Source organism: Pinus tabuliformis, chromosome 9, assembly GCF_031772625.1.
Source record: "Pinus tabuliformis cultivar Carrire ecotype Pingquan chromosome 9, CPIR1, whole genome shotgun sequence".
Classification (NCBI taxonomy): Eukaryota; Viridiplantae; Streptophyta; class Pinopsida; order Pinales; family Pinaceae; genus Pinus; species Pinus tabuliformis.
In genome coordinates this window covers 1334199619-1334487976 of record NC_142307.1, presented here as the reverse complement: position 1 = coordinate 1334487976, position 288358 = coordinate 1334199619, and the positions used below count along the sequence as shown (strand labels likewise).

The 288358-nt window shown below is 37.2% G+C and overlaps 1 protein-coding gene and 1 pseudogene across 1 annotated transcript; both read left to right on the top strand.

The window, feature by feature from the left end:
* The first annotated feature begins 58680 nt into the window (after positions 1-58680).
* On the top strand, positions 58681-189448 carry LOC149153445 (transcription factor MYB3R-1-like). Its single transcript, XM_089441539.1, has 11 exons — positions 58681-59800; positions 80890-80944; positions 81460-81517; positions 103154-103248; positions 103360-103463; positions 119696-119824; positions 122345-124106; positions 124709-125049; positions 145763-145880; positions 179752-180024; positions 188941-189448. The coding sequence occupies exons 1-11, from the start codon at positions 59643-59645 to the stop codon at positions 189085-189087; spliced, it is 3240 nt and encodes a 1079-aa protein (XP_089297665.1). The 5' UTR covers positions 58681-59642; the 3' UTR covers positions 189088-189448.
* A 78823-nt stretch (positions 189449-268271) lies between these two features.
* Positions 268272-268838, top strand: LOC149153444 (reticulon-like protein B12 pseudogene; annotated as a pseudogene).
* The last annotated feature ends 19520 nt before the right edge of the window (positions 268839-288358 follow it).

Here is a 288358-nt window from a genome sequence, read left to right as displayed (position 1 = left end):
TTGAGGAATTTTTTGTCTCCTTGTCTCTCAGGCTTTACTGCAATCCAATCTCGGGTCACTAGGCCCTAAACCGAGACCACTCTCTCAGGCTTTACCACACTCCAAACCCGGATCACTAGGCCCTAAACCAAGACTTCTCCCTCATTCTTTACCGAGTATCCTGCCAAAATAGTCAAGGGGTTCCTAGGCCTTTGGGAATGAAATTTGAGACAACCTCTGCCCCAGGTTCTGAAATCCATCTGGCAAACTAAAGCTCAAAAACGAGATAAACATCTCAACATACCATGGCATCCGAAAAAAGTCAAGGCTAGGTTGTAAACCACTGTCATAACCCGGCAAAACCATGATACCGACAACAATAGAACCATACACCAACATGCAAGGCCATACATGTCCAAACCAGCGAGGAAATCACACATGCAAAAGGTTACCTACAAGTATTCTTGTTGAAGCTGCTTGCTCCTGCTTTCCTTTCCTTGATACTTACTTTCCTTCCTTTCCCTTTGCTTGTTTTTCCTTCCTTGCCCCAAAGCTAGAGTGCTCCAAGAAAACTCTAAGTGACCAAGAGTGAGAGAGGGAGAGAATAATGAGAGAGCTCCAAACTTGAACTAACAAAAGGTTACCAACTGATCCTCAGAAGCCTTTTTATTAATGAAGCCTATGATTTATTCATTTTCCATTATTTTCCTTCAATTTCCTCCTCACATGCAACCTTTCACCTTACTTTTCTCCTATTTTCCTTTATTTTCATAAATAAATGTGTCAAAAACGCCTCGTTTTTTCTTTTAATTCCTTTGCCAATTTCCTTAGCCAAAAACACATCTAGTGATGCCCACTAGGATATCTTTGCCCAACATTCAACTTGGAATAAGTGTCCCTTAACTGTGGTCTTATTTTGCCTTTATTAACTTTTATTACATGAACTTTTCACCAGGGATGTTACATAACCCTCCCCCTTGGGGAACATCATCCTCGGTGTTAAACCACACCATGACCTCAGCAAAACCATTGAAAAGAAAACATACTGCCCATGGATCTTTATAACTTAGCTCGTTGCAGTATTTACAATGAAAGACCTGCTCAAAAGCAAGACAACATGACAAGATAACAACCATAATAACATGATACCCATACCACTTATTGGAGCTTTATAACTTAGCTCATGGTGGTATTTACATCCATATACATATACATACACATACCAAAACATCAACAAAACATATACCAACATCAAACCAAAACTTCTTTGCCTCAACCGACAAACAATGAAGGATACAGGGCCCGCATCTGATCTGCCATCTCCCATGTAGCTTCTTCAGGCCCAAAGTTCTTCACTACACTTTAACTTTCTCTATCGCTTTGTTCCTGAGCTTGAGATTTCTCTGTTGCAATATGCATTAAGGCTCCAGTTGGAACTCTCCTTCTTGCTCCACCTGCAATACAGACCAATCTATAACATGATCAACATCCTTTATATACTGCTTAAGAAATGAAATATGGAAAACATCATGGAATTTCACTGTTGGAAGAAATGCAACTCGATATTCCACTGGTCCAATCCTCTCAAGGATCTCGAAAGGCCCGCAATATCGTGGTGCCAACTTGGCACATGAACCAATCCTCAAAGATATTTTCTTGGGCTTGATGTGCAAATACACATGCTCCCCAATCTGAAACTCCTTAAACACCCTGTGCTGATCCACATAACTCTTCTATCTATCTTGTGTTTCCTTTAGATTCTTCTTTATAACCTACATTTCCTGCTCCATGTCTGCCAACATATCTGGTCCAATAAGTACCCTGTTCACTGGATCACTCCAGTTGATGGGAGTGTTACAACTCTGCCCATATAATGCCTCGAAAGGACTCATCCTCAATGAATCTTGATAACCATTGTTGTATGCGAACTCAACCAATGGAAGATACTCCTCCCATTTCCTTTGTTGGTGCATCACGTACATCCTCAACATATCCTCCAAGATCTTGTTGACCCTCTTTGTCTGTCCATCTGTCTGCGGATGATAAGTTGTATTGAAGGCCAACTTTGTACCCAAGCCTGTAAAAAGCTCCTTCCAAAACTTGGAAGTGAACTTTGCATCTCTTTCCAACACAATCTTCTTCAGCACACCATGAAATCTCATTATTTCTCTGATGAACATCGGTGCTACCTCACTGGCTGAATATGTAGTCTTTACTGGAATGAAGTGAGCTACCTTGCTCAACCTTTCAACCACGACCATAATAGAATCATGTTGCCTCGCTAGGCTCGAAAGACCTGTAATTAAGTCCATGGAAATGACCTCCCATCTCCATCTCGAAATCACTATAGGTTGTAGTAAACCACTTGGATGCTTACATTTTGGCTTTACCTGTTGACAATCTAAACATCTAGCCACGAACTCCGCCACTTCCTTCTTCAGATTCGGTCAATAGTAGAACGTATTCACCTCCGTCAACATCTTTTGGTATCCTGGATGACCCGAGTATGGCTTGGTGTGAAACTCCCTTAAGATAAGCTTCTTGAGCCCACTGCAATTCGACACATAGATCTTGTCTCTAAACCTCACCAAACCATTTGTTGAGAGATGATAATCTACATCCCAATTACCTGTACCTGTACCTTGCTATAACATGTACATGATATCCATGTACTTGTCATCCCGTTGTCCTGCTTGCAAGATCCTATCGTGTAACTTTGTCCCATAAGATATCATAGCTTCTATATGATTTACATGTACCTTCCTGCTAAGAGAATCTACAACCCGATTCTCCTCCCTTTGATGTATCTGATCTTGAAGTCGAACTCACTAAGGGTGGCCAACCATCTAGGTTTCCTAGCATTTAGATTCGACTGGTCAAATAAATACTTCAACCCACTATGATCGTTCATCAATGTAAACCTCCTGCCAAGTAGATAATGCCTCCACATCTTCAATGCATGTATACTCGTTGCTAGCTCAAGATCATGCGTTGGATAGTTTTGCTCATGCTCATTCAGTTTTCGTGACTCACAACACACTACATGTCCTTCTTGCATGAGAACTCCACCAAGTCCTCTATTGCAAGTATCTGTACACACTAAAAACTCCTTTTCTGGATCTGCAATCTTTAGCACTGGTGGATGTGTCAACAAATGCTTAAGTTGCTCAAAACTAGCCTCACATTCTTCTGTCCATTCGAACTTCTTACCTTTTTGCTACAATGATGTGATAGGATATGTAATGTGTGAGAACTTCCTGATGAACCTCCTATAGTAACCTATCAATCCCATAAATGATCTCACCTCATCCACATTCTTAGGAGCTTCCCACTCCATGATAGCCCTTATCTTTTCTGGATCCACTGCTATGTCATCCTTGGAGACAACATGCCCCAAGTAATGTACCTCAGTCTGAAAGAAGGTGCACTTTCTAAGTTTAGCATATAGTTGGTGCTCTCTTAGCAATTTCAACATTGTTGCTAAATACTCAACAAGTTCTTCCTCATTCTTAGAATATACCAGTATGTCATTAATGAATACAATAACAAACTTGTCCAGATAAGGACGCAACACATTATTCATCAAACACATAAATGTAGTTGTAGCATTAGTTAAGCCAAATGGAACAACAAAAACTCATAATGCCCATACCTGGTCCTGAGCGCAGTCTTGAAGATATCCTCTTCCTTGATGCGTACCTGATGGTATCCTGATCTCAAGTTGATCTTAGATAACATTGTTGCTCCCTTCAACTGATCGAAAAAATCATCAATCCATGACAAAGGGAACACGTTCTTCATCGTTACTTTGTTCAGTTCCCTGTAGTCAATGCACAATCTAAGAGTACCATATTTCTTCTTCATGAACAACATTGGTGCGCCCCAAGGTGATACACTTGGCCTAATGTATCCGTTGTCTAACATTTCCTCCAGCTGCAACTTTAACTCAAGCAACTCAGATGTGCTCCTCCTGTAAGGTGCCTTTAATGTTGTAGCTTCCCCTGGAACCAACTCAATAGAAAAGTCTACCTCCCTGTGAGGTGGCAACTATGTAATGCCCTCTAGGAATTCCTCTGAAACTGCTACAAAACTGGGTACTTTCTCAACACATCAGTATCCTCAACCTCCTTACCATTGTCACTAGAAATGTGTACTGCAAACATCACATAACCTTTTCTACAACTAAGCTTAGCCTGCATGGCGGTAATCATCCTCATTGATGTAAGATTCTTCTTTCCCTGCAAATTCCTCTTTTCCCCACTATCATCCACACACTCAATGGCCTTGTCAAAGCAATCCACTTTGGTTCTGTGAAGGTATAGCCAATCCATACCCAAAAGCATATTATACGATCCCAATGGAAATACATTCAAATGTGTTGTTGTAGGCATACCATTTAACTCAAATGCACAAGCTCTTACCCAATGGTGAACTCGCTTTTTTGTACCTGTAGCCAATTGTACCAACCAAGATTCTGCATGCACTTCTTTTCTCAAACCACACTTATCCACCAAGTCAGGATTAATATAACTATAGTTAGATCTAGGATCAATCAAAATAGAAACAACTTGATCACAAAGCTTATCATCCATCTCAATGATCGATGCTTGATGATCCGCCTACCTATTGTCCACAGCTGCATAGATTCGAGGAATGTTATGACCAACATCACCAACTATATGCGCCTACTAAGCATTATAGATCTGGGGTCTACTACCACTCTGATATTGTGGACAATCCCTCTTATGATGATCCTTACCACATATCCAACACTGCAATGGTTCCCTACCATTGCCTCTAGCTTGTTGCTCTCCACATCCCTTCTCAACTGTATTGAATCTCTTGTAAGGAACTGCATTTTCTTTCTCACTTGCATCTTGAATTCTTCCTCTCTTTGGTGGCCATTTTCCTTTAGATTTCTCATTTCTTTTCAAGTCATGCTTAGGCTCAACTTTGCACTTTGATCACTCATAACAATGTTTCAACTTTCGGATGGCCTCCTCCAACGATCTAGGCTCATCGAACTCAATCCGGTCTCTGTATGCAACTAGCATTTCATTGATGAATCTCTTAACCTTGGCCTTTTCCTCCTTTAGGTAAGGCACATACCTTAACATCTCCAAAAACTGGCTAATATACTCATCATTTGTCACATAACTCATTCGCAACTCATAAAACTCCTTAGCCCTGTCATCATACCACCTCTCTGACAAGTACTTCTTCTTGAAGAGCCTTTCAAATGCATGCCAAGTCAAATCCTCCTCATGTGCACCTTTGACATTCTTCACATCTTCCCACCAAATATCCGCTTTACCCTTAAGACTGAAAGTGGCTATCTTTGCTTTCATTTTTTCTAAATAATCATGCAATCGGAAGAATTTCTTCATACCAAGCAACCATGCCTCTGCATCTTGTGATTTCTTCATCTCTCCTTCAAATGTATGTGGCTTTGCTTTCTTAAACTCAACCGACAAGTATCCCTTATCACTCCTCCTTTAAGGATGATAACGATGACAATCATGATGCCTATCAGAGCTAGAACTAAAATAGTACCTGTGTCTACCACCTCTCCTATCCAGAGTGTCCAACAGCTTGCCATCTCTGATCATGTCAGATCTATCTGACATGTGTCTACTAGGAGACCTACTGCCACATGCCCCATTATTTTTGTCCTCTTGCCCATGGCTGATCGGAAGTGGCCCTTGTCGCTGCAATTTTGACAAACATTGAAGTAGTATTGCATTTACCTTTGCTTGTTTCTCTTGTGTCTGCATGATTTTGTCATTGTCTGCTTTGCAACCCCTTATTTCTTCCTTCAGGCTTCTTAATGTGTTTGTCAAGTCAGAAGAGTGCCCTGCACCACGTTGTCCATCTGATGCATAGGGAGATTCTATGTAGTCTACCACCTTGCTAACAATTTGATCTCTTTCCTACAAGGCATACTATGTTAGCTAAACCAAATCACAATAAATCAACGTACCTTAGCATAATTCGTGTATGATACCTTTCTGCAAGATCATCAATTCAATGTGATACATGTATAACATAATCATAACAACATATAGGCATATATCGAATAAGTGCATCAACGCATAAACATCATTCTAGTTAGGGTCCAATCATCAATGCAAGGCCATATCAACAATGCATGCTATGACCTCATGCATGACAACAACCATTAATCCATTGTACACATTGCCACATGCAACTATCAACATGCATAAGCAATTCCTAATCAACTACACATATGCATAGACACATGTAGTCGAGCATAAGCGATAAATTATTGTAACCAACCTACAAGACTTATACATGTAATCAAACAACTAAGAATGCAACTTAACAAACAAGAGTGTAATCAATTTTCATATAATCATATAACCAGTCATATATTCCTGATGATGTATTCCACAAAATCAACATCAATTTCCTCATGACAACCTTACCACAATCATGATCAACATGATGCAATGCAACAATCACATCGAATGCAAGTGTAAGAGACACACATGCAACTGGCATGCATGCATGAGCAACAAATTCACCCAAGGAGAGTGCAACCACACTCTAATACCAATCTGTGGTATCATATATGACACAAAGAGAGTGTAACCTGCTCTGATACCAATTTGTAACACCCCCTCCTACCAGTTCTACCCAAGCTACCATGGTACCAGCCAGGGTAAATATGCGACGAGAGAGGTCACTATAATGGATTAAACTTCCTTAGTGAACTTAAGGAAATGGAATCAATGGGACACCTTAAACAAACCCATCCACATCAACAACACACCCTTAGGAGACATGTCATCCACTCAGACATCTTGTCCCTGAGTCCCACTGATGTTTTAAGCCTTTTAACCCCTGGTCGCTCTCATGCTATAGGCAAGACAACATCCAGAAGCCAAAGTTGCTCTCACAGGCCTATGTGCTAGCATCCCTAGACTCTTTTAAGCAAACCTATGCCAGCTTCCCCAGGATTTTAGCCATTTTTCTAGCCCAAAATCTCGGCCTCTGCCCATAAGGTGTTATAACCTTCATAATCCATCAAATACATGATGAAAATATAAAGAAATAAAAAAATCAACCTCATGACTAGGCCTGAGCATCCCCAACCGGCACTGACATTCTGTCAAACACTTGGCATCAATGCAACCTACAGGTCTAGGATACAAGACAGAGCATAAATGACTGAAATCACTTATGAAACATAACCAGAAGGATCACCACCTTCTCCATTGAACTGTTATAACATCAATTAGGTCTTGCATCCATCCTTTTAACAATTACAAGTAAATACATGAAATGACCATGACATGAACCAATCATATAACCATGCTTATAACCAGCATAAAACCATATAAATATTAGAGATATGACAACCATTAAATCCACATATAAACAAGTGCAAAAATAAGAGAGCTTAGCTTTTATTAATCATAGGAAAATCCGACCAGGTTTGGGACTTCCACGTACCACCCTACTATAGACATGGTTGAACCAAATCTCTCTTTCAGCAAGTCAGCCTCGTGCCATATCCCAAGCATGAACGTGGGATCTCATAGAAAAACCAATCCAAGAACAACTAAGGGAATATAGAGGTTAAACCACCTTCACCCTCATCAAACCGTGATCACACCAAAACCGATGCTCCGATCACAACCGAACCAAACTTGGAATGCCATCTGAAATTCATCACTATCCTTGAGGAATTTTTTGTCTCCTTATCTATCGGGATTTATTGTAATCCAATCCTGGATCACTATGCCCTAAACTGAGACCAGTCTCTCAAGCTTTATCACAATCCAAACCTAGATCATTAGACCCTAAACCGATACTTCTCCCTCAGAGTTTACCATGTATCCCACCAAAACTGGTCAAGGGATTCCTAGGCCTTTGGGAATGAAACTTGAGACCACCTTTGCCCCATATTCTGAAATCCATCCAGAAAACCAAAGCTCAAAACTAAGATAAACATCCCAACATAACATGGCATCCGAAAAAAAAATAAAAATAAAAAAAATAATAAATAATAAATAAATAGATAAAAATAAAAATAAATAAATAAATAAATAAATAATATAAAAAAAAAAAAAAAAAAAAAAAAAAAAAAAATCAAGGCTAGGTTGAAAACCATTGTCATAACCAGACAATGCCATGTCACCTAAAACAAGAGAACCATACACCAACATGCAAGACCATGCATGTCCAAACCAGCTAGGAAATCACATATGCAAAAGATTTCCTGCAAGTATTCCTACTGAAGTTGCTTGATTCTGCTTTCCTTTCCTTGATCCTTGCTTTCCTTCCTTTCCCTTTGCTTGTTTTTATTTCCTTGATCCAAAGCTAGAGTGCTCCAAGAAAACTCTAAGTGACCAAGAGTGTGAGAGAGAGAGAGAGAATAATGAGAGAGCTCCAAACTTGAACTTACAAAAGGTTACCAACTGATCCTCAAAAGACTTTTTATTAATGAGGCCTCAAATTTCTTCGTTTTCAATTATTTTCGTTCAGTTTCCTCCTCACATGCAACCTATGACCTTTCACCTTACTTTTCTTCTTTTTTCATTTATTTTCATAAATAAATGTGTCAAAAATGTCTTTTTGCCTTTTAATGCTTTTTCCTTAGCCTTTGCCAATTTCCTTAACCAAAAACACATCTAGTGATGCCCACTAGGATATCTTTCCCCAACATTCAGATTAGAATAAGTGTCCCTTAACCGTGGCCTTATTTTGCCTTTATTAACTTTTATTACATGAACTTTTTGCCAAGGTTGTTACACTATTTTTCTGGACAAGAATGAACAATGATAAAACACAGTTCGTCGCTCAATGTTTAGAATGTCGACAGGTTAAAGTTGAACATCGTCACCCTGCGGTCTTTTACAACCCCATGATATACTAGAAACTAAGTGGGAAGTTGTTTCGATGGATTTTGTTGGAGGTTTACCTATGGCTTACCAAAGGCATGACTGCATTATGGTCGTTTTTGATAAATTAACTAAGAGTGCTCACTTCATTCCAGTTAAGAGCACCTTTGAGGCACTAACTATTGCTCAATTTTTCCTAAAAGAAATAATTTTCCTTCATGGAGTGCCCCAAAAAATAATATTCGATAGAGATGCATGTTTTACTTCCAAATTTTGGCAAAGCATTTTACAGTCTATGGGAACACAACTTAACTTAAATACTGCATATCATCCAGAGACAGACGGGAAAACAAAGAGAATAAACCAATTATTAGAGGACATGCTAAGAATATATGTCATGGATCAACAAAATCAATGGGAGAAATACCTTCCCTTAGAGGAATTTGCATTCAACAATAGTTATCACAGTTCAATTCAAGCAGCTCCCTTTGAAGTCTTATATGGAAGACCATGTCGTACTCCATTGAGTTGGGATCAATTAAAGGATCGAGTCATGTTGGGACCTGAAATGCTCCAAGAAATGGAAGAACAAATGGTTACAATTAAGCAGAGGCTAAAAGAAGCCAGGGATTGCCAAAAAGTTATCGAGATGCAAAGAGAATTTAGAGAAGATTTGAGGAAGGAAGCCAAATTTTTATTAGGGTCAAACCCTCTAAGAGTTCCTTCAGATTTGGCAAGGGAACAAAGTTATCCCTTAGATTTTTCAGCCCATTTAAGATCCTAAAGAGGATTGGACCAGTTGCTTATAAGCTCAAACTACCATTCCATTTAAGAAGGATGCATAATGTGTTTCATGTTTCTATGCTTAGAAAATATGTACTTGACCCATCTCATGTGTTGAAATTTGAGAAATTACAGGTTTCTAGGAGGGATTCCTTCAGGGCTAACCATTTTGTATACTAGATCGTTGGGTTTGTTGGCTCTAGAATCATGAGTTTGAGAAAGTCAAGGTCCAGTGGGACCAATATAGCCCAGGGTCAACTACCTGAGAAGATGCAAATGTTTTTTTTCCGAGGAAAAAATCCGTAATTTCCATTAATTTCAAAAAATTACATGTTGTAGATGCTTAACGCATATGCAGAAGTGTGGGAAATGCCACTTACAATAACTATACTTCAAGAGAAGTATATTGAAAAGCCCTCAGAGAGGGCAGCAAGAAAAAAGGTTATGTAAACCCCAATCTAGTCTGCAGACAAACCAGGAGGATAGCCATACCCATTACAAACAAAAACAGCATAAAAGTAAACAGCTCCAGAGGAATGTGTAGAAGATTCAAATGGCCGCCAAGACAAAGAGGAGAGGCACAAAATGAGGTAGAGAGCAGCAAAGTAGCCACTCCTCCCCCACCCCCTCAAAACTCTCCTCTTCATACCGAAGAAACCAAAGGAAGATACCACCAATATATCTCAGTAGCCCGCAGACAAAACAACCAGAAACAGCCATATGAAGCGACACGAAACGATGCAGAGATAGACTCCACACCCCAGTTCCCTCAACGCTCCAGATAATTGCAGAGGTATGCCAGCATTCGACCAAAAATAGGACCAAAAGCCTCAGCAGGGGAAACCATTAGGTCCCAGGCAGAGCAGAGGCGATCCGGGGGCAGAGGCGGCTAGGGCAGCCACCTCGCCCCCAAGAAGAGAAAAGCTAGAGACCAGGAGCACTCCACACCCGCGCCACGGCTCAGATACAATAACACCAAATGCCAAAAACCTTGGTTTAGTCCGCCAAAACAGAGCAGCGCGGAGAGTCGAGCAGTAATCCGCCGAGAACCAGGAAGAATAAACCCACGCCGCCGCCTCCCGACTTAATGCACGAAGTAAGTCCCCAGGAACTCTTCAGATGATCTCAGAATGCAAGATGTGCGGACCTCCAAACCTGGAACGTCAGAGCCGAAGTCGAGAAAAAGGAATAGAGCCGCGCTATGGAATAACGGTTCGGTTCAGCAGGAAGGAGTGAAGGCCGAAGATGTATCCCCGCCCAAGGCAGAGCAGGAACCGCAGAAACAGAGGCGGCCCTGCCGCCGCAGGCTCAACGACGGCAGTAGGTCAAAAAACCCTATCTCCTTCGCAGGCAGAGCTCCGAAGCACCATCAACCGAAATCCGAGAAGATGCAAATGTTATTTTTAATGACTTTCCTTATCTATTTGATTAAATTGTGTGGTGAACTAGATAAGAGTGCATAACTTAGCTAAGGTAGATACTTTTAGGGAGAATCTAGATCATCTCTTATTATTTAAATTTTATTGATACATCTAAATCATACACTATGTCAAAAGAGGGTCGTTGTGTATAATGTTGGGATGAGGTTTCATGATATGATGGTATGAGGATAATGACGCACATGTGGTTCTTATTTATATAGTTGTTATGATAATGATGTTGTATTCTTATGATGAATATGGCATGCATAGGGATTATGACGTTATGTTGAGGTATATTGACATGTGATTCATTTATTATGTGATAATATGTCTTTGATGTTGAATGTTGATGTTATAAGTTAGGAGGATATTATGATGTGAAGCATGTGGTAATTGTATGTAGATTTATGAGATGAAGAATTTTGTGATAACAATGATGTTATGTTCTCATATGACATGCAAGACTTGGCATATGAATTATTTTCTATTATACTATGATGTTATAGCTAATGCATTGGATGTATGTTGAGATATGGTGATTAACAGGAAATCCACAAATGGACCGAGAGGGCTAGTTTATTTGATGATTTTGTGGGAGCCCACACCTGTGAGGGAGAATATGTAACACCATATCAATAGGGGACAAACTCAATCAACACTACATATGACAATGGTTCCTTTGTCTTGTATAACTCTTGATGGATAACTCTTGAGGGGTTATGAGACTATCTTGAGGAGGTCAAGTGTCTGATATTGTAGGCCAAGTTCCTACATTGGATTGGGATCTCGAAGTTTGGTGGGGGTGTAAGGACTTTTATGCCTAGGGTTGTGCACTTTAATGAGTGTGGAGGGAGTGGGCGAGCCTTGCGAGAAGCCCATAGTCATTGAGTACTCAGACCAGATGCCTACCTTGGGGCAGATGAGGTTTAAGACTTGGGGGGCCAGGCATAGGCTATGGTATAGACCGATAAGGCTTATCTTTGATTCCGGAAGTGGGAAAAATGACAAAGATTCCTTGGGATTTCTCGGGTGTTGTGGAAACTTTCGATGCCTCTTGATTATACTAGTTCAGCAGAAGGTGTAGGGAAAATATGAAGTAATAAATAATTAATTAAATAAAATTTTAAATGATTCAACTTAAATTTGGGACGAAGTTCCTTAAAGAGGGGGAGTATGTAATGTCCCCTAATAATATATATATATATATATATATATATATATATATATATTATTAAAATATAAGTAAATAAGTATAAATAATAAAGAAAAGAGAATAATGGTAAATAAATAATAAAAAATAAAGAAAAGATAATAATAGTAAATAAATAATAAAGAAAAGCTAATAATAGTAAATAAATAATAAATAATGAAGAAAATAAAATATTAATAAATAAATAAAATAGTAAATAATAAACTCGAGTTCTAAATAAATATATATAAAAGTAAACTATAAAAATAGTAAAAATAAATAAAGTTAAAAAAAAAACAAAAATGAATAAAATAAGAGAGTTAAATTAAGATAATTATAAAAATAGTAAAAATAAATAAAGTTAATAAAAAGTAAAAAGGAATAAAATAAGAAATAACTAAATTAAGAGAAATATTATATTAAGTAAAACTTAAAATAAAGGAATAAAAGTTGCATGTTGACACACAAAATGTGTGCATGCGGACTCCTTTCCACTTTTTAATCTATTTAGTGGACGATGAGGAGGATGAGATTCATCCATTCCTTCGTCCATTCTATTAAGAGAAAAGTGGTGTGAGACAAAGGATTCTCTGACAGTTGTACATTGATTGAGGGCTCGGGGATGGCAAGTTGTAAAAAAAACTATGTGCAACCGAGCCTACGATTGGGTGGAGAGTCGTCCCCAAAAAATTGTTGTGGTTAGCGGGATCCAAATAGTGGTCAAATCCAAAATCACAAGTAAGGAATATCATCACCACAAGTAAGTTGTCTATGCTTATGTTTTTCAAAAATTCTATGGTAATTAGTTGAATAGTTGTGTGTTGATTATAAATCTCATAATTAATAGAATTAATGTATTTTTTAATTTGGGGTTGTTACATAAAGGAGTTGGGGTTATCCTCCTTTATAATCAATGCAATAAAGTGATCTAGAGAATCAGTAAAGTGTTCAAAATTCAAAGTGTTCAAAAGTGCTCTAAACTGGTGCCAAAGCGTAGAGTTCTTTGACCTAAATCCAACATAACTTGAATCGCTCAAAACTAATATCGTATGCTCCCGATATCGCATTCTGGTCATTTTCCCAAACAAGTAAAATTTTTGCAGGTTGGATGCATGACTGTTGACTGGGCAGTCTATACGATGACTCAGTAAGCAGATTGGACAAGACGAATGTGCACTCTCAGGCTAATGACAAGTTGACATGTGACAGTATCTGGATTGAAGCACATGGTTGAATCTGATTGGTCAATGGTTTTGTTTGAGGTCCAATGGTAGGGTAGAACGTGTCCCAATCATGGGTTACCACGTGGCACCCCTATGGCGTGTAAAATTTTGGTAGGGTCGAACTGGCTTCCACAGGAATCTAATGCAGGACCTCAAGGTTTGCAGCAGAGTGCCTTGCCGCTACACCACATGGTGGTTCTTCACAACTATACCATTGAACTTCTATTTAAATTTTAGTCGGAATTTTTTTGGGGAAGTGATCGGAGCTAAGCCCTTGGCCCTTGGTCACTACACTACCCATGAGAATGCAAGCATAGTGACCAAGGGATAGGGTCTTAACCGCAGCTCACGGTCTAAAAACATACCATGTAACCAGAGGACGGAGCTTGGCGGATAGAGCTGGCAGATGGGTGCAGAGTTTTGGGAACAACCCGAGGTCATATGTTAACCATAGGACCACATCTCTAGGTCAAAGGTGCCAAGCTGGAACGTGCTCCAACAAGGGGGCCAACCCCAAGGTCATATGTGTGCCCACCTAACCAGCGCTCCAGGTTTTAGGCGCTTACGGAAGGGCGCTCCGACAAGCGGACCAGCCACAGGTCCTTTGGACCATTATATGACCAAGCGCTAATGTTAAGGGGCCCAACATGAAGGGTGGGTGGTTAGCCAACCCCTTGGACCCATGGCACCCATGTAACCACGACCCCGCGTTTAGGGGCTTAACCGGTGATGGCGGGTGTTAAGGCCCAACCTTAGGCCATATGTGGCCCTATTTTTCCACCTGAAGGGGTCAGAGGGCATTGAAAGTAAGTGACAAATTGCACCTGAAATGGCGCGAATCTCAGTGGCCGGTGAAAATGTCGCTTGGCAATTCCAGAAAATGCACAATTTTTATAGAACAGTTAGCAGGAGAGTGCAGTTTGTAGAGTAGTTAGCAGAAAAACTTCTCTGGAGCATAATTTCTTCAGTTTTTTGCCAAATTGAGCCCAACAAGAGCCTAGCCTGGGGTTTTTTACTATTCTGGAGCCATTGGAGACATAATTTTTACATTTTGAGTACTATAAATCCATGCAAACACAAATTTTAGCACTTAATGGAAGAGACCAACATTAGAAGTTGGACCAGGAGATGTAGCCTAGGAGAGGGGTGAACTCCTTTATCATTTTTTTTCTTGTGTTACTATATATGGTATATTTGTCTTTGTTTTTATGTTGTTAACTAAGCTTTAAAACCATTATTTTATGTGATTTTGCAAAGTGATCCAGTTCCTAAAAGACATAAAATTTTACTTGCAAAATTTCTTATCACCTTCAAGTTTGCATTATAAATCAGTTTGGTATTAGAACTCAAAGTTGTTTTGAAGGTTTGATTTTGTTTGCAAGTGTTTTCTTATGCTTACAAGGTTGAAGCTCAAAAGAAGAGAAGGATAACTTGTGGAGTCAAGCTCTTAAATTGTTTCAAGGAGAACAAACATATCTCAAGCTTCACTAGTTATGACACATGAAGAAGATCATGAAGGGATGTCTAAAGATGAGAGAACTTTCAAAAAAGCTTTATTTGAAATGTCTGAAATGGTGAAAGTTGTTTATGAGGAGAGGAACTCAATGTTACAAGTAGAGAGTTCAAAACCTCCAAAAGGAGATGGAGGAAAAAGAGACAAACATCCAAAAGGGAACAGAGGGGATGGTGACAAGCCACCACCTTCACCTCCATCCTCATCCTCATCCTCATCTTCTTCTACTTCTACCCCTTCACAAACACCTCCAAATTCTCCAAAGGGACATGATAAAACTCCTTTGTTAAAGCTTGACATAAAGTTTTGAATTGCTTATGTATGATGGAGAGGTAAATGCTAAAAAAATTAGATAATTGGGTTCATCATATTGAAGTGTATTGCAAGATACAAAGAATCAAGGATGATGAGGGTTCATCATATTGAAGTGTATTGCAAGATACAAAGAATCAAGGATGATGAAACCAAAATTCAGCTTGCTTCTCTTAGGTTGGAAAGTGAAACACTCATTTGGTGGGAGGCCAAAACTCAAGAGGACATGAAGAAAAGTGGTAAGGTTTTATCCTCTTGGAATGATTTTGTTGTTTCAATAAGAAAACAATTTTAACCATTAGCATACATGCAAAAATCTATAATGGATTGGCAAAACTTTAAACAATCTAAGGGTCAAAATGTGCAAAGCTATAATCAAGAATTTAGGAAAAGAGGTTTGATTTTGGGTATAGATTTATCCTATCAAAACACTCTACTGAAATACATTGGAGGTTTACATAGTTATTTCAAACACACAATTCTCATGTTTAAACCTACAAAGCTAGATGAAGTTTGTGTCCAAGCAACTCGTTTAGAAGCAAGAGGGAAGAATGTTTATGAAGAAACTAGTAAGAAGTCATTTAAGTCTGGAGACAAAGGAAAAGGGAAGTCCAAGGGCAAGGATAAAAAGAATGCTTCAATCAAGAAGGAGAGAGAAAAACTCACATGTAAACACCATTCCAAAGAAGGCCCTGATGAAGACCACTGTTGGAAACTTCATCCTGAGATGAGACCGAAAAAGTTTAACAACAAGAAGAAAGAAAAGATTGTTACAACTACACAACAAGATCTAGGATCAGATTCCGAAGATGAAACAAAAATCATAGCCATGGGATTGAAAGGTAAGGATTCTATTGCAAGTACTAGTTCTTCTAGCAAGCCCATTGAAACTCAAAATGAAAGAGAAAGAATAGAGATTTTCATTTTATAATCATCACAAAACATAACAAAGTAGATACTTTGTTTGATAGTGGACCACAAGTAAACCTTATTTCAGAAGAAATTGTCAAGAAACTAAATTTGGAAACCATTCTTCATCCTAAACATTATCCTTTGGGTTGGGTATGTGACAATGCCAAATTGCAAGTGACAAGAAAATGCATACTTATTTCCCATCAATGCAAATTTTATTGACGAGGTAGAACTTGATGTAGTACCACTTGACATATGCGAGAATTTTTTGGGAAGTCCATACTTATATGATAGGAAAACCATATTTCATCGCAATGAGAACAAATATCATTTGTTTAAAAATGGGATTGAGCACATTATTAGATCACATCGCAAGAAGTTGACTTTGTCTCTTGTGAATGTTGGAAAAATGAAGAGGTTTATAAATGTTAGTTAGAATTTTGCATTGTTAATGATCAAACACAAAGATGTTGAGGAATTTCAAGCCTTCCAAGAATGCGATGCAAGATTAAAATATTATTCAGTTGAGGTTGTTAACACATGTGATAAAATGTTTCAGGAGTCTGACATGTTGCCTTCTAAAATAGGAAAACAACATGAAGCTCAATTGCAGAAGGATGCATCACTTTTGAACATTGGTATGAACAAGATGCCAGTGTTAGACAATGTAGGGATCAAGAAGCAGATCCAAGAGCTACTTGCAAAAGTGAACATTAGTTTTAATACATCTTCTTGTGAGTCTCCTAATTCTTTGGCTTTGAAGAAGGATGGTGCATGGTGATGGCAATCAAATTTGGTGAAGAGTCAAGCTAAGTACAAGGCTAGACATGATAAGCATCGCGTTGACCACAATTTTCAGGTTGGAAATGAAGTAAGGTTTTACATGAGCAAACAAAAGCTTCAAGGTGAAAAGAACTTGAAATTGGGTGAGCCTCCTTTGATTTAATATCAAGGAGAGAATGTTCAGATTCTTTCAATAGAAGTTTTCTCTCCTGAATATGTTGAAGAATTGCAGCAAGATCTTATACTTGACAGAAAAACAAGAACTTCAAGAAGAGGGAATGTGGAGTACCTTTGTATAGGGATCAAAGATACAAATCCAAGAAAATCCAAATGGATTGAGATTTGAAGGGTTAGGGAACTATACCCTCATCTATTTGTTGATTGAAAATAGTCTTTTGGAGGTCCAAAAGCTTCAAGTTGGGAGGAGTGATCCATGGGATCAGTAAAGTGCTCAAAATTCAAAGTGTTCAAAAGTGCTAGAAACTGGTGCCAAATCATAGATCTCACCGACTTGAATCCAACGCAACTTGAATCGCTTAAAACCGATATCGTATGCTCCTGATATTGCGTTTTGTTCGCTTTCCCAAACATGTAATTTTTTTTGCAGGTTGGATGCAGGACCGCTGACTAGGCAATTCATACAATGACTCAGCAGGCTGACTGGACAAGCTGGATGTGCACTCTTAGGCCAATGATAGACTGAAAAGTGGCAATCTTTGGATTGAAGCAAATGGTCGAATTTTGATTGGTTAGTGGTTTTGTTTGAGGTCCAATCGCAGGGTGCCACATGGCCTAATCATGGGTTGCCACATGGCAGCCCTATGGTGTGTCAAATTTTGGTAAAGGCTGAATTGGCCTCCACAAGAATCAACCGCAGGACCTCAAGGTTTGCAGCGTAGTGCCTTACCGCTAAGCCACCTGGTGGTTCTTAACAACTATACCATTGAACTTCTATTTAAAGTTTAAGCGGAATTGTGTTGGGGGAAGGGGTCGGGGCTAAGCCCCTGGTCATTACACTACCCACGAGACCATGGGCAGAGTGACAAAGGGCTTAGGGCTTAACCCCACCCCATGGTCTAAACACATACCATGTAACCAGAGGACAGAGCTTGGCGGATAGAGCTCGCGGACGGGTGCAGAGTTTTGAGAACAACCTCGGGTCATATACTAACCACAGGACCACAACTCCAGGTTGAAGGCACCAGATGAAAGGTGCTCCAGCAAGGGGGGTAGTGCCAGGGTCATATGCATGCTCACGGGACCAACGCTCTAGGTTCTAGGCACTTGCGAAAGGGCGCTCCGACAAGGGTCCCAACCCCATGTCCTTTGGACCATTATATGACTAAGCATTGATGTTAAGGGGCCCAGGGGGGCGGGCAGGTGGTTAGCCTAGCCCTTGGACCCATGGAACCCACGTGACCATGACCCCTCATTTGGGGCCTTAACCGGCGAGGGTAGGCATTAAGGCCCAGCCCTCCGCCATATGTGGCCCTATTTTTCCGCTCGAAGGGGTCAGAGGGAATTTAAAGTAAGCGACAAATTACACCTGAAACGGTGTGAATCTCACCGCCACCATGCGAAAATGATGCTTGACAGTTCCGGAAAAGGCACAATTTGTAGAACAGTTAGCAAGAGAGTGTAGTTTGTAGAGAAGTTAACAAGAAAAAAAAATCTCTAGAGCATAACTTCTTCAGTTTTTGGCCAAATTGAGCCCAACAAGAACCCAGCTCGGAGTTTTTGTCTTTTCTAGAGCCATTGGAGACATAATTTTTACATTTTGAGCACTGTAAATCCATGTAAACACAAATTTTAGCACTTAATGAAAGAGGCCAACATTGGAAGTTAGACCAGGAGATGTAGCCCAGGAGAGGGGTGAACTCCTTTATCATTTTATTGTCTTGTGTTACTGTACATGGTATATTTTTCTATGTTTTTATGTTGTTGACTGAGTTTTAAAACCATTATTTTTTGTGCTTTTGCAAAGTAATCCATTTCCTAAAAGTCGTAAAATTTTACTTGAAAAATTTCCTATCACCTTCAAGTTTTCATTATAGATCAAAAAATAGTATTGAAAGAGGCAATAACCCTCCTTGTCTACCTAGATTACTCCACTACCTTCAAAAAATCATTCACCATTAAACCATAGAAGCTAAGGAAGAACTCTACCAACCACCCATTTGGACATGGGATTTATTCCTTTTGGAAACTGTGGAGAACCACTTGCAATTTGTCCTCATAAACTTCCTCCATTAAAATTTGATTTTCCTCTTCCTCAACAAATCTAGGAAGAACTATGTCAACCCGATCATCTCAACAATGGACGCTCTCTCGTCGACCTTGAAGACATTTCCAAAGTGTTTCTTACCCATATTTGCTAACTCCTCGAATGTGGAGGCAAGGTCACCTTATTGATTATCTGATTTCCAAATGGTGTTGGCCATTTTGCTCCCCTTTGCATAACACTGAAATAATTTTGTGTCTTCATCCCCTACATGTAGTCAAATGTCTCTACTCTTAAGCCTCTAGGAAACTTCTTTTTCCTTCAATAATTCCCTTCTCTGAGCTTCAACAAGAAGCAACCTAGCCTTCAAATCATCATTGAGGTACCCCACATCCTAAAATTTCTCGAAGTCCTTTAATTCCTTCTCAATATCCTTAAGTTCCTCATTGTCTCGTCTTCTCTTGATAGAAACCCAGTTAATCATGTCCTTTTTAAATTAGCCAATGTTCTTAGAAAATTGAACTCCCACAGAGAGCTCGGCTCAGGATCAAAAGGAACCTAGGTAAATTTCACCACGTCTAAGTATTCTTCTTCTTTAATCCACATTGCGTTAAATTTGACGGGGCTCATCGATTCTTTCCCCATCCCTATGATTTCCAAGAATATAGGGTAATGATGAGATTCACCCCCATGTCTTCCCCATTGTCGCATTAAAGGAATCCTTTCCACCAAAGATTCTGACGGAGGAAAATGGTGAAGTCTTTTGGCCACTTTGGCATCCCCTGTTCTGTGATTCTCCAAGTTGGATAGACTTTTGTCATTTCCACATCTATTAGTTTTTTATCAATAAAAAGATTCTCAAAAATGTTTGTAAGGGGGTCAGGTCTTGCATGGGGGGTAAAAAATTTAGCTACCTCCGGGGAGAAGTTGAGATCCCCTCCCAAAATCAAGTTATTGAAGGAAAGCAGATGTTTCTAAAGAAGGGATTCCAATAAAGGAGGTCGCTCCAAGAACAACTCATATATATTGACCACCCTAAATTCCATATCTAATTCTGAATAAATAAAGTACATACTCACCACTGACTCCATCCCCATTGGTTTAAAACTTCGATTTTCTAGGGGTTCCATCTAATGGCTAGACCACTCGATCACGCACGGGTGTCCGAATAGAAAAAATTTGCATCCTCTTAACAATTCCTCCAAAAAAATTCTAACCAAGACCTTGTCCCCCAAGGTTTCGTAAAGTAAAATAATGTCAAGGTAAAATAAATCAACAACCTTTCGTAAGGCCAACTTTTTAGAGGGGTTGGCCAATACCCTATAGTTGAAGGATTAGATAATCATAAGGGAACTCCACCTAGGACCTTCAATGCTCGAAGCACACCAATGATGGATTTTTGCTTCCCAGCAACCACATCTAGATGAGTTTGGACTTGGGATTTTACCAAGTGATATTTTCCATCCCTCCCTTTCTTGTCTGAGACTGGATAGGATTTTCCAATTCTAAGAGAGGGAGGGTTCATTGAGCTCTGAGTTGGCCTCAAATGAAGAAAATATCTAGAAGACGAGCCCAAGGAAATATAATTATTGCTCTATCTTATTGAAACAACTGTCGATGGGGTAGTCAATGAGGACATGGAGGGATACATGGGGAAGAGGAGGAAATAAGTATGTATTGAGAAGAAGAAATGTCGGTGTCACAGCCAGTTGAGCAGTCTTATCCTTTTCCCAAATCACAAATGAATCAACTAAATATGACAAAGAAGTTGAAACAGGAAAATTAACCAACATCGATGATTCCAACATTTCATGTGTCACCGAAATGGGAGGTGGAGGGGGTGGCTCGAAGTTCTTTTCCTCCTCGCGATTACCTAACACTTCATCATGAACCATGGAACTTGTAGGGGGGGAAACTATCTCCTTCTAACTAGAAAGCCCAACTTCCTTTACTACAATTGAATCCTCCTAAGGGAGTCTTCTTTTTTTGGAGAGAGGGTCGTCCCTGATCCCTTCGTGCCCATAGAAAGGAAGGGAGAAATCCTTCATGATGTGCCCAGTATCATGGTACCACCTACATAAAAAATGGATCCCCTCATAATCCAAAATTTGAAGGTGAGATTAATTTGGCCTCACAATTTCTAGTTCTGCCACTAATCCTTCCCTTGTATTACATTAACCAATATAGAGTGATCGTCATAATCTCTATCGAATAGAATGACATGTATGCATCATGAAATTCCCTCAAATAATTCTTGACTTCTCTAAAATCCTCCCAAGGCTATAATTGCATGAGAAACACTGGCAAATGAACCCAGATGGGTGATTTCTCCAAGATTTTTTTTTTATGTCCAAGAGTGGCAACCACCTCTTAAATAGAATTGGGGTTGATTCTATTTTGTAGTTTTTTTACGAGACCCAAGTTGCATGCTCCCCAAGAAAGAACTTGAAATAGAACCAACCCTTACCAAATACGATAGTGAAGGCATTAGGTCAATTTATTGTCCCCAAGTTTGCTTTACCTAGGCCTTGAGAGAAGAAATGTTGAAAAAACAACCCTTGGCTTGACCCACCACGACCAGCTCAAAATTCAATTCAATCTCGTTCATATGAATATCACAACCCAACACCATTTTGCACCCTCCATTTTTTCAGATGGTGCACTGAGACTTCTTCTTTCTAGGTCTATTTCCTAGGGTTTGATTTTCTCCACCTGTATTCTATGTTCTTGTGGGTGTAAACGACTCCACAGAAGCTCTAGTTCTTGGGTGAACCACTAGATCTACCACATCTCTGAGCCATGGAGTAGAGCTATTGAAGGCATTTAGGAGTGTTTCAGTACCTATTGTAGATGCCACTAAGACAGAAACCAGAGGGGTGTGGCTTAACTCCCCATCCACTGAGAGTATGTATCTTGAAAACATCGATGAGTCTACAAAAAAATCCTCCACTGCAAAAACCTTTGATTGAGAAACTACAGAGAGGGGAAATCTTTGGGAATCTTCTTCTAAAGCCAGGGAATCCAAGGACCAAACCTCCTCCCAACCTAAAGACTGAACTATCGGTAGGATATGAGAAGGAAGATTTAGGAAGCACTCTAAGTCTGAGTCACCCGCCACACCAAAAATCTCAGTCTCGGACTGAGACACCACCATAAGGTTGCTCAACAGTTGGACCCAACCCTTGTCTGAACCATCTCCACCACCTTCAAGGGACACAACAACTAGCTTTGACCAAATTTGGCTACATTCCATGACGTTAGTGGAAAGAAAGGGTGAAGAGACTGTATGAGCAATTTGGACTTTGGGTCCCTCAGATGGAATAGTTGCATGAAGATTCCACAAAAGAAAGAAACCATTTTGGGAGGATCCCAATGCAAGATCTGAGGACTTGGAGGCTAGCGATGTTATTGATCTTATCATTATAAGCTCATCCACCATAAGGCCCCTTCCACACGACATGGAGATACCAAGTGAAACCTCATGCTGAAGCACCCAGATTCATTGTCCTTCATACCAATCATCGAAAAACTCCACTAGTTCGTCTTTCATTTGAACCTTCATATACGAATATGGGTTGAAAAAGGGGAGAGGGGCCTATCTTGGCAGGCTCCTTAGCACGGAAGAAAGAAACCCAAAGTCATCGTACAATTTGTTGAAACTTTGGAAGCCATTTGTGCTTTGCACAACACTTATCATGGCCCTCACGTTCCTTTCTATCTTATTTTATATTAGTATTAATGTTACTATTCTCTTATTGATACTGCCTTTATTAATTATGTCTCTTTTCTTTTATCAATTATTATTTTGCATCATTTTGACCATATATATAGAGTTAAAATAAATATATTATCAAAAATACACATGTTATACATTAAATAAATTTATATTTATCTAAATAATACTAAAAGTAATCATCCTAATAATATATTTCACATTTTTGTGTGTATTTAGGTTGAAACAACCTTACATGTTGGATGGAGGAATGATTTGACCAATAGCAGGATGTTATCAACAAGATTGTATACGACTAAAATGAACTTGGAACAATGTAGTCCCCACAATTGCCTCCCACTCTCAACCCCCTCCCCATGAGATTTGGACCTAAGAATTTGTGAGGAGAAGACCCCACACATGCCAATTGGCATACACCTCATGGGTTTTCAACATACTTGGACATGTATCAAAGGGTGGGTGATACATTGAATGAACAATACATAAAGGGAATGGTAAAATTGTTGTGCCTAAATACCAATGTAGATCCATCTTAAATTTGGATTTATAAAGCACAGAGAGGGATCAATTTTTTCAAGTATATATGTACGTGTATGTGTTTGTAATTGCACTAAAAAAAAACTAACTTGTATTTCTAGTTTTTAGATGTTCTAATACAATGTTATTTAGCATTAACATAAAAACATCTCCCCCACACTTGCCTATAGAGCACCTTGATACTTTTAATGCAATAAAACAAAGTTGTAAAAATATATATTATACTGTAACCACCTCCCTTCCACCGCCTTAAAGGTTCACAAGCTATGGAAGGTGTTACTTATCGTTAACCCAAACCCAAAGGTTTGTTATGAATATGGGTCTAAAAAACCCTCATTTTTGCAACTCTGCAAAATTAAATTCTAATACCATTGTTGTGTTTATCTCGTCAACAACTTCTTGGCAATACCAATTTTACCTCAATTTGATTCCTAGATCAAAAGTTACACTTGATTAAAGTTCAACCTATAAAATAAGGCCATGCCAACGTACTGACCACATGGCACCCAAGTGGCCTCCCCATAGCTCTGACAAGTCATCTCGGTGGATCTTGCAGTCAATCCCACGTCATATTGATGTGGGTTATCACCACTTGTGGGGCTCAATGTCAAATAAGGGGAAGGAGGTAGTGGGCAGTGAGCAGTGGTAAGCTTCCACAATGGAACTACGACGCAAGTTGGCTAACCTCCACTTACGCACTTACATGATTTATATCATGTATCAATCATCGTGAGGGTGGTGAGTAGTGGGCAAAGTTCCCACGCTTTAGGTTCCTTCCAGACCCCACTCTTTCGGTCCTTCGTTTGCTATTAACTAGTGTTTGGCCAAGTGTATCGGCCCTCACCTGTTCCTCAAACTTGATCACCATAGTCAATGTCCATTTTATGATGGTTATTCATGCATCACAGTTCCATTGGGGCACTGTTCCACCAACACTTGCTCGGTGTCAACCCACTAGTGTAGAAAGGAAGACAAACGCTCCCTGTTCTTATTGGTCCTAGCGACATGCATACATGATATACAATGACCTAGGTTGGGTTTATAAAGTAGAGAGGCGACTACTCCTTGCCCAAACTTTTACAATCTCAAGGTGACTTACGACCCAAACCCTAATACCCAAATTCTTGGTTTGAAAAAATAGCCAATAAGAATTGGATAAGCCAAGTATACTCATAAATATGGAAATAAACTAATTGATCATAAACACACATGCTTCCATTCACCATGCACTTAATAATGAATAACAATTTCACGCATACTTTAAATTGCATGAACATACATGACATCATTTTAATCATGAACATAATAGTGACCTTGAGAGCTCAAGTATTCATTTACACTTACAAACACACATGATCTTCAACCATTCACAACGTAACAAGATTCATCACAATCCATAAGACATAAGAAATTTACACTTATTTGTGTGTTTAGAGATGGATAAAACCTAAAGGAGGGACTTCATCTCTCCACCCAACTGTAGCACAACCACACTGCACTATTTCTTGTAGATGACCACCCCTGAGCTAGATTCAATGTCTAATGGGATGCATATTCAGGGAAATTCACACCTATGGTTTAATCACATAACTAGAAGAAGAAGTCCTATGTTTAGTCATTTATCAACTGCTCTCTAGTAGTAAGCAGCACAGTGACTCGCTTGCTCCTTAGGTTAAACATAAGGCTTCACCCAAGATCAAATGGGTTATAACTTAGTTCCAAGAGGTCAAATCAGTTTTTTTTGGTGGTTTATGAGTTTCCCGTTAATGGAAAGCACTGCGGGGGTCCACAATCCACTGTCTAGGTGATGTATCAGCCTCACGACAAGCACCACAATGACTTTGATTGCCGTGTCCTGGTGCTTTATTAGCTAGGCAACAAGCAACAACTGGTTTATCAACCCCATAGCAAGAACCACATTGATCCAATTCCTCCACCAATTTCCCACTTATCCTCCAAGCCTAAACACATGTTCTAGAGGCCTCTACACAATCACAAGAAATGTTTTTCCGATTCACAAAGCACAAGGTTTAGTTGTGCCCAACTTTTCACATGTTACCTTCACACAAATAAATTAACACATAGTTTCTCTCGTTGTTCAATGGTCTCTGGTGCTCTGCATGTTCTTTGCACAACAAGCTATTGTGTCAATTGTTTTGTGCTTCTCCACACTAACACCATAATGGCATGATGTTGATTGGATGTCCTTGGAAATATCATGATGAAGTCAATTGATATGACTTCCCACTTCCACTCAGGAATGGAGATTGGTTGTATAAATCTTGTTGGGTGTTTGCATTCCACTTTGACTTGTTGACATTATAGGTACCTAACAATGTATTCAACAACTTTCCTTTTCGTGCCTAGCCAATAATATATTTTCTATATGACTGCTATCTTTTTTCGATACCCAGGATAACCTGAGTAAAGTATTTTGTGAAACTCATCCAATATGAGCTTATTCAAGTCACCAATACAAGGCATATACCACATGTCCTTGAATTTTAACATTCCATTGTCTGTGAGCATGTTGTTCTTACTCAATGGTCCTTCTAGCTCCTTCTGCAAGTAATATTTCACATGTTGAAAGTGATCATCTTATATCAATTTTTCCTTGATCTTTTCTTTGATATTAAATTCGTAAGTGCTCATGGTTTCCAAGTGAGCCACTTGTAGACTTCTACTAAGTGCATATGCTTCTTTGATTTTCTTGCCTTTATGTGCTTTATCTCAAATTCAAACTCACTAGTCAATGCTAACCATCTGGCTTGTCTAGCAGTTAACTTGGCATGGTAAAACAAGTATCTCAACTCTCCATGGTCCAACATCAACACAAACTTCCTCCCAAGCAAGTAGTGCCTACACATTTTCAGTGTGTGCACTATCATTGCAAGCTCCAAGTCATGTGTGACATAGTTCTTCTCATGCTCATTTAAATTTCTTAACTCGTAACTGACCACATATCCTTCTTGTATTAGGAATCCACTAGCAAGCATCTATGTAGGCAAAAAAAACATTTTCTAGGTCTGCCTTCTGCAAAATAGGTGCACATGTGAGCAACTTCTTAAGTCGTTCAAAACTAGTTGCACACTCTATTCTCCATTAGAATTTGACTCCTTTCTTCTGCAAGGCTGTGATTGGATGTCCAATCTTTGAAAAATCTTAAAAAAACCGTTTGTAATATCCATCCAATCCCATGAAATATATCACTTCGATGACATTTCTAGGAGCGGGCCACTCCATGATGGCCTTAATCTTCTCAAGGTCCATGACCACTCCTTCCCCAAAAATGACATGTCCCAAGTACTAAACTTGTGATCGGAATTAGAAATCACATTTGCTAAGTTTAGAACAAAGTTTGTGCTTTCTTAGCAAGTGCAATACTACTTTCAAATGTTCTTCATGTTCTTCTCTAGTTTTTTAGTAGAACAAGATGTCATCCATGAATACCAATATGAATTCATCTAAGTACAGGTTAAGTACATTTTTCATCATACACATAAATGTGGTTGTGGCATTGATAAGCCCAAATGGCACCACCATAAACTCGTAGTGTCCATATCTTGTCCTAAAAGTGGTTTTATGGATGTCTTTGTCCTTAATTTAGACTTGATGATAACCAGATCTCAGATCTATTTTTGAGAACATTGCAACCCCTCTCAGTTGATCAAACAAGTCATCAACTCTAGGAAAAGAGTAATTATTCTTCATTATTTCTTTATTCATCTATCTATAATCAATGCATAGTTGCAACGTGCCATCCTTTTTCTTTACAAGTAACATTGGGGGTCGTCAGGGTGACACACTAGCCTTGATATACCACTGGTCCAAAATTTCCTTAAATTGTATTTTTAGATACACTAGCTCCAGCGTGCTCATACAATATGGGGCTTTTGAGACTGGAACTAATCTAGGAAGCAATTCAATGGAGAAATGGATTTCTCTCCCATGTGAAAATCTTGGTATTTCCTTTGGGCACACCCTCTTTGGCTGCACCTCTTTACCTACAATGTTGACGTTCGTTGAATAAAAATAGGCTTCCTTATTCCTTGAAGCAACAATTGCTTACATTCATCACTAAGGCATTCTAGTGTCTTGTTGTAACAATCCACTTTGGTTCTATGGATTGCTAGCCAATCCATTTTGATTAGTACTTCATATAAGCTCAATAGTAAGATATTGTGGGAAGTTGTAGTGAACATTTTGCTTAACTCCATGGGGAACGATTCCACTAATTCTATCACTCACTTTTTAGCTCCCGTGGCTAGCTGAACCAACCATGATTTTTCATGAGTCTCCCTATGCAAAGCACATTTCTTTGTGATCTTTGTGCTAATATAGCCGAGATTATAACTCAAGTCAATTAAAATTGAAATAGGTTGGTTAACGACCATACATTCCATTTTGATCACCAAGGCTTGATGATTTGCTTGCTTGTTGTCCAAGGCTACATAAATTTTGAGGCATGATCAGGGCCACCTTGTTCACCGTTGTTTCCTTTTGTACAATTTTCACAACCTTGTGCCATTCTACTATTTCTAAGGACAGTCTCTCTGCAAGTGGTTTTCTCCACATGTCTAGCAATGCAAAGGTCCTCTCCTGAACCCCTCAACCTCTTCTCTTGCTAGTTTATTAGGTTGATCTCTACTGTTACTGGTGAATTTCTATAGAACCTCACCCTTGGTGGGAGTGGTGAAATTCACATTCCCCCCTCCTTCCTTGTATCCAAAGGGTTACAGTCCTTTTCCCTTAAAGTACGTCTTATCTCTTGTTTTCTTGGCTGTTTAGAACTTGACCTTATGCTTGGACTGCTCATAGTAATATTTGGCCTTTTGGATAGTGTTCTCAAGGGTCCTTAGCTCATCAAACTAAATTTTATCCTGATAAGGTTATGGTAGTCCATTGAGGTACCTTTAAATATTCACCTTCTCATATTTGATGTATGGCACATACCTCAATAGCTCCAAAAATGTGTTAGTGTACTCATTAGCAGTAAACTACCCTAGCTGATGCTTGTGGAATTATCTAACTTTGATGTAATAGTACCCCTCGAATAGGTAATTCTCACGAAAATATTTCTCAAATTTTCTCCATGACAACTCATTCTCTCTAATGCCCTTGACATTTCTTAAATCTTCCAACCATATGTCAGCCTTACCCTTCAAGTTGAAAATAACCACTTTGACCTTCATATTTTCAAAGTATTCATGGACTCTAAAATATTTCCTCCTTCCCAACAACCACACTTCCGCTTCTTCAACCTTTTTATTTTCTTCATCAAAGGTGCGAGGCTTGGATTTATTGAACTCCTCCAACGTTGAGCTCTTCTCACTCCTCCTATGTTGACAATATCTCTTATTAGTTGCACTTGTCATTTGATTACAGTTGCTTGATTCTCTTTCTGAAGTGTTGAGTGGTGTTTCTCCCCTCATCATGTCTTCACTAGCTTGTATGTGCATCTTCCTCAACTTACTATCTTCTCCTATGTTGGCTTTTAGTCCCTACTTCTAGATTTCAAGAGGAATTTTCTTGGGTTTGTGCCTACCTATATAGTTGATACCAAGCTCATGTTGCTTTTGTATTTGAAAATCCAATAGGATCTACAAGATCACTACACTCACCTCTACTTTTCTTTCTTGTGCTCAGACAATCTTCTCATTGTCTGCCTTGTAACTTCTCAATTTGGCTCTTATAATCTTTAGGGTCTCCATCCAATCAGGGGAAATTTTCTCCAACCTCTTTCCCACTAAGTCCTCTTCCTGATGAAGATAAGATTTGGGCTTGTTATATTCTACCATTATGTTGCTAATTTCTTTATCCTTGTTGGAATCTCCATCTTCTTATCTCCCTTTTTCTCTCTATGTTGTTGCATACACACGATTGTTAGCGAAATAAAACACAAATCAACTAATTTTACCCATCACCTTGGCACATCTGCAATCATGGTGTTGATCTAAAGCTAACTGAAAATTCAAATCCCATGTTAGTATACAAGTTATAAATTAAATAACATGTTGTCAACCTGTCAAACCAACAACCATATCAACTGTAAGTTCATCGTTACACACATGCATATATGTAACAATTAAATTGTTAGATGAAACGTTTTAGCTGGTGGGTGTGTGTGAGCCTATTCAAGTCCAATGTTGAATCCCTTGCTTCGATGTGATCCACTCTGTGACTTTTAACAGAGCTTTTAACTTTATTCCCTAAAGGTCTCTTGAAATTTTGCTTCATATGGTGTGTTTCCAGCCCTCCAGGCCTAGTATTTAAACCAACAGCCTAATACCAATATGTATATTAGAACTCCAAACTTGATTTTTCAAGGCCCATCTAGTCCAAGTGTTGAACTTGGCCTCTAATACCACTCAATAACAACCTCCCTTGCACCCCCTTAAAGGTTTATGGGTTGAGGAAGGTGTTACTTATCGTCAACACAATCCCTAAGGTCTGTAATGAGATTGGGGCTAGAAAAAACCCTCATTTTAGCAAGTTTGCATAAGTAACTTATGATATCACATTATGTTCAACTCATTAAAATCTTTTTAGTGGTATCAATTTTACCTCAATGCAATTCCCAGATCAAAAGTTACACTTGATTAAAGTTTGGCATATAAAAAGAGGCCATGCTAGCACACTAATCACATGGCGCCCATGTGGCCTCCACACAACTCTAATAGGCTATCTTGGTGAGTCTTACAGTCAGGCCCATGTAATACCATTGTAGGTTATCACTGCCTACAATGCTCAACGTCAAATAATGAGAAGGAGGTTGTGGGTGGCGAGCAGTGGGTAAGGTTCCACAATGGAATGATGAGGCAGGTTAACTAACCTCCACCAATACTCTCTCATGAGTTATATCATGTATCAATTACTGCAGAAGTGGTGAGTGGTAAGCAGAGTTCTACTGCTCCAGATTCTATCTGGACTCCACTCTTTCAGTCGTTCGTTTGTTATTAACCAACATTTAGCCAAGTGTAACAACCCCTGCATGTTCCTCAATCTTGATCACTGCAACCCATGGTCGATGGTTTTTCACGCGACATGGTTCCCCTATAGCGTGGTTCCACCAATGTTCACTCCACGTCGACTCACCAATGTAGAATGAAAAACAAGCGTTTCCACTACCTATCGATCTCGGTGACATAAGCATATATGAGTTACAATGACCTAGGATGGGTTTATAAAGTAGAGAGGCAACCACTTCTTTCCCAACCTTATGCAATCTCAAGGTGAATCACAACCTAAGGTATGATACCAAAATTATCAATTTGATAAAATAGCTAGCGTAGGGACTGGTCAGGCTAGGTATACTCATAAATCTAGAAATCAACTAATTGATCACAAACACACGTGCTCCCATTCACCATGCATGTAATAATGAATAACACATTTCAAAGCATACTTTAAAAGGCATTAACATACATGACATCACTCTAATCATGAACATAACAGGGAGCTTCATAACTCAAGCATTCAATTACTCTTACAAACACACAAGATCTTGCATCAGCCACAATGTAACAAGATTCATCACGATCCAAAAGACATAAGTAATTTACACTTATCTTTGTGTTTAGAGATCGTTGGAAATTAAAGAAGGGACTTCGACTTTTCACCTAACAACCCAATCACAGTGCAAGGTTTCTTATAGCTGACCAACCCAGAGCCAAATCTAAAGTTTGAGGCAATGCATATTCACGGAAATTCACACCCAAGGTTTAATCACATAACTAGGAGAAGGAGTCCATTGTCTAGTGGTTTATCAACTACTCTCCAACAATAAGTACCATGGTGACTCACTTGCTCTATGGGCTAGAAAATATGGATTCACCCAAGATCAAATGGGTTATAACTTAGTTCCACAAGGTGAAATCGGCTGCTTTCAGTGGTTTATCAACCTCCTATTCATGACAAGCACTGTAGGGGTATGCAGTCCACTATCCAAGTGGTTTATATGCTTCTCAACAAGCACCACAATGAGTCAGATTTCCTTGTACAGGTGGTTTAGCAATTAGGAAACAAGCACTAGGTGCTTTATCAACCTTGGGGCAAGCACCACATTGATCCAATTCCTCCATTGAGTTCCCACTGATCCCTCAATATTAAACACATGGTTTAGTTGCCTCTATGTGGTCACATGGAATGCTTTTCTGATTCACAAAGCACAGGGCTAAGTCGCGCCCAACTTTGCACTTGGTACCTTCACACTAATAACTTGACACAAAGTTCATCTCCAATGTCTTCCCCCAGATCTCCCTTGTTCCACAATCTCTAGTTCTTTGTATTCCCTCTACACAAACAAGATTCTATTCCAATCGTTATGTGCTTCTCCACACACCTCGGCTACTTTCCCCCTTTTTTTCATCTCTTTGTCTGATCATCTTTTATTTTCCCTTGAGGTTGTTGTCCTATTTCAGCCGCAGTCCATGAGGAAGGTGGGCAGTATGAGAAATGTCCTTCACTCAGTTTTCCCATTCCAAACTACATTTATTGTCAGCGCATGCCAATCCTTGGGTCAGTTGGTAGTCAAGGTAATTTATTGAGGTTGGTATGACCTACTCATAATGCTCCGTAAGTAACCAAACAAGCACACAACAGACACTCATCATACATGCAACAACCCTCCCCTCGGAGCTTTGGATCCTTATGTCCTTCCCTTCAACCAATCATCAATTTATTTTTCACATAGATTTACATATATCTATAATTCCCATAGTTGTGCTTACATACATAGAGTGTTATGAAAATGTGTTGTTACATATAACTAGAATTTTAAAATTATTGTAGAAGTAGTAGGAGAAATAACCAATATTTTCCCCCAAATGGGGTGCTTGGATTGAACGATGATGGGGCATGAATTGTCACTGTCCCACCAGGCCACATGCCAGTGGGACATGGCAACATGCTCTCATAATGGTTTAGGTTAAAGCATGCAAGGGGCACTTGGGGAGTCATTCAAACCACCATCCTACAATCAATACTACATATTAGTTCAAACTTTGGAAACATGATTTCATGGATTATCATACAATCAGGGAATATATCACACCCCTTAAGGATATTTGTCCACCTAGCGCGCTTGTCACTCAATTGTGGTTCATTAATGATCCAGGGATCTTTTGCTTATAGATGTATCAAAGAATCACATGTAGAAATTGTAGCTTAACCACAAAAATCTAATGTGCACATGAGAGAAGAAGAGGAAACACATAAGGCATAAAAATAAGACAACAAGACTTGATAACAGAGTTCGTCCAACTTGGACTACGTCTCCGGGCCCTGTTTGATCAATGGGGAGGCCTTCATTCATTAAATGGCATGAAAAGAAGAAAATACAATCATCAGTTACATAAAAGGAGTCTTATACCCCCATTCTGAAAAATGGCTGAGAAATGGAGAAATCAGATGGAGAAATGGATAGCACCATTACGTTCGTGGCGTCGATAAGGGCATAAACCATATAAAATTTTCCCAATTCAGACAAAATGAACTATCCTGCCTTGAACTATGTGCCAAAATCCTCTCCCCTCGTACTTTCTTCATTCATCGGGCTTTATAATCATTGCTTTGTTACAGATGCGCTTTAATCGGGGCTCAGCTTTGTTTATAATAGAATATGTTCTATCAAAAGGATCGATGGGCACAACCAAACCCTGAAAATAGGCCTTTTTCCGTTAAAACCATAATACACGGAAAACACTGAAAAATCTGAAAAACCGGACTTCAAAATATATGAAATTGGGTCTATAAACCCATCGGGTTCAGCCCCTTTATTGCTATCGGCATATCATGTTGTTCAATGGCCCTTGTCGCAGGGATCCGCCGATCACCGATTGCTAATATGCCGACCCGCCGATCGCCAATATGTCGATCCGCCGATCGCCGATATCGCCGATTAAATCTGGACCATTGATCTGCCTTCATATCCAACGACGGAGATCGCACTTCACTATTGGAATATCGCATCACCACGGCCCAAGGGTTCTTCCATATACCTTGGCATACGCTGACACCGATCGTTGATACCGATCCGCCGATCCGATCGCTCCTTCGATCACTTATCGCAATCGCTAATCGCATGTCTTAAGTCCCGATATCAGCCATCGCTTGCCCCTGATTGTGATTAGTCGGAGATCGCTAATCAGGGGTTCCGCTGCCCTTTCCTTAAGCTCGCCTTCTGACTTCTCCGATTGCGATTTGCCTTTTAAAGGCTTTAAGTCCATTTTTTAGAGAAAATGCCTCATTTTCCAAAGGAACAAAGGTAGAGTCTTTTGGTGATAACTTCATCATCCGGACTCGGATTGGAGTGTCATTCACACCGTTGGAATCAGGGCGACGAGCACTTCGATTTGATGTCAAGATACTTGCTTTTCTGCTAGTTTGAATCTTGAGATTTTCCATGCCATTGTCTCTGAAGATCCACCTGGATCAATCCTTCCCATTGAGGAGCTTTTGGACCGCTAAAAGCTTTCATTAGTCAATTGGAAAGTGAGGGAATTGTTCCCTCACTCTTTCCTTCTCCAGCCATTTTGCCTTGCTGGGGTGAAGCAAAGGCAAACCTCCTACAAAGTCCATCGACACACTTTCCCATGGATGACTCGGAATAGGGAGTGGTGTGTAGAGCCCGAGTTTTCTATTAGAGGGCTTTGAAACAGAACACATCACACAACCCTTTACATAGCGAGTCACAATGTTCTTCATATGAGGCCAAAAACAAAAATTTTGTACATGACATAAAGTCTTTTCGACATCAAAGTGTCCAGACACAAGAGAGGTGTGGACCTCTCAAATTACACGTACTCGTTCCCTTGTGGGAATACACAATTTTCCAAGGTGATACAACAGTTTCCCCTGCAAGTGATAGCTGTCCACCTGTGAACCATGGGTTAGTTTTGCATAAATCTCCTTAAAGTCATCATCGTTAGCATATTGTTCAGCATAACTCTCAAAAGATAACGAAGCATTATGCAAAATAATAGAAGCTGAAATAGGAGGGAGAGATAGCATATCAGCCACTTTATTGCTAATGCCCTTCTTATACTTTATTACCGGATGAAACTGTTGAAGAAAACCCATCCACCTGAAATCACGAGATTGTTGCAACTTGGTCTGTGACTGAAGATACTGCAAGGGCTGATGATCTGTATGGATGATGGTCTCCTTGCCGATCAGGTAGCGTTTCCACTTTTGCACACTTTGCACCAAGGCATAAAGCTCCTTGTCATAAGTGGGACAGTTTATCACAGCCTAAGAAAACTTCTCGGAATGGTAACATATCGGCTTCTTTTGCTGCATCAGTACAACTCCCATGGCATAACTGCTAGCATCAGTTTCGATCTTGAATGGCTGTTGGAGATCTGGTAAGGCTAAGACTGGCGCGGTGCTGATCTTTTCCTTCAATGTTTCGAAGGACTTCTGTTGTCTTCCTCCCCATTGGAAGACCTGTTTCACACTTGTCAATGTGTGCAAAGGTGCTGCAATAATAGAGAAATTGGCAATAAATCTCCTCCAATACTGGACTACACCTAAAAAGCTGCGGACCTCGGTTACACTAGTAGGCTTAGGCAAATTTACAATTGCTTCAACTTTAGAAGGATCAATTTTTAACTGACCATGACCAACAATATGACCTAGGTAACCCAAAGAGGTTTTCCTGAACTCACACTTTGACAATTTTACATAGAGTTTTTCTTTTTTCAATACATCAAGCACTTTCTTCACATGACACACATGTTCATTCCAACTTTTACTAAAGACAAGGATATCATCTAGATATACAAGAACAAATTCATCAATGAAATTCCTAAAGAGATCATTCATGACCCTCATGAAAGTGGTTGGAGCGTTGCAAAGTCTGAATGGCATCACCATCCATTCAAACAGCCCCTGTTTGGTCTTGAAGGCAGTTTTCCACACATCCTGCTCTGCAATTCAGACCTGGTGATAACCACTACGCAAATATATGGTCGACATCCTGTATATGCCAATATTTGGTAAAGGAGCGTCATGCTGCAAATGGATCTCATGTTGGATTTCCCTCTTCGGAGGTAATCCCTTCGGTTCCTGAAACATCTCATCATAGTTAGAAATTAATTCACATAATTCCTTTTTATGTTCCTGATCACAACCCTAGAAAGCATCAGCTAATTCTGCCTCTTTTCCCCTTACAAACATAAGCATGCAACCCTTACTGGAATTCACCAGCCTTTTCATTTGTCCTGCACTTACAAGGCTAGCATTGATTTTAGTTTGATGAGCCCTTACTATATATTCTACCTCACCTTTTGTGATTTGGTATTTGTTTTCATGATGGAATAAGATTGCCTTTCTATCATATACATATGGACTCCCTAACACCATGCCACAGATATCCAATGGTATCACATCAAGTTCTACTTCATCCACTAGCTTAGAAGCGATCACAAATTTTACTTTACACTGCTAAGTTACATTTAGTTTTGCTTTATCATGTATTCATCCCAGTGGGTAAGGTTGCAGATGTGGTTTGGTTTCTAAGCCAAGTTTCTTTACCAAGGATTCTGCGATTAAGTTTGCTTGGGATCTGGTATCAAACAGAGTTTCTACTTTAGTATGATTTATGATAACTCTGATATGAAACAGTTCAATTCTCTTTCGATCATTAGGAAGGGACTAATTTACAGAACTAGTACCTTCATGCGATTCAGAATTAACATGAGATGTAAGAGTACCTTTTGTTCCTGTAGCTGTGATTAATGCTTCATCACCCGAATCAAATCCAAGGTCTTGCTGCGCAGTTGCCATTGTCTTCTGCTTGCCTTTTCCTCCATACTTATTTGGTCTCTATTATGGGTGCTATTTCCAACAATGATCGTCACCGTGACTTTCCTTTTTGCAGTGATTTCAATACGACCTTTCTACTTCTTCTTTCTTGGTTGATGTCGTCTTCTTCTCCTTTCCTTTCCATTTCGCTTTAGATTTGCCATTGGGAGGTTTGAATGGTGGTTTTCTAGAATGATCATCTCTTTCATTTTTGCCCCTGTTCTCAATATGAATTGCCTTTACACTGGCTGAGTCAATAGTGGTTGGTTCAAACAACAATAATGAATGCCTAATGTAACTATGTAATGAGCCAACGTACTTAGTTACTACTTCAGGTGTATCAAGTGCAATACCCAAATTAAGTGCTTGCTTTCTAAACTCCTCTGTAAAACTCTAAACATCCTAACCTTTGCCTTGCCTTAAATATTGCCAATTCATTAAAGCTTTTTGCTTGTAACCCAAGGGATAAAATTGTTCCTTTAACGCAGAAATAAAATCAGGCCATGAGGAAAAGAGGTTAACAACATTCTTACTGCTTTTCAATTTTCTCTCCCACCAAACAAGAGCAATGCTGCTCAGCCGTAGAGAGGCCAGCTGAATCTTCGCCTCATCCTCCACGATCTGTTGAATCCTGTAGTAGACCTCAATCTGCTTAATCCAATTATCAAGCTTCTCTGCATTACTTTCACCATTAAACATGGGAAGATCAAATTTAACATCTAATTTAAAGAAAGGTTTCTTATATGCATCCCTTGAATTTCTACTATTATGGTGGTGAGAGGAAGAAGAACTTTCACTCATGAAAGGAGAAGGAGGGGGTTCTTCTCCACCATTTCCATGCGTTGAACCTTGTTCATTTGGATTTCTCTCTTCTGCTTTCTCCAGCCTTGAAAGCAATTGACCGACATTCTCTACCATTGAATAGAAGGTTTTGCGAAAATTGCACTCCTCTTCAATACGAGCCTCTTCATCTGCCATGTTTCTCCTTCAATGTCCACGCCCCACTTCGTGATCGAAAGGCTCTAGTTCCCCTTCACCTCTTCAGAGTGTGTTTCTTGTTAGAATACAAACATGCAATTCACATCTAAAAAGACCTGCTCTGATACCACTTGATCCAGGGATCTTTTGCTTATAGATGTATCAAAGAATCACGTGTAGAAATTGTAGCTTAACCACGAAAATCTAATGTGCACATGAGAGAAGAAGAAGAAACAATAAGGCATAAAATTAAGACAACAAGACTTGATAACGGAGTTCGTCCAACTTGGACTACGTCTCTGGGCCCTGCTCGATCAATCGGGATGCCTTCATTCATTAAATGGCATGAAAAGAAGAGAATACAGTCATCAGTTACATAAAAGGAGTCTTATACCTCCATTATGAAAAATGGCTGAGAAATGGAGAACTCAAATGGAGAAATGGATAGCACCACTATGTTCGTGGCGTCGAGAGGGGCATAAACCATATAAAATTTTCCCAATTTAGACAAAATGAATTATCGGCCCTCCTGCGCTGCTCCTGCCTCGAACTGCATGCCAAAATCCTCTCCCCTCATACTTTATTCATTCATCGGGCTTTATAATCATTTCTTCATTACAGCCGCGCTTTAATTGGGGGTCGGTTTTGTTTATAATAGAAGTTATTTTATCGAAAGGATCGACAGGCACAACCAAACCCCGAAAATAGGCCTTTTTCGTTAGAACCATAATACATGGAAAACAGTGAAAAATATGAAAAATCAGACTTCAAAATATATGAAATCGGGTCTATAAACCCATCAGGTCCGGCCCCTTTATCGCTGTCGGCATATCGCGCTGTTCAATGGCCATTGTCGCAGGGATCCGCCGATCGTCAGTATGTCGACCTGTTGTTCGTCGATATGTCAACCCGCCGATAGCTGATATGTCGATCCACCGATCGTCAATATCGCCGATTAAATCTAGACCGTTGATCTGCCTTCCGATCTGACGACAGAGATCACACGTCGCTATCGGCATATCGCATCGCTACAACCTAGGGGTTCTTCCATATACCTTGGCATACGCCAACGCCGATCGCTGATACCGATCTGCCGATCCAATCGCTCCTCCGATCGCCGATCACAATCGCTAATCGCATGTCTTAAGTCCCGATATCAACCATCACTTGCCCCCAATTGCGATTAGTCGAAGATCGCTAATCGGGGGTTCCGTTGCCCTTGCCTTAAGCCCGCCTTTTGACTTCTCCGATTGTGATTTTCCTTTTAAAGGCTTTAAGTCCATTTTTTAGAGAAAATGCCTCATTTTCCAAAGGAACAAAGGCAGAGTCTTTTGGTGATAACTTCATCATCCAGACTTGGATTGGAGTGTCGTTCACACCGTTGGAATCAGGGCGACGAGCACTTCGATCTGATGTCAAGATACTTGCTTTTCTGCCACTTTTAATTTTGAGCTTTTCCATGCCATTGTGTCTGAAGATCCACCTGGATCAATTAAGGATGCATTCAATGATCGTCGACTGGAGAGGAAATGTAGAAACTCACAACTCAAAATATTTAATTTCTATCATTACCATTGTGGCTCTCCACCTGGAATCGAGTTACAAAGCATTCTCATGAGGACTAGGCTTTACCAACTCACCCGTTGCAGGAGATTTATGTTTATTCTTTTGATGTGGATAGTGAAAATGCCTTTCAGGAGTTTCGATAGGCTTGTATTCCAAGCTTCATTATTCTCCATTGTCTGCCTAGGGGGTCACAAATGACGAATAATCTAGTCGACGTTATTTCCCTCACCCCTTGGCCATAAACATCCTTCACAAACAACTATGAGTTTTTCTTGCACCTTGGCCTATCCCGAGTGAAAATTCATTTAGTCAAACAAAATTCTTGTAGGCTTTCCACATCTGGTCAAGCATACATCCTAGAGATGTTTTTAGAAGCATACAATTCAAGCTTGATCCCATTCTTGATGAGCATGTAGAAATTAATGTGTAGATTCAATACTGCTCATGAAGTTTGCTAAATCACAAGACTTGATGTTGCTCTACTAATCTGTGAAAGTTAATTCACCATCTAAAACAAGAATCATAAACATGTAAAAGGAAACATCACACATGCACAAACATCTATCTAGGGGAAATCAACTGCTCAAAACCCCTTACTATCTATATTGCATTAATCAAAGAATAGAGAAGAAATACAATGTTTGCTCAAGTCTGAGCACACCCTGCAAGTGTATAGTCTATCCCTCTGCCTAACTCACTGAACCTTGCCAACACTTAGCCAATTTCAATCCTTCCCAAGCTCCGATTTCCTTGCATTGTGCCCTTGGGAAATTTCCCCTATTTTTAGGAATTTCACACCAAAGAATTGCGCAATATCCTTAGGTCATTCTCCAACTGCATGCACCGTTTGTACACATGGGAATATGCTACAACTAATAGTAAACTGCCTTGGAATCTCCATCTCAAATGGGTAACTCGAATTCTCTTCATGAAACAATTATTTTGGGCTGATTGATCAATTAATTGGTTGATCACTGAGTGTGGTTGAAGTTCTAGTTCCACAACTTGATCCCCACTAGTTCTTCTGACAGTTGGAACTACTTAAACTAACAATAACTGAAATAGATATCTACAAATTAGAAATCAATCATGTATAACTAAACTCAATCTTCTCCAACTTGAATTTATTGAGTTAACTGAGTTACAAGAGCCATTTCACCTCAGTTAACTACCTCCAAGTATTCCGCTGAAATAGAAATTCGAATTTTAATCTAGTTTGACCAAGGCAAAGTCAAAACTAGATTTTCTTGCTACATTTTCAACACTCCCTCTCAGAAAGAAAGGGATTATCAACCACCCCTATCCTGCACCTATGGAACTTGAATTTTCCTCTTGAAAAAGCCTTTGTAAAAATATATGCATCTTGTTCCTTTGTCGGAATGTACTGCAACAACATAATCTGCCTCTACACACACTCCTATAGATGGTGATACTAGATATCAATATGTTTGGATCGATCGTGAAAAACATGATTCTCGGATAGTTTGATACAACTCTGATTATCACAGTAAATGACAGCAGGATCCATCATATGACCAAACAAGCCAACAAGTCTCTTTCTCATCCAGATCACCTCACATGTTGCTTGACTGACAGCCATGTATTCTGTTTTTATTGAGTTGAGTGTCATTGATCTTTGCTTCCTGTTGTACCATGAAATTGTTGCGAACCCAACACTAAAAATTCCACTTGATGTACTCTTCTGGTCTAATGGACTTCTCGCCCAAAAAGCCACACAACTTCACTCCCTCTTTCTATTTGTACCAAAGTTCAAACTGGGTAGTGCCTCTAAGGTATCGTAGAACATGTTTAGTTTCCCTCCAAAACAGTTTGGTTAGCCTAACCATAACTTGACTAAGCTAGTTGATTGCATAACACATGTCTGGTCATGTGTTCACAAGATACATGAGTGAACCCACCAACTACCGGTAAATAGTCACATCCACTTCCTCACTTGAAGTGGCATCCTCTTTCCTCCAATTGGTCACTAGAGGAGTCTCCATGGGTTTGCACCTGTCCATGTAGAATCTTTGAAGTATCTCGTTGGCATACTTTCCCTAAGAGACAAATAGTTCCCCATCACCTTGCCATACTTCCAAACCAAGGAAGTAGTGCATGAGACCCATGTACTTCATCTCGAACTCTCTTGTAAGTTCCTCCTTGCAAGATATGATCAACTTATCATCACCAGTAAGGATCAAGTCATCAACATATAGAACAATAATGAACAATTTACCTTCCACCAAAATATGATAGAGGTTTGCATCTGCTTCACTTTTAGTGAAGCCCAAACCGGTGAGATAACTATCGATCCTAGTGTACCAAGCACGAGATGTTTCCTTAAGACCATACAATGCTCGCTTGAGTCGCACACAGGAGACTCTCGATCATAAGTCTCAAAACCTTATGGTTGCTCGATATACACCTCCTCCTCAATAACTCCATTGAGGAATGTAGTTTTTAGATCCATCTAGTGGATCTTCCACCCCATCTATGCAACCAAAGCAAGGGTTGATTTTATGGATGAGTACCTTGCTACAAGAGAAAAGGTATCCTCATAGTCAATCCCCTCCATATGATAGTACCCCTTGGCCACAAATCTGGTCTTATGCTTTTCTATGCTTCCGTGTGTTGCCTGGTTCAGCTTGAAGATCCATCTTGAGCCCACAATTGATTTGTCTGTTGGTCTTGGGACCACTTCCCAAACAGTGTTCTTGATAAAGGATCTGTACTCATCCACCATTGCATCAACCTATACTGGTTGCTCTACTACTTCCTCAAAAGAGGATGGCTCAGTCTCTATTATCTCAGTCATTAGAGCCATGTAGGCAGTGTACTGATCTGGTGACCTTCTCTACATGTGCTCATTTGAAGGAGCAATCACATTCTCCCTCACATCCTGCACAAGTCTCTCAGCTTCTTCGTTCTCTTCCTGCCTTCTCTGGATGATTCTGCTTGAGTGGTTGTCTCCACTCTCTGCTCCTCAACTTATGGCTACTCCACAATATCCTGAGGCTCCTCCTTTGGAGATAAAAGCTCCTCCTCTGGTGGGATCTAAAGCTCCCTCTCAAGAGAGAATCGCATGGCTTTGTCTTCATCAAATTTGACATCCCGTCGCACAATTGTCATTCTGAGGGATGGAAAATACACATGGTAGTTGTGGGGATTTTCTGTGTAACCCACATTACCCCTAACTCTATTGTCAGCTCTAACTTCTTCCTTGATTCCTTGGAGACATGGCAATAGATAGAGGCTCAAAAGATCCTAAAGTGTGGCACATCTCACTTCCTCCCTGAGAAATCCTCCTCTGGTGTGATCATGCTAAGAATCTGATGTAGACTCTTGTTTTGCAAATATACCATTGTGTTGCATGCTTCAACCCACAAGTGCAGAGGTAGGCTTTGTTCATGCAACATCACCTATGTTTCTCCCACAATTCTTCAATTCTTCCACTCAACCACCCCATTATGTTGTGGGTTGTGGGTGTTGTCAACTCTAATTAACTACCTTCTTTTGCACAAAAAAATTTAAACTCATTTGACATGTATTCACCTCCATTATATCTCTTGAGAGCCTTCACCTTCTTTCCCGTTTCTTTCTCCGTCAGTGCCTTGAACTCTAAGAACTTGGAGAAAGTCTCATCCTTCTTCCACAAGAACAAGATCCAACACTTCCACGAATAGTCATTAATAAAGATAAAAAAATACTTGTGCCTGGCAGTGGAGGCTGTTGAGAAAGGTCCACAAACATCATAGTGGATCCTTTCAAGGAATGCATATGTTTTGTTGTCTCGGTCATGGAAAGTGGCTTTTGTGTACTTCCCCAAGGTACACCCTTTTCATGTGTCTTGCTGCTCTAGTGCTCCTTTGGGGAGGTATGTGGTAATATGTTGCATGATCTTCAAAGTATCATGTAGTAAATGGCCAAGTCTTCTCTGCCAAAGTTCATCGACATCGCGACTTTGCACGGTCTCCACCTTTGTGCTCAATGCAACACAATCCTCCACATCTAACTTGTAGAGGTTCTTCACATGAACCCCGATCTACTTCACCGATCTCGTGGTTATGTGTCTAAGGAATGTCTTTCCTTTGTTGAAGATCACATCATAGCCATGGTCTTCCAAAAATGCAAAGGAGACATGATTCTTCTTTAGACCCGTTACAAACATCACATCCTTGAGCCTGAGAGGGGAGCCTAACTCCCTCTGCAAGGTGATTATACCAATCTCGGTCATGATGCACCTTCCATCATCTCCCATCTTAATGTGAATATGGAGATCCTTCTCCTCCAAATCACTGAAAAAAGTCTATTCCTAGTCATATGGAACGAGGCACTGTTGTCGAGATACCACACACTTCCCATCATTGTTTTAGCCATGCATGTCATGAGAGTAAAATCAAGCTCGAACAGTGAAACTAAATCTTCACCCACTACTCCTCCTTCAATATTCTTGCTTGCCTTCTTGTGTGGACACTTCATTGTATAGTGCCTGAATTCATAACAATGAAAACACTTGATTCTGGACAAGTCTTTCTTCTTGCCCCCTTAACTAGATTCTGCTTTGGATTGGGATTTATTCCCTTTCTTCACATTTCCATCCAAGGCACAAATCTCCTCATCCTCGCCCTTGGATGAAGTCCCATCTCTTGTATTCTGCCTTATCTCCTCTTGCACCAAATCGTACGACAAGCATTCCCAATTTGGTAGTTTCTCCCTCCTGTTCACCGAATCTTGGTAGTTGTGCCAACTCTTGAGAAGGCCTAGAAAGGTTAGGCTCACCAAATCATCCTTTGCTACAGTAACGCCAAATTGAACAAGCTCATTACGACACTATGTGAACCTGCTTAGGTACTATGGAATGGTCTCGTTTCTCTGCATCTTGATATTTCGAAGTTTGTCCTTGAGTGCCAATTTCCTGTGATCGCTACTCTTTTGGAGCCAATATGTCAATGCTTGCCACATTGCATACAAAGTCTCTTTCCTGTGGAGGTTAGAGACAATATGGTCTCGTACTCCCTCCAATATGATCCTCCTCACCTTGACAACACACTTCTTCCATTATGCTAGATCCTTTGCATCAGATGTTGTTGGTTTCAGAATATCATTATCAATGAATTCCTTCAACCCATTATCCTCCAGTACTGCCTCCATGCAATCATTCCATGCAACATAATTCGATCTTCCGTCAAGGGCATACTCGAGCCTTAGTCCATTGAAAGTCATCTTCTTAGTCCTGAAGAAAACTTGCAACCCTGATCTGCAAATTCAAACCTTTTGCAATGACAACTTCAAAAAATCTATTATATAGTGATTCCAACTCTAATACAATGTAGAAATTAATGTGTAGATTCAATACTGCTCATGAAATTTGCTAAATCACAAGACTTGAAGCTACTCTACTGATCTGCGGAAGTTAATTCACCATCTAAAACAAGAATCATAGACATGCAAAAGGAAACATCACACATGCACAAAGATTTATCTAGGGGAAAGCAACTGCTCAAAACCCCTTACTATCTATATTGCATTAATCAAATAATAGAGAAGAAATACAATGCTTGCTCAATTTTGAGCACACCCTGCAAGTGTATAGTCTATCCCTCTGCCTAACTGACTGAACCTGGCCAACACTTAGCCAATTTCAAGCCTTCCCAAGCTCCTATTTCCTTGTGTTGTTCCCTTGGGAAATTGCCCCTATTTTTTAGGAATTTCACACCAAGGAATTGCACAATAGCCTTAGGTCATTCTCTAACTACATGCACCACCTGTACACATGGGAATATGCTACAACTGATAGTACACTGCCTTGGAATCTCCATCTCAACTGGGTAACTCGAATTCTCTACATGCAACAATTATTTTGGGTTGATTGATCAGTTAACTGGTTGATCACTGAGTGTGGTTGAAGTTCCACTTCCACAACTTGACCTCCACTAGTTCTTCTGACAGTTAGAACTAGTTAAATTGACAATAACTCAAATTAACTGAAATAGATTGCTACAAATTAGCAATCAATCATGTAGAATTGAACTCAAGCTTCTCCAACTCAAATTTACTGAGTTAACTGAGTGACAAGAGCCATGTCACCTCAGTTAACTACCTCCAAGTATTTTACTGAAATAGAAATTCAAATTTTAATTTAGTTTGACCAAGGCAAAGTTAAAACCATATTTTCTTACTACATTTTCAATAGAGCAAACATTAAATTTCTCATAATTATAGGTTTGGTGTCATCTATTATTACAGGTAAAGGTGAGGGAAACATGTTCTCCTTTGAAAGAGGGTCTCTCATCCATCACAAGGTCGTCAGATTATTGTTTCAAGTGAAGATTCCCTAGCTTCCTCTAGTTGAAGAGGATCTCCCTAGTAGGCACTCTTCTCAAAGGTTCATCATTTTCTCGAGGATCTGCTCTAAGCCTGGGGGAATCTCTATCTTCCATTGGGCTCGAATCTCATTTAGGAGAACCAATATGCCACGTTAGAGAGCCTAAGTGTGTCGTGGGGTGGGATATTATCAGGAATAAGGGCACACTCAAGCACAATTGAGCAATGAAACCTATAAAACACAATTTAGAGAACTCGCTCCTCGACCTGTCTAGGAGGAAATTTCTTAGGTTGAATGCAAATTGGCATACTAGAGACATACCCTCATGGACACTGAAGTATTAGTGAAAGTAGCAAATTGGGTGTGTGATGTAGGACACATCCAAGGACATTATAATCAATACATTTACACAATGGATATATATTAACATCTCATGTTACTACTTCATAGAGTCTTAGTGGACATAAATGAAAGCAAGGAAGACATTATCCTGTCATTGGATCAAATGCAACAACAAATGTTGGCTCTAGATTGTAGGCTAGGCCATATCGAGAAACACATTGGCATCCCTCCTTAACCAAGATGCTCCCTAAGAAGCAACAAGGAGCCCATACATGTTGAAGCCACAAATTCAAATAATTCCTCTTAATTGTCTTTCATTCTCTTGCCTTTTCCTTTATATGATTCAATTCTTTAATTCTTAGTTAAAAATGGCCTAGGAGGCCTCGCTTCTAGCATAAGTTTTTTGGTTTTTGAAACTATGCGTAGATTTTTTAAAAGACCCAAGTTCTGTGTTTGGTCAGGCTTTCCTAGTGGCTGACCAGGTCAGACTCTAGAGACTTAGAATGTAATTCTTTGTTTTCAAGCAATAGAAATAATTTACTTCACAAAAAAACCAAAAAATTTGATACACACACATATGAATTTTGTAAATTTTATTTTTTAATTATTATAATGTTAAAATTAATGTATTTTTATTTTAGCTAGTAGTTTTGATACTTTATATTATACAAAAACATTACAAGCAACATTAATTGTGGCCTACCATTTGCGAAATAACCAATTATTTTGGTGCATATATATCTATATATATATATATATATATATATATATATATATATATGCTCCATGGTTGAGTTAGTAGGAATTGATCCTTGTGGGTGGATCTACCAACTATAAAAAAAATTTGGATGTAGCTACATCCAAAAAATATTTATAGTGGGTGGATCGATGACCGCTACATCCAAAAAATATTTATAGTTGATAGATCCACCCACAAGGATCAATTCCTGCCAACTCAACCATGGAGCCTGACCCTGATACTATTGAGAGAATTGAACCTGTGATGTCTCAATAGAAAAGGTGCTTTAACGACGAGTACTTGACCAATTGAACTAACCCTCAGAGCTTGGATTTCTTATATATATATATATATATATAGAGAGAGAGAGAGAGAGAGAGAGAGAGAGAGAGAGAGGAGAATTCTATTTTTTAATTATTAAAATATTAAAATTAAAGTTTTTTTAAAGCTAACAATGTTAACATTAATATAGTATTAAAAAATATACTTGCAACACTAAATGTGGCTTACCATTTGTGGAACCAGGTCCACAACAATGATTTGTTGTCATAGTTTTCTTCTCAAAACATGCCTTTAGTACTTAAAAAAAACTGGAAATTGACATAAAAACACGTCTATCCTATAAACAACATTAAAGAAAACATATTTGATAACTAAGGACGTCATTTCCACTCCTCATACTTACAAAACAAGATAAACATAGTGAATTAACGTAATTGACCATCTTATTGTTTATCACAAGTGGTTGGGACTATGCTCCTTATATTCCTCATCCAATTGGATGGGATTTTTTGGAGCACCCTCTAAAGTAGAGAAGTGGCCATTGGTACCCATGAAGTGTCTTGGAAATTTCACCTGCTATTAGTTGTGATATGTACATTGAAAATATGTCTACAAAGAGCATCAAGTTTTCGACCCATGATGCTTAATTTGTGTAGAATGGCTTCTTATTTTGGCCTTCTCTTTAACTACCTAGGCAATGAATGCTTTAATCATTTGGTATAATTCAATGAGCCATAACATCTTAGTGTCTCTAGTCATTGAAATACTTGATTCAAGAACCCATTACATGAATTTTGCTTCTACTTATTTTCTAGTGACCTACTGCTTCTTCTTCTGGGCAACATCCTCTATTATGCCCATTTCTTGTTTAGTTAGCTTTAAAAAAAGACAATGGAAATTAGGTGCCACCTTCATAGTGCCATGCTTAGTCAAATCAAGTGTCGAGAAGTATGAGAAGGAAGGGACGCATGAGGGATGTCTTTTTTGGCATCCCTCATACTATTATAAGGGATAATGATCCTTTTTCCATTAGGGTTCATATTGGGAAATAGGTTCAAGATTAAAGTTATGGGTGATTAAAAGGAGAAATCAACTAAGTAAATTCTTCAAGCAAGATGCAAGAAATGGAGAACAATGAAGGTAGAAGGTTAGGGAGAGGACGACACTTGAAACTAAAGCAAGAGAGAGACCTTTAAAAACTAGGTTAAGCAAATCCCTTTGGAAATCTTTATGTCCCCACATGAGGAGGAACAAGCCAACCTCAAAAGAAAAATAGAGGAATACCACCCACATAACCATGAACATTTTGAAAACATTTATTTCACCCAAACAAAGTTAACCATTTGAAAAGAACAAAGCAAGAGATTAATGAAGATTATGATCCTCCATCCTCCACTGCCAATTCCCAATTCCAAGTTTGAAATCAATAGATCATCTAGTTCATATATTTCCACCGTGATTGCTTGCAAATTGATAACATTGGTTTTAAGTCTAAAGAATTGGATTTCCATCATGTTTTCTCATCCTCCCATCATGTTATGACCATAAAACTAGAAATTTCCTTTAGATAGGCATGAGCAAACCATTAAATCCCTTGTACCCACCTTGCCACCACCATAAACCATGATTTCATTATAGTGCATAATTTCCCATATCATCTTCCACCCATGTGGGAGCAGTCCTGGTTGCCTGCGATGCCAAGACATTCGAGAAAAAAATAATGTCATATTCTAAATATTTTATGAATTTAAAGTTTTATAGCCACTCAAAATAATGAGAAGAGAACAAATATCTCTTGTTTAAAATCTAGTAGGACTCGTTTCAAAGTAATGGAATTACATATATTAATGGTTAACATTGCAAAATTAGGTTTCAATAGGGATAGGGGTCTTAGAGGCTATTGAATCCATTTTTGCATTAAAAACAATAATTGCAATAATCCAAAATCATGATTTCAATCATTTTTTATGGTTAGATCGTGATCACAGCCCAAAAATTGTGCAAATCAATTTAGTCTTCTTCAAAACTGATTTGGTAGATTGCATTTTGTAGATGTTTGAGGTTTTTGAAATTTATGTATTCGTACATAACATCAACAATATTATTTTTGACCATTTTTTTCACATATTGGATTTAATTTGACTTACCATATTCATGTGGGGTGAGTTAATAAGTGGATGAACTTAAACTTTTTAGAGTTTATTTTTCCAATGAGATAAAACTCTACATACATTCAACTTTTTGAAATTAGATCTAGATCATCTTAAAATGACCCAAAACCCATAGGTGCAAAGTTCCTTGTCAAAGTTTTTATCAATCACTTGAAAGTATCACATTTGAAAATATTCTCACTAGATTTGGAGATAAATTTACATGAGAAAGACTTTAGTTTATGCACTTATTAACTTGCTCCATATTCTTATTATTCATCGCTAAAAAAAAACTTTTGTAAAAATTCTTATTGAATTTGGAAAATAATTTACTCTGAAAAATAGTCGAGTTTGTCCACATATTAACTTGCTCTGTGTGTGTGAGGTTAGGTAGAGCAATATATTACTTCATATCAAAAGAACTATATAATATGTTTTCAGTTACTACTAGCTTGCCACTTAGGAAACTAGACCAATAACAAAAAAAGAAATTGTCCATGTTATTGGTATATAAGATATAGTGGCCTTAAAATCGGAAAAAATCTAATAGTTCCATATTCCTATTATAGCTTGTGAAAAAGGAGCAAAATATGACTAAATATCTACTTTCTTTATAAGCCAAGATTCTTATCTATGTGAGAAGTGATCTTATAATAACAAGTCTTAGCGTTATACAAGAGATAAAGAGGAAAACCTTCTATAGATATTATTATTATTATTGTATCAAAGGAATCAATAAGTGGATTGGACTCGTACTTGTGTTGCACGAGGTTGATTATGACCGCTACCATTATACCTTTGGGGTCTACGACAGTCCTCCTCTCCACAAACCAACTTACTCCAAGTGATTTGAATCTTGGATCTCTTAGTTTACACAATACTTCATATCAAGATGATTGCTCTCCACAAACTGAGTTACTCCAAGTGCTTTGAATCTTGGATCTCTTAGTTTACACAATGCTTCATATCACGATGATTGCCAATTAAACCAAGACTATAAATATAAATGTTAGATATCATTTTTTCGGATTCAACTGCGTTAAGTAAGTCGTTTATGTATGACCATTTCCATTAGAGGTAGTTGTAATTGACTAATTTCTCATGAATTTTTGAATAGTCCACTTAGCATTCATTGCATCATGAATTTTTGAATAGTCCACTTAGCACTTATTGCATCAGGTGATGCTCACAGGGGTGAAGAAGTCAGATTGAAACTAGTGAAATGAATTGCATAGTGTCAATCATCACTTCCGGGGCTTGCACCCATAATATAAACATTATTATCTATTAATTAACACAACATATTTTTTGTAAATTTGACAAGACTACATCTTCATCATGTCCAATATATCACCATAACTTATTATAAATAATAAATACTAGCAAATCATCCTCACAAACAACCATATTTACAAACACGAACATTATTACAAAACATTTATATTAAAAAAATCTGTGGCAAAAGAAAATATTCATATCCCTCTTTCACCAACCCCACACGTTACCATTAACCAAATTTAAAGATTAAATATTCCCAATAAATAATATTTACGTAATATTTATTAATTTGAAAACCTTTACAAATGGACAAATGTGAGCTAGCATATAATTGATTAATTGTTGGACGTTACAACACGACATAAGCGTACGAGAGTCGTGCAGTATAACTTTCAAAAATTTGTAGACGTAAACATATCGTTCTGCATGTATGTAGTCCTTGTTGGGCATACGATAAGTTTTAAATTCATGACTTTAAGAAATAATGGATTTTTTTTCATCATGTTTACAGCCCACCTCCCTAATAAATAATTCCCAGAATGTTCTATTTTATTCCCTTGCCAATCGATAGCTTTTTAGGTCATGTTTTGCAGAGTGAAGAAGAGGACAATTATTGGCCATAAATTTCCAAGGTCGTCGCTTTGTGGGACTTCCCGCTTTAGGGTGCTCCATTTATAAATTGATCCTTAACGGTCATATTTCTTTCATTTCCATAGACCATCGTGATACCATACGAAATCTCAACGGTCATATTTTAACCCATTCTACTTCAATTTCCACGTGAAAGGTCTTCTAATTATTACCCTGTATTTAAGTTTTATATTATATGCATTATCTATGACTTGAGGAGTTGTGATGAGCAATCAATAAAGTTTGGAATTTTTTATTTATATAAATTATTAACCAATAATAATAATTGGTTTGTTTATATATTTATTTTTGAGAATAGTTTTGGGTACATTGTTTAATGGTTTTAGAGTTTTTCCGGTCTAATTTCTTTTTCGAATGTAAAGATGGATTCAGTTTGGTTAAATTTTTTAGAATAAATTTATGATTTTAACAAATTCTTATTGAATTTGTTAAATTTAACCGAAAAATTTGTCCAACAATCTTCTAAAAATGGAGTTGTTAAATTATCGTTAGGATTCAAACAAATTGTTATTCGGTCTTTTATATATATATATATATATATTTATTTTTTTCGAGTGTAAAGATGGATTTAGCGAAAATTTTGGGGAAACATTTATGATTCTAACAAATTCCTATCGAAATTCACAAATTTAACTGAAAATTTTGTCCAACAAACTTCTAAAAACGGAGTTCTTAAATTATCGGTATGATTCCAACCATTTTTTTTGAATGTAAAGATGGATTTAGGCAAAAATTCCTATCGAATTTCATAAATTTAACCGAAAATTTTGTCCAACAAACTTCTAAAAACGGAGTTTTTAAATTATTGTTATGATTCCAACAAATTCCTATCGAACTTCACAAATTTAACCAAAAAATATGCCCAAAAAAACTCCTAAAAGTGGAATGGTTAAACTATCATTATGATTCCAACAAATTCCTACCCAATTTCACAAATTTAACCGAAAAATATGCCCCAAAAAGTGGAGTAGTTAAACTATCGCATTTTTTGGGACCAGCCTGAAAAGCTTATGAAGTCCAACAAATTCCTACCAAATATTACAAATTTTAGTGAAAAATATGTCCAAAAAACCTCCAAAAAAAACCGACCAGCCGGAAAAGCTTATGAAGTCCAACAAATTCCTACCAAATATTACAAATTTTAGTGAAAAATATGTCCAAAAAACCTCCAAAACGTGAAATAGTTAAACCATGGTATTTTTGAGAACTACCTATTAGTTAAATAATAGTTACATAAATATATTAAAATTATAAAAATTATTTAAAGGTCACATCTAACCTAAATCACCCCACGAGTAATTGTTAAATTATTGTTATGATTCCAACAAATTTTTATCGAACTTCACAAATTTAACCAAAAAAATATGCCCAAAAGAACTGCTAAAAGTGGGGTAGTTAAACTATTGTTATGATTCCAACAAATTCTTACCCAATTTCACAAATTTAACCGAAAAATATGCCCCAAAAAGCGGAGTAGATAAACTATCGCATTTTTTTGGGACTCGCGCTATATTACAAATTTTACCGAAAAATTTGTCAAAAAACCTCCAAAAAGTGAAGTAGTTAGACGATGGTATTTTTGAAAACTACCTATTAGTTAAAGAATAGTTACATAAATATATTAAAATTATAAAAATTACTTAAAGATCACATCTAACCTAAATCACACTTACTAGTAGTTGTTAAATTATTGTTATGATTCCAACAAATTCCTATCGAAGATTACATATTTAACCAAAAAATATGCCCAAAAACACTCCTAAAAGTGGGGTGGTTAAACTATAGTTATGATTTCAACAAACTCCTAACCAATTTCACAAATTTAACCGAAAAATAGGCCCCAAAAAGTCGAGTAGTTAAACTATCGCACTTGTTAGGACTAGCGGGGAAAGCTTATGATGTCCAACAAATTCCTACTAAATATTACAAATTTTACCGAAAAATATGTCAAAAAAACCTCCAAAAAGTGAAACCAACAAATTCCTACTAAATATTACAAATTTTACCGAAAAATATGTCAAAAAAACCTCCAAAAAGTGAAATACTTAAACTATGGTATTTTTGAGAACTACCTATCAATTATAACAACATCTTTCAGTAAAAATGAGGTAGGAGATAAGTGTGGTTCATCTTCGAGACAAGATGAATCACACTGGTTGGTTTGAAATGGGTGGACACGTTGACGAGATTATCTCCTATGTGATTTTTACCGAAAAATGTTGCTATAATTAATATGGATCACAGAGGTCTAAATTCAATAACTACCTATTAGTTAAAAAATAATTACATAAATAATAAAAATTACTTAAAGATCAAATCTAAACTAACTCACACCCACCAATCTTTAACATAGATTTTTTATACCTACAAATTTCAAATCTATAACTTTAACATAAAAACTATTATTATAGCTTTAACACAAAAAATATTATTATACATCTTATAAATGTAATTAAAAAAAAAATTAAAATTTTTTATTAATATATTTTTTAATTATACATAAAAAAATTCCATAATTTTCTTAGTGTAGGAGGATACAAGGAATATCAAAGCAAGTCTTATTACCAACTCTAACCTCTCGAGTTTTGGTGTTTGGAATTGATTTGCAGTAGTTCCATTCATGTTCAAATCTTTGGAGGTGTCACCCATACGTTAGTAGTATAGGAGGATAGAAGTAATATGAAAGCAAGTCTCATCACCAACTTGAACCTCTCGAGTTGGAATTAATTTGCAATAGTGTCACTCATATTCTAACTAAATTCTTATTAGACCCCCTCCTAGACCCATCCCTAAAAGGAATCATAAAATTGTTACCCTTATCCCCTCTATGAATTCCTCTTACCCCTTCGTCCCTATGATCTGTATCTCTTTCACATTGCCCCATACTACCTCCCCTCTCAAACGTATGATGATACCCTCCCTCTTCACCATGACACGGGGCACTCTCAGCAACCCCCACGTGACATTCTCCTGGAAGAAACTGCAAATAAGTGTGGGAAAATTCTTGTCCTCCACACTGATCAAGATTCATGCTAGGTGACTTCAATGGCTCCTCATGCGAACTCCCTCAATTGGCAAGTTGCATTTACTCCCTCTGGAACAAATTAGACCTCCCAATCATTTGAGATCTAGGTTGCGTGAGGAGGAAGTCCCCTCACTCTACAAAATGATGATGAAGCTGCCTTGGGATTCTGGTGGCTCAAATTCCACTCTTCATCACCACATAAGGCATCTCAATGGTAAATTCCATAAATCACCTTGGGGCTGCTCAAATTTTTCCATTATGTTCGATGTTAACAGGTCAGGTAGGAAGTTAGCAAGGATATGGCTTTACTCTCTCTTTGCGGTGAAGCTGAGTGTGTCTCAGACTAGAGAAACTTCCTTGTTAGTTCTTTGTTGTGCCTCTCTTTTAGGGATCATTCGCCCAGTTCAGAAAATTCTGAGGGTTGAAGCCAATCTCGTTACCCTTGAAACTCCTTGGGGTCACTTCAAATTTTCAATCCATTTGGTTGCTTGTCAGTCCTAGCCTAACACAACTCTTCAGTTCGGTCTTAGTGGTGCCTTCCATTACAGGAAAATTGGCTCAATGAAGAGGATCTTAACGGGTGAGGAGAGTTCTTGCGTTACTGTTAGGGGACCAAACAAGATCCTCTGCCTCCCCTATTGTGTTTTCGTCTCATTTTTACGACATCCTTTCTCCATGGCTTCTGGTTCCTGGGGTTGTCGACGAGCACGCTCGAGCCGGGTGGCGAGAAGTAACTTAAAAAATTTGGCCATGGATATGATGTATCCATACTTTGTATCCCTAATTCCCTCGGTCTACGGCTAATGCGCCAACGAGCATGCAAAGTTGAGAGTTGAAATATTTGGCCTTTAGGTTCTGTTGCATCGATAAAGCAAGTCGACCAATGAAAATTTGGATACCATAGAAGCTAAGAGCAATCAGATAACTCATTTGGAGGATGAGGTTGGGGCACTGAGAAGTATGATTGAGGACCTCCAGTTAGAGGTGGCTAAGCCGAGTAACCCTCCAATTGTAGGTGGCTAAGCTGAGTACCCCTTCAGAAGAAACAAGCCTTGACTTTGACTTAAATCGCCCTGTTGATCCTAATATCTAATATGCAAATGTAATGATTGGTTTCTTCTGACACAATTTTGTTGTGTTTACACTAGTAGAATAATAAGAGCAATGTTGTTTTTTGTAGTTAGTAGTGACAATTAGGCATGGTTTGGTAGTATGCAATTCCCAAAATTGAAGCTCACTGATGTAACTGAATTGTAAATCGTAAGTATTTATCGCGTCCGAAGGAAATTTTAATAAAAAATACTCATTATTGTTAAAAATAGTAAATAAAAAATAACATTTTTTTCAAGATTCCCTGTAACATTGAGACCACACATATCTTAATAATGCCACTGCTTTTAAGGCTTGATCCATATAACAATCAAACAAAAACAAATTGGCAAAAAACACAAAACAAAACAATATATGTAAATGCTTATAAGGATATACTTGAGAAAAACCCTCGAAAAAACACAAACAAAACGAGTTGTCTTTAGTGCGACTTTTTGGAAGCTTTTCCAGTGGGTTTTTCCGGTTTAATTTCTTTAAACCCGACAGCTCACAAGCTTGATGGGTAACCCTTGCACAATCGAAGTGCCCTAGGGGTTTTTCAGGGTGCTGAATCCATATATACAGTTAAAAAACCAATTTAAATAATACAAATCAAGATTTCACCTCAAATTGTTTTTGCCGAATTCCAACACCGGAAAGTAAAAAAAATTGCACTAAAAACAACTCCCAAACAAAATACAAACATATAAAGTTGGAGAATGTTTAAAGCTTCATTAATAAAGAGGCACAATTTTGAATTTATTGGTTGCTTTAGTTCCCTATGGTGTTGTCCACAATATCTTTATTGTAGTGCTTTATGTAATTGGAGATTGGACCTTGGTGAGGGAGCATTCATATAAAAATCATTGTTTTGCAAAAGGTGATTGTAGATAGAAAGTGTAGTAGTTTCAACCTTGTTTAATGAATATTGGAGAGGCAAAGAAAATGTAAAATGTAATTATAACAAAGAGTGGTTAGGATTTGGGGAAGATTAGGTTTATGGTCAATAAGAAATAAGAATGTGTGGGACAAGAGAGAAATTTAGTATAGATAAGGAGATGGAATGTGTAATTATTGGGAAGAATGAATAAATGTTTTAAGATTTATTGTGGTAAGATGGAGAGGTAAAAGTAAGGGTTTATTTATGATTTTACATGAAGAAAAGAAATTGAGTATATTTAGGGTTTTGATGCCACCACAAACAATTAAGGAGGAGTCTTTGTAGCATTAAAGAGATACACAATCATTAAAAATAATATAGTTAGAAAACTCAGAATGATTGAAAGCTCCATAATTATTACTAGAGCATTACATTATCAAGCATTTTTATCTAGAGTCCCTCTTGCCAGAGTTTACTGTTAAATTACTGTTATCACAATGGAATTTAATTGTGTTGATTTTTTCCATATTATTTTATCACCAAACTTGAAAGCTGGTTAAAAAGAGAATGAAAGGGTCTTGTTTAACCAGAGTATTCTTAACATGAAAGAGGGGTTAGACCATCTAATCTCCATGTGTCTCCCCATGATGAATGTCATTAAGGTGCCGCCACTCTACCTTCACAAACATCTCAACATGCAATTAACAACAAGGGTGTCCATTAATACTCTTGGTCTCACCCTTGAGGCTACTTGTTCCTCCTCCCATAATGTTGTTAACAAGGGTATGGTGAGGTGAATGTTCTCACTTGTGACATGCCTCATAGACTAGTAGGAATAAAGATGGCCAAAGGTAATTAACATAATCAACGAGTTTGAGGTTCACTAACTCTCCATTTGACTCTATGTAAACTTCCTAGGTGTTTTTGGTCATGACAAAAGTGAGGCAAACATAGTTGTTACTTCATTGAATAAACAATGGAGTAGATATAAGGAGGAATTAGAGGGCCATTCAAGGGAAAGGAAAATGGTGCAATGTCAATGTGCCATAAGAATGGTCAAGCACATGCGCATGCACACACACATATAAGTATGATTATAATATTATTTCAAGATTTATGAAAACAAATAACACATTTAGATTTGGAATTATCTATTGATTTATTTATTAAGGAATATATAATTTTGACATAATTTAACTAATAAGTGAAGGTTAGAATCTAAAAATACAATTTTGAGCAAAATCGTGATTTCTTATTGTTTAAAATGTACTTATGAATACATAAATGAAGTCGACACCCTAAGAAACCCCTAGACACTCGAACTTTGCAGATTAAACAACTTAAACGTATGATTCTTAAAAATCTCTATCGGGTTTTGGGCAAAATTGACTATAGAAATTGCATGGAAAAGGGTCATTTCATCTATTAGCTAAAGTACGTGTATATTTTTTGAGAGAGAGAGAAGTAAAGACATGAGGTTTCATGACTGTGCTTTTAAGCGATTCAAGTTGAAAGATTGAAGGGAATTAAGGTGAAATGTCCTATTCCACAATGACATTACAGTCCCTAATTGGAAGAAAGAAAGGCATATCTGGGATCTTTGATTCATAACATCATGGGTAGTTTTGTTGACTCAACTTTAAGCGATCTACTTGGAACTTCTATGGACGATGATGTCAATACATGTAGTGAAAAGCTTCACTAGATCATTCGTATGCCTTTGTCACTGAGAAAATATAACAATTATTATTATTATCTAATTTTAAGGTCACAACCAAGCCAGACACCAAATTGGTGTATGAGACTCCGAACAAGGGACCCACCTCCAGACAGTTATTTGACTGCTAAGTCTATAAAGGCATACATACTCTACCCTCTTCGGTTTTGAACGTGACCTCTTATGAGGAAACACATGCTCTTAACAATGAACAATAACATAAGTGAGCAAGAACATCATTACCCACATTAGCAATAGTTGTTTTATTTCGTGTTACTTATATGCATTATTGCTTTCTATTACTTTTAGGATTTGGTCTTTGTTAAAGTAATTTTTTTGTTTATTCAATATCTCTTAAAAATTTGTTGGAATTGTAAAATTGTATTAGTAAATCCGTGTCATTAAATCTATATATATTCAAAAAATATATTTTAAATAATTAAATATTTGTTTTATTTTCAGTTACTTGTATATGTATTATTGTTTTCTATTATTTTTAGGTTTTGGTATTTGTTTGGTAAATTTTTCAATTAATTTTATTTAAAATACAGTAAAAATTACAAATTTATATGGAAAATCATATAAATACATATGATATTTTATAAATATTAAATCCATTTATATATTGAAAAATTAAAAATATTCCAAAAATTATATCATTAAATTTGAAAAAAAAATAGTGCCAACCCATCTTGAAATTCCACGTAAGATACGTTGAAAATGTTTAATTTTTTATTAAAATTGAAATATGGTTAATTTGAAATATTTTATTGACAAAAGTCCCAATGTTATGGTAATAAAAAATAATGATATGGGCCAAAATTAATGCCAATGCAATAAGGTAGCGTGTAAGGTGGAATAAATAACAATTATGTTTCCAATGCCCGTGAGCGGACTGGATGTCCCCACATTATTTGAAAACTCGACTAATTTGGGCACCGGTAGTTGACCATGAGAGTGGAAATCTGATCACAGTCCACAGAAATGGAACCTTACGTGGTGTTTAGGTGACAAATGTCAAAGAACCGCACACACCATTTTCAAAAATTAAAATAAAAAAGAAAAAAAACGAGAGCTTTCCATTGCTGTGTTTCACGTTTGACCATATCTTTGCCCGCAGTCGGAGAAGTAAAGTAGTTGTGAAAGCCGTCGCTTTTCCGATGAATCGGACGGTAGAGGATGCACACTCATTTCCCTGGGTTCCGTCAATACCGTCCGATTCATCCTAAGCACAAATACGGGAGAGAATTCCGGCAAAGATAGACACGTATCCCGTGAATATACGCGTATATCACGTCATTAGACGAATGTATTCTTTTATCTTGAGTATTGCCGTGAGCATAAGTCGGCGACACTTTTATAACAGAGAATGGCGATAGAGGGAAGGAGATTCTGTTGAATGGAAATAAGATGCATGATGTTTAATAGGACTGTGAGCGAGCATAAGGCCGGTCGGTCGGCCATGGTGGAGGTCAAATCCGTGAAAGAGTGCCGTTTGAGGTTCAAAATTGGGGCCAACGGAAATAAATCCTCACCACACAGCTCCCGGCCCCTGTTCTGTCCCGTCAAAACCAGCCGACAGACTCACTGCACGTAAAGCTTCCGCTATTCGAGCTGCATCAGACGGTCCCTTCGCTCCAGGCAGAAGGCCGCACGAGATCCGCTACCGTCAGGTTTCTGAGACTCGGGCGGAGCTTTAACTAGAGGTGGGAGCACCCTGTGCAGGGCTTGAAAGATTTTGCTCACAGAGCTTCGGTGAATTTGTACTCTCCTCTTCTTTCTTGCTCTTCATGGATTTTGTTTGCAGGCTTCACAGATCGATCCATGGAGAGTATATTATATGCACTAGCTGAAGAAGAAAAGCCCTGTTCTAGAAGGTTTCAGTGCAGGTCGCAGCAGCTGTCATTTACAGGGAATTTTTCTAGGGCCGTAGGTGCATCAGAAACCTCACTGCAGTGTCTGCAAATTTTGATGCATTTTGTGCTAAAGATGAGCTGAAAGAGGTCCTGCCTCGCTTCTATGTAGATTTTCTTATTACGGTACGGCCTCTACGTTGCAGGGTTAAGCAACGATCTGCAAACCCTACCGTGAGCTCGAGGATTTGCTGGTTTTGGTTAGAGCTGGCATTGTTCTTTTTCGGTATTGTATGCGGTCATAATGCGGTCTCAATATATGACCGTTACTTAGGTGTAACAGGGCAGTGGCGGCTGAGCAACAATTGGCACGTAGTACTCTGTTTCCGGAGCAGATCTGAGGTTGAATGGTAAAGAATTTGAAGAATGCATTTTTGTTAGCTTCACCTATGCGATTTGAAGTGTAATGTGGTTCGGCTGAGTGGTTTCGATGTCGGGACATACTGCTAATTCATTTGACAAGAAAAAAATGGCCAGTGTGAAGAATAATCGGGCTGATTGCTCCAAAGACAAGAAAAGTGGAGCTTCCAGCTCGTCCTTATCTGACGGCAGCGAGAGCGCTTTGGAGAGATTGCCTCCTGTGCAAGGGTAAGTTTGTGTAACTTCAAGATTATTGTCAATGGTTTGTCTATCATTATCTCTCATCGTTTTGCAAATTGATATCCTAGTAAAATATAGGAGAACGATTCTAATCTATTTAGAAGCCTATGTAAGGATAGGAATAGAAAATGGAAGATAATGAACTAAACCTCAGAGACACCTAATGTCCTAACTGTTGTCTGAATGGGGCACACTGAGGTTCCATGTATGTTTCTTTCTGGAAATGTTCAACAATGCTAGGAACTGGAGGCTAGTCTTTAACTCATAATATTCCCAGAAGAAGATAAAATGTCAATATCTGATATACGTAGTTCATTTGCCAAGTTGTGTCGCTTGAATAAATGCGAGAGAGATAACAACAATTTCAGATAATGTGAACAACTGTGACACCACAATTCTGAAGTGAACAAAAACAAGTGATCTTATTTGAGTTTTGTCCAAACAGAGTCGAGTGCCTCCACTGTAGTTATGGTGGATAGAATATCACTACAGATATTTCAACATCAAATAAGGGTTTACTGTTTTTCAGCAAATTTTCCCTTGAGGAGCATGGCAACTGTCAAGGCTGAGAGAGCATTTAAGTATGATATATGGTCAACTATTGCTACCTATATCAGGCTGGCAGGAAAATGAAGAATCTTAAAGTTTTTATGAATGCCAAGGAAGAACTATGTGTTTAATTGTGGTGGATATAAGTGACAAGCATATGACCTCTTCCAGGTTACCTTCTGTATGCCCTTTTGAGGAAACAGTTGCTTTCTAGTGCTCTCTGCCACAACATTTGTATAAAAAACATTTAAGTGAATGATGATGAATAAAAAAATATAGACAATGCAATAATTTCTTATGAAATTTTGCAAATCTTGAAATGAATTCCTCAAGTTCAAATAGTTCATTTCATATATGAAATTGGAATTTGGTAACTGAGTACAAATCTGAGGAGGGATTCAATTTTGAAAGTCCAATTCTCTCATATCTTGAAAAGAACAGGGATTGAATGTAACAGAAAGAAGGAAGGAAAAAAATGCAGGTATTGCTGTTATATGCATTCACACAAACTGGATGTTTCAACTCTTTTTGCAAACAACATTCAGCCTGCCACATTATGTCAATGCTTTGATCTGGCATATTGGTCTCGTAATATGATGGCTAGCTAATATCTGGATTTCTTCATAGGTCTAAATTTATTAGGTGTTTATGGTAGCATATAATTTAAACTGAATGGCCTGAGTGGATTTTCCAATGGTGGCCTTGTTTATACTTTACACACTGGAACCTTTCCAATATGTAGATTTAGACGAATGTCCATAATGCAGCTAGTCGTTGCCTGGATATGAGGAGGATCTCAAGAATGCAACTAGCAGCAATATAAAGTCTAGATCAAAGTCAAGCAGTTTTGAATAGTCAAACCAATCGTTGGTTTTTAACTCGTAGATCATCTTAGTGTAGCTGTTATCTGGTTCCATAGAGAAGTTCAAAAATTGAACTCTAGATATTGGAAGCTTGATCAAAACCTTGCTGATGCGCTGCTAGCAACCGGGCCTACACTAAGAGATTTGAGTGTTTTGAATATTAAAACTGATATCATCTATTGGAGTGTTAAATCCTAGGTATTAGTATAATTCCATCTGCATGAGTTCTAGAAAGCAATGTCAAATGATGATTTCCTTTCATGGTCTCCATTGTCTAGGCCCCTTTTCGTCATAATATTATATGGAATTAGGTCAATATTTTTTTCACTCTGAGCTTGTCTTTGGTGCACAGACCAAACTTCTATGTGATTTGTTATATTTTTAGTTTGAATGAATGGCTGATTGTTGCACATTTCAGCAATGTAACATGATCTTATTTGTAGGAATGTTGGGATCTTGAGCCAAGTTTTATGAAGAAAATGGTTATAGCCTGTTTATCTGTTTTGAACTGATCGCCCTCCACATTATCTTATAAGATAGATTTTTTATATGATAACTTCAGGTCTTTGTATGAGCTGCTGATGGGTTCCTGTTTTTCAATACATCTCTCCAGATGCTGCTTCCAAGTTTTTAAACTTTGAATGCTTCATGATTCATTCCACAAAATGATTCTTTGTTGTGTTTTTAAATAATTAATTATTAAAACCTTTTGATTTGTTCCAGTCATGGATACCAGTGAAGAAACTGCATAAAGTTTGCAGCTAATAGTTGCTTCACACGGTGACAAATTTCTAAGCCACATGCTTGAAAGGATCCTTTTTTTCCTGATCCCTCTTGGTGCTTAGTAGATCTGGATTTTTGCCAGTATTCTGCAATTCAGCAATGCAACATAAGAATCTTTGTAGTAATCTTGGATCCTGACCCAGGTTTTAAGAAGAAACCGGTCATCGCCTTTTCATCTGTTTTGAACTGTTTTATCTCCTAAAAAGTTAGATATTTTGTATAAAAATGTCATGGCTTCTTATGAGTTGCATATATTCTTTCAATGACTCCTGATTCTTCACAGTACCCTTTGGATGCTGCTTCGAAGTTTCTTATCTGTGAATGCTGTGATTCATTTTACAAAGTGGTCATCTGTTCTGTTAATTCATCCTATAAACTCTTTGATTTATCCCAGTCATGGACAATATTGAATTAATCTGAGAAAGTTGGCAGTTGGTAGTTACTGCATACAGAGAAATTTTAAAGGCTGTGCTTTAAAGGGTCATACTTATTGTTATAATAAAACATGTTTTTAAAAATCTCTCACAAAGTTTATTCGTTCATGCATAGCCACAATTCTTTAGTTGCACAAGTCACGAATAAGCAGCGACAAAGAGCAAAATAGCTCTGAAACACCACCACAAGAGGGCTTATTATATGAGCTTTGCCTTAAAAGTTAACAGTATAGCCCCTGCTGACAGATCCTTGGTTCTTTATAATACTTCCTAGATGTTGCTTCCAAATTTCTTTTTATTTTCTCAAGGAAAAACTTGTGGGGAAACCCAATGGATGCTTCTCCACATTTATGGATCACATTCCTAGTAAACCGTTCAATTTCAAATGGATTCTACTTAAGTATTTGCTAATGTTAAGATATGACAAATCTAAAATATAGACTTTCTATTGACTATATAGTAGCACTGCTTCATTTGTTTTGGTTAATTAGTAACATCCTTCTATTAATATATCACAAATATTTACAAGACATAGTGATCCTCCTTGGGACATAACATCATGACAAGAAACCATTATGACCTCCTGTTGTTACAGGAAGAGTCCAAAATGTATTATACTATTCCAAACACTAGATAGACATTCAAAAAAATTTGCCCCTACATGTAGACTATAAAGCTGTAAACTAGATAGCAAGCTACGGTGCGATCGCCAATTAAAAAACATGATTGAAATAAAACCAGGAGAGCAATTCATCCAAATGCATCGAATTAGCCTGACAAGTTGGAGACCTCTATGTGTACTATATTGTTGGCTAGGCCAGCTCTAGGCTACGTGTTTTCTTGCCACCGAGATGCGACTCTAATTGGGTTAGCCTGGCTTCTATGCTGAGCACATGAGAGTGTAAGTCCTAGATTTACTTCTAAATCTCCCGTAGGATGTTGGTTGAATTTTCTTGAGCAACTAATTTGCCCTGCATCGCTTCCCCTATGAGGTTCATGGTGTGCTAGTAAAGTTGGATAGCCTCGATGTATTGGTTTCTTTAGCCCCTAGTGTGTCTAATGTCGGGCACCCAATCTCTGGCAACCTAGTTGATTTCAGAATCAAATAAAGATTGTCCCTCTCCAATGATCTCAGGCTCTAATTTGCAATCGTCTCCCTGAATTGGTTTGGGGTGCAAGCTTGAAAGCCATGAGCGACCTGCTTATGCATGGGTTCTTGAGCTACCCAAAACTTCTTGACTCTAAGGATTAGGTCCCTTGCTATTGCTGCCTTGTTGGGACCTCATCCTTTGCTGTGGCATTGTGGTGTGTCGGGTGAGGTGGCTATTGACAAGACTGGTAAGGGGGGGGGGGTTTGAAAACGACCCCGCCGCAAGAGCCCAGGGACAGACACCCAAAAACTGGACAACCTTACCGAAGGTGACCACACTACAGCGTCGGTCAGAAAAACCAATTTACGGAGAAAGCCTGGTGATGCTCCCTCTTGACCTATCAGAGCTAAACAAGTGAAACAAAATTGAGCCATAAGATTCCCCCTCTAAGTGGATACAGTAGCTAGCCAAATGAAGTTGCAAGAGCTCATTAACTAAAATCGGACAACACAACCCCACATAAAAGGAAAGGATGATGTAGGACTTTGAGAGACAACTTTGTCTAAATCAAAACTAGAATGAGGACTTGAGCTTACCAAGGATAACCAGACAACATAACCCCACATAAAAGGAAAAGATGATGTAAGACTTTGAGAGACAACTTTGTCTAAATCAAAACTAGAATGAGGACTTGAGCTCACCAAGGATAACCTAACAAGTCAATACAGAGATGAGTCTCATTTTGTGTGGTTCACTGTCCACATAGGCCATGAATTGAATAAGCCTAACACCCTATGCAACTAAACTATCAATGCCCTTACAACAGCCGAATGACCTTCATCCTCACATGCAGTCCTAATGTCACTGCCTTTCCCTCCAAAAGCTAGAGCCATCGTTGTGGAGGAGATTCTATTGCCTTTCAACTTGAACTCAATGCCGATGGAACTACAATTTAGTGGGAGGGCTAGGTCAGGAGGACCTAGACCTTTTGCTGTTGTCCTCCTTGAATTTCTTAGCCTACCACACTCACTTTCCCTCTTTGAACTAGAGCATCTGCACAAAGTTGGGCTCTCAATTCCTTAAGTGAGAATTTTCTCCACCAACACTAGGCGTGAATGAACCCCCTGCTAACTCCACTTGAGACTTCATTGCACCATACCTCGTTCCGTCCGTTCGCCAATTGCGAAACATAAACTTAGCTGGGATGTTTAATGTCATACGTGGGTTGTAGGTAGGAGCCCCTTCGTGTGTACTCTGGGTGTCGGGAGGTGGCGGCTTGCCTTGCCCCCCTCTTCCACCACTGCTGCCACGATGTTCACAACTTCACCCCCATCAGGCATAGTAGCACTACATTATTGGTCAATTGAGATTTTCCTTTTAAATTTCATCTACTTTCACTATAGTCTTCCCTTGATTTCACCCTTTGCATCTTCTCTGTGAATGAGATCACTGTATTTGAATTGGGTTGAAATGATGTATGGAAGGAACTAAATAGTTTGCAAGTTGGAGGCTTGCAAATTTCTATTAGAGATAAGGTATATTCACATAATCAGTAGGCACCTATATGTGCTCATTGTTGAAGTAGCAACAAATTTCAAGAGGAGGGATCTTGGTTAGATTGTGGTAGAAATAACAGCCTTCACAGGTGCATTTTTGTGGAGCAAACTTTGGAGGATGATTATAGAAAGAGTGGAAGGTGCTATAACTGGTTTTTGTTGGTTTTAGACACACAAACTTGGAAATGAATACACATAATAATGTGCACGTCACTTTATTATTCATGTCAGCCCTAATACGTCTAAGCTATAAAAATGACCATTATCTCTAACACCCTCCCACAATGGTCAATTTATATGCTTGTTCAAAATACAAAAAGATAGAAGCTTTTTGGACAAGCAAGATGTTTGCAATCCACAATATAAGATCTTCAAAATAGCAATTGGAAGTAAACTATGTTTGACAAGCTTAACAAATTGGATGAGAGTCAATGTTGGTTGAATATTTAACATTTCCACCATTGACAGAGAATTTTGTTTTTCACCTCCTCCACATCTTGTCAGTCCAACATATTAAAATTTTCTGTTTGATTCTTCGAGGAAGGACATTTTTGTTTCTCTGCTTCAGCTAAGGCTTCATTGATTAAGCTCTGTTTTACTTGTCATTGGCCTAGGCATTATGGTTGAGTTTTTGGTGAAATCACAACCATCTTTTTCTTGAACCAATCCAACATTCTCAACTTATATCAACTAGACAAAAGCCTATTCTTCCACAACCATAGCAACCATCATTTTGCTATTATTATTAACAATAAAACACCTAAGGTTATTATCATTGAAATTTATGTCCTCGTATCAAAATTATCTTGCAAAACATATATGGACTTGGAATCAAACAAAGTCACGCTCACCATGGGATTCATGCGTGTCTTCTGTTGGAAGCTTGGGTTCTTGGTCCATGTGTTCCATTTCCAAGTCTCTAAGAGCTTGCTAGACTAATTCTTCCTCTTTTTCATAATTTAGGGTAGACCTAATTGACATGGATGTGAAACCACGTCTTGAGAGCTCCTTGCAAGGGCCAAAAGCTTTAAGGTGATGCTATGTTCAACTTCAATCTTGTCAATTTTCCTTTTTAGCTGTGTCACAATATCCATTATCTTTGCATGCCCATAATTAACTTGGCTAGATATTCTGTTCGCCAAATGGAAAATGGCTTCCTAACTATTTGCTAGAAGCTGTACATGTCTCCTCAGAATTCGATGCAGGTCCATAGCCTCACATCAAAAGCAATGATTGGGGGTGGCTATGCTTTGCCACACTCTAACTCTACTAGGATTTACTACTGGATAAGCTTGCAACACGTGTTAAACTAGAATTTGAGACATAGGCGAGCGAATATGAATGAAGGAGAGATGTATATTATTTGAATGTATCAACAATTACATAAGATTGTGTCATGGATATTTTGTTATTCTTGTTAGGAAACAATCACCTAATTTATTATTACTTATGTAACAAATGTTAATTATTACTTACAACTTTATTATATTATTAATTAATATATACTAAATGAAATCATCATTTCAATATCTAACACCCCTTTTAAAGATGATTGGATTTTCCCCAACTCCTAACATTTTTTGAAAGTTTTCAAACTTCTCCCTATTGAGTGCTTTAGTGAAGATGCCTGCTACCTGATCTTGGGACCTGCAATATATTAACTCTATTTCTTTTTTCTGTACTTGTTCTCTAATATAGTGATGTTGAATTTCAACATGTTTTGATTTCGAATGTTTTGTTTGTCATCTTGATGGTACTTTGATTGTCACAACATAAAGTTGTAGGTAGCATTTGTGGAAGCTTTGAATCACTTAAAACCCTATGTAACCACACGGCTTTCAAATTTGCCTCTGTTGAAAGTGCCACCAAAAGTTTCTTTTTACTTGCTCATGAAATTACTCCATTACTAAGGGAAAATGTATAACCTGTTGTAGATTTCTTTTCATCTGTATCACCTGCCTAGTTTGCATTAGAAAAATCTTTTAGCATCAAGTTATCGTTCTTCTCCAATAGAATACCAAACTATAAGGTACCTTTGATGTATCGAAGTACTTGTTTTGCTACATTCCAATGTGTTTTGTTGAGACAATTCAAAAACCTTGATAACATTCCAATTGCAAAAGTTATGTTTGATCTGGTTGTGGCAAGATAAATCAATCCTCTAACAAGTTGATGATAAAGTAATTCATTCCCTACCTCAGATTCATCATCTTTTGAAAGTTTTAAGTTTACCTCCATCGGTGTTTTGTTGGGATTAGAATCTTCCTTTCTGAATTTTTCCAACAATTTTGAAGCATACTTTGCCTGTGAGATGAAATTCTTGTGTGGTTGTTGCCAAACTTCAATGCCTAACCAATAATATAACAATCCCAAGTTAGTCATATCAAATGATTTACAAAGACTATCTTTTTCTTCTTGTACCAAAGCATCACTGCTACCTGTAACTTTCAAGTCATCAACATATACAACCATAATTATAATTTCTTCACCTTTTTCTTTGATATATAAGTTAGGAGTAGAATCAATTCTCTTGAAACTTTTTGATTTAAGATTTTTGTTAATGTTTTCATACGATGCTTGTTAATCTTTTGTTAATCTCTTCACCAGTTTACATACTAAATTTTCTTTTCCTTCAGGCTGCTCCATATACACTTATTGTAAACCTCCATTCAAGAATGCCCCTTTAACATCCGTCTAGTGTATTTGCCATCCAAATTGTGTTGCAAGAGCTAATAACATTCTAATTGTGATTAATTTCAAGTAGGAGCAAACTTTTCCTCATAATCAATACTTTTTCTTCCTTTGCTTCTTTGTCTTCTTCTCTTCTACACCTCCTATATGTAACAAGAGTTTCCAAATCATGTTCATCATTATCACTCCGCAAGGCTTAACCTTTCCATTCATCTGTATGGATATGTGGGAGTTTTTCATAAAAAAATACATTGCTACTTATAACAACCTTTCTGTTTACTTAATCATATAACTTATATGAATTTGATTCTGTACTATACCCAATAAATATGCATTTTCTACTCTTAGCCTCTAACTTATGTCTATCTGAATAAGAAATATGTGCATATGATAAATACCAAAATTTTTGATATTGGCTACCTCTGGTTTCCTTTTGGGCCAAGTTTCATAAGGGGGTCTATCTACGAACTCCCTTTGTTGGACTGCAATTTAACAAAAACACTGTCATCTGCACTGCTGAGATGATGCCCTTTCAGCATACACCTAGCCTTCTTCGTAATGGATCCGTTTTTCCTCTCCGTTACCGATTTTGTTGCGTTGTTTTGGCAATAGATGAATACCATGATGATAGAAAAAGTCACAAAAGACATTTGATTTATACTCACCCCCTTTATCATTTCGAAACATCATAATGCGTTGACCACTTTCATTTTTAACCATAGCCTTGAATTGCTTAAAATGGAAAAAACATTATATTTGTTCTTCAAAAAGTACACCCATTTTTTTCCTGAGATACCGTCAATGGATGGGACAAAGTATTTAACACCTCCAAAGGATTGGGTTCGCATTAGACCACAAACATCACTATGAATTAATTGCAATACCAAAGAAGTTGTGGTTTCTCTGTTATCAAATTTCAAACGATGTTGCATCATGCTAAACATGCATCACATACATCTTTATATTTTTCAATGTTGGGCAATCCATTCACCAATTTATGTTTATGCAGTAGCTATAAATAAAGTAATTAAGATGATCATATCTTTCATGCTGTAAGCGATTTTCAGAAGTGGAACTTGTCAAAAAAGCTTGTTGATTTGGAATACCATCAAATCTATACATATCATTACACCACAATCCTTTGGCAATAATGTTATTATTACAATCTTTAATCAAACACTGCTTCTTATCAATCACAATGATATAGTTTTCATCAGTAGTTTACTAATTGAAAATAGATTTGTTTTTAACTTTTTAAACTAGGAACATACAAGACATTCTGTATGGTTTTGATGCAATCTTGTGAAACGTTCATAGGTACATCATCTCTGCCCTGTGCTTGATGAGAATTGTCATCACCAAGAATAATAATCTCATTATCACAATGAGCAAGTTCTGTAAAGTCATCTTGTTTATTGGTCATATACTTGGTGGCTCCTGAATCAAATGTGTCAAACAAACTGAGAAACAAATATATTAGTATGAGAATCCATAAACAAATAATCAGTGGCGGGTTGTTGGAAAACAACTGTATTGTTTTCAACAAAATTACTCTAATTCCTTCCCCCTCTACTTCTTACCCTATGATGTCCTCCACCTCTAGTCCCTTTAGCTTCGTGTTTTTGTTTAAGCGAACACTCTTATTTAGTATGATTATTCTCCCTACAATAGTTGCAGCACTTGGAATTCTGAGAAGTACTTATCTGATTTGAAGAATTTGACTTCCGATTTTGATTTTGATTTTGATGTCGATTAGATCTTCCAGCTCTGTGACCTCTGTCATGACCTCTTTCATTGTGACTTCCTCTACAGGCTTGATCTATTCTTCTCACTGTTGATAATATCGGCGATATTCGGAAATATCGCGATATTTTCGGCAAAACGATATATCGCCGAGAAAATATCGGCAAAATATCGCGATATTTTGAAAATATCGGCAAAATATCGGCTATATTTAAAAATTTGAAAAAATTATTTTTTATGCTTGCCGATATTTGCCGATATTTTGCCGATATTTTTGCCGATATTGCCGATAAGATATTTTCTGGACCCTCGCCGATATTTTGCCGATAAGATATTTTCTGGACCCTCGCCGATATTTTGCCGATACCGATATTTTCAACACTGATTCTTCTTGAGTCTCTACTCTTCCTGAATGAGTAAAGCTACAACTTCTTCAAATGTGGGGGTTTCATTTCAAGAAGAGATATAAAATGTTGATACTCATCAATAGTGACAAATTTCTTATCTTTGACATTTGAGTTAATCACTGATAGTTCATTTTTCAGTTCTTGCAACTTTTGAACATGCTCTATATGGAATCAGATGCTCCCAACAATTAAATTTGAAGTTCATTTGAATTAGCATGCAAATTCTTCAATTTTGTCCAAACCTCAAAAGTAGTGGTAATACCACGAATGTGAGGAAGAATACCATGCATTTTTATTTTTCTTCTTATAGTCATTGGCCATGGGTTCTAGTTTTGGAGTTGTCCCCATAACAATTTCTCAAAGATCATGGTAAGATAATTTGTGCCATTTTTTGTTTCTAGGTAGTAAAATTTTTACCGTTTAGCTTATGAGACTTTGACATTATAAAGTTATTAATATTGGCCATCTCTTAATTTTACTACCATACGCTTTGTCGTACACGTTTGTGTGATGTTTGTACGATTTAATTGCACTTAAGTTTAATTTGCTGCCGTTTGTACATTTAGAAATAAAATATTTTGTGCAAGTCCCCTTCTCCAAGCGGGTGGCGTCAAACTTTGTTTTGACACAAACTTTGAGATGCCCCATGTCAGAGTTACTGTTGCTTTGATACCATGTTGAACCATAGAGAATACGAGACATAGGTGAGGAAATTAATGAGATTTGTATTATTTCATTCTATGTTGCAGGAAACGTGGGGTAGGAGGGCGTTTCTGTATGGAAACGAGTACGAAACGCTGAAACGCGTTTGGTACGGCCCTGAAACGCGTTTCAGGCCATACTGCCACGTTTCACGAAACTGAAATGTGGCCAGTACGGCCTGAAACACGTTTCAGGGCCGTATGACCCACGTTTCAACATTTACTTGTGTTTTTTTTTTAAATTTTGTTTTTTTATTTGTTTTCTAATCTATTCTTACGTTAGCCTAGTGACTTCTAGTTGTTTCCAGATGCCTGTCTAAAGTTATAAAAATTTTACTTAAATTTTTAACGTTACCATGAAATGACTCAGGATGTTTGAGAGTGGTTTCACCCTCATTGGATTTCATATAGAGAAAGTAGAATTTTAGATCTCACTCAAAATCCAGCAGACTTATCTGTTTTTCAGGATTTCAGAATTGGGGGAATTGCAATGTTTCCATTGGATTTTGTCATGTACTAGGGTATGGAACTTGTATTTAATCGAGAGAACCAAGCCCTCTATGCAGGGGAGACTCCCAATAATCAAGAGAATGTAGGTTACTAGGTATGAAACTTGTATTTAATCAAGAGCACTAAGGTCATTCAACTATGTAGGAGGATACTCCCAATCAAGCACGAGACAAAAAATTAGAAATTTCACATGGCTAATTTTGGATATTTCTATTTTCATTATGTGATTATTCATGAGTAAATGTGATGTAAGTTTAGATACTTATAGTTTATGCATTGACAATTGACAATTTTATCATAATGTAATAAATTAGAATGTATCATATATGCTTTATGATTGCACATATTTCTTAAATGTCCTAATATATATATATATATATATATATATATATCACGTTTCCCCATTTCTAAAATTTGGGGAGGTCGCGTTTCGTATCGCTTCATGTTTCGGAAACTCGTACCCGTTTCCCCGTTTCGTGCAACCTTGATTTCATTGTATCAACAATTATATATATGCACTAGTTGTGGGGACACGGGGGTACGAGGGGACGAGTTTTTGGGACGGCTAGGGCGCACCCCTAATTTTAGGGGACGACAGGTTGGGACAGCAAGTGTAGAAACTGACTTTTATATTTATTAAAAAATTAAAATAAAAATAAAATTTAATAATTCAGCATAAACATGAATGATAAAATAAAATATAAAAATTAGAACTATTATTAATTTTGAAATTCAAATTACAAAATAAAATACGAAAGTCTTAACACTATCTAATCATCATTGTGCATCACAAAAACAAATCTTGTCATCATTGCCCATTGTCAAGAACTTAAGAAGTACTATTAGTATGGTACGACCTATAATCTACTATTGTCTACATAATCATTCTATGATGCATGATGAATCATTTCAAAATTTAAATAACAACAAAACTTTAAAGACTACAACTAAGAGTCTAGAAATTAAGAACCTTGTGGGATTTGTCATAAGTGTAATGTATATCATAATAATTCAGAATGATTATTATTTACAGAGCACAAAGAGTGTTACCATCCCATCTATTTACCTTATTACATTAAGCGTTAAAGATGAGTTAGCCATTGTAATGCTTATTTTAGGATTAACAAATGTTATGTGCAAAAGTAATAATATCAGAAAGTGAAACAAATTATATACAATAAATGATGTTTATGTTAATGTATTTAAGGAATTAATTGATTGGTTCCTAACATGAATAATGGAACTTGCTACGTATATAGACAACACCACTATTAATTTAGTAGCACATTGATATATCATCTTATCTCTCATCTAGCCTCTCCTTTGTCTCTAGCATATATTTAACACGGTATTAAAATCATGGTAATTGTGGCATAGGAAAATTTCAAAGATTCATGCCAAGAAAAGGTTTTTTCATAAACATGGAGAAAGAAAGAAACTCAAATTGAAGACAAACTAATTCATGGAGAATAGTGACTGTAAATTGTAAACATGAATAAGTCATTAAAATTTAATTATAAATCCCAAATTAAGAGTCCCCAAACTTCGCTCTGTTGCTCAACTCTTACCCCACCTGCCACCTTCGCTCGAGTTCTCTCAGCTTTGTTTACGTTTGCCGCCGTGAATGGAGTTCTCTATTCAATGTTTACTTTCACCCACCATCTTAGGCTTCGCTCAACTCTTACCTGTAACCCTTGCAACTTGTGTTTACCTGCAACCTTCACTCAAGCTCAATGTTTACCTACAACCTTCGCAACCTGTGTTTACCTTCACTGTCGTGTCTCTGTAATAATGTTTACCTTCGCCGTCATGTCTTTGTAATAATGTTTACCTTTGCTGCCGCCATGTAGTGTAGTGTGTAGTATGCGATAGGTTTAGTTTAGTGTGTATGCAATAGGTTTAGTTTAGTCGAAAGGTTTAGGTTGTGATAGGGTTTATGTTTCAAAATTTGTTTTTCAATTTTTTTTGTTAAATTTAAATGTATTTAAAGTTTACTGTGCATGATACTGGGGGACGTCCTAAAGTCCCCGATTTTTAAAGGGATGGCCCAAGGACGACTTGGAAGTCCCCAAGTCCTCGATGGAGTCCCTGACCAATTGGGGAAGTTTCTAACGAGTTCCAAAGTACCCAGATCGTTGAGACGAAGGAAACATCGTGAATTTTGGTGGGGATGAGTCTCCGTGTAACACACACACACACACACACATATATATGGGAAATGGTCACCTAATTTATAATTACATATGTAATAAATGTTATTTATTACTTACAAATCATCATTACAATATCTAGCAACATGGACAGTTCCTTCGTATAGTGGATGTTTGATTGCCTAGGCCCTAAACCGAAATCAATGATTTAGAGGGTTCCCGAACATCTTAGAAAAAGGCCCAAATCCAATGCTTGTTGTTGCTCATAACCATGACAAGTTCTGACTCCTGAGTCATATAATTCTTTGCCCTCCTTAGGCTTAACAAAATGCACTTTGGATTTATGGCAATGGCCCTAGATCACACTCGGAGTAATCCCACCTCTATTCTCCATATTAATGCCAAACCAACTATGAAAGCCACTCCATCAAGAATGAGGTGTGTGAAAGTGCCTCTGATCTTAAGGGCGTTAATACTTGTCTCTTCCATTTAAAAGCACTCTACCACTCGTTGTGTTTTGGATTTTTCATTTGAAGCTTTAGCTACGATAATCATAACTTAACTATGGGATATGGAACACCTCCTTTTTATCCTTAAATTTTCAACTTTCAAATGAGAAGCTTCATTAGCTAGGTTTTCTTAGTGATTTTGGTCCCTCAACACATGGTACAACTTCATTTATTCAAACCTCCTTACACTCCTCTCATAAGTATGAGAAAGGGCTTTGTTTCCTTCCCTTCCTTCCAAATATCAATAAAGTGTGAGAATAAGAGCATTTTGGAATTGCCCAAAAACTTATACTCCATCCTCCAAATTATCCTCCTCTAGATTGATGTCCCAAGGATTATCTGTTTTATCCATCTTTGACTCCTCATAGTAATTGGACAAGAATCACAAGTTGTAATGCACATAAACCAAGCTCTCTAATTGGTTGACATTCAACTTGTTTCTTTTGACATAGTGGATGAAATTGTAGGTGCTCCAACCATCCCTTGCAGAAGAAGTGTGCACCACTTGTGAAAACACCCATGTTGCCAAATGTTGTCGTTGTGGGGTAGCATCAACATGCATGTTCCACCGCTTGAGAGAAGTTAGATTCCCTCGATTTCCAGTTGCATGGTTGGTCCCAATTATCTTCATATGGTATCGCACCATTGCCATTAACGTAGTAGCTCAATTGTCTCTGTATGGTATTGCATGATTGCCATTGATGTAGTGGTTCAATTGTCTTCATATGGTATCACACTCTTCATCAAGGACCAATTTGAGTAATGCTTGCTTATAACTATTTTCAACCATTGGATCATGGTGTGGTTTTCTCTTCACCCTACATGTTTTGGTGCTAAAAGCCATGATAAATGATGATCTTTTGGTGTAAGCACATGTGAAGGCATGTAGTGGAATAGTTAGTTTTTTTCATCATTTTCCGCCTCTATACAAATATGATTATACGAATTCATATGCCCTAGCATGGTGTCTATCTTTTCATACACCTGCCTAATGATTGGCCAATTTGGATCTACAAATTGAATCATGTTATAAATTGGCTTGGAAGATTGCTAAACATACGTAACTTGTGACAAAAAATGACTACCCTTTACTGTATTAGCATTATCTCTATTGATGCTCAAGTCATTCCAAACTTTCCTAGTCATCACTCATCACCAAAGCACACAAAGCTTGTCTCATACTCAATAGGCACCTAAAGGTGAGGAAATAGATACCAAATCTAGTCTTGTGATCTTGAGTAGCTACAACTTAGAGTTAATGCCATAAAAGTAATTGATCCTTGTATGCCTAATGACAAATTTGACGAGCTTCTTCCCTTTGTTGTAGAAGTCATTAATCCATCCACATTCTTTATGCTTGACAATGTCATGCATAAAAAGGTTCAATTTATGCACCAAAGGCCGAGACCAAATAATGTGAAGATGAACCTGCTTAATGATTTTTTCTACTCCCCTAAATTTGTTGCATTATCAATGATTACTTGAATCATATTAAAAAACCAACATCATTAATGTTTTTCTGTAGGAGATTTGAAATGTTTTGAGCAATTGAAGTGATTGACGAGGAGTCATGCATTGCAAGGATTCAGGAGCACTACACCACTAGCCAAAACACCAAGAACCATTATTAAATGTTGGTTTCCAACATTTGTCAAACTGTCAGATACAATGGATACCCAACAGTTCACCCACTCTTATGTAAATCGTCTCAAAGCTCTTTGAATTTTTATTGTTTCCTTGTCTAGTAACATGATTCTAGCTTTCTCATACCTCGAGCCATTTGTATCCTTTGGCGGCTTTGTTTATGGCCACTATGAGAAAGACCGTTATCCTCTTCTTCCCTCTCATGCATATTCCCCACCAACACCATGGGAATAAAAAATGGAAACATAAACCACAAGAAGATCATTTTCGTTGACATCTTAGATGAACAACTTGTTGTACAATGAGGGAGAAGAAGTGATGCTAAAGACCAAGAGAAGAGGAAAAATCCACAAACAAGCAACGTAAGGAGATACAAAAACCTGCAAAGAATGGGCTTTCAACTTACCTCTTTAGCTCTCTGACTATTTGTAGTAGTAGATGGCGACCTTTGTTCTCTCCTCGAAAGCTTTCACAAATTTGCCTTTCTAAAGAACCAACAAGAAGACCAAGCTGCCCACTTCAAGCTCAAGCACACAATGATGAATGTAATGAGGAAAATAGTAGGGGAGAAGTGTCTTTTTCTCCCTTGACTTGACCTTAAACCCTAAACCTCACCTTTGTCCCACCTCTAAGAGAGTGGAAAAAATAAGTGTTATTTTATTTTATGTCAAGGCATCTACATGACCTAGGGAGTGTCTAAGGAGCACTTGGGGAGTGTGCTCCCTGCTTCAGGATCATCCCAAGGGGCACCATGCTTAGTGGTAGGGATTGCATTCCCAAGGGATGTCCTTGGATGCTCTTAATTGATGGTTCCAGGGTGGGAGAGGGGCCCTTGGGAGGATGCTCCCTATAACATTGATTTTATTAATGTCCAACATATGACCATAAATAGGTCAATGGGATTGCTAAGTACATTGGTAAGATAATACAAAGTGGGAGTGCAAAAGATTGTTCCTACCTAGAAAAACCTTGATAAAATAAAGTCTATCCTATATGTAGAGAAGATCAAAGTGTAAAATCTAAAAGCATGGATCAAGGAAATAGAGTGATAATGCATCTATGTGCAAAAACTGTGGAGAACTAAAGACCAAAGATAGCGAATCTTCAAGTGGGGATGTCTCACTTGGTGGGGTGGGAGGGGGGATCAACATTCCCAATGCTATATTTTCTATCATTCCAAGCTTAAAGGGAAGATACTTCTAATAAATGATTGGTTGAAGGATTTAGAAGGCTCAAAAGATATGGAAAGAAAACATTTAAATATAGGAAGGCAAAGTGTTTAAAACTTTAAATAGAAATTTGTTATTCAACATAATGAACAATTTCCCAAGGAGGCAACTTGGTCTTATTGCCTGGGGGTGATCAATATTCCTCAACGTTATCTCTCCATGCATCTAATGTTGAGGGAAGAAATCCCTAATAGATTGTTTGTTGAAGGATTTGGAAGTCTAGGAAGGAAAACCATATATATAGGAAAGAAAGCAAATTTGTTAAGTAACATGTCTTATAATGAACAATTTCCTGACAAGGCAACTAAGTTGTATGCTACAAAAAAGAATATGTAAGTTGATCAAGAGAACAAGGAATTATATGACTTTGTCTACCTACAAAAGTAAGGAGGGCGACAAGTTTTTGATTGAGCCATATGATCAAAATTTATAATTCATTGCCCAAGTAAAAGGAGCTTGGCATAAAACTTGAATAGCCACTCATCCAAATACTATGAAAATGCATGATTCCATGCTATTTTCTAGAGCCTATGAAAGTCACATTACATCTTGCTTTTTGAAACAAAGAATGATCAATTGATAACATGCCATAGGACCCTTGGATTACTAAACAATCATGCCTTACAATGAACATATCTATGAAGGATATTAAGGAATGATTAAGCAATTCCTTGAAGGAGTTGCAATATATTTATCTTTCCTTAAGCACAATTATGATAGGTAGTATTTAATTCCACCAATTTGAACGTGCGGCAAAAGACATAGCAATGGGGATTGTTAGCTTAATTTTGACAAAAATAACTTAGTCAAGGGTGGGTTAATTGAACGTGCGGCAATAGACATAGCAATGAGGATTGTTAGCTTAATTTTGACAAAAATAACTTTTAGTCAAGGGTGGGTTAATGATGGTTTATTTATTGATATTGATGTTGTCCAAATTGACCATAGCTTGGTGGGATTGACCAAGGGATTAATGAAGATATCTTTGTAGTTGGTTTTCTCAGTATTGTGTTTCTAGGGTACATCATTGATGTTTATTTTGTGCTTGGTTGTGTTTGTTATGATTCTCTCACCATGCTAGGTTTTTCATATGGTATTAGAGCTTAGTGGGTTTGGACTCTCTCATAGGGATGGTTTTCGTGTTTTGTGGATGATGGCTAGGGTTCTAGGGTCGAAGATGGTTGTGGAACGATGAAGGAGATGGAAGCTTCATATGCATTGTGAAACGTTTTTTGTTGTTTGATGGAGGTTTGTACATGATTGAATTTAAGATATCTCGAGTAACTATTTGCTAGATCTAGGTTAGATTTGTGAGCATTGATCTTTGAGACAAGCATAAATGGCCTAGATTGGGAAGATCGTGGTAGTGGTTGCTCTTGCATGAAGCATGGTGCAAGAATGATTGTAGATCGATGTGCTGTTGTGGGGAGAAGTATGGTGCTCACAAGTCTGCTTTGTTAAGTCATCAATATGCTTAATGCCGGAGAATTGTACTTCACTTTGCTTTTGCAATTTGTGATCATATTTGTTCCTGATTTTGTACCACATGCATTGTGATAGGATTAGTAATAGGAGGCTGATTACTTGCTGATTCCAGTGCGACTATTGATTGCAATTGTGATGAATGAAAACCTACGGATTTGTTTAGGTTGACCAAAGATGCAACTACTACACAAGCCAAATGCGTGGATGTGCTGAAAAAGGATTGTAAAGGAATGGGATGAATGGCTTAAGGGTCCAAGTACATAATGCTCTTCGTGGCTCTGGTCATCTACATGAGATATTTTTCCATGCTTGAACTTGCAATCTAAAAGGAGTGATCTGTCCATGCTCTTTGTGGCTAGAAGTTTAGGGTAGTGCAAGGTTGTATTTGATCAGTTGCATGAAAAGAAGCATCAACTATGCAAGCCCATCATTGTTCTAGGCGTTGGATTGTTGATCGATCGACACCTCAAGTAAAATTGATGTCTATTAATGCTTGGTAACAGAATTATGCACAAAAAGGGTGGATGGTTGGTGGTGATCAAGTGTACAATAGACAATGTCCTGACTTGTCGAATAAAGCACCCTAGTTATTGCATTGTTGCATAATTTGTAGTTATAAAATTATGAATAGAAAATTCCTTTTTTTTTGAGAGGATTTTTTCTATTGCTTTTGAGCATTGAAAAATGATTTCAAATAATGGAAATGTAGAGAGATTAACAAAGTGATATGGTTGGAAGTGATAGACCAAGGCTACATTCTAGGTGTTGTTGTTGAAACTGCAATGGGTGAATGGGGAATGGCACAATAAGTTGTAGTGAGACTATGAAGATTAAAAGTTACTTTTTTAAGAAGTGCTCAGTTAATGTAATTGTATTTGGAGCATGAGGGATGTGGGCAATAACTATGTTGATGTTTTTTAGCTTCATATGCTTAGGCATACCATTGTAAGTTTTTTTTAATCCTAGGATTTAGAGTTAATCACATGTAAATAGGCATATGACTATAAGACACTATTTAGGCATTTGTACCATTGGTTTGTTGGTTCACTGGTGTAAGGTCTAGATGTAGATCAATGAGACATAATTAAGGGGGGCATGCTCTTTTCGTGGATACCCAGTTAATAAACTTTGAGGGGGAGATGTATATATCCCATGTGAAGTTTAAACGGGGCAATGTTATGTGTTATTATTGACATGGTTGACTTGGTCATGGGTGGGTCGATGGTTTACAGTAAGTAGTTTACAGGCCCATGGTATTCACATGTTATTTATATGATGAAGCCTTTTCAAAGGCTTGGCATATTCTATTGGAAAACACCTCAAGTGGCCAGTGTTGGTCAGATTGGCCAAGGCTTGACTGGATTTGCCAAGGGATTAATGAAGATATCTTTGTAGTTAGTTCTCCCAATAAAGGGTTTCTAGGGTAAAACTGTGGTGTTTAATTTGTTCTTGTTTGTGTTTGTTATACTTATATCACCATATAGGTTTTTTAGGGATAAACTTTTTCTGAAGAAAGTTGAAACTGCAATGCTTCAAGACTGGTGATAAAACCAAAAAGTATTTACATCTCAGTAAAAATCATACGGCTACTGCTGCCATTGTAGGCAATGCTTATAGGCCTGTGGAAGTGGCTATCTTCTAGTAACAAAGTAATATCAATGGGAGTCAAAGGGCAAGATTAAAAGCTGGAGGAAGAGTTTTACGTGCTTTGGACTGTATAGAAGAATAACATTTACTCTATCAGGATGACACAAGCACAATTGCTGGATTTAGAAGGGGGCGGTGTCCTTTTCTCATGAGCAAGGGGCAACTAATGTCGACTTACAATATTTGTGCATGTAAAGACTAAATAGTTTAATATGCTTAGTATTTTAAGAACATTTCCCATATTCCTCAAGAGTATGTTTAACATTCAATATGAGCATAGGATATTCCTAAAACAAAGGTAAATATTCTGTTGGGATGTGTCTTAGTGGGTGGGATGGGGTGACACAAACATCCCAGATTCAAATCCCAGTGGGTGCAGAGCCCTTGAGAGTGTGTGTGTGTGAGGGAAGGCATTGGACCTCCAAGAGTTGGTTTCTCTCTGTCATCAAAGGGGATGGACACGTCTGACTAGCCAAATTGGTCAAAGTGGTTGTTATACTTTATCTTTTTTTTATAAGGAAAGTTTAACAAGTGTTATTAAGTGATAAATCAACTTAATATAGATGGTGATAAAGGAATAAGGTTCACCAGTCCGTAACATAATTGGTAAGCTACAGGGCGACCTGAGTGTGACCTACACTGCATCTCAAACATTTCTGATAAGTACCTTCTGTTTTGGGCTCATGATATACCTAAGAAATCTAGAATGTAAAGGTTGTTATGCTTCTGTTTTATTTGCAGATTTAATGAAAATATACACTAAAAAAACGATATGAGATTAGGTATTGACATACTGTTATATGCATGATATCTGTGATTCAATAGTGGGGATATCTAGAAATTTGGCATTTATCATTTTATGGAGAATAATCTGGTCATGCTGATTGACGAGTGACCCTTGTATGGTGCAAATTTTGGAACAATGACTATCATTGACCATGTAACTGAAGTCTTATTTGATTTTATTATTTGCTGGTTTATGTTTGTCATTTTGATACGAGTCCTTTAGTTATAAAAAATGGAGCATGGATATATACTTAAGAGAGTGCTTATTCCAATAAATAAATTTATTTATTGATTGCTAGGAGGACAAGTGGTCCAACAAGGCGTTCTTCTAAGGGGGGCTGGACAGAAGAAGAGGTGAGATGTCAAACTTAATTATTGTCTAATCTGTTATGGCAGCATTTTGAAGTTTATGGTTATAGGAAACACAATTTCAGCTTTGAAGTGTGATGTTCGTGAATCAATTTATTTGTGGAAAGGCTTCAGGTGTGTAGTGTAGATATTAGCTTAACTATTTCTTTCTTAGAAGTTTCTACATGTTTGAGAATTTTGCAGTTTTAGTCTCACAGAACTGAGGAGAATGAGTTTTGAATTAAATTATCCTTTGCTCTGGGTTATGGAAGATGAAATATTGAATGTTGAAGATCTGAATAGTTGCTACATTTTTCGTATCAAACCATTAGATTTAGGAGTGTAGTTTGCTAATAGTCTACAGGTTTATGCCAAATCTATCACTGCATGGAATCAAAGTCATGGAATATAGAGTCGTTCATTCCTTATCCTGATCTCTTTATTCCTTTTTTGTGGTGATATTTCTTTTTCTTGAATGGCAAGTCTAATCTGGGGTTTGTCTATTCTAAATACTATTGCAGGATGAGATTTTGAGGAGAGCTGTTCAAGTTTACAATGGAAAAAATTGGAAGAAAATAGGTCTCCTTTTCTTACACTTCTGTAATTTCTTGTGTTAATGTCATTTGTGTTGTTGGTCTTGTTTATTTTCTGTTAATGACTTGAAATATCGAATTTCTGAATATTTACCTTGAGAAATTCATGACTCATCTATTGATAGGTTGTAATATTGACATCATAAATATGATAAACTTGGTGCGAGGCAATGATACTTCGTCATGCTAGCCTCAAATAGTCATTCTGATATGTTTTGCCTTTTTAGTGAATAGAGTTCATTACATTGCAAAGATCCATCATTATGAAGATGCTACTAGGCCTTACTCGTTGGGTGAACAATTCTTCCTAGTAGTAATGTAGGCAGGACCCCGGTGTGTATAAGAGGTCCCTTGTTTCAAGCTTTACATCTGCATCTTTTCGAGCATGTTAAAGAATCTACATAGATTGCAAAGTTGAACAAGAGCTCACGAATTGTCTCTATGAATGAAAATTGTTCTCCTATTTAAATTTTATCTGAGGCATACTCTCGTTCCTTAATTAACTCTCTCATTATTATGCTACAAACTCGTAATTTAGGTGGATTCAGATATTTGGCACCATGTTGCATTTTTGCACTGAGAGGCGCTGTACAACCCAATATAGTAGAGATGTTGTAATGTAGTGTTTAACATTTTAACAAGTCAAATTATATTAAAAATATAAAATAAAATAATGTAATGTAAACATTTTAACTTGATCAAAATAAAAATAAAAATAAAAAAATAAAATAGCTCCATAAAAAAATAAAAATAAAACAAAAATAGCCCATGGTATTCATGTGGAATATAGCCTATTTAAAGGGGGAATTAAAACAACCTAGATCCATTTTAACTCCTGATCTACCAAGCGTCGAGGGATCAAATCTCTTTTCACTTTAAAAGAGGTTTGCATATCAAGATATTTGATCCCTCTCGGCGTTTGGTAGATCCAAAGTTAAGATGGATTTAGGCTAGTAAGTCTAACAATGGAGAGGATTTTAATTCTGGCTTGAGATAACGACTAGGATTAAAACACGTTTAAAGACAAACAATGTATGTGGTGAGTTAATGGTGCTTGGAGTTGTGGAGGTGAATGGCGCTAATGGGCTAGGTGTCTAGTTTCATCAGTGAAGTTTGTGTGCACATGACTTGGATTTGATCAGGATTAAGGAGACACTAATTGGTGTTTCAGAAAATATGAATAGTTAAGGTATTTGGTGATGATCCAAATGGAAAGTGGTATCCACGCATGGCATTTACCCATGGTATTGAATGATGTAACTCAAGAAGGCATTGAAAATACTATAAATAAGAGGCCTCACTTTTCAAAAGGACAAATTTGTCCACCACGATGTAGTTGTAAAGGTTTTCCTTATTTAATAAAGAGTTACTTTCTTTTCATATGTTGCGATGTATTCAGTATATGTATTAGGAAATAATTTGTACTTTCTCTGAATCGCGCGTCATGTAAAATTCAACAAACTTATGTGATCTAGGCAACGAGCCCCTCACCTCTTTCACGCAACCATATCTTTCAAATATTTCACTTAGATGTTCAAGAGTGACGTCAACATCCCAATTGTGCACCAACAAAGTTCCCTGATTATATTCCGAGCAATTGGTAGTGTGAGTATATTGAACGCAAACAAACTTGCCACTTATTAGACCTTTTGTAGGGTTGGTGGATTGCTTACGTAAAAGTGATTTTATGTTTTGGTACATCATGTCATTGATAGCTTCCATGGAATTTTTGATATCATAGTAGTGTGCTATGACAATCTCCTCCGAATGCCTTCCAAGCTCCATACAATGAATGTGGCCCCCACACTAAAAGCTCCTTATTGTCCAACTCAACAACCACCTTGCTCAGAAGTAAAGAGTGAGAGACTTGGTCAATGGGCATTTGTGGGCGTTTCAAGCATATTCGTCTGGTCTGCACTATTTTTTCTTGTTTGAGGTGATCTTTTAGTTGGCTTGGATTCTGGGAGTAATTCCCCCACTATTCTTGTGAGTTTCTGGCAACATTGTTCTTCATTAACCAACTCAATATTGAGTTCCCTTACCTGCTTCTCTGACTACTCTAGCTTAGTAGTATAATCTTTTCTCACGTTAGAAACAACATGAATGACATGAATAGTATTTGGCATGAGTAACTTGTTAGAATCCTTGCGATTGAGTGCTAAAAGGGTCTTTCTCACAGTGGATTGTTTGATCTCAGACCTAATTTCCAAAAATGCATGCCTTACGTCTAATCACATAGCTTCATATACACTAATAATGTCCATATCTCCTATTCAGTGATCACTCCAAAAGGACTTCATCTGAGCATACACTATGCTTATTGTCTTCTCTTCTCCATTATTACTAGAATGCGTATATGGGCCTTCGCCATTAGTCAACGCTGATGTATAACTTTGATGAATATCATATGGTTATGATGGATCCGTTGGACTTGAGCACCTCCTCAAAACCCTTATTAAGGCTTGGGAATATCGCCTCCTGCTACCTTCTCAGTAACAAAGCTCTTACCATTGACAATTGCATGGTTATTAAGTTTGTAATGCTCTTTATGGTTGTATATTGAATCCATGTTACTCTTTGAGTCACTATACTGGTATTAAGCAACGGACACAGAGCGCTCTCTCTGACATCCATTCTTGTGGAGTGGAACCATCTGCCTGGCTGCAGTGGAGCAACCTCTCCTCTGCACTATTTCAGTCTTCGAGGGGGCTCTTGGTGGTCTTGTCTATATGAGAACGACAGATAGAGCACCCTCGTCCCCTTCGACCTTCCCCTATTGCTCACATGGGGATTGATGTTCACGCAACGCCCTGGATTGAACTCCTGGGTAGGGTTGGCATTGCAAGATGTGGGGGACTTTACCTTGTAGGTGTCTTGGAAGAGACCTGTGGGTAATAGCGGGGATAATGTCTTAGTTCCTCGACCACTTATGACTGCTCGCTGCTCTAGGAGAAGGGGCTGAGCTATTGCTGTTGCTGTTATTCTCTTGGGAGCTGATTCGTGTTCGCTTTGTCCTTGATTTGAATGCTGAAGTCGCCCTAATTGGAGCTTGAATGTAGAGAGCCATTATGTGCACTAATGCTTGTTTTTAACCATGAATTTGGTGGGGATTCAGATGAGCTCAAGAGTACCCATGGTCGGGCTTAGGAAATTGGTGGGAAAAAGACCAAATTTGGATGACAGAGCTGCAATAAATATGATGAGATGGGAGCCAAATGAATTGGGGGTTTTAAGAAACTAGATTAGGGGGCCTGGTCATGGGAGTCTATCAAGCACAATGTCGGGCCAGAGGGCAGTGACAAGAAGCATTAAATAAATGAATAAATGTAGTGATGAAGATAACCAAGATGCACACCCAAAAGGTGATATGAGGGATAGGAACAACCCGCTTTGATTCTGCAAAACCCTTGCCGTCATTGGCACTTCGCACATTTGGTTATGGGTCGTCGACAAACCCATGGTTATGGGTTAACCAAACAAAACCCTTATCTTCAACAACACTTGGTTATGGGTCATCCACAAACCCATGATTATGGGTTTACCACACAAAACCCTTCTCTACATTGACTCATATTCAAGAGAAACTTCTAATGAGGAAACTTGACGCTTGGGAGCTGATTTGGGTTTGCTTTGTCTTTGATTTGAATGCTGAAGTCGCCCTAACTAGGGCCTGAATGCAGAGAACCATTATGTGCTCAAGAGTATCCATGGGAAAGCTTAGGAAATTGGTGGGAAAAGGACCAAATTTGGATGGCAGAGTTGCAGTAAATGTGATGAGATGGAAGCCGAATGAATTGGGGGTTTTAAGTAACTAGATCAAGGGACCTGGTTATGGGAGTCTATCAAGCGCATTGTAGGGCCAGAGAGCAGTGACATGAAGCATTCAATAAATGAATAAATGTAGTGATGGAAATTGAATGTAACCCCACCATGCCCACTCTCATGACGATAACCAAGATGCACACCCAAAAGGCAATATTAGGGATAGGAAAAACCCGCTCTGATCCCACAAAACCCTTGCCTTCATTGGCACTTTGTAGATTTGGTGATGGGTCATCCACAAACCCATGGTTATGGGTTAACCAAACAAAGCCCTTATCTTCAACAACACTTGGTTATGGGTCATCCACAAATCCATAATTATGGGTTTACCACACAAAACCCTTCTCTACATTGACTCATATTCAATAGAAGCTTCTAATGAGGGAACTGGACGCAATGGGGACCATTGCTTCCTAAGGGGGGAGGATTGGTCCATATGGAAAGTGGTATCCACCCATGTTACTTACCCATGGTACTGAATGATGTAACTCAAGAAGGCACCAAAAATACTATAAATAATGGGCATCACCTTTGAAAAGTACATTCGTCTATCATGATGTAGTTGTAAATGTTTTCCTCATTTAATAAAGAGTTGTCTTTCTTTTCATATGTTATGATGTATTCAATGTGTGTATCAGAAAATATTTTGTGCTTTTCTCCCCCCTCTCTTGACATTCAAGCCTCCCGAATCTTAGCCTCCAAGATTTCAATCAGGTGATCATGTTTCAACTTTGGAGTCTTCATTTTGATTTGTTGATAATTACTTTTCTAGACGTGATGTTGTAATTCACATGCATCAAAGGGTTTTTCTCTCCACTTGAGGAGAGTGGCAAAGGAAAAGTAGAAGTCATGAGGATCATCAATTTTGGATCCCCTAATCATAGAAGCGGGGAGGAGTTTGAAGACCAAGGAGAAGATGGAGTTGGGGACAAGAAGTCCAACAACACTCCCAAAGGATAATAATGATGCAATCTATTTTGGAGAGGAGAAAACAACCCACTTTTATTTGTTGGAGATCAAGTCTACTAATGGCATTTTTAAATTTGTGAAGCCATTTATGTTCTCCATGGGTTGAAGAAGAAGCATTTTGGGTGAAGGTATTTCGTACAACATTAAGGGACATTCCATGTCATTGTTTTATAGAATTGACCTCTATTCGTTTTCAAAATTCAAAAACTATAGCGATTGAATTTGAAAGATAATTTGAGTTGTTAGAAGATCATAATTCAATGTTAATGAAATATATGACCTAAACAAGGGGAAAGCGCAACGTGTTTGTACAACTTATAACCAAGGCTTTAATCAAGGAGATGAACACATGGAGGGGATACACAACATGTTGATATGATGGTTTATTTGACTTACTTATTGTGGTTATATTTATTGACACTTTGTTCTTTGATGGGCAACATTGATGGCCAAAATATCTATATTGTGGAGGTCAATACTAGTTGGCTAACATTGAAAGAGTTGAGAGGCACAAACAAGTTGAACTTGAATTAATTTGAAAAATTTCCCAATATGTAAGAGTTGAGTTGAACTTGAGTACTTTGTAATAGTTGACCATGAATACGTTCAACCCAAGTCTAGTGAGACTAAAGGATGGAAGGAAACAAGCATGTTTAAAGAATCAAAATCAAGGGGAGTCATTGTTGTATATGTGAAATTTGATTGAATTCAAGTAAGTAATCCAAGATAAAGACATGAGCTGCGTATTTATATTCAACCAATGATATGAATATGAGCCAGTGCCCATAGGGATGAAGAAAGTAAGTATTGGTATATAAATGAAAGGAAATGGAGTTATATTAGTGTCCACACATTACCAAAGTAGGTCAATGGGGGGACTAAAGTATACAAGTCAAAAGCAACTTGAGCTGCATAAAGGAGAACAAGTAAAGATAAGGAGCATGAGGTGTTAAACACAAGAAGTAAAACCTAGAGTAGGAATATACATAGGTATGTCTCTACGCAGGAAGAGAGAGAATTACTACTTTAGACTAGAAGTTGATGAGGATGTGTTATTAGAACTGGCTAGTTTGAACTGAACTAATTGTTTATGACTATTTTCTTTTGCTAAACAGATTCAAATCAAGTGTGTGAATCGGTTCAAGTCAAAATTAGTCCAAATTGTTTACCTGAACTAGTTTATATCAAACTTTGTTCAACTCACTATTTCTGGCATGAAGAAACACAATTAGAAAATACCCTTCATTGTTGGTCAATAAAAAGTTAATCCTATTTGTCATCGTTTGACCTGTTCATGTTTTCCAATTGACATCTACCTCTATATTTTACTTTCTTTAACTTATACTTTAATATTAAAGTTGGACCCTCTATTTTAGGATGTTTGGTGATGGATTCAAACCCAATGGACCTCACACACAAGATAGAAATTTGGGGTTTTTTTTAATGTTTAACACACTAAATAACTTCTTAGCATTTTAACATATATGTGGAACATGACCTTCATAGTTGGTCAATAAAAAAGTTAATCCTATTTGTCGTCCTTTGACTTGTTCATGTTCACCAATTGACCTCCATTTTGGAATTGCATTTAACTATAATATAACATCTACCTCTTCTAAGATTTTACTTTCTTTAACGTATACTTTAACATTAAAGTTGGATGCTCTATTTTAGGATGTTTGGGGATGGAATCAAACCCAATGGACCTCACACAAAAGATAGAAATTTGGGGTTTTTTAATGTTTAACACACTAAACTTTTTAGCATTTTAACATATATGTGGAACATGACCTTCATTGTTGGTCAATAAAAAAGTTAATCCTATTTGTCATCCTTTGACCTGTTCATGTTCACCAATTGACCTCCCTTTCGGAATTGCATTTAACTATAATATAGCATCTACGGTTCTACCTCTTCTAAGATTTTACTTTCTTTAGCTTATACTTTAACATTAAAGTTGGACCCTCTATTTTAGGATGTTTGGTGATTGAATCCAACCTAATGGACCTCACATAGAAGATAGAAATTTGGGGTTTTTTAATGTTTCACACACGAAATAACTTTTTAGCATTTTAAAATATACGTGGAACATGATCATACGCCCATTTCTCTCCACCCCTTGAGTTGGGAATTATGGTTCTAAGATTGAAACCTAGAAGGAGAATTTGTTTCTCTATGGTACCCACTTATCAAAACATATATTCTTCTCAATGATTTCAACTAATCAAAATCCCAGTGGTGCCAACTAATTTAAAATGTCAAATGGTGGCAACGGTTGAGCTTGTTCACCAAGAGAAGCAAACTTTCGAGGCTTCAATTCTTGTGAGTCTGCCTAATGAGATAGAATTCAAATGAGCTATGTACACATTTGATTATGGCATGATGATTTTTTGACTCTAGATCTAGAGGCCTTTAGAGATTAAATGTTTATTTCTGTTCTCTTGGAATTTTAATTTGATGGATTTTAGAATTGTTAGCTTGATGTATTTTTGCTATTTGCACCTGTGCATTATAAATGAGGAATGCTGCATATTTTGTGTCTAATGGTTTCAATTTTATATTGATATGCACATACTTATATGTATTCTTATATATCGACATTTATGTTGCATGGGGATGTGTTCCCCCCCAAAAGAACTCGTGTACTTGTTGTTCCATTATTAAGGGCCATCAAGGATGCCTAGGAAACATTCCAAATCGGTTGGGGATTTTAAAGTTTATTGAGGACATGGGGACTTGTTGGTCACGCTGTAAACATATTGGGTAGATTATATGTATTCCTATATATTGACATCTATCTTGCATGGCGATGTGTTCCACCCCTCCACAAGAAGAACCCTTGTACTTGTTGTTCCATTATTAAGGGAAATTAGGGATGCCTAGGCAACATTCCAAAGGGATTGGGGATTTTAAAGTTGTTAAAATTGACAACTAGGGCGACCTTCCACCTTAGGACAACTCATATGATGGAGATGGTTATTGCATTGGATTCCTCTTTTAGGGAGGTACAATTTTGATATAAAGATCATCTCATTATGATAACAAAAATGGAAATTATGAATTTATTTCTCGTATGGACAAATTGTCAAGGTTGGCCATAGTCAAATGTAGGTTCATGAAGCTCAATAGATGGGTCTCCTCACGCTCAACGAATTGTATAAATAGAGGTGACCTTTTCCTCATTTGGACATCATCTCATCACATCATTATCTTCTCTCTCTTGATTGGTTTGTATAGCTTGGAAGTCTCCCTCTCTTCTTTGCACGTGTGGTAGGAGGCTGAGTTTTTCTGGGTAAAACAAGTCAAAGTTTACAGGGCATTGACAAGCGTTGACTTAGGGTGATTTGACCAGCGTTGACCTCATTTTTTGGGCCAGAAGTTCGATTTCTCTAAGCCGCATTTATTGGCACAAAAATCGAGAAGTTTGGGATAGGTTGACCAATGTTGACTTTAGATTTCATTGCTGAAAATTACAGCAATGTTTTTCTCCTTTGACTAGGTTTGACCGACTTTTTTTGGGCTGATTTTGACTCTCTTGGAAGGCCGAATTGGACTTTGTTGACCGAGCTGATTGGAGGACATTTTGGGTAGCTTTGACCATCATTGTCTTTCTGGATAGGGTTGCATTGACTGCTGGTTTGTCTATTGATTTGGCAGATCTATTTAGGGCTTACATTTATGATATTTGTACTCTGTCTCTCTCCTGAAGTATTGAAGAATAATAAGAAGATTGATCAAAGGGTTTCCCCACATTGGGGTTTGTCCCTGGCATCCGCCACATCTTGTGTCCTCTGGTCTTGGCTTGTCTTTTGCATATGATTTTATGTTCTATCTGCATTTGCTGTCAATGTTTATATAATGTGATTGCTATTGGATGTAATTGGAATTTGTCATTGGGCTGCTAAAGGAACATTGAAGTAAATTGTCTTAAGCATAGAGCATACCATTGTTATATAAAATTAACATGGTATCAGAGCTAAAGTGAAGACAAAGCCCAAGCAAGATTGAAGAAAATCTATCACTAAAGAATGCTGTTGGACAAGGACTTGGAACTAGTCCCAATGACGACTACATCTTTCTTCAAATCTGAGGACAAGCTAAAGGACAAGTCCGACTATCATGCATGGAAGATGACTTTGGATTTGACTTTGGAAGAGAATGATGCCATGGACTATGTCAAAAGATGAATAGCAGAGCCTCCTTCAAATGCATCTGCTGTTGCTCAAACCAAGTACAAGAAAGGTGAGGTAAAAGCTAAGAAGATTATTGGTTGCATATATTTCTGATTTGGAAACATCTAAGGAGATGTACGAAAGGCTAGTTGGGATGTTCAAAGTGAACAATTCAAATCAAATTCTCTTTCTCAAGAACAAGTTGAAATACATCGATATGGATAGAGGAGAATCCATCCAATCGTACTTCATGAGGATCACCGAGATCAAGAATGATCTCCTGTCTATTGGAGAAGTCATTGGTGACAGGGAGCTCACTCTTATTGCACTTGGAGGCCTTACAAAAGAATGGGATGTGTTCAACACTACCATCCTCAATAATGACAGGATTCCAAGATTTGAGGAACTATTAGCCAGATGCACTCAAGAAGAAATAAGGATGATGGAAAGAGACAAGCCCTCAAATGGAAACAATCCTATTGCCTTCTCCGCTCATTCTAAAAGAAGGAACAATGCTGGTCCCAAGGAACTTCACTCGGTACAAAGAAGCTCTCTCAAACTTGGTTGAAAAGAAGACAAATATGGAGATTATACTTGGGGATAATGCCACTTATCCTGTGAAAGGAATTGGGACTGTTACTCTTCACTTAAATCAAGGTCAAACCCTGGACCTACAAGCAGTGCTATATGTACCTGACTTGAAAAAGAACTTGGTTTCTATCTCTGCGATGGGAAGGTTCGTCTTTGGGAGCTATGATGGTCACAAGGATGCCAGAATTCAACTTAAATCATGAAGGTGTTTGTCAGGCATGTGAAGCTGTATTCCCCTCAAGTGAAACTCAAACCACTGATATTCTTCAATTGGTCCATTCTAATCTATTAGGTATGTTGCTTGTGACATCTTTGGGTGGATATTTATATTATGCTATTTTTGTGGATGACTTCTCTCGCAAGACATGGATCTATTTCTTAAAAAAGAAGAACGAAGTATTCAAATGGTTCCTCTCCTTCAAAGCCTTGGCCGAGAATCAAACAAGGAAGAAGATCAAAATTTTGAGGACCGATAATGGAACCGAATATGAATCTAACGAATTCAAAGACTATTGTAGAGAAGCTGGCATTTAGAGGGAGACTACCACCGCATATACTCCTGAACAAAATGGTGTCGCGGAAAGGAAGAATCGTAATGTCATTGAAGGCACCTAGTCTATGCTTCATGATCAAGGTCTTCTGAAGTTCTTACGGGTTGAAGTTGCTAACACCGCTGTGTATGTCCAAAATCGATGCCCACATCAAGCTTTGGACTTCAAGACACCCGAAGAAGTATTCACCGATAAGAAACCTGATGTTTCTCATTTTAGAATTTTTGGTTGTCCCGTATACTTTCATGTGCCGAAAGAGAAAAGAAACAAACTAGATGCATCTGGGAAGAAAGGAACATTTGTGGGCTACAATGAAACTTCAAAGGAATATAGAATCTATGTGCATGGTCAAAGGGAAGTGGAATTAAGTCATGATGTCCCTTTCGATGAAGATTCTACCCTTAGAAAGATTTGAGACCTTTCTATTCCTAGGAAGGCCAATGATGATGTTGATGCAGAAAAGCAGGATGAATCTCCGTCCGATGAACCGATGCTCGACGTTGAAGGTCCGATGGATCCCATTGATCCACCTCCTAGTGAGACCTTTACTACAAGAAAGAGGCCTTTGCGGCTTAAATATACTTTTGAGGATGCTGAGAAACACATTGCAAGAAGTCGAATAGGTACCAAGGGTACTTAGCTGCCATGAGTACCATTGTACAATCTGATCCTTGTACATTCGAAGAAGTCGTGAAGCAACAGGTTTGGAAGGATGTGATGAACGAAGAGTATGAATCGCTTATAAAGAATGATGTATGGGATGTGGTTCCTAGACCCAAGGGTAAGTCTGTGGTCACTTTTAAAGGGCTCTACAAGATCAAACATGGAGCTGATGGGAGTGCTAAGAAATTCAAGGCCATATTTGTAGCTCGAGGCTTCTCTCAAAAGGAAGGAATAGATTATGATGAGATATTTGCACCAGTTGCTCGATATACCACCATCTGTTCGATCATAGCCCTTGCTGCCTCGCAAGTGTGGAACCTTCATCAGATGGATATCAAAACTGCCTTCTTGCATGGTTCTCTTAAGGAAGAAGTATATGTGGAACAACCCGAGGGGTTTGAGGTTCAAGATCGTAAGACACATGTATGCAGGTTGAAGAAAGCCCTCTATGGGTTGAAGCAAGCCCCTAGGGCTTGGTATGAGAGGATCGATAACTATCTTATGAAACTGGGATTTACAAGAAGCAATGTTGACCCGAACCTATACTTCAAGGTTGAAAAGGACAAACCTCTCATTCTGGTCCTTTATGTGGATGGAGTTGGCTTTCGAGTTCAAGATGAAGGACCTAGGATTGATGCATTATTTCCTAGGGATGGAGGTCTGGCAAAAGCCAGGTGAGATTTTCCTTTCTCAGGGAAAATATATTGTGAAGCTACTTGAGAGATGTGGGATGGTGGACTGTAAGTTTGTGACTACTCCAATGGAACTCAACTTTAAGAAGATATGTAGAAGTGCTGCTGGACCAGGATTGGCGAATCCTACTGAGTATCGTCAACTTGTGGGGGCACTGATGTTTTTGGCCAACTCTAGTCCTGACATATGCTTCGCTGTGAATACGTTGAGTTAATATATGGTCAAGCCTCATCAATGTGAATTCATTGGATTGTTGCCAAGAATCTTTTGAGATATCTCTGGGGCACAATCCACGATGGACTGAGATACACCGCTAGGGATTTGAGGCTACATGGATATACAAACGTTGATTGGAATGGCAGTGTGGTGGATCATAAGTGCACGTCTCGATGCTGCTTCTCTTTGGGGCTTGCTTCTATATCTTGGATGAGTAGGCAGCAAAAATCGATTGCACTAAGCACTGTCAAGGCCGGATACATTGCTTCGAGTATGGCCTACTATGAAGTAGTTTGGTTGAGGAATCTCTTCAATGAGTTATTTGATTATGAGCTAGATACCACCGTGATCTTCTGCGACAACCAAAGTGGGATTCGTCTATCAGAGAATCCCGTGTTCCATGACCGCTCCAAGCACATTGATATTAGGTACCACTTTATTTGAGATATGGTACAAGGTGAGCAGTTAGGCTCCAACACATCAGGATAGATGAGCAAATTGCAAACATTCTCATGAACCCTGTTGGGAGGGTCAAATTCTTAACTTTTCGAGAGAGACTTGGAGTTGTGGAACGACCCTCTTATGAGGGTCTCGTATGAGTTGGACACAAAGGTTTGGGAGCTCGTGGGGGCATGGGGTACTTCTTGGAGCTAGCTATGAGCGACCACACAGGGTGAGTGGTTCACCTTCCCCTAGTGGTACACCAGATACAGGGTGAGTGGTTCACCTTCCCATGTGATACACCATTATGGTTGACATGTGTGTAGGGTGAGTGGTTCACCTTCACCTACTCAGACACATACATGTAGGGTGAGTGGTTGACCTTCCCCTACGAATGACATATGCATAGGATGAGTGGTTCACCTTCTCCAATGGCATATGAGCAGGATGAGTGGTTCACCTTCTCTTTCTGATGCCTCGACTCATGGGAATTACCTCTCATCTAGCCTATGAGTTGGGAAAAGCTGGTTAGGGACCATAGCACTGCCGATGGACGCATTGTGTATTGTTGTACTCACTATGACCCTGACCTTCAACAACTTGATTTGGGATCAATAACTGACTTTAGTCGGTGGAGAGTGGTATATACACTCACTCTCGATCACTACTTCTTCATTATTACTTCATGGTTTAACAGAGTAGAGCAGGGTAGTGATGGCAGAGATGGTTCAGGATGACAGGTTGGCATGATGATGGATTGGCAGGTGGAATTCTCCCTAGTTGAGAGGGAGTGTTAAAATTGGCAACTAGGGCCAACTTCCACCTTAGGACAACTCATATGACGGAGATCATTATCGCATTGGATTCCTCTTTCAGAGAGGTACAATTTTGATATAAAGATCTTCTCATTTTGACGAGCATAAATGGAATTATAGATTTATTTTTCTTATGGACAAATTGTCAAGGTCAACCAGAGTCAAATGTAGGCTCATGAAGCCCAATAGATGGGTCTCCTCACCCTCAATGAATTGTATACATAGAGGTGACGTTTTCCTCATTTGGACATCATCTCAGCACACCATCTTTTCTCTCTTGATTGTTTCGTACAGTGTGGAGGTCTCTCGCTCTTCTTCGCACGTGTGGTAGGAGGCCAAGTTTTTTTTGTGTAAAATAGGTTGAAGTTTTCAGGGTGTTGACCAATGTTGACTTAGGGTGATTTGACCAATGTTGACCTTGATTTTTGGGCCAGAAGTTCGATTTCTCTAGGCTGCATTTATTGGCACAAAAATCGAGAAGTTTGGGATAGGTTGACCAATGTTGGCTTCAGGTTGACTTCAGATTTGACTGCTGAAAATTACAACAGTGCTCCTCTCTCCTTTGATTGGGTTTGACCGACTTGTTTTGGGCTGATTTTGACTCTCCTCAAAGGCCTAATCGGACTGCTGTTGACCGAGCTGATTGGAGGACATTTTGGGGCATCTTTGACCACCGTTGACTTTCTGGTTAGGGCTGCATTGACCGCTGGTTTGTTTGCTGATTTGGCAGATCTGTTTTGGGCTTACATTTATGATATTTGTACTCTCTCTCTCTGCTGAACTATTGAAGAATAATAAGAAGTATTTGATCAAAGAGTTTCACCACATTGGGGTTTGTCCCTGGCATCCGCCGCACCTTGTGTTCTCTTGTCTTGACTTGTCTTCTGCATATAATTTTATGTTTTATCTGCATTTATTGTCAATGTTTATATAATGTGATTGTTATTGGATATAATTGGAATTTGTCATTGGGCTGCTAATGGAACATTGAAGTAAATTGTCTTAAGCATAAAACATACCATTGCTATCTAAAATTAACAAAAGTTTATTGAGGACATGGGGACTTGTTGATCACACTGTAAACATATTAGGTACATTTTGGGGATACCAGGCCATCCCTCACAATTGCCCATGATTTTAAGATAAAGTTTTAAAGAAACTGAAATAAAAAGCTAAGGAAATATTCCAAAATGGTTGGGGACTTCATCAAGGACCTATTGACTTGTTGGTCATATTCTAAACATATTGGGTAGATTTTGGGGACATCAATGGTATGGTTTTGGCATCCCTCAAAAAATTTGGGGATGCTAGATCATCCTGTGCAATTGCCTATAGATTATGATTTCACAAAAGAAAAAATTAAAGACCTAAAATAAAAACCGAGGGTGTCCCCCACTAAGACTATTCTGCCCTATGCAACCCATTTACAACCCACATGCCCCATTCTCTAGTTTTACAACCCAACTTCTTTTATCTCGACGCACTTTCACACCCCTGTTGCTCTCTCAGACTCTTGTCTTAGTCTTTTTAATGTGGAATCAACTCATTATCGTCACTCATTTGTGTTTGACATTTGTGACTTGCCATTTGAAGTGGATTTGCCAAGGCCAAATAAACAAACATAATTAACAAATTGTTGGAAACACTGAGAGGGGGGGGGTGAATCAGTATTACTTTTCAATTGTTACTTTTACTAGTTAGATCACTTATTTTTAGAACACAATGAACAAGAATAAATGCTTTTATTAATTTCTTCTTTACAATAAATCAAGTACAATATATGTAGGGCTCCAACCTTAGATGAAGACACCAATTTTCAATCTCCCAGGCTCCAACCTGTATTTTCCAAGCACCGACTTGGACTTCCAAGGCTCCACCCTTGTCAATTTTGAGGCAGCAACCTCAAGGGCTCCAACCCTATATCTGGTTCAGGCTCCGACTTGGTTTCTTGAGGACTTTGATCCTCTAGGGCTCCAACCGTATCCTCCAAGGCACCAATATTGTCTTTTTGAGGCTCCAACTCTTGGGCTCCAACCCTTACTTTACTCCGTCAAGATGTATTTGGTTATACTTCACGGCTCCCAATGTCTTTCTCAACAAGCCCTGTCAATCATCAACTATGCCTTCACTTAGTTTCCACGTCACATCATCAATGACAACTTTGTTCTTCACATGAAGGTGTCACCACTGCTCTTCATTGTACCCAAAACAAAGATCTCCAGGGTCACCTCATGATGGCTAGTGTATCATGGTCTTCAAAACAGCTCCAAGACCTTCAAGTTCTGCAGGTATTCTTCAATAACTACTTCAAGGTTTGACTCCAAATTGACAGGCAGGGCTCCAAGGATTCTCTTCAAGGATGCTTGCAAGATAACCGACCAAGATGCTTCCCAGAGTATCTCCAATGAATATTCTTCACAGTACAATACTTCACTGTCAAAAACACCAAATGCTTCTCTATCCAAGGTTCCAAATACTTGACTATTCAAGGGTCCAAATGCTTCACTGTTCACACTCACTGTTTCAAAATGATTACAGGTTCGAGCTTTAATTCATAAGTAGTTGTTTAAGAACTTGAAAGATATTCACCACCGAAATCTGTTGCTATAACCCTGAGACTGTAATTTCTGCAATCCTGAAACTGTGGTATCCTAGCTGTAGTGATAATTATCACTGGTTTGAGCTCCTTTGCACAAGTCTGCAATGTAGTCTGAGCTTGAGACTGAGATGAGGTGAAGTATGAATTGCTGTCCAAGTTTCAACAAGTCTTCAACAGGTCAGAGCTCCAATCTGCAATGTAAAGCTACAAGTCTGAGGTCTGGACTTCTTCCACTGGATGTTGGTTGTGATCACAGTTCACAGGCAGAGGTCTGAGCTTCTAGAGCCTTCACACAAGATTGCCACCTGTCTGAGCTACAAGGGGTCTTCAATCGAACACAGTCAAAGTACAAGCATTCGAATATATCTGAAGTTACACCACCCAAACACTACTAGCATAGATTACACTTCTTGCTCCTCATTTCTGTGTGCACAAGATTAACAATTCAGAGATATGGGACCTGCTCCATTGAACTGGGACAATCTTATGCATTCATAATAGATCTTCTCGAATTAACTAGCGAAACTAATATTCCAAGACAAATGCCAAAATAGCTCGATGCTTCACAGAGGCGAGTATGGTTCTTGATAAGATAATTCTCAAGAATTTACCGATGTATATCCAAAAGCAGATTCGAACTATTCTTGGCTGGAGGGATATCACAGTTAATTTAGTGTTGATTCGCCTCAATCTGGGCAACGATATACCTGAAAAATGTGTTCAGAACGTCACCCTTTAACCATATTGCTTACTCAGAAAATATGTCAGCGAAAACGTTTTTCAATCTCTACATGTTGCCTCACGGGTCCTTGAATTATTCTTTCACCAAATTTTTCTTGTCATCTTGACCGAGTTCACACTTCAGATCTTATTTCTTCGTCAACAATCTGAGTTCTGTGTTAGCTCCAGCAAATAATCCGAGCTTTTCACTGGTGAATAACTCAAGTCTAATGATGCTCTGCAATATGTTCTGCATTATATATTCTCTTCGTTGAGCAAGGCACTCTTAATCTGAATTGAAGCACATGTTTTTATATGAGTTTAATGTGAGACGTAGCTTTGTGGGACAATCTTTTGCATTCATAATTGATCTTCTCGAATTAACTAGTGATACTAATATTCCAAGACAAATGCCAAGATAGCTCGATGCTCCACAACGGCGCGAGTATGGTCCTTGATAAGACAATTCTCAAGAATTTACCAGCGTATATCCAAAAGCGGATTCGAACTATGCTTTGGCTGCAGGGATATCACAGTTAATTTAGTGTTGATTCACCTCAATCTGGGCAACGATATACCTGAAAAATGTGCTCAGCACGTCAACCTTTAACCATATTGCTTACTCAGAAAATATCTCAGCGAAAACTTTTTTCAATCTCTGCATGTTGCCTCATGGGTCCTTGAATTATTCTTTCACCTAATTTTTATTGTCATCTTGTCCGAGTTCACACTTCAAATCTTATTTCTTCGTCAACAATCCAAGTTCTGTGATAGCTCCAACAAACAATCCTTGTTCTGTGATAGCTCCAACAAATAATCCGAGCTTTTTTCACTGGTGAATAACTCGAGTCTTGTGATGCTCTGCAACAAGTTCTGCGTTATATATTCTCTTTGTTGGCAAGACACTCTTAATCTGAATTGAAGCACATGTTTTTATATGAGTTTAATGTGAGACGTAACTTTGTGGAGGGGCTGACGTGTAATGAATCCAACGTGGAGCTGAGTTTTGAAGGAGCCGTGATAATAATTTTTGAGTCGACCTTTCAAAAAAAAACTAGAAGAGCCATGATAATAAAGTCGATTGATAATTGTTATTATTTATTATATAAATAATTTCTCTCTTTGGATTTTATTTGGCATGTGGGTTCTTCATTAATTTTTCTTTGGTATGTCTAGGCTATGGGCACTTTCTTTGCTTCTTTAAATATTCACGGGTCTTTGTTTTACAAAAATATGAATTTAGGATTTCATTAGATATGCTAGGGTTTCTAGGTTAGGGCATTAGCTAGGGTTTCATGTAGTCTAGGGTTTTTTTAGGGCTTCAAATGTAGGGATCCTTTGTAGGGTATGCACATAGGATTTAGGGTTTTTGGTAGAGACAAGTATTTTGGATCTAGGGTTAGGGTTTGCCAACAAGGCTAGGGTTTAGTAAAGCTAGGTTTAGGGTTTCATAGTTTTAGGGTTAGGGTAACATAGTCTAGGGTTTGGGTTATATATCACAAGAATATATGCCATCTCCAACAATGCCATGTTGACATCAATGACAACCTTGACTAACACAAACAACAGTAGAATTTCAATAAACAAGTTATCGATAATTTTGGCTTTCAATCTCAATGTTTGAGTGTGAATGTGCTATAATCTTCAATTTGAATGTTTTATCAGATTATTATTCATGCTTATGGTGAACTCTCTCTCTCTTTCTCTCTCTCTCTCTCTATATATATATCATATATATATACTGTCACCATCTCAGCCCTCTGTCCCAGTTGTTCCCTCATTATGGAATCTAGTGTAACATAGATCCATATTTATTTGTTTATTTAGTAAAATTGGAATTTTCTCTTTATTTTTTCAACTGGTTTCCTTATGCTGCCTAGCTTTCAGTTTTGGGGCAAATTAGTTTCAGTCTGGTCAAATGAGTACAGAATTTAGGGAATCATAAGACCCAACGCAACATGATAACCAAATGGAGAAGTTCTTTGTTGAGAGTTAACAGTAGTAGGCCAATGTAGAATTGCAACAAGAAAAAATGAGGATCTAGTGTTAATAAAATTGTTGGAGAATTGTATGAATGCAAGTTACACAACAAGGTCTTCCTGAAGACATTAGATATTTAAAGCATTTTGACATAGATTTGGTGGTCTAAGTTCAAGAAGTTAACGAGCCAAGTGAAAAGAAAAATGAGACATCCTTCTCATTCTTGAGATTCTTTGAGGTTCAAGTCATGAGAGTGATGGATCATTGGATTCCTAATTGCAGGCCCTGTATGCGGTAATAATTGATCACGCGGAGTGCGAGATTGTCAAATTTTATAAGGGACACTGAAAAGGTCATGTATACTAGAATTTGCATTAATCTAGATATGGGAAAACCCCTTGTACCAGGTAATGTTTGTCGACCAATGCAAAAGTCAGTGTTTAGGAGGAAAGATTATGCATGAAATATGAAATATAGTTTTTAACCCACATATGAAGGCTATTCATCGGCCATAGTGTGGATGAACTCCCTTTCGAGTTCTAGAACTGGGAAATGTGATTTCTACAGCTACAAAATGTTATTGGGGAGTATATGGGATTGTCAAAACTTACAAGGGACATCGAAGTGTTCATGCACGCTGTAATTTTAATTGATCTAGATCTGGAAAAATCCCTTCCTAAAAAGTAACTTTTCATTAAAAAGTCACATTTCATTTTCTGGCCCATCTCATGGAACCTGTTTTCACCAAAAATGAGTTGCAGGTGAGCAGTTTAGGAGCAGAAGATTTGTCACCTTTTAAGATACACTGGCTTTGGGTTTGTTTGTTCCAATGCCAGGGGCACCCTTTACAGTGCCTATGATTTATCAATTGGGCCAAAAACAATAAACTTGGGTTGATAAGCAGAGGAAGTTTACGAAGTGTGGGTAACTCATTACTTAGGATGGATCCTTTTAACTAGTATCTGTCATTGGGCCATTTAGTCAGAGGCCAGCTAAATACACTGTATATCTGGAAGTGGAAGCATAAACAGCAAGATTGATAAACAGAAAAGAGAGGAAGATGTGGATCAAGTGCTCAGGTTTCGTTCATTATCCAGGGGCTTAATGAGCAATTACAAGTAACAACAGATGAAAAATCGCAAAGAATCCAACCCTACTACAATCAATTTTGCATCATTATATAGATGCTTTGTCCTCCTAAAGTCTGGCGACTCTGCGCCTTCATGCTGCCAGAGATGAAGATCCATGTGTTCTGCATGGTGTCAATGGTAAGACGCGACATTATTCCCATGGCTATGCCCTTAGAAGTTTTTAATAATAGACCATTGAACTGATGAAAACTAGTATGTAATTATGCATGCACTGTAGTGGATTAGTTAGGTATGCATTCTTCCCCAAATCAAATGAATCTCCACCAGCTTGCACACTGCTGTTCACTTTTTGCATGTATGAATCTGATTGCAAGGATGTACACTCATGCTGTTCTGGCTCTTGTAAATAGGAAACATGAAGTACTTTTGGAGGAATATACTTCTTTTGACAATAATATCATATAAAGGATTGGTATTTTGGATCAAATAATGAAGAGATGCCATTTGGTAGCTATTCAAGGCAAAATGTGCCATGAAGATGTCACTTGTGGCTCACTTGTCAACTTTATTTTGGCCTGCCGTTTCATTTATTGCTGAGTGGTATTCTGGTGGTCCCTGGCATCTGTCAAAATTTCAATCTCCGAAAAGATTTGGAGTTCAGATCTCATCTCTTCTGTTCTGCCGATTTTTAATAGATATTAATGGATTTATATTGGGCAGATGTATGTGTGGATGTGTTATATAAAGAAAGGATTAGGAATGAAAGTGTAGTGCCAATACATGTCTGAATTTATCGTCTCTTTCTGACACACCTATGGCATGTATATAATCATCCATCTTGATCCTTTTTAGCAAAGTTCCATCCCAAATTAAAGCTTAATTGAGGGGCTTTCGCAGTGCAATATATTAGATATCATTTTCAGGATTAAGGAGTTGTGCTTTATCATCAAAGAGCTTTTAAAAACATTAGAAACATTGCTGCTCTTCTTATTTCCCATCTAGTAGATGATGTGATAATCAATTTCAATAATGAATGCCAAAAAACCTTTGATAATTAAATGTTATTTTAGCCTTCCATACAAGGGAATGGATTGATCTGTGACTCTTTGTACTTTATGCTTTTGGTAATGCTTTGCGAGTTTTATGTAGTCAACAATAGTAACAGATTCAATGGTGCTATTTTAATTTGATAGTAAGGTATTTATCTCGTGTGGACTCTGAACAGAGCATCACTGAACGGGTGTTCTTTTCTCCCATTAACAGGGTTGTGATTATGTGTTATGTGGTCAAAGTACTATACATATTGATATAAACAATACTTTTATTCGGTATATGACTAATACACTTAAGTCGAATGTATGATTAATAAATTAGAGCTTCTAGTTGGAGGGAGTTAATTTGACTGTTATTGGCAATTGATTTACTCAAAGCTATAATTTTTCATCTGTCATCTAGTTGCCGATACAGGCATGGACATGCTTTGCTGAAATCCCAATTTTTTATCCACCTGGCACCATTAGAGTTTGTGATTACCTTTCTCTAAAAGAAAGTGCTGAATCGTTTAGAGAAAGCTACAAACTTGGATTGTTCAACCATTTATTTACATGGTAAACATTGCTTTGGAAACATTTTTGTAAGGAGAGTCCTTGGACCTTGGATATCTTGAGAGCTTGCTGCACTGGATGCTGCAAATACCACTCTTCTGTCAAAAGGACAAGGAACTTTTGGAATGTTGAATAAAGAGCTCTCAAGAGCTCTTTGATATCTTGAGAGTTTGCTGCACTGAATGCTTCAAATACCATTCTTCTGGCAAAAGGACAAGAAACTTCTGGAATGTTGAATACTGATTGGTGATTGCAGTCTTAGTGACAAAAGCCATAGTTTATGGCTATTGACATGAGCCACTCTAGTTCTAGCAGCAATGCTCTGCCTGGGAAATTTTATGTGACTATCATCCCTGTGGTAATCTAATGATCCAACAACAGATGGCTTGCCGTACAGATACAAAACAACATTTTAAAATCCTCTGCTGCGTTTCAAATTTCGAACATGACTTGCCATATCTTTGGAACTAAGACCCATAGGCAAGCACTTGATGTTAATTGATAGGAAATTCAGTTATTTTCTTATTTTTTTTTATTTAAGAATGTACAAAGGATTTATAAATGATGTATATATAGATTTTCTCTGGATTAAATAATAAGTTGAGATCCGTTGAGTAAAATGATGAACGGTAGCTCATGGAAGTTTAAATATCAGCCTCTAGTTGGCATTGATATTGGTGCCCTTGTTTCTACAGCTGAATATTTCACAGATCGTACAGATGTACAGTGTTTGCACAGATGGCAAAAGGTTCTTAATCCAGAGCTTGTCAAGGGACCTTGGACAAAAGAGGTATCCTATAGCTGTGTTAAACCTTGGATCAGATGAGACTTGCTTGTGATAGTAGATAGGGATGCTGAGTGTATGCTGACTTCTGCTTCCTTCTCATTTATTGTCTTGCAGGAAGATGAATTGATAGTGGAACTCGTAGGAAAGTATGGCTCAAAAAAATGGTCTGTCATATCACAATCTTTGCCAGGTCGCATTGGTAAACAATGTCGTGAAAGGTACATAAAATTTGTTAAGCTTTGCTGATGTTTGATTGCTTTTTCCGTTGTAAACTAATGGCCCTTTTAAGCATATATTGCATATTTCTGTATTTTAATTCCAGTTTTAGGCATGGAACGGTTATTTCTCCGAGAGGCACTCTCCAACCCAGTGTGGTAGAGATGTTGTAATTTAATGTCCTTTAAACATTTTGACTCTATCAAAATAAAAATAAAAAGTTAAAAACAACCCTATGTTAAAATAAAAATAACTTCAAACTAAAATAATAAAAATAAAAATTCTACGTTATTATTATTATTTTTATTAATTTTTGTTGGGTAGTTAAGGTAAACTTGACTTGGTCAAGTTATCTGTGGTTTTTGAGCTCCAGGTTTATGAGAACCCATGGTATTCATGTGGAATATAGCCTATTTAAAGGGGAAATTAAACCAGCCTAGATCCCTCTTCACTCTGGATCCACTGAGCGCCGAGAGGGATCAAATCTCTTTTCATTTTAAAAGAGGTTTGCATCTCAAGAGATTTGATCATTCTCGGCGCTTGGTAGATCCGGAGTTAAGATGGATCTAGGCTGGTTAGTTATAAAATTATACTTCCCACATTGTTAGATGTATCATGAAATTACTGTTCATTTTCTAGTGTAACTCATCAAAGGCATGATTTTATGTGATTTTGACTTTAATGATTATTCTTTATTGAATTGCGTTTATTCTGTTTATTTGGGCTGTATGTCATCTCGAATTTTTGTTTGAAAAATCATAGCCATTGTAGTTATTTATCTGCTGTCAACTCTACAACTTTATTGTCCAGACTTTATCACAATGCGGCCTAACAAGATGGAAATTTTTCACGTTGGGGTGACAGAAGCATTTTTATTTGGTCATGAAATTGACAACAAAAAATTGTGGAAATTGTAACATTGTATGGTATGTAATTGGTTGACTTGAAAGTCAAAGCGAATTTAAGTGATTGTTCTAGTCTCTGCTTTACATGTTCAATTTTGAGGCTTCATTGTGATACAACTAAACACCATAAACCTATTTGCAAAGTAGCTTACGGATAGAATTATTTTTGATATTGAAAACTGCAAAGCAGGTAAAATTTGAGCAGCCGCTATCAGTAACAGATAGCTCAAACAGAATTTGAGGAAAAGTGATCGACAATTTAGCAAGGGAACTGCCATTCAGTTCTTGAGCTATCTTTCTGGAAATTCCTTGAGATACACCCTGAAGCATAGCTGAAATGTTTCAGTGCCTTTTCAGATTTTTGAAATGCTGTATCAACTGTTTCAGCTGACGTATCATCAGTTTCAGTCAACATTTTAACCATCTTATGGGCAATTACAGCTGGTGCATCGGCTGCTCGAACAAGCATTTTGATCACTAAAATATAAAAACATATAATTAAAAAGAACCTAACTCTAGTTTTTTACAATTAATCCATTAATAAAACTTGCTAGGATTTAAACATGAGTTTTCATCGCAGCAACTGCCTGAAGTTGCTGTTAGACAACAACCCAACAGATGATATGTGTGTGTGTCTATATATGATGTATACCTATACACACGTATGCATATACGTATTTGAACTATCCGACCATATTGTGCCTAGTTTTCTAGAACTTTGTCATATCCATTTCAGACTCTGTTTGTATCTGTATTTGTGTGACAGATTTTGAGTTCACATTTCTTTGGGCTTTGCTCAATGTTCTCTTTAAATCGAATCAAAATCTGTGCATTGTCATTTTTTTAGAATTTCCTTGCATGAATGGGTTTATTATTCAAAGCGATCTCTATAATCCTGTGAATGCTTTGCTATCAAAAAGATAGTTGAATCTGCTTGTTGTATGTATTGGGGTTTAATTTCTCAAGTTCAACTTGAATTTGTGTGCAGCCTTTGAGGTTTCCTCATCTTCTAAAGAGTTTGTTGCAAGGAAATGAATGAAAGCAATCAAAGTATTGTGTAATGTTCTAATATGATGTATTCAAATTTGAAATTTAGCTCGTTTTTGTATTAAAAGGAACAGTAAGGAAAATACTAAATAACTTAACTTAGCACATGAACATTAATCCCTTGGAACATAAGATGAAGATAAAACAAATAAACTGATTGTGATATTCCCACTTAGCAATATTGCTAAGGGGAAATATCAATTTTGCCAATTTTGTCATATTTTGCACTTTCACTTAGGAAAAGTGGGTTGCGGGACCCCACTTGAGTTTTGGAGCTAAGGCAAGAGCCCAACTTAGGAGAAAAGAGAAATCAAATGGTTAGTGGAGGGTGGGGACCACTCCAAGGAGGAAATACACACCCCTCTTGGAAATATGCTTTGCTTGGAGGGAAAGGATGGAGGGTTCAATAGCTGGGCCCCACATGGGAAAATTGGAGGCACAATGAAAAAGTAGGAGGAAGCACTCATTTTGGGCATCTTTGATCATTTGAGCATTCACTTTGACTAGCACGCTTGAGCTGGAAGCCAAGTCTGCATGTGCTGTTGAACACGAGATTTTCAGGTGAGAATATCACCCTCGCTTTGTGGACCTCGAGTGCTAGCCCTAGGAGGGAGTATCCATCATTTTTAGATTGATCCAGGAGCATTGCAGTGTGTTTTTGGAGTGGGTTTAGTAGAGACTGCGTAGGGCCTAATGGCTGGGGGGCCCACATGGGCAAATTGGAGGCACATTGAAAAAATAGGAGGAAGCACTCATTTTGGGCATATTTGATCATTTGAGCATTCACTCTGATTAGCACACTTGGCTGGAAGACGAGATTTTTAGGTGAGAATATCACCATTACTTCGGTGGATCTCGAATGCTAGCCCTAGAAGGGAGTATCCATCATTTTCAGATCGATTCGGGAGCATTGCAATGTGTTTGTGGAGTGGGATCAACAGAGACTGCGTAGGGCCTGCGCAGTTCTATTTCGTGCCACACGTGGGACACAAGGAGGAATAGGAATTTGGGGCTAAGCTTTGTGGATGAGTTATGGGAGGAGAATTGCTGAATATCTCAGCCATTTTGGGGGCACCTTAGCAGCATCATTTACAGGTGGGTCAAAATAAGCAGCAACTGGAGGAGTTAGGGGAAATTGGGATGAAATTCCGAGGTCAACATTTGGCCAATTCCTTCATGGGTTTTTGTGGGTTATTGGAGGAGAGCCCGAGGTTAATTTCCCAGAATTTTTTGAGCACCGGAGGAGGTCCCAACAACCATTGTTTGTAGCCAACAATGTTGATTTCAATAGGACAGCGCAAAGCTTTGTTGGGGATAGCTACACTTGTTCAAGCAGCTGATTTCATCACGTGGGCATTGTTAGCTTGCCTTAGGCAAGCCTAGGTGCATGCATTTTGATCTTATCTTGTACCCAACATTTATATTTATAAAATGGCTCAACTCAGCGCAAATTATGGCATTTTTGCGTGTTTAATGTTGTGTGAATTTGCGTGTGCTTTTTGCTATGTTTGCTTTGTTTATCATTGTAAATTTCCTTTAGGAATATTACATTGATATTGGAGCTCATAGTCTTGGCTTAGCTTGTGGGAGTAGTATCAATCAGTGACACCAAAAGATTAGCAAAACATGACTTACCAGAGGCAGAGGTATAGGAGCAGAGGAAGGCAGTTGGAAATTACCCAAGATCCAGTGATAGTTGAACTGGAGGTTGAAAGGCCAAACATGGGGGATAACGAGGGAGACAAAAGGAGTAAAGAGGAGGAGTTTTCCCAACACCTTTTAAAGGTCGTTCATGATTTATCTAAGGGTATTGAGGAAACGAGGCAACAAACTTGCAGCAATAACAAGGGCAAAGGAACTCAAGGGGAATTCCAATTTGGTGAAGGCTTCGACACTTCTCAACACCACGCAACTCTTGCCCCCCACATACCACTTGTTCCTAGTACACCACCCACATTCTCTATCCCCACATTTTTAGCATCCGGTGTTGGATGGTGGCAAGGGCAAGAGGAGATGTCCATGGGGGGCTATTTTTTGGAGTATCAGTCCTATGGGCCTGACTTTAGAGAGGCTATTACCATCAGGGACTTTTTCTAGTTGAAGGGTAACAATAGGAGCAAGGAATAAGGTGGAGGAAGCTACACACATGGTACCAATTTGCAGCGCAACATGGGGAGATTGGTCCTCTCGACTTTTGATGGCTCATCCAAGAGCTCAGTGAGAGCATGCGTTGAGAAGTTAGATGTCTACTGTCAACTCAATTAGAGGACAGAGGGGGAGGCAATTAAAATTGCCACCTTGCATTTAGAAGGGGAAGCCCATGACTGGTGGTTCCATGGGCTAACCATGATGGGGCATGTTGGAGTTACAACCTATGAGGATTTCACTAGGAAGGTGTTGGAGCATTTTGAGAGGAGAGACCCAGAGGAGCACATTGGGGAGTTGACAAGCCTCAAGCAGACGAGGAGTGTTGAGGCCTACATTTCTGAGATTCTGAGATTGTCAGTGATGGTGCCTGATTTATCAGAGGCCAGGAGGGTTTTCATGTTCATAGAGGAGCTAGCAGAGCCACCGAGGGGATTGGTGAAGTCCAACAGGCCCACCACCTTGCAGGACACAGTTGAGAGAGCGTGGGACTTGTAGAATGCTCTACCCAGGGCTGGAGCGCAAGTACCATCCAGGCAGGGGTTCCAGCAGAGGGGGAGAGACATTAAGGCTCCACCATCGAGAGCCAACCAGGGGCATGGACAGTTGGATGAGGAGACCTAGAGAGACCTCCGGAGGAGGAAGCTATGCTTCACTTGTTAGGAATCGTGGGAAACATGCCATAGATGTACAACGGGCAAGGCCCACTATATTGAGGTCTTCTGTGGCAGTGACCAGGAGGACAATGTAGAGTTGGAGGCAAGTGGAGATGATAGCGTGGCACATGTGGAGAGGGGACCATCACCACCACCACCACCACCACTGAGGGAGTCCCTTTCGAACCAACAGGAGGGGTCCTTGCGTCCTTACGCGGGGTACCCAAGTTTTTGACATTGAGGATTAGAGGCATAGTGTAGGGACAACGTGTCTCAGTTTTGGTGAACAGTGGGGCCACCCACAACTTCATCGATGCACAAATGGTGCAGAGGAAAGGGATCACGATTGAGGAGTTTGAGGGGTTCTTGGTCCTTGTGCTGGGGGACAAGACCATGCAGTGCACACGATATGTTCTCGCTCTGACAATGGCCATGGGGAACTATTCAATGATAGCGCGACACACGTGGAGAGGGGACCATCACCACCACCACCACCACCGGGGGAGTCCCTTTCGAATCAACAAGAGGGGTCCTTGCGTCCTTACGCGGGGTACCCAAGTTTTTGACATTGAGGATCAGAGGCACAGTGTAGGGACTACGTGTCTCAGTATTGGTGGACAGTGAGGCCACTCACAACTTCATCAATGCACAAATGGTGCAGAGGAAAGGAATCACGATTGAGGAGTTTGAGGGGTTCTCAGTCCTTGTATCGGGGGACAGGACCATGCAGTGTACACGATATGTTCCCGCTCTGACAATGGCCATGGGGAACTATTCAATGGTAGACCATTTCTTCATGGTGGATGTAGTGAACACCAATGTGGTGATGGGTGTCCATTGGCTCTATTCTCTTGGTCGAGTCACTACTAATTGGGGGAAGTTGAAGATGGAGTTTATAGGGTCGGATGGTAACTTGGTTGTTCTTAGGGGCATGCACTCTCAGTTTCAGCACACTGGATGGAGGCTAACTTGAGGCACGATGACACTGGGTGGGCTATGGAGTTGAGGATTTCTGAGGTTGGGAGTCAACCCAAGCTACCACCCCCTGACATACAGACCATTTTGGACAGGTACCCGATAGTGTTTTGGACATACCACCAGGGAAGCCACTTGAATGGGGGTTTGAGCACACGATTGAGTTCGAGCCTGGGGTACAGGTCATTATTATCACACCCTATAGACATCCCAAGGCTTACAGGGATGAGATTGAGGGGGCCATTCATGAGTTGCTGGCACTTGGGCATATTAGGCCTAACACTTGCCCCTTCGCTTCATCAATTGTCCTAGTGAAGAAGAAGGATGGGACACTACACATGTGCATAGACTACCAGACACTCAACAAGAAGACCTTGAAGAACCGCTACCCCATTCCACACATAGATGAGCTGAGAGGAGCCTAGTTCTTCTCTAAGATATACTTGCGTTCGGGGTATCACCAAATCAGAGTGAGGGAGTAGGACATCCCCAAGATGACCTTCAAGTGCTACTATGGGCACTTAGAGTTCCTAGTTTTATGCCTTTCGAGATAACCATCACACCTGCCACCTTTTTGTCCTGCATGAGCCACGTGTTCTGTGGGCTGTTGTGGAGATTAGTGTTGGTGTTTTTTGATGACATTCTGATTTATAGTTGGACCTGGGAGGAGCACTTGTAACACTTGGAGGTGGTGTTGCACATTTTAGAGCATGAGTTCTATGCCAAGTTGTCCAAGTGTGAATTCAGATTGACAAAGATGCTCTATATAGGGTATATTATTTGGGAGGATGGTTTGAGAGTGCACCGATGGAGCACAAGAGGCTTTTGAGCGCCTCAAACATGTGATGAGCAACAACACAATGTTGGCACTCCCAGATTTCACGAAACCTTTGTGCTTGAGTGCGATGCATCAGGGGAGGGAGTAGGAGCTGTCCTTATGCAGGGGGCACCCAATAGCTTTTGCGAGTCGGAAGCTACTTCCCCATGAGCAACTATACTCCATATACGACAAAGAGATGCTAGCCATCATGCATGTGCTGGCCAAGTTTAGACAATACTTGGTGGGCAACAAGTTCCGGGTGAAAATAGATCATAATAGCCTCAGATTCTTTTTGGAGCAGAAGCAGCTGCAAGAGAGGCAACAAAAGTGGGTGAGCGAGATTTAGGCGTATGACTTTGACATTGAGTATGTTAAGGGTCGACACAATGTGGTAGCCAGTGTTCCACGAGGTTGTTTCCCCCCACCTGGGGGTCGTGTTTCCTAGCTCCCTCGCGCTTTGGGGACTTAGGGACGACTGGGGGTCGTTTCCCTATGCTCCCAAAAAGCAAGATACATGAGGAAACTCAGAAGGGGCTGTTTCCTCTAATTTCGAGGTTGAATCCTCAAAAGGGGATCATCTGGGGTTGTTTGGGGTCATTTCCTTAGACAAAATTCAATATTTTGTTAATGAAACAATTTTTTTTAAAGACACCCGAGTATTTGAAGGGACCAACAACACGATGGGATGCTGATCCAAAGGATGATGCCCAGGTAGATATGGAGAAGAGCCTTGATGAGACACATATGGGGTTGGTTGGTGTGCCACTTAGCATGTTTGAGAATGCAAGTGATTCTGATTCATATGGTGATATGGTTGATCCTGATTTATTCATGCAGCAGCTGGATGCAGAGACTAGCGTGGCATTACCTTGAACAATTGTGCTCATTTATCTTTTGATATGTTCTCATGTTATTAACTTCTTTGCTTTTTTGTTTTAGACTTCAGTTTGTTTTCAATCTTGATATATGAATCATGATATATTAGACTTGAGTTTTGAGTCTTGACTCTTGATGTATCATTTAAATCTTTAAACATTTATAATTTTATTTTCATTGTACATTGTTAGTAACTTAGTAGTTACATAGTACATTGTACAGTTACAAAGTTACATGTATGATGTATGATTGTATGATATCATGCTTTTCGTTTTAAATCTGTTTCAGTTATATGATTCATCGATTTATCATTTATCCTTCATGATGTAAGTGTTATATTATATATATTATATAATGATAAAGACAATTACATTATAAATATTAAAATTTCAATGATATATATTTTATATTTATAATTTTTTAAGACCTCGACGTCCCCCCACATTTCCTAAAAATTGCTGGGTAGTTTTGCATGGGATGCTCATGCATATTCCCGCTCCCTTGCCTCCTTGTCCCGGAAACTTGGTGGTAGCGGATGCTCTGTCTAGGAGGCCATCCTTTATTTCACTGATGAGCATGGTGTCGGACTGGAAGGCACAACTGCTAGTGGAGTAATTCAAGGAGTGATTTGCATGTGAGGTCTTGGTTGGTACAGTTATGGATGACTGGTACAAGGTGATGGACGAGGTGATCTACTACATGGACCGGATCTATTGAGTGCCCAACTCCCATTTGAGGGAGAAGATTATGCAGGCTGCCCACGAATCACCGTTAGCTGGGCATTAGGGGTTCATCAAAACTTATAGGACTATGAGGGAGCGTTTTGCAAGGAGGGGCCTTAAGGATGATGTTCTGAGGCACATTCAGGAGTGTGATACATGCCAAAGGAACAAGGGTGAATAGACTCACCCTTCTGGGTTGTTACAACCTCTTCCTATCCCTAAGGGGAAATGGGAGAGTATCTCGATGGATTTTATCACCGGGTTGCGTACAGTCCAAGGCAAGGACTGCATGTACGTGGTAGTAGACATATTGACAAAATTTGCCCACTTCTTTGTTTTTTAGGGAGGTGTTTCGGCTTCATGGTCTTGCGAAGACCATTGTCAGTGACCGGGACAACAGGGTCATGGGGGGATTTTGGCAGGAGTTGTTCCGACTGGTGGGTACAGAGCTCACCCCGAGCACTAGTTCCCACCCTCAGACGGATGGTGGTAACAAGATTGTAAACAAGTGGATGGAGGGCTATCTACGCAACTGTGACAACACAACGTACCATGTCCATAGGTATGTCCCCATTCAGTCCTTTGTATGATTATGTTGCATTATCTTTTGCTGATGTGATGTTTGGAGGCAGCAAGGCCTCGAGGGCCAAAGATTAGATTCAGGAGAGCCAAGATATTTTACAGGCTCTCAAAGACAACCTATTGACAACACAAAACCAACAAAAGCTCTATGCTGACAAAGGACGAGTAGAGAGGTATTTTGAAGTTGGGGATCTGGTTTTCCAGAGACTTCAGCCGTACAGATAGTCCATGCTCAAGCAGAAGGGGGACGAGAAGCTCAAGCCCCACTTTTATGGGTCATATAGAGTCACCGGGAGGGTTGGGGAGGTAGCGTATGAGTTGGAGCTACCCCCAGGGAGCCGAATTCACAACATTTTCCATGTATCTTGCCTGAAAAAGGCACTGGGGCAGTAGGTGACAACAACTACAGAGTTACTGCCCATGGATGATGAGGGGCATCTGGTCTTGGAGCCAGAGGCCATTTTGGACACCCGTGAGAGACACTTGCGGAACAGAGTCATCAGGGAGTTTTTGATCAGATGGAGGAATCTACCTGATGAGGATGCCACTTGGGAGGGAGAGCATATACTCCAACATACATCATTGTAGTTACTTGAGGACAAACAACATTTTGGGGGGGGGAGGACTATGATATTCCCACTTAGCAATATTGCTAAGGGGAAAGATCAATTTTGCTAATTATTGTCATATTTTGCACTTTCACTTAGGAAAAGTGGGTTGCGGGACCCCACTTGAGTTTTGGAGTTAAGGCAAGGGCCCAACTTAGGAGAAAAGGGAAAAATCAAATGGTTAGTGGAGGGTGGGGACCACTCCAAGGAGGAAATATGCTCCCCTCTTGGAAATATGCTTTTCTTGGAGGGAAAGGATGGAGCTTTTAGTGGCTGGGCCCCCACATGGGCAAATTGGAGGCACAAAGACAAGATAGGAGGCACTCATTTTGAGCATCTTTGATCATTTGAGCATTCACTTTGAGTAGCACGCTTGAGCTGGAAGCCAAGTCTACATGTGCTGTTGAGCACAAGAGATTTTCAGGAGAGAATATCACACTTGCTTCGGTGGACTTTGAGTGCCAGCCCTAGGAGGGGGACTATCCATCATTTTCAGATCAATCCGGTAGCATTGTAGTGTGTTTGTGGAGTGGGTTCAGTAGAGACTGCGTAGGGCCAGCGCAGTTCTAATTCGTGCCACACGTGGGACACAAGGAAGAATAGAAATTTGGGGCTGAGCTTTGTAGAGGAGTTCCAAGAGGAGAATTGCTGAATATCTCAGCAATTTTGCTGGCACTTAGCAACATCATTTACAGGTGGTCCATCGTTTTTAGATCGATCCCGGAGCATTGCAGTGTGTTTGTGGAGTGGGTTCAGCAGAGACGGCGTGGGCCCTTGCAGTTCTATTTCGTGCCACATGTGGGACACAAGGAAGAAGAGAAATTTGGGGCTGAGCTTTGTGGAGGAGTTCCTGGAGGAGAATCGCTGAATATCTCAGCCATTTTGTGGGCACTTAGCAACATCATTTATAGGCGGGTCGAAATACCCAGCAGTCAGAGGAGATAGGGGAATTTGGGCCGAAATTACGAGGTCAACATTTGGCCAATTCTTTTGTGAGTTTTTGTGGGTTATTGGAGGAGAGCCCGGGGTTAATTTCCTTGAATTTTCTGAGCACTGGAGGAGGTCCTAGCAGCGATTGTTTGCAGCCAGCAGTGCAGATTTCAAAGGGATAGCACAGAGCTTTGTTGGGAACAGCTACACTTGTGTCCGAGCAGCTGATTTCATCACCCGGGCATGCATTCTGGTCTTTTCTTGTACCCAGCATTTATATTAATAAAATGGCTCAGCTCAATGCAGATTATGGCATTTTAGGGGTGTTTAATGTAGGTTGAATTTTTTAGTGTGTTTTTGCTATGTTTGCTTTGTTTATTATTGTAAATTTCCTTTAGGAATATTACAAAGTCCATCCAAGGTGGACAGGTCATCAAGCCGATCCCCAAAGATAGCCAAAATAATGTAAACATAAAAATAAGCCTCAATTAAGCCACACATGCGAGCAGAAAAGCCTCCAAGGGTGATGTCATTTCCAGGGGGCTTTTTTTCAATGTCTCTCTGTTTTATGGCAATTTGAGGTAATCTGCTTGGCTGAAAATCTGACATAAATCTGTTATTATGTTATTAACTGCTGATCCCGTCTATTTTTTTAGCAGTTTACCTAACAGCAACATATCCTTAGTCCTGCTGCAATAGATCTAATCCCACAACTTCCTACAGGGTATAAAGTTCCGCAAGCATGGAATCTCGCTGGTTGCGTATTAACATTGAAATCTTTGCATAAGGATGAGTTTAATTATCTTCCAAATGGACAAGAACAACCTGCTTGTTTTATCCACCACAAACCTAGCCAGTCACTGTTTGCCACCTGTGATGTTTGTATGACCTTTCTGCTTTGTCCTCCTGTGATTGTTTGTTGTCAACTTTGGAGAAAGATCCCCTTCAATTCAGTAGTTTTCATTCATGAACGGCTGATCTTGTCCTCACATTTATAGGAGATCCAGAGGTGTCCTCAGTTCATCTGGCTGCTGTCCATGAAGTATCATACTCATCTCCTCAGCTCAACGAATCCAATTGGAGATGTGAAACGAAGTGGAGAAAAATTATCATTTGACACACAACGACACGAACTTGTGAATTAAAAAACTTATCTCAAAGATGAGAATGAACAGATATGGTCAATCTCAGCCTTGCTGTCTTGGCCTTTAATAACCTACTGCTATAGCTTGAGGCTTTTCCTTGTTCCACATTTTGCAACAGCAGTTTGCTTTAATCCCTTTCATTACATGCATGGATAAGATAAATATTTTTAAAATTTGACTTCGTCTCTAAATGGCCAGCCACCAACCTAATCAACTGCACCGTGTCTCTTTAATTGAATTTTCACACTTGATTTTAAACCTTTGGATTTCCCTAACTCAACCATGCCAAATTTGATTTATGTTTTGACCTTATTGGAAGTTACATGGAAGGGAAATCTGTTAGTGACTGGCACATGCCAAATTGATGGGAAAATAACTTATAAGCCTTCTTAACAATGCTCTTAAGCTCTCACTCATTCAACCATTGGAAACCCGAAGCAGACAACCAATGCCTGCTTGGAAACATGACTCAAGTTTCAACCTGTACCTGGCACATATAAAAGCTGTTGTTTATAGATGTTCCCAAAAAACAGTTTTTCTCCAAAAAAGCCAAAAGAAGAAAATACTGATTGTGAAAAGATGGAGCATCAGCATAACTTCATAAAGCAAAAATGCAGGCTAGATTGATTATCTTGCATGCAGCCAGAAGAATTCTCATTAGCCTCACTTTTTTACAAGGGTCAAGAATAGGTAATCATCCTTGACATGCAGGCCTTGTACATGTCAATATTGGAAAAAAATAAAACTGCCAAAAATAGCAGTTTCTGGAATATGATGAGACTGATTATGGAAGGAGCCCTGATCAATGCTAATATATGGATGCATTTGAAATGAGACCATGGTGATGGAATCTCACTGCTTCTTAACCTTGCAGTTGTAGAAGTACTACTGGGGGTTAACAAGTTTTTAACGTGTCTAAGTTCCTCTTCAAATTACCAATTTATTTTACAGGGAGTGAGGTTGAGGTAACCACGACATATACATATGTAGTGGTTCAATTCACTGGCTATCAGTGCACTTAGATGCATTTTAGGCCAGCTTTACCTCAATTATTAAGCTGACTGTATTTATGGCTTTGAAACTAGCTTATTTCCCCCTGAATGGGCTAAGGTTGGGCTATGGTTGCGAGAGTCCAATTGCTTATGTTACAGTGCATGATTCATATGAAGAAGGGTGGAAAAACAAGGGTCGGGGTAACTCATGTACCATGATTTGCTCCCTCCTACACTCAAATACCTAGGTGTGGGCTTTCCCCACATCTCTACTCTGTTCCATTACTATATCATTTGCCATCTGCCACTTGATGAATGTACCATGGACATGTCACCTCCTTTAAAGGTTGAAACCACCTAATAGGGTCCTTGATTAACCCCTTATTGAGCTTGGAGACACTTGTACATGCCAAAAGCCACTATGGAAGGGCATGACACCATGAAGTGTCCTATTGATCCCATGACTTGTAAGATCTTTTACTTGATTACTCTAATGATTTGTTGTATTGGAGGGCATGGGGATTACGCATTGGATTTTATGCAGGATTGTAGGTGGGTTTCCATTGGGGCCTGGTCTCCCTATATGGGGTCCTGGCCCTCTAGAGGGCCACATTGGCACTTGTTCCACCTTTTGGATGAGGATGATGCACCTGGTTCATTATGCCTAACCGGCTCTACACTTGCACCATACACTTGGCAAATGTTCTAGGATCTCGAGGATGTCTCCCGATGTAGAGGGAGGGCTTACATCATCATCCTAGCCCTTACAGATGGTCTACAGGCATTTTCGATCCACTTGGAGACCCATGAGGATGTCCTTATGCCCCCACACCCACTTGGGAGCACCACAGGTTCTTGCTTGGAAAACAAGGGGCCAACCCCTTGTCCACTATGTTTGGAGTCCATTTTCACATCATGGCACCCCTTGGACTTCATTAGGCCTTCTCAGAGGCCCAATGACTCACTATATTGATCATTCTGCCCTCTTGAGAGGCTAATTATTCTTATTATGGAGCTATTTGGTGGGCTTGTCACCAAAAGTATTGTTATTATGCACATTATTTTATTTTAGGGGCTCAATTAGGCCAATTTAGCTAAATCAAATTCATTAGAGAGTGTATAAATAGAAGTGAGATGATTCGTTTTGAAGATCATCACTTGGATTGTGTTATTTGCTCTTGTGAATTTTCCGCTATCCCTTTTGGAGGACGAGTTTGGATGTTATGGATGAATTTTGATGTTTGGATATCTCTCTCTTGTCTTCGAGCTTCATTATTGGCATAATTCGATGATTGGATATACTCTTTAATACATGTAAGTACTCTTTTAATGCTTATTCTTGTCATTTACTTTTGTGACATGAATGTTGTAGGAATTTTCGCCATACAAGTCTGAAATTTACTGCTAATCTATATGAAATTGTGGAATTTTTTGTTCTTTATAGTGTTGCATCATGTCATGGGCAATGTATGAATGGGGGAATGTTCCTAGAGATAATTTATGTTAAATACATCTCGATAAGTCACCATATATTGCAAACCGAAGTAAAAAGTCCTTGCAACAGTTGTTCTCATGCTCTAAATGCAATGCGAAGTTGTTGAAGGCCAACTTGATTGGGTGAATTCTTCCCAAACCATAAATTCTCCTTGACTCCATCTCTCCCAAATGACAAGGCACTAATCCTCACATAGGGCATCTATATACATAGGTCACATAGGGCATCAATTATTAGTAATGAATTATGAATATGATGCTTTGTGAACGCTGAAAGTTGTTTCATTTCATTTCATTTTATAACATTTCATTTCATGTTAGATATTTTTTGTTGTAATGGTTACGCTTAGCTTACAAGTACAACTTTGGTTATCAATGATGATAAATGTTATATATTGAATTTTGAAAGCTTGAAACTTTAAGTTGATGAATCATGAGACTCAATATGTTGTATGTTACTAACTTGTGGACGTAGTGGATGAAGATTATAACTTCTAGATGATTGTCGTTATATGGTTCAATCTATGTTTTTTATATCTAATTCATCATTCTACATGTTTTTGTTGACGTATATGCATCAAAATATATAAAAATATATATTATATAAAAAATGCTTCGGGAATCGCTCCCAAACCGAGAGCTTTTGAAAATGTCACTCCCATTCCTGCTTCCACTCCCGCTCCCCGTTTTTGTTCCCGTTCCCAAATATCCTTGATCTAGCCATCCAAACACTTCGAATTTTGGTCCACAACTACGCTGAGGGTTGCTCTAGAGGCCCACCAAATTTGAAGCAAATATGATTGTGGGATCTCGAGATATAGCAAGCCCTAAATCAAAGACCATTTCTTGACCTAGTTTTCCATTGGCTAGTGTCCTCATTAGGATCATTGAATTCAAATCTCAAAGAAAATTTGTCCTTTGATCCTCTTCTCCTCCCTAATTAGGTCAAGCCCCTCATTGGGTGATCAACTCCATACCCTTGACGTAATTCTGGGTCCGTTCGGTCCCTTGTGGTCCCATAACCTATTGACACCAATTCCACAAAGATCACACAAAGCCTAATTCTCCATAAGGATTTCCAGGCCTAGGAATTATCTTTGCAAGATATATTCCCAAACCCTAGCCTCGAGAATCCTCTTAGCCGTTCCTAGAGAGCATATCACCTTGCTTCCCAAGCAAGAAAGCCTACTTGATTGGTTGAATTCTTCCCAAACCATAAATTGTCCTTGACTCCATCTCTCCCAAAGGAGAAGGCACTAATCCTCCATTCGTGATCATTTTCAACGATTATTCTTTTCACCTCCCTAGGTCACCTAGGGCATCAATTATCTCACAATGTAGCCATCGAAACACTTTGATTTTTGGTCCACAACTGCGCTGAGGTTTGCTCTAGAGGCCTTCCAAATTTGAAGCAAATACGACGGTGGGATCTCGAGATATAGCAACCCCTAGCTCAAGGACCATTTCTTGCCCTAGTTTTCCATTGGCTAGTGTCCTCATTAGGATCATTGAATTCAAATCTCAAAGAAAATTTGTCCTTTGATCCTCTTCTCCTCCCTAATGAGGTCAAGTCCCTCATTGGGTGATCAACTCCATAACCTTGAAAATTTGGACATTAATAAAGCTATCTTTATCTAATTAATTTATTAAAGAAGTCCTTTCTTGTATTGGAGGTTGATGATCTCCTTTTAGAGATTTTGTAGTTGAGAAGTTAAATGGTTTCTGCACACCGTACTTAGTAAGATCAGTTTTTTCATTTTCAAGTTGTTAACATACAATTGTGAATGCCTGTAAGTACTTTGTGTTTATACTTCTAGTATACCTGTATCAGCACTTTGCTGTATTTATTGCCAGCAACTGGTGTACTTCCTTTTGATCGAACTTGTGTAGCAAGCACTGTGTCCTGCCTTTAGTTCTTGTCATGAGTGGATGAGACACTTTGTCAACCTTAGGTTCAATCATCTTTATGCCTGATCACAAATCTTTAGGTTCATGATGACTAAGACCTAGAATGAACTAACTACCAATTGATGCTTTAATCACAAACTAAGCTCCAATTAAGAATTTCCAGAAGAAACAGCTTGTTTATTCAAGCATCTTCCATCATGATTCAAGTTGTACACTGCAAAATCTCTGGAGACTTTGATGCTCTATCTTCTATTATAATTGTGTTTTCATAATGATGCATATGGTACCTACTACTCATGAATAGAGTCATGATTATAGATGTGGATGAGCATATTTATTAAATTTTACATTGTGCAGTCTAATGATTCAAATATGCATGGAGTGGTGTTATCCATTAAAATGTTGATTTGTTTTTTCAAATATATGCAGATGGCACAATCATCTCAATCCTGAAATAAAGAAAGATGCATGGAGTCAGGAGGAAGAGTTGGCACTTATCCGTGCTCACCAATTATACGGGAACAAGTGGGCAGAAATAGCAAAGTTCTTACCTGGAAGGTATAAAATTTAAATTCCAATAAATAATATCTTTACATGCAGATGAAATATGCATTTGTCACATGATTGGATGCCTTAAATCTTCACAGGAGCTGTGTTTTCGCTTGTGAAAATGACAAAATTGTTGCGAAGGATGCTGAAGATCAGGATTTACTGAAATTACCATGATATGTGCTGTGTTGTTATGTGATTGTATTCTGTAATTTTTTTTATCTGTTATGTTGTATGAACTTTATAGTGATGTAGGCTTCTGCCCTTTCTTCCGAAGAATCTGTAGTTTGTTAAATCACATTTCTGAATGCAGACAATCATTTTGAGTATATTGGGCAATAAGATCAGGGAGCAGAATGACTTTCATTGCAGGCTTCAGATGCCATGAAATGGATTAATGGGATTTATTTTCATTTACCTTAGAAATGCTAGTTTACTATGTAAGAATCTAAGCAGCTGATTTTTTTGGATTTGGTTTTATCCTTGGAGTGTTCAGGTGTCTGATATTTTCTGCCATGAATAAGCAGAGAGGAAAAGTTCAAATTACCTATAACATCCAATGCATATAGACAAGGAAAGATCTACCACTGTGAAGTTTCATCTGCAGAAAATTTTTCGTTTAACAGATTTTTTTCCTCTGACCTCTACTGTGTTGCATTCAATTCACTTGCAAATGTGCATATCTTATGAGGAAAATTTAGCAATACATGAATGTTGTAAAACAGTCAAGGAACATCACATTACCCTTTCAAATGGAACTCTCAACCCAACCACTTGTCCGATCACCAATTTCTTTAAAAATTTTGATTTTGCATATTTATCCTCTGAACCTGACCCAATGTTTAACTAGACAAAATATCGTGGGCTTATGTAGAACAAAATCATTTGAGGAAGCATTTCATCACTCTCAGGTTGTACCTGAAAGGCTGAATGTGTTCAAATATTCTAGCAAGTTTAGCATTCAGTGATCTTCTGCCCGAGAAAGGAAGGCCCACTCATTTTCCAGTTCCACATGAATGATGAAGTGCAATGGCCACTCTAAAGTTTGAAACAAGAAAAATGCATAACATGATAGACATTAAGACTTGCATCTAGGTAACTAAAATGCAAAACATGGAGGTTTTCTTGAAACAACATGTAAAGGATTTGTATGAACGACCTCCTTGTCTAAAATCTTCAATTGGGTCTTGAAATAATTGTTAAGGATCAGATTAATCCCTTTGCAAATCACGCCACTGTAGTGGTATCTAGGTTACTGAAAACAAAATCTGAATGTGTTCAAACATTCTAGCAAGTTTATTGTACATGCTTGAGAAGGGAATTCACGTTCATTTACCAGTTCCACATGTGTATTGGTTGTGTGCACTGTGATGTATTCAAACATTCTAGCATGTTTAGCATCTTGAGAAAGGAACATCCATTCATTTGCAAGTTCCACATGCATCTATGGAGTGCAGTGGCCACTATAAGGTCTGAAACAAAGAGATGCACAACTGTATAGAAATTAAGACACTTATCTAGGTATTAAAATGCAAAACATGGAGATTTTCTCAAGAAAACGTGTAAAGGATTTGTAATGAGGAACTCCGTGTCTGAAAATCTTCATTTTGAGTCTCAAAATAGTTGTTAAGGATCAGATGAAAATCCCTTTCCAATCCTCCCTTGTAGTGGTATCCAGATTATTAAAATGCAAAACAGTTGATGGTTTTCCAACCACAGTTATAGTTTTAAATCATAGTTACACATTGAAAGTAATGAATTTTCAACATAAGGGTCGGGTATTTAAAATGCAAAACAATGAGGTTTTCTAACCACATTTATAGGTGCTAACCATAGTTATATGTTGAAAGTAATAATTTTTCAATGGAAGACTGTAACATTTAGATTACAGAGTGCTGCAGGGTAAGTTAATCAAAGTTGTCCTTTTATAATGTAGTCTTTCCCAAGTTTTTGCAAAATCTTAGATTAACTCTAACTCTCTGCTCTCAGTGAGTTTTTTCCTGAGGAAAATTTTGAAACTATAATGATTGTTTCTGACATGCAATGGCGAGATGTGGCACATTTGTGTTGTAGCACTAAATGTTATCGAAAACCTCCTGTCTGAATGATTCTATGTCAAAGTACTTGCTCTTCGTGGAATGTGTTATTGTTTCTGAGTAATTTATGGTTATGTGTTGCGACTAAATTTGAAGTCTGAAGAGATGTGGCTCATTCATGTAGCACGAAATATCTTCATTATCTTTTTGTTGTCTTCAGATATTTTATGTATTGGTAAAACACTAAAATATGCTTCAAATAAGTGTTTTAGCTATTTCCTTTAAAAAGATGAGATATCTTGCATACCGATTAAAAACCTTTGGTACCTTGATCATTGGAACCATCTATACAGCTGGTTTTTAATTAATTTTATTTTGTTGTTTTGATTTATTAATGAGGACAAAAATTACTGCAATGTATTTCCGACTTTTGTTATGTATTTTGCTGAAAGTAAAGCTACCTAATCACACAGATTCTTTTCTATGTTTTCAGGACAGACAATTCAATAAAGAACCACTGGAATAGTTCAATAAAAAAGAAACTGGATTCATATTTGGCATCAGGCCTGTCTATCCAGCTACCAGAGTTGCCTACTGCTCAGCCAACCCTGTTACCTGCTTTATCGACTGCTGCAGAAACATCCAGTGATGTAGTGATGGCAGGCACTGTGACAGAGCAGCAATTTGTATGCAGTCAGGAATCTGTTTCAAGAGTTGGTATCCAGTCCGGCTTGATAGAAGCGGCTACAACTAGTACTTTGCATCTTGGAGACAACAATCTAGATCTCAAGAAAACTCAAAGTGATATGAGATTGGATGATGAAGTAAAAGATTCACCAAACCCTCCTCTTCCTCTTTGCTTTGACACAGATGGTAGGGCTTATCTGACAGCAGATGGAATGCCTGAATTTTCTGGTGTTGGCAGAGACAAAGCGACAATGTCTGTGCCTTCTTATCAAATGAACGATTTTTTGGAGTCTGTCATTTCAGGAAATACCTTCTCTGTTGACAGCCCCCAGGAAGTTTCTAATGCTGGTAATCTGTCAAACTGTGTGGCCTCTACTGCTCTTGGGTATCATTCTATAGCGCCTAGCTCTGATGCAGAGCACAAATCATCTTCTTTGCTACACGGATATCATCGTTCAAGTTGTTGTGATGTAGCCATGTCATCTCCTAAAGTGTGCACATCGACTTTCTCTGCTTCATGGTCACCACTTGGTTCTGGTGCAGCTGATGTATCTCTTAGCAGTTTTGTTGATAGAAAACAGTTGCTTTGCTCTCCTGAAAAGCCTGTTTCTGCAATTGATGGTGGAGTTTGTAATTCATCTGAGTTACGGCACTGTGATGAGCTTCTACAGGTTTGCTTGCCTTCTAGTGAGAATTTAAAGCTTGCTAACCAGGATAAAAGTCCTCAATCAGCTCCACTGTCAATGACAGCTGATGTTAATAGGAAGGTGGTTTGTGAAATGGGTGCCGGTGGTAATACTGATGTTCAATCAGAAAATCCAAATTCTGAGTCTTTGTTTTATGAACCACCTCGTCTGTCAAATTGGGATATTCCATTTGCTAATTGTGATTTGATTAATTCATGTGGCTATCTTCATCAGGCATACAGTCCACTTGGTGTGCGGCAAATGATAATGTCATCAGTTGATTGCTTTACTCCTCCTGGCAACCCATGGGGATCTGCTTTCAATGACAAGAGCCCAGAATCTATACTGAAGAGTGCTGCCAAGAGCTTTATGAATACTCCCTCTATATTAAGGAAACGGTTACGTGATGCTTCAACTCCTGTGGATGCAAACCGGAGTGAAAAAGCAGCAGATAGAACAAAAACTCATGATAATTTTATAACACCTGGTTCATTAGCTAAGAAGTATAATGAACTGTTGGAATCTCCAGATGATGTGTTGTCTGACTATTGTGTGAAGGATGGTATCAGTGGACCTGGATTATGCCAAAGTAAAAGGCGGACTCTAGTCTCACCGCAGTATTGTATGAAAACTAAACATTTTGCACCTGTTAAATCCATGGAACGGCATTTAGAATATGCATCTGAAGTTACGAAAGGGATTGATAATGGGTATAGGTTGAGCAGTCCATCTCCTAAGAAAAATAGTGGTGGCTCTGAAACTGATGTTAGACAAAGTAACAAAGGTGTAGATCCTAGTGGTTGGAAAGTTTCGAATCGAGAATGCACTCAGAGGGATGCAAGGGATATGAACAAGATTGACCATGGTGCAAGGATGCAAAATGTAGGTGATCTATGCTGTCTCCTTTCATTTTGGATATTTATTGAAAGATGAATGACTTTCTTCCATTAGTGTGCAGGCTAACATGCATTTGCAAATTGTGAAGAACGGTGACATTCATCACAATTTCTTGGCTTTCTTGAACGCAAATTATTTGTGCTTTTTTCTTTTGTTTTTGTCTGCCCATTCATTCCTTGCTTTGCATCTTTTTGTTGTTGTTGCATTTTCTATGTCTATGCCATATTCTTGCAAGATTGGAATGAGTTACCTCATCTCCATATTTTCTAATTTCATTTCAGGGCATGGTTTCTGCTACAATGAATCAGAATTGTTTGTCTCCACGGGTGTATCTGCTTTCAAATTCTCGTCATTTAGTTGTCACTATCAAAGTTCTTAATGTTTAATTTTATTTGAGCACTTCATTGAGATATTTTTCTAATTTGTATTTTCTCATTTTTTGTGGGTTCCCTTTCTAAAGTGCTGTAGGCTCGTACTCACTGTTTTGTAACTATTGTATATGAACAATTTGGTAATTTGCTTGTGCAAATAAACAATATTTCTGTTTGAAGTTTCTCATGAAATTCGACAGCCTTCGGCTCTTGCAGATGCAAAGCTTTGGAGTCCTTGTTGAGCAGAATTTGAATGGTCAGCAGTTTTACCCAGCAATTGGGGACAATTTGTTAAAATTTGGCAGTCCTAGTGCTTCTACTATGATTTCAAAGTCTTATAGTGGCCGAAGTATGGGAATATCTGGAAAACTAAAAGTTTCTGAAGGGGACACTGAAATGCGCGCATCAGGATTTGCCTCTTCACCCTGTAATATAACACATAAAATGGTGACAACCAACACTGAAAGTTCTACCGTCATTGCTTCCGCAAATCCTGTTCATCATGCATTTGATATAGATTGGCTCAACAACATCCCCGATCTAGACAACTTGAGCATGTATGTTATGTGCCTCAATCTTCTTAGGCTTTATTTTCTGGCATTTCAATTATCATCCTTTGTTCTTTTGATGCATATGTTACTTGACAGCACAATGATCTGTAACTCCATCTGAAAATCTCTAGTGAAGTACCAAAGAGCCTCCTAGATCTGTGGCCCATTTTCATTCTTTCATGTAACATGTTCGCTAGTTCTTATCTATGTTCAGGGAACTGCACACATGTGCAGTGTTAGTGGGTCATTATTTTCACGTACAGTTCCTTATTCAAATAAATAAATAGAGATAATTATGAGGTTCAAATATATTGGCATGTTATCATATAATGTGCTATGCCATTATAAACCTCATTTCATAGTTAAGATCTTAGTAAAACCATCAACAATGTAGTAGTTTTATATATAGAGACCCACATGATTATAGGTTTCAAAGATATCAAGAATTTGAACATTTTCCTGGGTACATAATGAGAGTATGTTGATAGAGGCTGAGACTAAATTACATGGCATGCGTTGGAAGGATTTTACTTTTATATGAGTTTAGTCTACAAGCAAATCCACAATCTCTAGGATTTATTTTGGAAAGATAATTTAGGGTTTTATACTGGGATAGGTTCAAGGCAAACATGGCAAACTTAAGATAGGTTAGTTAATAGAGAATGGTTTAGTCTGTAAAATATCAATTATCAAACAATTGATATACTAAGCTGACATAGTAGAATGAGAAATAAAAAACTGTTTGATGATTAATTAATCAGAGTCATTGACGAGGACAGCGTTGCCTCTTCTCCATCCTCTTCCTCTACTTTATTTGCACTTATGGCTTTCTTGTGGCTCATAGGTTTCACCTAGCTTTTGCTCATTTCTTTCTTTTATTGTCAGTCATATCTGTTGTATGTTTATAATATTTTAGCTCTTGGAATGTTCTAGACACCTAAACCGTTTTAGTAGCCACTGTACTCTCTAGCCTGATTGACATATTGCTTATTATCTTATGCTTATTGGGAATGTCTTGGAATTTAAAGGAAATGTCTCCTTCTGCAACATTTTCCACCCAATTGAAAGTTGAAGGTTTCTAGGCTTTCCCTTATCACCATTGGCTAGGGTGTAGTTAGCCTTATTACTGTGGAGAAACTATGGGGGAGCCTGCATCAATAAAAGTGATTGTAAGATGATATTTTGCGTGTCTTCCTTTCAGTTATTATGACCTCTGAACTGGAATAAAATTAGCATGCACTGAATGAAATGGTTTCACTCATTGGAATTAACATTGTTTGTGCGGCATTCTCTTCTTGAAACAACCTCAGTTGAACAAGGAACACAAGGACTAGTTGGGTGTGCTGAAATGCCCAAGACATGCTATTTTTTACTTTTTGTTTTGACTATTTTTTTCAGCTGTGATGTTTTACAATCCAGTCTTTTGTTTCTTTCATTGATATTCAGAGAATTAGTTTTACTTTTGATATGACTTTAGTGCTAATTTATGGGTTTAGAAGTTGACTTTATGGCTTTAGAATTAATTGGAACATAAGGTCTTGAAGCGTGGATTCCTTAGTGACCTATATACTTTACATATCAAAGTGTAGGGTCTAAATATTGCGAGGAAATTCAAATATCCTTGATTGAGAGTGCAAATAATTAGGATGGTGTTCTCTTTCTATAAAGGTAATAGAAGAAACATGTTGGAGGTTCATAATACTGCAAAGCAGCTTTAATCTAATTCATGGAAAATCCAATGAGCTGTAAAATCTGAACCTGCTTTTGTTAGGCCCTTTTTTATATTTTGTGAACCAGAAACTTTGTTGGTTCTGCATGGAAGACAATGTTTCGGGCTTCAGAAAATGATATTTTGACAATTAGTGCATATATTAATGATTTGGGGATATTCCAAGTAAATATAAAATACTATCCCTTCTAAACTAGTCTTTAAGGTAGTTACGACTATTGACATAGAACTGATGGTTAAGAATTTTCCGTCATGGATAATTCTTTCTTGTAGGTAGTTTGCTTCTGTAGTCCTTTATAATAACACAGCTGGATAGGGATGACTGTGATCCAGAGTTCAAACTAAGTTTATCTATCTTATGCATATAGTTCTAATATTTTTGAACTGTAGATGTGCTTCAAGAGAAATGGCAAGAAACCAAAGCTAGACGTATTATTATAACTTATTTTATGTACACATGATGCACTATGTTTGTATGTATGCTTGTGAAATTGTGTGACCTTATGATACGAAGAATCGGAAAATATTATACAGTTGAGAGTATGATCCCTATGAAAGATAAGTTCTAGCATCTAGATGGCAAGCCAAATATTAATGTGTATATAGCATTGCTTTTTGACCAAATATACAAGGTAGAACGTGATTAGAGTAAACGAGAAATCCTCTTATGTTAAATAAAAAGAGTGCAATTGGTAGAACTTTGGCTCGATCTTATTGCTTGTAACACAAATTGTGACAAAAAAGAAGTGTTACATGGGGATGTGCTGCCCTAGGTGGGGGTGTGCCTCTCATGTTTCCCACATTTCTCTGATGGGGAAACTCAATGGGGAGTGTTGCCCCACGTTCCCCTTTTAGGGAAACTCAGGGAAGCACGAGGGTCAAGGGGTTTCCAAAGAAACATAGCTAGATAGGGATCACTACGATCTAGATTTCAAACCAAGTTTAACTATGTTTTTTCCGAGGAAAAAATCGAACTTTCTGTTAAGGCAATAAAAAGTTATATTTGTATATGCATTTAAGCATTCTAAGTACCGTATGTCCTCAAAAAAACATATAGCAAAACCATCTCAGGGTTGATTTTAGCAAGAACTACTCAAATCCATATGCCAAAAAATATCCATGTCCAAATCCCGGGCCTCCCCATTAATGAGGAAAATGACTCATACATGCAAGTCTGTTTTTATACAAAAAACCATATATAGTATATTAGTAACCATCAAAAAACATATGAAGTCTGTTAGAAACCATGAAAAGACAAAAAACTGAGCTGATAAAAACAGTTTTCTGAAAGGCCATTCAAATAAAAAATTATGTGGCTGCTGATCCGACACACGGATCCTATCATCCTCCACTTCAGTTATGCGCCAGTTGCCCAAAGCCTGTTGCAAACCTTCCTTAGAAAGGAGGTCTGCTTCTGTATTCCGCTCCCTGTAGATGTGGCAAATAATAATGAGATAAAAACTCTGTTTCAAATGTGAGATTTCTTCTAATATTGGAATCAAAACCATTTAATAACATTTAATGAGTCACCAAATATTTGAACCGATCCCATCCTCATATGAATAAGCCAACACAGTAATAATTTCAAGGATTGAAGTTTTGCGTAGTAGTTTGATCTTGAGCCAAGGCCCACCGAAGCTTTCAAAGTTTTTTGGTTATTGACATGGATAACTAGCCAACACAGTAATAATTTCAAGGATTGAAGTTTTGCGTAGTTGTTTGATCTTGAGCCAAGGCCCACCGAAGCTTTCAATTTTTTTTGGTTATTGACATGGATAACTAGCCTCAATCCACATTTGTTCTAAGAGTCGGATGCACCATCAAAGTATGCCCAAGGTAAGTTTTTTGGTTATTGACATGGATAACTAGCCTTGATCCACATTTGTTCTGAGAGTCGGATGCACCATCAAAGTATGCCCAAGGTAAGCCAACCCTGATCTGTTCTTCTATAACAATCCTAGGAGTCTTGTTTGGAGATGGCAAAGGGATTTGAGCAAAAATAGAGGCACATTCAACAACAATTAGGGTATGCGAGGGAATGATGTCCTGGAAGATGCCCTTGTTCCGAGCTAGCCAAATGCCCCAAGAGATGATCAAAGGGATATTTCTGTGATTTTCATCCGTAGCAGAATTCCACCATATTTGCCAGGAACTAAGTTTATCTATGTTATAGATATAGTTCTAATATTTTGAACTATAAATATGCTTCAAGAGAAATGGCAAGAAAACAAAGCTACACATATTATTATAACTTATTTTATATACAAATGATGCATTTTGGTTGTATGTATGTTTGTGAAACTGTGTAACTTTATGACACTAAGAATACAAAATATTATACAACTAAGAGCATGATCTCTATGAAAGACATGTTCATTACCACCAATTACAATAGATATCAAGATAACAAGGGTTTTCTAAATAAAATCAAATTTGATGTACCTAAATATCATCTACTAGACAATGGAACAGCTATCGTATGGGTTAATATAATTGAAGGGATTTTTTCTGTGAACTCACTTGCTAATAAACCGGAAAAAATAACGCTGGCATCCTTATACTTAGAAATTAGGGGGCAATATATATGATTGGTTCACATGGTGGTCAAAGATAACAAGTGGTTTATCCGTCAACTAGTAAATGTTCATAGAAGATCTTCTTAAGAGATTTCTTGATGATGAAGAAGATGATGCCTTTATTGGGTTCACTTATTTATGATAGATTGAAACATTTAATGATTATACAAATGAAGCTCAATTCTCCATATAAGTTAGTTTTCCGACTCTTGAAGGAGACAACCAATTACAATGCATCAGGTGATTACAACACTACTAAATATCATCACTTAGAGAGAGAGAGAGAAAAGAAGGAAAGCTATTGTTGTAAATATGGTAAAAATTGGATTCCTGGGGCGTAGATGTGAAGACATGTCATTACACTACTATAGAATAGTGGATGGGAAGCAATTAAAAGCACTGAACCCAGAAAATGTATTCAGTTATTGATGTTGTGATCAACACCCTCCAAAATTTTTGCCTACATGTGAATTTTGGAGCATACTGATGATCTAATGATCTATCGTTCAATAGTCACTTCATGATCGATTTATGTTACACTAAGTGTTTAAGTCTTTATCAAGACAGTGCCTGTGCGATGTTCAACCTATGTCAACAATGAGTGCACACTTTCAATTGACAGTGTCTCACTTTTGGTTGTGATTGTACTTCTATTTCGGTGAGGTTTTCTAATTGTCCCTTTTGCGCACCTTTGCTTTCGCAAATGTCGCTTTCATGTTTACGACTGTCGCTTTTGCTTATTTTCACTTTAATAAGTGTCGTTTTCATGTTATCTTCGCTCTGACATGTGTCGCTTGCAATGTCGTTCGAATTTGCAAGTGTCATTTGCACCTTTCTCTTACTGTCGCAAGGGTCGTCTACCAAAAGTATCACAAGCATCAATCTCATGCACACTATTGAGTAGGAATGAAGATGATGTGTCTCAAAAGTAGGCTATTACTCAAAAGGACTAAATACAAGAAATAACTACAAAATGTATTCAATCTCATCTCACAGAGGATGATAAGATCTTGGTTTAGGAAGAGATGAAGGAAAACCTATAATTCCACTTGCAATCAAGACTAGGAAATTACAACCTAAGACACTTAAAGGAACTATAAAAAGTAGAAACAAAAAAGTCTTGGTAGATTTTAGCAGTAATCATAACTTTATGGGCATCAATGCTTCTAAACAAATAAACTTGTGTGTCCCACCAAGGACATCATAGTTTACAAAATCGATGGACAAAAAGGTTAAGGGATCAAGACTATAGCACAAATGTAGAAAATTTAAGGTCTGTAGCCCACCCTGGTTTCAGTTGGTTTTATGCATCAAGTTTAATGGCCACAACCCACATATGCTGATATATAAACTTTAAAAATAAATTACAAAAGAAACACAACAGGCCACCTCTACTCTTTCACTTTTCAGCTGATACGAAATTATACAAGCATTCACACACAATTTAGACACTAATATTTTTGGTCAATCTTTGACCCTGGAAAAACCCACAAGGGGAAAACCAGTCTAGAAGGAGATTTTATTTGCCTTTCTCAGAGAATTAATTACAGCATTAAAATTACATCAAGGTACTTATCTCCCATTGTATTTCGTGCACCCACCTCTAGAAATTCAAGCCACAGTTCAGGAAATCTCTTCTCAAACTGAGTTCCAAAGATCAGGAAATCCTGCTGGGATTTTCGTGCCTCTGCTCAGCTTTCTTTGCTTAGAAAACCATGCCACTGGACTAAAAGCCTTCCCTCGAAAATTGTGACAGATTCAGACCTCTGTTCCTTGAATTTCAGGCCTCAGAATCTCTCTGTTCAGTGCTGTCAGACTTCTGTTGTTCCTCAAACTGCGTGCCATAAGCCTGCAACTAAAACCCTGAATTTCAGGTCTGTTAGGCCAACATTTATTGCGCTGACACCTTGCTGAAATTTGTGCTGATACCCTTGAAATTCATGCTGGAAGATTCCTAGAAAATTGTGCTGGTTCTTCACAACTGTACCTCAATCTGCGTGCTCCTCCTTTAGCTTTTAAACTTGGGCCTGTTAGTCTTCTCCCTGCTGTAGATTACTCTCTGCCTCAGCAAATGCTTTCTCAGCTTGTCCTCTTGAGTTCTTCTCCTCTTCTCCAACTTTTCTCATGAAGAATGAGAGCCTCCTTGCCTTTTTCCTCCTTTTCAGTCTCATTAGGATGAGAGAACCATATCCCTATGATCAACGGCTGAGATTAGATCTCAGATCTCCTTGATCAAGGGTGGAGATCTAATCTCCCATTTGACCCCCTTTTTGTTGAAAATTGGCAGCTGAGGGAGCAATTCCCTCCTTGGAGAAGCCCTACATACCCTAAGGAGACCCTACATGCCCTTGGAAGAATTTAATTTGCACATGGAAAAATTATTATTTTATTATTGGTCCAAGTCAACACAAAAGTACAACTTGGCCTAAAGGAGAAATTTGGCCTCCTAAACCACATATAAGTACACTTCACTTGGCATCATTTGGAGGCATCACATCACACATTCATTCATCTTCATTGGTTTGATTTGGTCTGAAATTGCAGGGTCCGAGTTGACACGTGTGAAGGAGAGAGAGGCAATTTGATTTGACCGAGTTTGACTTTTTTTGGGACTGTTTGACTTGCGTTGACTTGGAGAGTTTTGCCTTCGTTTGGCTTGGTTTTGGATCTGTTTTGGGAGGCTGAGTTGACTGTGACTGCGACTGAAATTTTCTATGTGCTTTGACCAGTGGTAACTGCAGATGTACGACTATGGTTTCCACAGGGTTTCAGAGGCAGATTTATGGACTGTTTTGACTAGGTTTGACTGAGCAGGGAAGGCCACATTCTTTGAATGGTTGACTGAACTCTTTGAAGCTGATTTGACCATTTTCCGAGGACTGGTTAGGACTGCGTTGACTGCTGTTGACTTTCACTGAAAATTGTAGAATTGAAGTTTGACCAGATTTGGCTCTTATGCTCATAATTGATTGGATATTGGATTATTGATTGGGATAGTCAAGGCTTTGACATTTGACTAGTTGTTGATGTACTTGGATCATGTATCTCTTTGTTGAACATTTGATGACAATCTAATAGAAGAATAATCTGGTTAGGTTTTCCCCCTTTTGGGGTATTCCCCTAGTCTTTGACTAAAAAATCTCTGTGTCTTAATTGTTTTTGACTGTATTCTATTGTGTATGGTTTACTGTTCTATCTACAATTGCTCACTGTTATTGGGTGATTGAAAATAATTGGATAAAGTGATTGCTAAAGAAGAAGAAATTGTCTCAAGTGATTGTTACAACATAGAACATTGAAAAATTAGCATTTTTATGTCTCCTCCCTCATTAATGAGCTCCCTAGTCACTTTAATGTTGTTTTTGTACCTTGTACCTTTTTCTCATAAAGTCAATTTAAAAGTGACTTTAATAATATAAAGTACATAGTACTTTTGCACCCCATAAAGTGACTTTAATAACTCATAGAGTCACTTACTAAAAATATATTCTCATGTGTTTTCCTATGCCAAAGGCAATAGCACTAGGAAAATATAAAGTACATAGTACTTTTGCACCCCATAAAGTCACTTTAATAAATCATAAAGTCACTTACTAAAAATATATTCTCATGTGTTTTCCTATGCCAAAGGCAATAGAACTAGGAAACACTTCCTTGGTACCCTTTTTCTTAATAACAAAATCTCAGTTCAAACAGAAGAATTGCAAATACAAATAGGATTTTACTCTGTACCCCTAAATGAGTTAGATATGGTGCTAGGTGCATATTGGTTAATGTACTTGGGCACTTAAACACCAACCTTGAGGAACAATTCATGGAGTTTAATTGGCAAAGTCAACAATATAAATTATATGGTGTTAAAAGTTCGACTCTCAAGAAGAATGAATTATAAATAATGAAAAAAGAAAGAGGCACAAACAAACATACAGGATCAAAAGCAAAGAACACATATTACGAAGAAACATCAAGGTTTTACATTAAACAACCAGGTCAAAAGACTTTAAAACATGATGCAAAAATACAAAGGGGTCTCGTCTACACTCAATGCAGGAATGAAGTCAAGCCCTTACAACTCGACAGACAAATATGATGCCACTTGTTAGATTTCCTTAAAATCCAGTAACTGATTAGAAATTTAGTATAAGAACCAGAAATACAAAGAACTGCTGCATTGGAAACTTAATTTGCAAATACACTAAGTTTTCTAACTTAGCATGCACAATGGAAATAAATAAATTAGAAGACAAACATATGTCACACATAGAACACAAGATATACCGAAGAAACCCCAAGTACAAGGAAAACCCGCAACTTTGTGTGTCTTTTATTATCTTCAGCAAGATGATTTTCTTCAGGAAAATTACAACAAGGGAGAACTTCCCTTTCACCATAGGAAAACAACTAATTAGCTCTGAGACAAACCGATCTCTGTTCCACGCACTTGATTTGCTATACGACTATGCAGGTTTTGGCTATTTGTGCACACGTGTGAACAATATGGACACACAAGTTCTTCTCTCTGTGCACATGTGCGAATAGAATGTTGTGCTAAGGTTGTTTGAGCTGAGGCAATTCAACCCTCACTTGATCTCTATCTCTTGGATGCTGAATCACTGGAATCTGCTGAACCCTAGTCTTTCCCTCTTCGCTGGTCTGACACACGGCTAGTGCTCAATTGACTCGCCACTTACTCGCTCTACCTCCTCTTATAATTTCAACCCAAACTCTTAAGTCACTTTCAACCACTGAGATTAGATTGTGATGAAGGGCCGAGATTAAATCCTAAGTTAACTTAGGATTTTTTTAATTTTCCCTCAGTTCAACTTTAGGTAATAGTTAAATAAATTATTATTCTTCTAGAATGGCGGCCTTGTGGGTCTCTCTACTAGCCTTAGCACCTAGGCAAGTAGAACCCTTACTGCTATACTCCAATCAACACCACCAAGGAAACATGCTTGGCTAGAGAGAATCCAATTTATTATGTTTTGAGGATAGAGCATTCCTTAAGGGGGCGATAATGTAATAAACGTAATTATAATAAATATAATAAATGCTAAATAATAATAAATAGATCAATGAAAGGTCAAAGAACACACCTCTTACCTCAGAGAAGGCTCATTGTAATCATCATTTTATCAATTATTTCTTATTCTATATATATATATATATATATTTGTAGAAATTTTCCATGAATCTCAGTAAATAAGAAATTATCTCTCTCTCTCTCTCTCTCTCTCTCTCTATATATATATATATATATATATATATTTGTAGAAATCTTCTATGAATCTCGGTAAATAAGAAATCTAACTTTTCACTACAATGTTCTTGTACCAAAAAATATATTGATTATATAGGTGTGGGGAATGAAGGCACACCATCCAAGGTGGAACCTTATCAATGCTCTCATTATCGTGAACATTGAGAAAAACATAGGTAGTTTGACGACAAAATATGCATTGATATTTTTGGGATAATGTAGGTAGATATTGAAGTCTATCCCTACTAAACTAGTGTTTAAAGCAAAAATGACTCTTGAAATAGGACTTACAATTTACAGTGATCGAAGCAAGTTTATTTATATTATAGGTTTAGTTCTAAATACTTTTGAATTGCAGATATGCCTCGAGAGAAGTGGCAAGTAACCAAAACTAGATGCATTATTATAACTTATTTTATATACAAATGTTGCAACACATTTGTCTGTACCTTTGTGAAGCTGTAACGAATTGTATAATAGTAAGGATTAGGAAATTATGTATGGCTAAAGCATTATCTTGATGAAAGACATGTTCTGGAATTTAGACGACAAACCAAAGGTAATGTGCATTTAGCATTGCCTTTCGAACACATATACAAGGTAGATAGTAGAAAGTCAGTAGAGTAGATATATTAATATACATATGCTATTAATACTCTCTCTCTTTCTCTCTCTCTCTCTCTCTTTCTCTCTCTTTATATATATATATATATAAATTGAACATCACCAAAAGTAGGCTGCTCTAAGATTGGTTCATTGAATACATACCCATTGCATCAAGGAATACATATACCTTTGTTCTTTCTTTAGACTACTCAAGCATGCCCTTCTTCAAGGTCTATAGATTCTTACACATGCTATAGTTCTTCTTACAACAAGAAGGTGAAGTAATCTTAGAGAGGATCTTCATGGCATGTTGCTTCATGTGTTTCCCACCAAGCATAAGGCTTCTTAATCCTCTTTTCTATGATAGTACGGTCACATCATAACCTTCAAATTTCTCAATGGAATTGGAAAACTTGACAAAGACCCCATCCACCTTGTCAAGGCGGTTTTATCTTGGAAGTAATTTGCTTGATTCAATTTTTCTCCAATCTAAAATCACCCTCTCCATGTGAGGTCATTTTCGTCTAGGGAGAACATTGTATGGTCAGGAACAAGATCTCTGTGAATTTGGTGAGTGGGTAAAGCAACAAAAAGACGTGGAATTCTACTCCCACCCATTGACAATAATATCTTGTATGGTCGTGAATAAGATCTCTATAGATGTCCTATTCTTTGGATACTCATTATCAAATTTAATTGGCTTAAATTTCTCAATGGAATTGGAAAACTTGTCAAAGACCCCATCCACCTTGTCAAGGTGGCTTTATCTTGGAAGTAATTTGCTTGATGCAATTTTTCTCTCATCTAAAACCACCTTATCCATGTGAGGTCATTTTCGTCTAGGGAGAACATTCTATGGTCGTGAACAAGATCTCTATGAATTCGGCAAGTGGGTAAAGCAACGAAAAGGCGTGGGAATTTTACTCCCAGCCATTGACAATAATATCTTGTATGGTTGTGAATAAGATTTGTATGGATTCCCTATTCTTTGGATACTCATTATCAAAATTAATTGCCTTAGATAAACTCAATCATGGAGCTCCACCCCTCATAAAAGTATCCCAATATGGGCTGGGCTATATTGACTATTCACAACTAAGAAACAATAGGGTTTGCAATCTTAATGGTAAGGTATACCTTTGCCATACTTCATCAAACGTCTCCCAATATGCTCGGGTCCATATTTGCAATTTTCAACAAAGAAATGATAGGGTTCATGATAATAATTGCAAGATCTACCCTTTGCCGCCAACAATCATCTAACATTGTACCCTTGACCCTTTTTAGAGCATTTACATCTTGCTTTCTCAAGAATGTCAAATAATCTGAAATAATAATGGTTGAAAGGGTACATTTGGCCTCCTTCAATATCTTAAGCATGACGAATGAGGAGGCAAACCAAGTATTTGCAATCATCAACAATTATAGATTTTTGTGGATGTTTTATAGATTGTGAGGGCGTGGTATAATTTGAGTTCTCCCATCTATGTGACATCAAAACCAATAGATTTAAATTCCAAATTCAATGAATGAAGAATGCAAAGTGTACAAAATACGTGTTGATATTTAGTCTCAACAATCATGTGGACAATCTTGCAAACAGGGGCATTATCTGTGATAATTTGCACACAACAATCAACACCTACTTCTTCAATGATTTTAATGACCGAGTCATCCATGTAATTTTCATCCTTGTATTTACAAGGCATATCAATGATCCAATCAACTTCTTGAACAAAGTAGGATTAGTTGAATCAACATACTCACAAGTGAGCTTCAAATCTGGGGACATGGGTGTGGCTAGGGGTTTGCAGTCCCTCATTCAATTTTACTAATATCTTTAGGGTCTACTTCTCTCGCCCAATGAAGAATTCTCTTGGACATTGTTGAACCTCCATTCCTAAAATATAACATAATAGACCAATATCCTTCATATCAAATTCATTTGCCAGTTTTTTGTTTGCACCCCATCTCTAGCTATCCGAACTCCCTGTAATGATGAAGTCATCTACATACATAATTGAGACAACCTAATCAACTTTATTATACAAATAATAAAAATGTGGATCAACATTAGTCTTGCTGAACCTCAAGTTTAGTGGGAACCCATCTATCCAGAGTATCAAGCTTGTGGTCCCTACTTCATCCCTTAAAGGTATTTCTTCAAATTGCAAACATGAGTATCATGTGCATGCACCTCAAAACCTTTGGCATGATTTATATAAACTTCTTCTTCATTCATATAGTCATGAAGTTGTCTTTATATCAATCTGATATAAGGACCATCCGAAACATCGTTGTCACTGTCATGCTGTGAACACATCACTGTAATACTTATGCCAAGAGTATATACTCATGCAATATCCTTCTGAGAACCATATACCCTTTCTGCAACTGAAAAACTGTAATATTGTCTCCATCCGAGATTCCTGTAACTCTCTGTGCCATCCGAAGTTGCAGAGGTATCCGAGATGCACCCTACTGTACCCAACCATAGTTCCTGAGCGTCCAAGAATGACATCTGAAACTCTTCCTGCAATTGTCCTGTACTTCCTGCACCTATACGAAGTTCAGAGAGAAATTTGAATCTATGTTTCCTGTGGTGACCCCAGCAGGGTATTTATAGTGGTTTTGTCTCCATAAATAAGCCGACATGTCACAGTGAAAGGATGTGTCTATTATTTGAGCCAACTTGACATTAATATATATTTTGAGGCCGACATAGCTGCTCTTCTTCATCGTTTTGTTGGCTGCTCTTTTCAAGAGGATTGTGCTTGTCTTGGAGGGCTAATCTAGTCACTAGGTAGACTTATATTCATTACATATATGCTCAAGAAGAGCATGACATTGACTCTTTGACATCCTAAGGCTCTCAATGGGAGCCATCTATAAAATAAACCTCTTGCTCATGAAACCCATGCAGCAAGGAATAATAATAAATTCATTTTCTTGTTTTACAAAATCATAATTACAATGTCACGAAGACCGAACCTAGTTACACTTTCTTCCAGTGTGGAAAAAGTCCCGAAAAAATCAGGATTAATTCCTAAAAATGCGATTTTTTGGCCTAAACGATTATATCGGCCGACTTTTTGACGATTTTTTGAAAAACGAAAAAATTGCGATAAAATCCAATTAATCCCGATTTAATCGGGACGATTGAAAAAATCATTTGCATTATAAAATTTATGGCAGCGGGCATAAAAAGCCGGAAATCGTTCATTTAATTTTTCACTGTCTTTTTGCTTGTTCTGAATCCGCGCTATGGAGAATCGAGGCCCGAGGGTTTCAACTTTAAGTTTTCGGTGTGCATTTTCCAGTTGCAACGTTGCCAACAGGAGCCCGCAAGCCTCGGCCCTCAAGGTTAAGAACTTAAGGTATGCTCACTGCTCAGAGCCTCAGACGGTAGACCATACGTTGTTAAAACTTAAAAGTTAAAACTTAAAAGTGACGTATATTATGATTAATATATAATATATAATATATATATATATATATTTCATATTTATTACATACATGGCTATGCGCAATGAGCATTGCGGCCCTACGGGCAGCGGAAAGCCATGGCCCATTATCCAAATAACAGCGTATATGTATTGTGCAATGTGTACACTGTATATTATATAATTGTTCAGTGTTCATTGTTAAGTTTCACTGATATATACCACAGTTGTGAGAGCATTTTGCCATTACATATCGTTCACATGAGCATAGGAATTTCTGTCTTATGTCATTGTTTATAATATATATATCATTGCCATACATAACAAAAGTATTGCCAAATCAAACAAGGTCAAGGTTATTTCCATGTCAAACAATGTCACTTACCATATCAAGGTACTAATATTTAGGAGTCCTATTATCACTTAAGGTCATTCAGCCAGTGTTAACAACTTATGAGTTATACTTATAAGTTATGACCATTGTAAGATACGGTGATAACTGATACCCTCATCTCCAGATATATTAAATAGTAAATACCCAATAAATTTTCCAAAGTTTTGTGTAATCTGTCTCAGACTCCAGAGAACTTTCATCGAACAGTTTGAGTGAGGTAGGCTGTAGGTACAGTTATTAGGAACCTGGTGTTAACTCAGCAATGCAGACTCTAGCATATCAGTCCCCTTTTGGTGAAGGATATCAGTCCCACTTGAAGAATGCTAGCTCAGAAATTGAGCCCACAATGTTAACATATAATAATAAATATATATGGCTTAGGTGTTCACTGTTCGAACTTCGGTGGGTCTAACTGATACCCTCATCTCCAGATATATTAAATAGTAAATACCCAATAAATTTTCCAAAGTTTTGTGTAATCTGTCTCAGACTCCAGAGAACTTTCATCGAACAGTTTGAGTGAGGTAGGCTGTAGGTACAGTTATTAGGAACCTGGTGTTAACTCAGCAATGCAGACTCTAGCATATCAGTCCCCTTTTGGTGAAGGATATCAGTCCCACTTGAAGAATGCTAGCTCAGAAATTGAGCCCACAATGTTAACATATAATAATAAATATATATGGCTTAGGTGTTCACTGTTCGAACTTCGGTGGGTCTAAAAATTTTAAAAATTAAAATTTAAAATCACTATAAATTTGTAATTTAAATTTTAAATTTATTAATTTGTTTCTAAATTGAAAATTCTGAGTGCAATACAAATTACTAATTATATTTTGTTGATTTGAATTTGTTTCAATTTTTTTTGTGCCCAGGTTTAAACTTTAAATTCCAGCTCAAAGTTTAAAACAAAATGCCGAGGATTTTGGATTCTATGTGGGAGTTTGGTGAGCCTGATGCTACACCCGAAACTGGGGGGGTCAATAGAATGTATTTGACTTGCAAGTTGTGTGGCAAGCATATGTCAGGAGGCATCAACAGATTAAAATTCCATTTGGGGCAAATTCCGGGGCAAAATGTTGAACTTTGCAAAAACACAACTCCAAAAATCATCCGACGGGCCATTCAACCATTGATGGATAAAGAAGGGGGAAAAGACACCAGGGCAGCAATAACAAAACAACTTGTAGGGGGCTCAAGAGTGGGGGGAATTGAGAGTGGCAGTGCTTCTACAACAGCATCACCTTCCTCACCCATGGGTACTCATCCTTCTATCTCATCTTTTTTTGTTCCTAGAACAACAACTGGTTCACAACCTGGGATCAGATCATCAATGAAAAAAAAGGAAAAGGCAGAAGCTGACAAGTTGGTCAGTAGGTGTCTTCTATGGAGTGATGTTCCTTTCAACATTGCCAAGACAAACCCATTCTACCAGCCTATGTTTGATGTTGTTGCTGTCGTTGGCCCGGGGTACAAAGCCCCCACCTTTGCAGAATTGAGAGGGCCTCTTCTTCAAGATGAAAAGACTGAGTGCACTGCTAGATTGGCAGAGTTTAGGGCATCATAGGAGCACACTGGATGCAAAGTCATGTCAAATGGTTGGACTGACCAGAAGGGTAGGACCCTTCTTAACTTCTTGGTTAGTTGTCCCAATGGGACAATGTTTATGAAATATGTTGATGCATCTGCACACACTAAAGATGCACGTTTATTATGTGAGTTGTTGGACCTCTTCATTCAGGAAGTAGGCCCAAGCAATGTTGTCCAAGTCATAAAGGACAACGCTGCAAATTATGTTGCAACTGGCAAGATGCTTATGGAGAGGTATCCTAACTTGTTTTGGACACCTTGTGCTGCTCATTGCATTGACTTGATGTTGGAGGATATAGGTAAAATTCTTACTGTGAGGGATAATGTTGAATCAGCCAAGAGCATAACAAAATTTATTTATAATCATTCATCTGTGCTTAGCTTGATGAGAAAATTCACCAACAACAAAGAGTTGGTGTGGCCTGCCATTACACGATTTGCCACTACTTCCATATCTCTTCAGTCTCTATTGAATTCTATGTGGGAGGTGAAGAGCATGTTTCTCTCAGCGGATTGGCGTTCTTTATCTATTAGCCGCAAACCGGAGGCAGAGGGCATATGCAGACTAGTTTCATATGATCAGAGCTTTTGGGTAAGAGTAGAGGAGGTGTGTGCCATTTCAGAACCTTTGGTAAAGGTTCTTCGATTGGTTGATGGAGAGAAGCCCGCAATGGGCTACTTGTATGAGGCCATGGATAGGGCCAAAGAAGCCATCCGTGCTTATTATGCAGATAAGGGAGACGAGGGGTTAGAGAAACAACAGGTCATATGGAGAGGGATTGATCAGCGATGGAACAATACCCTCCATCGCCCCATTCATGTTGCAGGTGTCTACCTCAACCCTGCATTTTCTTATGCTTGTGGTTTCAGATTTGATGCCGAGGTGATGGATGGATTCTTCACTTGTGTCGAGAGGATGGTGTCATCTGAGCAAGAACGTGAGGAGATTTCTAAAGAAATGGAGGTCTATAGGATGGGAGGTGGCACATTTGGTTTTAACATGGCTATTAAGAATAGGACGACCAAAATGCCAAGTAAGCTTTAGTTTGTTTCAAACTTTCAAGTTTAGAATTTCAATGTTTTTTTATGTTTCTCATTTTTCTTTTAACTTGTAGATGCTTGGTGGACAAGCTATGGTGCCAGAGTACCCCATCTCCAAAAGCTTGCCATTCTAGTGCTCAGCCAAACATGCAGTTCCTCTGGGTGTGAGCGCAACTGGAGTGTATTTGACAAAATACACTCCAAAAAGCACAACAAGTAAAAACTAAAAAGATTTCAAATTAAATTTTTTGAATTCGTTTGATTAATTTTAATATTTAAATTTTCTAAGTACTAATTTACAATCTATGACCCTAATACAGATTGGAATCCCAACGCCTCAATGACATGGTATACATCTACTACAATCTTCGATTGTGGGTGAGACAACTTCAGAAACCTACTGATGTGGAAGCCATCTCATTGGAGAATATTGATACCACTGTTGCATGGAGAGTCGAGACTGAGAGGCCAATCTTGGACACGATCCCGGATTGGTTAGGTGTGGATCTAGAGGATGTAGCAGTTGTAGAGGAGGGAGAGCCAGAGATAGAGGAGGAGGAGGCGGAGCAACATCAGGGTCAGGAGGCAGTAGCAGAGCTGGATGAGGATGTTGAGGAGGAGGTGACACCATCTAGGGTGGGCAACAGCAGCGGCAGCGTAGCACAGAGGCCACCTCTTCCATCAGCTTCTAGAGGACGATTGAGTCCATTTCATTTTGTATCCCCAGGGGCAAGGTCTTCTTCCTCTAGAGGAAAAGGCAAAGCCATTCCCTATTCCCGTAAAAGGGGAAGAGGATCTCAGTGACTGATTAGTGATTACTTGATGACTTTTAGATGACTCATGATGTACATTTATTATATTTTTTGTTGATATTTTGACTCTTGAGTCTTGAGACTCGGACAGGACTCAAAATTCAGGAGTGGATTCACTATTTTGATATGTAATGTAGCACTAGACTTCGTATACATATTATATATTAGCTTTATTTACATGTTTATGTGGATATGCATTTATTTGATGTTGTGGATACTCTAGATGTTAAAAAAATAAAAAAAAAATGAATAATTTTGTGTTTTTTTAATTTTGCCGACTTTTTGCCGACTTTTTCGAAAAACTCCCGACTTTGCCGAGTTTTTCAACTTTTGGACCCTTGCCGAATTAATCCTGACTTCGAATTTTTCCACATTGCTTTCTTCAACACCTACACTCACTGCAGCCTGTTTTTGTTGGTTTGCCTTTTTTCCTTTCTTCTTTCTAGAATTGCTTGGCATAATCTCCCTTCTGGTGACACCTAAAACATTTGACACTACTCAAATCCTTCTTAGCTTTCTTTGGCTTGCTTTTTTCTTCTTACCCTTCTTGTTTCCTTTCTTAATTCTAATTTCTAACCTTGTATCTTCTGCACAAAGACACCCCAAACTTTCTCAAAAGATGATAATTCTTATGAGCACAAACTTCTTGGGAAAAGGGTTTCTATGATGAAGCAAACCCATTCAAGATAATGTGCATTGATTCTTTATCTACCACTTGTGTCCTTATGGTAGTCAACTAGTCTCTCTTCTCAGGTATCTTGGCCAAGTAGCTAACTACTGTATCTCGTTCGTGTATGGCTGAAAGCTTGTTTCTTAAGAGCTTCTTCCAAGAGACACTCTCACTTGAGCATAATTTAACCAAAACATCATACATATGCTTATCTGTGTTCTTCTCTGCAATATGATTAATCAAAATATTCTCTTTGCCTTGGCCTTATTTTTGTTATACATGGCCAACAGTTTTGGATTGGTAGCTGTAGCAATCTCTTTCTCAACATGCTCCCAAACCTTAATTGCTTCCAAAGGCATTTGGATCCTGCACATACAAGGTGTAAAATTGGAAGCAGATCTGAAGCACACCTTAAAGCAAACAGATCACCCTTCCAGGGTTCAAGAACTACTTGCCAAGTTCACTAGGCACCTCCCTTAAGTACGGAAAAACTGAAATACCCATCTCCCTTTTCAGCATGAGTGATCTCAGTCAAATCAGTACCATGTGGGAATTTAAAAAATCTGTCCTTAATGCAAGTTCAGAAATCTCAGCTCAACCTTGAGGTTCCTTGGATCTATTTCTGTGAACTTTCCAGCCTTAGAGGTGAATCTGAAATATAAATTACAGCAATATATATTTCACTTCTATCCAACCAAATAAGTAAGGCATATCCACACCCATCTCCCTTGAGTATGGAGCAACTGAAATACCCATCTCCCTGTTCAAAAAGAGAGTGATCTCAGTCAAATCAGCTCTAATACCACGTGGAAATTTCAAAAATCTTTGCTTAATGCGAATTCAGAAATTTCAGCTCAACCTTGAGGTTCCTTGAATCTATTTCTGTGAACTTTCAGCCTTAGAGGTGAATCTGAAATATAAATTATAGCAATATATATTTCACTTCTATCCAATCAAATATATATGGCAGCTCCCCAAAATAAACACCGGACAATTGTACTTCAAAGGAAATATGTTTCCAACCCTAAGGGCACAATACCCAACATATAGAAGATCTGAAAATAGCTTATAAATAGTAGATATGTTACAGCCACAAATCTGCCCTCTTAGCTTCTATTTACATGCCAAATCTACTCAATGTCATGTTAAATCAACATACATAACCAGCACTGAAAGCTACTCGATCACAACAGGAACATTAGCTGAAAATCAAATTTTCAGGTACACAGTTTACACAGCAAAGTACGCTTCATATATACACAATAGTTAATCTATAGTGTAAGTCATCATGTTCAGTGGTTTCGAAAGATTAATTTGAAATTCAGCGAATATTAGGATGGGAATTGGATTAGTTTAAATTTCAAACGTAAAAGAGAAATAAGGTCTATTACCTGCAAGCCTGTATGTATGAGACAGCGAATTTTTTATGGAAGGCCATTGAATGTTGGATGCCCAAAATTGATGAATGAATGCAGGTGAAGGATGACTATCTGGGATCAAGAAATGTCTACTAGAAGATTCGTGTCTGCAAAAATGGATGACATGCTATACCAATATTCGTGCCCTTGATTGAACAGTTGTTCTGCATCTTTGCTGCTATGCTATTTTGGCATCACCAAGTTTCCACAAGCCTTTGCTCTGTCCTGTCAAATGCATCTTGATAGAAAGAATATGTCTCTGGTATATAACTGATTAATTATCCCTTGAGACGGTCTTGATGCTTCACTTCCTCCAGTCAGTGGGCTTATGCCTATTCTCACCTTTTAGTCATCTCCTATCAACCGTGCAAAATTATCCTCAATTATACTGCTTTATGCTTTACATCGTTGTCATCTAAGAAGTATATAATTTTATCAGTGAACAAGAAGTTTTAGGTGCAAGATCAAGATAACTTATCGATATCAGTAGTTGTATCTGCATAATTTTTTTTGTATTTGGAAAACTTATTTGAACCACTCAACCACAAGATATAAAATAATTGCTAATTGCAAGTGTGTACTATTAAGTGAACAATAATAGGCGTCATAAACTATTGCAAGTGTGTACTATTAAGTCAAATGGACGATTAGATAACCTCTGCTAGGTACATCAATGAATTGACATGCCATCAATACTATTACAAATGATATTATGTTAAATGCCAGAAGATATGACAGTGATTATAATAGTTTGAGGAGAAAGTATGCTAAGAGAGTGAAGTCGTTATGGATGTGATTATGATTGACTAACATGCACAATATAGACTGTAATTGCATCTTCCATTCATCAGTTGTATAGTTTATATAAGGATAGTTATTTTCCCTAGGATAGTCTTGTGCTAGAATGTTATAGCCATCGCTATTTCCAGATGTGTTTGGAGCCATAGTTTACATTTCTATGTTTATTTGTCATGATATATTGTTTAACCCTGATAAGATTTTGTGTAACAATATTGAATCAAGTTAATTTTTCTATTTAATTTGTGAGTACTAAGTTGTAAACTAGTGTTATTAAGTGTAACGATCTAAATTGTTTTTTTTTAATCTATATCAATGTTCAAGTTGGTATATCTCTTTATGAAACCAAAGCAGAGAACTGAACATTTCCTCGTAATTTGTCCAGAATGGGTAGTGCATCTGGCCTTGAAAAAGGTCTCGGGTCTCCTCTTGGATGGAAGTCACCTTGGAGTCTAGATCCATCTTTCTCAGTACAAAAGAACAGTGCAGACACATTTCTTGAGGTATTATTCAAGTTGCCCTTGCCTCCTGTCAGAATAATATTTTTTGGATTGTTCTTTTCCCTTAGTTTAAAACGGGAAATGCTGAATTCCTGTTACATTTTGATATTTTTCTTATTCTTAAGGAAATACACTCATTTTTATTGAGAGAGGCATGTTATTGGTAACTGTAAAGTCTTGTCCGTATTTATTTATGTTCTTGAAAGACAATTTGATTATTAGACACATTGCACAACTGTCAGGATCATTGGAAAATAGAAAGTTCTGCCACTCAAGCAGATTTCCATTTGGAGTGTTATTTTCTGAATATCTCTCTATCTACACTTTTACCTAATTGATTATCATGCTTTTGTGTATCCATTCTTCCCTAGAACTCACCATTAATTCTTAAACATTTTGGGCCTTTCATATGATTTCTCTAAGAGCTGATTATTCACATTGTTCAGAAATCAATATGCTTGTAGATTAGAGTAGATTTCTCTTACTTGATAATTACTTGTGAATGTTGTTGGCCTTTTATTACTTATATTATCTTCTCTTCATCAAGCAATTACCAAAAATTACAAAACATGAAGATCACAAGAGACAAAGAACACAAAGATGTAGGCTCCAAGCCAGGGGAAAACCCAAACGAATCCTCTTTTTATAGAATCAGATCAAAGTATGATATCCAAAACCCAAAAACTGAGACCAAGACTGCTACAAAAGACCCAAGCTAGCCCTCCTTCAAGCCTTCTTCAATCAAGTCAAAGTCAATGAGGTCAATGCTCTCAAAATCTGGTCAAACTCTGAAATTTTTGGACCTGCAGTATCTCTGAAGTTTTTATAGAATCAGATCAAAGTATGATATCCAAAACCCAAAAACCGAGACCAAGACTGCTACAAAAGCCCCAAGTTAGCCCTCCTTCAAGCCTTCTTCAATCAAGTCAAAGTCAATGAGGTCAATGCTCTCAAAATCTGGTCAAACTCTGAAATTTTTGGACCTGCAGTATCTCTGAAGTTTTGCCAATGTAGCAGCTCTGAAATTTCACACGTGTGAACAATATTAGGGCAGAAAATCTCGATTTTCTCTCTCTTTTGACCTTTGTTCTCTTTCCTTTGATTTTTGCTCTTTCTTTCTTGGCCTTTGCTGGTTTTTCCTTGGCACAAAAATCGAAGTGATGAATTGGTGGTGAATGAGGTCACATTGCACTGTATTTATACAAGTCCAGGAGGTTGAATAATTGTTTCTCTAGGCCGACTTGTCTAGGAGGGCCGATAAAATTGACTTATGGACTCAAATAAAATGACTTTTCTTTTTCTTACAAATAGTCCAAATGGTACTTTGACTCGATAATATTTCTTTGACTCACGGCAAATTTTCTTTTGACTCAAATAACCCGACAAGCATGAAGAACATGCTTTAACTAGAAAATAAAATAATAGTAATGAATTTAATAAAGATTTCAATAGTACATTTGAGTTACATTATGGAGACCGAAACTAGTTACATTTTCAACACACGTCTTTTGAATCTTAAAACTTCATTTTGTTGAAGATAACATACCATATACATCATCTCTAAGGTTTTGAGTTTCTATTCTTAGCAATTAAGATGCTAGTGAATTAAGTCGTTTGTCTTGTGTTTTCTTTTCAGAGAGCTTATGTTTGCCAAAGTTTCACTAATTATATTGCATCTATTGAAAGTTTTTTGTGGTGATCCATGTAAACTTATAGGATATATATCTTCGATCTGACCAATTCATATGCAACGTGATATAGAATTACATGTCGTTAGTTGGGGTATGAGTTATTTGTCAGTTTTACGAATGTCAAAGATGCTTTCATTCTTCATCTCCATTTAAGTATCAAAATAATTAATATTCCATATTGTTTGACTTTCAATTTAAGTCATTTGAAACTCAAACACCTAGTGTTTGACACAAGACACATAGACACCCCCTCCTCCCCCCACAAGAGGGCACAAGGAATATATACATGAAATTTTTTTGAATCATTCGAAAAGATAAATACATTGCATCATCCACTATCATACATATAGTAGCATAACACACAATTTCCTTATTTGATGCCATCAAAACATATTCCCTGGATAAAGATGATAGATGAAAATGCCGATAGCAAATACATATAAGGTAGAAGAATTTCATAGCTCCTAGAACTTATAATCAAAATTCTTTAGCATTGCCACAACTATTAGGGCCTTTGTTTTCCTCTTGCTCCCTCTAATGATCCACTCCATGTGCTGCATCTACTGCTTTGGTAGATGATTCCACAAGAGGATCATCATTCTTAGAAGCAGTGTTATTAGATACGAATTGGTCAATCCCAAAAATGTGAATTGAACCAGAACCAAAACTAGACCAAACCAAGAAACTTGTTGACTAAAAAATCCATAAAATATTCAAATTTTGAAAAAAGTCATATATACATGTGCATCCATATGAATCCAAACCACTATACACAAATATGAAAAGGATAATATATATATATATATATATATATATATATATATATATAGATATCAATTATGGGTGCATATAACCAAAATAACATCGAGTGCACTCTGTCTATGAAGCAAAAATACATAAAGAAAGAGGCTCTAGAGTCTAGACGACCTCTAGATTTCAAAAAAATCACGCTTTCAACAAATAACTATGTATCATCAAAATCATTGCCTATATTGGGATCCTCATCACGAATATCACTCTCAAAGCATTAAAATAAGATTAAAAGAACATAACATGCCAAATTAATGATTTTGCTTGAGTGAAGGGCACATTTTTCCTAGGGTCATGATAAAGGAGTTCAACATTCAATGTAACCACCATGGAGTTACATATAGGGCTTGGTGCTAATAATTAAATTCTGATTCCATGCCCTCATAAAAGATAGAATCCAATGGATAGGATTGATGCCAATGCATAAGATTTTAGCCAGTGACCATTGTGGGGAGACATGTGACTTGAGAGTTGGACATGCATGAGACACATGTCTTGCAATCCTATTTGATGCATAAGATGCACAATGAGGCTTTATGGGCACATATAGTTGCCATGAGACTATTGATTTTCATGTTTTCAATCTTTAATTTTTAGCTTGTGTTATTGATGTTTGAGATTTAATTTCAATAATCTACTAAGTTTATTGAGTTCGCAAGGACATTAGTCACATAGGGCTTGAAATTTTCCTAATGTATTAGAGCTTGATCTCTGATTGAGATTCTTAGGGATTTGCAGTAGTAAATATATTGCTTGGAAGGACCTTTAGTAAGATAGTTTTGATGTTATAGTTTTTGACGGGGACGTTTTTGCATTAGATCTTAGAGATGGCAGCAACAAGCCTCTCTTTGAGGACAAATTGGATGGTGCCTTGACTTTATTAACATGGAAGGTGAGGGTTATACTTTTACTAAAAGAGAATGATCTCTGAGATATTGTCAGTGATGTTGTGCCTCCACCTACAGACACGTAGGACTTGGCAGCGTACAATAAAAAGGAAGTGGAAGCCAAATCGATGATCTTTGGATGCCATAAAGGACCATTTGATCCCTCATGTATCCAAGAAGATTATGGAAAAAGGGATGCTCAATGCCTTGGTTAATCTTTTCCAAAGTTTGAACATAAACTGGAAGATGATATTGCAGAACAAACTTAGATCCATAGAGATGACCTAATCAGACACAATCACCAGTTACCTTATGAAAATCACATAGATTCATGATCACCCTGCAACATTTGGGGAGAAGGTTGCAAATGCAAAGCTAGTGAACATGGCACTAAATGGTTTCCTAGCATCATGGGAACCATTTGTCAAAGGTATTTGCGCTTCTAACTTTGAGAGGCTTTTGGATGACTATATCCAAGAGGAGCCTTGGATGAAGTCAAAGGCCAACAAGAGGGGTGGTGATGACCTATTTCTATTTGGTCAATCAAATAAGGGCATAGTAAAAGGACTTGACAAGGGTAAGGGAAAGAGTTAGGAGTCAACCTCATAGCTAGGAAAAGACTCAAGTAAAATGAAGTTATTTTTTGTCATAAGCACAATCATTATGCACCACAAATTTCGGGAATGAAGAAGGGTAGAGGGAAGCAAAAACAGAAGCAAGTGCTAGTCTTTGCAGAAACTCAAATGAACGAGTTTGTATGAAGTTCAAGAAGGATTTCTTGATGATATTTTTCCTTTCTATCAACGTGATTCCAAGGGATGAGCTGTATGTGGACAATGGGGCATCACGACATATGACATCAACTTGACAATTGTTTTCTAATTTGAAGAAGCAGGACTTAGGAGTATTGGTTGAGTTTCGTGATGATGGCAAGTACTTAGTAGCAGTAGTTGGTACTATTCCCTTGTAGCTCGAGTCTTGTAATTCTTTAGATTTTGATGATGTCTTGTTTATTTCAAGTGTTAGGAAGAATTTATTGTCAATTTCAATCATGGAGGATAAGGACTTTATAGTGGAGTTTGAGAATTGACAAGTGCTCATGTCTAATAAGGTAATTTGTATAGGTTGTAGGCTGAACTTGTTCGAATTTTCATGCATAACAATGATAACATATAAAAGTTGTGGCACATAATCAAGCATGTTGCTAATGGCAATATTGATTAGTTAAAAGCGGTTTGTCGTGGGAGGGTTCACCCAAAGAGAGGGAGTGGACTACAAGGAGACATTTTCTCCCTTTGCTAGGTACAATTTTATTATATTTGTTATGCCCTTAGTTACATTTATGGGATGGAGGGTATATCAAATGGATGTATAAACAACTTTCCTTAATGGGATCATTGAGGAAAAAGTGTGCATAGAGTAGCCTTAGGGCATTGAGGTAAATGGGAGGGTGCCCCATGTGTTCAGGCTTAAGAAAGCCTTGTATGGATTCAAGTAGACACGAAAAGCATGGTATTCCAGATTTGATGGATATCTACATAGTATGGCCCCCCCAAAATCGAAATAGAATCTAAATTATACTTATAATAACTATTTGTTAATACTGATCTACTTATTTTGGTGCTCTTTGTAGATGAACCTCATCATAGGGTGCAAAGTAGATATGTTGATATGGTCGCTCAATTTCAGATTAGAGACATCCACTTGATGCATCACTTCTTGGGGTTTGAGGTTGGGAAGAGACCAAGGGCGATTTTTCTTGGGGTAGGGTAAGTATGCAATTTAGATCTTGAATATGTTTTGGATGGAGGATTGCAAACCTATGGCCACACCTTTGATCACTAATCTAAGTAGGGAGCTAATAGGTTCCTTGATGTATTAGGTCAATGCCATGCCAAATATGTGTTTTGTAGCGAACACCTTGACTTACTCATGCTAGAGCTAAGGTAAGAGCAATTGGGTAAGCAACAAAACATGTGCTCGATTATTTGAAGGGCATAGTATGGTATGAGATATCTTGGAGATGGTGAAATGAAATTGCAAGGTTATTCAGACTCAGATTGGGTAGACAAACCAACAAATAGAATGAGCACCTTAGGTTGTTGCTTTGACTTCCATGGCACTTGGCTCAATAGAGGTAGAATACATGGCAGCTCAAACTAGTTGTGAGGCCATTTGGGTTCATAAGTTATTTGCAAGATTGTTTGATCAAGAGTTGGAGCCTACAATAATTTTCTGCGATAGTAAGAGTTGTATAAAACTCTTTGAGAATTCAACTTTTCTTGATAGGTTCAAGCATGTAGAGATCATATATCACTTCATATGAGACATGGTTAAGAAGGAAGTGGTGGAGCCCCAACATATTCCCATAGATCAATAGGTAGCTGATATTTTGGTCATGCCCCTGGCAAAAGGGAGGGAAGTGTGAGGCATTTGGAGACAAACTTGGATTGGTGCAAAACTTCTTCCTTGGTAAGGGGGAGTGTTGACAATTATAGCTCGGACAAGAATTTCACACATGTTTAGTAGTACTTTTTGAGTAGTATTTTTTGAAAAGCAATTATATTTTGTAATTCACTTTAGTTAATAAGTGAAATTCTTATTTTTAGTAGTTCAGTCTAAAATTGTATCTCATGATGATGTAGACTAGGAGTAAACTCAAAAATAGATTGTCTGCAAAAAATATAAATATAGGGAAAGGTAGAGGCTTTCAACACACTTGAGCAAGTTGAAGTGCAGAGAGGGAAAATGAGGAAAGAGTCATTTCCTATAGTACTTAGTCTAGTACTACAATTCTGTATAGTAGTGCAGAAGTTTGCATAGCTATACTTACAACATCTACAAGTCTTTACGATCGCACAGACAACACCATATCGATAAATATAGTCATATGGATATATCCATATAGGCTGTCCTCCAAGTCTTACAACAATTTTATGTTATTTTAATATTTTTTTAGTAGGTTGCACGAGCTCAATTATGGTGTTTCTGGTATTCGTGTAGTGCTGATTTTTCTGGTCAGCGTGTGAAGGTTTCCTTGTGAGTCCTTTGGAAGGAATGGAAAGTTGATTTGAAGATGTTATTAACTATGTATGTGTGAAAGTAATTTTGATGCTTTTGTTCAATTTTTAGCTTGTGTGGTTGATGTTATGTGTTGAAGTTGTAACTAGAGTCAATCTTCATAATATAAATTTATCGTGATGTATTTATTATATTTTGTCAAAGTAGAGAGACAAAAAGAGTCAAAAAGAATTTATTATGAGCCAAGGAAAATGTTTTTTGAGTCATGTACCCTTTGGACATTTGTAAGAAAAAGGAATTTGAATTTTTATGTTGAGTCGAAAGTCCACAAGATGACCAAGTCAGCCCTCCTTGGACAACTCGGCCTAGACCTCCAATAGACACCTTTTCGACCCTCCTAGATATCTATATATAAAGGACAAGATCGACTCATTTGGAAGCACATTCACTACACAACAAGTAGCACATCTGAACCTAGCAAAGGAGAAGAAGAAGGCAAGTAAAAGGAGAGAGAAAGACAAAGATAAATACAAGAAGAATATTCCTATTTGACTGAAGTTTGACCTTGTAGCAACTTGCACATGTGGACTGAAATTTCTGTGAAAGAGGCTGGATTTTTTGAAGTGGCTACATATTGAAATTCAGCCCTAGTTGCAGGTTCGAAAATCCTGAAGTTTGACCAGATTGGAGAAGGTTTGACCAATGTTGACTTTGACTTCGGGGGAGGGTTGGATTTGGTACCTTGGTAGCTGTTTGGTCTTGGTCTTGGTCTTGGATATCTCATTTTGATCTTATTCTATAAGAGAAGGATTGTTTGGTTTTCCCCTTGTGGGTTTTGCCCTGGCTAACAACCTAATTTTGGTGTCGCTTATCTCTTTGTGATCTATATATTTTATGAAATATTGAACTTTGTATAATTTCTTGATGAAGAGGACATAAGAAGTAATGAGAAGACATCTAATATTCACAAGTAACTATTAGGAAATAGAAATTAGGTGGTAGACTTCATTACACTTGGTTTCTCAACATGGTATAAGAGCTAAGGTGAAGGAAGGAAGCACTAAGGTGAAGGAAAGAAGCTTTGAAGATCACAACTTGTTGGCATTCTTAAAGGCACCCTTGTAGCATTTCTCTCTCACTACCAAAGCTAATAAAGGAGGCTTGAAGATCATTCTCTTGAAGACATCATTATAACAACTCTCACTCACTTAAGGACATCCTTGAAGATATTTTTGTATCAACTTTTCTCTCTCACATTCAAGTAAGCACTCTTCTATTCTATATATCTAGTACTCCCAATCAAATGACATCTATCTGCAAGGAAGGCAATAAGCTTGATGGAGCATCAAATTTCAAAGCTTGGAAAAAGAGAATTGATCTAGTTCTTAAAGAAAACGAAGCCATGCAATTCGCTGAAGGCAATGTTCCATTACTAGATAAAAACAATGTTCAAGAAGTGGCCAAATACACTAAGGGATAAATCAGAGCTCAAAGATTTCTCTTTGAGTCTATCAAAAACCATCTCATTTCTTTTGTTTCAGATTTGTCTACATCCAAGGAAGTTGGTGAAACTATACTCCATCAACACAACTGGTCAAAATATATCTCTAAGGAATCAACTCTATGGAACAAGAATTTCAAAAGAAGAGAATGTGGCTTCATACTTTATGAAGATATCAAAAATCAAAGATCAACTTCAAGGGCTTGGTGAAACTATATCTGACTCTGAATTGATTACTTTTGTAATCAATGCTCTACCTCCAGCTTGGGATGGTTTTGCAGGAGGCATCTATGCTAGAAAGGAAACTTCGACCTTTGAAGAATTATGGGCTTCATGTGTTCTAGAGGAATCAAGACTGAAGGCTAAAGTTGATATTGAACCTAATAATGAAAACTCTCAAGCTTTTGCAACTAGATCGAAAAAGAAGTTTGGAAAGTTTGGATCTCATCGCAAAAAGTCTCATAGAAACAAGGATATGTCTAAAGTTCAATGCTATGGTTGTCATGAATATGGGCATATCAAGAGAGATTGTCCCAAGAACCCTAAGAACAATAAGAGCAATAAGAGGAAGGAAAGAATGCATTAACCACTGAAGATGAGGCAGCTCCGAGAAACTCGAGGTTGAAGACAATAAGGATCTCTACTATTAACAATAATGAAGAATATGACAAGTATAAATAGCTCTACAATCCATTTTTGTACTAGGTTTGTAGTCAAGTTGGATTTCTATTAGTTGATTAGAGGGACACATATAGACTAGTAGTTATTGATGGCAAGACAACTATATGATAGCATAGAAGATTATTGGGATTCGTAAATTAAGTCTTTTCATGGAGATCGAAATTAAGAGGGAACTCATAGTCATTTACATTGAAGTAGTTAGGATCAAGTCACTAAAGCAAGAGGAGAAGTCTCGATGACCGTTATCTACATAGAATTTATCACATAACTCTAGAAGAAACCTTCAGTTACATTTGAAGATAATGTAGAAAGATTCATGTCTCCAAATTTCATCATGAAGATCCAAAGGAAGCTAACATGATGGCAGTCGGGAAAAGGGCAAAATAGTCCAGAAGTAGTTCAGTGGTAGTCAACATCTAACATGCAGCATGTCAAAGGATTAACATTCACCCCAAATCCCAATGAAGCTAATTCGAACTTATGCATAAAAGAATGAACTAGTGATACTACGATGGCTAAAGAAAAGTATTTCAAGAAGCAAACTTTTCTTATATATATATATATATATATAGCAAGATGTAGCAAGGCATATTCTATAGAAGGAACATGAAGTTTTACATCAAAGAAGTCAAGAATTAGCATTAGATGGCAGCATGGAAGCAAGTCTTGAAAAGGTTCTCCTAGTAAAAGGAAGAAGTTCACAATCCTCGATTGAAAAGGTTACTCCTGATTCTTGAAAGACTAAAGAAGACCTCATGCTTTGAATGATTCAAGAAGAACTCCTGAATCAGGAATATTGTCTTTAGAGGGAGCTGAAAGCAAAGTTTGACATATCTTGGATGGATACACTATTATTTGAGGTTTGGTAGAAAATTAAAAGAAGTTTGTGACCAAGATCCTCCAAAAGGTCAGATGAAAAATTTCATATCTATGGCAACACAATCTAACAAGAAGTTGAAGAGTTCTAATATTGTTGATACATCATTGTACTAACAATTGATTGGTTCCTTGATATTTTCAACTCAAGGACACATTGATTGGGTTGTCAGTGTTGATGATGAATAAAAAAATACTACTAATAGCTAGTTCTACTTGAGATTTGATTTCTTGGAAAAATATGGAGCAAGACTTTGTTACACTACAAGGAAAGAAGATATGAAAGTCCATACAACCAACTACGAAGTAGGTTGGCTCGATAAAATGTTTGATGAATTATTCGATGACTTGTTTGATTCGATTGAAGCTATATGAGGATTGTCACAGAACCAAGAAGGTTGAAGCACATTATGATGCAAAATGGAGCCATGAAGCTATAATATATCTCCACTGACGAATAGGTAGCTGATGCATTGATCAAGTCCCTTCCTAAAGGAAAGGATGGGTATTTTTGAGACAAGCTTGGGCTTGTGGATATCTCATCCTTGTTTGAGAGAGAGTGAGGATGGGCACCTTTGTTCTCCATGTGTTATGTACTATGGCCAGGACTAATAGCCATAAGCCTAGTACATGAACACAGATTGGGAGAATGGTGAATTGGATAAGCATCATGGATTGACATTCTTGAGACATGTACTGTGACTAGGACTAACGGTCGTAAGTTAAGTAGATTGCTTTGGTATAAGAATGGTCCAGGCGACAAATATTTCCTTGTGTCAAGTATTGTGAACAATGGACTAGAAATTGGTCCGGTGAGGACATACTTTGGTGAAACTAGGTGGAGTATGTGCCTCGAGAGGTGATGGTGTCCTATTGAATGCCTCCCAACATTGCGCTTTAATCTAGTGGAGAGATAGAGCTTACTTGTGAAGGCCTTGCTATTTTGACAATGTTGGTTATGCTGATGTTATCATCAATGATGCTTATCAATCTGGATCCTTTCTTATATGAACATTTCAACTTGAGACTACCCCATTGAGTCATTATGAATACCTCCATAGTTAGGGTGGAGTGTTGAAGTTGTAACTGGAATCGTTCTTCATGATATTTATCATATTTTGTCAAAGCATGTTCTTCATGTTTAGAGAGTCAAAAAGAATTTATTATGAGTCGAAGGAAAGTATATGAGTCATGTCCCATTTAGACATTTGTAAGAAAAATGAATTTTAATTCTATGTTGAGTCAAAAGTCCACAAGATGACCAAGTCAACCCTCCTTGGACACATCAGCCTAGACCTCCAATAGACACCTATTTGACCCTCCTGGACAACTATATATAAAGGACAAGTTCGACTCATTTGGAAGCACATTCACTACAAAACAAGTAGCAAATTTGAACCTAGGAAAGGAGAAGAAGGCGAGTAAAAGGAGAGAGAAAAACGATAAAGACAGGAATAATTTTCCTATTTGATTGAAGTTTGACCTTGTAGTAGTTTGCACATGTAGACTGAAATTTCTGTGAAAGAGGCCAATTTTTCTGAAGTGGTTTTAGGTTGAAATTTGGCCCTAGTTGCAGGTTTGAAAACCCTGAATTTTGACTAGATTGGAGAAGGTTTGACCAATGTTGAATTTGACTTTGGAGGAGGGTTAGACTGGGTATCTTGGTGGCAGTTTGGTCTTGGTCTTGGATATCTCATTTTAATCTTATAATATAAGAGAAGGATTGTTCAGTTTTCCCCTTGTGGGTTTTGCCCTTGCTAGCAACCTAATTTTGTTGTCTCTGGTCACTTTGTGATCTCTATATTTTTTGAAAGATTGAACATTTGTATAATTTCTTTGATGAATAGGACATACGAAGGAATAAGAAGACATCTAATATTCACAAGTAATTATCAGGAAAGAGAAATTATGTGTTAGACTTCATTACACTTGGTTTCTCAAAACTATGGTATGGAATTTATTTTCAACATTAATTAAATCTAAGGATCTACTTGTTTGATTTTGATTGTAAGGACATTAGTCACCTACATCTTGGAATTATTATAGCCATATCTTGTTTTTCTCACCCATGTTGAAGGGAGAAGAACATCAAAGCAACAAAGTAAAATTGTAACACTCTTTATGAGGAAGGTGCTCATTGAAAAACCAACCTACTCTCTCAAGGTCTTAAAATATCAGGCACCTACAACTTAATTTAATGTACTCCAAGATAATCACTTCCATTTGAACTCTATCCACGAGAAAAGGGTGCTAGCTGTTTAATGCTTGGAGCAAAATACCGATTCTTAGAGAGCCTTATGCCACTCTAATTGTTATGATACTTGATTATTAGATCCAATCTTTGATCAATCAATTTTGTTATCAACTTTTGAACGTAGACCACCTCCCGACTAGGGATCCATTGATCTTAATGATACTACTACTTGCTTATAACTAAATCAAGATATTGCATGTGACCGCAAGCTAAAACAAAACCCTGTAGTGTTCTTCGTAGCACTAGCATCATTTGCATAGTGTGAATCCAAAAATCCATGCTTTGCTACAATCCAGTGAATTTTCCTTTGTTCAACAATGAATTGGAACAATGTATTCATTACGAAGTAATTTCTAGGTCGAGTATTCACCAATTACATGATGTAATCTATCAACTATATGTACACCAAAGGTTCCACTAAATCCGGTTTGGAATCTGTGGTCAACTTCAGATTTGGAACCATGGGAGTAGGTAGTGGCTTGTCATCCATCATATAAAAATGTTCTAGAATCCCTACTACACACTTCCCTTAACCAAAAGAGACTTCTCTTGTATCTTACCATACCTCTAGTTCGTTTGGTGGATGTTCTTCATGATAAATTCAAATGTCAACTCTCCCTTGCATCAAGCTTCTTATTGCTACTTGGAAGGATTAGGTCATTCACATCTATGACATTTATCAAACAAATAATAAAGGTTATCATTTCAATAGTTTTGGTGAAGCTAAAATTCTACACTTCCTCATTATTCCATGAGTATGAAGCACATGGTACTTGTTTTAGTTCGTATGGGGCCTTCTTCAACATGCATAGCTGGGTATCTTTTCCATGTACCTCAGACCCTATACACTTATTGCTGTATACATCTCTTCCCTTATCTTACTATTCAAAAATGTTATCTTGACATCTTTTTGATATAGATACCAACCAAAATAATATGCAAGACATAATTACCATGATAGAAGTGCATCTCACCGTATAAAACCACCTGTAATTAATTGTCGACTTCCCCTCTAGTCTCGATTGAATATCTAAAACATTGTTCTGCGAAATTGAGTAAGACTCCTTTGCCATGGCGTCTGGCCACACTTGCACTGACTTTGCCTCCTCAAAATTGGAAGGCTCTACATTAAAGGTGGAGGACATGAATGCAACATAACTTGGAAACTTCTTAGAGGGATGATTCACACAAAATTAATTCTTTTGTGCTCATACTTGTTTGGTGCCACTTGGAATGCTTGGGTAAGCCATACATATGTTAAAGCATGGGTTTCATGCTGGGTTCAATTGTCTTAGGTCAAGCTTCCATGGTAGGCTTTAGGTTTGTCAAAATTAGTTTTTGTTTGGTCAAAGACTCCTCCATCAAAGTCTCCTTGTTGACAGCCTAAAAAGAATCATCATCAAGTTGGTTTCCCTGAATGAACTCATGTCATCCTAACCTTATAGAGACACTTCTCTTCAAAATACTCATGTTGGCTTATTTATTATGGGGAACAACTATAAATATGAGGGTATACCTCGCTCCACAGGCCAGATACATAACGCGCATAAATTTTAGAGAGATGAATTCGTATACCTCAGAAGCAAGCGCAGTTTACAGTTCGATATATATCACAGGAATATAGTTAAGTTCATTTCAAAAATTGGGTCCATCAAGTCTCAATGTAGTCATGGTACGATAAAATGTGATTTCGCTATACTTTGCAGAGAAAACTTCAGTGGAATTAAGTGATAAATCTTCGGTACTCTACATGTGATCAAGTTAGGTGCAAATCTCATATAACAGTGAAGATAAATTTCAGATCATCTTTAGAGATTGAGTGGTGTCGCAGTCATAGTCATTCGGGTTTAGTGATATGTTTATGATCGAAGTACTGATATGTATAAAGGCTGAAGCATTGCTAAGGTCGTCACAATGATATGTATATGGGAAGCATTGATAAGGTCAGAGTTGCATGTGGAGAGCTACTACTCATAGAACTAAGAATTGAAGAATATAATGAAAGGATGACTTGATGGAGGAAGTCTTGAGTCTAAGTTGTGAGGGTCTTGGTGAGCCTTGATTGGGTTTTCCCCTAGAGTGGGGTTTTTCCCTGGATGCGTGCCTACATCTTGTGTCTTCCTCTATTTGTTGCTTGGCATTAGTCATGATGATAAGAAAAGATAATTTAAAGAGAATACTAATAATAAAAACATCACATGATAATGTCATAATAAGAGAAATCATTTAACCTGCCACGCTTTGGATTTCTCAACATGGAATCAAAGCTAAGATCATGATCAGAGACAACTTGAAAATCATTTATACATCTTTGAAGTATTCTTAGTGATAGGTTTTGTTTACATTTGTCTTGAAGAATATGTCAGTCAGATCAAGATTAGTGAGCTAGTTCAATCTTTATTCACCATATCAAGACACCTTGAAGGAGGAGGATTTTAGTATACCTTATGGAGACAAGTTTGGATTAAATTCGGAGAAGGAAAAATCGGTGTAACCACAATCTAGAAAAGATGCAACTTCGCTCAAATTACAATGAAAGTTTTTAGGATAACGGTATAACAAAGTGAGCTATTAGAAATGAAGAAAGCTTGGTTGTGACAATGATACATTAGTGAAGTTTGGATCAATCTCAGAGAATGAGTTCAGTGAAGTTACAGTATATTAAAGAAATAACTATGTTGGAAAATGCAAATAAGAGGTTGGTTGATCTAAGTGACAAAATTTCGGTATACATTTGAAGGAGGAATACAATTCGATCACATGCAGGGAAAGGAGAATTTGATAAAACAAAAGCATTCTTTTGAAGACTATCCTAAGTCTGTCCTATGGAAGAAGAAAGTACAAATCTTGTACGAGCTCAAGTACAAGGTACTTGATCTAGGAAATCAAGTAAGTATTGTCACAAGTCTAATGAGATCAAAGGTGTGCAAACTCAAGGTATGTATGTTCATAAGCTTTTAAATTTTCAAGGTATCTAATCTTAAATGGTTCATATGATCTTTGTTTATAACTAGACAAGGATAAATATTGTAACCCCTAGATAACATACATTCTTATCTTCTAGGGTTTACGTGTAATCTATGATGCCAAACAAAATTCCTAATGTTGATTGAAATAATGAATAACTTGATCTTCGATATCATAGGATTCCATCTTCCATGATTATGTAGAAGATCTAACTTGAGAAATTAAATCATGTTTGTGGTATCATATGTTTTGCTTGTAAGTATGTACTACGGGTATAAAAGATGATGATTTAATACAAAGAGAACACTTCAAGGAATCCTTACAAGGGTTGCCAAGGAACATCTCCAGGTATGTCTTAGACTATACACCTTACAAGATTATCTTAAATGTACGTTCATCTTATTTTTGAAGTTTGCATTACATTACTAACGTCGTTGTGTCTATTTATCTTGAATCATAAGATTCTTGTTTAGGGTGATTCATCATTTCATAAATCTACCCTCCTTACATTCTTGATTGCTCTTATAGAACCCTAGATAGTTTCTCTGGAAAACCCTAACTTAAGGGTATGCTAATGATAATGTGTGAAACCCTAGCCTGCTTAGGGTTATTGGAAATTCTATTTGAAGCTTTTGATGATGATGTATAACCTCACAAGATTCTCTTAAAAGTACGTTCATCTTATTTTTGAGTTTGCATTACATTACTAACATCGTTATGTCTAGTTGTCTTCAATCATAAAGATTCTTATTAGGGTGATTCATCATTTGATAAATCTACCCTCCTTACATTCTTGATTGCTCTTATAGAACCCTAAACAGGTTCTCTGCAAAACCCTAAGTTAAGGGTATGGTAATGATAATGTGTGAAACCCTATCCTGCTTAGGGTTATTGGAAATGCTATTTGAAGCTTTTGATGATGATGCCATGTTTGGGGTTTTGGTATGATCATGAAAACCCTAACTTGTTAGGGTTGAATGATGTTGTCTAAAATCCCAAACCTTTGAAGTTTTGGTATAGTAGGGTTTGCTTTGCAATGTTATGAAACCCTAGATCTTGAGTGTTTGGTTGGGTCTATAGGCAAAACCCTTGTTATGTATTTAAAGTAGGGTCCTAGGAATGAAACCCTAGGTATGTGTCCATTTGGTTGAATCCCTAACTTGGTTTAGCTCAGTATATGTCTAATGTATTAATATTCCCAAGTAAGGTCCTAGGAATGAAACCCTAGGTATGTGTCCATTTGGTTGAATCCCTAACTTGGTCTAGCTCAGTATATGTCTAATGTATTTATATTCCCTGACACATAATGTGCTTATGCATGGTGATGAATTCCTAGATGTGAGTGTTGATCTAATTATTGATGGTCATGAGTCCTAGGGTTTGGAAACGAGTGCTAGTCAAAGTTTGATGTTCTAGGATGATGTTGTTTGGTAAATCTAGGGTTTTGCAGCTAAACCCTAGTAGTAGTTGAATCTCCTCTAGTATGTGTGATATGACAATCTGGAATCTATGAATCTATATAGTGATTGCTGAGAATTTGTAGATGGAAATCTAGGGTTCACATCAAACCCTAGTAGATGCTAGTCATGATGTTGATTAAACTGTGATTGGTTTTGATTGTTGGAGCTCATATATAAAATCTAGGGTTTACATGAAATCCTAGTAGGGAGTGTAACATATGAAATTTGAAAATTGTTAGATGCATTAATCTGATTTGTTTCGATGGATTGCTATATGACAGATCATGTCTTGTCATTAAAAGAATATTCAAACCCTAGATATAATGGGTTTGATATCTTGATGAGCTATGAATGTGAGTTTGGGTTTGTAACAAAACCTGGGCAAGAAGTTGAAGTATTGAAGTATAGTTTCTTGCTGGTTATGTTTATAAAGTCTAATGCTTTTGTTATTATAAGATTTTGATATGGCTAACTTCATGCTTCTATAATTTTGGTTGTACTTGCTATCTAAGTTATGTAGGTACATCATCTTCAAGATGGTAAAGATGATCAAGTAAATTTGATGTGATAAGCATGATATATGAATGATTCTAATAAGAAGGATGGAAGCCATGAAATATTCTCTAATGTCGTAAAGAAGTAGAACTCCCTAATTTAAGAGGGAGCCTAGATGAAATCTCCCTATGTTAAGAGGGAGCTTGAATGAAAGGAATCTCCCTAGGATAAGAGGATGGTTGAGAATATTCCTTATACAAGAATGATTAGATCCTCTCTGATTAAGAGGGAGTGACAGATATGGTTCTCTACTTCATATGTCATGCACTAGACCAGGACTAACAACCGTAAGTTTTAGTGAAGGCCATGAGTGAGAGAAGGAAATTGGAGAATGTATTTTTGAAGGGTTTTTGAGAAGCCATATTGATCTATGAAATATGTTGCTGCAGAGAAATAGGAAGGAAGCTGCATGGTTCAGGAATCTTCTGGCAAGATTCATTGGGAAAGCTCTAAGTCCTATCAATGTTTTAAAAACCAGAATCGATGACCGGACCGGTCCACCTAATGAACCAGGTTTCGAACCGACACTGATCGAACTAGGACTGGTCAGGTCTAAACGAACTGGTTTAAAAAAATACATTAAATAATTAGTTTTTAATGAAAAAAACTATTTTTAAGATTTAAAACCATGATTCCAAGCCAATAGAAACAAAATATGCAAGGTTTGCTCATCTATATACCATGTAAAGGTGAATATATCAAAATGGAATCGAGTGCAATACATATCCGCAACAAAATACATAATCAGTGAGGCTCTAAATGGCCTCTATAGTCTGAAAACAATGCTCTAAGCTATGGGGTCACTGAACTACTACAAGTCTACATATCAGTGATCAACAACATGATCACTCCTCATCATGATCAAACTCATCACCATTACTAGCCAAAAGATCATCAACATGAGCTACATAAATAATATGCCTCCGAGTTTGAGGACTCCTAAAACTCCTCTACAACTTTAGTAGTAGTAGCAAAAATAGACATCAAAACTACAAATCACTGATCAACATGGTCACTCATGAAAGTCATCATTGATTCAACGCTACTAGAAATACATAAACATCATCAACAAGAGATACATGAACATCATGTAGGTCAAAGTCTTCAGACTTGGATGCTCAACCTTGTAACATGATAGAAATTGAAAAGGTTTAACATGCCTAACCAATGATTTTGGTTTGAGTGAAGGGTTCATCTCCTCAACCTTATAATGTCGTAGAAAAAGATTAGCATGCCTAACCAGTTGTTTTCCTTTGAGTGAAGGGCGCATTCTTGTTAAGGCCATGGTAGAGGAGTTCAACAATCAGTACCACCAACATCAACAAAGTCCAACAATCAATGCCACCACGATCAAGGTTCTTAAAGGGCTTCATGCTCTTGATCAAATACCAATCTCATACCCTCATGCATGATCAAATCAAATGGGAATATTGCAAACCATGAAATCTTGAAAACCATTAAGACTGCTAAATTTGAGTGAAATCTAAAATTCTAGTTTCTCCATATGAAATCCAATGAGGTCGAAACCACTCTCAAACATCCTGAGTCATTTCGTGGTAATGTTAAAAATTTAAGTAAAAGGATGAAAATGAAAATTAAAGGAAAAAAAGGCGAAATGAGGAGGTAAACCGGGTTTTTAAGCTGGTTTGACCCCGTCGGCTTGCTAATCGGCCAGTTTGACCGGTTACCGGTTCAGGTCGACCGGTTTTAAAACATTGAGTCCTACTATGAAAAGTTGAAAAGCGACATCAAGTTGTCTGGAAGACCCCGGAGGTTTGTATTTGTTTACGAACACATGAAAATATATTATTGATTGGGGTTGTGTTTGTACAGGTAAATCTCTCGAAGATTTGATAACATGTTGGTTATCAATTAGTTTGATCGGGAGAGATTTGTTGTCCTTGATCTGCTGGATCAAGGAGTGTTGAGGTTTTGTGAGTGAAGCATTGCCTGGGAGGACATCTGGCCGACACTTTGTGTTGATCTCTAGGTCCCAAAGTAGGGAGGGTGGTGTTGGTCATAGAGCGTTGACCTCGGTTACACACCTAGATCCCTGTGCTGATGGTTAGCAAGTAAGCTTGATGGTACCTAGAGAGGCTGAAAGCTTGAGTCCATCTTAGTCCCACTCGGATAGATTGCCCTGGTCAGGAATCTAGTCTGTGGCATTGCGGTGCCTAAATTGTTTAGAGACCAATGGATAGATTGCCCTGGCCATGAATCTAGTCCATGGCATTGCGGTGCCTAAACTTCTTTGTAGATTATGTGCTTTGAGATCTTCGATGTACCTCTATGGTTATATGTAAATATGAATACCTCCCTAGTTAAGAGGGAGTGTTGAAGAATGTAACCAGGTTTGGTCTTCATAAATTGTACTCGAGTCAAAATGTAATATATTTGTCAAAAGAAAGCAAAAATAATTTTATTATTAATTGAACTGACTTGTTAAAGCATGGGTTTCATGCTTGGGTTAATTGTCTTAGGTCAAGCCTCCATTGTAGTCTTCAGGTTGTTGTCAAAATCAATTTTTGTTTGGTCAAAGACTCCATCAAAGTCTCCTTGCTGTCAGCCTAAAAAAGAATCATCATCAAGTCGGCTTCCCTCAATGAACTCATGTCGGCCTAACCTTATAGAGGCACGACTCTTCAAAGTACTCATGTCGACTTATTTTCTATGGGGAACAACTATAAATAGGCGGGTATACCTCGCTCCATAGGTTAGATACATAACTCGCATAAGTTTTAGAGAGATGAATTTGTATAACCTCAGAAGCAAGTGCGGATTACAGTTCGATATATATCACAGTAATACAGTTCGGTTCATTTCAGAAATTGGGTTAGTCAAGTCTTGGTGTAGACCAATGTGGAAAAAGTCGAAGTCAGGATTAATTCGACAAGGGTCCAAAAGTTGAAAAACTCGGCAAAGTCGGGAGTTTTTCGAAAAAGTCGGCAAAATTAAAAAAACTCAAAATTATTCATTTTTTTTTAATTTTTTTAACATCTAGAGTATCCACAACATCAAATAAATGCATATCCACATAAACATGTAAATAAAGCTAATATATAATATGTATACGAAGTCTAGTGCTACATTACATATCAAAATAGTGAATCCACTCCTGAATTTTGAGTCCTGTCTGAGTCTCAAGACTCAAGAGTCAAAATATCAACAAAAAATATAATAAATGTACATCATGAGTCATCTAAAAGTCATCAAGTAATCACTAATCAGTCACTGAGATCCTCTTCCCCTTTTACGGGAATAGGGAATGGCTTTGCCTTTTCCTCTAGAGGAAGAAGACCCTGCCCCTGGGGATACAAAATGAAATGGACTCAATCGTCCTCTAGAAGCTGATGGAAGAGGTGGCCTCTGTGCTATGCTGCCGCTGCTGCTGCCCACCCTAGATGGTGTCACCTCCTCCTCAACATCCTCATCCAGCTCTGCTACTGCCTCCTGACCCTGATGTTGCTCCGCCTCCTCCTCCTCTATCTCTGGCTCTCCCTCCTCTACAACTGCTACATCCTCTAGATCCACACCTAACCAATCCGGGATCGTGTCCAAGATTGGCCTCTCAGTCTCGACTCTCCATGCAACAGTGGTATCAATATTCTCCAATGAGATGGCTTCCACATCAGTAGGTTTCTGAAGCTGTCTCACCCACAATCGAAGATTGTAGTAGACGTATACCATGTCATTGAGGCGTTGGGATTCCAATCTGTATTAGGGTCATAGATTGTAAATTAGTACTTAGAAAATTTAAATATTAAAATTAATCAAACGAATTCAAAAAATTTAATTTGAAATCTTTTAGTTTTTACTTGTTGTGCTTTTTGGAGTGTATTTTGTCAAATACACTCCAGTTGCACTCACACCCAGAGGAACTGCATGTTTGGCTGAGCACTCGAATGGCAAGCTTTTGGAGATGGGGTACTCTGGCACCATAGCTTGTCCACCAAGCATCTACAAGTTAAAAGAAAAATGAGAAACATAAAAAAACATTGAAATTCTAAACTTGAAAGTTTGAAACAAACTAAAGCTTACTTGGCATTTTGGTCGTCCTATTCTTAATAGCCATGTTAAAACCAAATGTGCCACCTCCCATCCTATAGACCTCCATTTCTTTAGAAATCTCCTCACGTTCTTGCTCAGATGACACCATCCTCTCGACACAAGTGAAGAATCCATCCATCACCTCGGCATCAAATCTGAAACCACAAGCATAAGAAAATGCAGGGTTGAGGTAGACACCTGCAACATGAATGGGGCGATGGAGGGTATTGTTCCATCGCTGATCAATCACTCTCCATATGACCTGTTGTTTCTCTAACCCCTCGTCTCCCTTATCTGCATAATAAGCACGGATGGCTTCTTTGGCCCTATCCATGGCCTCATACAAGTAGCCCATTGCGGGCTTCTCTCCATCAACCAATCGAAGAACCTTTACCAAAGCAGTGTTACTTGGGAGCGGGAGCGGAAGCGGGGAGCGGGAGCGGAGCGACCATTTTCAGAAGCTCCCGGTTTGGGAGCGAATCCCGGAGCGATTTTTTAAAAATATATATATTTTTTATATTTTTTAATTTTTGATACATATATGTCAACAAAAACATGTAGAATGATGAAATAGACATAAAAAACATAAAAAAACATAAATTGATCATTGAACCATATCACATCAATCATCTAGAAATTATAATCGTCATCAACCTTAGTAAAATAATAAATTAAAATAACATTCAATTCAATAACATTTATCATCATTGATCACCAAAGTAACAAGTTGTACTTGTAAGCCAAGTTTAACCATTACAAGAAGTAATATCGAAGATATTTCTAAGTCCTAACTTCTAACTGTTAGCATGATATGAAATGTTAAAAATTTATAAAATGAAACATGAATAATGAGATGAAATGAAACAACTTTAGTCTTTCACAAAGCATCATATTCATAATTCACAATCATTACCAATGAGTTATAATTGCCAAGGCCCAACTTCAAACTTCAAATTTTCATTGTCACAGTGATATAATGTTTACAAAAAATATCATAATGTCATAATGATATGAAAGAGTCAAGAGTCAAGAGTCAAGGACTCAAAACTCAACACTGAACAGTTATGAAAACTAAAGTGACAAGTCTAATAGAAACTAAAAAAGACAAGTAAACTGTAAATCTACAAGTGGCCCTTGCCACGAGAGTCTTCAGGAGTATAAGTAGGTCGTGGCGGTCTTCTAGGAGTCTCCCGCCCAGACCGACGACCAGAACTAGAGCCTCCACGCGAGGGTGTCGATGGAGGTGGCGACAGCAATGGAACAAGACTCGGGCCCTGAGAACTGCTACTGGATGGTGGAGGTGGAGGTGGCATGGCTGCTGCAGCTGCTTCAGCTTCATCCCGTACAAGCTCATCTTCTAGTTCTTCCATATGTACAATGCCATCCTCCAAATTGTCGTCCTCAGGGTGATTGTCCCAAATTTTATATGTGGGATCTTCATTAGCCCGATCACAGTAATGGCTCAACAACCTCAAATTGTAGTGCACATAAACCAAGCTTTCTGCTCGGTTTTCGTTGAGCCTGTTTCTTTTCACATTATGTATATAACTGTAGGTGCTCCAACACCTCTCTGCAGAAGAAGAATTTACAACCTGTGCAAGAACTTTCAATGCCAATTTTCGCAAAAGTCCGTCGCCGCCATATGTTTCCCACCATGTGAGAGAATCAAATTTATCTTTGTCGTCCATTGCATGGAAGTTACCATACAAACCACTGCCAGTGAAGTATCTGCCTATTTCAAGGCGCACAGCTGCACATTCCTCCCTGTCAGGCACCAACTTTTCTAATGCATCCAGATATCCTTTAGTTACCTCTCGATCTAAATGGGGTTTGGTCCTAAAAACACCCCCTGCTGCAGGTTTGCCCAACCAAGAATCTGAGTAGTATTTTGGCGTAAGGATATACGCCAAGCAATGTAGTGGAAGGTTAAGCCTTTTCCACCGTTCACACACACAATCGTGAATCAGATTGTACAAGTCGGGATCTCTGTTATTAACAATGTCTTTTATTTCCCCCAACATGGTATCCATTTGCTCATACACCTCGCCAATCACTGGTTTGTCTGTATCTGCAAACCGAATCATGTTATAAATTGGCTTGGTGAAATCCAATACCTGTCTCACAGTTGTCCAAAACTGCCCATCAAGAGCGGCCTCCTCCACCGTTTCAAAACCTGCAATGTCAGCTACATTTGTAGCCCTTCCTTTAACACCTGCCAATTTGGACTTGATACCATGCTAGCTAAACCCTCTCTTACCTTCAAAAGGCGCCTGAAGGTGAGGTAATAGCTACCAAATCTAGTCCTCGCAATCTTCAACAACTCCAATCTCGAGTGACTGCGGAAAAGGCCATGGGTATTGCTATGATTTGTAATAAATTTTATCATTTTTTTTCCTTTCTTGTACAAATCACCAATCCATTGGTATTGTTCATTTTTGTTTTTGACAATATCATGCAACAGAAGGTTCAATGTGTGAACCAAACATCCAGACCAAAATATGTTCGGGTATCTATCCTCAATAATTGCTCCCGTTGCCTTACAATTAGGAGCATTATCAGTGATGACTTGGATGACATTGTATGGGCCAATACGCTCAATTGTTTCAAGCAATGCTTCTGCAATGTTGATAGCGGTCTTGAACTTGTCTGAGTAATCATGTGCAGCTAGAAAAATGGGACCACTTCGGGACACAGCAAGAACACTTATCAATGGCTTGCCTTTTACATTTGTCCATCCATCAGATACAATGGACACCCCATTGTCAGTCCAAGAACTTGTCATTTTATTCAAAGAATGTGATATTTTTGCTTTTTCATGATCAAGGCCAACAGTTCTTGCCTTGTCATACCCAGGGCTCTTGTATCCTTTAGGGGCATCATTTATGGCAGAAACCATTTCGTGCCAATAAGGTGAGCGTAGAACATTGAATGGTATCCCATTTGAATAGAGGAACCTGTAAATTTTTGAATCCACATCATTCCTACACCCCTCATCAAGGAAATCTGATATGGTTCTACGGCGTAAAGATGATGACCCTGAGCCTCCATGTCCATATCCACTGCCTTGGGAGGATGCTGAAGGAGTTCTTTGTGAGCTTTCAAAGAAACCCCTTGATCTTTTTGCTTTGTATTGGGCGTCCTCCTCTTCCTTTATGTATTTGGCTCTATCTGCTGTTGACACCGCGTCGCAAGTTCTGATTCCTATTTGTTTCTCTCCATCCCATGCCCTTTTCCCGCAAAGGTGTCTTCTCAAACGGGTGTATGAGCCTGTGTAATCAGTGTTGCAATGGGGGCAATGAAATTTAGTGGTTCCACCCCCTCTCCTTGTTTCAACCCTCTGAACATATTTCCACAATGGAGTTTGGTCTTGTTTAGTTTTTTGACCCTCATGTTCACCCTCCTCCACATCCTCCTCACTGGGGTTTTCACCTATTTGACTTCCTCCGGCTTCTTCATCCACCTCTTCAGTTTCAGGCCCCCTCCGTTTCCTACTCTCCACCACCATAATAACCAGAAAAGGGACCAGGAAGAGGAAAATGCCAATAAAAATCCCCAGGTCCATCGTGTTTGATGTTTGTAGGGTTTGAGTCTTGAATCTGCAAATTAATTTAGTTTATTGGGATTAATTCATTTAATTTATTAATTTAATTTAAATTAATGATCTTTAAACTCAAACAGGTAAATTAAACTAAACAAACTAACTACCTAACCAACTAAACTAACTAAATGATTAAGTTACTTACCTCTGCAAGCTTGCTCCTCGCTCCTTGGCACTTGCTCCTCGCTCCTCAGCTCTGGCTCCTTGCTCCTCAGCTCTTGCTCCTTGCTGCTTTGCTCTTCCTCAGCTCTCAAGCTCAAGCTCAATCTCATTGAAATGATTTTTTTTTGGCCCATTGGGCTTATAAACCAAAAAAAATTAGTTAAATTTTTTTGTTTTTTCGGGTGCGGCGGAATTTTTTTCCGCCGAACCGCTCCCGGATTTTTAAAATTCGCTCCCGGAGCGTTTTTTAATGCCCGGGAGCGATCAGGGAGCGATCGCTCCCCGATCGCTCCCGATTAAAAAGCGCTCCGGGAGCGCGGGAGCGATCGCTCCCTGAAGCGCTCGCCAGGGAGCGGAGCGCGCTCCCGATCGCTCCCGATTTGGGGAGCGCGCTCCCGACCCGCTCCCGAGCCGCTCCCGCCCGTAGCGCGCTTCGGGAGCGGGTTCGAAGGGGGGGGGGGGGCGCTCCCCCGCAACAGTGTACCAAAGGTTCTGAAATGGCACACACCTCCTCTACTCTTACCCAAAAGCTCTGATCATATGAAACTAGTCTGCATATGCCCTCTCCCTCCGGTTTGCGGCTAATAGATAAAGAACGCCAATCCGCTGAGAGAAACATGCTCTTCACCTCCCACATAGAATTCAATAGAGACTGAAGAGATATGGAAGTAGTGGCAAATCGTGTAATGGCAGGCCACACCAACTCTTTGTTGTTGGTGAATTTTTTCATCAAGCTAAGCACAGATGAATGATTATAAATAAATTTTGTTATGCTCTTGGCTGATTCAACATTATCCCTCACAGTAAGAATTTTACCTATATCCTCCAACATCAAGTCAATGCAATGAGCAGCACAAGGTGTCCAAAACAAGTTAGGATACCTCTCCATAAGCATCTTGCCAGTTGCAACATAATTTGCAGCGTTGTCCTTTATGACTTGGACAACATTGCTTGGGCCTACTTCCTGAATGAAGAGGTCCAACAACTCACATAATAAACGTGCATCTTTAGTGTGTGCAGATGCATCAACATATTTCATAAACATTGTCCCATTGGGACAACTAACCAAGAAGTTAAGAAGGGTCCTACCCTTCTGGTCAGTCCAACCATTTGACATGACTTTGCATCCAGTGTGCTCCTATGATGCCCTCAACTCTGCCAATCTAGCAGTGCACTCAGTATTTTCATCTTGAAGAAGAGGCCCTCTCAATTCTGCAAAGGTGGGGGCTTTGTACCCCGGGCCAACGACAGCAACAACATCAAACATAGGCTGGTAGAATGGGTTTGTCTTGGCAATGTTGAAAGGAACATCACTCCATAGAAGACACCTACTGACCAACTTGTCAGCTTCTGCCTTTTCCTTTTTTTTCATTGATGATCTGATCCCAGGTTGTGAACCAGTTGTTGTTCTAGGAACAAAAAAAGATGAGCTAGAAGCACTGCCTCTCTCAATTCCCCCCACTCTTGAGCCCCCTACAAGTTGTTTTGTTATTGCTGCCCTGGTGTCTTTTCCCCCCTCTTTATCCATCAATGGTTGAATGGCCCGTCGGATGATTTTTGGAGTTGTGTTTTTGCAAAGTTCAACATTTTGCCCCGGAATTTGCCCCAAATGGAATTTTAATCTGTTGATGCCTCCTGACATATGCTTGCCACACAACTTGCAAGTCAAATACATTCTATTGACCCCCCCAGTTTCGGGTGTAGCATCAGGCTCACCAAACTCCCACATAGAATCCAAAATCCTCGGCATTTTGTTTTAAACTTTGAGCTGGAATTTAAAGTTTAAACCTGGGCACAAAAAAATTTGAAACAAATTCAAATCAACAAAATATAATTAGTAATTTGTATTGCACTCAGAATTTTCAATTTAGAAACAAATTAATAAATTTAAAATTTAAATTACAAATTTATAGTGATTTTAAATTTTTAGACCCACCGAAGTTCGAACAGTGAACACCTAAGCCATATATATTTATTATTATATGTTAACACTGTGGGCTCAATTTCTGAGCTAGCATTCTTCAAGTGGGACTGATATCCTTCACCAAAAGGGGACTGATATGCTAGAGTCTGCATTGCTGAGTTAACACCAGGTTCCTAATAACTGTACCTACAGCCTACCTCACTCAAACTGTTCGATGAAAGTTCTCTGGACTCTGAGACAGATTACACAAAACTTTGGAAAATTTATTGGGTATTTACTATTTAATATATCTGGAGATGAGGGTATCAGTTATCACCGTATCTTACAATGGTCATAACTTATAAGTATAACTCATAAGTTGTTAACACTGGCTGAATGACCTTAAGTGATAATAGGACTCCTAAATATTAGTACCTTGATATGGTAAGTGACGTTGTTTGACATGGAAATAACCTTGACCTTGTTTGATTTGGCAATAATTTTGTTCTGTATGGCAATGATATATATATTATAAACAGTGACATAAGACAGAAATTCCTATGCTCATGTGAACGATATGTAATGACAAAATGCTCTCACAACTGTGGTATATATCAGTGAAACTTAACAGTGAACACTGAACAGTTATATAATATACAGTGTACACATTGCACAATACATATACGCTGTTATTTGGATAATGGGCCATGGCTTTCCGCTGCCCGCAGGGCCGCAATGCTCATTGCGCATAGCCATATATGTAATAAATATGAAATATATATTATATATTATATATTATATATTAATCATAATATACGTCACTTTTAAGTTTTAAGTTTTAACTTTTAACAGCGTATGGTCTACCGTCTGAGGCTCTGAGCAGTGAGCATACCTTAACCTTGAGGGCCGAGGCTTGCGGGCTCCTGTTGGCAACGTTGCAACTGGAAAATGCACACCGAAAACTTAAAGTTGAAACCCTCGGGCCTCGATTCTCCATAGCGCGGATTCAGAACAAGCAAAAAGACAGTGAAAAATTAAATGAACGATTTCCGGCTTTTTATGCCCGCTGCCATAAATTTTATAATGCAAATGATTTTTTCAATCGACTCTCGATTAAATCGGGATTAATTGGATTTTATCGCGATTTTTTCGTTTTTCAAAAAATCGTCAAAAAGTCGGCCGATATAATCGTTTAGGCCAAAAAATCGCATTTTTAGGAATTAATCCTGATTTTTTCGGGACTTTTTCCACACTGGTGTAGACACAACACAATAAAGATGTGACTTCGCTATACTTTGCAAAGAAAACTTTAGTGGAATTAAGTGATAAAACTTCGGTACTCAACACGTGATCAAGTTCGGTGCAAATCTCATATAACAGTGAAGATAAAGTTTAGAGTAAGACAATTTTAGATCATCTTTAGAGATTGGGTGAAGTCGCAGTCATAGTCATAATCATTCGGGCCCGGTGATATGTTTATGATCGAAGTACTGATATGTATAAAGGCTGAAGCATTGCTAAGGTTGAAGCAATGATATGTATATGGGAAGCATTGATAATGTCATAACTGCCTGTGGAGAGCTACTACTCACAGAACTAAGAACTGAAGAAGATAACGCAAGGATGACTCGATGGAGGAACTCTTGGGTCTAAGTTGTGAGGGTCTTGGTCGTCTCATCTTTTGAATCTACTGAAGGAAGAATTTTGACCGGGTTTTCCCGTAGAGGTGGTTTTTTTTTTGGTTGCGTGACTACATCTTGTGTCCTGCTCTATTTGTTGCTTGGCATTAGTCTTGATGATAAGAAAAGATAATTTGAAAGAAAGAATAATAATAATGAAAACATCACAAGATAATGTCATAATAAGAGAAATCATTTAACTTGCCACGCTTTGGATTTCTCAACATGGAGACCTATTAATAAATGTCTGTCGAAACATTTGACGTTGTGACTCACTTTGAAAGAATGGACCCTTCGTAATAAGCAAGACTTGCAAAATGAAATGTGTTCTCTTTTAGCTTAATCGAAGAGCCTGAAAAGGAAAAAAGGTGTGTTGGTCAGAAAGTCAGGTCACAACATGTGCAGACATGTTAATAAATGTGTGACATGCGATTATTCAAATGGACATTTGACATATTATTGAAAAACCCATTGGGGCGAGTCACACGATTATTAGCTAGCTAGCTCTGACATAAATTCATTCTGTCGGAAAAACACTTAATGTGAATTTTAAATTCCCAGCTCCCAAGTGTTTGGTCTCAGATACTTTATCTTCTTAAATCCCTTAATCCAATTCACTTTATAAAGGAATCTAAATAGTTTTGTCACTTTAATTTAATTAATAATAATTAAATAAATTTTATCATATGTAATTTTTAATAATAATAATTTTTATAATAGTTAATATTATGTTTTACATTAATTATAAACTATTTAATTTGTATGAATACTTACTACTTAATACATAAATGATATATTAATAGTATATTAAGTTTAAGTTTATTAATGCATTACATTAATTGTTTTATATAAGTATTACATTTTACATATATATATATATATATATAAACTATATATTATAAATTTATAATTTTTATTTTTAAAATTATAAAAAATATATTTATATTATTTGTACTAGTCGTTTCCTTCGTGTATCCAGATCCCATTTTTTTTGTAAGTCAATATTCTATTAATGTCGGAAAAAGGAGTACATGGAGTCCATCCCAAAACAGGTGGTCTCACCCCGACCAGGTTTGTTGACCAAAAAGTTCACCAGATGACAAAAATACAAAAAAGTAGCTAAGGACATCGTCCATAAACGGTTGGGCTAGAGGCACCAAAACACAGCTAAAACGTAAAAAACACTAGAAATCATACTAGTCATTTGACGTAATGGATGCAAGGTTGTCTGGGGCCGTTCTAGGAGGTGGAGGAGGGCGGAAGTCACACTGAATGTGTCCTTCGTAGTGCGCCATCCATGTCTCCAACTTTTATACTTTCTCCGTGAGTTGGTTTTGCCCTCGCTAGACCACAACCAGTCTTTCCTAAAGTTGACTTTGAAAGTAATGCAACTGCTCTAGAGAGGCCATCTGCACCGCATGCTCCTCACGTCGAACTCATTCTGCAGCATCCACCCTGTCCATCAAATTGGTAATGAGAGCACGACAGTTCTCCAGGCAATAGTGCTGGAGACCTTGCCCCTCCTGAGCCTCGGGTGCGAACGGTGCATGCTTCGCCTTGCCGCCACGGGTGCCGCTGCCCCTGCGAGTCTGCCCATGGCCGTGCGACCCTTCACCTCTGCTCACCCCTCGCTTGCCACCTCCACGGCCTCCTCTCACACCTACATTGCTTTTACGTGCATGCCCAACTGTTTTGCCACCCCGACAAGGCGTCACTGTGACCAGAGCCTGGTCTGTCACCCCTTCAGAAGCAAGGGCAACAGGGGAGGAAGAGCAGCCCCTTTGCGCCGATGGTTTCATAGCTTCCCACGACGGAGGCATGCCTTGAACATGCACCAAACACCAGACTTTCCACCCGAAAGAACACTTCCTGCAGACATAAGACCCGAGCAACACCACCCGGAATAATATGAATTCACCAAGACGACTCCTACCCACGAAGGACCACCCCCACCAGATAATCATGACACCTCCATCTTCCAGAATACCACCAATGATGGAGCTCCACCCAGGGATAGGGGAGCTGTTTTCGTCCCAAGACGAGCGCAAAATCGGCCACCACCTACCAAATTCGATAGCCAAAAACCATAGGCGAACCCACCAGGCCTCGTCGCACCAGAAATCACTATTAGAGCAGGGGCACTTGGGCTTCCTCCTCCAGTTGCGAGGTTTCCTTACTGACGAGCTCCACCACCCTATAAGAACGAGGTAGAACAGGTTACCTCCAGACCGCGAGGAGTTTTTCTTTTGCACCCAGTCTTTCCTTCTGCCACCAATAACCAGGATTCCCAGCCGCAAGGACCAAACGAGCCCACTACCCCTGTATATTTCCACAGCGAGCAACCACACTCCGTTTCCAACAAGTGTCGACCTCCGACACTTCCTCCTCCTTCCCGGTAGCCACCACAACTCCCAACACCATATCCGAATGCAGAGACGAATGCCTGGTGCATTCATCGCGCGTTGCCTTAACACTCTGCCACCCCCACACATAGACGCTGAATAATTGCTCACATGAACGGCTGACATTAAGATGGTACCTCTCTCGGTGCATGCGAAGATGTGAAGGGACCGGGAGGCCCGTCCCTCCCATCGTATCCACTTGTTTTCACACATGGGAGGCGACCTCCACGTGCTGCCCTGATCTCACCCCCATTGGGGAATCCAGATCCCAACTTTTCAAAATGCTGGCGGATCCGAATCCGAATCCTAGTAACTTAGGTATTTTGTAGTAAACTGAGTTATTGACATCAACTTGGTGTGAATCAATCCAAGTCTGAATCCGACTCCAAGTTGACCCTTGATTGATTCTATGCCCAAGTCTGAGTTTAAAAACATTGAGCAGGACCTTCCTCTGGCTATGCTGGTTCTTGGCATTGTTAGTTTCAAGCACTACAGAAGAATTACTCGTCTTAGAGTGATATTATAGTTTATGGTAGTTTTTTTATTTGAGCACTTTCTTTTGCAGCTTAGTTGTGATAAGAAATTGTGATCTTTATAAATGTTAGCACAAGTTATAATATTCAGCTGTATGTAGATGTGATCTGTGGAATGATGAGGCCTTTTTATAATAAGAAGGTTTAGTGGTGGCTGCTAGTATCAACTACTTTTTCACATATTAGACGAAGTCATTAACATACAACCTTAGAGCACTTTTACTATTCTCAGTTATGTCCATAAACCTAATATCATTCCTAGAGGAAAGATAGTAGTAATTAGCATCTTGAAACCATGGTTGAGTATTTAATAATCTTTCTTATTCAATAGTGTTTGCTTGAAAAGTTAAATGTATGATGAAAACTTTTTGATTAGTCAAGGAATTAAAAAATACAATAATTAGTTATAAGAAGTTTCTAATGCATATCCGTGTGTGTTTGTATATTGTATTATTAAATAAAGATAATAACATAATAGTTTGAGCTTTATGCTCTTGATTTGGCAAAGGGTGCTGGGTGTTAGGTTGAATTGTCTGTGTGAGAGTGATATGGCAGGATAGCTATTCTGGTCTTTGAAAAGTTAGAATCCTTTCGGTTTTCAAAGTCACCCAAAATGGCGATGACAATGAGCAGTGCTTTTATTTTGAATTCACTATACTTCGTACTTGATTTCTATGAATTTCAATCTATAATGGTCAAGTATAGATACTTCTTAATGGATATCCAGTGACATGTCAATTTCTTACACCATATGGTTCTACTTAGTCTGTTGTGTGTTTGTATAATGTATTATTATATAAAGATAATAACATAATGGTTTACGCTCTTATGCTCTCTATTTGGCAAAGGGTTCTAGGTGTCAGGTTGAATTGTCTGTATGGCAGTATAGCTAGTCTTGTCTTTGAGAAGTTAGAATGCTTTCGGTTTAAAAAATCACCAAAAATGGCAATGACAGTGAGCAATGCTTTTATTTTGAATTCACTATACATGATCAAGCATGGAAACTTCTTAATGGATATCTAGTGATTGTTGAGAAATCCAGGGCAGAGTAGTTAGGGTAATTATTAATTTGATTTCTTTTAACTCTTGACACTTTCTTGTGATATTAGATTAGTTTTTCACCATTATTATATTGTTCAGTTCATCATCAAGACAAATGCCAATAGGAAGATCACAATGCAAACAAGGAGACACCAGAAATAGGCTCCAAGCTAGGGCAAAACCCCACAAGGGGAAAACCCAGAAACTCTTCCTTATAGAATCAATTCACTGAAGACTTCCAAGACCAACCAAAAGACAAGCCAGCCAAAACCCTCCAACGAAATCTCTGTAATTTCAAATCTGAGCAAACACTAGTTTCCTCCAGCAGACTCGCACGTGTGAACTGTAGGAATGCTAGAGACAGAAATATTCGACCTTCCTTCTTTTGCTGCTTCTCTATTGCTACCTCGCTCCTCTTTCTCATTCTAGACCAGATCAGAGAACTCATTGCTTGATTGTGTCTCCAAATGAGGATGGGCTTCTTCTTTTACAAGTGTTTTGAGGGGTAGATTAGGCCTCTCCCAGGCTGACATGAAGGCTGGCTGACTTTTCACTTTGGTGGCTTCTAGACACAACATTATACAATAATATTTATCTTTCTTTTATACAAGAGCCCTTCAAGGGAATTTACATTATGACCATGACTTTGACTTTTCAATAAAATCCATATAGCACTCAATGGGTGCTTTGACCTAGGACAAATAACCAATGGGCAAGAAACCCATTTAATAAATAATTTCCTTTTACAAATAATTCCTTTTTCTTTTGACAAGTACAACAATAATTACATCATGACTCATGTACAATTATGAAGACTGACACTAGTTACATTTCAACAGTGATATGCCAATTTCTTACACCATATGGTGCTACTTAGTCTGTTTGTCTATGTATGTGGTCTTGTTCTACTTTCCAGCATTCTAATATCGTCTTTGATTTTTTAAGTTCAAAATTAATATTTGCTGACAGATCCCTAATATGAGTACTACATAATACTAATCAGCCCCATTTCTTAGTTATATGTTTGTGAGATCCACTTTCAGAATTGCTTAAAATAGGTGATCTCCCTTAAACCTCCATGTTAGTCTCCCATAAACTTCCAGACATGGAGGATAGTGATTGATATTGATGTTGAGAAAATTAGAGTTGGGAGTAACTCTTTTTTTTAGTGGGGGTCAATATATCAGGAAACCAAAAAAAACTTTGGAAAAATATTGGGGTTCAACAAATTAGAAAATTGGGACTATGTAAAAATTGGCAAGCACTGGGAATAAGTCGGGAAAATCTTGAATGAAAAAAATCGACAATTGAAATTGCTGACTTTTGGTTGATCATTACCTTTGTTACAATGAAAACTGAAAAAACAATAGGAGTGAAATGATATTATATTATGCAGCTGCCACTTATTAGCATCCCTGAGATTCATCTTGCTCACTATGTTTGTATTTAGTAATTAATCAGTTGTTCTTTGATCATGCCGAACTTCCCGTGTCTTTCTGCATATAATACTGACAGTTGATTCCATTCTCACAGACAGTTGTCTTTGGAAACATTTAGAGCGTTTTTGGTGTTGAAACTTGGTCATTTAAATTTTGTTAGTGTTATATTTGTAGGTATTTTTGTATTGTCAAAATAGTTAATTGCAGCGTTATAATAAATGGAAAGAGGTCCTAGTAATTGTGTAAACAGGTTTTAAAGTAAATTACAAGTTTTGTTTTTGCAAAGGATGTACTTTATTTTATTGATTGACATTTCCATTTCATACATAATATGAATGCTTTCTAAATTTCTGAATTGACACTGTAGGAGATGGGAATCTTTCTAAACCATGAAGATGGAACAGATGATGCCCTTGGCTTGATCCAACATCTAAGTGAGCATGCTGCTTCTGCATACTTGGAGGCAGAGGAAATTCTGGCTACTGATTCTGCTAAAGAACCTCCGACTCTAATGTCACAAGCTTCTCCAATTTTCGAGGAGAAGACTGCTGAGGATGACTCCAGTTGTAAAGAAAATATGTTTTCCATGGATACTCCTCTTGCAGGCGACAATTCATCTCCATCATTCAGTTGCCTCTCGGTATGTTATATACATTAGGTTATCCATAGTATGATTTCTATAGCATTTGGTTGTTAAATGTTTCATAGTTATGCTCAAGTAAAATTGTAGTTTTATTTCAGTTCAATTTTGGTGCTTGTTATGAGAAACATCAAAGTTGATTTCTTGAAATCATTCTGAGATTGTGAACTCACATTTAAACTGCATGCATTCTTATAAAAACCAGACTGGTCATTAAACCTGTTGACCCCAAAAACCTGAACTGGACCAGAATTGGACAAAAACTGGACTGCAAGACTGGTTGACGTTGACCAAAAAATTACATAAAATATTCAAATTTTGAAGAAAACATGAATATTCATGTGCATCCATATGAATCCAAACCATTATACTAAGTCACCTGACACGGGGATTCGAGATTCGATGGATATGGGGAATCGAGTGTCAGATATGGACATGTTGACCCCCCGGAACAGGCACGTTCGGATACATTATATATATATATATATATATATATATATTAAAAATTAGATATTTCTTACACAAATTCTCATTCATGATACAAATTCATTGATTCAAAGTTAATTTCAAACATAGATCTTCATCTAGACGTAAGTTTTATAAAGTAACATTATGCATACATATTACAAATACAATTGTGACATAAATGATAAGTGATAAATTATAAATTTATAATACATATTCAATTCATCAATGATCCAATAGGAGAAAGACAAAATAGTAAGATAAAGATATTGTAGTTTTCTCATCAAGTCATCAAAATCAAAATGTGTCACTGTTTACATAGGTAATGCAATGCCAATGGCAAATAGAAATAATAAATACAAAACAACTACAACTACAAGTCTCATAGTCATCATCAAAATCAGCATCACTGTCCTGATCATCATGGTTACCACTGCTCTCCTCTGCTGCATCCTCCTCCTCTGTATCCAGTCATCTGTGCATCTGCTGGTGTGGAGGATGACCCCTCTATAGTGTCACCATCATCAAATCTGACAGGCTCTATCACTTACCTGTTGCTTGAATCTCCTTGAAAATGCTCCCACACCTTTTGCTCCTTGCTCCCAAACACCCACAACAAACCCACAACAAACTAAAGAAGTGAATGTGCAAATAGAATGGGGAAATACGCCTTTATAACACTGTGCGGGTTCTTGATTTCCTTATTTGTTTCCGAAAATCGGGACACGTTCTGGATTCGAAGTGTCCCAATCAGACACGACATGTCCTGTTTTTCGGACACAAATCTGCCTGAATCATGTCCAATTCGCTGGATTCGGGACACATAGGGCCTAGGGGACGAATCCGGTTTCATAGCATTATACACAAATATGCAAAGTTTCTCATGTATATAGCAAGGGTACTTATAACCAAAAATGGCACCAAGTGCAGACCATATTTGAACCAAAATACATTAGCAGAGGATCTAAATGGCCTCTAGAGTCCGAAAAAAATCACAGTACAACAAACAAATACATATCATCAAAATTGTTGCCTATATTGGGATGCTCAATATCACCTTCTAAACATTAAGATAAGATAGAAAAAGCTTAACATGCTTAATCACTGATTTTTCTCGAGTGAATGGTACATTTTTACTAGGGTCATTACAAAGGAGTTCAACTATTAATGCCACGAACATCAAGGTACATAGAGGGCTTGATGTTCTTGATTAAATGCTAGTTCCATACCCTCACGCATGATATAATTCAATGGAAACGTTGCAATCCTGTGAATCCTGAAACTGTTAAGTTTGTTGAATTTTTAACAGAATCTAAAATTTCACTTTCTCCATATGAAGTCCAATGAGGTTGGAACCACTTTAAACATCGTAAAATAATTAATGGTAATGTAAAGTTCAAGTAAAAGGATAGAAAACTAAAGATAAAGGTTTACTTATATTACCATTATTTACCAGGGTTACTTTTTATTGTTTTTCCTTCACATTCAATATTTTATTATTATTATTATTATTTTTTAAATTTGGCTCTTAGTGGTCCCTCCCTAGCTGTGGCCACATAGAACCGGTGATACCTTTTTACAGTATTGATAAAAAAGTTGAATTTTAGTGGTCCCTAGCCATGACTGTACATTGTACGAAATCGGTTAGCTATGTACAAAATTGGCTTGTTTGACATTTTTTGGTTCAGAATCCTCAACTGGTACATTTTTACTAGGGTCATTATAGAGGAGTTCAACAATCAATGCCACCAGCATCAAGCCTTCAAGGTACATAGAGGGCTTGATGCTCTTGATTAAATGTTAGTTCCATACCCTCGCACATGATAGAATTCAATGGAAACATTGCAATCTTGTGAATCCTGAAATTGTTAAGTTTGCTGAATTTTTAACGGAATCTAAAATTGCACTTGCTCCATATGAAGTCCAACGAGGTTGGAACCACTTCAAACATCGTAAAATAATTAATGGTAATGTAAGGTTCAAGTAAAAGGATGGAAAACTAAAGATTAAGGTTTACTTATATTACCATTATTTACCAGGGCTATTTTTTTTCTTTCACATTCAATATTTTATTTTTATTATTATTTTTTAAATTTGGCTCCTAGTGGTTGCTAGCTGTGGCCATATAGAACCGGTAACACTTTTTTAAAGTAATTATAAAAAACTTGAATTTTAGTGGTCCCTAGCCATGACTGTATGATGTTGTACGGAATTGGTTAGTTATGTAGTATGTACAAAATCGGCTTGTTTGACATTTTAAGGCTAGTTTCGTAGGGATCTGGCTAGTCTGGTACGGATGCAGCCCGAAACCAGTAGGATCACCTGGTTTTGCCAGTTCTGGTCCTATTTTGAGGTCGTGCTCCTATTCTACAACATGCACAATATCTTTTGCATTAGTCTTGACTCCCAATTCTGTACTATGTAGTATACACATAGCAGGGTAATATGGGGCACCTGAGAGGAATAATAACAGTTAGTAGCTATGTCTTGCTATGTAAATAAGGCCATTTCTAGTAAGTAAGGCCCATGCAGTAGCGTAAAAGCAGTAAATCCTTAACTTCAACAATAAATCAAACCTGAGGGGAATAATAACAGTTAGTAGCTATGTCTTGCTATGTAAATAAGGCCATTTCTAGTAAGTAAGGCCCATGCAGTAGCGTAAAAGCAGTAAATCCTTAACTTCAACAATAAATCAAATCATGCACATACAAACGAATGAACTCAAAAATGTATATGAAACCCTTGAGTTAGGGTAATACCATATACTATTCCTCAAGGAAGGAAAAAACTCCACAAACAATGCATGCTTGCTACAATTACCATACACTCACCATACACCATGACATTGCTTATACTTCTTTATATAATACTATCTAGTATCCACCTGCTAGGAGCATTCTAGAGGAGGAACTTTCTAATAAGCCTCCTTATTTTAGTTGCCATCACATTACTACATGAGCTTTATTTACATAGCTGCTAACTATTATTATTCCCCTTGGGTACCTCCCTAGGTACCCCATATTACCCCCCAAGTATACTACAACTTCAGACTTTTAGGGTTCAACATGCTTATATTGGTTTTGTTCGGAAGCATGGAGGCCACCAAATTTTTTTGAACTTCCCTCCAACAAAGCATACTGCCACTCATAGCAGGAACAGGGGTTCATACCAAGACCCTCACTACACAATCAAAGGATTGTGTTTTACTTTTTTGGAAGGGGTGTTTTCCCACCTAGGCTTGACATCAGGAACAGTTTCCTCTAGTAGGGGAAATTTGATAAAATATAGTAGCTGGTGGCCTTATGCGATGTGTTGTCATTGTAATTTACACTTTGCACTTCATCTTTCTTCTATTTCATTCAGAATAATTTGTAGGTGAATTCGTCAAGCTTGTTTATTTTACTGTAAACCAGGAAGGCTTGGTCAAAATTGATCACTTGCCAACAGTTTTGTACTGACCTAAACATCGTGCTGATAATTCTTGCGCAAATAATTTCCTACCTGTTTTGGGAGAAGATAAAGGCTCTTTCCTAATTGGCATATTAAGAATTGGAAAAGTTATACAACTGGTACAGCTTATAAGATATATGGAAATCCCCTTTAAGAACAAGCTTCAGGGATAGTTCTGTTAGGATATTTACTTTCAAGAAGAATACCATAGCAATGGGTTGCAAGCAATAGCAATCCTCTCACCTTTTTCCCTTTGCGACAAGTTATAGGAAAATTAGGATGCTCCTTGGGTGGTTCCTTAGAGGGAAGAGAGATTTACCGCTAGCATCATGTGATATTTGTATGAGGCCTAAAGAGGTCAGAGTGCATCGTTTTACTTGTATATGAGCTCAGTAGGCAGTGTTGACAGAAATACATTGTTAGGCCAATGAATGGGAGGCCCTGTGGTAGGTGCTTGTATCCCATTGCAAAGAATCCTGTCCACTTTTTGTGGACAGCATAAAGGTTACTTCTGGGATATTTGATGTAATTGGTGGTGCCAACGCTTTTAAAATTTATGGATTAGTCATTGTTAAGAAGATTTGGTAGGCTTGAAAGCTGATATGCAAGGACACATTGACACATTGGGAATTTGAATGTGCAAGAAGTGTATAGGATTTGTTAGCAAGGTTGATATCCACTTTTCCTCTGCTAGGGCATACATTGGTTTATTTCCTCATTTCCCAGGAAGGAAATTTGTTAATAAGGTTTTTCAAACTTGGGGAGTCTATTGGGACTGAGATGGGAGGCAGGCAGAGTTGCAGAGTTATCAATCATATACAATGACTCCCTACTACTCACAAGCAAAATCTATACTATTTAAGTTGAGCCTTGGATGGCTGGGGACTGATTTGGAAGGATCAGAAGTGGTCATATGGCAATTCTTTTATGGATTATAAAAATAGAGTGTCATATGAAACAATATATAGCCAAAGTCCCCAATGGCAATGTGACTTCAGGAAAGCTAGATCGATTAGGAAGTAGTGATATGTCCAGAAAGCCTGCTTGTCATTTAAGATCCTTGTGCTTGCATGATTAGTGCTCAACTAGAGCCTACTGGTTGAAGACAGACTTTCGTTATGTCATAACATATGGCCATGGTGTGATTTGTTGCAGAACAGAGATAGCAGGTATTTGTTTTGGGATTGCAGAATTGAATGAATGTTTTGGAAAAATGTTGTATTTGAGTACACCATTCTTTTAATCAGAACTCTTCATTGGAAAGGAGGCATTTTGGGAGTCAGGTGGAGGATAGTCAATATAGTGGAAAAATGTGCAATATTGTATGGTTAGTAATTTAATAGGATTATTTTTTCATGGAAATGAGACATCATTCAATGGTGATCACCCTCTTTTAGTTGGGTGAGAGCAACATGTTCATAGTAGAATTGGCAGTCTTGGTTTCAGCCAGAATTGATATTTTCTGCGGGGATGTAGACACTCTTGAGACTGGGTCTAGGCTGGATATGCTGACTCAATTCATTTGTAAACCTTGATGTATTTTTCTGTGCAATAATATTAAGATGTATTGAGTTTCAGGTCTTGATTGCATAGACACACATATGTGCTAATCTCTCCTTTAGAGAAGCCATGGAATTTTATTGAAGGTGCTAACCTTGTTGTCATGAGTTCTTAAGTAGCCTAAAGTGCATTTATCACAGGAAAAGGATGAGTCTATCATATATGAATAGACTGAGAAATTCTAGAAATTTGATGCAATTTTAACTTGTCACACTTGCAGGTAATAGGTAATAATACTCAAAAGCGTTAAAGTTTGACACTTGTTTGTTTCCTTCATACAAATGTATGATGTTCAAATTGAGATGTTTATTGATTGTTTGGCTCTGTTGTCTTTTATGCAGGCCCCAGGATTATATTTTATCTAATTTAGGATACAATTTTTTAGCAAAGGAGAGAGAACTCATTGAGTCTTATATTATCAATCTTCTCCTGAAGTCATCTTTTTCATATAAATCGGGAGCCAGTTTCATATTTACTTCTGGTTTGAGTGCTGGATGCGACCATTTTTAGGAGCCAAATGGCAAAGTAAAAGCCAAGTGGTGAAGAGCTCAGAATGTAGAGATAGTAAACTAGTAAAATAAATCTGACAGTTTGAGCTAGTTTTAGAGTTTGCAGAAGCTCAGTCGGTGGCATACATTGTGAAAACGAACTAACATAATTTGCAGAGGTATGGTGTTTCCAATAAACCCTAGGAGTGTAAATCACCATTAATGTAGAGTGGAATCCTCATCACCGTCGATGGGTTAGGTTGGAAGTAACCCTATGGAAGGATAGTAAACTATGGAAGTAAATATCTGTGCATAGTGGTGGTGAGCCATGGTTATTTTTTATCGACTGGGTATGATGGGCATAATGGAAGGATTTGTTTCTAGACTCCTAAGGTTTGAAATTCATTCAGAAGAATCACGAGTAATGTAATAGGTCAATCCAAGAGAGAAAACAAGTAAAAACACTGCTATAACATGAATGTCTGAACATTCAGTTGATTAGTAAGTTTTTATCTGAATAAAATGCCTTCTAATCCTATTAGTAATAAGGACATGCACCATAAATATATACCAGGCCTATCAACAGATCAAAATGGATACTGCACATGGTCCAAAAAAAAATTGCCATAATGGCAGCACAGATGAAACCACTAGAGATCTAAAAATAAAGTCATCAGGCCAATTGGTTGGTGCAGAGTGTCATGTTAAGCTGCTGCTGGAATACTGCCTGCAACAGGAGGATCCTTATCCTTGGGGGCCATCCCTGATCCTTTTGCTGCAGGTTTGGGATGTTGCCAGAATTGGCTTCCATCTTCCTTTACCCTTCTGGGACTGCACAGGCTGCTATGGTCCAGAGATGGCACAGTGGAAACTTGTCAAACCTAGGTATTTCATTAACCTGGGGTGGAGGCCAGCTTCTACACCACCCCTCAGTCATGGACAGTGGCCAGCACTGTGCCAATACTGGCAGTCATGAACATCATGGCCAACTCTATGTCAAGGGTGACCAGCAGTAGAACCTCAAGAATGATCTGATTGAGCCAGAAAATGATCAGCAGGGTGTACCCAGGTCATGGTGCAAGCCAATGGGCGACCTCCATCTCCAGTTTGAGTGTTTTCTGAATCCAAAAGTGCAGATGGGCACATATTAAGAGTTACCATACCAGGTAAAAGAAGTGCAGCTTTTTTAAACAGATTTATTTTCTTGACGTGATACAGAATCGACTCAAATTTAGTGGCCCAAGGGAGTTTGTCATCAGGACGTGCTGATTTCTAGGTTATGGGAAAAACCAAATATTTTGAAGGGATGGTATTTTGAAATAGTTTCGTTATTTGAATTTAGTTTGTAACAGTAAAAGGTTTATTCAGTTATTGTGATAGTCCGTTGTACAAAACCCAGTTAGGATGGTTGTATATTGAAAACCTTAAGTGTAATATTTCATCATTAATAGTTATTTGGCATTTTTTGTAGACGTCCTGTTTGGCATTGCTGTGAACATTGACTTAGCAGTAATGCCCACATGGTTTTTTTCACTCGATGAACTTCTAGCTTCCTTGTTATGATGACAGAATGTCTGAAAATAATTGTCATGTTTTGTTTTAGGATAACATCTTAACTATTCCTTTTCCCAATTTATAGCTAAGAAAAGGAAGCCTGTAGCCTCTGTTAATTTTTGGAAACAGATTTAATCAATTTGCGTGTTATTGCACCGTTAAATATTATCCGAATATCGGTTGAAAAAATATGATACCGGCTGCCAATCCCCTTTAAGCTCATGTTGATAACTGGAAATCATGCTATTTCATTGAGGTATGTGAAATGGATGCATCTTCATTGAGAACTTCCGATCACTATTATACCAGCTTCTGGCTTTGGTGCCACATGGAACCAGGGGTGTGTAACCACTAGTCTGCATCTACAGTTGAACGTGTTTGTCATATTTCTACGGACTTGTTTTCCTCAACTACCCTATTAGTGGAAAAAAGGTATCAAACATTATCATGCCTAAGAGCCCGAAGAGCATGCAGTTAGACGCATAGAGCCGTTTAGTGCCTGGTTCAGTTCCTTTTAGTTCTATTTGATTAGTTTATTGTTTTTCTGTTTTTATAGCCTGTCAGGTTGCATTTTTCTCTTATATTTTTCATGGTCTTCCTCACAGTATGGAGAACTTAATGGCAGAGAGGAGATGAATCAAAATTTAATTGGGACTATGAATGACTTGTATAGTCCTTCACTCTCTCTTTGAGTTTCATTACTGTAGTTGATTGCTTGTATGCCTGTTTTTTTAACAAGGGGAGTTTCCAATACTTTGTTGTATGTGGCTTAGCTCAAATCGCTTCCGTTATGGAGGGACTCATCCTCTAGTTTTTGTTTTTAAGTCTAAGATTTTCCAGCTTCTTAAAGCTCGATGATGTACTATCTGATACCTTTATATTGTCTCAATATAATACAATTGTGCTTTTGCGTTCTGAAAAAAAATCTTATTCAGATAAAATGCTAACATGTTTATTCTATAGTATTTACATGAATACACACGGGAATTATCGTGCTAATTTGTTAGTTTGCATTACCATATCATTAATGGGGTTTTGAATTACAATAAGCTACACATTTTCACTGGGGGTTTTGAATGCCGGCAATCTAATCATGCCCTGGTCCCAGAATGAACTGTCTTTAGCTATACTCAGATCGTTGATTTGGAAGTCCGTTGTTTGCGCATTAATATTTCAGATATACTTCACATGGTGTGCATTGCTGTCAGGATAAATTTGCCATTATGGACGTGTGTCTACATGCCGTATGATTATTTTTTTGCTTTTTGTGGCCCTTTATGAAACATTCTTTTAATATTCTAATACAAAGTTCTAGAAAATTTCTTCGTTGCACTTCATTGATTGCTCTCAGGATATAATTGTTTGCTTCTCATCATTCAATAATTTTTGTTTGTTGTAGCCTTTTCCAATGGACTTTGCTCAGATCTTCAACACACCTTGTCGAAGTGGAGGATTTAGTGGTGGAGCAGAGACGAGCCAGAATTTTGCCGGGAATACAAACGATTTTTCTAGCCCTTCACTCTATTTACGGAAGGAGTTCCGCTAATGTGTACATTTTCAGATCGTGTTAGATTTGCTTGTATGTTTATTGCTGAACAAAGGCAGAATTTTCAAGCCTTTGTCGTTGTAATTTTATCCAGCTATAATTATAGCTTGCCTGTTCTAGCATTTTGAAGGGGAAAAGGCGGGAACATTCCTGCTTAAGTTATCAATTGAACTACTATTACCAAGATTCTTTGGGGTATTTTGGGTTTTGTAGGTTGTATACATTAGGGATTGAAATCCAGTAAACTCTGTATCTGCACAAAGGGTGTACTTAATGCAGCATTATTCTGAAGTTATGTTCGAGTCTTCGAATAAACTCTGTATTCAGCTTTATTATAAATGAAAATGTTTATTTACGAGCATCTCTCTCCATTTATAACAATTGCTTGTGTTCTTTTGGCTAGAATTAATCTTTTAGCTGGTCTGCAGACATGGATTGTCTTACGACGCTTAATGTGAAATAAATGCAGCAGCATCTTAGATCTTAACACCATTTTTAGATTATATGTGTGCTCTTTTTGACCACAATATCATCGCATTTATTTTTTTGATATGCTATGGATTTTCTAATGTGCACTCTTAAAAATTGAGCACCAGCGTTTAAAACGCAATGTGTTTTGCTTTCAAGGAACAAAGTTCATCAGTCTTGGCCAGCCTGGCCTTAGATGGAAGCAGTTAGACATTCTCTGCTTCTACTGGTTTGCTAGGCGTTGCTGGAGTTGGTTTGAGGATCTTCACATAGAGTTTCTTCAGGCAGGGTTCACTGGCGGGGCTGCATTGTTTGGTGAAGGCCGTGCTCTTGTTTGTGTTGCTTTTTATGGGCGTTGGCATTATTTGAGCATACTGGTGCTTTTCCATATGGAAAGTGCGGTGTAAATTTGTTTTTGATCATAAGCCTAGCTTCTTGCCTGCCTTCAGTTCCGAAGGGAAGGATGAAGTTCGTCGTCAGTTGTCAGCGAAAGGAGTTTTGCTGATCACATATGCCCAAACTTCTAATCATTCTGAGTACTCAGTAAATTTCTGCCTTCGTACCTTGAGGTTATGATCCATAAATATAAATTGTATTTTTCCAAAATATAAAAGGGAACAATATTATCAGCAAAATTAGCTTTTACACTACAGTATCTGGTTGCTTCATTCGAAACAGTTTACAGCATTAAGTGACATTTGATAATGCTATGCATGGCTGAACTACAATGTAAATACTAAATAGTAGTGAAACATTTACATTGACGGTAGCTACTCTTTATACGTTAAATTGAGGGTGAATACAAAAATTCGTACGTGCTTTCACTTGCATACATCATTTTAATAGAACCATCCAACTGAGAATCCGGGTAGCTTGTAATAGAACCATCCAACGGAGAACAATTTAATATGACATTATAAAGCTTTTACTTGAGGAGTGCTTAATACCAACCTCATATATGCTAAATTATAGAACACCGGATGTGATCAAAATAGGTACTGACACAATATATATATCCTCTTTGATGCTCATCAAAATACAAAATAGAAATAGAAATAGGTATGACAGAATAGAGAAAGAAAGAAAGAAAGTATTTTAACGTCTACGAGGCTAAAGATAGTCTATGGGACAGATTGCTTCTTCATCAGCGTGATGTATTCGACCATTTGTCTGTGAAGCTTCAAAATAAATGTTCCCAGCTTCTTGACAAACCCCTCGCTAAATAGATTATCCCAAGAGCTAGCTGCCTTCATATCTGCATAACTTTCCCTGTTGTCTTTGAAGGCCTCACATTCTAAAATGAAATGTTCTTTTGTTTTCACTTTTTCGGAAGAACAAAAAATGCATACTCTTTACTCCCACACTTCCTTTAGACTTTTCCAACGCTCTATTTCACAACGGAGTTGATGAGAATTAGTCCTTAATTGAGCAATAAGAATTTTGGCTCTTCAAGAGATATTGGCCTCTATATATGCTTTTGGTTGATGACTATGAGTGGGATTAAACACTTCAATATTGTAATTTTTTTTTTCTTTCTAGCTCTTTATCCCAAGTACGCGTGTGGAACTTTTCCATAATAAAAGCTTTTTTGTCTTTGATTTTTATGGGACACGTATTCAAGCAAATACCCCATTTACTAAACCATTTGTTATTTTGCTGCATCCAAGTTTTTTTTCTATTGCACAATCTATCACTAAAGACAACTGTAGGCCATCGACCCTCTTCCATTTGCTCAATTTTTTTTACATATCTTATGACTTGCACCATAGCAATTGCTTCAATAGGAGGAGTCCCTGTTTCACTTAACAAGATATCAGAAGGAACTGCACTTTTAATCTTAAATTTGTTTGTAATTGAACGCTTCTGAATTTTCTCAATTTGTCTCCACTGCATGTCGGATGTACAGCTGACTCATAGATCACAACCATAGAGAATCACCGGAATCACTTGAAGACCAAAAAGAATTTGAGGGGTTTTCTAGTCTCTTAACTATGCGTCTCTACACCTATTTTGAAAAGCGTAAAATGTTTTCTAACCCCCCGAAGTTCTTTTCTTTCTACAACCATTCTAGTTTAGATTTTTGTTGAAGTCAATTTCGAGGTATTTGTAATCCGCAACTTCTTCCGGAATGTTGCCTTCAAAGTAGAACTTATGCTGGTTATGCTTTGTTTTCTTAGAGAAGACCACTACTTTCGTTTTGCTAATATTGACTTGCATCCTCATACTTTTACAAAAATGCTCAAGGGATAGTAAGTGCTTTTGCAAACCAAGAGCCGATTTAGCAATTAGAATAAGGTCATCTGCATACAAAAGAAGCCTTATAACAAACTTGCCCAAATATATACCATCACCCCCTTGTGAATTTAACCACTCCTCAAGCTTGTCGATATATAAACCAAAACGGGTAGGAGATAGTGAGAAACCTTGCTTGACCCCGATATCGCTTCTAAAACTTTCAGAAATGCTTGCTGAAGTTCTAATTTTGACTTTCACCTCTTCGTACAGCCTATGCACAATTGCTCTCAAATGTTTAGGAACCCCAAGTTCCTCCATTCTGTGCGAAAGCTTATCCCTAGGAACCAAGTCAAAAGCTTTTCTGAAATCAACAAAGCAACAAAAAACTTCTTCCTTTTTCTCCCAAAATTTTTCAATGATGTGCCTTAAAGTTATACAATGATCAACTATGGAATGTTTAGGTCTAAAACCAGCTTTCCCTTTAGCACGCTTATCTCTTTCTTATGCCAACTTGCTAATTTTGTTTTTTAGCATGCTTCCAAATAACTTTGCAAAAATAGGGTTTATCATGGTGGTCCTATAATTGGAGGGATTATTAATGTCACCGCTCTTGAAAAGAGGTATTGCCAAACTAGTTGTCCAGACTGTGGGGAGCCATTGTTGTATGATGTCGTTGAAGATCTTTGTAATGTGAGGTGCAAGAATCTTTGAGTCCCACTTTAGATATTCTGCTTGGAGTTCAGCGAAGTCTTTTGCTTTTCCAACACCCAATTTCTTGATACCCATGTCTACCTCTTGTACCGTGAAGAGTTCAGTATCAATGTTGACCGGGGGGGAAGGTAACCTTGGGAACCTGCTCATAGAGTTGTCTTGCATAGTTAAACCATTTAGAAGCTGTAATATTATTTCCAATTTGTATCTTTTTCGGTTGGAGCTCCTTCCAAATAATTTGGAATTATTTTTCCCAAGGAAGATTAGTTCTTCCCTCTTGAAACCATGAAATCGACATTTTTCTTGCTTAATAATTGCTTGTAAGCTTTGAGCTTTATGTTATCCTTGTTTGACTCTTTTCACATTCTTCTTGCCGTTTTGCATTCCTCGTCAAACCAAGCATTAACCGGAAAACAATTTGTTTCAGACACCTTAATTTTTTTCTCTTTGGCACTTTGCAGGTGCGTATTGAATTAAATGTGTTAATTCATGACTATGAAGGTTGTGAATTGTAATTTTCTCTTTCTCGAAGAGCAACCTCTCTAGCGTAATTTTGAAGTTATTACAATTTTTTGGGGTCGAAAGAATTCTGCCTTGTGGGAGATTTTGTTGGACATGTTGAATTTTTTACTCTAATTGTTTCTTTCCAATCCAAGCGAAACATAAATAAATTGGCTTGTGATCTGATTTCAAGTCCCACCGCTGATCTCCAATTGAAACTCCCTCCATTTTCTCACACAAACCATGCGAGCAAATTACATAATCTACCACATTTGCTCCATTGTAAGTATTGCAAGTGAAATTACAGGACTTTGCCCATCTAGTCAAGCCATTACAAATGAATAAATCAAAGGCCCCACATAGAGTAAGCAATTGTTCACCAAAGAAATTGCAGCCCTTGTCCTCGGAAATTCTTTTCCATTGATGATTACTTTCTTCTGTAAGCCAAATAGGGTCACAATCATCTTTAACAAAGAATGCTAGCTTGCTCACTTGCAGTCCTAGCGTTGAAGTCACCCACTATAAGGACTTCACCTAGCTGCGAATATGTTGGAATATCCGCTTTTAAGGCTGCAAATGGATCTTTGTGGTCAAGCCCTCTGCCTTTGTAGATTTTTGAAACCTGCAACGCAAATAACATGCTGCAATTCTAATGTGGTTTCCATTTTCTAATATTTTAAACCAAATGAATTGCTGATTTGAGTTTTCTTTTTCTCACTGAATGAGACGACCTTCTTTCTTCCTTAATAAAACCATGATACCCCCATTCCATTTTCGATTCCCTGCTGCCTTGTTCCACACTGCCATCTTCCCATATCCTTCAAACAGAGGTGTCTTGCACCCTTCATGCTTATCTGCTGTAATCAATCACTCACTTTGTCCAATGGTTTTTATTAATTGATTTCGTCACATGCATGTTCTGAATCTCTTTAATGCTCATCGGCTGTAATCAATCACTCACTTTGTCCAATGGTTTTTATTAATTGATTAACTCACATGCATGTTCTGAATCTCTTTGATGCTCATCAGCTGTAATCAATCACTCACTTTGTCCAATGGTTTTTATTAATTCATTGCGTCACATGCATGTTCTGAATATGAAGTTGTGATGGAATTATCCTTCGAATGTGTAGATGAATAGAATAATATGATATTTCTTTAACTAAATTATTTAATAATATTAGAAAAATATAATTATTATATTGGGGTTGCTTTAAAAGTGGTTTTACCTTATTAAAAGAGTTTTGAGTTTTGTATTTCAAACCTATGATGATGTTTCATAGGCATATGGATCATCATAGGCATATGGATAGCTTAGTTTGGGTGGATGTTTGACCTAACTTGGGATTAGCCCTTATTTAGAAGGTTGTTACTTGATCAATGTGATGACTAACGCACTGGGTACACGCTATAGAGGAGTTAGGTGGATGTTTGACCTAACTTGAGATTAGCCCTTATTTAGTAGGTTGTTACTTGATCAATGTGATGACTAACCCACTGGGTACTCACTATAGAGGAGTTCGTTGCTTGGTTAGGATAGGTACTTAATGAAGGTTGTTACTTGATCATTGTGATGAATAACCCACGGGGTACACATTATAGAGGAGTTCGTTGCTTGGTTAGGGGAGGTACTTAATGAAGGTTGTTACTTGATCAATCTGATGACTAACCCACTGGGTACACATTATAGAAGAGTTCGTTGTTTTAGCTCTTGGAATTTGGAATCATGTGATATATACCTTAAGTATTACACTATATGAAACGAACAAAGTTCGTTCTTCAGTTTAAATACTCTAAAAGATTTGGAATATGTAGATCTCCATTGAGATACAAAAATATATATTAAAATGCATGAATACGGATGATGATACAATTGAGAGTGAGGGCCTTGCTTATATACGAAGCAGGTGTCCCTTTATGAATGGTGATGTCTCCTTAGACATGATTCTTTGTTTAACTAATTATTACTTATTTGCATATTATTATGTTTATTATTTATTACTTTTACATAATTATAATCATAACATTGTTTTCCTCTTCAAAAAACTTTGTCCTCAAAGCTTGTTGATGAAAGGACTTGACCTCTTTTTCCTGCTACGAATGTCTTATCGTCTCGGGATAATCATATTTGTCGATACAAGTTGATATGATTCTTGGAGTGATAGATTCTTGGATTGATATATAAAATTGTCGCACAGAGCAAGGATTTGACCATCCTAAATTAATCTTTTGTGAATTTTTTTGATTATTGGAAATTTGTGATGAAATGTTATCACTGGACTGAGTTGTGCCCACTTCAGTGTTCTTTGGAACACAAGTTTGTTGTTTATGTTTTGAGTGATATGGATCCGTAAATTGATTGAGATGTCCGTTCTTGTGATTCAGAGGATGATAAATAGTTCTTCTAGTTGGACTTTCCCTTATCATGTTAGTGCTCGTTCCCTAATTTCCTTTAGGTGTTTCTGTTGAGTTGGCATCATTATTTGGAATGTTCATCATTTGAATTGCAACTTCTGAATATGTTTTAACTTCTTTTGGTTTATCATCCTCTTGAGTCATGATATTAAATGGATCAACATTTATTCCTTTACCTTCAACTTGCACTGATGACTTCGACACTTCTTTTGTGATAAGTTCTTCTGATTTGTTTTCCAATGATTTCTTGTCATCCTTAAGTTTCTTAATTTGAGTGAGAAGACTTCAATTATGGTTTCTAAGAAATAAAAGTTCATCATTTTTTGAGTCAACTTTATTTTGGTATTCAAACTTCCCAACTTTTAAATACTTGATTTGTTCTAATAATCTCTGGTTAAGGTTTTTAAGCATAAACTTTCCTCTTCTTTTCTTGATAGACTTTCATTGAGTTTCTTTTCAAAAATTTCCTTTTCTTGTTCTAACTGGTGTTTCTTAGCTTTACATTTTCTTACTTGTGTAAGTCAATTTTGATTATGCTCCTTCAAACATGAATTTTCCTTATTTTTGTTGGATGACTTCTTCAAACTCTTTTTGCTTATTTGATACTATTTTTGGATTATCTTGAAACATTAGTTTCAAAATATCCTTAAGATATTTTGCTGAATGCATTATCAATTTTGATTTTGTTGTCATGTCTTGGAACGTGACCATCTTATTCTTGTAAGGGAGCATCAAGAATTTGTTGTTTGTGTTTCGAATGAACGTACCTAATTCCTTGAACCAAGGTCGACTGAGAATTATGTCAAACTTTTTGTCAAGCATAGTTACGACACGAAATTGAGATATGTACTCATAATGATCGATTGTCACTTGTAAATAATTATTTTCATATTCTTTTCCTCCAAAAAGACCACCTCTTTTGCCTATATTTGGATCTAGAATTAATAATTGATTTGCCAAATTAATATTGATGTAATTATTCTCAGCGTTTGTATTAATAACGATAATAATTTCTTTCCCTTGGATACACCCCTTTATTGTAAATAATCTAAAATCTACAATTGTAATACCTTTATAGGAAAATATTCCTTCCTTTGTTTATAAATTAAACTCCATCTTTTCTTCTTCGGATGAGCCTAGGGTTTTTAAAAGTAATCTCTTTAACTTTTGTTTTCCTCAATTATATATTTTTTTCCCACTTTAAAAAAAGTTGATATAACTCCGCTATTTAAATAAATTGCACCTTATATTTATTATAATACTTTGCAAAATACTCTTCCTTTGTTATAACTTGTTATTCTTATATCTCTTTATAGTTCTAGATTTAACTCTTTATAAACTTTAATATATGGATCTTTCAAGTAACCTTTTATAATAATATGTGCTTTGTACTTATATATGTATTTTCAATAATTTTATGACTTAAACTTTTCTTTTAAATACCCCTTGATAACATAATACTTTTCTTTATATATCTTTTATTTATGATTTTTTTTTTGGAAAGTTACAACCCTAGTGAAATGTGGCTATTCACCTCTTTGGAGTATAATATAAAATATATCTCAACATATGTGCTTTTGACTCGGTTAAGTTTCTCCACATAAAAAGTAAAACTTATTATTCACATAAAGAGATTTTGTATTCCTTTTGTTTTTCTTTTACCTTACAAATACCATGGGCAGTTACCATAGGTTGTTAAAACCACGAGTTTCTAAACCACTTAAACCTCTTAATGAAGAATCAAGATAATATTATCTACTCCTTTTCTTACGTATAATTTTAAAAATATTTGGAAAGATTCTCTTTTAACTTTATCATGCACTTTTTATCAATAATGTAGAGCCTTTTTATATATATGAATGTTCTCCTTCAAAATTTTCATCAGACTATATATATATATATATATTTTGTATATTTTGTATATGATTTTTTTCTTTAATTTTTTTTTTAAATCTTTATATGTATTTTTTTAATTCTTTGACTATCTTCTTTTTTTTCTTTCTTTATTTTTTTATTTAATGGCCAAAGACCTTTGACGAATCAACGACGGAGAAACTCATAAAAGTGTAACGAAATACTTCAATCTGGACGACAACAATGTTGACGAACCCTGGATGACCAAGGGTCTGGATTGGAGAGCGTTTCTCTGTGCAGCGGCCAGAGGATCAAACTGCTCTGATACCAAATGAAGTGAACAACGTTCGTTCTTCAGGTTAAATACTCTAGGAGACTTGGAATATGTAGATCTCTATTAAGATACACGAATATATATTAAAATGTATGAATAAGAATGATGATACAATTGAGAGTGAGGGGCTTGCTTATATACGAAGCGAGTGTCCCTTTATGAACGGTCATGTCTCCTTAGACATGCCTCTTTCTTTAATTAATTATTACTTATTTACATATTATTATGTTTATTATTTATTACTTTTACATAATTATATTCATAACACCCGACTTAAGTATTACACTTGACTTGAAGACACTTAACATACTTCTTAGAGGTTGGTGGTGAAGGTGGTGGAGTTTTATGACAACACTAACACATGAGAGTAGCATTCACACAAGAAGATGTGGCATGCATTTAGAGGAATGCTTTGCATAATGACTTGGGCAGTGGACCACTATATGAGAGAGAGTGTTGGACCAACAACTTGTTGGAAAGTGTACCATCTTGGAGGAGTGTTGAGCCCAAGGAAGATCATGTTTGCAAAGTGTTTCACCTTAAAGGTTGGAAGATCATGTTTGGAGAGTATTTCACTTTAAAGGTTGGATAAGTCTAGTTTGATACATCTTGTATTGTATTGCATTCCATGTGAGGTTGGCTTGTTAATTACTTCTATATGTAAAGGGAGTTTGGAGCTTTTATATTTATTATTATCACTGCACATTTTTTTATATATTTTGCATTCCATGTGAGGTTGTCTTGTTAATTACTTTTATATGTAAGGGAGGTTGGAGCTTTTGTATTTATTATCATTACTGCACATTTTTTTGTATGGCTTAGAGACATTTATGTTCATTTAAGAAATGCAAATGGAATTTTCGGGATTCACAATTTCAGCGTTTTGTACCGAATTAAAGTGATTTGTGAAAAAAAAATATAAAATTAAATAATATATTAGATATGAAAATTAACTAAGGCATCAATTTTATAATGATATTTGGCATATACTTCACTTTTTATATTTATTTTAATTTTAACATGAGCTTAAACTTTACTGATAACTATAATTTGAATTTAGCTTTAACTCTAGTTGAAATAAATCTAAATTTAATTATAATTTTAAAATCAATTTTATCTTTAATTTTAGTATTATCAATATTAATTTTTATTTATTTATCTTTAATCTTCAGCACGAAAAAAAGCTATATATTTGTATTGTATTCATGAAAGAGGATTGTACATCTTATTTTTATGATATTAGTTATTTAAAATAAAAGAGAAACACATCAATTTAAATTAAAAATGAAATAAAAATAATTAATTTAATATTAATTAAAAATGTAATAAAATAAGATAATTAGTTTTAATATTAGTTTCATAATAATTTTAGCTAATTTTGATTTTGAAATAAAGTTAGAATGGAAGAAAAATTTAAAACAAGATTTACTTAAAGGCCCATGCAAGGCTAGCTTGTTAATTTACTTATACGGGGGAGGTTGAAGGACTTGTATTTATTTAATTATTTATTATTATTATAGTAAATTTTTTAATATGTTTTGGAGACGTTTATATTCATATATATATATATATATATATATTTTTTTTTAAGGTTTTGTATAAATTAGAGTGATTAATGGTTTAAAAATGAAAATGATTTGGGAAGAAAAAAAGTTTAATCAGGGATTCAAAAATGAAAATGATTTGGGAAGAAAAAATAGTTAACGAGTGATCCAAAAATGAAAATGATTTGGGAAGAAAAAAAGTTAACCAATGATTCAAAAATAAAAATGATTTGGGAAGACAAAAGAGTAAAATTAAATGTTATAATATGAAAATTAACAAAAATATTAATTTTTATTATGAAGGTTGACATAAGTTTTATTTTTATTTTAATTAGAGCTTAAATCTGACTGATAATTACAATTTGGTTTTTAATTTTAATTTCAGTTGAATAAATATTAATTATAATATATATATATATATATATATATATATATATAGTGTATGAGGTGTATAATAGATGGTGATGCGATGTATTGTTAAGACACTCTGTGATGTGAAGGTCACTCGTTCAAAATTTCATGGGCAAAGATCCAATTATGTTAATGGTTGGTGTGGCCCAAGTTGAATGAGATATTTAAGTGATTTTGGTGACTTAAATGCTTCTGAATTGTAATTTCTCTTGACTGCGCAAATGCCACTAGATTACATTTTTTAAACCAAAATTTTAAGCCTGCAGTTATTTTAAGACATATATATATATAAAATCAATCTCTTAGTTTTATAATATTAATTATTTTTAAAATAAAATAAAATATTCAATCTACTATTTTTTTTTTGTAAGCTGGGGTGGGACTCTCCGATTTACATGTCCATTATGTACCCCTCTACTGGGGAAGGGTAGCCTAAAATTTGAACCCAAGACTTCCGGTTCGGTGAGACTTCATTTCCACGGCCCTTGCCGCTTGAGCTACCCCATGTGGACAAATATTCAATCTAATATTAGTTAGTTAATAAAATGAAATAAAATTAAACTATTAATTTTAATATTAGTTTAATAATAATTTTAGTTCATTTTGATTTAAGATAAAGTTAGAATCGAAGAATTAAAGGTTGAAAGGGAAGATTTAATTAAAAATAAAATAAAATTAAAAGAAGAATTAAAGGTTGAAAGGGAAGATTTAATTAAAAATAAAATAAAATTAAAAGTAGAATTAAAGGTCGAAAGGGAAGATTTAATTAAAAACAAAATAAAATTAAAAGTAAAATTTTAATAAAAGTGTTAATGATTATTAACATTTATGGAGTTTTTTTTGGAATTTCAAAAATGTTAAGAATTTTTTTTCGTTTGTTTGAATTTTGTGTTGTTTGTTTTAATATTGTTAAAGTAATAATTTTGGTGAGGTAACATTATAACAAATGTTTTGAAATTGAGATTTTATTTTAGTATTCTAAAAAATGTTTTTTGTTTTTTGTTTTCAATCTTTTTAGTGTTATAACGATGAGTGTTCTTTACGAATTTTGATTTCCTTCTTTATATTATTTAAAACATAGATTTATTTTTGATGTTCTAAATTAAGATTTTTTTTATAAAGGAAATGGTTATATATTTCATTAAAATAGTTTGGTTTGAAGGTCAGAACTTTGTACATCATAAACAAAAATTCCTTCTTCTAATGTCCAAAAACTCCAAGAAGGATTCACACAATTTATACCTAGACTACAGATAACTATTCTAAATTGATTTTCTCCATACAATTGCCAAAAAACACCTACAAACACAATATATTTGCATAACTTAACAAAGAGATCAACTACGTATCCTCCAAAACAGAAATGACCTGGGCTTCATTTTCTTTTGACTCGAGCTAAGAAGGATGGGAGTCTTGGCTAGTGACAGAGTCAAGGTTGTTCTCCTTGTGTTGTGCTGATATCCCATGTTGCACCATGATATCCTCATCTACTCCATTACAGTCATCATCAACATTGACGTCATCTTCCTAAGCCAAATTCTGCAAACGAAAACTCAACATTTCATTTAACAGTTGCAGTTGATCCATTTTGACCTCCAATATTCCCATTTTTTGGTTTAGAAGCTTGAACTAGACCTGTGATTTAGTTAGAATCATCTCAACATGCTTTGAAACCAAAATGATGAGAAATTCCAGAGCACCCCCCATTTTAACTAAAGAAATGTTGAGCTCTTCCTCTCCAATTCCAGAATCACGCTAGATGAACTTCTTACGGAGCGACTCTGAAACTCTCTGACCTAGGGTTTTGGATTGCACTCTATGCACTGTTACCCACTCTGGCAGGGGGCAGTGCCCTTTTCACTGATCTAAGGAAACGGGGGCTTGCCCTAGCCTAACGGATGAAGCAAGCGGGGGCCAATGGAGCCCCTTCCTACAAACATATAATGATGGACAAAGGTAAAAGCCCATTGGAAGGAGTGCAGATCACGGGTTCAGACACTATGGGAAAAAATGAGCTAAGAAAAAAGACAAAGCTGGATGGCAATACTATGGAAACCAAGCATCCAAACTAGACAAAAGGCATCAAAGTTTTGGAAGGAAAAGACAAACCAAATCCCACTCGAGAGCAAGTACCTTGAGGAGCAGGAAAGAAAACCAAAGGAGTGGAGGCAGCTGAAACCTCCCCCCTGAACTGCTCCGATCCAGAAGGACCGGCCACTGAAGACAAACAATAGAGAGACCAAGGGCGTTGCAAGCCAAAAACCACAAAAAGCCTGAGGTTATCATTATCGACCCCGAACTGCAAGCCTATAGGGATCATATGGCTATTCATGTAGTGATCTGCAAGTTTATGGGATTTTGGCCCACAAAAAAAGCCTTATGCCAATGGATCAAGCAAACTTGGAAGCCGAAAGGAGATGTGAAACTCCACCTGGGGGCCAAAGGTTTTTTCATGGTTGTCTTTGCAAACCTTGAAGACAGAGACCACATCTTTGATGGAGGCCCTTATTTTTATGCCTTTGCAGGCCTCTACATAAGACTCTGGAAACCAAATTTTGCACCAGAACAAGAAACATTCAAGCATGTTCCTGTTTGGATGCACGTGTTTTCCCTCCCCATCGACTATTGGAGACCGACGGCGTTGGAAAAAATCGGCAACAAATTGGGCACCTTCATCCAAGCTTCCGAAGCTACCCTCCAAAAAAGGTACACCTTTTGTGCTAGAATCCGTGTTGAAATGGACGTTTCAGGTGCTCTTCATGAAGGTCTATGGTTGAAATACAGAAATGAAGTCTTCTTCCAAGCCATAGACTACGAAAAAATACCCTTTAGATGCAGAAAATGCCATGAACATGGTCATCTGATTCAGGAATGTCCCTTGCATAGGCCCGTAGAGAAGGCTAAGGATCTCCCAAGAAAAAATTAGGATGGTTTCGTCCGACCCATGGGTAGACACCGAACCAACAAAAGGAACCAACTGAAGACAGGAAACACCAACAAAGGGTCCAGGAACGCATTTGAGGTGCTTGGAGAGGAAATTGGGGCAGACGAGGATACCTAAACACCAACGTCTGAGCAGGAAATCCCCGAAACGACCAATCAGAACGCCCAAATGCCGACTTCAATATCGATTGATGACTTTCTCCTAGATCCAGGATTGACGAAAGGCACAGAAGGGGACGAGGAAATGACATTAAGTGAAGTGGGCACAGAGGATCGGGACCTAAATGACACTCTAGAAAAATAAGGAATGGACCTTAATACCATAGTTGAGCAATGGAGACAAAAAGGAGTGGATCACATTCCAGAGGAAGAGATTGACAGAGTCAACTTCCTCTTCCTATCAAGGCAGGATGCAACCTTGAGAGGGCAAAAAAGGGATTTGGGCGCGACAAAGGGTCTGGGCATCAAGGCACAAAAACTACACCAAATACATTCTACTGCAAAACACAGAAAGAAATAGGGTAGAAGAACAAACAATGAAGCGCTCCATGAGCTTAGCGAAATGCTCATCAACTCGGGCAGGATGAAAGCCCTTGAGGCTTTCCCATTTTCCTCATAATACCTGTTTAAATATGAAGATACTCTCATGGAATGCAAGAGGGCTAAACAATGAAACCAAACAAAGATTTTTGAAAAAGAAAGTCACAAAGGAAAATCTGGATATTGTTTTCCTGCAGGAAACCAAATGCTCCAGGCTAAAGCTGGAAGAGATAGGCAGGAGCCTGGGAAAGAGAATGGAGCACACGGAGGTAGAAGGTAATGGTCTGGAAGGGGGCTTAGCCATCTTCTGGAACCCCCACTCCCTACTCCTCCTAAACGCCGAGGCCTCCAGATCTTTCATTTCCCTTGAAATGCAGATCCTGGGAGAAGCTGGCACATACTTATTCACTAATGTTTACAGCCCCCAAATGGTAGAGGATAAGCTACAGTTGCTGGACAACCTATCCAAGCTGCAACAAAGACACTCTAATGCTAAAGCCATCTATGGCGGTGATTTCAACATGATTACCTCTCTGGGGGAAAAGAAGGGAGGGCTTCGAACCCTAAACAGAGATGCAGAGGCCTTCATTTCTTTCATCAGAACAACTAACCTGGTGGACATCCAACCCAAAAATGGCATATTCACTTGGAATAATAAGAGAGGAGGGGATAGGCTTATCGCATCTAGGCTTGATAGGTTTCTGATCTCGGATACCATTCTCCTTGAGGGAGTCACAGTGGAATCTGATATTATTCCATCTGGAGGATCGGATCATTGGCCCATCTCTTTGAATGCAACCATCCTTGGCACTCCTAGAAACAAACCTTTTCGCTTTGAAAAATTCTGGCTCAGTCATCCGGCTTTCACCACCAATATCCAACTATGGTGGAACGAGCACTTGGACGCTAGAGGTACCAAAATGTTTCGGCTCCAAGCCAGACTGAAGCACCTAAAGGCAAAGCTACGAACTTGGAACCAAGAGATCTTTGGAAATATTTTTGAGGACAAACAAGCCCTGGAGAATCAAATGGCACTAATACACAACGACTGGATCAAGGGGGACATCTCCTATAACTCCATTAACACAGAGCATGACCTCCTGCAAAAGTGGAACGAGAGATGTCACTAAGAAGAGACATTATGGAGACAAAATCCTGTATACAATGGCTGAAAGAAAGGGAGAAAAACACCAAATTTTTCCATCGATCAGCCATGGATTATAGATGCACTAATAAGATAACCAAGCTTAAGGATGAACAGGGGACCTCCTTTTAGTCTCATCAAGAGATTGCCTCCATCCTCAGGAACCACTTCAGTCTTATTGCTACAGAACCGAACATCAATAGACAAGAGGCTATCAATGCAGTCATAACCTCTATTCCCAAGCTGATCACAGAGGAGCAGAATAGATCCTTAGACCGCCTGGTTACCCTTCTAGAGGTAGAAGAGGCAGTCAAAGACATGGCCAATGGCAAGGCTCCGGGACCAGATGGTTTCACCATTGACTTCTTCAAAGCTTGCTGGGACATTGTCAAGCAGGACATATGGGTGGTGGTCGAGGACTCTAGAAGATCCTCCTCCATACTTAAATCCCTAAACTCCACTTTTATTGCCCTCATCCCCAAGGAAGAGGATGCCTGCACACCTTCTAAATTTCGACCAATAGCTCTCTGCAATGTGCTGTATAAGATCATCTCCAAAGTCATGGCCAACAGGTTAAAGCCTATTCTCCCCTTGATCATCTCAGAAGAGCAGTCGGGTTATGTGGAAGGCCGACAAATTATGGACAATGTCTTATTGGCACAGGAAATGATCCACACCCTTCAATCTCAGAAAAAGGCTAGAATGATCATTCAACTGGACCTCTCAAAAGCTTATGATAAGGTCAGTTGGAATTATCTTGAAGCTGTTTTGAAAGCTTTTGGTTTTGCCCAGCGTTGGATCAGATGGATTTTGGCCATGGTCAAATCTCCCAGCTTCTCTATCTTGGTCAACGGCGCCCCTTCGGACCCCTTCTTCCCATCCAGAGGCATTCATCAGGGTGATCTTATCTCCCCTTTCCTTTTTGTTATCTTAATGGAAGGCCTGAGTCGCATCATTAAAACGACTAAGGATAGGAATGTCATCAAAGGTCTCCAACCCCTGAATCACTCTCCTGCAACCACTCATCAACAATTCATGGATGACACCATGCTGCATGGTACCCCTACAGTTAAGGAAGCCCAAGGTTTCAAAGCCATTTTGAACTTGTTCAGCCAAGCATCTGGTATGGATATTTACCTGGATAAATCCTCTGTTTTTTTCTTCCATACACACTTGGCGGTCCAGAGGCACCTCACTAATATCCTTGGGTTCCAAAGACGCAACCTTCCATCTAAATATCTTGGCATTCCTCTCACTGGCAAGCCTTGGCAGAAACTCCAGTGGGAGCATTTGCTCTCCAGGCTAGAGGACAGAGGTAATTATTGGACCAATTGAGTCTTGAACTTTGCAGGAAGACTTGTAATGTCTAAGGTGGTTCTTCAAGCGATTCCTCAGTATATGCTTTCTATTGTACCAACTCCAAAAATGGTGCTACAGAAAATTAGGAATATTCAAAGGGCCTTCCTTTGGTCGGGTAAAGCGTATAAACACAAATGGGCTCTTATAGCCTGGGCTAAGTTATGCAAACCCAAAAACCTGGGGGGTTTAGGGCTGCAAGACCCGGACACTGTCAACAAAGCTTGTGGAGCCAAGCTTTGGTGGCATTGGATCAAGGAACCCCATACACCTTGGGAAAAACTGTGGAAGGCCAAATATGCTGAGAATTGGAGGACTGAGGATCTGATCAGAATGACAGATGCCCCTGAAGGATCCCCTATTTGGAATTTGGCCAGAGCTAACAAAAACCTCATTCAGGACCACTGCTTTTGGGAAATTCACAATGGCAACAATGCTTTATTATGGGAGGATGCATGGAAACAACTACCTAAACTAGAAAACCCCAATTATCTTACCCTATAGAGATGGTTTCAGGCAACAAGTGAGATAAAAGTCCATCAGTATTGGTCTGGCAGCAACGAGAACTAGCACTGGAGGAATTGGAACTTAGAGCCTCCCGCCTTGGAGGATGACATGATAGACCTCCTCAACACCCTAAAATCTGCTCTGGACAAGAGAATGATCCAATCCACTCAAGAGGAGGACCAACTCAGGTGGGGCAAAATCGACGGGGGTACTTTCAACCTCAAGAAGGCCAGAATGTATCTCGAGCACAGGGAACTCGAAGAGAAAGTAGCTTGGCACTCTAATGTCTGGGAAAACACACTCTGGCCAAAAATAAAGTCTTTTCTATGGCTTCTCATGCATCGAAAAATCCTCACCTGGGAGAATTTAGTGAAAAGGGGCTTTATTGGACCATCCATATGCCCCCTTTGTGAAAAGGATGAGGAAACAATGAACCATCTCCTTAACGACTGTGACTGGACAAATAATCTTTGGGAATGGATGAAGGAAATATTCAAACAAACAGACAGACACATAGATTCTATTCAAGACTCCATTGCGAATTGGCACACAAAGTATTCCAGTTGTAATATGATTAACACCCTTTGGAGACTCTGCCCCGGTTTTATAGTCTGGACTACTTGGAAAGAGAGGAACAGACAATCCAGGCAGCTTGAAACCATCAAAACAGTCATCATGCAAAGTTTAAAAGAGACTGTCCTTACCAATTGCAAAGCTGAGCAGGCCAATTCGCTCACCCCTAATGATTCATGCATCCTGTTGTTGTTTGGCATGAATGGTCTGTCGGGTAACTAGGCTTAAGCAAACCACCCTCGACCAGCTCCCTCTCCTTCGGCCTGGCTGCCCCCCATCCCAGGGTTCTACAAATTGAATTTTGACGGGGCCTCCAGGGGTAACCCTGGTCCTGTAGGGCTTGGAGGCATCATCCGTAATGACAGAGGAGAAATCCTTCACATTTTCTGCAAAGCGCTTGGGGAGGCCACCAACAATGAAGCAGAATTCGCAGCCCTGGAACAGGGGTTGCACATCCTCATCCGTCTGGGTAAAGGCTTTGTAATTGTGGAAGGAGATTCCCTCTTGGCCATCACTGTGGTCAGGAGAATGAAAAATGGCACGTGGCTGGAGAAAGTTACAAAGCACTGGAGATTAGCCATGGTTACTGCGCTCATTGCGAAACATCTCTCCTCCCTCAACAACATTGTTCTACAGGCAGTTAGGCGGAAGGCGAATGTCTTAGCGGACTGCCTTGCCAACCACGCGGTCGATCATCCGATGGAGATCATTGACACTGGTTTGCAAGACGTCACAGGAGTTTATCTTAGGAATCAGTGCACTCTCATCTCGAGGCGAGACCTAATAGGAGGATCGAGAGCGGAGAACGGGCTGTAGGATACGGCTCATCAGTAACTTATGTGGACTAACCTTACACTTAATGCCAAATGGAGGTACCACTAGCGACAGTCCTATGGGGTACCTGGGGCAGGGTGGAAGATCATCCAAAAGGACGAAGGATATCGGACGGGGAGTACAATCTACAAAAAGAATGATCGGCACAGTCAACAAGAAGCAGATGAGGACACATGGCATTCAACCAGCAGCCACAAGCATGGCAGAGTAATGGCTCTGGATCGAAATCATGAGAAGGAGCTAGGAAATCCAAACGAGAGTTATTATGTCAGGAACAACGGATCTCAGAAGGCGGAGCGGGAGATCTCAATCCAGAACATTCGACCTTCAGCTATAACTAAGGTAATCCACCAGGAAACCAAGACATCGCATTCTCCTCGCTCGATTCTTGGCAATCTAAGCTCTGTCAGAAAGCCCGCTGTCTCTTCAACCCACGCCAACACCTGCAACAACACAATGGCAAATGAGGGCAGTCGCAATGAGTTTGCTAACCGGGACCTGAAAAAAGCCCGTGAGGCTTATGAGACCTCGGTCTCTGAGAAAGAGAAACGGAAAATTGCAGAGCTTGAAGCTACGGTCATCAAGGAAGAAGAAAAGCTGGACATACAAGCAATGGAGAAGGAAATAGACTGGATCTCAGACCCAGGCACCACGTCAACCAGAGCCACACAATTCGTAAGAACTCAAAGAGAAATATGGCGTATGAAAACCATGCTTGCCAAAGTGCTCAACATGCAGGCAGAAGCAATAAAGGATGCGCACCAGGCCACATCGCTCACTTCAGCTGGAAACTCAGCAAGGTTAGACGCCATGGAGTTCAACATTAGTGCTTTGACTCAGGAACTCAAAATGCTGTCGTGTAATCTGGGAGCTTTCATCAAACTCTTCAAGCTCTCCATCCGACAGGGGACAAATATTGAAGTTGACATCCCGGCGGAGGAAACCGACACCAGCACGGTGAAGCGCCCCATTCCTCAAAGGATTCCGAAGCCTGACATAGTTACTGCAACGGTCGGCCCAAGTGACACCAACAAGGATTATGTGGTATTGGAGCTGTAATGGCTTCAAGGTTCTATGTTTTTCTCTAATGTCTCTTTCTGTCTTGGTTATGAGGTCCCCCAGACCCTCTCTCGTTTTGTGTCCTATGTCAGGCAGCCCTGCGTGGTTAGCCTCTATTCTGAAGTTGCAGGATCAGGTTCTGCTAGTCATTTTGGTCGAACAAGCTGGAAGTGCTTTTCTCTGTCTGTTCATACAGAATTTTTTCATCTTATGTAACTTTGTGATATAATATAAATCTGCTGATTTACACAAAATAAATTCAAGAATCACGCTCCATAAACTTGAACCTGTAGCAGACCTACTGACAAACTCAACGAATTATGGCTCTAATGTCTGACTCTATGCTTCCAAAGTTGCTCCAACATTCTATATATATCATCAATTTGACATTTCTTGATTTGAAGCCACTGCCTTCCTCATTAATGCCACCTTGATCCACAAATACCAAACGATCAAGGAAATCAGAGGCCATAATGGAAAGATTGCAGTGTAAAGAAAATTCCAATAAGGGCATCTCGAATGTAGGAACAAAGGCCTCCCACATTAGAAAGGATTTATTGACTACTACTTTTCCTCTCTATCTATCCTTTATCCAACATACCGTGACAAAAAACGTCCAAGTGGCCACACGAACATGTCCCTCCATGTCAGATAATGGTCGTCACAGTGTTGAGGGAATTAATATTTTTTCGAAGTGATGCCTGACTAGAAAAGATGATGTGACCTAATACCTTATTCCAAATTTAATTCCCAGGAATGTCGAAGGCATAAAAATTCCAAATCTATTCATCATGGGATTGATTTTGTATGCATATCCCCTTCATCATTCTTTAATGCACCTTGTTCTAATAGAGATCCTTGATTGGCCAAAGAGTCTGCCATCGTGTTAAGGTTTCTCTTAACATGGAAGAGTTGAATTAGTTCAAATTTGTCCAATAATAATTTATTTCGATGTAGAATAGAAGTTGAGATTTGCTCGTCTTTCTTTTTAACTTTATTCACCTATTGGATCACAATCATTGAGTCGTCAAAGATCACCAATTTGTGAATTTCCTTAGAGTAAGCCAGTTCCATGCCTTGCCACACAGCTAGGTATTCAGCCTGGTTATTTGTTGAAATCCCTAAACCCCAGGAAAATTGAATCTCCTTTTCTTTGTCGTGGTGAAAGATAACCCTTCCCACTCTTGGCTCCCCCTTTTAAGATTAATTACCTTGTTAAAGTATCCTAATTTTCTCTTATTCTCTTATTTTTTTTTGTACCAAAATTTCTTTATAAATTTATATGTAATAATATATTTAATATAATTGGTAATCTAAAAAGTGACTTCTTTTTTATTCCCTAATGATTTAGCCATGGCTTGGCATCTTTATGTTAGCTTCATTTGAGTAACAGGTGGTTTTGACTAGAGTTTGAGGCAATCTTAGGAAACATCTTGTCTTCAATGTTGTTGCACATTAGGTACCTAGTGATAACCATGCTCCCGAAGGGGGAAAGATTTGCAAAGATAGGATACAACATATTGAATTTAATTTAAGATTATAAATTATAAATGCTTTTGCATTTGCTTCATATTTCTCCATGATTATCTAAGGATGTTGCAACTCCAACCTTCACAACCATTAGAAAACAAGAGCGATGAGAGTTCGAAGAGTCTGGTTTTATCCCATATCCAAAGGTTTACTACTATTTTTAAAGCATGAGTGTTCCACTCTCCATTTATCCATTTCTCAATACTATTGTTCTAATTAAACTTATGATGTAAATTGACTTTGAAATATATTCATGAAGTCACTTCCTCCAAAATTTTGTCATACATGAAATTATGGTGAGTGATTTTTTTTTTTTAAACTTATATATTGTAATCAGTATGGAGAAAATAGAAATAAATCCTTATAAAAACAACATCCTTAAATAAAATAAATTATAAAATAATTTATAATTAAAAAAATCATAATCAACAAAGATAATACTTTTACCAACAACAAAACCGACTACATTTTTATTAAATAAAAACAAAAAAACTTACTTTTTGTATTTATAATAAAAAAATAGTTATTAAAAATAAGAAAATACAATTACAAGATAACATTATAATGAAATTTAAAGAACTAGCACAATGACATTAAAAATATTAATGTGGTTGATATAGCCGAAGACTTCCTTTATATCTACCATTGATATAAATATAACAATAGAAATAATAATAAATAAAAAACAATTGTAATAAAGATATTATTATTATCATTATAATTAATAATTATTATTATTTAATATTAAATGTTAATTATTATCATTTAATTCAAAATTATGTAATATAAACATGAACCTTTAGATCAATAAACACTAAGGATTGATATTATAAACCCAAGGGGTTAATACTAAAAACCTAAGAGATTATAAACCTAAGGGAATAATATTAACCCAAGCAACAATAAACCCAAGAGATTAATAATAAAATCCTTAGGGTTTATATTCCCTAAGGGGTTTTAGTATTAATCCCTTGGGTTTATAATAACAATCCCTTTGATATATTAATCTAAGGGTTCATATTCCTAGGGTACACTATTATTCATAGGTGTATAATATTAATCCCATAGGCTCAATATAAATCATGATCAACCAAATGTTTATATACATTGGATTTATAATATTAGTCCCTTGGATTTATAATACCTTTATGTTTTAACATTAACCATTGGGTTTATTACTGTAAGGGTTCATATTCCTAGGGTTTAATACTAAAACCGCAAGGGACTATAAACCTAAGACAATAATATTAACCCAAAAAATATTAATACCAAGGGATTAATACTAAATACCCAAGGAATTATAAACCCAAGGGAATAATATTATAAATCCAAGGTATATAAACCCTAAGATAAATATTATAAACCCTAAAATAAACATGGTTTACCATGGTTGACAATGACTGATTTTTCGTTTTGAGACAATCCTTGTGACAATGCAATGGTGGACCATGATTGACCATGGTCAACCATCTTTATTCTAGGATTTATAATATTTATCTTAGGGTTTATATACCTTGGGTTTATAATATTAATTCCTTGGGTTTAATATTATTCCTTTGGGTTTATAATCCCCTAGGTTTAATACTAAAAACCCAAGGAATTATAAACCACACGGAATAATATTAAACCCTAGGGATTAATATTAATTACAAAGCCTATGAATAATATTATATTGTGGGAATATGAACCCTTAGATTAATAAACCCATGGAATTGATATTATAAACCCAAAGAGGTTAATACTAAAAGCCCAAGGGATTATAAACCCAAGGGAATAATATTAATTCAAGGGATAATAAACCCAAAGGATTAATACTAAAAGCCCTCTCTTAGGTTTTTAGTATTAATCCATTAGGTTTATTATTCCATTGGGTTTATAATATCAAACCCTTAGATTTATAATATTAGTCCCTTAGGTTTATAAACCCTATGAATAATATTATACCCAAGGGAATAATAAACCCAAGGGATTAATACTATAAATCCAAGGGAATATAAACTTTGGGGTTTTTAGTATTAATCCCTTGGGTTAATATTATCCCATGGGGTTTTAATATTAACTCATGAGGTATATTATTCCCTTGGGTTTATAATATCAATTACTTGGGTTTATTAATCTAAGGGTTCATATTCCCATGGTATAATATTATTCATAGGGTCTGTAATTAATATTAATTCATAGGGTTTAATAATAGGGTTTATAATTCTTTGAGTTTTTAGTATTAAATCCAATGGCTTATAAACCCAAAGGAATAAAATTAAACCCAATGAATTAATATTATAAACTCAAGGTATATAAACCCTAAGATAAATATTAAATACCCTCAAATAAATATGGTTGACCATGGTCAACCATGGTCCAACATCGCATTGTGACAATGATTGTCTGAAAATGAAAATCAACCATTGTCAACCATGGTCAACCATGTATATTTTAGGGTTTATAATATTTATATTAGGGTTTATATACCTTGGGTTTATAATATTATTCCCTTGGGTTTTTAGTATTAATTCCTTGGGTTTATTATTCTTTCAGTGAATATTATTCCCTTGGGGTTTAAGTACTATACCTTAGGAATATGAACCCTTAGATTAATAGACCCAATGGATTGATACTATAAACCTAAGGGAATAATAAACCCAATGGGTTAATACTAAAACCCCAAGGTATGAAAAATCGAAGGGACTAATATTATTAAACCGAAGGGGCTAATATTATATATCCAAGGTATATAAACCCTTTGTTGACCATGGTTTATATTGAGCATAAGAGATTAATATTATAAACCTATGAATAGTATTATACTCCAAGAATATGAAGCCTTAGATTATTATACCCAAGAGATTGATATTATAAACCTAAGAGATTAATAAACCCAAGAGATTAATATTAAAAACCAAAGGGAATATAAAACCTAGTGTTAATAGTATTAATCCCTTGGGGTTTTATTATTAACCTCTTGGTCTTATTATTCCCTTGGGATTTTATTATTAACCCCTTTGGGTTTATTAATCTAAGAGTTCATATTCCTAGGGTATGATATTTTTCATAGGGTTTGTAATTAATATTAATCCATAGGGTTTAATATTATTCCACAGGGTTTATAGTTTCTTGGCTTTTTAGTATTAAACACAAGGGATTATATGGTTGAGCATGCTTGACCTTGATTGATTTTCAAATCAAGAGAATCTTTGTTACAATGCGACATTGCACCATGGTTGATTCTCACATTGAGGCAATATTTGTCACAATGCGACCCAATGTATATAAACCCTAAGATAAATATTGAATACCCTCAAATAAATATGGTTGACTGTGGTCAACCATGGTCCGACATCGCATTGTGACAATGATTGTCTGAAAATGAAAATCAACCATTGTCAACCATGATGGTCAACCATGTTTATTTTAGTGTTAATGATATTTATATTAAGGTTTATATACCTTGGGTCTATAATATTATTACCTAGGGTTTAATATTATTCCCTTGGGTTTTAGTATTAATTCCTTGGGTTTATTATCCCTTCAGTTAATATTATTCCCTTGGGGTTTAAGTACTATAACATAGGAATATGAACCCTTAGATTAATAGACTCAATGGATTGATATTATAAACCAAAGGGAATAATAAACCCAACAGGTTAATACTAAAACCCCAAGGTATGAAAAACCGAAGGGACTAATATTATTAAACCAAATGGGCTAATATTATAAATCGAAGATATATAAACCCTTGGTTGACCATGATTTATATTGAGCCTAAGAGATTAATATTATAAACCTATGAATAATATTATACCCTAGGAATATGAAGCCTTAGATTAATATACCCAAGGGATTGATATTATAAACCCAAGAGAATAATAAACCAAAGGGATTAATACTAAAAACCAAAGGGAATATAAACCCTAGTGTTAATAGTATTAATCACTTGGGTTTATTATCCCTTGGGTTCATATTATTCCCTTTGGACATAATCCCTTGGGGTTTTATTATCAACCCCTTGGGGTTTTATTATCAACCCCTTGGGTTTATTATTCCCTTAGGTTTATAATATCAATCCCTTTGGTTTATTAATCTAAGGGTTCATATTCCTAGGGTATAATATTATTCATAGGGTTTGTAATTAATATTAATCCTTAGGGTTTAATATTATTCCATAGGGTTTATAATTTCTTGACTTTTTAGTATTAAACCCAAGGGATTATATGATTGAGCATGCTTAACCATGATTGATTTTCAAATTGAGAGAATCTTTGTCACAATGTGACATTGCACCATGGTTGACCATGTACGATTCTCATATTGAGACAATATTTGTCACAATGCGACGTTGGACCATGGTTGACCATGATTGAATTTATAAAACATGGTTGACCATAATTGATATTATAAACCCAAGGGAATAATTAACCCTGGGGATTAGTATTATAAAACCGAGGGATTACAAACGTAAGGGAATAATATTAAACCCTAGGAATATGAACCCTTACATTAATAAACCCAAGGGATTGATATTATAAACCCAAGGGAATAATAAACCCAAGGGATAAAAAACATAAATACAAGGTATATAAACCTTAAGATAAATATTATAAACCACGATTGATTTCCATCATGAGACAATCCTTGTCACAATGTGGCGGTGGACCATAGGTGAGCATGCTTGACAATGATTTATTTTCAAATTGAGAGAATATTGTCACAATGAGACATTAGACCATGGTTAACCATGGGTGATTATGATATTGAGACAATATTTGTCACAATGTGACGTTGGACCATGGTTGAACATGATTGAATTTATATAACATGGCTGACCATCATTGATATTAAAACCCAAGGGAATAATAAACCCTAGAGATTAATACTAAAAACCCAAGGGATTATAAATATAAGGGAATAATATTAAACCCTAGAAATATAAACCCTTAGATTAATAAACTCAAGGGATAAAAATTATAAAACTAAAGTATATAAACCCTAAGATAAATATTATAAACTCTAAAATAAACATGGTTGACCATGGTTGATTTCCATATTCAGACAATTCTTATCACAATGCGACGTTGGACCACACTTGACCACAAACTATTTTCATATCGAGACAATCTTTGTCACAATGCGATGTTGGACTATGGTTGACCGTGGTTGATCTTCATATTGAGACAATCATTGTCACAATACGAAATTCAACCATGGATGACCATGGTTGGCTTCGATTGACCACGGTTGACCATGATTGATATTATAAATCCACAAGAATAATAAATACACGGGATTGATATTATGAACCCAGGGGATTGATATTATAAACCTAAGAGATTATTATTAAAACCCCAAGGGATTATGAACCTAATGGAATAATAATAAACCCAAGAGATTAATACTAAAACCCCAAGGGAATAATATTAAACCCAAGGGACTAATATTATAAAACCAAAGATAAAAATTATAAACACTAAAATAAACATTGTTGGCCATGGTTGATTTTCATATTGAGACAATCCTTGTCACAATGTGACGTTGGACCATGGTTGACCATGCTTAACCATGGTTGATTTTTATATCAAAATAGTCTTTGTAACAATGTGACGTTCAACCATGATAGACCGTGGATGACCATGTTTAATTTTATAAAACATGGTTGACTATGGTTGATCACAGTTGACCATGCGTATCATATTGATACAATCTTTGTCATAATACGACATTGGACCATGGTTGAGACAATGAGTTATTTTCATATTGAGACAATATTTGTCACAATTTGACATTGGACCATTGTTGACCATGATTAACCATAGTTGCCCATAATTGATTTTATGAAACATGGTTGACCATGGTTGAATAATACTAAACCCAATAGACCAATATTATAGACCCAAGGTATATAAACCCTAAGATAAATATTACAAAGACTAAAATAAACATGGTTGATAAAAACTGAATACTAAACACTACATTTTTTAAAATACTAACATTAAAGTTGTATAAAGTTTGCGATTAATATTATAAACCCAAGGGATTAATATTAAAAATTCGAGGGATTATAAACACAAAATAATAACATTAAACCATGGGATAAATTTTAAATCCAAAGGATCAATATTGAAAACCCAAGGGATTAATATTAAAAACCCAAGGAATTAAATCATAGGATTAATATTATAAACTCTATAAATAATATTATACCCAAACAATATGAACTCTTAGATAGATAGAGCCAAGAGATTGATATTATAAAACCAAAACACTGATAAAGCTAAGGGATTAATACTAATCCCAAACCCAAGGGATTAAACCATAGGATTAATATTATAAGCTCTATAAATAATATTATACCCCAATAATATGAACCCTTAGATAAATAGAGCCAAGAGATTGATAGTATAAACCCAAAAGACCGATAAAGCTAAGGGATTAATACTAATCCCAACCCTAAGGGATTAATATTACTCTCTTGGGTTTATTAGTCCTTTGAGTTTATAATACAATCCCTTGGCTATATTTATCTATGGGTTTATATTGTGAAGGTATAATATTATTCATAGAGTTTATGATATTAATCCTACACAGGGGAAAAGCCTTAAATCATGAGATTAATTTTAAATCCAAGGGATTAATATTGAAAACCCAAGAAATTAATATTAAAAACTGAAGGGACTAAACCATAGGATTAATATTATAAACCCTATAAATAATATTATACCCCAACACTATATACCTTTAGATAAATAGAGTCAAAGGATTGATAGTATAAACCCAAAAGACTAGTAAACCCAATGGATAATTAGTAATCTCAAACCAAAAGGTTTAGTATTAATCCCTTGGGTTTATTAGTCTTTTGAGTTTATAATATCAATCCCTTGGCTCTATTTATCTAAGGGTTCATATGTTGGGTCCCTATAATACTAGTGATTACCCCATTACTATTGTAGTTGTACCCCTTATTAATATTTTTGTGCCCCTATTGTTCCCATATTGTTATTACTGTGCCCCATAGAATCCCTCTATTGTTATTTTTGTGGCTTTACATTATTATTGTTAGGTCGGCTGGGTTATATTGTGACTCCTTAGACTCCTATATATAGAAAGGAGGTTTGGTCATTTGAATCATCGAAGAATTGTTCATTTATGTAATGTAAAGGAGGTTTCCCCCTCGAAGAGGCTGAATTCTAAGATGTTGATCTACCTTTTCTATCTTTTCCTTGAGCTGGTTTCATAACATTTGGTATCAGAGCTTTGGATTCTAGGGTTTCGCTGCTCCATATAGGTCATCGTGGAATTTTCGCTATAACTTTTTTCTGCGACGTTTCAGAAGCTAAAAAAAAACCCATTTGAGAAGACATCGCGCTGAATCTCGGGTCTGAATTTCAAAGCCTTTCGTGCTATATTTGTGTAGATATGATCTGAGAAAGTTGGTCTTTTTGCAGACTCCTGAATTACATTCTAAACAGGTGACCTGGGGAAAATCGTCATAACTTTCTCTCTGAGCATCGGATTGAAATTTCGTCAGAAGGTACAGAAATAGGACAGACTGTAGTTTATTGTATATATTTTTCAGTGCCAAAGGTCGAAACAGTGAATTGTGGCACGTCGTACAAGTTCGCTCTACTGAACTAGTCTATAATCAGGTCACTGTGGGAAATTTCACATAACTCTTCCTTGGAGAATCCAATCTGGATCAAACTGGTGGCATTGGAAAGAGGACACAGAGGGCTACTGTAGGTCACAATTTTAGAACTGGATGATTCGAAAGTACAGAGATACATCATAGGCAATATCGAGCTCCTACAAAGTGAAAAAGAGTGTGTAAATTTTTTTAAATTTTTGCTTAAGTTTGGTTTGAAAATTTATTTTGAAAGAATTCAAAAGGTTTAGTAGAGAATTATTATCGGTAACTGATGCCCCGAGGAAAGAAAATTCAAACACCTAGTAAGCAACCTGAAAACTCTAGCATGACTCATGAAGAAGAGGAAGAAATTCTACATGATGTATCAAAATTACAAGACCAGGTGCAACAAATGTCACTCTCAAAAAAGCTAATAGAAGCTAAGATAAAGGGCATGGAAGCTAAGATGGATGATTTGAAGATAGATTTGAAGATAGATTTGAAGACATATTTGAAGAGAGACATGGCAGATTTGAAGACAGATTTGACAAATTTTCTACAAGAAATACTTACTAATGGTGAAAAGGTAGTAAAGGAAACTCATGATGTGAATAAAAGAAATGTTAATCATGATTTTATAGACTCTAATGTGGGATCGAAGACCCACCATATTCCAAAAATGGATATGAGGAAGTTTGATGGCAAGGATCCCGCAACATGGATATTATAGATGGAGCAAATTTTCGATCTCAATAATGTGAAAAACACACAAAAGGTACGTATTGAAACTTTATATTTGGAACCAAATCAGTTTGTATGGTATCAATGGCTTTGCTCTTGTAAACAAATTATCACTTGGGAAATTTTTACGGAAGAATTGACATCACATTATGAGGATAAAAAAAGCAACTCTTTTTAGCCAATTGATAAGTCTCAAACAAAAGGGTTCAATAATGGAGCACATTGAGGAGTTCCAAAAATTGAACATAAGGGTAAAAAATATTCCAGAGGAGCATAGGATTGATGTGCTCATAGGGACTTTAAAGGATAATATTCAACATGATGTTCGCCTTTGGGAACCTGATTCATTAGAGAAGACATTCAGGTTAGCAAGAAAAATGGAAAGCAAAATTATGGCAACCAGGAAGCATACCACTCACAACTATAAAGATGGAAGTGTTGTTGCCCCTAGTCTTCCACAACCTATATGGTTGACACCACAACAATTGGAAGAAAAAAGAGCAAAAGGGCTTTGTTACAGTTGTGATAGCAAATACACTAAATGTCATAAGTGTGTTGAGAAGAAATTATTCTACATAAATTGTGAAGAGCAAGAAGAAAAGGAGCAAGAAAGGTCGAAAGAAGAGGATATACTCCAGGAACAAGCCTAGATAAATAAGAAATGAATCCGACCCTATCTTGTAATGCATTGGCGGGAATTACCACTCCTCAAACCATCAAGATAGAAGGACAAATCAAGAAGAAAAAGGTAATAGTGTTTATTGATTCAGGAAGTACCCACAATTTTATTCATTGTAAGGTAGCAAAAGAATTGAATTGCTTCTTATATCCAGCACCAGAGTGTCAAGTGATGGTTGCAAATGGAAGAACAATAAATTGCTCCGGAAAGTGCCATAATATCAAGCTATCCATGGGAGAATATGTATTGACTAGCCCAATGCTTTCCATTCCAATGGGAGGTGCTGATGTTGTACTAGGAGTCCAATGGCTACAATAGAATTTATTTTTCAAGAAATTTTCATGAAATTTTCTGTGGAAGGAAAGGAAGTTGAATTAAGGGGTATTGCAGGGAAACCGGGAAAGATAATCAGCTCTAACGGTATGACAAAGCTTCTGAAAAAGGAACAAAGAGGTGTAATTTCACAATTATGTTCACTAGATGTTTCCACATTGGAATCATCTATTTCTCCAAATCTCCAGAAAGTCTTGGACAATCATTCCAAGGTATTTGAGACTCCCAAAGGTCCCCCTCTTATTCATGATCATGATCATGCTATTCATCTGATTCTACGAAGTGTTCCTCCAAACATCAGGCAATACAGATATCCCTATGCCCAAAAGAGTGAAATTGAACATATGGTTGCAGAAATGCTAGAGGCTGGTATAATTCAACCGAGTCAAAGTTATTTCTTTGTGCTAGTAGTATTGGTGCACAGGAAGGATGGATCATGGCGCATGTGTCCGGATTATAGGGAGCTAAAAAAGCTCACTATTAAAGATACGTTTCCCATTCCTGTCATTGATGAATTATTGGATGAATTGCATGGATCAATTTACTTCACCAAGTTGGATATTCGTTCAGGATATCATCAAATCAGAATGAAGACTGAAGACATTCTGAAAACAACATTTAGAACTCATGAGGGTCATTATGAATTTTTGGTCATGCCTTTTGGCCTTACCAATGCACCTTCAACATTTCAAGGTTTGATGAATTCAATTTTCAAACCATTCCTTAGAAAATTTGTGTTAGTATTTTTTGATGATATACTAATCTACAACAAGTCTTCGAAGGATCATGTTGAACATTTTGACATGGTGCTACAACTATTGGAGGAGAAACAATTATATGCAAAAAGATCCAAATGTTTCTTTGGAGTACAAGAGGTGGAATATCTGGGTCATATTGTATCTCATGAAGGAGTTAAGGTAGACCCTAGAAAAATTAAAGCCATTAAGGAATGAAAAATCCCCACATCCATAAAGCATCTGCGAGGATTTCTAGAGTTGACAGGGTATTATCGCAAATTTGTTAAGAATTATGGGAGAATAGCAACACCTCTAACAACATTATTGAAGAAAGATGCATTTTCATGGACTCTAGAAGCAACAAAGGCCTTCGAACATTTTAAAGAGGCAATGTGCCAAGCACTGGTCTTAGCTACACCGGACTTCACAAAAACCTTTATTGTGGAATGTGATGCTTCAAGAAATGGAATTGGTGTTGTTTTAATGCAAGATGAAAGACCCATTTTTTTTGAAAGTCGTCCAATCAAGGGAAAGTTTTTACACAAAGCTATTTATGAGAAGGAAATGTTGGCAATATTCCATACACTTAAGAAATGGAGACCCTACCTAATGGGAAGACACTTCAAGGTAAAAACGGATCATGATAGCCTTAAATACTTTTTAGAACAAAGATTATCCTCTGAAGAGCAACAAAAGTGGGTCACAAAGATGTTGGGTTATGACTTTGAAATCATCTACAAAAAAGGGAAGCAAAATGTGGTGGCAGATGCACTCTCAAGAAAGGATGAGGATTTGGAAGCATTGTTGTGCGCCATTTCTATTATCCAACCAGATTGGATAAACGAAGCAAGGGAGGAATGGAAGAATGACGAAGAAGTGTGGGCACTTATTCGAAAGTTACAACAAGATTCCAGTACGTCTGATACATTTAGCTGGCAAATGATTCATTATGGTACAAAGATCGCTTATACCTTTGTAAGAATTCCCAACTAAAACAAAATATTCTTATGGAATTGCACACTTCTCCCTTAGGAGGGCACTCAAGATTTTTAAAAACTTACCACAGGGTTAAGAAGGAATTCTTTTGGGATGGCCTTAAATAAGATATTCAAAAGTTTGTGGCGGAATGTTTGGTTTGCCAACAAAATAAAGTTGAAACAATTAAGACACCGGGTCTATTACAACCTTTATCCATTCCAAGCCAACGTTGGGAGGAGGTTTCAATGGATTTTATCACAGGTTTACCCAAGTCTGAGGGAAAGAGTGTCATCATGGTGGTAGTTGACAGAATTACCAAGTATGCACACTTTTGTGCATTATCACATCCATTTAAAGCTAGTACAGTTTCTACTGCATTTATGGAAACAATTAAAAAGCTACATGGAAACCCAAAGATTATTGTAAGTGACAGAGATCCCATTTTCACTGGAAATTTTTGGACAGAATTATTTTCTTGTCTTGGTACTCATTTAGCTCATAGCTCATCTTATCATCCTCAATCTGATGGGAAAACTGAGATAGTAAACAAATGTTGGAAGGATATCTTCGTTGCTTTGTATCTGATAAACAGACACAATGGGTCAAATGGTTGCCTCTGGCTGAATGGTGGTATAACACTTCCTTACATACAACAACAAAAATGACCCCATTTATGGCACTTTATGGGTATCAGCCACCATCCATCACATCATATTTAAGAGAAAATTCTAAGGTTCAAGCAGTGGAACATCACATCGAACATCAACAACAAGTCCTCCAACTCTTAAAGGATAACCTCGTGTTGGCACATAATAGAATCAAACAACAGGCAGATCAACATCGCAGCGAAATAAGTTTTGATGTAGGTGATTGGGTATTCCTACGGCTACAACCATATAAGCAAATGTCCCTCAAGCAAGATAAGAAGGATAATAAATTATCACCAAAGTATTATGGTCCATACAAGGTGTTGCAAAAGATTGGTACTATGGCATACAAATTGGAGCTTCCTGCAGCTTCTCGATTGCACCCAGTTTTCCATGTTTCATGTTTAAAGAAGGTTATAGGCGACAAGCTCCCAATTCAAACAATATTACCAGAACTTGACGAGGAAGGAAAAATTATATTGGAACCGAAATCAGTCACAAAAACAAGAACTCGATAGCTACGAAATCGATCAATTTTGGAGTATCTTATCAAGTGGAAGAACTTATCCGCTGAAGATTCCACATGGGAGGATGAGAATTTTATACAGAAGCATCCAGAACTACTCAAGCGTTGAGGACAACACTTTTTTGAAGGAGAGGGGCATGTTGGGTCCCTATAATACTAGTGATTACCCCATTACTATTGTAGTTGTACCCATTATTAATATTGTTGTGCCCCTATTGTCCCCATATTGTTATTACTGTGCCCCATAAAATCCCTCTATTGTTATTTTTGTGGCTTTATATTATTATTGTTAGGTTGGCTGGGTTATATTTTGACTCCTTAGACTCCTATATATAGAAAGGAGGTTTTGTCATTTGAATCATCGAAGAATTGTTCATTTATGTAATGTAAAGGAGGTTGCCCCCTCGAAGAGGCTGAATTCTAAGGCGTTGATCTATCTTTTCTATCTTTTTCTTGAGCTGGTTTCATAACATCATATTCCAAGGTATACTATTATTCATAGAGTTTATGATATTAATCATAGGATTTATTAGTCCTTTGGGTTTATAATATTTATCCTAGGGTTTATTAGTCCATTGGTTTTATAATATCAATCCCTTGTCTTTATTTTTCAAGGTGGTTCATGGACAATGAGTGCCTGTTACATCCAAGGGAAAATCTAGGTAGAGCAACCAAAAGGGATCTATTTGCCGGCCAAACTAGCAAGGCCTAACCCTAAGGGCATCGAGGAGATTTGACCTTGCGACCTCCCGATAAGCAAAACACTTAACAACAAAAACTCAACCAACTGAACTATCTCTTGCTTTTATTAATACAATAAAATATTACAATATTATAATTTAACATTATAATATTATATTGAACGCTAACTTTAAAATTGTTATCTCAAAACCTTTTTTCCTTATTGTTGTGACCATATTTTTATTTATTATATCTTCCTTTCTTTTTTAACTCTTATTATAAAAAAACTGACTGTAAAATCTAAAATCATTATTAAACCTAACACTAAAACATAACACTGTTTAATTATAAATAATTATTAACATGGTTTTGAGTAGATAAATATGTCAAGTTCATTTAAAATATGTTCAATGTCAAGTTGATTTAAAATATGTTCAAGCCCATTTTTCAAATATATTTATTATTTTATTATTTTGGAAAGCATAATATAAATTAAATTTTTTTTTCATTTTATATTAATATTTATTAATATTTTTTTTTTATATAATTATATTTAACTTTGTTTTTAATATTATGGATTTTTTTTGTTATATATATATATATAGTGTTGATATTTATATATATTTTAGTTAAAAAATAAAGTTAAATACTTATTTAAATATATACTTTATTTTATTATGAGAAAGAACATCATTTCAATTCATAAATTTAATTAAATTTCTTTAATTTTTTCTATTGCTCATAATAATATAAATATTATATAATTTTAAAAGTTATATAATATTTATATTTATTTAGAGAATATTATATCTATTATGTTAAAATATATACACACATTAGTTAATAACCAATTTCATTCACATCATATTCAATTATATCAATTTAAATTATATACACTCATTTATGTGATTGTGTATTATCTTTGGACAATGCATGATCCATATAATAATGCAGGGGACATGGTTTATTGTACACAATTGCCCAATAATTAAGTGTAGTGACCAAGGCAGAGTGAAATTTTGAAAAGCCTAGGCAGTTTGGGTTGCTGGGAAGAGAATATGTTTATATTAAATCAAATAAATTGAAGCAAATAATTTGTATGGTAGACATTATTGTAATTTTCTTTTTTTTTTATTAGTTCCTAGAAAATGCCGAGAATTATGACAAATTGTTATTGGGTCAATGTTTGATTTAATATTTTTTGCTCACCATGTTTAATATAGTCAACCTTGAATAATACTATGAAGAAAAATTACAAATTGAGATTGATAAAGGAGGTTAATACGAAGCAAGAAAGAACCACTAATGAAAATAACGGTTAAAATCATTCTCCATCGCAAATTTTCTGATTTAAAAAACATAAAAAAAATAACAATAAAAATAAAAATAAATAAATAAATAAGAAACAAATTAACCAATATCATAATTTAAAATATACCATAAAAAAACAAAATATATACCATAAATGAACCATGAACAATAATTTTCATTTTCTTATACCATAAAACAATTAAATATAGATTTTATTGTTGGTATACCATAAAACAATAAAATTTAACATGTGGCCTAATTTTCAGATATTGGAAGTCATGGATAGACTCTGGCGATTGTTGTGTGAGCCATCAATGGAGCTACCATGCAAATCGCAAAATTTATCAAGGGAATTCCACCATGAAAATATGGGCATCGCCCTATCGCCATCATAATGAAATATCAGGAATTAAAATTCTAAGACAAAACTAAACTTAGAATTAATTCTCAAATATCTTTCTTCACTAAACAACCATAAACCAACTTTTCATCGTGATCAAAGTTGAACCGTATATTTGCTTCAATATAGAGCATTCTTAAAATATTTTGGTTATATTTTGTCAATTGGACAACTAGTATCAAGGCAGAAGCGAAGCAACTCCATGGAATTTAGCTCGTGTCTAGGTTCCCTCAGGCCATGCGATAACAAATTTATCTTATTTCTGTTATATTTTTACAATTGTATACTTTGTTGCGTAGATATTCCTTAGTCCTCATAATGTTTCTGAAGGCCTGTACCACATTAAAGTGGTAAAAGGTCAAACGATTATTGATGCCTTTGTGGGAAGGTTCCTTTTCAAAAATGGCATAACATTCAACACTAGAGAGACTTAGATCAATTATTGCACTTTTTATTACGATTACGATTAAGAATTAATACACCTTTTGTTATATATGTGTGTGTGTGTGTGTGTGTGTGTGTGTGTGTGTGTGTTTGTGTTGTGTTTTTTTCAATGTTTCTAGTCAGGTAATTCAACCTTTCAAGTTAAATGATAAGGCATAATTAGGGAAATAATTAAAGAAATCTTAGCTAGCATGTTAATGGTTTTAAGTTCTAGAGTGTACTACCCTCTGTTTCCTCCACTTGATCTTGATATCAATGTTTTCAATGCATTGGTTGCTAGTGGTCCAAGGTTTCAGTGCTTCAAGCTGGCTCGATTTGTGAAGAAATTAGATGATGTCCCAAAATTTATGGTTCACGCTAATAATTCATGCACAATGGCTCTAGCAGAGAGAGGCTTGAATTGACAATTTATGGGTTATGGCCCTTGCTATGCTCCGTAAATTTGTGGGTGGATAAAAACTAGAGACGCATGATTGAAGGAAAACATTCTGTTTCCTTATCTTGGAGGGGTTTTTTCTCTTTCCTCTTTGAAAAGAAGATCGAGGTATAATTTTACAAAGTGGGCCATATATTATGGGAGCTCATGGTTTGTATCTAAATCGACGGAGTCCATATTTCAACCTAGAAATTGATGTTCCTTTAGCTATTCTTATTTGGGTTAAATTGACATATTTTCGCCTTTATTATTGGAACACAAATACCTTTAGGAACATTGGAAATTCTATGGGGCACTATATCGATTGGGAAAAACCATGAGAAGATATTGAATCTTGTGCCAAGATTTGTGTAGTAGTGAATCTTGATAAGGGACTCCTAACAACAATAAATCTCTAGCCGAATAGTTGGACTCATTATTAGGAAGTATACTATGATCAACTACCAAAGAACTATCATGAATATGGGAAGTTTTCCTGAAGATGCCAAAAAGCGGAAGAAAGCTAGAAAAATAATGAGGAAGGAAAACAATGGCAACAAACCAAAAGAAGAAAGGGTTCCCCCCCTCCCACTCCCCCTGCCAAATATAGCCACAAGGACATTTGAAGGAAATGGTTGAAGACATAAGGCCTCCTTCTCCAAAGGAATCAACTTCGAAAGGTGAATAAGTCTCCTTTATCAAGAACAACACTTTGGTAAGGAACAAATTCAATGCCCTTAATCAAGTAGACAAAGAAGGGGAAATCCCTGATCCATTGCACCAAGAGATCCAACTAGTGAAAAGGTAATCAATGAAAAATTACATAATAAAGTAGGCTACTACACTAATAACAATGTTGGAAGTGCACATGTAGAGAAGGGTAAAGAGATAGGCTCTCAAAGTTAATTGGAAGTGGTCTTTTAATAACCCTAAACAAACCTAAGGCAAGGACTTAAGTGCAGAAAAATAAGCCACACTTGCAAAAATGAATAAAAAGAAGGAAGGTGATATTACATCTACAAGAAAGAAAAAAGGAAGGAAGGTGATATTGCACCTACAAAAAAGGTTGAAGGTGATAATTCCTCCTTTCCTCCATCCATTTTAGAAGTGTTAAAGGAAAACTCAACCCCTCCCCTCTGACAAATGTATGAAATACCACAAAGAAAGAAACTCAACTCCTAGAAACATCTAACCTTCTTTGATTTATTGGGAGGGCCTTTTGATAATTCTTGATCATGCTCTGTTTTTGTATCAATTTGTGTAAGGGGTTATTTTAGGGAAAACCCAACACCCCCCACTATTTGAAATAATGGGGACCCTTTCCATTAATTTTTGGCTAAGCATCTTTTATGATTTTCATTTAAGTTAATTGTCTTACAATTTTGTCATTTTTTTATTTTCATCGGATTTCTGTTTTGATTGTTTCATTGAATCCGAATTTTCACAAGCTTTCCATCAATACTTGTTTCGAATCATTTTCTCAACTGGTTTGTAAATAACACTCCTTTGAATTTTGATCATTTTTTCGCCTGGACTAAAAAATGTTAATAAATGTATGATATTTCAATTTTTGCAATTAAAATAGTCATTCATTGTGAATATTAAATTTCAGTTAATTTTTACTAATTCTTTCATTTTTCACTAACAGTCCTACAAAATGACCCAGCTAAATTGTATAATGGATGAAAACACATTTCATGATCTTAGTAATTTACTCCAATTTGTTCTTTTAAAACAAATTGGCAAACCCAAAACCCCAAAACTACAAAACGACTAAAGTTCAATTTGTAGGATCGTTAATTCACGTGGGCCCCATTTATCATCAAATCCTCCCTTCCAAAATCCCGAAATTTAAAATTACCAAAATGAAATTTGCAATGCAATATTGCGATTGCAATATATCACATATCGTAAAAAACAAATTTCATAAGCCACTCATTTAAAAAAACCTGCAATGTGATTTGGTTTATACAAGAGATTAAATTTGTTTAACATAAGGTTTGGTTTGTCTCGAGTCATTATGCCTCCTGACTCCATGACCTCACGCTCACCTCACCTCCTTATCCCTCCACCTCACACTCCACTCAACTCACCCTCCACTCACCTCACCATCCCACTCCATTAACTCTCACACCTTATCACTCCACACTCCTTACCACCTTCCACCCTCCTCACTTATATGTTCAACATAATAATTATTTTATAATATAATATTATATTAGTATTATAATATTTTATTATAATTATCATATAATATAATTATAATAATAATATTTTAAATGATACAAGAGGGAGCGAGAGAGCTAGGGTTTCACAGCAAGAGCAACTAGGGTTAGCAAGGAACCAGTTTGGCAAACCTACAAATCCAGCAGATGGTGAGGTGACATCAACAATACGACAAACCACTGACAACAACCATGAGTGGCATGGAAAGGGGGGGAGAGATCCCCTCATACTGTAACATTGCTACAGGTGAATCGAGCCAACATGGAGCAAACGGAAGCAATGGAAGTCGTGGAAAAGGAATGCCGGTATTGGGAGCTAAACGACAAGCAAGATTGCGAGGGAAATGTCTACCAAGGGCAACCAAGAAACCACAATTTGTCATTCCAAACAATAAACTGGAGGAATATTGAAGATATATGAAGGATCACGCCCTGATATGCAAGTTTATTGGAGCGTGTCCAACAAAGAAGGAATTGATCAAATGGATACAAAAACAGTGGCAACCAAAAGGTCACATAGACCTCAAGCTAGGGGCGAAAGGGTTCTTCTTAGTAATATTTTCTAACTTAGAAGACAAGGAGAAGGTTATCGAGGATGGATCATACTTTTTTAACAATGCTGGCCTATTCATGAGACACTAGGGGCAATGCTACAACCCAGATCAAGAAAAGATTATGGCAGCTCCCATCTGGGTACGAAATTTTGATCTATCAATGGACTTTTGGGATCCCAAAATATTGGAAGGGATAGGGAACTCGATTGGAACCTTCATCAAACTAGAAGACTCAACAAGAAAAGGTAGGTACAACTCTTATGCAATAATTTGTGTGTACATGAATATCACTGAGCCGCTACCATACTACATAGAATTGGAATACCATGATGAGATATGGAAACAACCACTCGACTACGAACATATCCCCTTTAGGTGTCGGCGCTGCCATGAATATGGCCATCTATACTGAGCTTGCCCATTACATAATACTGAGAACCCTACGACCGAGAAGAGGGCAGGAGATACGATGACAAGAGAAGAAGGGGACGACTTTTAGGAGGTGCGCATGAGAAAAAGGAACCAAAGGACGCCAGGCAACCAGAAAACAAGTCAAAATGAAAAAGAGTAGCACGCCCATAATAGATTCACCACTCTACAGGTAGACGAAATGGGGGAGTCAACCCTAAACAATATCATGGAGATGGAAACCCTGCAAAAGAAGGAACTGGAAGGGAATAAGTCGAAGAGTAAGGAGGTAGAAGAAAACCCAAGAGAAGAGGTCACAATGCAACTGGTAGAGCAAAACCAAATGGAGATCGACAACTTGAAAGAAGATCTTATTGGGGAAGAACAAGTGATGAAACGACTCCTTCAATCATGGAGACACTTGGATGAAAATTTCATACCAGAATATCAGAAACAACTCTACAAGGAAACTTTTCAGCAATATAAAACCAAACAGGGCTCAACAATCATAGCCCAACCAGATCACCTAGGGTCTCAAGGAGGGCGATCATATGGAACCCTGGAGAGATCTGGTTCAAGGACTGGGTCAAACTTCCTAGGATTCTCTTAGGGAAATTTAGAATTATTGGATCGAAAGAATGGGTGTTGCTTTCAGGAGTATATGGTCCCCATATCCCCAGAGAAAGAAGAGCATTTCTTCAAAATCTAACAAAAATGTGAAATCTACACCTAGAAGATCTCTAGGTCGTAGAAGGGGATTTTAACATGATCACATCCCTAGCAGAGAAGAAGGGAGGCATGCGAAGAATGGACACAAATATGGAAATATATGGAGATACCATTGCGTATTTGCACTTGGTTGACCTACCTACAATTAACAGAGTCCACACTTAGAACAATAAGAGAGGAGGGATCCACCAAATAGCTTCACGACTTGATAGATTTCTAATCGCAGAACAAGTTGTAAGAAAATATATATTCATAGAAGAATCAATACTCCCAGGCTTGGGATCAGACCACTGACCGATAAGATTATAAATGGATCTGAAGGCGAGCCCTAAAAATCGACCCTTCAGGTTTGAAGCCTTCTAGCTGAGAGACCCATACCTCATCAAAGAAATAGAGCAGTGGTGGAGACAAAGTAAGCAGCAAGGAAGGAACTGCATGCATACGTTTCAACTAAAACTCAAGGAGCTAAAGAAGAAGCTTAGGAAATGGAACAAAGAGGAATTCGGGCATATTATGAAAGACCAAAACCATATTAACAAGCGTATGGTGGAGGTGCAACAAAAAATGATACAGGAAAGAAGATCAGAAGATCTAGTCAAAGAAGAAGGACAACTATAAATCAGTTGGAGGAAAGAAAAAAACATGAAGAGATCCTGTGGAAAAAAAAATCGAGGGTAACCTGGCTAAGGGAAAGGGAGAAAAATACTAGATTTTTCCACAAGGCCATGGTCCAACACAGATAGCATAACAAAATCTACTCCCTAAAATATGAGGAGGGAAATCACAGAGTCCAACATGAAGAAATGGAGGCACTTCTGGTAAATCATTTCAGAGACCTCCTAACAGAACCTCAAGAAACTAGATTGGAAGCAATACAAATAATCTCACAACATATCCCCCATCGGGTAACTCAGGATCAAAACCTAGCTTTGATGAGAGCAAATACACTAGAAGAGGTGGAAGAAATTGTCAATGGCATGCAGAAAAACAAGGCCCCAGGATCGGATGGGTTCACAACGGAATTCTACCAAGCCACCTAGAAATTCATGGGACGTGATATTCTAGAAGTTGATGAGGAATCCCACCTTAATCAAAAGGTATGCCCCAACTTGAACTCTACTTTTATTGCTCTCATTCCTAAAACTTCAAAATCGGAAGATCCACAAGGATTTCACCCTATTGCCTTATGTAACATGATATATAAAATCATAGCTACTCTTATTGTAAAACGGATAAATCCCCTTCTGCCGAATCTCATCTCTTAGGAGCAAATGGGGTTTGTTGAAGGAAGGAAAATCATTGACGGGTTGGTAACCTCTCAAGAAGTAGTTCACTCTCTCAAGGTAAAAAAGATAGTTGGAATGATGATAAAGTTTTACCTTTCCAAGGATTATGATCAGTTAAGTTGGACCTATCTAATTAATATCATAAAAGCCTACGGTTTCACACAAAGATGGAGAAATTGGATCCTTGCCATGATATCCTCTCCAGTCATTTCAATTCTAATGAATGGGACTCCTACCCAAACCTTTAATCCAACCCACGGACTAAGATAGGGAGACCCTCTGTCTCCCTTTCTATTCATTATAGCCGCCGAAGGCCTAGGAAGATTAAGAAAAAACGAAGCCTGAGAATATAGGATTAGAGGCCTGAGGATTTGGGGTAATGATCTAACTATCACTCACCAGAAATTCATAGATGATACCATGTTGGTCTGCCATGTCTCCCTCAGGGAAGCCCATAGAATAAAATAGATTCTGAATACCTTCATGGAGGCCTCAGGGACTAAGATAAACAATGACAAATATTGTATCTTCTTCTTTAACACTAAGGGGAATGTCAAGACGTATCTGGCTAGGATCTTGGGGTTTAGCATGAGAAACCTCCCTAAAACAATCTTGCTGACAACAAACCCTTCAAAATTTGTAGGGAAGGCTAAGTAACTGGGCTTTTAGATTCCTAAATCTAGTAGGTAGGACAATCCTTTTGAACGCAACGCTTCAAGTGATACCTATATACCAACTTTCAGGTATGGCAACCCCGAAAGGGGCATGCTCTAAAATGGTGGACATATTCAAAAAATTCCTGTGGGGAGGGGCACAACAGGTCTCAAAATGGGCATTGGTATCCTGGCAGGGATTGGTGAAAAAAAAGGAAGGTGGATTAGGCCTCAGAGACCCCTATACCTTAAATCAAGTAATGGGCGCAAAATTATGGTGGAGATGGCTCGAAGGAGGAAGGGATCTATGGAAACAAATATGGGATAGAAAATATAACATGCCTGAGAAAACTGAGGATATTCTGAGATACAAAGACTCCCCAAAGGATCGGCAGTGTGGAACTTGGCAAGCCAAAATAGGAACTTGATAAACTAGCATGCTTTCTGGGAAATCCGTAATGGAAAAAAAGCAAGATTCTGGCAGGACTCTTGGCAACAAATGGAACGTTTGATAGACAAGCATGACCCGAGGGATATATATCAATTCACCAGAGATAACAATATACAATATGTCAAACAGTTCTGGAAAGAGGACCAATGAACCGAGAATTGGAGAAAATGGAAGAAGAAGGAAGATTGGGGCCAGGTTATAGAGACAGACCAATAGATTGAATTTTAAAAAGAAATGAGACCGAGACAATTAATAATCCAAAATGACTCAGATATCCTGAGATGGGGGCACAACACGAAAGGAACCATTACCATCAAAGAATCTTACGCCCTCAAAGCAGAACAAGTCCAAGATGGGAAAGGCATCGTCTGGAAAAAAATCTGGAAGGGGGGGTGGTGGCCTAAGGTAGCTCACTTCCTCTAGATGACCTGCAAAGGACGGATCTTGACCTGGGATCAACTACAAAAAAGGCGATTCCAAGGGACATCCCTCTAGCTATGCCAACAGAACAAAGAATATATGGAGCACATGCTTAACACATTCCCATTTGCTGAACAAAATTGGAGATAGATGCAAGGTGTTTTCGAAAGGATGGATCGTGATCGACACATCATTAAGGAAACAATAATCCTATGGCGTAACACTATTTATAAAAATAAACTTTGACGGGGCATCAAAAGGGAACCCAAGAGTTGGAGGCCTTGGTGGCCTCTTCCGAGAAAACCAAGCCAACACGCGGCTCATATATGCTGACTTGTGAGGGATAGCCAGCAACAACGAGGCGGAATTTGCAGAGGCAAGACAAGGACTCCTTATAGCAGTCAGAATGGAATATTGAAACATAGTGGTGGAAGGGGACTCTAGTCTGGTCATAAACACTTTGGCGAAATTGAAAAATGGCACCACATGGGACAAGCTCAGTAAAAGATGGAGGACAATTCACCTAATACAAGAGACAAGAGAAGTAATTCAAAATTTTGATTATATAATGGTCCATCATGTAAGACGAGAAGGGAATAAAGGGGCATATTTTCTAGAAAACTGGGGCTACATCCAACAAAATGGTCCCATGGAAAAATTATTTCTGGTACAAACCTAGGATGAGATATTACAACCCCTGGCGGACATACTGTATTAGGACTGTAGGCAAAGTCAGGAAAAGTCTCCAGAAAATCAAGACCCCGATCGGGGTGCGTGCCAAAGGATGAAGGTGCCTGCGAGCAGTAATGAGGAGGACATGTGAATTATGTACCACCATCCCCCACATGCTCAAAGCGATGGGTGCAGCGGCCCTTGGCATGAGTACATGCAAGGGTGGTGGGAAAGGTGGCAGCAACAACAAGAGGGAGATGGGATGGATAATAATTAAGCTGAGATATACAAGTAAGAAATGTAATTTGGCATGTAGAGTAAGGAGCGAGAGCAGTGGAGAAGGAAGGTGACAGAAACTACAACAACACCCTTGGAGCGAATATGGGTATGTATCCTGGCTTGCCGTCTCCTTTGCAATGTCGACCTGGTTTGATTCTTGTTGGGTGGAGATGTCGACCTGGTTGGATTCCTACTGGGGAGAGAGGGAGATACCCGAGAAGGGGAATTGGGAGAAACACAAAAGGAAATGGAGGAGGCGTCATGATCCAGATTTATATAGGAACACAAAAAATTACAGAGATAACCATAAACACAGATATGCAGTGGAAATAATACTTCATTTCATTAATGTAAAATACTGAAATATGCTTACAAACAAAAATGGAAGTAAACCAGCTAGGGCGATGGTAGCTTATCTCTGAGAAGAGATGTGGCAGCTACATGCCTTTGAACTATGTTATAATGAGGCTCAAAGGCCTATTTATTGTTGAGAAACAATGGAAAACCCTAAACATCCAAAAACCTAAACCTAGAAGATGAAACCCCAAATTGTGGGCCCCGTTTGGGTAAATTGGTACATCAACTTCCCGGGGTTGTAACTTTGGCATACGATATCCATTTGACGCGCACAATATCTCTTTAGAAATATCTATTCAAGAACTAAAACTTTGGGAAGAGCAACATTGGTCCATGTACCCATGTTACTCCTAGTTTTCCCCAAAAACGTCGTTTAGGGCCTCAAAACGGCTCCAGAAGTTCAAGACCCGAAAAACTGCTAAAAATAGTAAATTGTGCTACAATTAAGGAAATTGAAAAGTTGAAAGAGATAGTTGTGGGGGTCCAAGTGGGATAGGTGGGTCGCCACCAAAATCCACTTGGATCATTCCTCCCCCCTTAGGAAGCAATGGTCCCCATTGCGTTGAGTTCCTCCATCTGCTAAACTTGGTCCCTGGTGAGCTGTTCTGCAATCTCTAATGTGTCCAATAATGGTGGGAAGCATGGTAGAGGGTGGTCCACATTGAACACTCGATGCAAGCGAAGGAATGGGGGAATGTTGTGCTCCAAAGCATTGTTCCCCACAACCTTGGTACTGGTGTAAGGACCATGTCGCTTCTTGTACTTTTCATTTTTCATAATGGAGCGGTGATATATCGACCTGTTGGATAGAGGTGCTTTGGGAGTTAGATCAAATGAATGCTTGACCTGACAGTGCAACAGTGTCCCTGTGGGTGAGGAGAATATGTTCCTCTCTACTTTCATGAATGTATCCATCTGCTGCTGCTACTGCACAGAGGAACCCTTCGCGGGGGTCATGGATGTGGCAACGATCTTCCCCTTACTTTGGGAGCGAATCGACAGAAAATGAATTTACTGGTTTGGGAGATGAGCTTGCTGAATTTCTTAGCAGTGATTAAAGAGGTGGCGATAGGTGGGGCTACCTCCAGTATCATGTATAATGAATTACCTAAAGTGATAATAATAGCGCAAGGACTTGACTCATACACAGCATATCGTCTCCATAAGTATAGTTGGCCTAATAGTACATCACAAACATCAAGAGGTGCAACATCACACAATACCTCATCTATAAAGGGCTTGATGTTGTAGGGAAGGCGACACTGCTGACGGACTTGGAGATCTCGCCCTTGGTGAAGCCACCCGATACTGTACAACTACGGGTGTGGTGTAGTTGGTAGGCCCAACCGCTTCACGACCTCTACTAAAATAAGGTTCTTTTGGCTCACACTGTCAACAATGAATTGTGGCGGCGAACTCTTCACCCACATCTGTGAGTGGAAAAGATGCTCCCCCTCCTTTGAGTCTTCGGGCTCATTCTTCTAGATCTTGGCGATGGCAACAATGGCGCTGGGCTCCACGTCAATGATCTGCTTCCCTTTTCCATTCCCCTTGTTGGGTTCTAACTCAAGGTTGGAACATGCATATGATTCTGAAGCCTTCAACTTGGCCACCAGCGACTGCTTGGTTCGACACTTACATGTGTTGTGAGTGGGGCTCTTATGGAACTCACACCACTTTCTTGTGTCCTCCTTTGACTTCGCGGTGTTGTTCTTTTCTTATGGCTTCGACGGGTTGTCTTGGGTTTCCTTGTCTTGGATTTTTCCTTGGTTCTGTGATTTGGGGAAGCCTTTCCCTTGCTTCGGATTCGCAGATCCAAAGTCTCGCTTCTTCTGTTTAAACTTCTACTCGATTTCGATAGCGTATCGGTACGCTGTGCTGAGCGAGGAGATGTTTGGAACTCCATCTCTTCCTGGATGTACTTGTGTAGGTAGCCACGATATTTGAGTACCAAATGTAGCTCAGAATCCTTGATACCCAACTGTGTGCGAAGGGTATGAAAAATGTTTGTGAACTCCGGCACATCTTGGTCCCTTCCCTGCTGCAACGTGGTCCACTTTATGTATTTGTCCTCGTAGCTTTTGACAGGGTAGTAATGCTCCTTGATGGCATCCCAAAATTAATTCCAAGTGGTTGCGACTGAAAATAGTGAGCCCGTACTTTCATCCTTATGCTCGCAATAGGTTTCCCACTAGTCCTTGACGTGGGGGGTTGCTTTGAGAAGAGTGAAAATAATCTTTTCCCGACTAGAAAAATCATGAACAGAAAAATAACCCTCTAGCAGATTTAACCATTTATCTATGAAATTTGCGTATATCTGACCCTTGAATATGGGGATTTAAAAATTAACTTGTACCTTAAATGGTGTGGCATTTCTAGAGTAGTTGTTGGAAGCCGATGCGTTGCCTCTGGGTAGCCGCTGAAGTATCTGGGCAAAGCTGTCCATCATCGTTCTCCTTTGTCGCTTGAGGGCTTCTTCGAGCAATATTTTGATAGGATCTCCTGCCCCCTCATCTTTCTTTTCATCCGCCATGGGAAACCGTCGGGATTTGCGAGGTTGGTCTTGGAAAGGTTCGACCAGTTCAAGCCCTAACCCATGATATCCCGACCTCGTTGGGGACATGCAAAGAAAAACAAAGAAAAAGCAGACCCCTCTGATACCACTAATCCAGATTTATATAGGAATGCAACAAATTACAGAGATAACCATAAACACAGATATGCAGCGGAAATAATATATCATTTCATTAATGTAAAATACTGAAATATTACAAACAGAAATGGAAGTAAACCATCTAGGGCAATGGTAGCTTATCTCTGAGAAGAGATGTGGCAGCTACATGCCTCTGAACTGTGTTACGATGAGGTTCAAAGGCCTATTTTTTGTTTAGAAACAATGGAAAACCCTAAACATCCAAAAACCTAACCCTAGAAGATGAAACGCCAAACTATGGGCATCGTTTGGGTAAATTGGTACATCAACTTCCCGGGGTCGTAACTTTGGCATACGATCTCCGTTTTACGCACACAATCTCTCATTAGAAAGATTTATCCGAGAAATACAACTTTGGAAAGAGCAATATTGGTCCATGGCCCCATGTTCTTCCCAATTTTCCTAAAAAACGTCGTTTAGGGCCTCAAAACGGCTCCGGAAGTTCAGGACTCGAAAAACTACTAAAAATAGTAAACTGTGCTACAATTAAGGAAAATGGAAAGCTGAAAGAAACAGTTGTGGGGGTCCAAGTGGGATAGGTGGGTGGCCACCAACATCCACCTGGATCACGTCGAGCAACTTTAGACTGGCTAGGCGTCCTGGTTGTGAGCCTTCCATGATTATACCTCGCCTGTGGCTGTGTGGACCCTGAGTTGGGTGACAAGGGAAACCAGGGATATGCATACTATGGGATGGGAGAGGCTAATTGCTGGGGTCGAGCAGGCAGAAATTCGGCACTGGAGGTTGAGGGTGGAAAAGGGCAGCTAGTGTGTTGGGTAGGTAGCAGGGACAACGACCACAACCATGGAAAACCATGGGGCATTGAGAGGAATCGCTGAGAAACTAGATAGGACCCCTGAGGGGGATGTTGGGCATGATGATAACAATGACATGCTTATGGCTTATTGGGCAGAGGGGAATGGGGTCGGGCTGAGATTTAGCTTCATGGCTTGGTCTTGTTCGAGGCGTGTGAACCACACCGAGTGCGGGAATCGATGGGGAGGGAAGGCACAAAATTAGAAGGGATTAGGAGTATGGACCTTGCATAGGACTGGACCTCCGCCCATCTTGCCCCAGGTGCAACTAGAAAAAGGAAAAAAGCAATGAAAGGGAAGAATGACGACATTGGCAATTACAGTCGGGACAATAAACATGGATATTATATGTTACAGTGTTTGCGGTTAACAATTATTTCATGTGAACATGTTTCAAACAATAGTGCTATGGCTCGACCAGTGAGAGGACAGGGATGAGGGAGAGGAGGCCGGCAGCTTGGAAGGGCGAAGGACACGAGCATGTTGGAACCCCACAGAGGAAGGAAATCAGTGGAGCACCTCATCAGTGAAGCAACGACGACATATTGAGAAGGAACGGATGAAGGCATCCGGAATTTGCTAGAAGAATGGGAGGAAGAAATCAAGCAGGGCAGTGAGACAGAGGAGGAGATGGAGAATTGGAGGACTCTAGTCCCGGACCCAGGGAATACTAGAGGAAGGATAACCCAATTCAAGCAGACATTATACCTCTACTGGCTCATGAAAATCTTGATGGGTAAGGCCATGGAACAAATCTCAGTGGGGATGGCGGTCTCTCTTCAAGGGATGCCAAGCTACAAACAGGATTTGCAGAAAATTCAGTTTCAACTCCACAAGCAGGACATTAGATTGGACAGAATTGAAAGACATATCCCATGCATCCTGGAACTGTCTGAAATGCCTGGAGCAACTGTCAAGGATCCGACACTTGTGGAATTGGCATCAGAGTAGAAGGGCTAGTCAATTTATCATGTTTCCTTTTGTTATATATGTGGTTAGCATTTACTTTTCATTATGCATGTATAAGGTTAGATAGATATATAGAGTCTGGTCATGAAATAGAGACATATCTAGCTTGGCTAGAAAGACTAAAACTTTATTGTTTTTGGATGGCTTACAACGAGGATAGGTGGCCAACAGACTTGGTTTCCCACTAGGCAAGTTGAGGCCACCTAGCCGATCTAAGTGGTGTAAACTTGTTGATTATAAATAGAAAATGAAAGGTCCTGCCAAGCTTAACAAAAAAAAATATTTTAAATAATTATTAAATTAAAATATTAATTAATTTAATTTTGTTAATAATTAATTAAGTTTACTAATGTAGATGCAATTAATTAGCATTAATTAATTAATAACTGTAATTTAATTTAGACTTAGCTTTTAATTAAAAAATTATGATTTTTAGCCCAAGCAACAAAAATTCTAGAATTCTGGCAATTTTAATATATCAATTTTGGAAGTTCATAAATGGGGTTTTACTTGGCCAAATGAAGCTCAGGACGACTCATTTGAAAGATAAAATTATGGAGAATATTTATGAAGTTATTTCATTTGCATATTTGATCATTAGTCTAAAATCTAGCAGAAGATCAAACCCTGAAATTAAAAAAAAAAAAAACAAAAACAAAAACAAAAAACAAAAAACCAACCAACTAATTTCTAAGTTTAATTTTTTGCATTTTCATTTGCCTTCTGAGTGCAGATCTATTCACATATGTCCTCCTTGGCCAATTAAATTTTCACAGGCATCAATATAAAACTCATATTTCTTTTATTTTAATTATGTAATTAAGTTTTGATTGAATTTGGTTTAATTCTAGATTTGGCATTTTGATATTATTTTGCACTTAAATTAATTTTGATTTTTTTTGCATGAAAACAGTTGAAGAGATGAAGAAATGAAGATCTCAATCAATAAGAATGCTCCAACAATAAGAGAATGGAATTTTGAGCCAATAAAAATAAATGGAGCAAATTTCTTCTTCAACAAACTTTCTTGTTGAGATATGTTTTGTAAATATTATAAATAACATATTGTAGAATGTATTAGGGGCTTCTCTCTTGTAATAGGGATTTAGAATTGTAGGTGAGGAGAGAAAATCTCAAATTTGGGGATTATTGAGGATTTTTCTTTTGCATTCTGAATTATGTATGATGAACAAAGTTTGCACTACTGCAACTCTTGTTGTAACAACATAAGTTCAAAGAATTGTAGAGGATTGTTGGAGACTAAAGCCAGAGAAATGGAATCAATAAATTGGTATTTCTAATACTATTGTTTTAGATACTAGTTTCATTTTATGATGGCAGGATTGTGTCATTTTATTCATATTTGTGCACTATTGTTGGTATGAGTAATTTGTCTTAATCATATGTTATTATTTATCTCCGCTTTTATGGGTTGAATTTGATTTCTGAGTAACTATTTACTCAAAAATCTGTCTTTTAATATTGATTTAACAAATAATGATATGTTGTGAACTATTTCCTCATATTATTGTTGAATTATTCGAATTATTGATCTAACAATCAATATCATTTTTTGTACTACTTCCTAAATGTTGTTGGTTGATTGTTTCAGTTAAGAGGTCTCTGAATAGAATGTGTTTTGGTATTCATAATGTCAGTTAATTGAACTACTTCGTTAGCTTGATATTCATTATAAGCCAAACATATTTAAATCCCAATCATTTAAATATCTTTCTCTCGATTGGGTTAGATCTATATCTGCCTAATTGAGATATGATTAGGATTTAGTTCCTTTTGCTTGAATTTTAGAATAATTTTACATTTATATTTAATTCTACATTCCTAGAAGTCCTCTTCACAAAGAGACAAACTTTAGTTGTGGCTTGGTTGAGCCCTAGATCAACTTAAGGATCACTTTCTTGCCTGATCAGCAAGAGGGTTGATCTGATGTCTCTTCTCCATTGGTGGATGAAAGTCATATTTTAAGTCATTTGAAGATTGAGAGAAGGTAACTGGACCTATTTAAACCAGTCAAAGCCATCATTCCAAACAAAAAATGAGCTGCTTTAAGGTCCGGACGGGGTAATCATCCCCAATGTTGTTGCAGCGAATTTCGAGGCTTCAACATTTTTGGCGCTAAAAGGAGAGCCTAAAATTTGTTGTCTATTGGAGTCTTTGTATTCTAACATTTTATTTTTCACAATAGCTCCTCTTAAACTTCCAATTTGGAGTTGTGTTTCTGGACGTGCATCTTCCAACACTCCACAAGAAGTGGTAAGACTCTTGTCTCAGGTAAAGTTCAATGGTAAGATGAATTCTTCTACATTTAATCATGCTTTACAATTCATTCAAAATTTTTCAAATTCTACTTTTAAAGGAATTGATGAAGATATTTTATGCAGGATTTTTACTCTTACATTCACGGCAAAAGCCAGAAGATGGTGTCAATCGCTTCCAGTTGCCTCAATTCATAGCTGAGATCAATTTGTTACAATGTTTTTTTGTAAATTTGACTGCTATAACTACAAACTTGTATGTGATGAAATAAAAAATTACGAAGGTTTGAAATGAGTCTTTGATTAATTTTACCATTCGATTTCATTTAAATTGCTTGAGATTTAGAGTTAAAGAAAAATCTTTGGAAGAAGAATTATTAAGTTGGTTTGAATATATTTTCTCTCTTCCTCCCATTCATAATCCATGTGAAATTATTTCAAGTTTTTCTCAATCTTCTTCCAATTTCATTAACATAATTGAGAATTCCAATATGGAGGTGAAAACAAATGATGATGAAGTGGCATCTATTATGTACGATCAATTTCTTCATTTAGCGCACACTTCCTACAACATTAATAATAATCAGGATGCACCTTCACATGTCAGCAAATCTCAATCACAAATCTCGGAGGATTTTACTATTCAAATGCAAGAAGATATTATCAACAATCTTGAAGAAAATATTGCTTTGAAATCTGAAAATCAGTATGCGTTAAATTCATAAAATCAGAACATAAATCAGCAAGTACAAACAACAATCAAAGTTTCCAATAACACGCAACCTACTGTAAAAATTTCTGAATTATTTTATGATGAGGAAATGCTAAATTCAGAACAACAAAACAACATTCTACAAGAAAGCACAAGTATACAAATGAATGATCTCAAATCTAAAATTTACAATGACCATAATGCACAAGAGTTCTAAAAAATAGACACTTTTAAATCCATTTATTTTGATTCTCATTTTTCCCTTTATCCTGATATTTTTGCTGATAACAATTTATCCCCTCTTAAAATTAATAATATTTCAAAAAATAGAAAGGTTAATCTTAATGAATTGTCAATTATTTTTTATCAATATATAGAATTAATTATTGATCATTCTTTTGGCATTAATGAACATGTGCTTTATATTCCTTCTTGTTTTGATACATTGGATGGGATTGAGGGAAATTCAAATAAATGTCATGAGGTCATTTATGATAGTTACATTGACATTGAGGATGTTAATTCGTCTCATTCACAATTGAATCTTCATGATCAAAGTCAAATCACATGTGAAAATGAAGAGCACTCTAATTCAAAAATCGTTCAAATAGTTCTCATTTTCAGACAATTAATCATACTCATGATTTCAATATTCAAAAAACCATCCCAATCTATGATTTATATGACGATCAAGCTCTCATTCTTATTCATAGTCATGATTCTCTTTCTAATTCACAAGTTGGTATTGACAATAATTCTAATTCCATTATTATGGCCAATTCTTGTGAAAATGAAATTGTTTCAAATCAATCCCAATTGTGTTGTAACACTAGTGTAAACTACGATTTGATTTTGTTATTGTTCCTTCATTTATTTTGTTTAAATTCATATTTGTTTTCTGTTTTAGTTTTTGATTCTTAGATACTTTGTGCTGGCATATTTAGAAACTCAATGTATAACACTCTAGTGATGTGTTGTCTAAATGGGAAAATGAAGTTTCACACCATAACCATGAACACCAAGAGCTATTAATCTTCCAATTCCAACTGATGTTCATTTCTTATCAATTACTTATTTCTTCTCAAAAGTAGTATCAACAAGAGAGTGTATTTTCACAATATGACTAACAATATAATTCAACTAATAATCTTCCATTGTATCTAACAGATTTTCATTCATTTTTCATTGACCCATGCGAAAAATATTTGGAAAGTTTTCCTTCACGGAAGATCGTTAATAGTTTAACACTTGCACATAACACTAACATATTTATGCAGACCATTAAATCTAAAATTTCATTTCCACGATTTGGCCTGTCATCTTCTCTTATGAATCCGAAATTCAGTTGGAAAGGGTATTTCAAGAGAGTAATTGTAAATAAGTTTCTATCTATAAATATCTTAGCAAGTAATGTATATTATGCTTTCAGATTTATTTTTCTTAGTTTAATTTTATTTGTATTTTTATTACTAATGTTTGACATGTACATACATGTAGGATTTAAAATGCTTACATGGTTACATTGGAAATATGATTATACCTAGTCATGTTTTATTCATTAAGTTAGAAATAGGAATAAAATTATATTTCTTTTCTGTTTGCATTTATTTCAATTATTTTAGATTTTCAATAAACAAGTAATGAATCCAAGTTTTTCTTATCATCCCTTTTCATTTTTTGGAAATGCAGCTTAGAATATTTTAGAAGCTCTTAGATCATACATATTTGTGAAAGCACTTTTTTGTCTTGTTTTGCAAAAAAATAATCACGATGATCACACATGAAGAAATTCCAAGAATTTGCTACAACTTGACAATTTTTTATTCATAAGTATTTCTAAAAAATAGTTTGTTTTCACCACTCTCTTCTTCCGATGTAAATTTGAGGTCGATGCAATATGAAAACTCATTACTTAGCATTTTTAGATCAAATAAGTAGATGATACTAAACATGGGAGAAATTGAAGATTCATGAGGTAAAATTTACAGTCAATTTTATTCCAAGTATGCATTTACAGATTCACTGTCATCTATTATTAGTTTTAATTTTTCAAAGGTTATTTCTTATTTTTGTTTTGTTTATTTTGCAAGACTTTATTGACTTGATTATGAAGACTTGTCATAAGCAAGCAACCAACCTTTACTTAAATATGCAACATATCCAGGGAAGTATTATTGGTTGTTTATCAAAACTTGAGCATTTTTAATTTTGCTTTCATTCATTAAAACCCCAACAGACCTTTAAAAAGAGTATCGAAAAATTCATATAAGAGCACTCTAATAGAATAATTGTCATCATTCAAAAATTTTTGATAAGCATATTCCCTTATCCAATATTTCTGATATCTATTAAAAGGGATTTGTTAAAAGACAAAGTTAACTTGTTTGCTTTCTTTTGAATTGAATACCTAAAGAAGTTGTCAGACGCACAAAATGCCACATCTCATATCTCATTTTGCATATCGGAGGTTTTCAATTGAGCATATTTATAATATCTTGAATCGTCGATCTCCAATAGTTGATTTCACCAATATTGCGATGTCCATGCAACCTCGGACCCGATACAACATTTAAATTCAGTTTTAAAAGATACTGCATCTGCTCATAAAATTGCAATTTTGTTGGGACATATGTTTAAAAGTTTCAATTTCCCATATTCGATATGAAATTAAATCCATATAATTAAACGATCGGGTCTGCTCTTCATCGCACATCGACATATCAACGATGTTACATACCATACTCAAAAATTCAGATCGTCAATCTCTTATAAAATTCAAAGTTGGTCCCACCAATGAGCCACGTCATTTATCACATTCCCTATATTGCAATAATAATATCTGCATTTCCTTTTCCTAACTGCTCCGATCTTCGATATGATTATTCTCTGATATCACAATCGCTCCATCGCAATTTCCCATCGCTCATATCACAAAACTTATATCACATCGCGAGACTCAAATGACGCCTTATCTTAAGATCCTCCGATGCGATAAACTCTAATATATGCCTCTCTGCTAATGTCTTTTAACTATTATATAGCATTCAATCGCATATCGACAAAGGTGGATCTCACAATTTGAAGTTATGCATGTTAAATAAACTTGCGATGTGAAACATCCGATGAGGTGCTCTCCCTTATAAAATAATCTAAGGCACTTTTGGGTAGCCATTGTGGTAATGGAGCAATATATAAATAAAAATGGAATGTTGTTAGATCATTTATGATTTCTCTTATATTTCAGTTTTAATATATAACTCTATATTTAATATAAGAAATTCAAGACATCCCCATCTACACATCTGTATTTCATTGTCTTGGATTTGGTCCTAATTTTGAACAATTTAGGAAAATCATGGAGTTGATATGAAACTTGTAATATTAAGAGAACATTCATCACAACCCTTCTTTAAGAAGCATATCTGCATTCTTATTACTAATGGATTTGTTTTTTATTTTTGAGATTCCTTAGACATAAACCATTGCATGATTCTAGGTTACTGCTCGCTTTAGATTATATTTAATAAATGATGATTTTGGGTCAATAAAATTTCTTCATGCTTTTAATTCTAATTAAAGGAAGAAGTTATCTTTGGTTGGAGAAAATGATATCTTTTAGGTAAAATTAAATGAAATTCTCCAATGATAAGTTTCATGCGCCCATCTTCATTACTTTACTTTTGTTTTTAGTTTAGTTTTTTAATTTTTGCTAATCCTGAAATCTATTTTTGCAGGTCTTCATGGACCTTTTTTCACCTCTACAAGATCAGTTATGAAGTTCATTCTCTTTTGTTCAGTTTTCTTTGAGAGTCTTGAAAGTAGTAGTAATGATCCTCATCAAATTAGTTAAATTGGGGAGTTTCTGAGCCTTTAGTCTGTTTTTTAGCGTTACTTTTGTCAGAAAATGGCTAAGATGATTTTACAAAGATTTTAGTTTGAAACAATAAAGTTTGCAAGAGACATGGACTTATCATTTAGCATATTATCTATTATCACTGCTATTCACCCTATACATTTTGAAAACCTCATTTCTTATAACTCTGCAAGAAGAAGAAGAAGAAGAAATAAATAAATAAAAATCTCAACATAAGAAGGAACGTACATATGCTTATTTTCTTTTATCTCTTTCGTTGAAACTTTTGTATAAGTAGTCTTGATGCAGTTTATCTTTTAAATTTAGATTTTTTCTTTCAATTTTTGCTTTCTTCAATTTTATTTTTGTTTACTGATTTCTTTTCTTACTTTAGCTTAAGAATTCTCTCTTTTTTTTTGCTTTTGATTTAATTTTGGTGACTCTGTCATGATTTATGTGAAAGACCTTTTTCCTCACCCAACAACGATTAGCATACATGGGAAATCTCTTAACTCTATCTATTTCAGTGAATTTCATTTATCATTAAGGGCATATCTTTATGGAACCATAAAGCCATCTTGCTTTAAATAATTTTTGTGGAGGAACACATATCCTTACTAAATAATATAGTTTACTTTATCAAGGAAAGAATTGATTTGGGTTTAATACAATGAATCTCTCTCAGCCCCTCCACATAAAAGCCTTTGATTGATAGTTGCAGGGAAAATTTTTGGAGTAAACATTATGAAAGTATTATATCCATTAAACATAAATCTTTATTGCCATCCCACCTCTTTCACTCAAATGCATCATAAACTAAAAGTTTGCAAATGCACTTATCAAAATGGTGATTAAAGAGGAAGCATGAGAAATACAAGTAAACTCGCCAGGGTTATGGACGCTCACTGACAGTGGGACTTGTCTTGTATGGAATAAAAGACAACTTCGTCAAGGTACTATTTAGGCTCACTGATAGCGAATTAATGTCAGAGACAATCATAAAATAGATATATGCTTTATCAAAAACTCATATCTTTAGCTTCTTCTATTTTTATATGAGGTAGTTTTAAAACAAATTTTCCCAAATTTGGATTCATGACTTTTACTCAAACTTGTTTTGAGTACTTATCTTTACAAATTCATATTGCTTAATCTATTTATGTGGGACCTATGAAAATGTTTTTTTGTTAGACGATTTCATGATTTCCATTATTTTTAACCTTTCGATAAATTAAAATTCATTATCTTTAACCAGAGATAATTGGCTCTTCCCAGTGAGTCGCCATTGTTGTAGGGGAAAACCCAACACCCCCATTATTTGAAATAATGGGGACCATTTCCATTAATTTCTGGCTAAGCGTATTTTATGATTTTCATTTAAGTTAATTATCTTACAATTTTTTCATTTTTTCATTTTCGTCAGATTTTTGTTTTGATTGTTTCATTGAATCTGGTTTTTCACAAGCTTTCCATCGATACGTGTTTCAACTCATTTGGTCAATTGATTTGTAAATAGCACTATTTTGAAGTTTGATCATTTTTTTGCCTAGACTAAAAAATGTTAATGAATGTAACTATTTCAATTTTTGCAATTAAAATAGTCATTCATTGTGAATATTAACTCTCAATTGATTTTTACTAATTCTTTCATTTTTCACTAACAGTCCTACAAAATGACCTAACTAAATTGTACAATAGATGAAAACACATTTCAGGATCTTGGTAATTTACTCCAATTTGTTATTTTAAAACAAATTGCCAAACCCAAAATTACAAAATGGCTGAAGTCCAATTTGTAGGATCGTTAATTCACGTGGGCCTCACTTCTCATCAAATATTCCCTTCCAAAATCCCAAAATTTAAAATCGCTGAAATGAAATTTGCTATGTGATATTGTGATTGTGATATATCGCATATCACATATCACAAAAAACAAATTTCATAAACCACTCATTTAAAAAAACTTGCGGTGCAATTTAGTTTATACAAGGGATTAAGTTTGTTTAACATAAAGTTTGGTTTGTCTCAAATCCTTATGCATCCCAACTCCACGACCTCACGCTCACCTCACCTCACCTCACCTCCTTATCCTTCTACCTCACACTCCATTGACATCACCATCCTACTCCTCCCACCTTCCACGCTCCCACTCCATTAACTCTCACACCTTGTTGCTCCACACTTCTTACCACCTTCCACCCTCCTCACTTATATGTTCAACATAATAATTATTTTATAATATAATATTATATTAATATTATAATAATAATATTCTAAAATATTATTAAATTAATTTTTTAACTAATTTAATTTTGTTAATAATTAATTAAGTTTAATAATGTAGATGAAATTAATTAGCATTAATTAATTAATAATTGTAATTTAATTTAGACTCTGCTTTTAATTTTAAAAAATCGAATTTTAGCCTGAGCAACAGAAATCCCAAAATTCTCGCAATTTTAATATACCAACTTTGGAAGCTCATAAATGGAATTTTGCTTGGTCAAATGAAGCCTAGGATGGTTCATTGGAAATATAAAATTATGGAGAATATTTCAGAAGTAGTTTCATTTCCAGATTTGATCATTTATTGGGTCTAAAATCTAACAGAAGATCAAGCTATGAATTTTTAACAAAACTAATTTCTGATTTTAATTTTCTGCATTTTCATTTGCCCACAACTTCTTCTGAGTGCAGATCCATTCACCTATGTTCTCCTTGATCAATTAAATATTCAAAGGCATCAATAGAAAGCTCATATTTTTTTTATTTTAATTATGTAATCAAATTTTGTTTGGATTTGTTTTAATTCCAGATTTGGCATTTTAATATTATGTTTGCATTTTAATTTGTTTTTGCAGGAAAATAGTTGAAGAGAGGAGAAGAAGAAAACCTAAAACAATAAGAATGTTCCAACAATAAGATAATGGACTTTTGGGCCAATAAAAATAGATGGAGCAAATTTTTTCTTCAACAAACTTTCTTGTTGAGAATTATTTTGTAAATATTATAAATAATAGATTGTAGAATGTATTAGGGGCTTCTCTCCTCTGCAATTCTGGAATTTTAAAAGCATTATTGTAATAGGGATTTAGAGTTGTAGGTGAGAGGAGAGAAAATCTCAGATCTGGGGATTATTGAGGATTTTTCTTTTGCATTTTGAATTATGTATGATGAACAGAGCTTGCACTATTGCAGCTCTTGTTGTAATAACAGAAGTTCAAAGCATTGTAGAGGATTACTAGAGACCGGAGCTAGAGAAATGGATTCAATAAATTGGTATTTCTAATACTATTATTTTAAATACTAGTTTCATTTTATGATGGTAGGAATGTGTCATTTTATTCATATTTGTGCACTATTGTCGATATGAGTAATTTGTCTCAATCATATGTTATTATTTATCTATGCTCTTATGAGTTGAATTATGATTTCTGAGTAACTATTTACTCAGAAATCTGTTTTTTAAAATTTATTTAATAAATAATGATAGGTTGTGAACTACTTCCTCATATTATTGTTTAATTATTTGAATGACTGATTTAACAATCAATATCATTTTGTGAACTACTTCCTAAATGTTGTTGGTTGATTGTTTCAGTTAAGAGGTCTCTGAATAGAATGTGTTTTGGTATTCATAATGTCAGTTAATTGAACTACTTTGTTAGCTTGATATTCATTATAACTCAGACATATTTAAATATAAATCATTTAAATATCTTGCTCTCAATTGGGTTAGATCTATATCTACCTAATTGAGATAGGATTAGAATTTAGTTCCTTTTGCTTGCATTTTAGAATAATTTTTCATTTAGATTTAATTTTACATTCCTAGAAGTCCTTTTCACAAAGAGGCAAACTTTAGTTGTGGATTAGCTGAGCCCCAGATCAACTTAAGGATCACTTTCTTGCCTTATCAGCAAGAGGGTCGATCTGATGTCTCTTCTCCCTTGGTGAATGAAAGTCATACTTTAAGACATTTGGAGATTGAGAGAATGTAACTGGACCTAGTTAAACTAGTCGGAACCACCATTCCAAACGGAAAATGAGTTGCTTTAAGGTCCGGACCAAGTGGTCATCCCCAATGTTGTTGCAGCAAATTTTAAGGCTTCAATAGGGGCCTGGAGATGTAATCCCACCTCTTGTTAGTTAGTATGTGTTGTAATTTTTGTCAAATTTTGCAAGTATTTTCACATATTTACACATATAGGCATAATGATTTAGATATCAAAGAAATTAGACTTTTTCATCCACTAGAAATTCCTAGTCGTGTGTCTGATTCTGATGACTAGAATAGCCCCTCTTTTGTTGTAATTGATGTCTACAACACATATTTTTATAAGTATAATATTCTCGTTTTGGTTATAAAAGAATAATTATTTTTAACCAGAACAAGAATTTATGGAGAATGGGTAACTTTGAAAGATCAACTGCCACTATGACACCATGTACAACTATTTCATAAATACCACAAACAAGCCAGTGACCTGGGTCACACCAACCTATACTAATGGTTAGAGTTGTTCCCAAGGGGCTTTAAATTGATGACCATTTCACTACAGAGTGTCTTAACAACCTTGTCACCTCGTGGACTCAAAAAAATCTATATTATTAAAACCTTATAAAATTTAAATTTTAATAATGTAAGAAGGAAAACCCTGCCTATTAATGCATTACCCATTTATTTTTTAACGTCACAAGCTAAGAAAAACTGCACCTACCAATTTTGATGGTGTCTTATAGATATTAATATAAAATTTAAAATTAAACAACCTTCCTTTGAAAGATGTTATAAAAGAATTGACATTTTATTAAACCAACCTTTTAAACATAACTCTCAATTATTTTTACCTGAATGGGATGGGAAGTGAGATAACATGTGGGGATTAGCATGCTGACTGTCCCTGTTGAAATATGGCAACAAGAATATTCCAATTTAATTTGTCCTTGAATTAAATTGTGAATTAAAATTGAATTTAGTCTTAACAACTACTTGGAAATAATTAATTAATTTGTTTCAAATTAATTAGTTGGAGAAATTCAAGTTAGAAGTCTTTATGAAGTCATGCAAGAGTTATCCCTTAAATTAAGGAGATAAGATCGAGTTATATTTGAGTTTTAATTATTTAACTCAGTTTACACAATTAAGTCCAGCTAAATTAGTTCCAAACTCTTTGAGGAATTAATAGAGAGTTAACAGTGAGTTGATGCATGCATGCACTCAACTAGTGCTACTCCAGTTAACTGAAGATTCCCTCATCTGAAATTCATGCATGTCTATTCTGAGAAAGACCCAGTTGAGTTAAATGTCAAGGACAATGTACTATCAGTTGCATGTGTTTTATCAAGTAGAAAACCCATGCATGCATTCAAGGAATGATCCTTAATAATTGCGCAGTTTTGGAAGAGGATCATCCACTTGGTAATAGGAAATCATCCACAAGGAACAACGCAAGGAAATAGGAGCTTGGAGGGCAAAGAGGAAGGTTGTATTGAGAGCTGACTAGCTGTGAGAGCTAAGGCTTTGTATAATTCCTATGTATTTCCACCTATATGATAATACAATAGTGTGGGATTTTCTAGCTAAGGCTTCCCCAAAGTATTTTCATGTGTATTGTGTGATTGATTCTTCTTCTTCTAGTTATATTGTTCAGCTCGATCTTTAAGCTTTTGCAAATTGATAGTAGAAGTAGGTTATAGTATTTTGCTTTGATTTGTATTGCATTATCGTGTTAACCTGCCAGTAGATTTATACATGGTATTAGAGCTATGAACAGTATACTGAGAAGAGAATTCAAAGTTTGAAGTTCGGGGTTGCAGGTGCAAATAGAATTCATATCATACTTCAAGGTTGGCTAATGGCGTTCTATGGCTTGAGACTCGAGTATGCCTTGGAAGGTAGCTCAAATTACATAGCATGGAAAAATATAATGGAGGTTGTATTAGAAGAAAATGGCTTGAAGGAATTCATTGATCAAGAAATCCCAAAGCCAGCTTCAATTAATGCACAAGAGTTGGCTGAGGGGAAGAAGTGTGTGGCGAAGGCAAGACGAATCATCCTTGAGGGAGTTCGAGACCATATTGTCTCTAGTCTCCATGGGAAGGATACTCCATTTTCAATGTGGAAGACATTGAAGGACCTCTACCAGAACAGTAGCGACCAGAGGAAATTGGCGCTCAAGGATAAGCTTCGAAGAATCAAGATGGAAAAGGGTGATACTATTTCCACGTATCTGAACAAGCTCACCACCTGCAGAGATGAGCTTGGTAGTGTGGGAATAAATACTATCGATGATGATATGGTGAGCCTCACTCTCCTTGGCCTTCCCAAGAGTTGGAATAGCTACCAGGACTCTATGAATGGAAGGGAGAAACTGCTAGATTGGGAACGACTGTGGTCAGATCTTATGCAGGAGAAGATCAGGAGTACACGAGATGGGTTTTCATCCAAGGATGATGATGAAGAAAATCTAGCCTTAGCAATTAAGGCAAGGAAAGGGAAGGGGAAGGCTTCCCATTCCAAATCGAATTCTTCTCATGGAGGGAAGAAGGGTGACATGTATAAAGTAAGATGCTTTAATTATCAGAAGATGGGACATTATGCAACTAATTTCCCATCAAAGAAGTCCAAGAAGGGATCCTCAGAAGGATCGGAAGGTGAGGCATTAGCCTCTTAGTTCGAAATGGACTTTACCCTCATTGCATGCACGGTGTCATCGATGATGGGTTGTGTCTGGTATCTTGACAGTGGAGCCTCATTCCACATGACCAATGATAAAAATTTATTCAGTACCTTGGAGGAGAAAGACCTTAAGATGCGCATAGAGATGGGTGACGACGGAAGGTATAGTGTTTCAGGAGTGGGCACGGTTTCTTTTCAGAGGGAGCATGGAGCACCTATCACCTTGACAGATGTGGAGTATGTGCCTGGACTGAAGAAGAACTTGGTATCGGTCGCAATGTTGCAGGACAAAGGCTATGATGTTGTCTTCAGTAAAGGAAAGGCGTTCCTAAGACACATAGCCATGGGTCAGACCAAGAGGATAGGGATTTGGGTGAAGAATCTCTATAAACTAGAGGTAGATGATTGTGCAGTGTTGAGTACGAAAGCAGAATTGGTGCAAAGCCAAGACATTGGCAAGTTGTGGCACAGGCAGTTGGGCCATTTGCATCATGGGGCTTTGAAGATAATGCAGCAGATATCTACAAGACTTCCCAAAGGTAAACTTGAGCAAGTTGACACATGCAAAGGTTGTACCTTGGGAAAGTACACCAAGTCTTCCTTTCATGATCGAGACAGTCGAGCAGAGGCTATCTTAGAGTGAGTTCATATTGATGTGTGTGGACCATTCTCGACGGCATCCACAGTGAAGAAAAGGTATTTTGTGATTTTCATTGATGACTGTTCTCATAAATTCTGGATTTATTTCATGCAGAAGAAGGACCAAACCTTCATCAAGTTTTGTGAGTTCAAAGCTTTGGTCGAGAAAGAGTCAGGGAAGAAGATCAAGGCTTTGAGAAGCGACAATGGTCAAGAATATGTCTCTCAAGAGTTTAAGGACTTCTATGCAGTGGAAGGAATTAAACGAGAGTTGACAGCACCTCATAACCCATAGCAAAATTGGGTGGCCGAGAGGAAGAACAGAACTATTGTAGGGGAATCACGGGAAATGATGCATGACCAAGGCCTACCACTTCACTTGTGGGCTAAGGCATGCAACACAGTGGTCTATTTGCATAATAGAAGCCTGCATCACATACTTGGGATGAAGACACCAGAGGAAGATTTCTCCGGTAAGGGACCAGATGTGGGTCACTTCAGGATCTTTGGCTCATCGGTATATTGCCATGTGACAAAGGATGCACGGAAGAAGCTTGAGCTGACAGAATAGTTGGGGATATTTGTGGGGCACACTGATACACCTCACAACTATCGGGTGTACTTTCCTACTAGTCGAAGGATAGTGGTTCACGGAGATCTCAAGTTTGATGAGCAGAAGACCATGCAAGTTTCCCTTGAGAGGGAGCTCCAACTACAGGCTGTGGAGGAACTGTTGGTTCCTAAGGAGGAGGAGCCTTAGACTAATACGGAGCAGCCGCATGCAGAGGTTCCAGGAGTGGATACATCCACTCAAGCAGAGTATTCCAGAGATAGACGGAAGCGCACAAGAGAAGCTGACAGATTGTTGAAGGATGCAAGAGAGAATGTGGGAGCACCATCTTCTCAGCGCAGACAAAGGAGGTCACCTGAGAGGTACACTGGATACATGGCCCTTGTTGGGGAATGTGTTGAGACTGAGCCCTCTTCCTTTGAGGAAGCAATGCAGCAACCGATTTGGGTTGATACTATGGTGGAGGAGTATGACTCCATTGTTCGTAACAGTTTTTGGGACGTGGTTCCAGGACCAAAGAAAAAGTTAGTTGTGAGTTCCCGTTGGCTTTACAAGGTAAAGAAAGTTGTTGATGGTAGTGTGGAGAAGCATAAGGCAAGATTTGTTGCCCGTGGCTTTTCACAGGTCGAGGGGATTGACTATGATGAGACTTTTGCTCCTGTCGCAAGGTACTCATCTATCAGATCTATGTTGGCACTATCAGCACAAATGGGTTGGAAGATCCATCAGATGGATGTGAAGACTGCATTCCTCAATGGCCAAATTGAGGAAGAGGTGTACATAGAGCAGCCGAAAGGTTTTGAGACCTTCGATTGTGAGTCGCATGTGTGCCGACTCAAGAGAGCGTTGTACGGGCTGAAGCAAGCACCTCGTGCTTGGTACACCAGGATAGACAACTACTTCACCGGGTTGGGCTTCACAAAGAGATAAGCGGATGCAAACCTATACCACATCATGGAGGAAGGTAAGTTGTTGATCATCGTACTTTATGTTGATGATCTCATATTGACAGGTGATGATCAGTTGATCGTGTCAGGTTATGATCAGTTGATCGTGTCTTGCAAGGAGGACCTTGCAAGAGAATTCGAGATGAAATACATGGGTCTCATGCATTACTTCCTTCGCATGGAAGTGTGGCAGAAGGATGGGGAGTTGTTTGTGTCTCAGCGAAAGTATGCCAACGAGATACTCAGGAGATTCCACATGGAGAAGTGCAAGCCCATGCAGACTCCTCTAGCAGGCAACTGGAGGATGGAGGTTGCTACTTCAAGAGAAGTGGTAGAGGCTACTATGTACAGGCAGCTTGTGGGTTCACTGATGTACTTAGTGAACACATGACCAGATTTGTGCTATGCGGTGAACCAACTGAGTCAAGTGATGGTTCAGCCTACCAATATGTTTCGGAAGGCGGCAAAGCATGTATTGTGATACCTCAGAGGCGCATCTCAGTATGGTTTGTGGTACAGACGAACAGAGGGAGTGAAGCTATAGGGCTTCACTGATGCAGATTGGGCAGGGAGTCCATCAGATTGGAACAGCACATCAGGAGGGATTTTCAACCTTGGGTCAGTGACAGTTTCTTGGTACATTAGGAAATAGAGGTCGATTGCACTCAGCTCGGCAGAGGCAGAATACATGGCTGCAAGTCAGGCAACATGTGAGGCCATCTGGATGCGGAAAATCCTAGTTGGTTTGTTTTATCAGAGGATGGATCCAACTGTGATTTATTGTGATAATCAGAGTTATATCAAACTCTCTTAGAATCCAGTATTTCATGATAGGTCCAAGCACATCGACATCCGGTATCATCATCTCAGAGACTGAGTAGCGAAGAGGATCATGTTGCTGCAGTGTATTTCGACAGAGGAGCTAGATGCTGACATTTTGACAAAGGCATTGTCAAAGTGTAAATTTGAGCTCCATAGAGATAGGATCGGGGTGGCAGATAATCCCTTTCTTATTGAGAGGGAGTGTTGAAATATGGAAAAAAGAATATTCAAATTTAAATTGTCCTTGAATTAAATTGTGAATTAAAATCGAATTTAGTCTTAACAGCTACTTGGAAATAATTAATTATTTTGTTTCAAATTAATTAGTTGGAGAATTTCAAGTTAGAAGTCTTTATGTATTCATGCAAGAGTTATCCCTTAAATTAAGGAGATAAGATTGAGTTATATTTGGGTTGTAATTAGTTAACTCAGTTTACTGAGTTAAGTCCCGTTAAATTAGTTCCAAACTGTTTGAGGAACTAATAGAGAGTTAACAGTTAATTGATGCATGCATGCACTCAACTAGTGCTACTCCAGTTAACTGAATATTCCCTCATCAAAAACTCATGCATGTATATTCTGAGAAAGACCCAGTTGAGTTAAATGTCAAGGATAGTGTACTATCAGTTACATGTGTTTTCTCAAGTAGAAAACCCATGCATGCAGTTAAGGAATGATCCTTGAGGATTGCGCAGTTTTGGAGGATCATCCACTTGGTAACAGGAAATAATCCACAAGGAACAGCACAAGGAAATAGGAGCTTGGAGGGCAGAGAGGAAGGTTGGAGAGAAGCCAAGATTGCCTATGACCATCTGTGAGGATTTTACTGAGAGCTGGCTAGCTGTGAGAGCTAAGGCTTTGTATAATTCCTATGTATTTCCACCTATATGATAATACAATAGTGTGGGGATTTTTAGTTGAGGCTTTCCCCAAAGTATTTTCATGTGTACTATATGATTGATTCTTCTTCTTCTGGTTATATTGTTTAGCTCGATCTTTAAGCTTCCACAAATTGATAGTAGAAGTAGGTTATAGTATTCTAATTTGATTTATATTGCATTATTGGGTTAACCTACCAGTAGATTTTCTACAGTCCCACCCAACACTAATAGGAGGAGATGTTCCAGACAACCCCTGTGATGTGATTTTATTGTCATAAGGTGGCAAATATTCTCTAGTTCAAACCATCATGCAAGTATGACATCTCTCCCTCATGTATGTAAATGTTGTGTTAAGCACAATATGTCTAAACCACCCTTGTATTCATCCGTGATTTCATTTTATTCTTTTTAGTTTTCGGAGCTCTGGTGAACAACACATTCATTTTCTAAGTGGTCGACTTTGATAGTGTCCTCCAAGCTCCTCTATCTCGGTTTCAAATTCACCTTGTTGTTTCCTTTCTCGGGTTCATAATGCATGGGATTTCTATAGGCTACCCTTCTTCTCATACTTCTTACTTCATGCTCCCCTCCCTTCCCATCAAGCGTTTTTAAGGAATTGATCAATGGCCTTTGGAAATCTTCTAGTTATGTTCTAGTTCACATGTTCGACTGCTCTATTATAGTCCACCCTTCTCTTTATGTGCTTATAGTGTTAGCTTATAATCAACCTCTCCAACAACTTCATCACAGGGTTTGGACATCTAGCATGCCACATCATCATGCAAAATGTCATTATGGGGCTATGTATTTTAACATGAGAGAGACTCTCATGCTCGTTAGGGAGAAAAATCCTTAGCTAGTTTATATGACTCTCAAATTACTCTAGACATCCAAGTAGAGCTCACGAAGGCTAAGACAGATATTGTGGGGGAACAAGACTATCTATCTGACTCAAACATAGCTAGGGAAGTTGAAACTTGGATCCCTAACATTGGCCATACGTGAGTAGACAAAATCAATACAAGGACATGGTGGATTTATACTAGCATATGAAGGCATTTCTAGGTAGAGTTTTATTGGATAGAAATGAAGCAAAGGAGGAAATATCCTCATGCTTTATGAGATGCACATGTCTTTTAAGTCCCTACATTGGTGCATGAAGTGGATCAAAGACCATGTCAGTCTCCCGCCTAACCCGATAAGCTCTATTGGAAGTAGAAAAGTGCCAATAGAGTTAGTTCCTAGTCTTTGTTAGCATGCTCTGGTTTTATCTCTCCGCTTTTATTTTTCTCTTGGTTTTAATCTTATCATCATATTTTTATCACTTGGTTAAATAGTAAAGGTCCATGGATGAGACACAATTATTTTTTAATCTCTCTTTTGATCACCGTGTATGGATGCTGAAGAACTTATGGTTTTGTCATTGGTTTGGTTTCCCTAGTGGTGCATCAGGGAAACTAGGACTATATTTTTTACTTTTTTTTACCATTCAATATAAATTTTAATTTAACAAAAAATAACTCTAAATTTTTTTTGATGGGGATGGGAATGGATACATGCACCAAGTTCTACACTTGTTTTGATTTACCAAATCGATTACAACGATGAGAGAAAACATGGTGCATCTATAAATCCCAAGGATGCTATGTGGATTTATGCTTATACCTCCTACAACACTTGTACTTGAGACAACAAAGACCATTCATTCCTAACATGTCTATGACCCGATCAATTCTATATAAAAGCTAATATTGTTTTAAAGACTTTTAGCTACATAAGTGACAATCATAGTTCTTGCTTCAATGGAGTTTCCATTGGAAAAAAATGATTGTCAACATTGAGTGAAAGTCAACACATACATGGTTTTAAGATCTAATTGAAACATGAATATATTTTAAAGAATCATTGTTACAAATGGTATGCCTGATAAATATGAAGAAGTGTTTAGAAATCATTATTCCATCTCCTCGGAATGAAGTTATGGAATCCCCATATACATAATATATGAAACATTATATATAATATTGGATTTTCATATCAATCTTTGCTAGCCAATCACCCCAAGATGGTTGTTTTTGTGTGGTGATGGACTTTTGTAGCTAGCAGGAATTTGTTTATGAAAACTTGAAAGAATATTCTAAAATATCCTTGCCTTGCACATGTTAAAGTTCATGACAACGACAATTAAAAAATTGTAAAAAACAAAATTTACTTAAATATTTGGTGGTTTGTTTAACGATGTTGATTTATGAAACTAGCAGTAGAGTTTATAACGAATGTAACAGTTTTTTAATATATATGTAGCCCAATAGATTGAATTAGGGATACTCAGAGTTTTCATGGAGAAATATTGGAGGAGTTTGGCATACTTGGGATTTGAAGCAAGAAGTAAAAGGAAGAGCAAGAAAGTGCAAGAGGACATTGGGATCAACAACTACAGTGAGTTTTTCTTGTAGGTACCAAGTCGATGTATGATTTCCTTACTAATTTTGGCATGCATGGCATATGCATGTGGTTTCTTGGTCATGATTTGTAATTGGCATGGAGGCTTTCCTGGATTGAAAATCGTTTTGCATAGCCTTTCCATTTCCTTGATAGTCGTGGTGTTGTGGGAGTCTTTTCCTTTTGTTTTCTGGTTGGTTCTCATGTTCCTTTGGTTGTGGGTTGAGTTACTAGCCCTCGAGCCTTGGTTGGAAAAACGCTCTAGAGCTCGGCAATAGTTGTGGGTTGAGTTATTAGTCCTAGATCCTTGGTTGGAACGAATGCTCTAGAGCCCTAGATATCTCGGGTAGAGACCAATTTGGTGATGGATAGTGATGTCCGACCGTGAGGTGGAATCACTAATTGAGGGTTGAGGCAGTTTGGCCTCTAGAAGCCCTGGTTTATTTTTATGGATTTGTTCTATGAAATCCCACATTCATTCTTGGAATATGGCACAAGGGTGATTCGTTGAAGAGGGATTTGGTTCATCCAATCTATGGTCGGGTGGAACGTGAAAGTCCCAAACTTGATTGGCCTTTGCATTCATCGATAAGAGCTCTCTTTATCCCTGGTATTTTATGGGTAAATATACTTGTTTATGTCTGGCTTATATGGATGTTATATCCTTGATATTTACGTTGGTTATATGCTGGTTATGAATGAGTTTTATGGCTATGAAAATGTATGCCTCTCATCATGTCTTGGTTAATCATTGAATGTACAATGAATATATGGCTTAATAGATGGTAATGATGTTATTGTGATGGGGCATCAATGATTCTTAATGATTCTCAGATAAGTATAAGACCCCTATGCTCAGATATGTTGTTTAAACCTGTAGAATGCATATTTGACGCAATGCATGTCATGGCTAGCAGGGATCCAGTCAAGTCCTTGTTCAAATATTTGCATTTGCATCATCATTTTGATGTTACTTTTCATTTCTGGAAGTTTCATGGAGTTTTGGTCAGTCGCCTGAGTCATGGCCTTGAAAACGTGGCACAAAATACAGAGTTGTTGACACAGAACTACCTGGAAAAGTCCCCAGTCGCACGCTTGCCTTGCTCTAGGAGCAACTGAAGGGTCCCAGTCACATGCATTCCCATGTCAAGGGAGTGACTAAGGCTTTAATGCAGCAAAATGTCAATTTGTCTCAGGGGCTAGTCACCTAAATGGGTTGGATGGCCCCTCGGGGTTATGTTGCATGTGTAGAAGGTCAAGTTGCCTTTGTTTCATCAGTTCCACTTCCTTAACTGATACATAGGTAGTTGGATCATATCATAGTAACTCTTCGTCACATGTTTACCCAGGTTGACTGGTTACTTGGGTAGATGTGGGAGGAGGGTGTTACAGTTTGACTTTGAGTTTGACTCTTAGATGTCATGATCTCTATAGCCTGCCAAGTCATGCCAATAGGTAGTCGTCCATGTAGTGAACAATTTTCATCTTCAGATACCTTTCATCCCTTTATTGATACATTGCAACCTGTCTAATCATGGATATGGTTGCGGAATGATCAATATTATGTAATTGTAGAGATGTTTTCATTATAATTCATAAATAAACATAGATTTTAAAACATGGATGATTAGTACCTTTTATAAGCTGAAATAACCTTGAGTATGTTGAGTCTGCTACAAAAATGGTCACAAAAAGATAAAGGAGAGGGAAAGAGATAATTAGAAAGGAAACGATTTGAAACTTCAACATTCCCCCACACCAAAGGTCTTGCATGTCCTCATGCTCCAAAAATTCAAAATTGGTTCTTCTTTCTTCTTCAATGTATGATTTTTGAAGCCTGTGCAAGCACATCCAAACTAGTGCTTTCCTTTCTCTTTCTATTGCTGAAGGTAGCCCTTGGCCTCTTCATCAGAATTTTACTCTGCAAACCCCTGATCTTATTTTTAAGAAAATTATTGTTTGATTTGTGTTTCTTATTTTTCTTATACCAATGGCAGAGATGTAAAAGTATGTTATCATTATGAGTTATTAATATCTCATTTTGTACCTTTGTTGCTTCCCTTTCTTGTGTGATATGTTTATTAAGAACTTCTAACTCATATATGTCCTACTTTATAGTATCCTCTAGTTTATGGTCTAACAAAGGAGTTTCATTGAATGCATTTTCTTGATTATGAGAGGAGCTTACCTTTTGTTGCGCTCTTTGTTCCATAGATTCAACATAGTCATAAATTTCTTGTTGAACTGGATCAATGTCTGGTGTTTTCCTTGTCGGGCTCACCGTGTGAGTTGATGTCATGTATCCTTATTCTTCAAGATCGATCATTTGTGGCGATTGTGTATTTGAGAGTTTTGAAATTATTCTTCTTCTTCCTAAATTTACTTCTGACTTTGAAATGCTCTGACTTTTCATCTTTTTGTCAAATTGTTCCTGCTTACTTTTCTCTGGTTCTTCATGTTCTTCGGGTGGTTTAGGATCTAGGTTGTATTTATTTCTTCAAGGACTTTGTTTTTCATTTTTTTTCTTAAATTTTTCAAAGTACTGAGAGAGTGTGGTGTCATCTTCAAACTGGTCCTTTGGTGCCTTTGTTTCATTCTATTCTGGACTTTCTTCTTCAATTTTCTCTTCAGGGTTAGCGTTCAATGTTGATCTTTATCAACTTATTTTAACCCTCCTACTTTTTTCTTCTCCTTGGATTTCTACAAAATGGTTTCGAACTAGGAAATATTGCCAATTGTCTCCCTTAGCTTCTAAATGTGCTTCTATGAGATTTTTTATCAGTCCATGATGGTAGAGGGAATTATCAATAGATTTAGACTCTCTCTATATACTAGATTCCATCTTTCTAAGACTATGGAGCAAAAAGTAGGGAAAATTGATTTCATTTCCATCAATAAAATGCATCAGGAGCCGAGCATGATAGAAAAACATGGTTCTGAACCTTCCTTCACAAGTTAAAAATTTCTAGATAACCAATAATAAATTTCTCCATTTCCCTTTAAGTGTTATAACTGGAATTCCCTTTTTAAAGATGGATATATCCATACATGGTTCTTTGAGGAAGTTTATCCAGTAATTCTCCTTGATTTTCCTATTCTTGAACCAACTTTCTTCGTTTCTGGGCAATTTTGTAGCTTTTGCCATGATAAACTATGTCAAGATAATCTTGATGTCTCCAATTTTTGCCTTGACCCCATCAAAAGCCTGAGTAAACTATTTGATGACCTTTGTCTCATGCCGGTCGAAATTTTCAAAGAACTTAAGCCACCATACCTACTGCAACTAGTCTCTAACTCTCGGGTATGCTTGAAGAAACTTGATTCCATTTGGTTCAAACCAGACAATGATACCCATGGTAGAGATAAGTATCAGTCTTCGATTGTTTCCTTTCGATAAGGATGATGGAAGGTTGATACGAAATGAGAAGAGTTGAATGGTGAGGGTTTCAAAGTGGAGTGAAATGGGATGAGGTTGAGTAAAATGATAGTGGAGTAAGGTGCTTATGGAGTATTTGTTTCGTGATAGGACTGCACTTTTTCACGTGATCTCCCACGATTCTTAGATCTAATTTCATAGGATCAGTGAGATGTATGCAATTTTTTAGCAGAATTGGTGTGACTGAATGAGTAATGATGATGGTGGGGTGTAATGGTTATGAATTTTGGACAGTATTATAAGGTTTTCTAATAATTCAAGCTTTATTTTAATAAAATAATCCCATGAATTAAAACCTAATGTTCTTATATGAAAGTTAATTCAACATCCTACATACCTTTGCTTGTGAGTTCCTTTGATATTCCTTTATTGTTTATTTGTTTATGTTGATGTAGTGTAGAATTCAAACTTGGCTGCAAAATTGAAGATCAGCCGCAGAATGACATAAATTTTGTTATTGCTTATTATTTCTTGAAATTTGTAGTTTGATTAGGAAAATACTCTTTATTTTTGTTGTTGCTTTGGTGATCAGTGTGTGGTCTAAATTGCAGATGCAAATTAGGGTTTAATTTAATGTCAACCCGGGAAGGTAAACTTAGAAGTGCTTATCTAAAATATATAGATCTAGAAAGATTCCTAATTTGTCCAAGATCTTAAAGTCCCCTTACAAGAACATATTCATTAAGATCTCTTTCAATAACTAATCAAACTTAGATCTAACAATTGTTTGATATCTATGATTCTCTTACAAGAACATATTCTACAAGATCTCTTCCAACATTAGAACATCTAATAAGAAATTAAAAGATGAAATGAAATAAACCTAGATCTAATAATTGTTTGAAATCGTACGGTCCTCTTACAAGAACACTTTCAAATAAGACTCTTCCAATACTAGAACATTTAACAAAACTTAAAAGCTGAAATCAAACAAAAACATAAAGTAAATTATAAACAAATAAGCATGCAAGTGAGGCCATGGGGGCCCTCCATAACTCCACAAGCACACCACTTCAATGGAGACTCAGATGTAGAAGCAAAATTGAAGTATGATCCTTTATTTCAAAATCTCCATTACAAAACAACTCTAAGATTACAACTCTAAGCTTCTAAGATTACATACTCCAAAATTCTAAGATTACAAAAACTTCTAGATTACAAATGGAGGAGATTGTACTCCTATTTATATAATGGGATGAGTAACAAACTCATAATGATCATCCACTAATCTCTCTTTAGTTCCATAAATCTCGCAAAAATTTTTAACTACTTTCCCATTATTACAAAATATGATCCCTTTGAATCCTCCATAAATCTCTCAAGCATTTTTAACTACTTTCCCATTATTACAAAATATGATCCCTTTGAATCCTCCATAAATCTCTCACATATCTTGGATAAGATATGCCAACCAAATCCTCCATGATCTTCTCCTTAGGAATTGGATAAGATATGCCAACCAAATCCTCCATGATCTTCTCCTTAGGAATAGGATAAGATATGCCAACCAAATTCTCCATGATTTTCTCTTTAGAAATAGGCTTGCATAATTATCTCCTTAATATGGTGGAGGAGATATTAATTCTTCACATATTTCCTACACATCAAAAAGCTCACATATTCTTGAGATATATAAAAAATATGTATATTTTCTAATATTTAATCATAAATTCACTTGTAATACAAAAATGAATAAAATGGAAAATAAGAAGGTGAAACCCAAATGTATTTATGAAAATGATATAATAAAAGGTTAATGGGATGATGAAATGTAAGGAATAGTGAAGAAAAAGGTGGATGAAAATATGACATTTTTTAGTCCCAACATCCTTCCCAACTAAACTTATTGCATGTCCTCATGCAACCATGCATGGGTCTCTTTAAGAACATTTGGCATCTTGAACAACTTTGGCTTTACATGATGATGTCTTTAATAATGAATGTTTCCAGGATATGTGAAAGATATGAGTAACAACTTACATTTTCTTATGGTTGGTTCTTGTGTGACAACCATGAATACAAAGAATGTTGGTTCTTGTGTTAACAACATTCATTTCGTTTTCTGTTCTCTTTTCTTCAATAATAATGTAAACACTCACTGGAAATCATAAGCTATCAATGTGCATAAGAAAGCCCTTTTGTAATATTAATGAAACATTCTAATATTACGTATAAAGCAAAGTGCAACAAAGTATCATTGGAAAATAAATGTTGGTGAATGGTAAATGAGAAAAAATGGAGTGATAGTGGTGAAGAAATGGAATCATGGAAGTGAATATAGTTCTCCCCCCCTCAACTGAATAGGTTGCATGTCCTCATGCAACTTGACATGGCTCATGAAAGGAAATGTAGCATGGTGAGAGAATTTTCCAAAATATTCAAGTTATCATATAAGGAATTGCATGATTAAAGATTAGAAAACAACATACCTCTACTTACCCAAGAATGATGAACTATGCAAGAGGAATGTAGCTACTACTGTTGTCGCTGGATCAAGAAAATGTGACTGATGTTGTTGTTACTGGATCCTGGGAAATGAAGGAATCTGAACTGCTGATGTTGAATCATGGAAAAGATAAATGCTGAAAGTGGAACTGTGGTACTCTCATAGATCAGAATTCATGTTGCTGTAACTGCCGAGGGAGTCGTGAAAAAGTATATATTCTTCACCTGCTACTAAACTTCTTGGTACAATTCTAATCATGCGAAAGAATGTGTTGATGTAGAGCATGAATAGAAATCATTGGATTACCGACCATTGGTGTATGTCGTTAACCAATGTGAGGCAACTCACCATTGATGTCAATGGGTGCCAAGGTACCTTAGTACATCTTGCGAAGTGCGAATGGATGTGTTGAGGTCGAGCCACTTGCAAGATCTGAAGATCAAGGGACATTGATGTATTCCCATGATCGTCAGCGAGAGAACTTGCCATTAAGGCATGCAAGCCTCTAGGTACTCAAAAGGAACTCTAATCTATTTCCCAGATAAGGTGTTGATGTCGACGGGGCAAGACTTGTTGAAAGGTGGGCCTTAAGGAATCACACATCAGTCAACGCGAGTTTGTACAAAAAGATTTGGTAGGACTATAAATGGAAAGAACTCACGAACAAGCAGTGTGGATCAACATGGTGAGGAAAACAAGGCAATGTAATCATGGAAATGGAATAAGTTTTATTCAAAAGGAAGTAATCATGACGCAAAGGGATCGTTGTGTAGTGGAAAATGTCATGATATGTGTAGTGAAGAATTAGCTCCTTCAAGCGTCCAAAAATGGATATAAGGAAATGCATGGTGTATGAAGATGAACTCTTGCTGTGAAAAATGGATATGGAAATGTCATGCTTTATGGATTTACAATTGGTGGAATTCAAAAATCTGCTTCAAAAAGGGAGGTGCAAGGTAGTGGTTGTGGAGTTGGATTTTGTTAGGCCCCTATACTACTAGTGTAACCCCTTATTGTTATTAGTATAACCCACTTATTATACTGATGTACCCATGTAGTGCCCATATTGTTACTATTGTGCCCCATTGAAGCCCACTATTGTTATTATTGTGCCCTTACATTATTATTGTTATGTCGGCTCTGATTATGTTATGACCCCTTAGACTCCTATATATAGAAAGGAGGTCTTTTTATTTTGTATCATCCAATAATTGTTCATTTATGTAATGTAAAGGAGGTTGCCCCCTCGAAGAGGCTGAATTCTAAGGCGTTGATCTATCTTTTCTATCTTTTCTTGAGCTGGTTTCATAACATTTGGTATCAGAGCTTTGGATTCTAGGGTTTCGCTGCTCCAAACAGGTCATCATGGCATTTTTGCTATAACTTTTTTCTGTGACGTTTCAGAAGTCGCAAAAAAACCCGTTTGAGAAGCAATCGTGCTGAACCTTGGCTCTGAATTTCAAATCTTTTCGCGCAATATTTGCGGAGATATGATCTGAGGAAGTTTGTCTTTTTCCACACTCCTGAATTACATTCAAAACAGGTGACCTGGGGAAAATCGTCATAACTTTCTCTCCGGGGATCGGATTGAAATTTCGTTAGTTACAGAAAGAGGACGGACTGTAGTTTCTTGTATGCATTTTTCAGATCCAAAGGTTGAAACAGTGACTCGTGGCACATCGCACAAGTTCGCTCTACTAAACTAGTCTATAATCAGGTCATCTTGGGAGATTGTGCATAACTCTTTCTTGGAGAATCCAAGTTGGATCAGACTGGTGGCATTGGAAAGAGGACATAGAGGGCTATTACAAGTCACAATTTCAGAACTTAAAGATCCAAAAGTACATAGTTACAGTCGTTTCAAGGTAGAGCTCCTAAAATCAAGAAAAAGCAAGATGAGGAAGTTTGATGGCAAGGATCTGGTAAATTGGAGACTTCAGATGGAGCAATATTTTGATATACATGGTGTACAACTATTACAAAAGGTATGTATTGCATCTTCATATTTAGACCCAGATCAATTTTTATGGTACAAAGGGCTTTGTTCTCGTAAACAACTTGTTACGTGGTCAATTTTCATGGAGGAAATGATAGCACATTATGAGGATACAAAGAGCAAAACCTTCTTTAAAGCAACACCACAACAATTGGAAAGAGTAAAAGGGATTTGTGACATAGTGGAAAGCAAAATTATGGAAACCAGGAAGTGTACCCCTCACAACTATAAATGTGGAAGTGTTGTTTATCCTAGCCTTCCACAACCTACAAGGGTTACACCACAACAATTGGAAGAAAAAAGAGAAAAAGGGCTTTGTCACAATTGTGGTAGCAAATGCACTAAAGGTCATAAGTGTGTTGAGAAGAAATTATTTTACATAGAATGTGAAGAGGATCAAGAAACAACAAAAGAAAAAGATATACGCCAAGACCCCACCCCAGAGAAAGAAGAAATGAATCAAACCATATCTTGTAAAGCATTGGCAAGAATTACCACTCCTCAAACTCTCAAGATAGAAGGACATATCAAGAAGAAAAAGGTGCAAGAAGTGAAAGATCACATCGAGAAAGAAGAAATGAATCCAACCATATCTTGTAATTCATTGTTCGAAATTACCACTCCTCAAACTATCAAGATAGAAGGACATATAAAGAAGAAAAATTTTCAAGAAGTGAAAGATCACATCGAGCATCAAGAAATAAATCTGACCATATCTTGTAAAGGATTGGAAGAAATTACCACTCCTCAAACTCTAGAGATAGAAGGACATATCAAGAAGAAAAAGGTTCAAGCAGTGAAAGATCACATCGAGCATCAACAACAAGTTCTCCAACTTTTAAAGGATAACGCCATTTCGGTGCAAAATTAAACGAAACAACAGGCACTTAAAAAATGGCGACCTTACCGAATGGGAAGACTCTTCAAGGATGAGGATGTGGAAGCATTGTTTTGTGCTATTTATATTATCCAACCAGATTGGATAAATGAAGCAAGGGATGAATGGAAGAAGGACGAAGAAGTATGGCCACTTATTCAAAAGTTGCAAAATATCCCAATTCAAACAATATTGCCAAAAATTAAAGAGGAAGGAAAAATCATATTGGAACCTGGAGCAGTCACAGAAACAAGAACCCGACAGCTACGAAATCGATCAATTTCAGAGTATATCATCAAGTGGAAGAACTTACCCACTGAATATTCCACATGGGAGGACAATAATTTTATACAGAAGCATCAAGAACTACTCAAGCGTTGAGGACAACGCTTTTTGAAGGAGAGGGGCATGTTATGCCCCTATACTACTAGTGTAACCCCTTATTGTTATTAGTATAACCCACTTATCATATTGATGTACCCATGTAGTGCCCATATTGTTACTATTGTGCTCCATAGAAGCCCACTATTGTTATTATTGTGCCCTTACATTATTATTGTTATGTCGGCTCTGATTATGTTATGACCCCTTAGACTCCTATATATAGAAAGGAGGTCTTTTCATTTGTATCATCCAAGAATTGTTCATTTATGTAATGTAAAGGAGGTTGCCACCTCAAAGAGGCTGAATTCTAAGGCGTTGATCTATCTTTTCTATCTTTTCTTGAGTTGGTTTCATAACAGATTTGTTTTTAGAATTTTTCATGAATTGTAGTCTTTGGAAGACCAATTGTCGTCACAATGTAATCTCCTTATGATCACTTGATTATCCTGTAACCTGTAAAAAAACTTGGCAGAAAGAAAACATAAGTGTGTTCAAGAAGAAATGGCCATTTCCTTCATGATTCTTACGCAAAACTTTCATACCAAATAAAACATATTAAGGACAATCAAAGTGTTGAAATTGACTTAATCATGATAATAAAATCAATCCATTCTTAAAATAACCATGAAAAGTAATACTCCCTGTTTGGGTCAGATGAAATGTGATCAGCAAAAAGATTGGCATTAGAAATATCTGTTGTGGTCTACATATTAGTATGTGATATAAAAGCATTCAACAGAAATATGTTATGCCAACTTGAAGCTATTGAAACAAAATAATCATCATTTATAGAATTCTCCAAATAAATTGATCCTCAAAATTTGTTTCCAAGTGTTCCATTTTTTAATTTTCAAACCTGCATGAATTTTGTGAAATTTTATTATTTATTATTTATTATTTATTTTTTGTTTAAAAAAACAAAAGAATGAAAGTCAATTTTTTTTTAATAACAAAAAAACAATTTTTTTTAATAAAGAAATCAGCAAAAAAAACAAATTCTATTAAAAAGTAATATAGAAAATTTCTAAAAATAAACTAACACTAATATTTGAGCGATCTGCAACCACAATTCATTCCCAGTTGATGTATAAACCAAGTAATTTCAGTGAGAGATCTTACTGTCAAGCTACTCGATTCAACTTGTCTTATCTACCATTTTGATCCAGGTAGAGGAAACAACTCAGATCTATAAGATAATGTCAAAAAATTCTGCCAATGGTAAGATGGCAACCTCCACATTGCCCACTGATGAAAAGAACCCATCTCGGCTCTTCAACAGACAAAAGAGTGTTCATGAAATTCTCGGAGGAGGAATCGTGGCTGATTTGATGTTATGGAGGCGAAGAAATACATCACTAGGTATCCTTGCTAGTGCTGCTGTGGCATGGATTTTATTTGGGAAATCTGGGTACACACTATTGTCACTTGTAGCCAATGTGCTTCTCCTTTTGGTCACCATCTTGTTTGTCTGGGCAACTGCCACAGCTCTCATAAGCAGGCCTCCCCCTCCCCTGCCTGAATTAGAATTATCGGAAGACATGGTAAATGACACAGCTGCATCAATACGTTCCCGGATTAACTTTCTGCTTACAATAGCACATGATATTTCCCTCGGAAAAGATCTCATGCTCTTCCTCAAGGTGGTTGTGTCTGTGAATCCCATGTTTATCGTGGGTCATTCTGAAAGACGCAGCAGTCAAGGTAACTGTAAAGTTGAAGGGCTTGTCAATGATAATGATGGTGAGACGGTCAGCCAAGATGGTCATGATGGGAATAGCAGAAATATGTAATGTGGAGAAGTAGAAAAGCACAATGAATGTAAAAAAACCGTTTTTATTCACACAGTTACCAAAATAGGGTCCCGAAGAACCATGATTTCACGATTTCCTCTTAGACCGTTGTGAATTTAAGAACACTATTTTTGGGTTATATAATTCATTCTATTATGGAAAAAACCCATGTCTTCGTTTTTCCAAATTTGTCCTGGTTCGACCAAAAACCACTTTTGAAAATTGACATTTTTAAGGGTTTGCGTTCTGATGATATTAGCATCCACTATGGGGCTTCTTCACAAAGACTTGCGCAAAAGAATGACAGATACACAGGCCCTTACACATCCATGGCTTCGAGGTCAGCATGCAATCCCGTTGGATATTTTGATTTTCAGATTAGTCAAAGGCAGCTTTGAAGGCACTGTCAAAATCATTGACAGAAAATGAATTATTTTACCTCAGATCACAGTTTAAACTTCTTGAACCCAACAAAGATGGAAGGATTTAATGAAGAATGTGATTGATGCGATGAAGGAATCTAAGGTTCCTGATATTCTCAATTCGATGGAACATCTTGCTTCAAGAAGAACGGACTTCGAAGAGTTATGTGCTTCTGCAATAAGTATATATCAGCTGGAAGCCCTAGAACGGTGGGAGTAATTGGGAATTTGGTTCATTCATAGTCATGATTTTTGTGATAGGCGTTGTTACAAATCCATATTGCACATGGCCAAAAACTACAAGCATTTCCTATATATTTACTATCAGAAGTATCCAATTTCTCACCCTGTGACAGAAGATGGTATTGGGTTATTCAAATAATGAAGACAAACCGATCAAGATCTCAGAAGGCAAAGAATTTGGTTTATATTTTTTTTTAATTTTTTTTTTAAATAAAATAATGAAATTGAACCTATATCTAATAAAAATGGTTAGTTTTCAAAAATATTTTTTTTTCAAAGCTAAAATTCAAAGAAAAAAACTAGATTTTATCTAAATTATCTAATAAGATGATCTTTTTCTCATTCACAAAATTCTTTATTGTTGCATTACAGATTAGTTCTTCAGCAAGAGTATTTTTATTTGAATAAATCAATAGATTTTCTGATCTTCCAGATCGCACGAAGCGCAGGAAGAGAGCATACTAATCTCTTGATTTTTTTTATTTATGCAGGTTAGCATGGATGGATAAAACACTATTAACATCTGCAACAAAAAACACAATTAAGATCTGCGACAAAACCTTGCATTATCTACACTCTTTTTGCAATGTCGCGGGGGCATTTAGACTCTCGGAAGACAAATCTTTCTGATAATCAGGCTCCTGGCTCACCCGTGATACAGAAACAAGACATAGAAATGCAAAGATGTGCCACTGAATTTATTCATGATGATTTATTTTTTGAAAACAAAACTAAAAACTTCTAATGATAACGACTTCTAATGACTTCTAATGAGATCTCATTTTTATTTTTCTAATCTATTTTACATTAACTTAAAAGATGTTTTATTTTCTAAGTAAAAGCATGCTTCCAGTGAAGCCATCTACGGACTAAAAATTCGAACATGCTCACATCAAGATTTAAAAATTTTACATTATGTTTTGCAAGTATGTGAGAATCCTGTCTTAGAGTTGGCTCAAGGTTATTGTCCTTTCTCTCCAAGAAGTACCTATTCAACATTGTCAAAGCCCTCGTCCGTAGATGGATTAGTGAGAAATGGGGGGTTTAAAATAAAAACTGAATTTAAAATAACTATGTACGAAAATAAAAATGCTCCAAACTTTGAACTCCTTTACGAACCTGTTGTCACCAAGTTCCACAAATTACCCCATTAAAACAAATGCATGAAATAATTACTAAATCCTTCTAGTTGCACTTCCCCGGCAATGGGGCCAAAATGTGTGGTCTAAAATGCGGATGCAAATTAGAGTTTAATTTAATGTCAACCCGGGAATGTAAACTTAGAAGTGCTTATCTAAAATATATAGATCTAGAAAGATTCCTAATTTGTCCAAGATCTTAAAGTCCCCTTACAAGAACATATTCATTAAGATCTCTTTCAATAACTAATCAAACTTAGATCTAACAATTGTTTGAGATCTATGATTCTCTTACAAGAACATATTCTACAAGATCTCTTCCAACAGTAGAATATCTAATAAGAAATTAAAAGTTGAAATGAAATAAACCTAGATCTAATAATTGTTTATAATCTTACGGTCCTCTTACAAGAACACTTTCAAATAAGACTCTTCCAATATTAGAACATTTAACAAAACTTGAAAGCTGAAATCAAACAAAAACATAAAGTAAATTATAAACAAATAAGCATGCAAATGAGGCCATGGGGGCCCTCCATAACTCCACAAGCACACCACTTCAATGGAGACTCAGATGTAGAAGCAAAATTGAAGTATGATCCTTTATTTCAAAATCTCCATTACAAACCAACTCTAAGATTACAACTCTAAGCTTCTAAGATTACATACTCCAAAATTCTAAGATTACAAAAACTTCCAGATTACAAATGGAGGAGATTGTACTCCTAGTTATACAATGGGATGAGTAACAAACTCATAATGATCATCCACTAATCTCTCTTTAGTTCCATAAATCTCGCAACCATTTTTAACTACTTTCCCATTATTACAAAATATGATCCCTTTGAATCCTCCATAAATCTCTCACATATCTTGGATAAGATATGCCAACCAAATCCTCCATGATCTTCTCCTTAGGAATTGGATAAGATATGCCAACCAAATCCTCCATGATTTTCTCCTTAGGAATAGGATAAGATATGCCAACCAAAGCCTCCATGATTTTCTCCTTAGGAATAGGCTTGCATAATTATCTCCTTAATATGGTGGAGGAGATATTAATTATTCACATATTTCCTACACATCACAAAACTCACATATTCTTGAGATATATATAAAAGTATGTATATTTTCTAATATTTAATCATAAATTCACTTGTAATACAAAACTGAATAAAATGGAAAATAAGAAGGTGAAACCCAAATGTATTTATAAAAATGATATTATATAAGGTTAATGGGATGATGAAATGTACGGAATAGTGAAGAAAAAAGTGGATGAAAATATGAAATTTTTGAGTCCCAACAATCAGTGAAGAAAACTGGTTTTCAGAAGTATTGCTTACCTCCTAAAATTTATTAGAAAAAAGAAGGATAGAAAGAAATAGGGACAAGAAAAGTAAATTTATTATGAAATCTAAACTGCCAAGAACCCTTGGTTTTCATTTAAGACTATTGTATAAATATGCCAACATTGTTGGTTTTCATACTTTATATATATATATATATATATATATATATATATATATATATATATAAAATATAGTTACAATTGAGTTGGAGAATGAGGAGAATAATATCCTTTCTTGACCAACTTAAATTTAGAATTTTTTGCAAACATTTGACAAACTCTTCCTTTATTAGTGGTTTATGATACATCCTTAATCTATGACCATTAAGTTAATCAAGGAAAGTAACTTTTTCATCATCAATAGTTTTGATTTTGACTGCTCCATTATAAAAATAATATCAATCTCATAAGGACCAAGCCAATGAGTTTGCAATTCCCTTGAAAAATTTTGAATTTTGAATAAAAAAATAAGAGGCCAGTCACATTGCTTGAACTTTTTAGCTTTGATAAATATGTCATGCCATTTTGATATTTGATGCTGAACTATGTTGGTTCTTTGGAGATCATCTTGTTGGATCTCATTTAGCTCATTCAATTGTGCTAGTATCTATTTTTGAGCTTTTGATAGATCAAAGCCAAGTTTAGTTGTTGTTATGAAGGTCTCCACTTGGAATTCAATTGGAAGCAAAACTTGCTTCCCATTGACAAGCTCATAAGGAGTATGTCCAGTTGTATTTCTCCATGTGGTTCAATATGCCCATAGTTCTTCCGGAAGCTCTTTTGCCCAATCCTTCCTATGCAAATGCATAGTCTTGGTTAGAATTTCTTCGAGTACTTTGTTAGTGGATTCCACTTTTCCATTGGCTTGTGGATGATATGGATTAAACTTTCGATGCTTGATATTATATTGCTCCATGGTCTTTTTCACCAACTTCGATCTGAATTGAGTACCTTGATATGTTACAATTTCTCTTGGAACACCAAAACAAGTAAAAATATCCTAAAAAGAAATGTAACTACATAATTTTCAGTTGCAAATAAAAGAGGTTTAACTTTTACCCATTTTGTAACATAATCTATGCAAACAAGTATGTACCTTTCTGTTTAGATGGAGGATTTATTGGTCTAACAAAATATAAAGCCAAATTTTCAAAAGTCTTTACAAGTACATATGGTTGTAGAGGCATTTCATCTGATGGAATAGGCTTCCCCATTCTTTGAAAACTATCACATATTTTTAATATTCTTTTGCATCCTTGAAAATGGATGGCCAATAGTATCCCAAAAGAAGGATCTTGTAAGCAGTTATTTTATCAGCAAAGTGTCCTCCACATGACTCATCATGACAAGCTTTCAATATTTCAGGTACTTCATCTTGTCGAACACATCTTCGGATGATCAAATCAGGTCCAGTTTTGTACAATTCTCTATCTATCCAAGAATATGGTGCACTAGTATTGATAACTTTTTGCTTTTCTTTGGCTAATAGTTGTGGAGGTAACTTTCCTATAGCCAAATCATTAACAATATCTGCAAACCAAGGTGTTTTAATAGATATTGAAAAAATATATTCATCGGGAAAGTTCTCTTTTACAGGGACATCATCATTATTAGTTTGCATTCTAAAAAGAAAATCAGAAATTGTATTTTATTTTCCTGGTCTATCAAGAATAGTAATTTTTTTATTATTGTAACAATAACAACCATCTTGTAATTATACCATTAGTAATTGGTTTGTTCATTATATATTTAACTTTGTTGGAGTCAATTTTTTTCTTGTATAATAGATAACATAAGGAATTAAATATTGTTGTCCCAACACAACTCCTAGAGTCGTAATTGAAGCATCAATATAAATGTGGAAAGGAAGAGACCAATTAGGTCCTCTTAGAATTGGTTCTTCAGTAATATTTTGTTTCAATGTCTCAAATGATTTTTAATAGTCAGAATTCCAAACAAATTCACAATCTTTTGTAAGGAGTTTGAAAAGTGGAGAGGCTATTTTTGTGAAATTTTCTATGAATCTTCTATAATATCCAGTAAATATGAGAAGTGACTTCTAACATCTCTTTGACAAACAATAATTGAAATTTTGGAAATTATTTCTACTTTAGATGTATCCACTTTGATTCCATCACTTGAGATATGGTGGCCTAAAACAATCCCTTCATTGAACATCATAAAACATTTCTCATGGCTTGATGAAAGGTTTTCCTCGTTACATCTAATAAGAACTTTTTCACAATTTTCAATAGCTTCCTCAAACGTATCACCATACACAATAAATTCATCAATGTATACTTCCACACAATCATGAATTAGATAAGAAAAGATACTTAAAACTACTCTTTGGAATGTGGCAGGTGCATTACATAATCCAAAGGGAAGTACACTATAGACATATGTTCCACATGGACATGTAAAAGCAGTTTTATCTTGATCTTCTGGTGTTAGTTGGATTTGGTTATATCCACTAAAACCATCTAAAAATGAAAAATATTTCTTCCTTGCCAAGGTATCTAATACTTGATCTATAAAGGGTAGTGGAAAATGATCTTTCAAAGTAGCTTTGTTTAATTCCCTATAGTCAATACACACTCTCCATTTTCCATTTTTCTTTGGAACAATCACTAAAGGTGACACCCATTGACTATATGATATTGGATAGATGAAATTCACATTAAGTAATTTTTGTAATTCCTCCTTAACAATTTCTCTCATATTAGGATTCATCCTTCTCTGAGTTTGTCTAACTGGTTTGACATTTTCCTGAATATAAATATGATGCATACAAGTTTTAGGATCAATTCGCTTCATATCAGTATACTCCCATGCATAAGCAGAATAGTGTTTTGGTAGCATCTGTATCAATTTTCTCTTTTGAAATTATTCCAAATTATTATTAATATTCAATGTTTTATCTGGAAAAATTTCTACTTGAGAATTGCCAAACTTTTCCATAGAATGTAAAGCTATTTGGTGAGATGAGAGATATTCAATATTGCATTACTCTTGAAAACTTTGATCTTGTTCACAATATGAAGAAGAATCATTATTATTCACTAAATTTATCAATTGATCCTCTTCATCTAATTGTGAAAGAGTATAAATTGGTCGCATATCATAAAAGTATTCATTATCATCATCTATCCAAATTTCACTCTCTACTTCAGTTATTGTTTTTTTAGGAGGATACAATGTGAATTTCTTCTTGGAATTCCCATCAGAGATATACATATCACCAGATCTACAACTTATGAATTCATCAATTATAGCTAGCCAAGGTCTACCAAGGATCAATGGATGGCCTCCTAAATTATTCTTGGGAGTTAAAATAATGAAATCTATAGAATATTCCCAAGAATTTAAAGAAACAGACACATATCCTAATACTCCATCTCGTTTGATAACAAATATATCTGTTGATTGTAATAATGTAGGGGTATATTGAAGATGAGGAAGCTTAAGTTGTTCCATTGTATGTTTACTCATATATTGATGGTTGCTCCTAGATCAATCAAAGTGTTTGGAATTTTCAATACCATTGATATGAATTTTCACAATGGGACTACCACGATCTAGATATTTTTGGACAATAGGTTTCCCCATCATGATATCAATAATTTTTCCTACCAATTGAATCCTTTTAACATCTTTTCTCTTCCTGGTTTTCTAATGCATAGCTCCTTAATAGTTTTTACAAATATTGGTATTTCCTTTATAGCTTGGAGTAAACGAATTTTTATGCAAATATTCTGAAGTTCATCTAACATATCGTAGTTCAGTAAAACAATTTCTCTTTATATTCGTTTATCAATTTTGAGCCTTTCAGGAAAAGGTGGGTCTTGCAAATAAATAGAAGGTTGTTCAACTAGAGGAATTGTAGGATCTTTCTTTATTTTCCCATCCTTTGATTGTATAGGAACATCTTCCTTTAGAGGAATATTTTCTTCATCAATATTTTCATCTTTTTCATGAACTTCATCCTCTTTAGATTTTTGGATGGTGATTGTTGGTGACTTCTTTTGAAAAACCTTACCAGATCTAAGTTGAACATAATTTAGACCTAATGGGGTTATCATACAAGCTTGAAAATTTTGTCCTTCAATATTATAAACAACTTGTTGATTTTTATTATTTAGATTCGGAAGCGGTTGAGCAGGTAGTTGATTGGGTTTTCGAGGAAATGGCAATGAAAGTTGTTGATTTGGATTTTGAAATTGAGGGAGATAGGTTGGTTGAGGAGGATAATATTATGGTGGAAAAGAAGGATAAGGTAGTTGGAATTGAGGATATTTTCCATAAGGATTTGGCCAACCTTGTGCCCAAGATGGATTTTGAGATTGTGGGGGCCAAGGTTTCCAAGGCATGGGTGTAGTACAATTGTTCTGTGGTTATGCATATGATTGAGTATTGATACCTTGAGTCATATTTGATTGTTGATTTTTCCATAGTATTTTAGAAACAAAACAAAGTGATACAGCTTGGCTTGTTCTAGCTTCATCTTGAAAAACAACTTTAAGACCAGGTATCGAAGGACATTCCTTTGCATTATGATTTTCAGCACATATGACATAAATTTCTATACTATAAAGGGGACATTCTCTCAAGGCATGTTTATTCTGACATCTGGGACAAAAAATAGATAATGCATGGTGGCCTGGGTGCAGGTGTAATGGACAATTGTTCAAATCCGGAAACGATTTCTGCAAGTTCAGGTGGAATTTCTTCTTGGATTTCCTTTGGAGTATCAGTCATCTACCTCCAAACTTGACTATTCTACTAAATTAGCAGAACTGCTTAATTTTAGCCGAAATGATAAGTGTTTTACAAGTCCTCTAAGCATTGCACATCGCAAATTGCATTTTCTTAAGGCCAAGGTTCATTCACTCATGAAATATTGCGATGCAAAACTAATCGGCGATCCTCCACCATTTGATCAAGTGCACTTGATCCAACAGTTAATAGTGATATCGGTTGAGGCACTTGCACGAGGGTTAACCGTCCTTACGGAGCCGATAAGGAATATAAAACCTTGATCTATAAAAGTTCAAGTCCGTTTTTGGAATTAAAGTCCGAGCACTTGATGACCCGATATCTGTTGGATAACAGAGGCCATCAAATCCTACGGCTTGCGGGTCTTCAACTAGCACACGGGTTAAAAACAGGCCTAACCCCCGCAATTGACTGTGACCTAAAAGTTTGAAATTGAGATCGACAACTAGGAGTGAGTGCGGGACTTCAACCACGATCAAGGAATTCGTACACTTCCACCCCTGCAGTTGTTGATCACCCAAATCCTATACACGGCAAAAGAGAAATTAAACGCAATCACACCAAATCATACAGAACTTTAAATTTTCAGGCCAAACTGGAAATGCAATAATACACAGAGATACTTCAGAGGGATGCAACACCTCCAGGATTGACCAATTACACACAAAAATACACAGAGATATATTTTCTCTAACTTGATCTTATATGACCAAAACAAGCCAAATCAGTGAAATCCCCTTCCAATCATTCAGAACTTACATAAATACCATTTCATCCTAACAATCAGATCCTTAAACACTGGATCGAATCTGCCTAATCTTAAACAATATCTAATCGGGTTGATATTCTCCTCGAGAATCTCAACTGAATCTAAACTACTTAAATTAATTAAAAAATCACTCAATCCCTAAATCCTATCTAGAAAACTTGTAAATTTACAGCTAAAGGATCCCACTCCTTTGCTTGTAAACTTTTTTTGTATTTTTGGAATAAATTTGAAGCCTTTTGCCTTCAAGCCCCATGCTCCTGCATCAGACTCTTGAGGACAAAATTCTTCATGGGCTCTTGTCCATGAGCTCTTCTACAGAACTTCCCAACTTCTGTAGCATGGCATATGTCATCCAAATAGCTACAGCAATTGGTTGATCCTTCCATTTGACCAAACTCTGAAAATACTCATGTCATCCTGTCTTCTTCAACAATTTCTTGTCCAAAATTCTCTCTGGCTTCAATTCATTTGGTATAGGTAAATGTTTTACCCAATCAATCTCTTGTTCTTCTTGGTCCTTTGTTGTGTCATCTGAATTTTCACTTTCATACTTATACAAATCAGCAACATTGAAAATTGGAGATATTCCAATATCAAGGGGTAATTCAATTTCATATGCATTTGCAGAAAATTTCCTCAAGACTCTGCATGGTCCAATTTTCTTAAACTTTAGCTTATTATACTCCCTTTTTGGAAATCTTTTTTTCCTTAAGTGTGCTAAAACCAAATCTCCAACCTCAAAATTAACTTCTCTTTTCTTCAAATCTGCTCTGCTCTTGTATTTTATGTTGTTGCCCTGTAGTTGTTGTTTTACCTGTTCATGTATTGCTTGAACTTCTGTAGCAAAATCTTCTCCTTTAGAACTTCTCCTTTCAGCTTTTCCCAAGTCTCTCAATTCAGAAACTCCTCTTGGGTACATTCCATAGATTATAATGAATGGACTTTGCCCTGTACTCTTGTTAGGAGAATCATTATATTCATATTTTGTCTGTGCCAATACTTGATCCCACTGTTTTGGATGTTCACCTGCAAGACTTCTCTGAAGATTACCTAAGCTTCTATTTACAACTTCAGTCTGTCCATCAATCTGAGGATGATAAGCAAAACTGAAACTTAGTTTAGTTCCAATATTATTCCACAATGTCCTCCATAAATTTCCAACAAATCTGGTGTCTCTGTCTGAAACAATGCTCTTAGGTAACCCATGTAATCTTAGCAATGTGAGTAGCGTCACTAGTTTTATAACATGGAATAAAATGTGCCATTTTTTAAAATCTATCACGTACTACATAAATTGAATAATTTCCTCTTTGAGTTTTTGGTAAACCCAAAACAAAGTCCATACTTACCATATCCCAAGGCCTATTTGGAATAGGTAATGGAACATACAAACCTATGTTTTGACTCCTTCCCTTTGCATACTGACAGACTTTACAATTTGTCACATACTTTTCCACTTCAGACCCAATTTTTGACCAAAAATAAAATCGGTTCAACTGCTCATAAGTCTTGTCTGCACCAAATTCCCTCCAAGTCTTCCACTATGTTTCTCCTTGATCAAATTCTCCCTCGTAGAACAACTTGGTATGTGTTGTAGCTTATATTGTGTTTTAAGTTTATTTATGAATTATATCACTAACGGGGGTCTAAAAATCATTGCAGGGGTTCAACCTTAATGAACCTCTCTTATTTTCTTTATATCCGCAGAGTCTAAGGGAAATGAAGTATTTTGTTTATTATACATTGAAATCGCAAAAGAAAGAGGTGTAAAAGAATCGACCCCGATATAGCCAAGGATTAAATCAAATCATAATATAAGAAGTTATATGGAGCGGTCCCGTTATATATATATATATATATATATATATATATATATATATATATATATATATATATATATATATATATATATATATATATATTAGTAATGCAAATAAATTGCAATCACAAAAGTGCAGCGGGCAGGTTATTACCACAGGAATCACCGATTCCCGATTGCGATGAGCAGTGCGGACCCGAAACACATTTATATTTTGTTGTAAAGTCCTGTCAGGTCTGTGGACGCTAGGTTTCGCCGATTGCGATTTGCGATGGCGGGGCAGACCCGAAATATATATATATATATATATATATATATATATATATATATATATATATATATATATATATATATATATATATATATATTATATTGTAAAGCCCGGTGGGTCCACGATCATTGCATAACGTTTTATATATGTTTATGATTTTGTCAATTGCGATGGTCGAACCCGATACAGTTTATATATTGCATTTAATACTTCCGGCGCATCCGTTATATCGCGGTGTTGTTAAGTCTATATTGATATAACATTTGAAATGTGCCAATTGCGATGAGCGATGAGAAGTCAGCGGAGTGCTAAAAAGGCGGAACTGATGGGTTTATGCAGCCAATTTAATTCTTTTTTGAGTTCTGCTTTGTGTTAATTTTGCTATGGAAAGGGAAAAACCAGTGTTAAAGCCAGATCTGAAAAGGAAGGCAATTGGTTGAGTTTCTTGGTGTTTTGACCAATGGAAAGGCATCCGATATACATGTAAGCCCAGGTTTAAATAAAATCTAACACAATGCATTATGATTTAAGTAGATTAAGACATTCGACAGCGGATTAACAAAGCAAGTCAGCGATTATTGTCTTCTTTTAAATTCAGTTGTTTTCTGTTATGTTATGTTCTTGAGGTGTCTTTAAACCTCTGTAAAATTTGTAACAATGTTTAATTTTGATAGTTAGGGGAACAGTATAATAGTTTGATAGTTTCACAACTGTTCTAAAATGGTATGAAAGGAAGAAAATTTACAGAGAAGGGGTTAGTGGTTGGAATTTTGGAGAACCAGGCCATTGTATTTCTAATAACATCATTGATTAATAAAACAACCAAAAGTTTCCAGGAGTTGTTACATATAATTTGTAAGTTTCACTATCATGTGTCATGCAATGTTTTTTTCATTTTAAGTGTAGTAATGAAGCTGTAGGGTAAAATCCCTTAAAGAGCGCTCCTATACTTAAAGTCTTAAGTTCCTTTCTAAGTTATAGATAGTAGTTTCTGTGAAAGACCAACATATTGTCTATGATTTATTCCTCATGATCATAATTCCTTTAAGTTAGAGATAATAGTTCCTGTGAGAGATTAGCATATTGTCTTTAACTTCCCTTTCAAACTTTCATCATTCATCATTTATATTTAGCAGCAAATGGCATTCTGAGAAGTTCTAATCATACATGTATTAAGAGTCTAAGGCCAAGTTTTCCAAGTCCTTCATTTGGTAATCTAATAAACAATAAGTGACAGTAAATAATCTTTATTAATGTCTTAAGCACAATTTCCCTACAGTCAGGAAATTGGTTTCCTAAGGAACAACCGTATGCACAGTTGATTTCTTTTAAACAACAAACCCTCTTGAAAGAAATAATCCAACCACTTGCTTCTGTCTAACAAAACAGGATTTCTACAAGCTTCAAATGCCTCTTTAAAATCTAGATCTTTCTCATATAACTCTTTAAGAAAATCAAAACCCAACACTTGAATTTGACTTTCTTGAACAAAAATGTTTTTTCTACTTAAGGCATCTGCTACTTTGTTTGATTGACCAATTATATGTTTTAACACAAAATTAAAACTTTGCAGGTATTCTACCCATTTTGCATGCTTCTGGTTAAGCTTTGGCTGTTGCATAATGTATTGTAATGCATGGTTATCTGAATACAGTATGAACTCCTTGGACATCAAGTAATGTCTCCACTTCTTCAAAGACTGCACCACTGCATAAAACTCCTTGTCATAAGAAGAATATTTCTTCTTTGTCTCATTCAGATTTTCACTAAAATAAGCTACAGGCCTGTCCTCCTGACTCAAAACAGCTCCAATGGCTTCTCCACTGGCATCACACTTCACTTGAAAAGGTTTATTAAAATCAAGCAAAATCAAAATAGGTTTCTTAGTAATCTTTCTCTTCAACATTGGAAGTTCTTTTCTGCTTCAGTAGTCCATTTAAATGGTTTTTTGTCTTTCTTTATTGTGTCAATAATTGAAGCATTAATCTTACTAAAATTCCTTACGAATTTCCTGTAAAAACTAGCAAGACCGTGAAAACTTCTTAACTCAAAGACACTTTTTGGTGAAGGCCACTCCATGATAGCCTTGATCTTCTCTGTATCTATCTTTAACCCCTCAACAGAAACAACAAAGCCTAAATACGCCAACTCCTCCTTCATGAATGAACATTTCTTTAAATTTAGCAATAATTTTCTTTTTGTAGTCTCTGTAAGACATAATTCAGATGTCTCACATGTTCCTCCTTAGATCTGTTGTAAATTAATATATCATCGAGATATACTATTACAAATTTACCAATAAATTTCTTCAGAACTTCATTCATAAGTCTCATAAATGTACTAGGAGCATTTGATAACCCAAAAGGCATTACCATCCATTCATACAATCCTTCATTGGTCTTAAAAGTTGTTTTTCACTCATCTCCCTCTCTAATTCTAATTTGATGATAACCACTTTTTAAATCTAACTTTGTAAAATATCTAGCTCCACTCAAATAATCCATCAAATCTTCGATTCTAGGTAAAGGAAATATGTACCTGATTGTTACCTTATTGATTGCTCTCGAACCAGTGCACATTCTCTAGCCTCCATCTTTCTTTGGGCTCAACACTGTTGGCACTGCACAAGGACTCAAACTCTCTCTAACCAGTCCCTTGTCTAACAAAGCCTGAACCTGTTTCCTGATCTCTTCATTCTCTGCGAGAGTCATCTTGTAAGCTTCTTTATTAGGTAGATTTTCTCCTGGAATCAAATCTATGTGATGACTGATTTTTCTAATGGGTGGTAACTCATCAGGAAAATCATCTACAATGATATCACAATAATTGTCCACCATCTCTTGAACTTCAATTGGTAAATAAGAAACTTTTGTGGAAGTAATTATTACCTTTGGTTTGCAAACCAACGCAAAAATTACCTCATCTTCTTCCATCTGTTGCAAGTACTCCTTTCCACTCAACAAAAGGGTCTTTGGAGCAGGTTTCCTTGATGTATCCTCTTATTCTATTGGCAGCAATGTATGGTTGACACCATCTTTTCTAAATTTGTATGTGTTCTTCTTTCCATCATGCATAGCTCCTCTGTCATACTACCAAGGTCTACCCAACAAGAGCAGCGCCTTAAAGACAAAGCGTCGGTGCGTGAAGCAGGAAGAGCAGTTGTTCAACAAGAAAAACCACCTCAGGGAGGTGACTCATTCACATTGATCAGTGAGAAGTGGTTTCTAGACATGTTGTCGTTTCATGGTCATGCTTTTGTAAATCATTTGTTGCATTTTAAAGTGTAAAAGTGATGATGTGTTTTCCATCACTTGGTCAGCAACAATGATGTCTGGTCATATTTTGAGCCGTATTTTGAGTTGCTTGTTAAAACTCTAAAAGTGATGTTATGTTTCCGTCACTTGTCAAAACAATAATGTTTGGCCTTATGAATGTAAATCATGTGTTGCACTGATGACGTGTTTTCCATCACTTTTTGAAGCAACCATGATGGGTTGGCCTTGTTGTCATAGCTGAGGTATTACGTCCATCTTGTTGTAAACTAGACCACCGAGTATGTGTTATAAAATTGTGGCAAGTATGGGACATTTGGGTCTTTAGCTTGGTCATGTCATTCAAAGCATGTAATTTGCAAAACCATGTAGTACCAGTTGCAGACGTAGCAGGTGTCGGCTCGTCGCTTAAGGCTCGAAGAACAAAGGTGAAGGAGATGGAAGCGAGACCTTTTCAGGACACTTGTGATGCAGAGAGGGTACAGAGAAAGATGCAGATTATTTTTCATGCTTTTGGAGGACCAAAAGCTCCTCAGTGGGGAGGGTTGATCTAGGTGGATCTTCAGGAACACACATAGGACAAGGAGGATTGAGGGATACTCAAAAATCAAAGTCATCGGAATGACTTCAACCCAGGACCAGAGTGTAAATCTCATCTTCTGATCGTGGCAATGCGAACAGTTCGTCAAACCGAGCTCGTATACAAAAGATAGAGCTCTTCAAAGTTTGACATGACAAAAGAAAAAGTGGGGCCCACAGTGTGCCACATGGCATCCCCATCAGCACGTGAGACCCACATGGCAGCCCATTAGCCACTGACACATGACGACCCGTCATTGGCCTCCTAAACCTACACAAGCAACAAAAATAATTTTTGGATTAAAAAAACCATATAACAAAAATGGTTTAATATATTTATTAAAATAACTATATAAAAACAATGCAAACACAAACCATAACAAATCATTTTATATTAACTAAAAGTAAAAAAAAAAAAGGTTAATATAAAATTGGTTGTATATTATGGTTATATTAAAATACAAAACCATATATATATTTATAACCATATTACAATGTTACACCATATATGAAATATGGTTAGAACCAGACCAACGTGGGATTCACAAAAAAAGTCAAGCCACGTGTTTTTTCTGAGCACAATATATTAAAAGGGTTTTGGGTAATAACATAATAACAAACTATTAACAAACTTCTACATGCTAAAACCCACTTGCTCGCACCTAAAAGCCTTCACGCGGATCGAGGATGGTGGAAGGGTTAAAGTTTTTTTTGGGTGAAAAGAAATATATATATGGTGTATATTGGTTGGGTTATAAAACTGTAAAAAGAGATTTGTGTAGAGGCAAGATTTAACCTCCTAACCACCTTCACACTATTTTAATGCTTTTACCAATCCACCCAAACCAACTTCTTGGTAACACCACCAGGAATATTATTTAAGAACTTAGTTTTTGCCAGAGCTAAGAGGAGAGGACTGCACAAATTTTGAGACAAAAGGTAGGCATGGATTTCGAGGCAGAAGGTTGAGAGCACGCTTTTCGAGGCATTTTAACAATTTTTTAATGCAGGGAATCATGAATTTTGCAGGAGGGCAAAATTTTCAACTTCTCAGAAATTGACAAATTTTATATGGATTTTACACCTCTCGTCACCACGAACACGATGCACTATCTGTTTTTCAATCTGAGTTCTACATCTTCCAGTCAATTCCAGAATGCACGCGGAACCATGATTTCAACAAAAACAGGGAGCAGAACCATGAGCCATGAAATTTTCCCACGGAGGTAAAATTTCACTTTGTCAGAATATGGTCAAGTTTATACTTGTTTTTCATGGTTTTTTGCAAGGATCCTAATGGTGAAATCAGATTTGACATCTGAGCAATGGATTTTCAGCTCATCCCTGAAACAGAATCTTTGAGGAATCCCGAGGGAATCTAAAAGATTCCTTGAGCTCCGAATTTTCAACTTCTCAGAATTCGTATTTTGGATAGTCGTTTCATCACTACTCGACGCCATAAATCTAATGGTGTATTCAGATTTGTCTTTCTCTCATTTCTTCTTTCAGTCACTTTTCTAAGTGCTAGTGCAGATGTCCATCTTCATGTGCGAACAGTGTTCTTCTTGCGATCGATGCTGTGAGATCGATGTTTCAACAAGCTTCAGCACTTTGACAACCTTTGCTTCAGATGGCCCTTGGTGGTGAGGTATATGATGTGTTCATGTACTTCTTCTTTCTGCATTATGTTGTACAGATCCATGATTGATGTTGATGCGAGATCTTGTTTATTACATGTTGTCATGATTCCTTGCTTGATTTGATGCGGAATCTTTCTATGTGATGTACTTTCTGTCATAACTCTTTATGTTATGCTTTGAGATCCCTTGTTGTATGTTGTTGGGATACTCTTGTTGTCGTCATGCATGTGTTTGCTTTGACATCCCTTTTGTGCCATGTTGGGGGGATGTGCACCATGCTTGTTTTTGTGTCATACTGATAGGAGGCTTTTGATTGGGAGTTCTAGCTGTGGAACATCTCTTAAATCCACTCCTACGTGAGGGCATTCTTCCTTTTATGATCGAGACATCATCTCTGTGTACATCATCTTTATTGACAACACATAATGCAACGGCCTACACCATCTTGACACCGGGGCCCAAAGACGTAGTCCCTCCTGGACGAACTCCGTTATCAACGGCTTTTGTTTTCATGTGCTGATGATTGTTATGTTCCTCTTCTTTACAGTATGCAACTGTATTTGTTAATGTTCTTTTAAAAAGAAATTTTAACACATCACGAAAGTAAAAGGTCTTGTAAAGGTCCTTCTTCACACCCGAACCTGGATCAAGTGGTATCAGAGCAGTCTTTATGTGTATGTGAATTACAATGTGAACAATGGAAACTGCAGTGACAGAGAATGAAAGAGTAATGTACGAGACCATGGTCAACATTTCCAAGAGAGTGGAAATCATGTATGAAACTCTACAGAAAGAGACAGAGGAAAAGGAGCGATTGCAGCTTCAGTTGCAAGCCACAGAAGAGGCCATGGAAGAACTGAAGCAAAACAAACATAATCTTCAAACAGAGAACATTGAATTGAAGATGCGCCTACATGAAGAGAAAGAGGAAAAACAAAGTTTGCTACGACAGCTGCAAGCAAAGGACAAGGCCTTGGAAAAGCTGCAGCGTGACCCATGTGAGGTAAAAAGTAGTTCTCCATCTTCATGTATATTTCCTGATGATGATTTCGTTGTGTTTGAAAATCATACCACAGGGATTGGCTCCAAACTGTTGAAGAGAATGGGGTATGAAGGAAAAGGCTTGGGCGTTAATGGCCAAGGCATTGTCAACCCCATCAAAGTAGAGGAATTACCCCAACAAGCAGGACTTGGGTATGTCAGGAAAGAAGTTGGGGAATGCTGAGACAGTTAGTGAACCACCAACAACGGATGATGAGCAGCCCTCATCAGTTCTTTCCAAATCGAAAGAGAAGGTAAAAGATGTTGATTTCCTTTCGATTTCATCTTCTCATAGTATGATGTATGTTGGAGATGTGGAGATCCCAGTTACAGGGACAAATATGAGGCTCCTTATAAAGACAAGGCATGAGGAGAAAGAACTTGGTGTTAAAAACCAAGGCATCACTTGCATGAACATCAATTTGCAGGCTCAAGGTACACTAAAGGAGAGTGCTCAAAGGTGTCAGATTCGTCCCGAGGAAAGAGAATGATGGGAAGGCATCCCCATCATCCCAGGGCAGTTCCCATTGCAGGGAGAGAGCTGAGGCAAGTTCTCATCACCATGCTGACATCATAAACAACAAAGGAAGGTATAATCACTTTTGATCTTCGAATGTTCATTTTGATTATGATCATGTTGTTAATAATGAACGAAGGTCAAGGCATTGAAAAACATGTACCTTTTGTGGTTTACCTAACCATACCTTTTCCAAGTGTTGGAAAAGAATGGTAGCACTCATGAGGCGTGAAAAACCCTCTCAACAGCATGAAAAGAAACAGGTTAAGCAGATATGGAGGAAGAAAACCTACTGCAGTCATTGCGACAGAAATGGCCATCAGAGAACCACTTGCTGGAAGCTCCATCCAGAGCAGCACCTTAAAGACAAAGCGTCGGTGTGTGAAGCAGGAAGAGTAGTTGTTCGACAAGCAAAACCACCTCAGGGAGGTGACCCATTCACATTGATCAGTGAGAAATGGTTTCTAGACATGTTGTCGTTTCATGGTCATGCTTTTGTAAATCATTTGTTGCATTTTAAAGTGTAAAAGTGATGATGTGTTTTCCATCACTTGGTCAGCAACAATGATGTCTGGTTCATGTTTTGAGTCGTATTTTGAGTTGCTTGTTAAAACTCTGAAAGTGATGTTATGTTTCCATCACTTGTCAAAACAATAATGTTTGGCCTTATGAATGTAAATCATGTGTTGCAGTGATGATGTGTTTTCCATCACTTTTTGAAGCAACAATGATGGATTAGCCTTGTTGTCATAGCTGTGGTATTACGTCCATCTTGTTGTAAACTTGAACACTGAGTATGTGTTATAAAATCATGGCAAGGATGGGACATTTGGGTATTTAGCTTGGTCATGTCATTCAAAGCATGTAATTTGCAAAACCATGTACTACTGGTTGCAGACATAGCAGGCGTCGGCTCGTCGCTTAAGGCTTCGAAGAACAAAGGTGAAGGAGATGGAAGCGAGACCTTTTTAGGACGCTTGTGATGTAGACAGGGTACATAGAAAGATGTAGATTATTTTTCATGCTTTTGGAGGACCAAAAGCTCCTCAGTGGGGAGGATTGATCCAAGTGGATCTTCAGGAACACACAGAGGACAAGGAGGACTGAGGGATGCTCAAAAATCAAAGTCATCGGAATGACTTTGACCCAGGACCAGAGCGTAGATCTTGTCTTCCTGATCGTGGTGGTGCGAACGGTTCGTCAAACCGAGCTCGTATACAAAAATAGAGCTCTTCAAAGTTTGACATGACAAGGGAAAAAGTGGGGCTCACACTGTGCCACATGGCATCCCATCAGCACGTGGGACCCACATGGCAGCCCATCAGCCACTGACACATGGCAGCCCGTCATTGACCTCCTAAACCTACACAAGCAACAAAAATCATTTTTGGATTAAAAAAACCATATAACAAAAATGGTTTAATATAGTTATTAAAATAACTATATAAAAACAATGCAAACACAAATCATAACAAATCATTTTATATTAACTAAAAGTCAAAAAGTAAAAGGTTAATATAAAATTGGTTGTATATTATGGTTATATTAAAATACAAAACCATATATATATTTATAACCATATTAAAAAGAAACAAGTATACCATATATGAAATATGGTTAGAACCAAACCAACATGGGATTCAAAAAAAAAAAAAAAAGTCAAGCCACGTGTGTTTTTCTG

Coding starts and splice junctions, on each gene's coding strand:
- LOC149153445 (XM_089441539.1), top strand. CDS start 59,643: ATGTCGGGACATACTGCTAATTCATTTGACAAGAAAAAAATGGCCAGT. Junction 80,945..81,459: donor GGGGCTGGACAGAAGAAGAG/GTGAGATGTCAA, acceptor ATACTATTGCAG/GATGAGATTTTGAGGAGAGC. Junction 180,025..188,940: donor CATCATTCAGTTGCCTCTCG/GTATGTTATATA, acceptor TGTTTGTTGTAG/CCTTTTCCAATGGACTTTGC.